This window comes from Saccopteryx leptura, chromosome 1, assembly GCF_036850995.1.
Source record: "Saccopteryx leptura isolate mSacLep1 chromosome 1, mSacLep1_pri_phased_curated, whole genome shotgun sequence".
NCBI classification, from domain to species: domain Eukaryota; kingdom Metazoa; phylum Chordata; class Mammalia; order Chiroptera; family Emballonuridae; genus Saccopteryx; species Saccopteryx leptura.
Window position 1 is genome coordinate 201,326,404 of NC_089503.1, and position 288,358 is coordinate 201,614,761.

The 288,358-nt window shown below is 42.2% G+C and overlaps 1 protein-coding gene and 1 pseudogene across 2 annotated transcripts; one reads left to right on the plus strand and one right to left on the minus strand.

Moving 5' to 3' along the window:
- The first annotated feature begins 81,369 nt into the window (after nt 1-81,369).
- On the plus strand, nt 81,370-236,950 carry FAT4 (FAT atypical cadherin 4). Of its 2 annotated transcripts, XM_066384989.1 has the most exons (18): nt 81,370-87,023; nt 144,175-144,306; nt 156,011-156,272; nt 157,917-158,267; nt 164,801-165,723; nt 166,646-166,820; nt 185,286-185,466; nt 192,098-192,348; nt 194,663-199,012; nt 212,279-212,383; nt 216,981-217,288; nt 220,270-220,355; nt 221,600-221,779; nt 224,317-224,441; nt 226,598-226,815; nt 231,055-231,316; nt 233,924-235,771; nt 236,424-236,950. In XM_066384989.1, exons 1-18 carry the CDS (start codon nt 81,849-81,851, stop codon nt 236,435-236,437), a joined length of 14,946 nt encoding a protein of 4,981 aa, XP_066241086.1. In that variant the 5' UTR covers nt 81,370-81,848; the 3' UTR covers nt 236,438-236,950. The 2 variants fall into 2 exon arrangements, with proteins under 2 accessions (XP_066241086.1, XP_066241081.1); XM_066384984.1 differs by having other exon boundaries at nt 233,924-236,950.
- Nucleotides 218,143-218,320, minus strand: LOC136390057 (U2 spliceosomal RNA; annotated as a pseudogene).
- Nucleotides 236,951-288,358: the final 51,408 nt, after the last annotated feature.

Here is a 288,358-nt window from a genome sequence, read left to right on the forward strand (position 1 = left end):
CTCCTGAGCTCACAGCCACTGTCACACCACTGCTTGTCCTCTGGCTTCTGATACTTATCATGTTCTTCCTTGGACTGACTTGTCTTGTCTCCCTCTCCTAAGGACCCTTGCTGCTGACCTGCCACATTCCTGAGTGTTACTGCTTCAAGACTCTCACTGCTAATGAAAACAGGGATGAAAATGTGAATTGAATATAGAATTATTTCTCTAATTTCAGTGTTTTCCTTTTCTGTCTTGCAACTAGAGACCCCTTATTTAAAGCAATACTGAGGTAGGATGAGCAGACCTTCCTTACCTAGTATATCTGACAGACATTTTTTTTAAGGCTTGGCCATTTTACTTTGTCTTGACTATGAGGGAAACTGCTTTTGACAGATGCTAACATCTTTTGTCCTAATCCCCACTAGGATATAATTAGTTCCAAAGCAGAATGTCAATGATTGAAAGGTTTCAGCTGGGAAAACTGAAACAGGAGCAAGTGATAGCTGTCTCTATTACAATGTTGCTTAGCAACATAGTTGCAGGTTTACATGATCAGAAATGATACTATTATGTTGAAGGCATCTTAGGGAAGATATGAAGGATAGGAAGTTCTCAGTTTACAACGAAGTTACCATTTTAGACGAGAAAATGAAGCCATTGAGCCACCCAAGGAAGGTCACAGTATTAAAAGTATAAATTAGCATTTGAGGCTATTAAAATAAATTTAAAGTTTTGTTTCCTTATTTCCTATCATTTATGTTCCTATGTCTGTCAGTCCTTTATAGCCTAGAATGTTGGACACGATTTTTGCTAGTGAAGAGAACACTGCAGAGATGGAGTCGAACCATTTTACTGGCGTTTTATGATGTTCTCAACTTATTTTCACTGACTGAACTGTGGGTAAATTTCCTCTTCTTCTTTGATTCGCGTTAAAAAGAATTAGGTCTGGAAGTTGCCATGATTTGTCAATTCAGGCACCCTGGTTTAAAACTAGTCTGTTCTCTTTTTGCCAGCATTACTCTAAATTCTCTCCTTTACTGCTAGGATTGGAATACATTATACTAATAGAATATTATATGTGTGATATTGGCATTACACAGGCTAGGTATAGAATACATATAATTTTGCTTAATACTATGTCTATATAAATATAAAAATGTAACAAATATGTTTTTGATGAGCAGTTTAAAATCATAGTGGTTAGTGGTCACTATTTGCCTTTTCTTTCCCTCTGACTGTATAATTAAAAAAATGTTTTCATTGTTTCCTTTGCTTGTGATGAGGAAACTGTTACTTAAGAGCTCGAAAGTAACTTTATAACTGAAACCAGCTTGGGTATAATCAGACAAGTGATCAGTCTCTGGAACTAGAGGCTACTATAATGCTTCTTAGCATTCACTGTTTTAGTGGCCACTATGGACTCTGAAAGTAATTAAAATAAAGAGGTAAGCTTAACACAAATGAGCATTATTACCAATGTACATACACTGGCCATCAAGATAAAGAGGCACCGAGATTTATGGTTCAGGATTTTTTTCTCGTTTTTTTTTTTGTTGTTGTTGTTGTTGTTATGTGGCAGTTCATGTACGAACATAAATACAATGAAACTATTTTAAAAAAATCATCAACATTTGGCCATAACTATGGTTGTAGTTTATACTCACCTTGGAAGGAAGACTATAAATCTTCTGATTCTGATTCTTTAAATATTCTGGACTGTTCAAAAAATTCCATTCTCTCTACTGCTAAACATATCCTGGAGGGCTGTTTTTATTTCTCTCTTCTGTGGCTCAGACCATGCAGTTCAAGTGGTGTGACTCAGCTGCTACGAGCTCTGCTAAAAGACTCTCTGCAAATATTTCCTTGGGAGAGTTCTGACTCATCCTTTGTGATGACTGTCATAAATCCAGTCTCAGTACAGTGCCTTAAACTTTTAGTGCTGACGATTGGAAAAAGATGAGACAAAGCTGGAGGATTTGGTAATAACAAATTTGGTGAATGTATAAGAAAATGACTAGAGGGAAGACATTATTTTCACACTTCATGGAAAATCCACAATCGATATTTCATATATACTTCAATCACCTATATTATAATGCCAGATAGGTCCCATACCCTTTACCATTTGACTACTCTGTTACTGATGATGTCTAGTTTTAACTCCACTGAAAAGTTGCTTCTGATTATACGACTGTTTTACTGGTGATATGTGTGTGTGGTTTAAACTGAGACATTTCTTATTAGTTTTCTATATTTTATTTTATAAAGGAACCAGTGATACTTATGCATAGAACATAAAATTTTAAAATTACAAACTGGTTTAATGACATGAGCTTACTGGCCAATATTTACTGTCATTCTGTTCTGGACTAAACATTCAAAATAAGGTGAGAGAAAAACGTGAGTCACAGAAAACATAAGCAAACCCAATATGGACTTTGAATTAGCCAGTTCTTTTCTTTTTCACACTCTTATATTTAAATAATATATTTTGAACAAACATAATAATACTAGATTCTAGCAGAATAACAAAAAATAAATTTTATACTTTATGCTGAATTTTAAGCATTGACTATTTAATTTGTGTTATTAGAAATTCCCGAGTTGATAGAAATCAGTTATTATTTTATAATCTTATATTTTCAGTTTAAAATAACAAGTCTGAGCTTTGTGCAACCATTTGTTAAGAATAGTTACCTTATCTATACATTTTAGTGGTTTAGCTACCAGATCAATAAGTTGCATAATGTGAATGAATAATTATAAAGTAAGCTTTTAATTGACATTTCAAATGATTAAGTCTATTGACCTTTCAGAAGACTTCCCTCCCAAATGTCTATTAAAAAACACACACACACAACAGCATAAGATTTCCTCTCTGTTACATAAGAACATGGACATTTTGCTTTTTGCTTATCAATGAAATCATGTACAGATGTTCAGAATGTCATCAGAACCTTTTGTTGGTGTCATTATCCTTAATTTGGTGTTCTTCACTCTTGCCAACTTTGGCTTTACATTTATGACAATTTATTCATCTCTCTGTATGATTTCACAGACCTGGGAGGCTCTTTATGTTGTTGTTGAAAAGACATTGTTGATCATCTGCTAGAGTTTTCCTAGATAAATAAACGATTTGCCTAGAATTCACCAGGTGGTTGTAATTTCTAGTGTCCTGGTTTTTGTCTGTTCATTTTCTATCTGATTTGGCTAAAAATTACCACTTGAAAGTGATATATGTGATTCAATGCCATTGCTTTTAAAATGTAACCAACATTATCTGTATATCCTGTTGTTTTAGGGATGGACTATTGTATGGTTTATGGAACTCCGCTCCATAGTTGTCTGATCTAATCCTATTGTAAAGCTTAGGCTGTGGCTGAAAAGGATGGCCCATCTCACCCATGTTTTAGCATAATACATATATTTCATCACACATGTAGCATATGCATATGCCACGTGCCCAAGAATAGATAAAAAGAAACTCAGATCAAGGGTGGTGAAATAGGAAGGAATCGACTCGGGCTTATTGTTTGAATTCGAGACGTAGCATTGACTGATTCCGTGATTGGAGACAAATGACATCATCTCTCTAAGCCTCAGTTTCCTCATCTGAGAGATAAGATTAACATTAATGAAGAATTAAGAAGGTCTAATACACATAAACCTAATTCACGGCAGGACTCAAAATGTTATTTTTTCTTTACTTTGATTCTAAGTCTTAGTTTCTTTAAAATGCATCAGGCATTAATAATATAGGAATCTAGGCCTGACCTGTGGTGGTGCAGTGGATAAAATGTCGACCTGGAACGCTGAGGTCACTGGTTCAAAACCCTGGGCCTGCCTAGTCAAGGCACATATGGGAGTTGATGCTTCCTGCTCCTCCTCCCTTCTCTCTCCCCCCGCTCCCTCCCCTCTCCCCCATTCTCTAAAATGAATAAATAAAATCTTTTTCAAAAAGTAAAATACTATAGGAATCTGGAATAACTATACCATGGAAAATTGTTTATAGTTTTCCTTTGTTGCTTCCTACGGACCCAGGTGGGTTATTAATATGTATTCCTTATCAGTGGGTTTATTCACTGACAGCTCTGCCTCCCTCGCTCTTGGCTTATCCACTTGTGGTCTCCATATCACCAGAAAAGTCAAAGATCCCAGCATTTGTCAACTAGATTACTGAAAGTCGCATTCCATTTCTAAGATATTTGGTCACAGTCATAATATGCATAAAGGATTAGTTAGTTAGTTAGTTAGTTTTGATGGCCACAAAAGGAACGTGCCCACTGATTATACAGTCATTGCATGCATCTTATGATTAGTGTTCATTCTTTTCAGTCACTGTTAACTTTACCTAAATATCCTAATTCAGCAACTTCTTTTCTAAAACCCATGATCATTTCAGAGTCCTCATCTGACATGCCCCTGAGCGGTACTAAAGGGCACTAATGGCTTCTCACTGCTTGAAAGATGTTATTTGCTCAGATCTGAGACCCTCTTTGTTTCTTTTCCCGCCAGCCCCTAGCTCCGCCCTGGCTCCTAGGTGGGGTAACTAGTACACGCCTCCTTCCCTAACCTGCAGTGTTGGAATGGCGTAGGGCTGGCTCAGTCTGTCTGCGCGTACTGCAGGGGCTCTCGTTCCAAGCAGCTAAGACTTTAAATGGTATTTACACAGTGTGCTCCGAACCGCTACTCTCTGCGACCTGTCCCCTGACTCCCAGGGCTGCGTGCGCAGCTGTCGATGCGTCGTCACCTCACCCAGGCTTAAAGGCGGTCCCCAACTTAACACTTGATTTTAGATTCTGTGGCTCTTTTGTTGTTTTCTTTCCTTTCTTGTTTTTTTTTATCTTTTCTTTTTTTCAACTAGTATTCGTTCCCATTCATCACCCCCCCCCCCCCCCCCGTATTTTAGAGCCTGGAAGAAATTAGAGAAAATGACACAAGGGGGGAAAGAGAAAGGAAAAGGAGTGTATACCGCAGAATGCCTCGCCAGGTTCCCAGGGGGATCCTGTCCGCGGAGCTGGAGAGACGGAACAGAAGGCAAAGCAGGTGTTTCTAGGCCAGGATAAGGAAACGGCCGGCTGGGGGCTCAATCGGGGCTTGTTTGCATTCTCGGGCGCTGCTCAGTTTGCAGCTGCAGGCAGCTGAGATCAAGGCCAGCCGTCCTCCCTGCCTGTGCTCCCCGCTCCCGTGACTGCCCCAGCGCCCCAGGCTGTCTGTCCTCAGCCACCCAAGTTGCCTTCCAAGATGATTTCATTTTTTAAAAATTTATTTTTATTTTCATTTTTACTATTATTTTTAATTTTGGGGGTGACATGATTAATAAAATTATATAGGTTTCAGGTGTACAATTCTATTTAATTCTGACATTGATTAATAAAATCATATGGGTTTCAGGTGTATAATTCTATTAATACTGACATTGGTTAGTAGAATCATAAAAGTTTCAGGTGTATAATTCTATAAGCCATCATCTGGATACTGTATGGTGTGTTCATCACCCCAAAGAAGTCCCCTGCAGTCACCACCCTGCCTCCAGCTTACCCTCTTCTGCGTCCCCCACCCCCGTGCCCTCTGGTAGTCACCCTTCGCTGTCTGTGTCTTTGCGTTTTATTTTCTTTGCTTAACCCTTTCACTTTTCACTTAGCCCCCAACCCCCTTCCCCTAGGATTTCATTTAGTAACTGAATGACCTCTTGTTTATCATATAAGATTAGTGCCTACGTTTTGACCACACTCTAACTTTTCAATCAGTCGGGAAATTGACCTTCGAAGGCAGAATTAACTGATTACATCTTTGGGTTTAGCTACGAAGAAGGCAGCAAAGACCTCGTCCCTGGTGGACAAGGAGAAATGTTCTCCATGGTATGCAGTAGCAAACGAATTAGTGTACCTAAATGATGTCCTCCACTTACCCGGAACGAGGTTCCCATCAGGAGCGGGTGTGGGGCGCTCAGCTAGCGGTGGCGGTAGAACAGCACCTGGAAGGACCGAGTGTGATGAATCCAGCACTGGCGGCATCTGACCGCACCGAAGGGCAGCAGGATGAAAGGGACAAGTTGTGTCCACGCGCTTGGGTCCAGACACGGTTCAGAGGACTGATGAGAATCTGTGACCAGCGCCCCTCAGTAGAGAACAATCCGCTATGCACGGACTGCTCAGTTATAGCACGAGTCCGTCCGCAGCCGGGCCAGTGGAGAGAACCCTACGTGAAACCGGCGGTCTCACTGAGGGCTCTGTGAATTGGAGTGGGGTAAATGTGGGTGTGTGCCAGTGAATCCGACTGCCTAAAACCTTCAAGATCATTTTCAGTTAGCGTCTCCTGACGTCATCCTCCGATTGCTCAGACAACGCTAATGCGCTCACCTAATGTCGTTCATTGATAAGGACACATCTCTTATAAAATGAATGACCTCATTTTATTTCTCGACTTAGAAGGCAGTAACGTGAATGCAGTCCCATTTAGGTTAGGGTGTCTTATACATCAAAGGAGTTAACAACATTTGACAAAGATAGCATCAGTGGGAATCTAAGAAGTACAAACTAGAACAGATTCTAAATGTGTAGGAACAGGGAGAGACTCTAGCGTTAGATCGAGCCGCGTCTATCCCTTTAGGAACGGTCACCGTCCATTCCGAGTTGCGCCTGAGCTCCAGCTTCTAGGAGTGGCAGTAACAGTGAGCTCAGTTGGTGAACCAAAACCTAGACCCTGTGGTCACCTTCATTAGAAAAAGGTGTATCATGCAGAGCCAGAAACCTAGCGCATTTTAGAGAGAGGTATGATAATGTGGATCGATGATGGTGAATGCTCAGCCATCTGTGTCCCCTGGGAGGACCCGGAGAACAAGTCATGGTGCCACAGGCTTTAAGAACGCTGGTGCAAGGACATTCTGTGTGTGTGTGTGTGTGTGTGTGTGTGTGTGTGTGTGTGTGTGTGACAGACACAGAGAGGGACAGAGAGAGGGACAGATAGGGACAGACAGACAGAAAGGGAGAGAGATGAGAAGCATCAATTCTTTGTTGTGGCATCTTAGTTGTTCATTGATTGCTTTCTCATATCTGCCTTGACCGGGGGCTACAGCAGACCGAGTGACCCCTTGCTCGAGCCAGTATCCTTGGGCTCAAGCTGGTGAGCCTTGCTCAAACCAGATGAGCCAGTGCTCAAACAGGCGACCTTGAGGTTTCAAACCTGGGTCCTCCGCATCCCAGTCCGACGCTGTATCCACTGTGCCACCGCCTGGTCAGGCTCAAAGGGAATTCTTAAAGACCTCTGGGCTGTGCCCAGCGAGCAGGAATTACAAGGAGAGGTGCTGCCAGGAATGTGTGCTCGTGGACATTTATGGGGAAGGTAAGATTCTAGGGTGGCAGAGGCCGTGGGCTTTCCTTAACTGCCAAAGGCACAGTAATCAGGACGGCCATCACGGGAAGCAGTGCCCAGGCTGTAGTCCATTTCTTGGGTGAATGGCAAGATCGGGCCATGCATCATTGACCACAGGGATCACAGAACTGAAATAGATACAGCCTTTCTTCATCTGAGTAATAGAAATCAACAACAATCTCTAGACTGGTGTACTTACTCCTTCCTTGAGTCAGTACAATGGACCATCATGAATTGTCACCTCCTTCCCTAGACCTGAGGCAGTTTACATTCTCTTAACTCAGGAGAGAAAAGGACACTGGAGCTGTTAACAGAAGGACCAGGGACACTGCCCAGCACGCTCACTAGATCCTTCTACTTCCCCTAACACAGTTCCCTGGCTGTCTAAGAGGGCAATTGTGGTGTAGGGGGACAAGAACATCCAGGATTTTAAAGAATTCATGAACTCTCTGTTTGCAGTGAATTCATCTTTAAAGATCCAAAAGTGATCACCGCAGGCCCTGAATCAGAGAGGGGACCGTGACAGTGCAGTGCTGAACTCAGTTCCGGATGACGTCCACGTTCGTGGGACCTCAGTGAATTTGTGGGCTGATCCATGAGCTTTTCGCCTTCTTGGGCTGGTGAGCCCTTGCATTAACATCTATAACATGATATATGAGGAAGGACCCAGTAGAAGTTTCTGGAACTGGTCAACCCCCCACTGCTAATTTATCTTCCAGTCAAAGGGGAAAGCTGAAATCACTACTGTGTCCCCCCCAGGGGGAGGCGGGGGACAGAATTTAGTACCACCCCAAAAGACCTGACCTGGGAGGGGACACTGAGTCATGGTAGGTCTTCACTTAACTCATCTATTCGGCATGTTTAAATATGACTTGAAGAATGATGGGGCTTGTAATGTGTCGAGTTCATGGATGGCTCCAGGATGAGCACCCAGCCGAGTGCTTTGACCCTGACGTGTGGCGCTGGTCCAGCGTCCCTGTTGGCTCCGCAGTGAGTTATGAGCCCTGGGCCCCAGCAGGCCACAGAAGTGAGGTCCCAGAGGCGGGCTTTGTAGATGGGTTTATAAAGCACTGGTTTTGGTGCTCGGGAAAATTGAGGTCGTTGGTGACAGCTTCCTGTGATTTCTGACCGCCCGGAGGTTGGTCTCCAAGCTGGAAGCCACTTCCGCTGACGCTGGCTCCCTTGGCCTCTCTCCTGGTTTCAATACCCTTGCGTTCTCCGTATGGAATGCCCCTCTGCTGCTTTCCTGTAAGTGGTAGAACAGCAGCTGTTTTTCTGACCAAAACATGGATCGATTTAACCCTGAGCACTGTCCTCTCCCAATTTTCTTTGTCTCTGTTACCGGGACCTTCCTTTATCCAGCCGTTTGGGTCGAAGGCCTTGCAGACGTTCTTAACCCTGTGCTTCCCCGACAGCTGTCAACGCCCCTGTTGCTACTGGGTGTAGGTATATTGATTTTGATTTTGACTGGTGTATTAATTTACTCTTCTCTCAACTCGCATGAAAACTTCAGAAGAGCAGAAACATCCTCTGTTCTAATGTTTAGTATATCTACGTCACCTAAAGTAGGTTTTACCATGAGGAGTATTTTGATACATTTTTATTTATATATGTAAAGGAATGATAAGTTAATCTTATATTTAAATTATATATTTATGAATCATTCTTTTATATTTAGCATTAAGATATATTCATACAACATTTAAACATAAAGATTATAATAAAATAGCATTATGGGGACAGTATTTAATCCAGTGACTATCCTTACAGGTCAAGCTCACAGAAATGAACTTCCAGATGACAGTGAGTTTAGTTACACTTTTATTACACTTACTGCAACACCTACTGCTGCTGCTACCCAGCCTGGCACTGCCTACACTGAGTATGGTGAACCTTCATGCAGTATTTAGGAAAAATCTTATGTGATAATTTAATTCATCTTTTATGAAAATCACAAAAGTTTCTCTTTTAATGTTTGACCCAAATTCTGAGATAGGAAATATGTACTCTGTAGAAACTTAGAACAATATGAAAAAAAAATCTCTAAATTATATACAGCATTTTCCTATTAATGCTATTCTTTTTCTTTACTGATGATCAAGTGAAGCCCATCGTCAGGGATGACATGTCTCTATTTCAGTCCAAATCTCTTTGCTTCTTCCTTTGCCTGGGTTCTTTACACCTTTTCTGAGGACACATAGTGTCCCTATTCTGGTCTGTCCTGCCCTGAGTGTCAGTTTCTTTGCCAGGACAGCAGTTCCCCAGGGGATGTTACTGCACATGCTTTGCGTTCAGATTTGGAATGAGAGTGCCAACTGTGCTGCTAAAGAAATTGTATCTCCCCCAAATGCTGGGGGGGGGGGGATGCCAGCCGTCCTTCTAGGAGCCGTGGACTGGTATTCCTCTCAGACTCTGATGTGCTAGTCTCTCACATTCTCTGTCACACACACCGCAGTGAGAGAACTGTATTATATTTTGTTCCTGATGGTAAAGAACGTGACTGCCTGAGCTAAATTCAGATCCTCCACTGGGCAGAAGTAACAGAATTCAACCCATTATGTTCAATACCGCTAAACAATGTCCTTCTGGCTGCAGGGGACATTGCTACTTGATCATTTTGTTCTTGATATAGTTTCTTTTACTCACAAATCCTGACCTTCAAGGTCGTGTGCTTATGTCATCCTAAGACATTAAAGCGGGAGCATCATTAGCAAAGCTGTTAGGTTGTCTATTACCAAACATTTTTCTTTCCCTATTTCTCCATTTTCCCTGTGTGTATGTGTGTGTGTGTGTGTGTGTGTGTGTGTGTGTGTGAGAGAGAGAGAGAGAGAGAGAGAGAAAGAGGGAGGGACATATAGGGACAGACAGACAGGAAAGGAGATAGATGATAAGTATCAATTATTTGTTGCAGCACCTTAGTTGTTCATTGATTTTTTTTATGAATAAATTTTTATTGTAATGGGGTGACATCAATAAATCAGGGTACATATATTCAAAGAAAACATTTCCAGGTTATCTTGTCATTTAGTTCTGTTGCATACCCATCACCCAAAGAGAGATTGTCCTCCGTCACCCTCTATCCAGTTTTCTTTGTACCCCTCCCCCTCCCCATCCCCCTCTTCCTCCTTCCCTCCCCCCAACCCCCGTAACCACCCCACTCCTGTTCATGTCTCTTAGTCTCATTTTTATGTCCCACCAGTGTATGGAATCCTGCAGTTCTTGTTTTTTTCTGATTCACTTATTTCACTCCGCAAAATGTTATTAAGATTCCACCATTCTGCTGTAAGTGATCCGATGTCATCATTTCTTCTAGCTGAATAGTATACCATGGTGTATATGTGCCCCATCTTCTTTATCCAGTCTTCTATTTTTTTTACAGTGATTAAAAGCCTTTAGGCAAACTCTTGGCCAATACAGCGAGAATCCATAAAAGAGTAGTGTCCTTAACATGTTCACCAAGTCCAAGTTGGCCTCATCACCATGCCAAATTCCTGAAAAATGCAACCCAACCACAGTTCAGTCAGTTAGGAGCTGTCACAGGGAGCAGGAGTCCAGGAAAAGTCCTCATGGCACTGGAATTGTTGTCACAATTCTATACTTTGCAGCTCATGTCCAAGTGCCAATGACCGCTGTTTCTAGCTGGTAATGATTCAGGTAGACTGGAAAAGCCATTTGCAGCATGCGTGGATATGGAGCTTCTGTTCTCCTCTGCCTGGAGAGTTGAGACCAGGTTGCTTTTCCCTGGAGCTCTGCGACTGTGGCATGGTCAAGAGAACCTTGGGATACACTAAGCTGGGTGGCAAAGTAGATTCATAATAGAAGTTGGCAAAAGGGGGAAAGAGAACTCTAAATTAGGAATAGGTCCCAGCTTGAAATATGAGTGGGGCACTGAGGTAGGAGGGATAAAGGAAACACTATATATTAAGCAAAGCAGCAGAAAATAGGACTATCAACACCCACAACAGAGATCTTTGAGGGAAGAATAAAAAACCTGACTATTCAGGCAAAACATAGTTAAGCGGCCCTTGTGCGAATGAGATCAGTTTACCTGCTTCTTGGAAGAAATACCCTAGGCTCGTCCACAGTGTCGTAGATGGGGCCAATGGCCCTGGGCACCTTCAGCCTTCAGTGACAAACCCCAGCATTCTGGGCAAGGTTAGGTCATAGGTAGCTGGAGCAGGGCTGGAAGAGACTGAACACTCCCTTAGCGGAGCGACAGGGAAGCCTACCTTCCAGTGTCCCTGTTTCCCCACAGCAGAGGCATGTAAGCCTGGCAGGCTTTAGCTCAATGACCTTCCTTTCCACTATTGAAGCAGGACCCAGATGGCATCCTATGAGACCCTTTGGGGCATTGGAGCCTTTAAGGGTGTATCCTAAAAGCTGGTAGTACCCCTGATCTCTATTGGGCTTTTTCTGCCTCTTGGTATCTTAAAAGTCATGCTCAGAAGATCTCGCTGAAGGGTTTGAGGTTCCCCATCTGCCTATATAAATCTTTTCCATATATCTGGAGCTATTTGAAAAAAGACAAAACAGTGTTATTAGCTGGATCTAATAAAGAAGGTAGTAGTTTGTAGGCGAAAAAGATTTGGTGTCTCCTGTTCATCAGCATTCAAAAGAAATGTAATTTTTTTTTTAAGTAAGAAGCATGATATGGTAGACCCATAGAAGTTCCAGGATATGGCTACCCCCTTTTAAATTTTTTTTAATTGACCTTAAAATGTTTGCTGAGTACACTTTAATAATACCTTAACTTTAAAGATTGTAAGCATGACAAAATACAGTAAATGCTTTTGCTACATATGCAGAAGCATTTCCAATTTAGCTAGTTTAGGAAATCCAATAATAGAACAATACATACAGACAATGAGCTATTAACATGCTTAGCAGCCTCTCCTGTTCTGACAGAGGTTAATATAGATCCGGAATATGTATCCACTGTAATGCGGACATACGACTGTTTGCCAAATGAAGGTATTTGAGTAACATCCATCTGCCAAAGTTGTCCTGGTAGGGGTCCTTAAGGGTTAACTCCAAATGAAGGGGCAGTATAGGACCCCTTGGACAGGATTTCCCAATTTGCCATGCTGCTTCCTGAGAAAGTTGAAACTGTTTACACCAGGCTGCAGCGTTCTGGTGATGAATAGTATGAGACTGACTTGCTCGGTCTGTCATGGTTGCTCCATATAATTTTCTTTTGGATAGCTTGATCAACAAGGGCATTCCTAGGCCCTGGCCGGTTGGCTCAGTGGTAGAGCATTGGCCTGGTGTGCAGGATTCCTGGGATCGATTCCCAGTCAGAGCACACAGAAGAAGCGCCCATCTACTTCTCCACCCTTCCCCCTCTCCTTCCTCTCTTTCTCTCTCTTCCCCTCCCGCAGCCAAGGCTCCACCAGAGCAAAGCCACCCCGGGCACTAAGGATGGCCCCATGGCCTCTGCCTCAGGCGCTAGAATGGCTCTGGTTGCAACAGAGCAACACCCCAGATGGGCAGAGCATTCCCCCCCCCCCCCCGGTAGGCATGCCAGGCGGATCCCGGTCAGGCGCATGCTGCTTCCCCATTTCCATCTTCAGAAAAATACAAAAAATAAATAAATAAAAGAAAAACTACAACAAAAAAAAAAAGAAAAGAGAAAAAAAAAGAAAAGAAAAATAAAAAAAGGGGGGCATTCCCTTGTGCTAAAGCTCCAGGGAGCATGGAGTGAGCTTGAGTATGTGCTAGGAAACATGGAGCTCTATGTTGACATATAAGTGTTTGAAGAAGGAGGAACTGCTGAAATAGTTTATCAGCATTTGTCCCTAAGACAGCAGTCTTTATAGTGGAAACACCATAAGTAAATATTTGCTTTCTGACTATAGATTAAGGGGGGAATATGGCAAATGCTGAAAAGCCATGATCTTTGTGCCCCTCCCCTCCCCCAACCCCCTCCCTCTCCTCCCCCCATCCTGTAACCCCAACACTGTTGTCCATGTCTCTGAGTCTCATCATTATGTCCCACCCATGTATGGAATAATATAGTTCTTAGTTTTTTCTGATTTACTTCTTTCGCTCAGTATAATGTTATCAAGGCCCATCCATGTTGTTGTAAAAGATCCTATGTCATCATTTCTTATGGCTGAGTAGTATTCCATAGTATATATATACCAAAATTTTTTATCCACTCGTCCTCTGATGGACACTTGGGCTGTTTCCAGATCTTTGCTATTGTGAACAATGCTGCCATAAACATGGGGGTGCATTTCTTCTTTTCAAACAGTGCTATGGTGTTCTTGGGGTATATTCCTAACAGTGGTATAGCTGGGTCAAAAGGCAGTTCGATTTTTAATTTCTTGAGGAATCTCCATACTGTTTTCCTCAGTGGCTGCACCAGTCTGCATTCCCACCAGCAGTGCAGGAGGGTTCCCTTTTCTCCACATCCACACCAGCACTTATTCTCTGTTGTTTTGTTGATGAGCGCCATTCTGACTGGTGTAAGGTGATATCTCATTGTGGTTTTAATTGGCATTTCTCTAATGATTAGTGATGTTGAGCATTTTTTCATATGCCTATTGGCCATCTGTATGTCCTCTTTGGAGAAATGTCTATTCATTTCTTTTGCCCATTTTTGGATTGGATTGTCTTCCTGGTATTAAGTTTTACAAGTTCTTTATAAATTTTGGTTATTAACCCCTTATCAGACGCAATGTCAAATATGTTCTCCCATTGTGTAGTTTGTTTTTTTATTCTGTTCTTATTGTCTTTAGCTGTGCAGAAGCTTTTTAGTTTGATAAAGTCCCATTTGTTCATCCTGTCTTTTATTTCACTTGCCTGTGGAGACAAATCAGCAAATACATTGCTGCAAGAGATGTCAGAGAGCTTACTGCCTATGTTTTCTTCTAAGATGCTTATGGTTTCATGGCCTACATTTAAGTCTTTTATCCATTTTGAGTTTATTTTTGTGAGTGGTATAAGTTGGTGGTCTAGTTTCATTTTTTTGCAGGTAGCTGTCCAATTTTCCCAACACCATTTGTTGAAGAGGCTGTCTTTACTCCATTGTATTTTCTTACCTCCTTTGTCAAATATCAGTTGTCCATAGAGCTGTGGGTTTATTTATGGGTTCTCTGTTCTGTTCCATTGATCTATGTGCCTGTTCTTATGCCAGTACCATGCTGTTTTGAGTACAATGGCCTTATAATATAACGTGATATCTGGAAGTATGATACCTCCCACTTTATTCTTCCTTTTCAAGATTGCTGAGGCTATTCGTGTTCTCTTTTTGTTCCATATAAATTTTTGGAATATGTGTTCTCTATCTTTGAAGTAAGTCATTGGTATTTTAATCAGTATTGCATTGAATTTACAAATTGCTTTGGTAATATAGACATTTTAATGATGTTTATTCTTCCTAACCATGAGCACAGTATATGCCTCCACTTATTCGTATCTTCCCTGATTTCTTTTATCAATGTTTTATAATTTTCAGAGTACAAGTCTTTAATCTCCTTGGTTAGATTTATTCCTAGGTACTTTATTTTTTTGGTTGCAATGGTAAAGGGGATTGATTCCTTGATTTCTCTTTCTGACAGTTCATTATTAGTGTATAAAAATGCCTCTGATTTCTGAGTATTGATTTTATATCCTGCCACCTTGCTGAATTCATTTATCAGGTCTAGTAGTTTTTTGACTGAGATTTTAGGGTTTTCTATATACAATATCATATCATCTGCAAATAATGATAGTTTTACTTCTTTTCCAATTCGGATGCCTTTTATTTATTTTTCTTGTCTGACTGCTGTGGCTAGGACTTCCAGAACTATGTTGAATAATAGTGGTGAAAGGCGGCACCCCTGCCTTGTTCCTGATCTTAAGGGGATTGCTTTTAATTTTTGCCCATTGAGTATATTGTTGGCTGTGGGTTTGTCATAGATGGCCTTTATCATGTTGAGGTATGTTCCCTGTATTCCCACATTGCTGAGAGTTTTGATCATGAATGGGTGCTGGATTTTATCAAATGCTTTTTCTGCATCTATTGAAATTATCATGTGGTTTTTCTCCTTTCTTTTGTTTATGTGATGAATCACATTGATTGATTTGCAAATATTGTACCAGCCTTGCTTCCCAAGAATAAATCCCACTTGATCATGGTGTATGATTTTTTTCACATATTGCTAATATTTTGTTGAGGATTTTTGCATCTAAGTTCATCAGGATATTGGTGTATAATTTTCTTTTTTTGTGTTGTCTTTGCCTGGTTTTGGAATCAGAATTATGCTCGCCTCATAAAAGGAGTTTGGAAGTCTTCCTTCCTCTTGAATTTTTTGAAATATCTTGAGAAGGATAGGAGTTAGTTTTTCTTTGAATATTTGGTAGAATTCACTTGTGAAGCCATCAGGCCCAGGACTTTTCTTTTTTGGGAGTTTTTTGATAGCTGTTTCAATCTCATTTGTTGTAATTGGTCTGTTTAGGTTTTCTGATTCTTCCAGATTAATTTTTGGAAGATTATATGTTTCAAGGAATTTGTCCATTTCATCTCGGTTGTCTAGTTTTTTGGCGTACAGTTCTTCATAGTATTTTCTTACAATATTTTGTATTTCTGTTGTGTCAGTTGTTATTTCTCCACTCTTGTTTCTAATTTTATTTATTTGAGTCCTCTCTCTTTTTTTCTTGGTGAGTCTGGTTAAAGGTTCATCAATCTTGTTTACCTTTTCAAAGAACCAGCTCCTGGTTTCATTGATCCTTTGTATTGCTTCTTTAGCCTCTATGTCATTTATTTCTGCTCTGATCTTTATTATTTCCTTCCTTCTACTAGCTCTGTTCTTTACTTGCTGTTCTTTTTCTAGTTCTTTTAGATGCAGGGTTAAGTTGTTTATTTGAGCTTTTTCTAGCTTCTTGAGGTATGCCTGTAATGCTATAAACTTCCCTCTCAGGACTGCTTTGCTGTGTCCCATAAATTTTGAGTTGATGTATGCTCATTATCGTTTGTTTCTAGGAGTTTTTTAATTTCTTCTTTGATCTCAGTGTTAACCCATTTGTTATTTAATAACATGCTATTTAGTTTCCAAGTGTTTGAATGTTTTTCAATTTTTCTATTGTGGTTGTTTTAGTTTAATGCCATTGTGATCAGAGAAAGTGCTCGATATGATTTCAATCTTCTTAAATTTGTTGAGACCGCTTTTGTGCCCTAACATGTGGTCTATTCTAGAGAATGTACCATGAGCGCTTGAAAAGAATGTATATTCTGCTGTTTTAGGGTGAAAGGTTCTGAAGATATCTATTAAATCGAGTTGATCTAATATGTCCTTTAAGTCTGCTGTTTCTTTGATTTTTTTCTTTCTTGAGGATCTATCTAATGATGTTAATGGGGTATTGAAATCCCCTACTATTATAGTATTGCTGTTGTTCTCGCCCTTTAAGTCCATCAAAGTCTGCTTTATATATTTAGGTTCTCCTATATTAGGTGTGTAGATATTTATAATGGTTATATCTTCCTTTTGGATTGCTCCCTTTATCATTATGTAGTGACCTTCTTTATCTCTAACTATGGTCTTTGTTTTAAAGTCCATTTTGTCTGATATAAGTATTGCTACCCCAGCTTTTTTTCATTTCCATTTGCATGCAATATTTTTTTCCATCCTTTTATCTTCAGTCTGTGTGCATCTTTTGATTTAAGGTGTGTCTCTTGTAGACAGCATATGTATGAGTCCTGTTTTCTTATCCACGCAGCTACCTATGTCTCTCTTTTTTTTTTTTTTTTTATAGAGACAGAGAGAGAGTCAGAGAGAGGAATAGACAGGGATAGACAGACAGGAACAGAGATGAGAAGCATCAATCATTAGTTTTTCGTTGCACGTTGAGACTTCTTAGTTGTTCATTGATTGCTTTCTCATATGTGCCTTGACCGCGGGCCTTCAGCAGACTGAGTAACCCCTTGCTGGTGCCAGTGACCCTGGGTCCAAGCTGGTGAGCTTTTGCTCAAGCTAAATGAGTCCATGCTCAAGCTGAGCTGGCGACCTCGGGGTGTCGAACCTGGGTCCTTCTACATCCCAGTCCAATGCTGTATCCACTGCGCCACCGCCTGGTCAGGCTACCCTATGTCTCTTGATCGGATCATTTAATCAATTAACATTTAAAGTTATTACTGATATGTAATTGTTTATTGCCATTTTTTTTTCTTTAAAACTGTATTCCTCTTTTGCTATATTCTTTATTTCCTTTGATCTGTTTACAACAGGTGTCTTAGCATTTCTTGCAGCCTTGGTTTGGTTGCAGTGAATTCCTTGAGTTTTATTTTGTTTGTAAAGCTTTTTATTTCTCCTTCAATTTTAAATGATAGCCTTTCTGGATAAAGTAGTCTTGGTTGTAGGTTCTTGTTCTGCATTACTTTGAATATTTCTTGCCATTCCCTTCTGGCCTCAAGTGTTTCTGTTGAAAAGTCAGAAGTCATCCTTATGGGGACTCCTGTGTAGGTGATAGTCTTTTTTTTCTCTTGCAGCTTTTAATATTTTCTCTTTATCATTTAGCTTTGGTATTTTAATTATGATGTGTCTTGGTGTTGGTTTCTTTGGGTTTCTCCTTAATGGAGTTCTCTGTGCTTTCTGAACATGTGGAATGTTTTCCTGCCTTAATTGGGGGAAGTTTTCCGCTATAATATGTTTGAACAAAGTCTCTATCCCTTGTTCTTTCTCTTCTTCTTCAGGAACCCCTATGATGTGGATGTTATTTCTCTTCATGTTGTCACAGAGCTCTCTTAGAGTTTCCTCAGACTCTTTGAGTCTCTTTTCTTTTTTTCTGCTCTGCTTCCGTGCCTTTATTTATTGTGTCCTCTAACTCACTGATTCGATTCTCTGCTTCCTCCATCCTGCTTTTAATTTCTTCCATTGTATTCTTTATTTCAGATATTGTATTTGTCATTTCTGACTGATTCTTTTTTATTATTTCAATGTCTTTTTTATATTTGTTATCTCTTTATTTAGGTTTTCGTAATGGCCATCTATGATTGTTCTAATATCTTTGAGCATCTTAACAATCATTGTTTTAAACTCTGCATCTGGTAATTTGGTTATATCTGATTCACTTAGGTCCTTTTCTGGGGATTTCTCTTCGTTTATTTATGTTGTATTTCTCTGCTTCTGCATTTTCTCTTCACAGGAGTGGCTGTGATCACGCACTCGGGTGCACAAGCATTGGTGGCCTTGGCCTTTGCCCCACCCCCGTGTGTGACGTTATGCTCGGTCCTGAGGGCACTGGCGAGCACCTTTGCTCAGCTGCGGCTCTCCGCCTGTTTCCGGGCTTTCGCACTGCCCTTGCAGGAGGAGCCCACTTGAAGAACAGCTGCTAGCCTTGGCTCTACTGCCGGGCAGGACTGTGTGCCCAAGCTCAGCTCAATAGCGGAACTCCGCCTTTTCTGGTCTTTTGGCTCCACCCTCATGGGAGGAGCCAGCTACCAAGTCAGACCACAAGCCTGGGTTGCATGGGCGGGGCAAGGCTGTGCTCCTCTGCCCTTGCTCAGGGGCTGGTCTCTACCCTTTCTGGTGTTCCCGCCCTTCTCCCGCAGGCTGGATTACAGGCTGCCGGCAGCTGAGCTTGACCGCTTTTGCAGGCCCCCTTCTTCCCAGCCGGGCAAGATTGAGCTCACACCTGAGCCCAGTGGTGGCCAGCTGGCTTCCGCCCCTGCCAGCTGAACCGGGCTTTTGTCTCCTGCTGCCGCCTGCCCTCCGGCGCACCCTCAGCTGCGTGGGTGGGGGTGTTGCAACTCGGACCCTAAGACTCACTACTGTAGACCCGAAAGATCCCTCCTTCTATGCGACTCTGCTCTGAATGCTGCGGGGGAGCTTGTTTGGCTGCTCTCCTGCTTCCCTTTGCTGGTATTGCTGTTTCCGGGGGAAATATTCACTTCAGCTTTGGGGAGTGACTCGTCCCAGGGGTTAGGGTGGCTATCTCCCAAAATGTTTCTCCCTGTGCCTCCTAGATTACACTCTCTTCCTGTTACTCTGGTCCTCTCCTCCCCCCCCCCATCCCCGGGAGCCCCGGCTGAGTGGTTGTGAGAGAGATGTTCTGCGTGGTCCCTTTAAGAAGGATCCTGGGTCTGAGAAATCAGACTCTTTCTCACAAACACTATCCTGACTTGTTTCCAGCTCAATACTGTCCTTATGCCTCTTCTGGGCTCTGGAGCTGCAGGCTGGGGCTTTGTTTCTGGGGCTCAGGACCCTTTCCTCTCTGCTAAACTCACTTCCCGCCACGTGAGTCTCTCCCTGCTGCTGTTTGCTCCTGGGAGCTGGGCAGCCCTCTCTGCATTTCTGCATTTTCAACCAGTCTCGGTGTGGCTTCTTCAGTGTTCCTTGGTTGAAGAGTCCTCTTAGTTTAGTCCAAAGTTGGTTTTTCCAGATGATAGTTCATAAAATTAATTTGTAATCCACTTTGGTTCTGGGAGGTAGATGTTGGTACGTCTGCCTACTCCAGCGCCATCTTGTCTCTGTTCATTGATTATTGATTGTTCTCTGAAATGTGCCTTGACTGGAGTGGGGGTGGGTCTACGGCAGAGCAAGTGACTCCTTGTTCAAGCAAGCAATCTTGGGCTCCAGATGGTGAGCCTTGCTCAAACCAATTGAGCCCACGCTCAAGCCAGCAACCTTGAGGTTTCTAACCTGGGTCCTCCGCATCCCAGTCTGACACTCTATCCACTGCACCACTGCCTGGTCAGGCTATTTCTCCATTTCTCTGACCAGCTTCTCTTCAAGATGTTTACAGCACTTCTTGAATCACGGCGCCTACCACTTCCAGCCCCTGTCTCTGCTGAGTACAGAGCTTGGCCCCTGTCCCAGTTTCCTAACAATAACCACATATGCGAACACCTCAGGCAAGTTGTGCAGTGTCTGGAATATACAGTGGAGCTCAGACACAGGTCCAGGTTGGGGAGGTCAGTGTGAGAAACAGTAGCGTGTCAGTGGTCAGTGGAATGAGGAGATGGGCTGAGGAGTGGGACCCCAGAAATGCAGCCATGGACAGTGGTAGTGCTGTCCCGAGAGAAACGGGAAGGTGGGAACAGCCTGGGAAGCCTGTAATGATGGAAACAAACAAAAAAAAAGGAGGCTTTTTAAAAAAGAAGGATCAATTGTGCAAAGCTGTCCCATGGCACAGCAAGTTACCCTATACTGAGGATTGAAATGATCTTTCAGATGGGCCTTTGGGAGATTTCTGGTGACTTCAGTGAGAACAATCACAGTGCAGTGAATCACAAGACATGGTACAGCATGTGAGAAATTTGATGGGCAAGACTACAAAGTCAGGGATGTCGAGTCACCTCAGTCATCCCAAAATAATGGAATAGGCATGTGGACAGTACTCTGAAATCATCATTTTGGAGCATGACAGAGGGTGTTGACCCAGGACCAGCGATGGTTTACAGAGACCCAGAGGAGTTTTCATTTGCCCTGACAGCAGACAGGCCCGGTCTGTATACGCCCCCCCCCCCAGGTGGCATGGGGCCCTGGACTAGAGAAGGCATTCTGTAAGGTAGGTTCAGAGTTGGGTTTTCCTGGGTGATTATGTTAGAAATATATTTTAAATAAACACTTTAAGGAATACTACAAATAAATAATAATAAAGGCACAATAAAGTTCAAGTTTGTGGGTGAGAGCCAAGTGCTATTACCGGTGGACATGGCAGCAAAGCCACCCGAAGCATCACCATGTGCCGAGCCGTCCCCAGGCAGAGCTGCTGTCCCCATCCTCCCCTCGCAGACGAAGACACCAATGACGAGACGAGACTAGTCCAGGGTCCAACCGCTATAGGTAGTGCAGCCAGGACTTGAAGCAAAGAATCTAAATCCGCATGCTTAACCCCCAGCAGAGGCATGCCACCACATTGGCTGGGAAAGTGTGGGTGACTTGAATGCAATTCCAAAAATGAGCGAAGTGCACCCTCCCACCCTCCCCCACCAAGGCAAAATTTACCAGTTTATTACAATGACTGCAATTGATTTTAAAATTCTTCCACACAGACAGCAATTGAAAAGTGTTCAGCTACATACTAGCCACACTTATGTGCCCTAAGGAGGAATCCACACTCCAGAGGCGGTCAGCTAAAATTATTCTCAAAGACCACACTTCAGACTCACTACCATAGGAACTATATACCTGTCTGTAACATGAGAGACTTTGTTCACTTGGTATAATGCATCTCAGACATGGGAAATTCATTACTGGAATTGTAGTTTTGTTTAGTTTTTTTAAATTAGCTTAGTAACTGTTAAAAATAAATATACTATTGCCCTGGCCGGTTGGTTCAGTGGTAGAGCGTTGGCCTGGCGTGCAGGAGTCCTAGGTTCGATTCCCGGCCAGGGCACACAGGAGAAGCGTCCATCTGCTTCTCCACCCCTGCCCCTCTCCTTCCTCTCTGTCTCTCTCTTCCCCTCCCGCAGCTGAGGCTCCATTAGATGCTAAGGATGACTCTATGGCCTCTGCCTCAGGCACTAGAATGGCTCTGGTTGCAACAGAGCAATGCCCAAGATGGGCAGAGCATCGCCCCCTGGTGGATATGCCGGGTGGATCCTGGTCGGGTGTATGCGGGAGTTTGTCTGTCTCCCCGTTTCCAACTTCAGAAAAATATAAATATATATATATATATATATATATATATATGCACTATTATTTTTTTATTTTAATTGTATAATAAGTAAACAATATGTGGACCACCTAAAATATGTTAGAGAAGACGGTTATCCCTTGCATGGATATTGATCACATTACAGAAACTTTGTTGCAAGTACCTATAATTTGAATCCTATAGGAGCCTGTGTCCAGAAGGCTGCCTGGTATTACTTGAAGTGTCATAGAACGTGCTATATTGTCATCTTCGGGTGCCCTCTCCATGCAAGCTGTATATAGAGCACATTAAAAAAAAAATAAATCTGAAACTTAATGGAGCTCAACAGAAGAAGTGTAGCAATGATTTGGTGCCTCACACTAAGAGATGAAGAACTAGGGCGATGGAATTGGTGATGGATTTGGCTCAGAGCTGCTGTGGTTGTTACCTGGCGCTGAGATGAGGAAGTAGCTCACCCTCACCCACGTCTGATGACCTTCGGCTGGGCTCTCCTTCTGGACTCAGACAGCAGGGATCCGTGCACGACACTGGTATGCTTTCTCCTCTGTGCTCTCTGCAGCCAGTTCTCTGAACTTGCTCCGCACTGGCCACATCTTAGAGAGCTGACTTCTGAAAAATATGTTAACCTGACTCTTGCCACCTGTTTGTTGGCGGATTTCGGCAACTGCAAAGCTCTGTGGGAAGAGCATCTGGAGGAGAATTCTGATCACCGAACACTGTGAGGGAGAAGCCTCAGCACTCTTACAGGGCTGTGCCATGGCTGTCCTCTGAGGACGGGGAGTGCCAAGGGCCAGGGCACCATCCTGGGTCACAACAAAGATTTAGCAAAGGAACAGATAGTGTGGGTACAGTGCGCGCAAAGGCAGGAGAGGCAGACGGCAACCAGAGCCCTTGACAGAGATGACGTGAACACGGGAGTCCCAGAATAAGAGGGACGGCCTCCTACAGGAGTGTTCTTGTATCTGTGGAACAGGACAAACACCCGGCTTGTTGAGCAAACAGGTGCCTGGAATGGCTACAGTGCCAGGATGTGACCTGTCCCTTCCCTACCTTTAATTCTGTACATTTGGAGGCAGGGTAAGCCCTTGGTTTTGATATAGCCCAACCCTCCTGGTACAGAAGTCCGTTGGGAGGCCCGTTCTCCACTCAATGGAAGGATGCTGCTGTCCTGTGTTTGCTCACCCCTCGCGGACATCTCTGCCAGAACAGAAATGCTACAAGAGCAGAGACGTCAGGCTGTCAGGTGTACCGCAGGAACCCAGAGCCTAGCCTGCTGCTCAGTAAGTGGGTCAGACGAATGGCTGACTTCGGTTCTGGTGCCATTTCAAACATCAGTCCATTTTGCGTGACTTGGCGGATATTTCCATGGGTAAGTGAGAGCATCAGACATCCTGCTGGCTATCAGAAGTCACCGAGAGTAGCTGTCCTTGAGCAAGTGAACGGGAAGCCGTGCTGTGCTCGTGTTCAGGTAGGACCGATCTCCTCGTTTTGGGACGCGCCTGTGGTCCCACCGAGGCTGGCATGCACCTCCCCCGGCACTAGACCTGGGAGCGCGGGCGCTTCTGGAAAAGACGCCCAGTCCATGATTCTGAGGACAGGCCAATCACGTCATTTGTTTCTAAACATAATTAAAGTGCACCTCATAGTTCTGAGAAAAATATAACATCTTATTAGGCATTCCTGTGTGCATGTATATTTATAAAAAGTATGTACCGCCTATGTAATTTCATCTATGTTTTTTATCGTACGAGGCAGTTTGTGAAACGTGTTATGATATGGTATGAGGTAACTGAAGAACGGAGCAGTTAAGACTATCATAGGGATAAGCACACTTTTCTGTGATTTTTTTTTTTTTTGGCTTGAAGGTCATGCTCATTTCATGATATTAAAATATTCATTTTTCTTATTAATTTACAAAAAATCAGTAGTTAACGTCTTCCAAAAATCTGTATGTTATAAAATGAAAATGTTCAGAGGTGAGTAGAGTAAATATCAAATTGAAATCCTACCAAAATTAGCACTTCAAGAAAATTAAAAAGTGAGAGAACATCTCTTTATGATCAGTTTCTTCCAATTGGCATTTCTCATAAAAGACAAAAATCTAGCGATAACCTTGAAAATGCATGTAGAATTAATATTAGGTGCACCAAAACCATTTTATTTTAGCAGCAAAAGACATAAACGTTTAAAATTATTTTGCAAAGATCACCTAAATAAGTGAAACCCAAACCAAACGTGCCTGTTGATGAGCTACGTAAGCAGCACTGTCCGACAGCCCGCTACGTCCTCGCTGTCACTCGTTCCAGAGTCCGAGGCCACCTTGCCCGGTCCTTGTGCCTGACCCTCAGTGGTTTTCCTCCGGGTCGTTGATCATGCATTTCAGCGCCGAGCACTGTGTTAGAATTTTCACGACGTCTCAGGAAGAACTCTGAGAACATTTCACAGGAAAGTATACTGGGTCAGCTTTGACAACCTTGGAGTAGATGAGGCCGACTATGAAAATGTACCTGCCACTTTTATATACTTTGTAAGAGCTAAAATTTTTTGGAACACAAAACACTGATTCGTATAACTTCTTACTTGCCTTGCTGATGCATTTCAGATGTACCTATCTTATCGATGTTTTAACCAATATTTCAGTATGTCATGTGATGAAGGATAATTCTTGCTTTTTTTTAAAAGATTACAGAGTTACTGAAAATAGTCATTTTTATTGATTATATATAAAATAAGTCTGGTTTTATACACTTGAGTGAATGATATTTCATGGAGAGCTCATCAATTTAACACGTGCTTCAAATAGTTTGGAGACAGGTTATTTGATATTCATCAGACACATTACTATGACTCTTATATGTTTCATTCTACTGGTTCTTAAAGAAATATTATTTATCATGAATGATAAGCAATTCTTCAGCTTGTTTCTTATTACCGAAACAATACATATAACTATAGTTCTGAAGAACTTGGAAAACATTACAGAAACTCTGTCTTACTGAGTTCTGCTTAACCGATTACCAAGTATAACTCTTTTGTGTTCTGAGCACAGTTTCCAGTGTGTGTGTGGGGGGGGGGGGGCAGGTTTCCTTTACCAACAATAAGCCTTTCTCTGAAACAAACAGGGTATCTGAAACTCAACTAAATTCTGTCACTGTCTACCCAGCGATAGCATCAGATGCCGCTGCGTGGGGCTCAGCGCTCCAGGCCTGTCCCCTGCCACTCAGAGGCGAAGTGCCAGCCCAGGCTGTTGGCTGTGCTTCGGACAGACTGGCTACAGATGGGGTTCCATGTCCAGCTTGTTGCCAGTGTTTCCGATCAGCAGGCTTCAAGACCGAGGTCCCCACCACCCCGTCCTCGGGCTTGATGAATTTGGTAGAGCAGCTCCCAGAACTCAGAGGAAGACTTGACTGACCAAGTAACAAGTTCATTGTGAAAGGATGGAACTCAGGGGCAGCCAGACAAATGGAAGAGATGCCTAAGGCAATGATGGGGACAGGTTGCCGAGCCTCGGGGGTACCTCCTGCGGGCTCGGCCACTTTGCTCAGGTGCCCATGTGCCCAACGATCCAGCTGCCCTTCCTTCGTGACACAGGCATGATTAATTGATTAAATCATTGGCTGCTGGCAACTGCTTTCATTTCTAGCTCCTCCCCTCCACTGAGGGGTGGGGTGGGAAGAATGAACTCCCAAACCTCTCATCTCCTGGTTGGGGCTGGTGCTTCTGGTAACAAGCCTCTGTCTTGCCTGACCTGTGGTGGTGCAGTGGATAAGCCTTTGGCCTGGAATGCCAAGGTTGCAGGTTCAAAACCCTGGGCTTCCCTGGTCAAGGCACATACAACAAGCAAGCAATGAACAACTAACATGAAGCAACAATGAGTTGATACTTCCTATTCCATGTTCCCCTTTCTCTCCTGTCTCTGTAAAACCAATAAATAAAGTAAAAAAAAAAAAGCCTCTGTCTTTAGGTGCAGTCCAATAGCCGCCTCATTAACATAACAGCTATGCCACTGTCCTCCAGCAGGAAGTGCCAAGGGGACTTTGGAGCTGTGAGCCAGGGACAATGAATGAAGCTCAAAACAGTCATGAGAAATATATTTTGGCAGTCACCTGAATAGCCAAAAGAAATTTCTTATAAATCACCACACCACAGTAGCGATCTCCCTGGCCTCTGTAAAACGCCGAGCTGGTCGGCCTCAAGCCATCGGGATTGTTGGTCTGCTGGCGTGTGCCCAGTGTGGCTTCCTTCTCAAACCTGTCTGTGCCAGGGTTACTTCACACTGTAGTTTTGCAATGTCATTCGTTATCAGAGAAAGCAACGCTCTGTAGTTGTCAGGAGAGAATGACTGCCATAAAAATGAGTTGGAAGCCCTGGCCGGTTGGTTCAGCGGTAGAGCGTCGGCCTAGCGTGCGGAGGACCCGGGTTCGATTCCCGGCCAGGGCACACAGGAGAAGCGCCCATTTGCTTCTCCACCCCTCTGCCGCGCTTTCCTCTCTGTCTCTCTCTTCCCCTCCTGCAGCCAAGGCTCCATTGGAGCAAAGATGGCCCCGGGCGCTGAGGATGGCTCTGTGGCCTCTGCCTCAGGCACTAGAGTGGCTCTGGTCGCAACATGGTGACACCCAGGATGGGCAGAGCATCGCCCCTGGTGGGCAGAGCGTTGCCCCATGGAGGGCGTGCCGGGTGGATCCCGGTCGGGCACATGCGGGAGTCTGTCTGACTGTCTCTCCCTGTTTCCAGCTTCAGAAAAATGAAAAAAAAAAATGAGTTGGAATACTGTGGAAGTAATACACAACAGAAATTTCCTTGAAAATAACTCGCCGATCAAACTGGTATGGGTGGGACAGCTATAAAATATCAGCAGGAACATATAAACATCTCTAAGGGTTCTCAGATCAGACTGCATGTCTGTCCAGGGGGCTTTAAGTTCTTGCTACGCACGAGAGAAAGCAAAAACTTGAAATCATAAACATAACGCAGATCTGGCAATGTCAGATTAGTCTTTGGTGGTTAGTTTTGCAATTTTTTTTTTAATTTTGTTTTGTTTTCCCTAGTGATAACCTATCTGAATAATGACACCAGATTTAGTCATGATGAGAACAATAGAACATTTTCTTTAATGTGGACCAAAATCATGCTGGAACACTAATCTCTCCAAGTGTTTACCAAAACAGCTCTAAAGAATTTTGACACAAAATGTATGACTTTAATGATGTAATGGCAATCAATATTTAGATGATGAAAGCCAATGTTGCTGAATGATTGATTGCATATTGTTTATCTTATATTTATTGTGTTTATTTATCTGAGAAATTATACTCCTGTTAAGATGCCAACATCCCTAACATACATGTTGCTTGTGCTAAGTTCTAGTTTAGAAAGTATAGGAGTCCAAAGTAGGCATTTCCAAAAATCTATATTATGAAGAGGATCAAATCAGGATGCTTCTGTTGGAGTATACAGGTAGTGGTACATCGAGATACGAATTTAATTCGTTCTGTAACCGAGTTCATTGTTACATCCCAGGAGACAGACCACAGCAAACCCAAAGTGAATTTTATAAGTTTTATTGCAAACCTGCGCAGGGACTGCAGGCAACCCACACAAGGGAACACTGCGGCCCCGAGCTTCTAAAATGGCTCCTTTTTATAGGGTGGCTATCTAGGCTGAGCAAGCATTATAAAGAAGCAGATGTGGCAGTTAGCTATTTGCTAGGGAGGTCGCACGCAGCATAGCAACGGGGGGGGGGGGGTATAGCTCAGTGGAGAATTTCAAACATAAACTTCTGATAAGGGTCTCTGACTCATAGAATGCAGGATGTTGGGTCTACATTTCTAACGGTTGTTTATCTTTTTTTTTTTCCTCTAGCCATGTACTGGATGTACTCAGTGTTCATGGCTGGTGGCCTGCACCACTTGTCCTAAGATGTAACATTCCCCAGTTTTCTTCTTACTAGTTCAAATCATTGAACTTTGGTACTAATTTCTTTCTGCCTTGTATTTTTCTTCTCTGTACTAACTTCTTACAACTTGCACAAACCTTCTGCAACTTACATAAACATTTAATTTTTATGAACTTTCTTTACTATTCATATATAACCAGCTTTCACAACAACTTACTTTTTCTTTTCCTTTCAAAAGTACCTTTATACCTTATATCATTAAAACCATACAATTCCTTTCTAATTTATCAGAATTCTTAATTTCTAAAAACCTCAATCGTCAGTGAGGACTAAATCAGTAATAACTAATACTCTTTTAAAGATTGCTTTTTGGAGGTGTCCTTTTCATAAGTAGCCTATTGAACACATGACTAATATTCATAGGTTATTCTATAGTGGTATCTATAAGCACATACATAATTTTCATTTACCTTGTAGCTTCTCTCTCAGCCAAGGGACCTACACTCCTTTCTGTATGACTCATAGCAGTACATGCATCAAACCTTAAGATGACTTACTTGGCTTTCCTTTGCCTTAGTTTCCCTCCATCCCCAAGGTCTAATTAAAAGGAGGTCCTTAGTGAGTTTCTCTAGGCATTAGCCATGCATGGACCAGTTAACTTCTGGTTTTTGGCTGAAGCAGGGCATGGTGTCCTTCTCAGGGTCAGCTTACAAGGGTTGGCGGGGTCAGTCTTCGTTGTCCACAAAGGTGTCTCTGCTGGGACTGCAAGCTTCAGCCGGCTGTGGTGGACCCAGGTGGGTATGCCTTCTACCTTGGCAGTAGTGGGAGTGGTCAGGATCATGGTGTGTGGACCCGTCTACATGGGAGTCAGTCCTTGGGTGATGTACTGCTAGAAGTGCCTCTTGGACAGTCTTTGAACAGTTTGCTGAGTAACCTATAAAACCTGTAAGTACTTAGGGAAAGGGTGTTACATTTTTACACTTTGCAGTTAGAGTTTAAGTCCTAGTGACCACTGCTTCTAGCTGAAATTAGCAGCAGGACCCAGCCTATAATAGGCATGGGGCATTGAGATAAGAGAAATAAAGGAGATACTAAACATTAAATAAAGCAATAAAATCAGACTGTCAATACCCACAGTAGAGATCTTTGAGGGATAAATAAAACTTAAATATTCAAGCAAGGCATAATAGATGGCCCTTGTGTTTACAAGAAATGAGATTAGCTTATCTGCTACTTGGAAGAAATACCTTAGGCTCGTGAACGATGTCCTTGGGCCTTCAGTGGCAATTCTCAGCATGCTGGACAAGGTCAGGTCACAGGTAGCTGGAGCAGGGCTAGAAGAGACTGAACCCTCCCTCCATGGAGCAAGGGGGCAGCTTACCTTCTCATGTCCCCCTTTCCACAGCACAGACGTGTCAACCGGTGGGGCTGGGAAGCCTGGCAGGCTTCAGTTCAATGACCTTTCTTTCCAATCTGGAGCAGGGCCTTGATGAAATGCTATGAAGCCCCTTAGGGCGCTGGAGCCAAATGTTGGTATTTCCTGACTTCTTTTGGGCCTTATTTGCCTTTTCTGTTACTTCCTTGGTCATTATAGACCTTAAAAGCCATGCTCAGAAGATCTCACTGAGGGGCTTGACTAAGAGAACAAAATTGGGAATCCTGTATTTAAAGAAGCCTATTAGACCGAGGAAAGAAAAGATTTGATCTGTGATGGTAGGTGGTTGGAGACTGTGGAGGGTCTGAAATCAGGTGGAGGTTCAAGATTATGTCTCTAGAGTTCTCCTTTCTACCTATTGTGTTAAGAATTCTTCTATTAAGCCAATCAATAGTAATATTTGTTACGCTGGGTTTTGTGACCTAACATTGAACAATTAACAATTACTGAATTATTATATATCCCCTAATATTTAAACTAAAATTTTAACATCACAGGCTATGAAATAGCAAATGAAAAGGAGAATTAACAAAAGACTGTTGAAATAACATATACATTTCTAACATAGAAAATATTTTTTTGGTTTTTTTTTTTTTTTTACAACAACAGATCCTTGATACAAAAAGGAAGTCTTTGTATTTGACAGACTATACAATTCCATATGCTTTACTATTAGTACAAATTTAGTATGATTTACAATAAGATATTATAAACTACTATTCCTAATGAACTACTGATTTTCAGAGAAAAATAAGGAATGGTCAAAATGTAGTTACTATTTTGTGGCTTCCCAGCTGGCAAAGAGATGCTAACCCTCTTTTTGACCTATAGAGCTTTACAACATTAAGTCATTATAAGGGTCGGGGTAGTAAACTAAAAAAACACACAATTTTATAAACTTATTTTCTTAACAGTGGGGTATTCTAGTTTACATAAGATCCTCAATTTTCTCAGGGACATAGTAACCCTATAATTCCCTAAATCTTCTCCTCTGGTCTGGCTCCACATGGAGGCGGAGATTTCCCGGAGCCAAAGCAGAGGAGGGCAGGGGCTGTAGCAAGGTGATGATAACCTCTAGCTTACTGCACTGTTATCTTTTGCCTGATTAAGCAGTGGTGCAGCCCCTTAGCTAAGAAAGAAGTTTCTTTGTTATACAAAAAAAAAAAAAAAAGGGAATCAGGGTGCCTGGGATTCCCAGTGCCCAAGGGAGAGAGGCAAGTGCCTGAAACTGTGAGGGGAGCCTGCAGCTTCTTCTTCTTTTTTTTTTTTTTTTTTTCCTTTTCTCTGCCACTTCTCCTGCAGCCAGCTGCAGCCTGGCTGCCTTTTCTTTCTCTACCTCTGCTGCTATACTGGGCTGCATACTGACCGTGCCACCTGCCTGCAGGTGGGTGCTGGTGATAGTACGCTAAACTCTCTATGTTTTCTATGGGTCTAGCAATCCTTGGTTTGGCCAGTCTGCTGTTAAGTTGGCCATTCTAGTTCACAAAGAATCTGCAACATGGCGGAATCAACAGGAGTCCCATAGTCTCGTGCCCTGCGAGAGAAATCAGAAAAGTTATCAAGCAAGCACTGAAGAGGCGTTAGGGCAGCAGATTGCCCCTGACCCATGGCCCTTGACTCTTGAAGGAATCCTGTGAGGAAGTAATGGGCGAAGCAGACAAACAAACCAAATATGCACACAAAACAAATAAAACTTCTAAACCAAAACCAAAGGGAGAAGGCAGCGTCCTGCGTTCCCTGACCGACTGGGTGGGGAGAAATCAGGTGGCGTCCCACCTGCTCCACTACACCCTTTTCTAACCAGAGCTCTGTTTCCAAATATTCAAAGAGGAAGCTTCCTTACCAAACAGTCTCGAGACTCCAAATGTTTCGAATCAGCCAAATTCAGTTTCCAAACGGCAACTGCCGAAGGCTGGCCAGTTACCAACATCTGCTGCAGCCCACTCCGTGAGGAGGGGTCTTACAAGGCCTATCTCACTGGGGGCCTCCATTCGTTACATCCCAGGAGACAGACCACAGCAAACCCAAAGTGAATATTATAAGTTTATTGCAAACCTGCGCAGGGACTGCAGGCAACCCACACAAGGGAACACTGCAGCCCTGAGCTTCTAAAATGGCTCCTTTTTATAGGGTGGCTATCTAGGCTGAGCAAGCATTATAAAGAAGCAGATGTGGCAGTTAGCTATTCACTAGGGAGGTCACGCGCAGCATAGCAACGGGGGGGGGCATAGCTCAGTGGAGAATTTCAAACATAAACTTCTGATAAGGGTCTCTGACTCATAGAATGCAGGATTTTGGGTCTACATTTCTAACGGTTGTTTATCTTTTTTTTTTTTTTCCTCTAGCCATGTACTGGATGTACTCAGTGTTCATGGCTGGTGGCCTGCACCGCTTGTCCTAAGATGTCACATTTGTAAGTCAGTCAATTCGTATATCAAACTGCCGATACTGGACCCATGCGCCAACTAGCGACAGCTTCCTGAATCACAACTCGTATCTCGGAATTTTGCTCGGATCTCGAACAAAAATACGGACCGAGTTGCAGCTCCTATCTTAAAAAATTTGTATGTTGGTCTGTTCATATCTCAAGGTACCACTGTATTTCCTATATTATTGATTAAGTAAATTAGAATTGTAAGCATTCTATGGCCAGCAACATGCGAGCGCTGAATTATATGCCATACCAGAAGACGTACGTTCTATGTGAGTACCTCTGCAAACATCCATTGAGTGTCATGTGTCTGCCAGACTCTACTCAAAGAGAAGTGCTAACAAGAAACTTGCAGCTTGGCAGCCTCCAGAAGTCAAGTGTATACCAACTAAACAATTCCACTCTGACGGTGCGTGTATAAGTAAGTGCTTAGGAACAGTGCAGAAGTGAGGGCATGGAAAAACCAGCAACATGCCCTGGCTGGTTGGCTCAGTGGTAGAACATCAGCCCTGCATGTGAAAGTCCCAGGTTCGATTCCTGGTCAGGGCACACAGGAGAAGCGCCCATCTGCTTCTCCACCCCTCCCCTTCTACTTCCTCTCTGTCTCTCTCTTCCCCTCCTGCAGCCAAGGCTGCATTGGAGCAAAGTTGGCCCGGGCACTGAGGACAGCTCCATGGCCTCTGCCTCAGGCACTAGAATGGCTCTGGCCTCAATGGAGATATGCTCCAGATGGGCAGAGCATCACCCCCTGGTGGGCATGCCGGGTGGATCCTGGTCGGGCACATGCGGGAGTCTGACTGCTTCCCTGCTTCTCACTTCAGAAAAATATAAAAAATTAAAAAAAAAGAAAACAGCAACATGACAAAAGCAGAGTTCCCCTCACAGACCTACAGATTTATTATATTGGGTTGGACAATGGAAAAACATCCGACAAAAGACACATTCATGTCTCCCTCCTGATGAATAATGCACCTTTCTTAATCACTCCTCCGTTATTGGCATTTTGTTGTTGTTGTTGAGCTTTGTGATGATTTTTACCCTTGAAATCTTGCCCCAAACATAGTTTTGTTTTACTTTCTTTTTCATATATCGGAAATAACCAAATACTCATTACTTTGTTTTCATCACATTCAGTTCAAAGCTCTGCTGGAGAGTGTACTGCAGTCTTCCCTTGGTCAACGTTGAAGCAGGACATTCTCTACTGAAAATGTGTTCTCTTTATTTAGGCTACTTTGTACTCTCATTTCCTCATTATTCCAAGTACTTACACCTAGCCAGGCAGTTCATTTATCACCAGAGAGAGGGATACATGTTTCTGTTATTGTGTTACCATCACTTTTCCAAGCTGTATTTCTGACTCAGCGTCATGGACAGAAGGAAGAAAATTAGAATGTGTGAGAGAGAAAGGGCCGCCATGTTTCATACCACTCATCGCCAGAGAGAACAAGTAAGCGTTGCCTCTGGATTTAAAAAAATACCATTAAACACTAAAATCCTTCATTATTTTTTAAAAAAATGATAATGTTAAATGTAAAACCCAGTTATTGCACACATAAGGTTTATGACAGTTGCACTCAGATTTATTAGTTAAATGTCTAAAAATGAAGACCAGTAAAAATGATGACACTTCATAAAAATGACTTATACTTTCCTTTTATTAACAAAATTAACTCCCTTACCATTTTATAGTAACATCACTTTTGAAAATGATGCTATGATCTACAGCCCCACAGACCAGCAAGCATCTCATATTAGAGATTCCAGTGATTAAACCCCGGCTGACGATTCCCCCTCCATTGTGAAAGCGACCAAATGACAACATTGACTGTTCCCCTCTAACATCAGAATTCGCCCCAAAACAACCCAGGCTCGAATAGTCAGGCGTTGGAATGGGGGGCTAACACCTGTGTGAGAATCTGGGAGACTGTCCATTTTTCAGAATTAGTGGCACTCAAGGTCTACTTTTGTGGTCCTTGTGGACCAAGGAGGGAGGCCAGGAGTAGACGACAAAGTGAGACACTCCTGTCCTGCCCTGTGTCAAGGTCGTGCCAGTCCTCTGAAACTGGAGGAACGCCTACCCCTGCTGCTCCCCAGAAACTAGCAGGAAGGGAGCCGCGGCCCCCATATGCTGCACCGCCGAGGGGCTGGGGTGAACTTGGAGGCGCCCATCGGGGAGGGAGGCGGGGAGTGGTATGTTGATCTGCCGCTAACCGAACTGGCTGTGTGGCCCAGCAGAGCTCCTGTATTTATGTTCCGGGCTCAAGACGCAGAGGAGAAGAATCAGGTGAACATATCAGGTTTATCTGATAACATGTCAGCATCGTTTTCTATCCTTAGATAACTAGCCCAATGCTTCCTGGGAGAGCCCTGGAGAACAATGTCGGCCTTATGGGAAAAAGCCACAGAAAAATGTCCCCCTCACATTAGAGAAAAGCGGCATTTACAGGCGGGCACTTTGGAATTCACAAGTGCTTCAAAATATGTGGCTTTTATATCCTTTTAGCTATAATAAAACGGGGACAAATTGAGCATGCTTTCATAGGCCAATGTCAGTTTTCACAAACCAATAAAATGTAATGAGATAATTTTGAGAAAAATAATCTAAACTCCCCTACCCAGGATTAGAATTTTCTTTTACTTTACAAACAATTCCATTGTTCACAAAATGCAACATGTTATCTAGGATATTATTTGAGGCTTTGTCCTTTGTGAAGAAACATCTCTTCTGTACTAAGTGCATTTTCATGTCATGAGATGGATATCCTAATAAGTCCAATTGAAAACTTCATTTATAAGCGAGTAGCATGACTTACTATTAGGAAATTTTAAAGTTAAACTTCCATTACATATATCTCTCTGTCTCAGAAGGTAATCAAATAATTTTAAATATAATTATTAGATTATCTTTATTAGCAAGATCCTTAATCTTAACTGTGTCAGAAAAATAAAGGACAACGCCCATCCCTGGGAATGAGGTCACTCATGACAGCAGCAGCAGGAGAGACTAAGCAAGCAGGGAAGGGTAAGACGCCGGAGTTGTGCTATGGAAATGAAATACAGATACAGTTAGAAAAAAATGATACAAGTAAAACCTGTCTCAATATTTTCTTTCTCTTTGGTGAAGGTTTAAAGAAGCCTTGTTTGGTGCATGCATTTTTGTGATATGGTGGTTTGTGTGTGTGGTGTCCTGTGGGTGTGTTGAAAATTTATTGTGCACTTGGAAGGAAGACTTTTTTGATTATGCAACGATGGTCGATGGTTATTGTTGGTTTCCTTTGTGTTCTTTATATTCGGTGCCCTGCATTGGCGGCTTGTGTGTTCTCACAGTCTCCCTAGCTCCCCCAGGGGAGAGCCAGAGCTGGGGTCTGCAGCCTCAGGCAGTGATGCTGCCTGGATCATCTCTTCTTCCTCTTCTGCCCGTCAACGCTCGCCCTTCCAAGATGGGACCAGTTCCTTGACTGAGTTTACGTTCTCAGCTCCTTCCAACCTCCCTTTAGACCTGCCTGGACTTGTCTGTGGGCCAAATTTGCCACTGCCTGCTACATTTCAGAGGTTCTTAATATAAAAGACTGAGAAATGTAAAAAACACAAAAGATATTATTAGCATGTGCATATTTGCATTATGGTATATTCCTTTGCCAAGGTTTAGTTGATTCATGGACATTTGGTCCCATCCAAAATGTCCATGGAGATATTGCTCCATGCCCAAAGGTTTTTTCACATGGGGTTCTATCCAAAACAGCCATGCTTAGAAAACATCTCTGGGTTGAAATAGCCCATAATAATTATTTATACTTTTTGTTTACCGGATTAGTACATTATGAGAAAGCTCCCCATTTTCTTGGTGCAAAAACTGTGTTGTCGCCATATTGCCGACGAGAACTCTTCTTGCCCGGGTAGGCTGCTGGTCGTGGAAGGCAAGGTTAGTTTGTTAAATGGGTCACCGTGAGCCAATTGTCTCTGTGGACATTTTGAACAGAACCAATTTTTTTTAAATTTTATTTAGACAATTGATTTTAACGGGTGACAGTGGTCAACTAGAGTACATAGATTCAGAGAAAATATCTTCAGATCATTTGGACATTCTATTATGTTGTCAACCCCTCACCCAAAGTCAAATCATCCTGCGTCCCCTCTCATTTTGTTTTCTTTATGCCCCAATTGAACAGAACCAATTTTAATTCCTTAAAAATATATACTATTGTTTTTTTGGGAACCGCAATGGTTGCAGAAGCTCAGTAAGTAATATAACATCATTACAGACTAACATAATCAGGAATCTGAAGAGATGAGGAATGGTATGAGGAGAGCCAACAGGCAAATCTGCAGAGGACCCCAGTGAAAACAGCCACCACCGAGCACCAGACAGGAGGGGGCAGGAACTGACTGAGTGTGCAAAGTTGGCCACACTTTATAAAGGCGGGTGGAAAATAAAATAGCTTAGACTCTTATATTAAGTAAATATTTATTCATAACTATAATAGTTCGATTTAACATCTACATCTTTTTATTTGATCATTAGTGTATGAATTAATTGGAATATTGGGGCTCACGTTTGTCATAGTATTTTTTTTCAGTTTTATGTTTTTATTTGAAAGACTTTACTTAAAAAAATTGTTTTTTATTCATTTTAGAGAGAGGGGAAGGGCAGGAAGCCTCAACTCCCATATGTGCAGTTTGAGTACTGTATTTTATTTTATTTGTTTTCTGTCTTTTGCAATATGGAGTGTCTCTTCTTTGGTTGTTTGGGGCGTGTGTAAGGACGATCAGGGTATATGTGAGTGGGCGTGCAGGTGTGTGTACATGCAGACGCATGCATGTGTTATTTTTTCACTTGTAATTCTCTTCCCTGTGTTTCACTCCCCTCTTGTATCTCTGCCCCCCTGTCTCTAACTTAGTTACATTCTCCACCTGCTCGCACGGGGACAGAGAGATGTAACCTTTCCTTCAGCAGTCGTGGGCCCAGCACTGCTTTCAAGGACAAAAAGGGGAGAGATTAAGAAATAATAAGCGAGCAGCACCCACAGAGACGTGCATGTTAGAGCAATCTGGGCATAATGTGCTTTTAATTTATAATTAAATTGTTCACAAACATTCCTAATTTGCATTCATTTAACCATCTTAATGTAAAACAGAACAATAATATTCGATCCTTCTGGCAAAAGACATTATAGTTCTCCTTTCTTCTTTCTATCCTCAACCCTTTCAACTCCCTAATTTGTTTTTACAATTGTAAAAACACGTAAGGTCAGCAATATATATATATATTTTTTTTTTTTTTAATTTCTCTTTTTTATGTGTCTTGTAGAGCAGGGTTTAACTCTTTCAAGTGTGGACACAAAATGTCCTATGTAGACATAAATCTAAGCCAGTGGAAGAGGTCATTGGAAATCAAGCAAATTCAAATCAAACCTTCTCTTGTGGTCCTCTCAGTCTTAGAAATCATTTTCCCTTCCTCCCCCCCCCCCCCCCCCGCCAGTAGTTTAAACTATTTCTTTATGGTTTAAAAATGTACATTTACCAACATTCATCTTTTGTGTGTGTGTGTGTGTGTGTGTGACAGAGAGGAGGACAGATAGGGACAGATAGACAGGAAGGGAGAGAAATGAGAAGCATCAACTCATAGCTGCAGCACCTTAGTTGCTCATTGATTGCTTTCTCATACGTGCCTTGACCAGGGGGCTACAGCAGACCAAGTGACCCCTTGCTCAAGCCAGCGACCTTGGGCTCAAGCTGGTAAGCCCATGCTCAAACCAGATGAGTTTGCGCTCAAACCAGTGACCTTGGGGATTTGAACCTGGGTCCTCTGCATCCCAGTCCGATGCTTTATCCACTGCGCCACCGCCAGGTCAGGCCAGCATTCATATTTAATTTTTATGATTATTAGTTACATAAAAACTTACTTTCATGTTTCTATATCTTCTTACGCTCATTTTAAAATCAATTATTGCATTGGAAGAGCGTTCCCCCCCCCCCATGTGTCTCACGGGGGTCTACTGGTGCTGAGCATTTGCCCAGAGCTGTTCCCGCTTGTATTTTCAAATGTTTGGTAGTATTTGAAATGAAATCACTCAATTCTTTTCAGTGGAAGTTTCATAAATATCACATGATTTTGTTTAGGCATCTATCATACTAAAGGAAGCATTGGAATTTAACTTGATTTTAGTGATCCATAGGCAATCATATTTTCAAAGTGTTTAGCGTAGTGATTATCTCTCTTACCCATATTTGGTAACCGATTTGCTGTCTTGACATTCCCACACCACTCATGGCTCAATGTTACTGACACTCTTTGGCGTGGCACAGTGTACGAGGTCCAGGATGTCAGGGTGGCCCGCATTCCATGGCGATCTTAGAAGCCTTCTTTATTTATTTCTTTGACTATTAGTTCTGACCATTATATTTACATTTTCTTGTTCTTCCTCAATCATAACTTAGACGTCTCTGGTTAATTTCCTCGGCATACTCGCTTCTCTCATAGGTTTTCATTCCTATTTTTCTTATGGATTCTGGAAATGCTCTTGTAAATTTATTTTATTTATTGTTAATTTGACTTTCTTCTATTTAAATCTGCTTCTTACTCTTCCCAGAGACCGTGTTATTGGGCAATTACTTCCCACTGAATTTCATACTGTTTTTATCTGGGCCTGTCCTTGCTTAACAGAACCAAAGCTTTCTGTTATATGGCTGAGAATCAGAAACAAATGTGCTCTACATTTTCTTTTCTGTGTGTGGGTCACACGCTAAATTCATTTCAGGGGAGGCTTCTGATGTATCAGTTGACATTTTTTATTAACTCCTATTAGAACTTGACTTGTTAATATTCATTTGTGCCGTGAGCATGGCTGATGCATCTTATTTCAAAGTCCTTCCCCCAGAACCTACTGGAAGGGGAGGGCATGGTTCACACTGGGCTTTGGGGGAGAGAAAGGATGTGGGTGTTCGATTCCCATCCCGTGGTGGCTTCCTGGCCTCTGGCAGGAGCCTCCAGGTGACTGGAAACCAGCGGGGAGAACATCACGGAAAGCAGCTGGCCTTTAGCCAACCAATGCCAGTGTCCTTAGTAATTTTGCATGCCTCTTCAAACTGTGACCCCTTGCTCAAGCCAGCGGCCATGGTGTCATGTCCATGATCCCATGTTCAAGCCGGTGAGCCCGTGCTCAAGCTGGTGACCTCAGGGTTTTGAACCTGGGTCCTCTGCAGCCCAGTCCCACGCTCTAGCCACTGCACCACTGCCTGGTCAGGCCGTAATAGGCATTTTATAAGCATCTTCATATCAGGTTTCTAATGCTTGTTTTGCAATAGTTATTATTCCTCCTGTTTCACTGGTGAGGGACGTGGAGGAGATACGTATATGATTGTTCGGGGGTAGCTGAGCCTGTCGGTGAGACCGGAAGGTGAGCTGGGTGTTTCTGAGTCTCAAGGCCATGATTTCCCTAAGGTCATCTAACAGCGTATCTGGGGTGTCACAGGCTGTCCTTCAGATCCGAAGGAAGCTAGAACTTCTGTCTGAAGTGTTTTATATCTCGAGTATCCAGGATACGTATCCAGAGACAGCAGTGGAAACTTTGAGAGTGGGATCTGTTCTCGGTGAAGCCAGGAGAGTCATCAATGCCCCTCACTTCACACGTCCCCCGAAGGCCACTCCAACGGTCGGGACAACGGCTAGGCAGCTCCTTCAGGGTGGTACCGGGCCGAGGTCCCGGCAGAAGCTCCCTCTCATGCCCGGTTCGCTAGGGTGGGTCTCCGAAAAGGCCAGGACAGTGTGAGTGGGGCTCAGTCCCAGTGGAGCTAGCTGCGCAGGGCACACAAGGGAAAGAGAAAACGAGGGCACGGGTGGGGACTGGGCAGAGTGGGAATCCTCGGGACCTCGGCGAAAGGCCCTTGGCAGTGTGTTCCTGACACGGCAGGACGAGGAAGGGGCCGCCAGCCACATGCCACTGACCGGAGCAAGACGTGAGAGCCAGGAGGAAGAGGGAGACCAAAACCAGACAGATACCGGCAGAACTCGGAGGAGTTCAGGACTCCCATGCCACAGGGGAGGGGTGTCCTCACGGAGGTCCAGGAGCCACGCCCCGGTCATCCAGGGGATGACTGCCGGAGCAGGGTGGGACCGGAGCGAGGCCAGCAGTGGCCTGGCACAGCCAATGTCCCTGTCCGTGTCACATTTGCTCTTAGCTTCCCCGCTTGGTTTCACGCCAGCCAAGAAGCTAATCAAAACAGAGATGCCAACAGCTTCATTTTTCTGAATGGCTTTTATCCAATTTAATTCTTTTCTAATATGTTTTACTTTGACTAAATATATATAACCATTGCTAATTCACCAGTTTCACAGTGTAATGAACTCTTCCAGAGGAAATATAGACATTCATGAACTAGACCCTCATCCAGCCCTTCCCGCTCCAGCGCAGCCCCTAGAGAGCCAGTGCCATCTGTTGAACTATGGCATGCACACCGCCACGTTAAACAAGGAGAATTGGAGGCCGCGGTGATAAAGCTCCTTTTCTGTTCGTTCGTCTGTTTCCAGTCGCCTGTAGGACTTTTTCAGTGGGCTTTCTTTCTTCTCTGTGCATGAAAATTCAAGAACGACCTCTGACATTTCTGTTCATTCATAGGCAATACAATTCCCTTTTCTCAGTTCTTCTTATAGAATATGTATAAATTCTGTGTTTAAAATTCTCAGCCTTGAGAATTCCTATTTGCAGGCAGTGATGTGGAGCTTGAAAGAACATCACCTCCACCTTTGCATAAAGATAAAAGCCCCAAACCTGCAAATATTAGCAACTTGCAACTATTAGAAAACTGAGTTCTTAGGGGCACCAATCAATCTGAAATCTGAAAGAAGGCAAATGCTTGCAGAGAGACACAGACCAGATGTTCTGGTCTGCCAGTATTTTTTATGTATATGTACATTTCATATGTATATATGATCTGTGTATGTGTATATTAATGTTATATGTATATATCTAATATGTACATATAGCCACATGATATATAACACATGTTATATATACACATATAAATGTTATATATGTTATATATGCATACATTCTTACATAGATACATATATGTTGCATAGATTGAAATATGCATGATATATATACATACATATAGAATTTAATTTATATAATACATTTATGTATACATTTAGATATTTATTATGTTTATGTATTATAAATTTAGTAGATTTAGTATACACATTTAGTACATTTATGTATAAATTTGTGTTTTATACTGTCATTATTACTCATTATATATTTAATGCTAACCTTCACTTTTGTCATTTTCTTTCATTCAAATATAAATTGAAAGCAGCCAAGAAGAATTCAACTATTCAAACACCTGTTCACAAAAATTACTTTGCAATATTAACTTTCCTCTTCTTGCCAATAGCATAGGGAGGTGGGTGTCTGTTCTGTCATTTATAATCCAGTGTGTTTAAGAAAGAGAAATAGAGATCCCCTGGAGACACAATCAGTAATGAAGACTCTGACATGTTTCATGTGTCGGTTTCATTATTTTGTCAAGAGCATTATTCTAAAACAATGCAATCCTTAAGGAAATGTCTTGCCTCTTTTAAGAGAGTAGATTCTGAGGCTGAAGAACATACAGAAAAGGAGTCCTAGTTTATTTTTATATTAAGAAGCAGTTGTTTCTTTTTCTTATCTTAAACCCTCACACATAAAAGGATGCGTTTAAATAAGTATTTGGCCATTTTTCTTAAGGGGGATTTCCATATTTACACTACTGTTCCATTTATTCTTCCTCTTCTTTATACGAGAATGAAATGAACTAGAAGTAATTCAAAGAAAAGAAATTTTCCCATTACATTTTTAATTCTATTTTTTAAAAGTATTATCCCTGCTTGCATATCAAGTTAGATACTCCCACGCTTACTTCTTGTGAGTAATTAGAAATCTGTTCTGGACTGTGTATGGGCCAGGATGTAGGGAAGTGGCTGGGAATTAAACTGTGGTCCTGAGACAAGTCTTTGGTGCGGACTTCGGAACACCAAGTCCTGCGGGGGCAGAACGCTGCCCCAGCAAAGCACTGATAAGATTGTTTAAAGGAAGCAGCTGATCCCTATGGCCTTTTCCCCATTCCTGAAAGCTATTAATTATCCTTCTCTGCATCTGAATCCATTCTAGGCTAATTTGCCCCAGGCTCTGCTAATTTGCTTGATGAGCAAAGACACGAATAAATATAATGAGGTTGCAGAGATCTGGGCTCTCAGTCCTAGAGGCTGGGAGTCCCCTGTACCCATCTTTTCTCTATGTTGTGTCTTGTGTGTATTTTTTCTTAAGTCCTGCAGCGCTTTCCTTTCATGCACACCCATTGCTGAGCTGGTCTCAGCACCAGGAGTCACTAATTCAATGGGGGAGAAGAAATGGGGGAGTGAAGGAATTGTCGGTCTCCTCCGCTTTGGTGGAATTCCAAGATAGATGGAGAGGGTCGGACTGGAAAGAGCACTCTATATTTAATTAATAACAAGTTGCTCTTTGAAGGTGTTGGTCAAATAAGTTTGTAAATATGATATATATGTTTACTCGCTTATAGTCTGCACTGAGTGTGGGGGACAGGCTGTAAGCAGGCAGGGTCGTTATAGCATAAGGCTTAGTTTTAAGATAAGCTTTTCCCCACACCCTTGACTGTTGCATGATGTGGGATGGTACACTCTCATGAGGAATCCCATTATGCCTCAGATAAGTGACTTTGTATCAGAGACTTCCTTGTTTGTATATTGGATTAAAGGTTTTGATTTCTATACTATAAAACGGGGCAGAGGAGCCCATGCTAGAGGAGAACAAGAGAAAGGCCACGTGGAGGAGAGAAGAAGCAGCCAAGATGGCGGAGTGCTGAAGGAGAAGCCAGTTTGTGCAGAGAGAAGGAGATGAGGAACAGAGGTGAATAAGGCTGGTGAGGTAGAAACTTTTGATTCTAGGAAACTCGGATCAGTCAGTGGCTTTGGGACCCCTGAATGGAAAAGGAAGTGTTTTTCCCACTGTGTGTATTTCTTGCCTGCCAGGTGCAAGCTAGGATTAAAGCTAATGGCCCACCAGTTCTTGGCTCTGTTGTTTCATTACCGTCTGTCCGAATCAAATGCAAACCTGCATGGGCCAGGCGGCTATGATGGTGGCCATGGCTACTGGATTTACAGTAGAAAATTGTTTTTTTCTAAGAAACACTGAGCCTTTATTATAAGGCTGCAGAAAGCTCATTAGGCAAGATATTCTTAGAATCTCTTTTTAGTTTATATCAATTAACTGTTTGCATGCAGCCTTACTTTTTTTTTTTTTTTTTTTTTTTGTAGCAATTAACTTTGGGAAAATTCCCTGTTAAATTATCTTTGGATAATATTCACAAAACTCTCAGCAATTGATTTTCCTATAACTAAGTCTTTGTTATTTCTTTGGCCCTGTGGTGGTGTTGTTACAAAATATTTTTTTTCCAGGTAAGAAGGCCAATTTCCCATTGTTGTTGAAGTAAGAGACGAGGAGGAGGGATTACAAGGCTTTATACAACATTCGCATTCCCTTTCTTATTTTTCTTCCTACATCCATCCAGTATTGGAGGATCTATTCAGGGCTAAATGCTGTGTTATAGTGGACAGATTATTTTTTCTATATAGGTTCCATCAGGATCTGAAACGAGTCGGAGAGCTCAGAAACAAAGAACTACACATTATGCCGTAGTTCATGATCCATCGTTCCCTTGGGGAGAGGTCAGATTGTATCTTCATCAGCCTCCCACGTTGTAAGTTACTGATAAGAGCAGCCTTGCTTGGATTTGTGCACCTACTGCCCACAAGGTTTTATTGGGGTGTGTGTTGGAAAATCTTATTACTTTTTAAGTGATCTAATGATAAGGAAAAAATGAGTGCTGATCATTGTTGCTCATTATTAGTGTCTCGCTTTGACTGTATAGTACTTCCTTACTGCACCCTGGACTACATGCCAGGTAGTTAGGAATTCATTATTCCTGCTTTGCAAGCGAGGAAACTGAGACCCCGTGAGTTCAGCGCTTTCCTGAGAACACGCAGCTTAGAGGGGGTTAGAATGGGGGGCTGTGCCCTCCCCCTGTCTTAGTTAGCCCCAGTGAAGGGCGTTCAAGCAGGTTTACCCTAATGCAGTTCTTAGAACACAAAAGGATATTCTCATCAAAGACCTACTTATCTGCATAATTCCAAAAATTGCAACATTGAAACAGATGGTATAACTCTATAACAGAAGTAATGTTCTCTTTACTTGTCAATTTGTAATTAGGACAAAGACTAAATAAATTGTTCATAAACACACCTTTAGAAGACTCACCGTGTGATTATATTTTTTTCTGCTCTAATATCGGGGCACTGAAAGGTTTTCCTGTGGCACATGTGTGAGTTCTGTAATTTGTCATAAGTTGTTCCTTATTCCTGTTCAGAGTCTTAGTTTTTTTTGATTCTGGAGAGAATGAGAGTTGTCTTCATACTGACCCCAAGAATATTGTCTTTCCTTTCCCTGAAGAGCGGGTAGCTCATGTCACAGTAGTCACTGAAAGAGGACATGGCAGGAAGACAGAATGGCTGTTTCACCACGGCTAATGAAATCGGTGTGGGGGCCCTGGAGGGCCGTGAGGCGCAGACATTCTCTAGTCGCTGATGACTTGCTTCATGAAAATGTCATATAGGAAATTGAGCTCCCTAAAAGCTAAATTCCTTGACATGTTCATGAAGGTCAAGAAGTTTCTTAGCCATATTTCCAGCCAACTCTGACTTACTGTTTTGTGACTCTTTTACTCAAGTTGGCAACATTACTGTTTCTGGATATACAACATCAAATGCTTAAGGATTGAGTGTGTCCACGCAGCGACTTGAAAGGTAGTAAGGAATCCTGATTCCTTGGCCTATGTAGGACAACATATTTAAGACTATGTGTAACAGCCTTTCTGGAAATTCTGGGGTTTGCTAAAACCATCAAAACTATATTGACTAATATTTATATTTTTGGGTAGAGTATTCTTGATAATAATAGCCTTCAACGTATGATTCAAAGGACATGTATTAGTAGTCATTGTTTCCAAGATTTTGCACTGTTTAAAGATTGATCTTGTCTGCCTCAAATGAGCTGGAGAAATTTATGAATGTGAGTCTTCTCCAAACCTTCACAAATATTATATATCACACCGCTCTGTAAGAACTGTGAAGTTCATAGTCTACGTGAAACAACCATCCCACAGAACTGCATACACGTCTTCTCCTTCTAAACCAGCAAGAGAGAATGATTCTGTCTTGCTGTTCAGGCCACAGTGTTAGACATGGCCCGTGTATACTGAGTCAAGAACATCTAGAAAATGAGAAAGACTCATTGTTACAGCGAGAGCACCTTTTACTGAAATGATGCATTATGTAAAGACAGGTTCTTGCAGTTACAACTGGGGACACAAAACATGCGTGATAGCAGACAAATGCAAATTCAAGTCAGTGACTATGTGATGGGGTCTCTTCAGGATGGTTGGATGAATATGAAACCCAACTGAGGACACTAATAAGGCTTTTGATGATCTGCACTGCCGTGTTTACAGAGGCGCTGTTTTTTTCCTGAGAACTCTGAGAAGGTAGCTGTTTGATTTCTATCATCTAGGATTTAACAACAAATAAATGGTTTGCAAATGTTTCAAGTGTTTGCTTGGCTAAGGGGAAACATAAACTCATTGTTCTTTTACAGGGATTCACTACTAGAGCTCTTTTTTGTTTTTTGTTTTTTGTCATGTTTAGTTGTTTGTTATGTTGGGTTGGTATCTTATTTTCTAAGCTACAGAGTTGAAGTGTAGTTAGCCTGAAGTATTAGTTGCAACAATAAAGCATTGTTTTCTCCAAGGCCAGTCTTGCTCTGAAGATAATTCCAAGCAGTGTCTACAGAGAAACATCGTCATTTCAAGAGTGCTATTTTGTGAGTGTATTAAGGTTAAAGATCCCAAACATAGCTGTTAAAAATAAAAGTATAAAACTTTCACTTGTGAAAAAGTCATTTTATACCCATATAATCTGTTCTTGTGTGGAAAGCCAAGTTAAAGAAAGAAAAACCAACTTTTGTAAATCAACAAATTATACTTGATTTCAGAATAGAAATTTTCTCAACCCATCAGCCAAAATTCTAAGAAAATATTGAAATCCTCTTTGGAATTTGGAATATGTCTTCAACTTTAAGCCAGCCCACCACTTGCAATGCTAATCTGTAAACAGATGCTATAAATCTAACAGTGTAGACATTGAGAGACTTGGAAATTATTTTATAGAGTTAAAAGTAATATCGTTAACAGAAATTACATATTTTGGGGAAACATGTATGTTCGTTTTAAGTATAAAAATTGATTTACTTTCTTTACAATGTTTTTAAAATGGGATTCAATAAAAATTGCATTAAAACTTGTTCTATCACATATACTTACTCTTTCCATTGTGTTGAAATCTTTACTCATATTTGTTATATATCAGTAGAAATGAATGCTATAATATGGGCTTTGGATTCTGTTCTATTGTTTGCTATTTTGTGTAAGAAAATTAAAGACTGTGCAATGCTTCCCCCGGAGTGCGTGCCCACTGTTCTGCTAACAGCGTTACCTGCGGACTCAGGAACGAACAGTGGGGGCCAGAGGGTGTGTTCACTCTTGATATCCAGGCGCATTTAGTGATGCTTGTGTCCCAGCTGTAAATCAAACAGCCCCCTGGTGGGCATGCTGGTTGGATCCCGGTCGGGCGCATGCGGGAGTCTGTCTAATTGTCTCCCCGTTTCCAACTTCAGAAAAATAAATAAAATAAATTAAAAAAAAAGAGGTGTGTGGACGTGAGATGCATTTTAGAGGAAGAGTTGATAGGACTCGATGGCTGGGGTGTGAGGATGAATGTGAAAAGATGTTCTAGGACCCGAGAGAGGACTGCATACCATGAGGAGGGATAGGGGAATCCTGCCCAATTCTGTCAGAGGTTAGGAAACAAGGACAGAAAGGGACACATTCCCACAGCATTTGGCAACAGGTGAAGCAGTGGTGATGAGCTCAAGTCAGAGAGGACTCCAGATGCACGCCCACATGGCTCAGGTTATTTAGTGACCCAACCAAAGACACAATCAGGCAGCCAGCAGTCATTAATTAGAACTCTTGAGGTGCACACATATAAGAATATTAAAGAGTATCCAATGCATAACCCAACATGGACGTTCTTAAAGCCCCTGTTTCCAACACCCCCCACCCCTGAGCATTCTCACACCCTCCAGACTCTCCCTTCTGCTGCACACTGTCTCAACGTCTCTGTCTCCATTCTCTTTTTAGTTTCATAGAAAAGTTTTTAAAAAAATCTCTGGGTAGGTATTGAATTTTTTTTGGTCAGTTGCTTTTGTTCAATTTACTTTTTTTTTTATTCACTTTTGAAAAAACAGAATATAACTCTTACTCTTTGTTTTATATTCACATTTTCTGCAATAAAGGAAGGCTTGGGATCTCTCTGAGCAAACAGTACTATTATAGTCATTCCAGATATTTCTTTGATATTTCCTTCCTATGTTTATATATATATATATATATCTGTATATACACTGCTTGCAAAAATGAGGAGACCAGGGGACATGCAGAGACTCCAGTACTTTCAGCCTTTTGTACAGTGCATTTTCACCAGTGAAATCAAAGTTGGGTTTGCATCTCATTCGCATAATCCAGCAACTTTCTTTGACTTGTCAGATTGCTTTTCTGATGTTCTTGTTTAATAAAACAAAATCAAATGCTTCTTGTTTTAATCTCTTCATATTCATTTTGAAATATCCCCTAATTTTTGTAAGCAGTATATGTGTGTATGTGTGTGTGTGTATGTATGTATATATATATATATATATATATATATATATATATTTTTTTTTTTTTTACTTTTCTCACCAAAAGATTGGGACTTAGGCTGGCAGGAGGAGGCCTTCTCTATGCTGGAATGAGAACCTGAGGGCACAGAGACAACATTCACTTTAGTACAGCAGTTCTCAACCTGTGGGTCGTGACCCCGGCAGGGGTCAAACGACCAAAACATAAATATGTATTTTCCGATGGCTTTAGGCGACCCCCTGTGTTTTGGTCGTTCAACCCCCACTGGGGTCGCGACCCAGAGGTTGAGAACCGCTGCTTTAGTACATGGGAAGACCGGCCATAAATGGCTACTAATTCATAAATATTATTTCTTGTCATATGACAATGGTAGAGATTTAGCCAACTCGGGAAACCCGGCTAACCAGAGTGATCCAAGGCAAACTGGATCACTCCAAAGAGCCAATATGTTGCCAAATTCTAGGGGAGGGGAGAGATACGTGATCTCTCCTTGTATCTCATCCCGATTGCGTGCACAGAACAGCTGGTTGCAGAACACTTGTGCGGTTCTTAGCCTGGGGGCCCAGTGACAGCTTAGGCTGCTTAAGAAGAAACAAAATAACAGTGTGGGAAACAACCTCTTGGCAAAGTACAGCCTGACAAGTAAGAGGAGTGTGTTTAGAGGGTGCTTGCATGGACTTAAAAGTTAGAAATACAGTATTTGAAATACATTCAAAACCCAAAGGCACCCTGGAATTTGTTTTTGCTTTTAGGCATGTGCTCAGAATTGTGGAAATTCTCAGAGGCCATGGAGGGCCACACCCGCTTGGGATGTGATCTACCACGGCTCATCCAGAGCGTTGCAGACCACTGGCCTCTGGGGACCCACCAGCTACCAAAAGTAGGACAGCGCAGATTCTCACCTGGGATTGAGAACCAAACACAAAGCACAGAGTACCTGGATGCGTTAAGATTTGGTTCCTGACATCTCTGCAAAGCAGCAGGTGTTGGTGGGGGCTGCACGGAAGGAGTGTGCGTAGACACCTGTGCTCTATGCATGTTACTGTTTGTCTTTATACCATTGACCTGGAGTCGGAACGGTGGGCTTTCCCAGAGGCATTTCCCAAAACAACTTGGCCTTCAAAATTATACATTCTGTATGATCACATGCTCTTGCCAAAAATATCGGTGTACTCTATAAAATCCATCAAACCAATTCAGTAACAAGAATGTCTTTCTCTAGTTTGTTTTTCCCCTAAAAAAACACAGGTTGAGTTTACTGAGAGAGTTCTTTGAAGCCATGTGTAAAATTATGTCAGCTACAAAATGTATTAGGTATATTTTATGATTCCATAAATGCAAGATTTTTTATTCAAAATATATTTTAAATCCGGGAAATCATTTGTTTACAACATGACTAGCATAAGGTCATTATAAGATAAGGGAATGCCTCCTAGAGGATTGGTATAAGTGTTCATAGAACATTATAACCTTCCATTTTAAAAGGGGAGACCTAAGATGTAAATAAGCAACATGATTTATGAAAGAGCAGAATGTAAGTAAACTGAAATCTACATCTTTTCTGAACACCCAAACCTATGCTTTTAAAGACATACAGTGTTGCCATGTCAAGCTGTTGTTTCTATGTGATGTCAGCATGTTGGCTAAGCCCCTGGAGGGTTTCTAAGGCTCCCCTCCTCCTCCTGAACGTTCCTCCCAGGCTGCTGCACGATTGCTCTCCGCAGCCCAGTGTGCCGAGTTCATTCTCTCTCCCCCACGTCTGGGTTCTCAACCCTGAACGTATTTGTCTCTACTCCCGCCTCCACACGCTTCTCCTCGGCACATCCGTTGGTGACTGGTCTCATCTTTCTCCCAGGGGTCTTTGATTTGTGGCTCGCTCTATGGCATCATTGCTTCTCTCGGTTTGGGGACCCCCGGTTCAGCCCAAAATAAGCTCCTATGGGGTCCGGATAAACCGCCAAACCTGCAGACTGAGAACACTCATGGTAGCGGCAAGGGGCTGTTGAATGACAGTCTTAACGGGCTCCCCCCACCACCATGATCATGCGGGGATTTCTTTTTGATAACTGACTTATTTTTTCCCACTCCAAAGGAAGCTCCTTTAGGGCAGGGCCGTCACCTGCATTTCTCGCTGCTGTGTTCTCGGTTATTAGGGCGGGGCCCGGCACAGGGTCGGTGTACAGTGAAGTATCAGTTAGTGTAAATGTGCAGGTGCTGCGGTCTCCACTACGCGCTCACTGGTAGGCGGAGAGAAGTGAAGTGACTCGTTTGAGTTCACCAAGCAGAGTCGGGACGAGAGGTCATGTGTCCCAGGTCATTTGTGGAGCAACTGCTGTGTCCTTCGAGAGACCCTTCCAGTGCGAGGGACCCGGCGTTCAGTGGACAACAGCTCCTTTCCCACAGAGCTGGCACAAGCATCAGGGAGATAAATGTGTAAGCCAGACACAGGCAGCCCCAGAACGAAGGGCGTGCGTTGTAAGGGGGGCGTGCTGGGGCATCTCTCTTCCTAGACTGCCCGACTGGTGCACCTGTCACCCCTGTCAGCCAGTTCATTGTTTTTCATTTTTCTTTTGAAATGGAAAATTACGAATACAAGGATTCAGTTTAAGAGCTTCAAAGGAAATGCCAGAACAGCTTGTGTTTAGTTGACCTCGTGGATAAAAATCCAAATTTACACGAATGAAAGTTAAAAGTGGTCATTAAGGAACCTTACCAAAAAATATGTATTCGTGTGTTCAAAGGATTTATTTAGAAGGCATTTTGAACGGAGAACCGGATTCATTTTTGTCCTACAGAGATGATGTGCATGTTGGACCGCTATCCTGTGAACGGGAAGCCGTGCCTTCTTACACACCGCTCAGTTCACACACACACACACACACACACACACACACACACACACACAAAATTACCTGCGTGAAGCGTGTTCTACAAAATGATGGGTAATTAGCTGAAAACTATTAATCCTCAAGTTAAAAAGAACCGCAGGAAGAGCGACTAGCTAGTCCTTTTAAAAGGTTTAAAAAATTTAGCAACATATTCAAGGTGACAAACTGCTACTTAATTGGGGATCATTGAAGGGAAAGGAATATAGAACCCTAATCTCTGTCCCTTTGTTTTTACTGTGGGACTTTAGACCGTGGGTGATGCAGTGCCTGTCACATCAGTGGGCGGGACATTTTAGTGGGAGCCACAGTAAACATTGCTGCGGAAAGCTGAGGAAGCCGTGTCTGCGAAGGCTTTGATTTGGTGTTGTGCTGTGTCTTGCATTGTTTTGTGTTTTGGCTGAATGAGTGTAAGGATACCCATGTCTTCCTTCTCGGGGACATAATGTTCAGGTGGCGCCAGCTCCAGATCCGTCCTGTCCTCCTCTGCACATTGTTCAGATTCAACTCTGTGTCTTTCATGTGCTAGCGGCTTACTTATCAGAATTACTTATTGGCTTACTTATCAGGGCTGCACTGAAAAAACAAACCCGCTAATGCTCACACTCATGGAGAAATAATATTTTCATGTTTTTAGGAATCACATTAAACTCTGATCATGGTGGACCTTCCAGAGGGGCTTAGCTGACCTGCTTCCCCTTGTCCTTCCTGGAGGTCGCAGTGAGGCACTGATTGGGGCCAGTGGGGGCGAGCACGACCCCTGGAACTCAGTGCTCCGCGGCTTCCGAGGCCAGACCCCGGTTATGTGAGGCTGGACAGTGGCACATTATTTGTCCAGGGTCCCCCGGGACATGTAACAGGGAGACGGAGCGAGGGGAGGGAGCAGCCGTTGCTAGCTCAGTCATTTCCCCTGAAGTCCCTCCGCTCGCTCCCTGCCCAGGTGGGCACGCAGAGCTGAGGGTCTCCATCCAGAGACAGAAAAGAATCCCTGGTTTTCAGGAAAGGCCGGGAAGGATCATGTATATGTGAAAAAGTTCACATATTTACACCATGATCATGCGGGGATTTCTTTTTGATAACTGACTTATTTTTTCCCACCCCAAAGGAAGCTCCTTCTAGTTTTTTTACTAAAAAGTAAAAAATTCAGAAGTTCAAAAAGAAGAAGTTAGACTATGATCTTGAGCGTTATGTTTCCACGAACATTGTATTGTGTAAATATGTGAACTTTTTCCAAATAAAAAACAATTTAGTGTGTAGCACATTCTGTGAAACCAGAATATACAATTGCAAAACAAACAAACAAATGAACAAGCAAACCCTTTAGTTATTTAAGATGTCCTATATCACCCTTCATAAAAGTCTACACAGAATCTCGTAAATGGGCTGTTGAGTGAATACTAAAACTAAAACACTGCCCTGTGCAGCCGGGGCAAAGCATTGGTGGACTCTGGGAAGAGTTTCCTTCCCGGCCTTTCCTGAAAACCAGGGATTCCTTTCTGTCTCTGGATGGAGACCCTCAGCTCTGCGTGCCCACCCGGGCAGGGAGCGAGTGGAGGGACTTCAGGGGAAATGACTGAGCTAGCAACGGCTGCTCCCTCCCTTCACTCCGTCTCCCTGTCACATGTCCCGGGGGACCCTGGACAAATAATGTGCCACTGTCCAGCCTCACATAACCGGGGTCTGGCCTCGGAAGCCGTGGAGCACTGAGTTCCAGGGGTCGTGCTCGCCCCCACTGGCCCCAATCAGTGCCTCACTGCGACCTCCAGGAAGGACAAGGGGAAGCAGGTCAGCTAAGCCCCTCTGGAAGGTCCACCCTCGATGTCACGTGCTTACCTGCTTTGTTACTTGGCGTAATAATAACAATTCCTTAATATCATAGACGTGACCAGTAATCATCTTTGTGTCCGTTTCCTCCCCTCACATCCGTCTGCAGAGAAGCTCAGCAGTCATACCCTGTAAGTGAGCCCCGCCCACCCTCTTGCTCCTGCCTCTCTTCTGTATAGCTGTGTCTCACACGCAGCTCATCAGCAAATGGCCTAGGCGGAGGACCGGGACTTCTGTCCTTTTATGAGTGGAATGTGGGCTGTTGATAACTTAGCAAACAGACCTTATCAATTTGACCTAAAAAAGAATCTGTAACTATAGGACAGGAACTTCTCTGCTGACCGGCTTTATATACGGTTTTAGAAGCATGAGCGACAATTATTTCTTTTGTGTTCAGAAGGTCCTGCAGAATCTGATATTCACAGCTGCTAGGCATCAATTAGGTTGAGAAACCTTCTCATCAAAAAAAAAAAAAGTAACTGATTCCAGATTATTGCCAGGTCATGCGTCTGCAGTGCCGGAGAGGACTCCAGTATAAGTGCTACGAAAGTAGCTGTGACCCAGGTAGGCTCTAAGGTTTCACCAGGCCACGCCAGACTCCTGTCTGCCGATACTGCTTGATAGCATCTAGGAATTCCTGGTCGTGGAGCAGCTCCAATTCCCCCCCCTCCTCATAATGACTCTACTGAAGCCGACAACCGACAGAGAAATGACCAGATTGAAACTAATACGTGTTTGCTTGCTGAGAAACTCAAATCAAAACTCCTATGGACAACATAAATAAAATCGAGACCATGCATTACAACACGAGACCTCCATCTGCGTGTGGTTTTATGAACGGCTCTGGACTAAATTAAGAAGTAACGTGTGTGTAGAGAGCCTGGTGCCAAGGAAGAAAATCCTTCGGAGAGCAAGTCCTTGTTAGTATTATTTTAATTGCGTTTCTTGTAGTATCGTTCTTTGAACACTGGTTCAAATTCTAGGAGGAACAATTATATGTATGAGAAAGTCATCTTAGCCACTTAAAAAGGAGGAAGGTCACGATGACAAATAACGAAAGGGGGGAGTATTTACAGCCCTCTTTTGTATTACAATAAAAATACTTGTCAATAATTTCAAGCATGAGGTCATTTTGGGACGACTCATCTCTGTCCAACTGTGTGTGTGGCATGTTGGTTATACAAAGGACGTGTTGCTGCAAAATAGATTAAATGTGCTTATGATGATCAATATAATTTAAAACATCGTATCTTTGAAAACTTTAAAATAAGCATGGATTTAAACAAAAGCATTGCCAGGAAGACCTTGCATGCATGCTGTTTTCCTTCTGCTCGGTCTGTGTCCTGTGCTCTTAGGAGGAGAGACCTGCTTCTCCATTTTCAGTCCCTCTGCTGTTCCCCAGCCATGTCCAGGCACTGCCATTACCAGCTCCACACATGTGTGCCCAGCAGTGACATGTGTTTGCTGTGTTCTCACCCGCCCAGCCCTGGACACTCACAGTGATGCTTCAGCATCAGTTGGTACCTGTGTCCATCCACCTCTGCCAAGCAAGTGTTCTGTGTTTGTGAAATGAGCTGTTTCTAGCTTTCTATATAGCTTCTCTTCAGCTGTCTACCCACTGGATATGTTTGTGGTAAGCATATTCACCATAAGAACTATTCAGAAACCTCACTGAGCTGCTGTGAGTCCCTTGCTTTGAAGGCAGAGTAATAGTAAGAAAAATTAAAAGAAAGGACATAGCTGGATTTGGAAAAATGGGAATCAGAAAACTAAGTTGCTGTATGTGTGGGCAGATCAGTTTCCTTACATGAATCTTACAAGTCGCGTCTAACATGAGGAAAAGACAGCCTCTCAAGCCTTTTCCAAACTTAAGATGTTAGTTATTATTAATTTAACAAACATCTGTATGTACATATCATTATTATGAAATATAGATTTATAGATGAATAAGACATGGGCCTGCCTTCACTAAGTTTTGCACATAGCCAGATAGTTAGATAATAGACATAGCTCTGGGTATTGGTATAGATATATAAGTTTATCTTGTTTTGCCTTTTTCCTCCTTTGTTTCTCTTTCTTTCTCTCTCTCTCTCTCTCTCTCTTTTCTTTCTCTTCTGTGAGAGAAGGAGAGGCAGAGAGACAGACTCCTGCATGTACCCCCAACTGGGACCCACTCAGCAACCCCCATCTGGGACTGATGTTCTGCTTATCTGAGGCTGCTGTTCCATTGTTCAGCAACTGAGCTATTTTTAGCACCTAAGGTGAGGCCATGGAGCCATGTTCAGCACCCAGGGCCAACTTGCTCAAACCATTTGAGCCATGGCTATGGGAGAAGAAGGAGAGAGATAGAAAGATAAAAAGAGAGAAAGAGAGAAGGAGAGAGGTGGAGAAGCAAATGGTCACTTCTTCTGTGAGCCTTGACTGGGAATTGAACCTGGGACTTCCACAAGCCAAGCTGATGCTCTACTGCTGAGCCAACTAACCAGGGCTAGTTTTCTATTGAATATCTGTTCTCTTGTTTTCCTTTATTAAAGATAGGCATGACTGTATAAAGGGTGGCATTGCATCCTGATAAAATTTCTTATTCCCAAAGCCTCCTTGCTCCTAAATATCACTACATGCCATAAATCTGACTAATAAGATCTAAGTTGAAATCTACCAGATGAATTGTTTTTAAAACAAATTACTCCTCTATGTTAGAAAGTCCTAGGTCCATCCAGAAAATATCAGCATTTGGAATCCACTTTCAGGCTGGGGTAAATAGTCTCTGGATGGAGACAGAGCAGCTGTCTTGCACCCTTGAGCAGGAAGTTCGGTGAAGTCTTGAAGTCTATATATCAACAAGAAACAGTAAGTGTTTGGAGAGGCAGTCTGCCGTGGGGTGCTGCATGTTCTTGTTGGGTATTCCAAGAATGCAAAATCCTGACCACTCTTTCCCTGAGCCATCTCTCAAGGTTGCGACTGCCATGAGCAATCTTGAGAGGTGAGATATCATCTCTCCCCAGACCCAGAGCGGGCCTGTTCTTACTTGCTACAAAAGCAGCAAATACCCCAAGCTCAGGGTTCCTCTGCTATCCTGCAATCCCTTGCGTGCTCAAGCATCCGTGGGATTTGGAGGGTGTGGATGAACTGGCACCAACATGAAAAGCTCTGGCTACTACTTGGCTGTGAGTGATACGGTCCTTTGTCTCTGACTCAGGAGTTTCAAGTTTTCTATCGTCCTTTATAAAACAGTAACAAGCTAATTTTCTAGCTTGAAGGCGGGGTGAACTCTCAGAACCCTCACAGCTCTGGGCAATGACATCACTACTGAAATGTATATGTGGACATGTATGAGTCTATATGTAGAATTGCCTGTGCACATCCACACACATCCCGTATCTACTCTGTGGTGGAAGCTCTTGTAACATTGTGTTGGTGGTATACAACATTGGGCCGTTTATTTAAATTCCCTGTCCCTTAGTTTCTTCACCTGTACCTTGAAAACACCATGTCTAGATAACTCATAGATCTGTTCTAGAAATAAATGGCATAACAAATAAAACTTTCCCAGAACAATGTTTGGTATTTGGTAACTTTAACCATTCCACTTTATCTTTGATTTCTATTAGTATCTTTTAGAACCATCATTTTACAGAGATCATTTGCGCAAGATAGGTTTATGATCTTTCTATTAAACTATTGAAGAGCATAGGCTTTGGGGGAAATGAATGCCATAGGAAGTGTATACGCTGTATTTGTATATAAATATGACTCCATTTTAAAAGGAAAAGTTCACATTTTGCTTTTAGAGTACTCAGAACACTATTTTTAAAATTTTTAAGTAGGCTGACTATACAACAGATAATGTTCCCATAGTTTTCCTCCTATTTTTAAAACTGATCGCTTGTAAGGTTATTCAGACAGTACAGTATTGACAGAAATGCGGAGTTATGAAATAAATCTAAAGACAACAGCGGCCTCCAGTGGTGTGAAGATGGAAATAACAGGATGGAGATTGCTAAACCATGCAAAGGAAAATAAATGTCAATGTTTTTGCTGAAATGTTTGCTGCAGCCAAGGACATATAAAGTCTTTCATAGGAAGCATCCTCCCCCGAAAAATGACTCTGTACAGATTAGTACATTAATGGACACACTTTTTAATTCCAACAGAAACTAACATCTTCAGTACTACAGACTATAGACAACCTGTTTATAATTGCATGCAACCTGTTTATAATTAAATACATTCACAAGAATCCTCCTAACTTCGTGTTCAAACACATTTGTTTGGCAATGAGTTGAAACTTTCTCGTGAATACTAGTACCAAGATTTGAAAACTCACCTAAATTTTAGTCTACTAATACTTGTCCCAGAGGGAAACCCTTTCCTTTTGCCTACCCTGTGGCTGAGGTGACTACAATTGGCGGCTTAGGAACAGTTTGCCTTGGGACCATCAAGACCAATTTTCTTCACTCGCCTCTCTCTTGTTGTTGTGACAGGTAACCTCATATTTCACAAGGTCTCATCTTCACGGGTAGGGTGACCATGCAACAAACTTTACCTGGATCACTCCCGGGCTAAGCTGGTTATCTTGGTGTCATTATTATTGAGGTCTCGTTTTAGGTTTTGATAATACATGGTATGATCTTGCCACTCCTAAGGCTCTATAAATCACGTTTCTGGCCTTAGTCCTCACATCTCCCCAAGACTCCAATCCTCCTCCACTGCCTTCTCAATTAACAACGTTTGTAATTTGGGGATTTAACTGTATTGGATTATCTCCTACATATAGGTTTAAATTTTCTAGGTTTAATTTCTAAAATTCAGTATCACTAACTTCAAGGTTGCATTATGTGATTTCTAAGATATCCCTGATTCTATAATGAGATAATAATGTGATGATAGAACACTTTCTATTCATTTCATTTCAATCAAGCCACTGAGCAGTAATGTTTTACTGCACAGGGCGCTGCACCAAGCTTTGGCTCCAGAACCTCTAAAACCGGTCTTGGCACTTACTAGCTGTATGTCTTTCATTCACCATTTTACTTTTCTCTGTTTTTAGATCACATTAGGTTATTGTTTAGGTTCCTCCCAGTGCTAATTATTCCAGTATAAGAGAATTGACACTTCCAAATAACGAACCTGCAAACTACGTCGACATACATACAGAATCATGTGTATTCACTAGGTTTGAACAAACCAACATTTTTACCGAAGTCATTTTCTTTTCTTTGATAGCTTCCCAGAGCTAGCAACTGTGGCTGACAGCAATGTAAAAGCAATGCCAGGGAAATTGCTTGAGTGCCTTGTTATTGAGTCATTGTCATCCTTGGCTTGACTTTATTTGTCCTGCTAAGAGCCTCATTTTCTTTCCTGTTTTATAATACGTAAACCCTAATCCCTCTATTCCTGGTTTACTATCTTTACCTGATAAACGTTGCTCTTTACAATTTTTGCTGGTTCATGTTGGGACCCTGTGGTAAGGAAGAATTAGAGAAAGACAAACTCTGTATTAAATAAAGATGTTTGCCTTTGTCTTTAAGAATATTTGAGCCTTAAAAATCTGTGTATATTGTGGGTCTATAAACAAAGAGAAAGAAGTCCCTTCCAGTGCAGTGAAACTTTTATTTAAAAAAAATCTATTTATAATGGAAATACTAGAATAACTGGTATAACTGAACAAGTGTAAACAACACCCATTATCTATGTATTTTGTAGTAAAAGTACCCAGTGAGCTTCTTTTTGGGGTATAATGTTATTTGACAATGTATTCAAGGAGAGGAAAATAATATTGACCCTAACCTGGCTAATCTGGCTTGTTGATGGAGGTATTTTCTTTTTAAAAGGCAAATAACAGCACATAAAGATCATAGAGGAGAACAATGACTGTTCAATGCACAGTGAGCATTGTAGGTATCGCATGATTTTAGGCACGGGCAGGGAGCCTCTCACGTCTGTCTGTCTTGTCTTTCTTAGGTCCCTCAGAATGGAGACCTGAGTGTAAGGTGAAGCGCTGACCATTTATTCGGGGGTCATAAACCCAGACGAGTGACAATGGTGTAAAACAGAGAAAAAGGGCAACAGGCATAGAAAGATGAAATGCTGTACGATGGGACACGGGGCGTAAAGCATCCCCGGACTGGTCCCTCCCCCCAGGACCATCTCAGACACAGCAGGTGGCTGGCAGGCATGTCCACACAGCACAAGTACCTTTGCTAAGAGGGTTGGGACGTGGAACTGCTCCTCAGGGGGGTCCACAGGAGAGAGAAAGGACCTCAACAAGTTCATCTGTTCTCCTGTTTCCCACTGGTCAGGGTCAGGGTCACCCCATGGGGCACCAAGTCCTCACATTTCTGTACGGTGCATTATGCGGCCCCTGGAAACCTGCTCAGCTCCTCGCATCCTGAGCTTGTAAAGGTATATTTTACTGATGTCTGCAAGAAAGGGTGAGTCAGCTCGGATGCCGTGCCAAGTAAGAGAGAGAAAAAGGGAGTCGTTAGGAAATAAGCCTGAGAACACAACAGGTGTGAAAAGCAAGAAGAAACCTGACCAGGCGGTGGCGCAATGGATAGAGTGTCCGACTGGGATGTGGAGGACCCAAGTTCGAGACCCCGAGGTCGCCGACCTGAGCAAGGGGTCTCTTGCTCTGCTGTAGCCCCCCAGTCAAGACACATATGAGAAAGCAATCAATGAACAACTAGGGAGCTGCAGCAAAGGCCTGATGTTTCTCATCTCTTTCCCTTCCTGTCTGTCTGTCCCTATTTGTCCCTCTCTCTGTCTCTGTCTCTGTCAAAAAAAAGAAAAAGAAAGAAAGAAAATAGAGGAATTCTATGTACTTACATTTAGGCTCTGGGGTGGGTAAAATTAGGATAAAGGAAAGAGAGAAAACTCTTGGTAGGAAAACAGTATACGCAGAGTAGAAGAGAAAGAAGTGCACATGGAAGGTTTAAACAGACCGAGGTTTGGATGAAGCTACAACTGGCCAGAGGGTTTGGTGAAGAGTGTGAACAGAGTTGAGTGTCAGACAGAGCTACCTGCATTTGACTCAGGTCACAGGCTTTGCTAAGCCCTAAGCAGGCTGGGCACATGAGAGATCATAGCGTTCAAGGTAGCATGTGGAACCTCATTGAGGACTGAGAGCCTGGTTGCGGAAGAACACGAAATCGGAGGTGTTTTAGAAACTACCATTTGTTATCTGTACTATGTTAAGAACTTCCATGCATTGTCTCATTCAATTCTATACAACGAACATGTGGAGCAATTTTTTTTTAGGATCCCCTCCTAAAGATGAGGAAAGTAAGGCTCAGAACAGTTAAGTAACTTGCCTGAGGTCACACAGCTAATAACAATCCCATCCTGCATTCAAACCTAGACCAACTACAAAGTTGGTATTTTAACCACCACATCCCTGTCTAATTGTTTTTATGGGATACCATTTTTAGTTTAATAAAATCCAGATATGTATGACATAAAGTTTAAATATGAAATTCCCATTTTAGCCTAATTTCACTTAAGTTCCAAAGCCTGAGATCACTATATAATAAGCCCTCAAAACCTTCATATTCTAAAGTGAGTGAATAGACCACTTCCTCGGAACACTGTGAACCTACAGATTCATCAGCATCAGCCCATCACTGCCACTGCCCCCCCCCACACACACACACAGAAGGAACCACCACAAGTGAATTTAAAATTGAATTTTTAAGAGCCAGGACCCCCTTCCCTCTCCACTGTGGAGAGAGGGCATGGGTCCCTTCGCCCTAGGCTACGCCAGGTCAGGGCTTAGAGTGTGTGCTCCGGAATTCAGCAAGAGAGAGACCCAGGGAGGGTGGAACAAGGTTTGTCTGTAGACTGAGCACTTCAGCGGTGCTCTCTCTGACACATCGGTCAACAGAGAGTCAGAGAAAGGTTGTCCGTGGGTTGCAGATAGACATCTGAACCAGAGCACGCATGCTCGGATAGGGCACATTCAAACAGCCTTCCCGACAGGAGGGAGGCGCCTCAGCTGCAGGAGTATGAAGGTCAGCAGTGAGTGCTTCACGGGGCGGTCAAGGAGTTGTAAGTGGACAGGGGCAGGAGGCAGCAGAGCCCAAGCGGGAGGCTTAACAACAGGGGCCTTGGAGAAGCCAGTCAAAAGGCAGCTGTGGACCTCTGTCACCTCTGATGACAGTTCTGCGGTTCCTTCCACTCTTCCAGCCCGGAGAGGGAGTAACAGAGTGAAACGAAGGCAGAGACATTGTCAGCCACCGCCCCACAACCTCCCTACCCAAGGAGGCACGTTGGAGCCAGGCCTGTGGTGGGGCAGCAAGGAATGCTTTAAGTGGGCGGAGAACCTGAAGGTTTTAGAGCGGACGGCATTGGACCTAAGAATACTCAGACCTCCGCAGTTCACAGAGACCATATCCAAACGACTAGGGGGGAAGGGAGATTCCACCCGCGCCGGTGAGGGAGCAGACAGACAGAGAAGAAGGTGGCTTTGCACCAGCGCCCTCGGGACCAGTCCACTCTCTCCGATGTTTGTTCACTGTTACATTGTAGCTGCTTCTCCAGCACTTTTAAAAATCATAGTAACATATTATAAAACAATAATGCATCTTCAAAGAATAAGACTAACATGCACAGGAGTTTTGGCATTGTAATCCCACTCTGAAAGCTTATCTACTGTAATAATCCCCGGGCAGGGTGGGCACACCCAGGGAAGGTGGCAGTGGGCAATGTAGAATGGGAGAGGAGGCGGGGGTTCTGTGCGCATGCGGGGAGGGTTAACGGGTAGAGAAATCACTTTGTTGCAGCAGAAGGCATCATCCAGACTAGTAGTAGACTAGTAATAGACTGCTATAATGTATGGTGATATATGCTCAGATGTGAGCTTAGCATTCAAAACAATTGAATGAAAAGACAATTTTTTTTTCAAAATAGGTAATAATGCATTTTTAATAAAAGACGTTAAGGGAAAGAAGGTAAACATTTTATGCTCTAGGGAATTTTACAGTTTTCAGTGATCATTAAGTACTGGAACCATGAAGCCTAACCAGGTGGTGGCACAGTGGATAGAGCATCGGACTGAGACACAAGGGACCCAGATTCAAAACCCCAAGGTCGCCAGCTTGAGCATGGGGTCACTGGCTTGAGCGTGGGATCATAGACATGACCCCATGGTCGTTGACTTGAGCCCAAAGGCCATGGGCTTGAAGCCCAAGGTTTCGGGTTTGAGCCCAAGGACTCTGGCTTGAGCAAGGAGTCACTCACTTTGCTATAGCCCCTCCCCCCATAAAGGCACCTATGAGAAAGCCATCAATGAACAACTAAGGTGGTGCAATGAAGAACTGATGCTTCTCATCTCTCCCTTCCTGTTTGTCCCTATCTGTCCATCTTTCTATCTCTCTGTCTCTGTCACACACACACACACACACACACACACACACACACCAGAAAATACAGGAACTATGAAGAAAGTTCAGTCGTCTTTATAAATAAATGCAACTTAATTGATTTGTGCTATACCATCAGTTTTAAAACCTCTCAAGGGCAGGAATTGGGGTTCTATTCTTATTGCGTATGATTCCCGGACTTGCTAATTGCTGTGTTGTTTTGTGGTAACATATACGAATGTGTTCAGTTCATTCCTGCCTGTCTCTGGTCTGCACGCTCCTCAGCATCTCCAGTAACCTCTCCGCCATCTCATCCCCCGTTTGCTCCAGCCACACACAGGGACATGCTTACAGCGCCCGCCGGTTTCTGAGACATGACGGGTTCGCAGGAATGTGCTTGGTGTGACTGGACAAGACGGGTGAGGAACACATGAAGGAAAGTAGACAGGTACAGTCTGTGTATGTCTGCCTCTCCCATGCTGCGTGAGTGGCCGTTTTCACTTGAATTCTCAGCGTTCAGTTCATGTCCCTCTCGGGCTGTATGAGAAAAACGGACGTACATGCACAGCATCAGCTGGCCATCTGTCCTCAGTGGCTGTCTGTCCTCAGCGGCCGTCCTTTCTCCCTGTCACCTCTGCTCCCAACCCCTCTCTTTTTTCCAATCCAGTGAATTGAGGGGCCATGGGAATGTCGAGCAGAAGTTGAGAAAAGAGAGGATTTGATATGATGGGCTCTTTTTCAACTTGTATTCGTATCGCAGACACCATCTTTATGCTACCACTGTCTTTGTTTTCAGATTCTCACCATAGCATTCTCATTCTCTGATGTTTCCTGTATTATGGCTCTCAGCTGTGGTGTGGGCATTCAGTCTGGGTGTTCACAGGGAAGTCACTGTGGAGGGGACGGAGGCACGGAAGGGTCCCCAGGAAGGAAAAGAGCATGCGTACTGGTGGAAGGTTTCCATGCATTCTTAATGTTCAGATGCGGCCATAGCTTCATTCTTCTTCACTCCTGTCCTTCCTCTGGTTTATGAGAACTGTAGTAGCAAGAACAACAGTGTGCACACCCTCTTCTCATTGTTCTACAAGCACACTCGATTCTCACAGGGAAACTTCCAGGCAAATGGTTTTACTATTCCCATTTTACAGAGAAGAGAATTGAGGCACAGGACATGGAGATGATCACTCAAGCATCTAAGTAGAAAAATCTTCATGCCCTTACACTCTCCTAACACAACAGGTTTTTCCTTTTAGAACCTGCCTCCACCTGCTCAGAACAAGATTCAGAGAAAGGCCATCCATGGCAGGGTAGAGCGACTCCTCCCTCCCCCTGAGCAACCTTTGGGGCCTGAGAAAGGCCATCTACCTGATACTGAACAGACTCCTTTTAATGCATGAAATCCTATTTCTAGGCTCCTCGACTATAAAGATGAGTAAGAGGCGGTGCTTGTCCTGGGTGTCACTTTGTACACTCTGGGCTTTCTCAGTCATCCAAAGAAAAAGAAAAAGGCTGCAAACGATTTCTTGGAAACTGTCTTTTTCTGGTTAAAGTCTGCCACCATGTGGCTCTTTTGAGACACAACAAGTCCAGAAGTGATTTTTCTTTAGCATTTAGCTCTAGAAGGGTAGACAGCTGGGTATACATTAACAACGTGCATTTCCACCATCGGCAACCTAATCTAATCAATGTAGAGGGCCTGTTGGTGGTCATGGTATTATTATGCAGAGTGTTTCATATGAATTCTTTATTTGTTTCTCACTACCCACCTTTGAGGTGGGTACAGCTTATGTCTCTATGGTCTGCAGGTGCTATTCCCTTCACCCCCATTAGGGACAGGATTCATTCATGTCTAGACCAGCCTCTAATCTCAGTGAGCTGGTGTGTGGTGGTGGTGGGATTTAACCCACTTCTGTTTGAAACAAGATGTATCAGGGTCCGAGCTTTCTCTCCCCATGCCTTGAAGCCTCTAGCTACTTTTTAGTGAATTAACTATATTTGTCTTAACTATATTAAGTAACCAAAATATTGAAGCTTAACTTTGTACAAATTTGACATAACATTAACATATCATTCAAGAAAAGATAACTTAGTATTCCAAATGTTTTGTTGTTTTTTTGTTGTTTTTTTTTTTTGCTTTTCCTTTATAATGCTATGCCAGAAAGGAAAACAAACAAAAGGCTACCCACCTTCCAAAACTTTTTAAATAAGAGTTCAGAGTCTTTTTGTTAATTCCTCCTCCCCAAAAATTTATTGGTAAGAATCAGGAAAAATCTGAGAAATCTGAATACAATTTTTTTTCATGAGTCACAACAACAACAAAAAAATCACCAGTTTGAGACTTACTGTTCTGATTTGATCTTTCTTCAATTCTTTAAAGCCTAAAATGTGTTCTCAAAAAGTTAAGGTACAATGCTGTCAGTATTTCCTATACTTAGGATTTCAGTTGATTTGGCACAAGAGCAATATATTAGTCTCATTTTTTTATATTAAAAAATCATCATTGTTGTACATTTGCTTCTATTCAACATATACCACGATCTCCTATTAACTGCCTGCAGCTGCCACAGGAACATGATCTTGGCAGGTGCTGACACAGCAGGAAAAGGACTCTTTCGGCAGTTTAGGTTGGAAGGATGTAACTGGTAATAATGGACCATGTATTTATTCACTGAAGATGCTTGTTAAATGTTTACCACCTGATAGGTTTTGTTCTAAGTACCAGGGATAGAATGTCAATAAGTCAAAGCCTCCACCCACCCGAAGCTTATATTTTAATGGAGCAGACAGATAATCAACAAGTAAACCAATTAGTAATATAACTTCAGATAGTAACAAGTGCATTAAAGAAAATTAAGCAAAAACGCTTTCATAGTGAGTGCTGTAGGAAAGCTACAGTAATTACGGAAATTAGAGAAGTGATTTCTGAGTAGGGAACCTCTAGCCAGAGGCTTAAAAGATAAAGAGTGAGTCATACCCACACCACAGAGAAGACCTCTCAATGAGAAAGAAATTGTTCAAGGGCCCAGAGGAAGGAGTTGATTTGCAGACAGAAAAACAAACAACTAGCAGACAAAGGCAGGGTAATTGAATCGAAGAAGTGAGAAGGACACAAGTTGGCTAGTCTGCAATTTTTTCTTTGTTTGTTTGTGGGCTTTTGTTTGTGTATTGGTTTCTGACCACTTGGCCATTTGTTTTAAGAAATTTGATGTTGAAAGATGGACTATCACTTACTGATGTTGCTGTAGGCCAGAAATATTTCAAAATGCTTCTCAAAATTTTTCTCAAACTTGAATGCGTGTAGCATGAGGCAAAGACCAGTTTTCATTCTGTGAATTCCGGCATGCAGGCCATGGGTCCCGGATTCTGTGTTTCTAACAAGTGCCCATCTAAAGCTGGAGCCACCGCTCTGCTGAACCCCTTGATAAGCAGCGTGGTAGACTACTGTGGTGCCCAACCTTTCTGTGCATGTGCTGAAAGTGATGCTTTGGGTGTCTGACTCTTTGCTCCTGATTCTGTAAGGTGCAGAAACACGTATTTTAGCAAAGGATTCTGGGAATTCTGGTGAAGATGGTCATGTACACTGCTGTGGAGGGTATGGAATTGAATAATATAGGCTCTCATTTTCCTTTTATGGGATACTCATTCTCAGAGACATTGGGCAGTTGACAAGAAGAACCTGTTGGGCCCCACCTGTACCAGTGAATATTCATAAAAAGAACAGTATTGAATACCCACTCAATATGTATTGCTAGGGGGTGCTCGCCCTCAGGACCTGCCAGTCTGGAGACCGGCAGCCACAGAGAACAGCAGAACTAACAGGAGCACAGGACTTGGAAGCAGACACACCCGTGAGCTATGTCAAGTGTATGAAGACTGAACTCTCTGATTTCCTCTCTTGGTACCCTCAGGAGCAAATGAGAGTGTCATTATTCCGTAAATCTTATGTAAGGATTAAGTGAGGTGATCCAAGTAGAGTGATCCATATCCTGTCTGGCATAGAGGAACTCTGTGAATAACTGGGTCATTGGGCATTGAGGATCTCAAGATATTAAAGTTTTTTTTTTTAATTTTTATTAATTTTAATTTATTGTGTTAACATGGATTCAAGTGTCACACTCAATGTAACATCCTCACCCCCACAACATGCTCCCCATTACCATCCCTTTACACCCCTCCCCCTAACTCCCTCCCCCCTTCCCTCTGGGACTTGCTGTCCTGTTAACTGTATCTGTTATGTAATAATTGTATATAATCTCACTAATCCCTTCACCTTCTCTGATCTCATCCCCTTATCCCCCTTCCCTCTGACACCTGTCCCTCTGCTCCCTGTGACCCCGCCTCTGACTCTATTCCGTTCCTCAGTTCCCTTTGTTCATTAGAATCCACATATAAGTGAGTTCTTTTCATTTTGTTAAGTGTGGTACCGTAATAGCATTCTGGCTGTGTCAAAACAAATAGCCCTGAAGAGTTTGAGATGTGTAATGAAATTCTTATGAATGAAATGACATCGTATCTGGTATTTGTTGTACCTGACAAAACAAAACACTTTTTTTTTTTAAGAGATAGATGAAATAAGTTTAGCAAAATGTTAATTGTTTGGAGGTGAGGACTAGGTACTGTTATCTTTATTTGCATGCATCTTTTAAAGTTTCCATTAAACTTAAAAAATACATTCTACAAGCTAAAACTGAGCCTGATAAAATATTCTAGTGCTAATCCACTTACTGAGGGCAATGGGAGAATTGATCTCTCGGTAAGATTTGAGTTAGTGTTCAAAATGAACCGCTTAACATTTGCTTACATTTACCTTAAAAATTATTAAAAATTTGATGATATGTGTATGGTTTTCCTATTTTTTGCTAACAGACAAAACACTTTGTCTTTGAGAAAAAAAATTATTCATGGTTTTATTTTGTACAATACCTGCCCCAGGCCTGTCTACGGAAGGAGCCACGAGATAATAGACTAGGGGCAGAGGCACAGCCCCGCAAACATCCTGGGTTCAAACCCGACCTCACAGAGAGGGGAACCAGGGCTGCACCAGCACTGGCTACCGTGGGGTTCAGCAAGGAAGGGGCAAGTGGGTCCTGACATCTCTATGCCAGAAACTAAGGAGGGATCGCAGTGACCTCAGGAGGACAGAGACACCAGTTTAATGGGGCTCACACTGGGGACATTTTAAGCATAAAAAAGGATAATAAGTGTCCGTTGTTGTAAAATACTAATGAAACGCATAGGTCCGTAATGGCCCTAGTCTTGGGGTTCGGGGGGTTTCGCTCTTACATTAGTCTGCGCTCGACCTCTAGCATTTCAAGGAATGAACCGTTTAAGTGTTCATGGCTGGTCATGGCTCCCGGAGCTTCTGGGAAAGGTTTGCAGACCTTAGTGGGGGGTCTGGGTTTCCTGTGTGTCCAGACTTCAGGGTGACGCGCTGAAGTTCTCTGTCCTTCTAACCTCAGTTCTCTGACATCAGAGTCCAAGAAAAGTAATTGGTTTTCAGTTTGTTCTTATTTTTCTTGCTGTTGGCACTTTCAAGTTCTTTATGCATTGGATTTGAGCTGGAATTCTGGGGCATGAACACGTCCGTAGTCACGTGCCTCCGAGACAGCCCCTTCTCCAGGCTCCCCACTTGCCCAAGAATCAGTGCGCGAGAGTGGACATGGTGTCCTTTGATTGCGGGGGTCAAAGAAACAAGCAGTGCTTATCCTAGTACTGACAGCGTCTTTTTCTTTCTTTCTTTCTTTCTTTCTTTCTTTCTTTCTTTCTTTCTTTCTTTCTTTCTTTCTTTCTTTCTTTCTTTCTTTCTTTCTTTCTTTCTTTCTTTCTTTCTTTCTTTCTTTCTTTCTTTCTTTCTTTCTTTCTTTCTTTCTTTCTTTCTTTCTTTCTTTCTTTCTTTCTTTCTTTCTTTCTTTCTTTCTTTCTTTCTTTCTTTCTTTTTCTTTCTTTCTCTCTCTCTTTCCTTCCTCCCTCACTCCCTTCCTTCCTTCCCCTTTCCCTTTCTTTCTTTCTTTCTTTCTTTCTTTCTTCTTTCCTTCCTTTCTTCCTTTCCCCCTTTCTTTCCTTCTTCCTTCCTTCCTTCCCTCCCTCCCTCCTTCCTTCCTTCCTTCCTTCCTTCCTTCGAGGAGGGGAGATAGAGAGACAGATTCCCGCATGTGCCCTGACTAGGATTCACCCGGCCACCCCCATCTGGGGCTAATGCTTGAATCAACAGAGCCATCATCAGTGCCTGAGGCCACACTCAAACCAATCCAGCCACTGGCTTCAGGAGGAGAAGAGAGAGAGAAGGGGGAGAGGGAAGGGGAGAGAAGCAGATAGGCACTTCTTCTATGTGCCCTGACCAGGAATTGAGCCCAACACTTCCACAACACTTCCAACTTTATGCATTGGATTTGAGCTGGGCAAGGCTCTACCACTGAGCCAAGCAGCCAGGTTGGCATTTAACTTTCAAAAAGCTGAGTCTCTGTTCACACAGCACTGTAGCCTCTGACTGTAGAGGATGTGCGGCTTGAATACTCCCTGGATACATAAACTCTCAATATCAATGTTTATGAACCACCTGCATTTTGCAAATGCTCTCTGCCTATCTAGTTGACTTGAGCTCAACAAGTGGGCAAAATATATATCAGATCTTTCAATGGGGTTACATCTTGACAGTTATTAGTGATATATACTGTTAACTTCAATATACCATCTTGGGCCCTGGCCATTTGGCTCAGTGGTAGAATGGCGACCCAGTGGTGGAAGTCCTGGGTTCAATTCCCGGTCAGGGCACACAGAAGTGACCATCTGCTTCTTCACCTCTCCCTCGTCTCTCTGACTCTCTGCCCTCCCCCCTCCCTATCCCACAGCCATGGCTCAATTGGCTTGGGGGCCAAGGATGGCTCGATGGCCTTGCCTCAGGTACTAAAAATAGCTTGGTTGACTTGACAAGCAACAGAGCAATGGCCCAGATGAGCAGAGCATCACCTGGTAGGGGGATTGCTGGGTGGATCCCTGTCAGAGAGCATGCAGGAGTCTGTCTCTCTGCCTCCCCACCTCTCATTTAATAAAAATAAAGCCATCTTGGTCAAGTCCAGGCCATACAAATATTACTCAGAACTGTATGAATGAAGAGACTGCAGGTAACTTTTGCTTCACAGCTGAGGTGAATACTGCAAGAAGACAGACAGCACTGTAGATAGAAGGGTTTTTCAAAAACATGTTTGGAATTTGTTAACTGCTGGAGCAGGAGAACAGTCTTTGTTACGAGCAAAGCGATTTTGAAAGTGGAAGTCAGCTGTATTTTTGGAACTGTGCATGGAGTTCTGGTGTTTGTGTCCCTTGTTAAAATACTCTATGACCACTGGATTGTTTGCACACAGAGCTTGTAAACATGCTCTAGAAATTGGTTCATAACATGCATTTCAAAAAAAGAAATCAAATGATCTGTGTCACCAGTTTCATTCATCTTGAGCATATATTTTTCCAGCTGACCTGCAGCCCACCTCCTCTCTATGTCTTCAATACAGGGCTCTGGGCACTTGACTGTCCCCCCAACACTTATCTGGCCACAGTGATCATGTACCTGGCCTCCTGCCCTCCTCTGCTCACCATCCCATCCAATAGGAATTGTTTTTTGTTGTTGTTGTTGTTTTTTGTATTTTTCTGAAGCTGGAAACAGGGAGGCAGTGAGACAGACTCCCACATGTGCCGGACTGGGATCCACCAAGCACGCCCACCAGGGGGTGATGCTCTGTGCATCCGGGACGTCACTCTGTTGTGACCAGAACCAGTCTAGCGCCTGAGGCAGAGGCCTTGGAGCCATCCCCAGCGCCCGGGCCAACTTTGCTCCAAGGAGCCTTGGCTGTGGGAGGGGAAGAGAGAGACAGAGAGGAAGGAGAAGGGGAGGGGTGGAGAAGCAGATGGGCGCTTCTCCTGTGTGCCCTGGCCGGGAATCAAACCCGGGATTCCTGCACACCAGGCCGACGCTCTACCACTGAGCCAACCAGCCAGGGCCAGGAATTGTTTTTAATTAAGAAAGTTATTTGGAAGATTGGTCAAAGTTGGAAGGGAGGCGTGCATATTGAATTCATCAACAAATATACAACAGGATGCTAAATCACAACTTCACTTGGAGCCTATGTCTTGAAATTGATATAATTTCCATCCTCCATTTTCTAGCCTGAAGTCATAATGTCCATAAATCTCAATACAGTGTGAACTCAAAAGTGATGTGCAAAGCCAAGATATTGTCTCTCGACAGTGCTTTAATTCTTAAAAATGATAGTGGGGCTTTTTTATTCCTCAAGTGTTTTACTGACAAATTAATGGATTTAAACAATGAAATGCAGTCCTTGCTTTATGATTTTTGTTCTTATGGAGTATGGTCAGCACACTCTAGGGTGACCCCCTTTCCCATGGTCCCTGATACTCATATTTTGTCTGAAACTCTCCCCTCTCAGCGTGGGTGAGACATATATGAATTACTTCTGACCAATAGAATATGGGAAAGGTGACATCATATACTAGATTATTTGTATATATATTACAAAAGATTGTGGCCTATCTTGCTAGGAGACTTTCTCTCTCTTTTGCTGGGTTGGAAGAAGCAAGCCACCATGTTGTGAGCCACCATGTGAAGGACATGTGGAGCATTTTCTCATTGACTTCTATTTTCCAGCATGGAAGATACACCTCTCCATCATCCTCCATTCATTCAGTCAGTCAGTCTGAAGATCACAGTGTACGTCCAGTACAGACAGAAAAGAAAGCACTTAATTTTAAGAGATACCTGGTGGACAGCACAGATTAGAATTCACTTAGCACAAAACTGTGTTATTAATAATATAGAATATTGGGACCAAGAAAAATTATCACAAATTTGGCAAAACTATTAAAGACACAAACAGCCTGACCAGGTGGTGGCGCAGTGGATAGAGCATGGGACTGGGACGTGGAGGGCCAAGGTTCGAGACCCCAAGGTCACCAGCTTGAGCACGGGTTCATCTGGTTTGAGCAAGGCTCACCAGCTTAGACCCAGGGTCACTGGCTTGAGCAAGGGGTCACTTGCTCTGCTGTAGCCCCCTAGTCAAGGCACATATGAGAAAGCAATCAATGTACAACTAAGGTGCTGCAATGAAAAATTGCTGCTTCTCATCTCTCTCCGTTCCTGTCTGTCTATCCCTATCTGTCCCTCTCTCTGACTCTCTCTTTGTCTCTGTCAAGAAAAAAAGAAAGACACAAACAATGGACTTGAATCAGTATGACATTTATATCATACTTGATGCTATTCACTTTCTTAATAGCATCAAATGTCTTGAGTTATGTAATTATATGATAAATGTAGACATCAAAAAGTGATGAAAAAGATACAGACTTACTATTTGCAAGCAGTAGTCTGCAATAAGGCAATGATCATAATTCATCCTCCAAGAGGCAAAGATAAAACACATCTTATCAAAACAGAGATGTTTCTTTTTAATCAAAGTGTTATTTTTTTTTTAAAGACAATTTTTTTTATCTTTTATTTTTATTCATTTTTTAGAGAGGAGAGAGAGAGAGAGAGAGAGAGAGAGAGAGAGAGAGAGAGAGAGGAGGGGGAGGAACAGGAAGCATCAACTCCCATATGTGCCTTGACCGGACAAATGCAGGGTTTTGAACCGGCGACCTCAGAGTTCCAGGTCGACGCTTTATCCACTGCACCACCACAGGTCAGGCCAAAGTGTTATTTTAAAAGAGAATACTTGGAAAAGAAAAAATAATGTGTGACAGACCCACTGGAGATCAGAAATACTTTGGACAACCCCTTCAACATGTTTGGTATAAACTTATTACTAAAAATATCCTGACTCAAAACTAATCAAACATTTTTATAAAATGTTGTTCAAATCTAATATACAGATTTTCAAAAGAACCTGGTGATCAGACTGTAGAATAGTATTTTGGTTACTTGTAATAATAGTAATATTTAATGACATATAGTAACATGACATTAGAATTTTCAGACGTATTTTTTTTTATTTGGAGCCAATAATAGTTTAACTTTTCTGAAATATTAGTCTATGACTGCCTATATAGACTTTGGTAGAACTTTATATATTTTATTGTTTTCTTTGAACTAAATTTGATTAATACCTTGCCCTGTCTGAACTGACTCTATTGGAATTTATTCACATTTATTTAAAAATAAATTATTAGTGTTTCTTTTCACACAATCATATGATGGGATTTGACTTGATTTACCCATGAATATTTCAATGTATTTGTATTATTTTTCTTGTTTTGCTTCAAGGTTTGTGGAAATTTACTATTTTCCTTGAAAGTCTATGTATGTAACTATCCAATACTGTTTTTAAACCAATGAAACTGTTTCCCTTCCATAAAAATTGAAATTATATTTTAAAATTTTCCCAATATAGGTAGGTACAATTATCAGTATTTAATTTTTATCTAGAAATTTTTCACAAATTGAAGTATATCACATACTCTGACAGATGATAATTTATAGTTAACATATGATCTGGTTTCTCTCATTTTCACATATGAAGAACTCAATCATGGGATGCTGAAATGACTTACACTTGGCTGTATAAAGAATAGGAAGCAGAGTCGAGATTGGATTCAATGATTGTCAGGTTCTAAAACTGATCTTTATTTGTGAGCAAAAATTAAGAGTCTTGACCATGATATATCCTATCGTGATTGCCTGTTACTTTAGCTTAACATTGTTTTTAAATAATAACCTGTCATTCTTTATTAGTTTCTCCATAAACATTTCCTTAGTATAACCGTATATATATATTTGAGCCGAAAGTTGGCTATTTTTCTGTGCTTTGTTGATTTTGTGTTTACTGTTCCTTGTGTCTTGTGAGTTCACAAGAAGGGTGAAAAGGGGTTAATATATTCTGCCACTCCGAAATGACTGCCCACAACCCAAATCATAGCTTAGTTGCTTCTCAAAACACATGTTTGCCATTTTTAATCACAGACTCGGTGATTAAGAATGGAATGAAAAAGAGACATGACTTCGGAGCAATTCAAATAAACAAAGAATTAAGATGTTGTGATATATTTACAAAGACTAGTGACATCTGGAATATTCCAACTAAATAGTACAGATAATGCACTCGGTCTTTTAATAAGGGCTTTGGGTACCGTGAAATATCAACTTGCTTGAGAACCACAGAGGGCCTCTGTGAACTTGTCCTTTGTCTTCTAATATATGCCCAGTACTGAGTTTTTCTTCATTCCAATGTGGATTGTGTTCACTGCTTCTGACTCATTGGGTTTTAATCTTCTTTATTAAAGAGGATTTACAGTATTTGTGTTCAGATAGTATTCTGCGAATGAAATCTTGATGAATTATTCTTGTTGCATGACTCTTTATTTAGACCGCTCTCTACTCTAAAGGAAGATATGCAATTTTTATAGGAGGTAAATATTCTGATGCCAATCATAGCATCTCTCCTTTGTTTGAAGTATTATAGGACCCTGGTCGGTTAGCTCAGTTGGTCATCTGGAAATGACAAGGTTGCAGGGTTGATCCTCGGGTCAGGACACACATAGGAAGCAACCAATGAATGCATGATTCAGTGGAACAACAAATGACTGCTTCCCTTTCCCCTCCCTCCCTTCCTCTCTCTGTCTCTAAAAAAAAAAAAAAAAAAATTAAGCGCTGACCACATAGCTTGATTGGTGTTAGACTTAGAGCATCATCCCTGAGCACAGACGCTGCTGGTTTGATTACCTGAGCAGCTTGACATTCCGGTCTCTCTGCACCTGCCTCTCTCTCTCTCTCTCTCTCAAAATAAGAAGAAATATAAATGAAAATGGAATAATTGTTTTTTTATCACCTGTGGTTGTATCAAAGTCCAGTTGCAGGAACTATTAGACATTGTGCTGGATTCAGAGAAGACGAGTTATTCATGTTCCCTGCCCGTGCACCACCTTGCTGATACAACACTGTTAATACGAAGAAATAGATGGAAGAAGGGAAAGAAGAAGCCAGAATTATAGTTTTATAAACACTTATTTAGTCTCTGGGTAAAAGAAAAATACTACAAATTTAAAAGAAAGAGAGGTGGTTTATAGGGGAAAACAAATAAATTTAACAACAATGGCCCAAAACCAAAAAAATTGTCTGAGACTCCAGTTTATTAAATTGGCAACAAACATGAGTAATTTTTTAAGAAAATAAAACAAATAGCTAATATATGAAAAATAGAATAGGAATGCATGTTAAAAGAAGACACCCTTTTCATCCTATTTAAAAGGGCCAGGATTTAAGACAGGTATTCAAATATATTTATTTCTTTATTTTATTGGAGGAGATATTTTGGTTTTGATTATTAATTGGGATTCATTTTTGGAAAGCAGCTTGGTAGTAAGTTATAAGGATCATTAAAAGTTAAAATATTTTTTTTTAATTTCTGTGATTTTCTAAACATGGCAGGCAGAAGCTGTGTCTGTTTTATTCACCACTAGGTCCTCTGAAGCTTTTAAAGTACCTGACACATAATTAGTTACTTTGCAATAAATCTTATCAGATGAACAAATGATGATAATAAAAGCATAGATTTTCAGATATAATCTAAAAAAATCCTGATAGTCAACATTAAAGGAACAATTGAAAAATTCTGGCCAATTCAGATGACAAAATGTTCAGTCAGTTCATTAAACAATAATACAATATCATGTAGTCTTTTAATATCTATACAGGTACTTCATTATTTCAAGTACACTTACAGTAAAATATATAATAAAATATTAGCTGTGGGTCAAGGTTATTTGTGGTTTTAGAATCGCCCTCTGTAGGATTCCCTTAATTCTCCACTCACTTTGGAGGATAAAATTATAGTTCAAGTTGTTTTGTACTTACAAAATATTTCATATGTTAAAAGCAATAAACCTAGACTGAATATCATATCATTCTACTTAATACTTCTCTAACATGACATACGTATATATTACCATATATATTACATATACATTAAAGATACCTATTTCTTTTATTCTCTCTATTGTGGATGAAGGTCAATGTCAGTTTTATTTGAATGTTAATGCAGTCTTTGACTATTCTCTACATCAATATATTTTTAGTCTGAGGTAAATTGGACACTTGCCCTGGCTGGTTGGCTCAGTGGTAGAGCGTCGTCCTGGCGTGCAGAAGTCCCGGGTTTGATTCCCGGCCAGGGCACACAGGAGAAGCGCCCATCTGCTTTTCCACCCCTCCCCCTCTCCTTCCTCTCTGTCTCTCTCTTCCCCTCCCGCAGCGAGGCTCCATTGGAGCAAAGACGGCCCGGGCGGTGGGGATGGCTCATTGGCCTCTGCCCCAGGCGCTGGAGTGGCTCTGGTCTCCGCAGAGTGACCTCCCAGAGGGGCAGAGCATTGCCCCCTGGTGGGCGTGCCAGGTGGATCCTGGTCGGGCGCATGCGGCAGTCTGTCTTACTGTCTCTCCCCGTTTCCAGCTTCAGAAAAATACAAAAAAAAAAAAAAAAAAAATGGACACTTATACTTCATAAAGATTAAAATATGACCAACTCTTCATGTATTATATATTTCAACAAAAGGCTAGATTGTCACAAACAGTTGTTGGACTGAGCAGTTTCTCCAAATTGTAGGAGGTAATAACTGGTTTGTGGCAAATGCCGTAGTGTCCAGAGCCCTGGGCTCACATTAGTGTAAGCAATTTCCATTCCAGTGGGTTTGCTCACATACTCATGTGTACTATATTATGAAGGATTGTAACCCTAACCCTTTATTTTGTTTCTCCCATAAGTGTGATGTTAAAAAATATGACTTTTAGTTTCCATCATGTACTTTCAGATTTATTTACATACACTGGTGTTTCCACATAAATTTTGGAAATTGAACAGTGGCCAAAAAAAAAAAAAATCAGTTAAAAAATGTGTGTGTGTGTGTGTGTGTGTGTGTGTGTGTGTGTCACAGAGACAGGGCAATGGAAGGAGAACACTGAGTACCAGACAATAAAGGCCAGAAAGTTTTCCTGAAATACTAGCAAGGATGACAGTCTAGGGAAAAGGTAGCTATTTCCTCTGCCCGACATGGCCTCAGGCAGTTGCCGGCTTCTCTGCAGAAACTGACAGCAGCCAGGTCAGCAGTATCCCCAGGACATGAGTGCGGACTGACCAGTTGCCCTTGGGTATTGAATGGTCCATCCTACTCTCTAAAAATCCCCAGGGCTGTGCATTGGCATTTCCCAGCCATACTGTCCTGCACAGTTTAAAACTCAAGATTACAAAAGTTAAAATAGGTAAAAAAAAAAAAAAAAAAAAAAAAAAAAAAAGTACAATTGAAATAAAACAGACATAGGCATTTTGAAGCATTAAAAATATTGACTTTATACATACATATATGTAAAAAAAAGATTACAGATGAAATGATCAACAGCGGTTTTCTGGTAGAGTGATCAGTACCAGGATTATCTCCTGTGTTCTAAAACGGAGTTCAGCAAATGACAAGGCCAACCTGGACCCACTTCCTGTTTTGTAAATAAAGTTTTATTGGAACACAACAGTACATACCCAATAATTTCTATAGTATCATAGCTGCTGCCACATAGGGCACAGTGAAGGAGGAGTGTGACAGACTGGCCCTCCAAATCTAAAACACTGCTTGTTACAGAAAAATTTTGCCAGCCCCTGCTCTAAACTCGCAGACTGACGTGTGGCTTCCTCAGCATAGGTCACCAGGGCAGCCAACACTGACCAGTGCAAGTGCTCACAAGTCCAAATAACTCAACACGCATGGGACACAACAGCTCAGAGTAAGACAAACTGGACCACACAGGCGACTTATAATTAGGGGAGAATTTTAACAGGTGGAACAAGAATCTAAAATATGTGTTAAAGCTAGATGATTCATGGATAGATAGTATCAATACAAAACAAGAATGAAAATTTATTTAAAAGTGAAATAGAAATGTTAAGTATGAAAAAATATGAGTTGATATAAAGAGAATAAAAGATTAATGAGTGGCAGATTGGCTAGACCTGAAAACTGAATGAGTGAATTGGAATGTAGATTGCAGAATTTCCCAAAGGACAGCAGGAAAAAACTAAATCAACCCGGCTTATGGATGAGTACCAGATAAGAAGCTTTCCCGAAGGAGAAAAAAAATTGGAGAGAGGAAAATATTTAAAGAAATAATGGAGATAGGTTTCCTATTTTGGTACTATGCTAGGCTATTATTACCACTAAAAACCACTGAAATTAGTTAATTTTAAAATATTTACTTAAAAGATCAAAGAGCTGACAGGATATGATAGGAATTATCACATGAAGTCTAGAAGATGAGAAGCCACTCATCAGAGTGTTTGCTTCTGGGGGTCCTGTAAGGGGGGGGGGTGAAGAGGGACGAGGACAGCAGAGTGAAGTGGGGGAGAGGGAGGGGGTTAGCTGAAACCCTCCACCTGGGGAATGGGGGGAAACATTTCAGACATTTAACGAAGTCATGACAGCAAGCGTGTTCTGATCAGGATAACAAATTGTTATAAAAGCCATCTGTTTTCATGTATTTCCTAAAGTTCACATGAGCTATATTCTCTAGTTTCTTTCATGCCTGGACATAAAATTATAGTTTTCCCTGCAGTATATGAAAATGGCCGAATAATTTCTCTCTTAGAAGCATTGGATCTCATGGTTAGTGAAAGCTTTCACTAAGTAATCCTTTTCTTAAAATAATTAAGTTTTTGGTGGAAGAGGAAACATAAGCTACACCTTGTTTATGCGTGCATATGATTTCTATACATCTTTATTTTACCTTTTTGGGGGCTTCCTTACTTATATATTTTTTATTTATTAAAAGGAACATCCTTACTTTTTATCATGCACTATATTAACACATTTTTTGAAACCCAAGGGATAAAAATAAAATAAAGCCTTGTTCCTTGTCTTTCATTAAAACCATTCCCTATATCAGTGGTGCTCAACCTTTTTACACTTGAAAATAGGAAAATTATTTCGGGGACCAATAAGGCAGAAATTGCCTTGAGTGCAAATGAATTTGACAACAGTCTGTTGTCTTTTTACAACATCAAGGCAGTTAACTCTTACAGACCGGCCTGACATTTCTGGCAGACTGGTCTGCAGACAGGCAGTTGAAAAACACTTGCTCTATATCAGGGGTAGTCAACCTTTTAATACCTACCGCCCACTTTTGTATCTCTGTTAGTAATAAAATTTCTAACCGCCCACCGGTTCCACAGTAATGGTGATTTATAAAATAGGGAAGATTTATAAAGCAGAGTTACAGCAAGTTAAAGCATATAATAATAATAATTACTTACCAAGTACTTTATATGTTGGATTTTCGCTGTTTGGCAGAATAAATCTTTATAAAACAACTTACTATACTTAAATCTCTCTTTTTATTTATACTTTGGTTGCTGGGCCCAAATTCACTCATTCAGTTTTCAGTTCTAGCCAATCTGCCCACCATGAAAGCTGGAATGCCCACTAGTGGGCGGTAGGGACCAGGTTGACTACCACTGCTCTGTATCATACTTTAAATTATGTACCTAGCATACATAAATTGTAATTTTATGTTTAGGTGTTATCTATAAATGAATGTGGTACTTTAAAGTGGTTACCATGAAAAGATTCCATTTCTTCAAATAACTACCATCATCTAAATAATTTTTGATAATCTTTCAGAATTGTTCAAGTTATTTTACATACTGCATATATACATAGTTTTGCCATACCTTGTCATTTTAAGGAATATATATCACATTAAATATAGATCACACAGCATGGACACTCTCCCTTTTTCACAAAATGAATGATTTTTACCTCTTCCCCCAAATTAAATCCACTCATAAATGATGCAAATATATATAACATTATTGATACTAAATATGAAAGTTTCCTGCAGGCTTTGCAAGCAAAGTACTTGATCTTCGACAACAAGTACCTAAATGTTTATTTTCTACTCTTGAATGACTGACGTGGAGCACTAGCAAACAACCACAAACCAAAGAAAACCCCCTAATATTCTCTTATAATCACACTTCCCAGCCATGGTTTGCAAAAAGTTTTGGTTCTGCCTGAACCTACAAACCTTTGTTGGCCAAATTTACTCCCAAAATAATGGAATTAAGATGGTAACATTTTCACAGAACAAGTTTTGAAAAAAGGCTTAAAGATATCTATCTCTCTTAAAAGATCAGCTTCCAACGCTTTAAAAAGTTTTCAAGTCGTAAAAATACAGAAATAGTGAAATTTAACTTTCTAGTATATGTCCAATTCACTCATTATGCACACTGTATGTGCCATTATGTGCACATAGCAGAGGGATTTGGAGAAGCAAGCGTTCTACTCCAAACAAAGAAACTGGTGAGCGTCCGGGTTTCCACAGATTCTTTGGGTTCCTGGTTGTCTGCTTCAGAGGACTTGAATTTGCTGACTGCTCTCTTGCTCTTATCTTTTTTTTTTTTTTTTTACCATAAATAAAGGCACTAGGAGATTCCTAAATATCTTATTTATTTATTTATTGGTCAGTCTCCCCAGGCAAGAGGGAGGAATTACCTTGTAATCTAATTCTACTCTCTTCATTTGATTTCAAGCAAGAAACCAGACGCCCCAAGATTTAAAATGGACAGAACAGCAGAGGGCAGTATTTACTCACGGCTGAATCTTGGTAGGGCTCAGAAAAAAATTTAAATTTGGAGGGTTTCACTGGGGCAGAAATGTATGACATATGCTCTATACTGTATTTGCATTGCTTGGTTTAAATTCTTATTTTCAAACTGGTTTCCCTTAAAGGGAAAGGAATACTGATCTGATTTCTATTCTTTTTTTTCTTTCTGTCTTTCATAGAAGCGAGGCATGTCACCACAAAAATTAGCTACAGTAAATAGCAGGGAAGTTAATCCGAGTACTGTACGTGGCACGTGAGCATTTTTTAAATTTAAAGTTCATTCTATTTATTTATATTTTTTCATATCTACCCTTTTCAGAGATATTTTTAAAAAGAAAAAACTTCGTCAGAATTCTTTTGGCTACAGAATGTCAAGGAGGAAATACTCCAACAGAGATCAAAATTCCAAACTTTGCAACAGGAAAAGAGCTCGGTCCTTCCCAAGGGCTACCATTGTTATTGTTGAAACTGGAAGGTTCGGCTACCGGCACCTGGGATCCATTTGGGAGGGGAAACAAAACAAACAACGAGTTCCCCTAGCTCTGCCTATAGGAAGTCCAAAGTGCGGTGGGTACCGAGGCGTCGGAGCTTGAGCCACCTGGGAGGCGGGGACTGGAGGTGGGTGCAGGCTTTGGGCCGGGCCAGCCGGGAGTGCAGGGCGCTCGGTCGTAGACCGAGGAGACCTGGGGCGGAGTCGGCGTGGACTCGGTCGGACCCATTGACCGAGAAGGGGCAGGAAACGGTTAAAGCCAATCTGCGTTGCGCATTCCCAGACAGGCTTTGCCTAATCCTTCCTCCGCGCTCTAACAGACCCTCGCCTCCCGCCTTCTTTTTCTTTCTTTCGACCCCTTTACCCCTGACTTATTACTAGCATAACAACCGAACGGTCTCCCCGCAGACTCCGCCACTCGTTATTTATCTGCAAACCTGACCTAACCCCCATCTATTTTGCGGCATCATTTTGCTGTTATTGCTCTGACGCCGGCCAAGATTTGACCAAAAAGGAAAAAAAAAAAGCGCCCCCTTTTCTGCGCCTCCGACTCGCGGAGCTCCCAGCCCCCGACCGCCCACTGTCCCCCCGAGGCCGCCGGAGTGATTAGCGTCGCAAGCAGCCAGTCGGAGGGCGAGGCGGCCAGGCGCGCGGGAGGGGGAGCGCGGGGACCAATGGGCCGGGCGGGGCGGGCCGGGGGCGGGGCCGAAGGTGACAAGCTGGGAGCAAGCGGAGCCCGCGCGGATCAATGAGTGACGAGCAAAGTTTCGGAGTCCGGCTGGCCCCGCGCTCCGCCCGCCCCTCTGTTTGTGTTTCGGGGGCGCGCCGGGCGTGTGTGCGCGCGCCCGCGCGCGCGACGGGGAAGGGGCGGGGAGAGCGCGGACCCGCGGGTGCGGTGAGGGGCTTCCGAGCTCCGGCGGCGCGGCCGCACAACCTCTGGCCGGGCGGGCGAACGGCGGAGCGCTGACAGGCGCCGTCCTGAGCTGCCGTGGGCGCCGCCACTGCCCGGCGCCGGCTTCCCCACCTCCCCTGCCGACGGCGCAGGAGGAAGGGAACCGACTGCCCCCAAACCTGAAGCCTTGTGGATTACAAAGTGAAACTGACCCGGGATCAGAAAAGCCACGATCACCGGGGCAGGGGCCAGGAGCGCTCGAGTGGGCTTGGTTGGACGGGGCCGCTGGAGAACGGTCCCCCCGGCATGCTCAGGGGAGGGGACGCGGGGACCGCGCACCGCTGCTGCCCGACCCCTCCGAGGCCGAGAGGAACGGGGGACTCGCTGTCGCTGTGGATGTACAAATAACGGGTCGGCGGGCGCCCCGGCCGGAGTAAGAGAAGAACATGCGGAGGAGCGCTGGACATCGCCTGCACCCGCAGCAGGGGCGGCGGCGGCGGCTGCCGGAGGAGGGGGATGCGGCGCAGCGCTCGCGGGCACCGGAGCCCTAGCGCCCGCGCCAGGAGCGCCGTTCGCGAGCCGCCCGCCCGCGCGCTGCCGCCGTCTGGGCCTCGCGGCCGCTCGTGCCGCCCCGCGGAGGGGCGTCACAGCCTGTCCCCCCGGGCTCCAGCCTTTGGGGAAGGAATCTGCGCACCTCCCGGCTCCGCAACGCTCCTCCCCGCGCGCGGGTGTCCCCGGCCCTCCGTGCCTCCCGCGTCCGTCCTACCCTGCTCGGTTTCTTGGCCGCGGGTAAGTTCTCAAGTTTGGGAAGAGTGTTTGCAGCGATTGCTCATCCACCTTAACCGCGGGCCACCTTTCCCAGCTCGCAGCCCCCCACGCGAAAACGCTGAGACTTTCCGGATTCAAAACCACCGTGAAGAGGGGGCATACTGGAGGTTTGAGAAAACTTTCCTGGAACTCGTCGGCGGCCCGGAGCGCCTCACGGAATGCCCGGCCGCCTCTCGTCCCCGCTTCTCTCTGGCACCACGCATCTAAATGGCTACCTGGACGGCGCCTTTCGCTGAGCCGATTTGCTTCTGCTGGGCTGAAAGTTCTTGGCAATAGCCGAGCTCTTGGAAATAGCCAACCGCTGCCTTTGTCGGGCCCGTTTGATCCCGGTCATTGCATTCTTTTTTCCTCATCCCTTCTGTTGACCACACCGTTCCAGGGAGCCGGGACCATGGACTTGGCTGCAGGCCGGGCTCCTGGCCGCGCGTGGCTCCGGCTGCCCACATCTTCGGTGCCCCAGCTCCTGAGAGTCTTCGGGCTGCTGTCCCTGCTCCCGGGGCCAGCCCGGGTCGGCGGGGCCGAGCAGCGCCAGGTATTCCAAGTGCTGGAGGAGCAGCCCCCCGGCACGCTGGTGGGCACCATCCGGACGCGCCCCGGCTTCACCTACCGGCTCAGCGAAAGCCACGCCTTGTTCGCCATCAACAGCAGCACCGGGACCCTGTACACCACGGCCACTATCGACCGCGAGAGCCTGCCTAGCGACGTGATCAACCTGGTGGTCCTTTCCAGCTCGCCCACCTACCCCACCGAAGTGCGAGTGCTGGTGTGGGACCTGAATGACAACGCCCCCGTCTTCCCGGACCCCTCCATCGTAGTCACTTTCAAGGAGGACAGTAGCAGCGGGCGCCAAGTCATCTTGGATACGGCCACCGACGCGGACATCGGCTCCAATGGAGTGGACCACCGCTCCTACCGCATCATCCGGGGCAACGAGGAGGGTCGCTTCCGCCTGGACATCACCCTGAACCCTAGCGGCGAGGGCGCCTTCCTGCATCTGGTGTCCAAGGGTGGGCTGGACCGCGAGGTCACGCCGCAGTACCAGCTGCTGGTGGAAGTGGAGGACAAGGGCGAGCCCAAGCGGCGGGGCTACCTTCAGGTCAATGTGACTGTGCAGGACATTAATGACAACCCCCCGGTGTTTGGCAGTTCCCACTACCAGGCGGGGGTGCCTGAGGACGCGGCGGTGGGCTCCAGCGTCCTCCAGGTGGCGGCGGCGGACGCAGACGAGGGCACCAACGCGGACATCCGCTATCGGTTGCAGGACGAGAGGACCCCCTTCCAGGTGGACCCTGAAACGGGGCTTATCACGGTGCGGGAGCCCCTAGACTTTGAGGCCCGGCGCCAGTACTCGCTGACCGTGCAGGCTCTGGATCGAGGCGTGCCTTCCCTCACCGGACGCGCCGAGGCGCTGATTCAGCTGCTGGACGTCAATGACAATGACCCGGTGGTGAAATTCCGCTACTTCCCTGCCACCTCGCGCTACGCCTCGGTAGATGAGAACGCTCAGGTGGGCACTGTGGTGGCCTTGCTCACCGTGACGGACGCAGACTCCCCCGCCGCCAACGGGAACATCTCGGTGCAGATTCTCGCGGGCAATGAGCAGCGCCACTTTGAGGTGCAGAGCAGCAAAGTGCCCAACTTGAGCCTCATCAAAGTGGCCAGCGCCCTGGACCGTGAGCGCATCCCTTCCTACAACCTAACCGTTTCAGTCTCGGATAACTACGGGACGCCCCCTGCCGTCGCGGTCCGGGCGCGCTCCTCTGTGGCAAGCCTGGTGATTTTCGTCAATGACATCAATGACCACCCTCCTGTCTTTGCACAGCAAGTGTACAGAGTGAACCTGAGCGAGGAGGCGCCCCCGGGAAGCTATGTGAGTGGAGTGTCTGCCACGGATGGCGACTCGGGTCTCAATGCTAATCTGCGTTACAGTATCGTTTCTGGCAACGGACTAGGTTGGTTCCGTATCAGTGAGCACAGCGGCCTGGTGACCACTGGGGCGGCTCGGGGCTTGGACCGTGAACTTGCTTCCCAAATTGTACTGAATATCAGTGCTCGGGACCAGGGCGTTCACCCCAAGGTCTCCTACGCCCAGCTCGTAGTAACTCTCCTGGATGTGAACGATGAAAAGCCTGTGTTTAGCCAGCCAGAAGGGTATGAGGTGTCGGTGGTTGAGAACACCTCAACGGGGACAGAACTGGTGGTGCTGGGGGCAACTGATGGGGACCTGGATGACAATGGGACAGTGCGTTTTTCCCTACAAGAGGCTGAAACTGACCAGAAGTCTTTCCGTCTGGATCCCGTGTCTGGGAGGTTGAGTACTATCTCCTCCTTGGACAGAGAGGAGCAAGCTTTCTACTCCTTGCTGGTTCTGGCCACGGATCTGGGCTCCCCTCCCCAGTCCTCAGTGGCTCGCGTCAACGTGAGTGTCCTGGATATAAATGACAACAGTCCTGTGTTCTACCCAGTTCAATACTTTGCTCACATTCAGGAGAATGAGCCTGCAGGAAGCTACGTCACCACGGTTTCTGCTACTGACCCTGACTTGGGTCTCAATGGAACTGTCAGATACAGCATTTCAGCTGGGGACAGGTCTCGGTTTCAGGTGAATGATCAGAGTGGCATTATTTCTACAAGAATGGCCCTAGACAGAGAAGAAAAAACAGCTTACCAGCTGCAAATCGTGGCTACTGATGGTGGCAATTTACAGTCTCCCAACCAGGCAATCGTAACCATCACTGTATTGGATACACAAGACAACCCACCTGTGTTCGGCCAGGCCGCCTACAGCTTCGTGGTCTTTGAGAATGTGGCCCTGGGATATCACGTGGGGAGTGTGTCTGCATCCACCATGGATCTCAATTCCAACATCAGTTATCTCATTACGACTGGGGACCAGAAAGGTATGTTTGCTATCAACCAGGTCACTGGGCAGCTAACCACGGCCAGTGTGATTGACAGAGAAGAGCAATCCTTTTATCAGCTGAAAGTAGTGGCCAGTGGGGGCACAGTGACCGGAGATACTGTGGTTAACATAACAGTTAAGGATTTGAATGACAACTCTCCCCATTTTCTTCAGGCAGTAGAGAGCGTGAATGTGGTGGAGAATTGGCAGGCAGGTCACAGCATTTTCCAGGCCAAAGCTATGGACCCTGACGAGGGTGTCAATGGCATGGTACTCTATAGCCTGAAGCAGAACCCCAAGAACCTGTTTACTATCAATGAAAAGACTGGCCATCTGAGTCTGATGGGGCCCCTGGATGTCCATGCTGGTTCCTACCAGGTAGAGATCTTGGCATCTGATATGGGGGTTCCGCAGCGCTCCACTAGTGTCATCCTAACCGTCTATGTCCATGATGTAAATGACAACCCACCGGTATTTGACCAGCTGTCTTATGAGGTCACTCTCTCTGAGTCAGAACCTGTGAATTCTCGATTCTTTCAAGTGCAAGCTTTTGATAAGGACTCAGGAGCGAATGGTGAAATTGCGTACAGCATTGAGGAAGGAAACGCCGGGGACGCTTTTGGCATATTCCCAGATGGCCAATTGTATATAAAAAGTGAACTGGACCGTGAACTTCAAGACAGATATGTTTTACTGGTTGTTGCTTCTGACAGAGCAGTGGAACCCCTTAGTGCTACTGTGAATGTTACTGTAATTTTAGAAGATGTAAATGATAACCGACCTCTTTTTAACAGTACCAATTACTCATTTTATTTTGAAGAGGAGCAGAAAGCTGGGTCATTTGTGGGCAAAGTAAGTGCTGTAGATAAAGACTTTGGGCCCAATGGGGAAGTAAGATATTCTCTTGAAATGGTGCAGCCGGACTTTGAGTTGCATGCTCTTAGTGGGGAAATTACTAATACTCATCAGTTTGACAGGGAGTCTCTTATGAGGCGCAGAGGGACTGCAGTGTTTAGCTTTACAGTCATTGCAACAGACCAGGGACTCCCCCAGCCTCTCAAGGACCATGCCACAGTACATGTTTACATGAAGGATATTAACGATAATGCTCCCAAATTTGTAAAAGACTTTTACCAAGCTACAATATCAGAGTCAGCTGTCAACCTGACACAGGTTTTAAGGGTCTCTGCCTCAGATGTTGATGAAGGTAGTAACGGACTTATTCATTATTCTGTCATAAAAGGAAATGAAGAAAGACAGTTTGCTATCGATAGTGCCTCTGGTCAGGTGACACTAATTGGCAGATTAGATTACGAAGCAACACCTGCCTATTCCCTTGTGATTCAAGCCATGGATTCAGGGGCCGTCTCCCTCAATTCGACCTGTACCTTAAATATTGATGTTTTAGATGAAAATGACAATACCCCTTCTTTCCCTAAGTCCACACTCTTTGTCGATGTTTTGGAAAACATGAGAATTGGTGAACTTGTGTCTTCTGTTACTGCCACTGATTCAGATTCTGGTGACAATGCTGATTTACACTACAGTATCACGGGCACGAACAACCATGGGACTTTCAGCATTAGCCCAAATACAGGGAGCATTTTTCTTGCCAAAAAATTGGACTTTGAAACACAGTCTTTGTACAAATTAAACATAACAGCAAAAGACCAAGGACGGCCTCCTCATTCATCCACAATGTCAGTGGTTATACACGTGAGGGACTTCAATGACAACCCTCCTAGCTTCCCTCCTGGGGATATTTTCAAGTCTATTGTGGAGAACGTTCCCATTGGAACATCTGTCATTTCAGTGACTGCACATGACCCTGACGCAGACATTAACGGGCAGCTAACCTACACGATCATCCAACAGATGCCAAGGGGCAACCACTTTGGCATCGATGAAGTCAAAGGCACTATCTATACCAATGCGGAAATAGATCGGGAATTTGCTAATCTCTTTGAGTTGACGGTAAAAGCCAACGACCAGGCTGTGCCTGTAGAAACAAGACGGTGTGCATTGAAGAACGTGACCATTTTGGTGACAGACCTCAATGACAACGTTCCGGTGTTTATATCTCAAAATGCCCTTGCCGCAGACCCTTCAGCTGTGATTGGTTCTGTTCTGACAACGGTCATGGCTGCCGACCCGGATGAAGGTGCCAACGGAGAGGTGGAGTATGAGATCATCAATGGGGACACGGACACCTTCGTGGTGGACCGTTTCAGTGGGGACCTGCGAGTGGCATCAGCCCTGGTGCCCTCACAGCTGATCTATAATCTCATAGTTTCAGCAACGGACCTCGGCCCCGAAAGGAGGAAGTCCACCTCTGAATTGACCATCATTCTCCAGGGCCTCGATGGACCTGTTTTCACTCAACCCAAATATATCACAATTTTGAAGGAAGGGGAACCCATCGGCACCAATGTAATATCCATAGAGGCCGCTAGTCCCAGAGGGTCGGAAGCCCCTGTGGAGTACTATATAGTTTCAGTTCGTTGTGAAGAAAAAACCGTGGGGCGTCTCTTTACCATCGGACGGCAGACCGGCATGATCCAGACGGCGGCCATTCTGGACCGGGAGCAAGGAGCTTGCCTATACTTGGTGGAGGTTTATGCCATAGAGAAGTCGGCTGCTTTCCCCAGAACCCAGAGAGCAGAGGTAATGATCTTGTCGTCCTTATGACTTCCTGTGTTGCTACGCTTTTCAGAAAGATCGTTCTCTTTGTGTGATTTCCTCTAACTATTTCCCTTTATTGTTGATGATCGGTTTTATTGACAGGAGTATGTATGCAAATGTTCTGGCACAGAAACTAACAAGAACTGCACACAATTTAGCCTTAATCCTGGTTAAAATTAAGCAGTGGGCAGTTTTGGCTTTCTATTTGACCTCATAGCTGTTGTATGTATAAGGCTAGGGGGAAATGTTTAGCCATTTCAGAAGGGCCTCCCCACCCCCTGCCAAAATACCCCCCCCCCCCCAGCTGAATCCCAGCACTAAACTCAACACCTCTCAGTAAGGACATCTAAGTTAGCATTCCAGGAGAGCTGTCTAGGGGAGAGGCCACGCAGGACAGATTGACAGTTTCCATCCGGACAGTATTAACTTTCACATCCTCAGCAGTCTGGCCGGTTTCTTCATAGACAGTGACTAATTGTAATGTGTGTCTCCAAGTGTAGGGAGATTCCTGATTTCATCTGCCTTCACATGTTAGGCACTGCCTCCTGATTTCGGGTAATCCTTGCTCTTCCCTCTCAAACTAAAAGCACGTAATGTGCTGTGAACCAGTGGAGATTAGGAGCCGTTGCTTGAGACAAGGCTGTGCATTCAATGCCATGGCGTAGGGATGCGTTGTTCTGTGGGCTGCCCGGAGAGGAGTTAGTGTTTCACAGCATCGGCCAAGAGAATTCCAAGCGAGGCCTTCCCTGGGGTATCGTTCAGGTCACTACCTCCGTGTATCATTGATTTGTGTTTTAATTGAACTACTTCCAATGTTGTCTTGACATCAACTAGAAATGATATAGCTGTACTCTGGAAAGCTCTTCTTTGCCATTTGCTAAGTTCTTTCTGTCCCTCCTCCCTCCCCTCAAAGACATTCTGGTGTCACTCAGCCAAAAACACAAAATATCAGATGTGGTTTGTGATGCTTGGCAATAACCCAGACATAACATGCTTATGAGATTGAGGCTCATGTATTTGTTTACTTGCTTTCTTTCCTCTCTGGGGGAGGTGAGGGAGTTCTCATCCTTTAAAATGCTCATTTACTATTATCTTTTTGAATCCCCAGTGATTTTTTTTTTCCATAATAGCTAGTGATGCCTGTTCAATGGATGGAGCAGCATATTCATGGCCTAGAGGATATCAGAGATACAATTAGAGATGTAATTCTTAATAGAGATATAATAGGTAGAATTCAGTTTTATCTTTTGTACATAGACCCAAAGGGACTTCTAACCTCAATGTCCTATTTTACCTAATTGGTTTTTTTTTTAAAGATCTTAACATGGGTTTTATATGTTAAGCTATTTGGTTTAACTACGGCCTTGATTTATGTAATTTTATTTTGATTTGGTGTGTTCTTCCCCTAAACTCACTACCTGTCTCCACCTTCCTTCTTTGGAATCACTTCTGAGATGAAGAGATTTCATTTGTTTGAAGACAGAAATATTATTGAAGTCAGGCAATTACGTCATTCCAGACATTAGATGAATTTGTCAAATTATAAGACAAATTATATTATTGGTTGTTGTCAATTGAGTCAGTGTATTCCATTTATTAGAGAATATGGAGAATGAGAATAAGCGTCTGTTGTTATCATTAGGAGGTTTACTTTGTCTTCTTTTTTACTCATTGGATATGCAAAGATTGGCTTCGATTAAATTTATTAAATAGTGCTCTCTGTAATAAGCCTGCAGATTGGAAAATGGTTATAAATCATTTTGTTAGTAATAGGGGATAATATGTCTGTTGCTTTTTTAAAGCTCAAATAATACCCATATGAAAAGTTATGCATATTTACTATACCTTATTTATTTAAAAATCTGAGAGAAGTCATTATGATGATTGTTTTATAAGAAAAAAAAATGGTCAGGATGTCTTCTGTGAACTAAAGTGCTGAAATTGTAAACCAAGTTTGAGTTCCCAAGGTCCAGCCACTCCTAAAATTAAAAGCAAATGTGCTTCCCCAAAGAATATTGAAAGCAGTAGTTGAGAGCTAGAGTTTCATATTATTATTGGTTGTATCTTTTAAGTATATACAGGGAAAGTACTTTTTCCCTTCTGCTGAAACAATTAATTTACCATGATTCTGCAAAAAGAAGTTATAAATTACTTCTTGTTGTCAGAGGTGATTTTTCAATTGTTTGTTTCCAAGTACAAACTTTGCTCCAGTGCATTTAAAAAAAAAATGTATTCATGTGCACTGATAGGCGTCTGGGCTGCTTACTCAGGTTTCTGGCCCGAGTCATGGCCGACCACATTCCGTGGGCAAGCAGGGGGTGGTGGGGAGAAATGATTTCAGCTGCCATCTTTTCCAGCTCTGGCCCACGTGGAGCAGGGCTGGGACTGTCGCTCTGATGGCGCTCCTTCCAGAGATCTGTCCCGTTGTGGACCTTCACTTACCTTCCCTGTCTTCTTTACAGCTCTGGGCTGAGTACAGGAGTCTTTGAAGGAGGGCTTTGGGTTGCAGATGCAAGATTTACTATCTTTTCATTTTGTGTCATGTTCCACTCATTCCTGCATTCGTTGGTTGATTCCTGCATGTGCCCTGGCCGGGAATCCAACCTGCAACTTTGTCACATCAGGATGACACTCGAACCAACTGAGCTACCCCGCCAGGGCTTTATTTTGTGTCCTTATATTTTCAGAAGAGTCTCGATCAGGTTAGAACAGCTCATAGAAGTTTTGAACTATTTTTTTCCTTAGGCTCAACAACAAACCAAATGGGGATGTAGTACTTCCATAAGCATTTGTCTTTTAATACGCGTTGTGTGGGGACCTGCAGCGGAGGGGCTGGGCTGGAGCTCGTCAAGGTCAGAGGCTTTGCTTCACTGATCTTGTATCTCAGAGACTAGCATGCTGCCGGCTGTACACTCGGTGCTCCGTGCATGTTCACTGCATGAAACGGTGAAGAGCTGGGACCGGAACATGTGTTGTTGGGCCTCAGAAGTGAATTAACCAAGAGAGGCTGGGAAATGGAGGAAGCTAGTCAATTTGACCTTGATGACAAATTGAACGAAGGACATAAAGGCATACCAGTTATCTCTGTTCTACAAATGACTTGAGAATTGTCAGAAAACTCTCAAAGAAAAAGAGCAACTTGGACGAGTGAGTGGTCTCACGTGGAGCTTGGGTTTAGATGGGAAGAAAGACTGTCCACGTGTCCACGTCCCAATTTTCAGATTTGTTGGTCTCAGAACCCCTTTCTACTCTTAGGCATTGTGAAGGACCCCAAAGAGCATGTGCTTAGGTGGGGCTTATTTATTGATATTTACCATTTTGAACATTAAAATTAAGAAAAATGTTAAAATATTAATTCATTTAAAAAAAATCACACTAAGCACATCACGTTTTTCTTTTATTGTATTAAATAAAACTTTATTTTGCCAAACTGAAAAATAACAGAAAGAGAGGCATTATTTTACATTTTCGTAAACACCTTTTATATTTGGTGTAAGAGAAAACATCTGGATTCTCAAATCTCCTTCAGTCTGTTGCAAAAATCTTGTTTTGTTAAAGTATATGAACTCTCACTCAGAGATAAGGAGTTAGATAAAGAAGATACTTTGATATCCTTTTTAGATAACTATCAATTTTCTTTTGATAACTACACCAGTACTCCACAGGCGGCAGCTTTTAAAAAGGTATTCACAGTGTGGAACCTGAAACCCTACCACTGAAGTATTCATACTTGTTACGTAAACATATGGCCGTCTACTTTGTGTTCTGAATGGATGTTCTCTTAGGCATGACTTGGAAATAACAGGCATTGCTCATTTGGAAAATATTGATATAAATGATAAGGATTTGATAGAAAAACTCTTTAAGCATATTGGCTGTCAACTTCATGGTGATGGTTAGAAGTTTTCTAAAACTTCAATTTTACTTGACAGCTCAGATTTTGTCATTAGTGACATATATTTTTTGTTGCTTTCCTTGAAGTGGCAGTTTCTCTTGGTTCACCTTAAACAACAACAAAAAACTGTCTGCCAGATACTCAAGTGTAAAAAAAAACACACAACAAAAACCTCCCTGCGGCTCCTCTGTCAGATGTCCTTTCAGGTAAAAAACCAGGTTCCACAATTAAAGCAGCTAGTTGAGCTCATAACTCAAACATCTGCCCACGTGCTCTGCTATGAGACAGGCGCACTACTGAGGGACAGAGCCCTGGTTCTCTGTGCACATGCCACTGTTGATCGCAGAGTTGGGAAAGGACCTTGAGAGGTAAGGGTCTAGAGGAATAACATGAATAACTTGACTATTCCTTTAAGAGATTTCTCCAGCTTTTAAGTGACATGGGCGCTTTATTTTTACTGGAGGTGCCTAGTAGTGAAGAATAAGTCATTCTTGGCACACTTGGGAGCTGTTGCTCTGATGTGCACTAAGCGACTGTCTTACCCACCTCTAGCCTAAGTGTCAACACAGTGAAAAAGACAGTGTTTTTCAGTATAACAATTTTAGATTTCCCAGCCCTCTTTAATTGCACTCGGTGTGCCTAGAGCCCATGTTCTATAGTGCAAGAACTGTTGGTCGAGGTAATAAGAATTTTGCAATTTGTAAAAAAAAAAAAAATCCCACTAGAAATAGTCTATGTAAAGTGAGTTTAGAATACTAGGTTAATGGACTTTGGTTCATTAAAGATTAGAAATAAGTTTTAGCAATTGGACAATAATTTTTTTTTTCACAATGAAACCAGCAAGATTTCCAAGGGAAGTAATGGACACTTCTGTGAGACTAGAGCTGACTACTAGCTAGACAATGCTTTTCTTCCAGACTGTATAGAGTGCACCTTGGATCAGATGTCCGTATCTTGTGTATTATCCCTCATATGCAAAATATAAGAAATAAAAACTAAGTATATAGTACTATAATTATAATAATAAAATGTACTGAGTATTGCTAAGTGCTTTTTAAGGGAGTTTTATCATTTGAGCCTCACAGCAACACTAGTAGTAGTTGTTCCCACTACAGAGCTGTGGAAACAGTCTCAGAAAAGTTCAAGGGCGGAAGAGGTCAGATACATGGTGACAGAACGAGATCTGACTTTAGGTAGAGAACACACAACATGATATATGGGTCACCTGTCTTAGAACTGTACAGTTGAAACCTAATAGTATATAATTTTGTTAACCAATGTCACTCTACATTTATTAAAATAATAATTAAAAAAAAAAACAAATGTGCTTAAATTTGGAGAGATAGAAAGGAAAAAAACCACATCCAGACCGGAGAGGGGCATTATTTGGACTCCCAGGTGCTATTCTGGAAGTCCAGAGCCGGGTTTTACCACGAGCAGGACTCTTCACTCGGTAGATGTGCCTGTATACCTCTGCTTTCACTAATCTTATTTTCACACCCTTATTGGGTGTTGAAATGTCTTTGAAAAGTACTGCTATGGATTGTGTGAGCTAAGGGACACATGATGGTTGCCTGCAGAGGTCCAGGCCACAGGCCTGTGGGTCAGTTAGCGCAGCACCCCATGCCAGCTGCCAGTGTGGGGGTCTGTGGCGGTGGTTCGGGAGGAGGGAGGACAGTGAGATGACGGGAACCGGAGGCAGGTGCAGAGCACGGGTTTGTGTCTGGCCTCCCTGGCTCCATGGTGCTGTACAGGTTGGAAGTTGTCACTTCGCTTTATGAAGGCAGTGGACCCATTTTGGGATGTTCGGATGATAAATCTTACTCTCCTAAGAAATAACAATGAGGTTGGAGTGGATGGAGTGTGAAGATTGTATTAAAAGGGCAAAACATTTTATCCCTTCCTCTCTTTTGATCTTCAGAATATGTGTGGTTTTTTTTAAAACAATCTATGATTATTTTTGATTTCCTGTTGGTATGTTTTTAAATTTATTAAACAAATCCTTAAAAGACTTAATGGGCTCTCTCTGTAAGTTTTCAAGATGTGGACAAACAGAAATAGTGCTGGCCAATTCAGCTCACGCTGCATACTTTGTAAATGGCTCAGGGCACTGAATTTGGTCTCTCAGTTTTGGTAACAGATTTAATTGACAGAATGTATTTTCTAATGCATTTATTGCCTTTTTTTTATGCCTTTTTTAAAGCCCTGATCATTTTAACCCTATATTGTTTCCATGAGATGTTGAGGCAGCTGCTCTGGAAATAGTGTTGAGAAATAGTTCTGTACTTGGCATTTGGCGGAATCAATTTTTCATCCCATCATCTGCACCTCGCACGTTGTCCTCATTACGGTGAAAAACTGCCCAAGAACCTCATTAGTGCTGAGGACTGTGGGTGACTATAAAGGATTTCAGAGGCCCTGAGGTAGAGTTGCTCGTCCAAGAATTAATAACTCTAGGGCTCATCTCTTTATAATGCCCGTGAAAGTAGCCAGTATCCTGAATTTGAGCTTGTGAGTGAAAAACAGGAAAAGAATAATTGGCCAATTATATGGGCCAGGATGAATTAAATTCCTTAAAGTGACCCAAATACAGAATATGGTCAATATTTCCCGATGCTTCCAGGATTTAAGTAATCTGTGACGACAGTGACAGGTTTTAGTCGTGTAATATATAGATAGGAGGAGAGAGTATGAGGAATTCAGAGAGGTGAAAGACAAATCCTGTTAGGCAAATACCCTTTATAAAATACCCATAATATATACTAACCCATATTATATACTAACAGATATAATATCATGTTAACATGTATGCAACCATTATACAGAGACTGCTGGGTTATCCGTGGTGTTGACATTCTGAGAAAAAAATGGGACAATAAAGTTAGGAACATGAAACGTAACCTAATGGGCAGATAATGCATATGCGTTCAACGAGAGTTGACTAGGGACACAATCTTTTTTAGTTTCCAGACATACATTCACTCCAATCAGGGAGTGAAAACCAACTGGAGAGGCCCTGAGAAAATGTTGGAAAGCATGTACCTTCAACCCGCGTCTCTGCATCTTCCCAAACTCTAAATGTTGGACACTCCCTAGGGTCAGTTCTTGAAACTCTTCTTTCTTGAACCTCTGCTCATTCCATTGAGTATCTCCATCCATCTCCTGGTGTTAAGTAACACATACTCCAATGATTAAAAGGTTGTCTCCAGCCCCTACATCTCTAAAATTCCACATTCCTGTAACTGACTTCTCACTGGTTACTTTTCATTAGCGTCTTCACAGCTCTGTTCCATGAACATTCCCAGACCTGAGCTCCTGATGTCTCCCCCGCTCCCCAGCCATCTCCTCCTCATTGGCTGGGATGGCACAGGTCAGAAAACTTGGGGTCACCTTTGACTGCTCACTGTCACATCCTGTGTACTATCTGTCCGTGACTCTTGGCTCAGTCTTTAAATAAAATATCCAGAAAAGGATCATTTCTCACGACTTCCTCTCTTACTGTCTTGGTCTAAGGCGCCACCATCCTTCCCTTGGATGATTGAAGGCTTCTTCGTCTTGATTCTAAGTCCTTTCCAACAAGCCTCCTTTCTTGCGTACCTGCTGCACCCCCACGGCCTCTGGGTTTTCCAGGAACTTGCTGGGCGGGCACACACCTACCTCGGGGCTCCTGCCCCAGCTTTGCTCTCACAGAGAGCGCTCTTTCCTCCAGACATCTGTTGAGATCCTTTCCTCCTGTGCTTCAGGTATTTGTTTCAAACTCACATTCTCAGTGAGAGTTTTTCTTCCTTCACTAACTTGTGACTGTACCTCCCTCTCCTCCGGTTCAATCTCCATTTCCTCACTACAGCTTTTCATATTCTTCCCCCGTAATGTTTCCCAGCCTCTTTGAAATCTTCTTATCGCCCCAGAAGCTAAATGCTGGGTCAGCCTTGAACTCAGGTCTTGAAATTCCTAACTCTTTCTCTTTTATACTGTTCCACTGAGGGGCTCAACTATCTTCTTCCTTTCACTAATCCATGCACACGATACATGCACGTGTGTGTGTGGTAGAACTTACCTATCTGGACTTCTGATTGTGTCTTGTCTGTCTTTCTCCCACTAGGGGGAAATTCACATGGGCAGCTGCATTTATTTGCTTTCTTCACTGATGTGCCTCAAGAGATTGAGATTGCTCGGGACATAGCAGCACGAGCTACATTCTTGCTGGCTGATTTGATGGCATGCGTGAATGTGTGAGATGTCGCCCCTGCTTCTGTCCTGACCCTTCCCACCTAGTCCCGCAACCAGAGCGATCCTGTCAGCTCAGGTCAGGGCGTTTCTCTCCTGTACCCATGGCTTTCCATTCCTCTCCTGGTAAATGGCAGGTCCGTTACAGTGACCTGGAAGGCCCACGGTGACCTCTCTTGTCAGTTACCTTCCTCCTGGCTGTCCCTCCTATGCTCAGAGCACATGGCAGGCTCCTGCCTTGGGGTCTCTGGACAGGTGTGCTCTCGGCCTGAACGGTGCCCTCACCTTTCCTCTGTGTCACCTCGCCAAGCCCCTGCCCCAACCTGCCTTCTTCTCCTTCTTCCTTTTTGTTTTTCCTTCCTCTCTCTCCTCACTCAATGTAACATGTTACTCCTTTATTTTGTTTGCTGTACATCTCCCTTCCTGAAACATACAGGAGGGGAGAGGGTGTCCTGCGTCCACTAGTGCTATGTCCCCAGCGCCCGCAGCCTGGCCGGCTCGGGGCAGACGCTCACAAGCTTGTGTTCTGGCAGTGAAGGCGTCGCCGTTGATCACACTGTAGACACACGCTGCCACGGTCCAGGGGCTCGCTCAGTGACGTGCACTGAAGGGGAAGAGGCATTGGTCATTTTTCCAGCCCCACTGTGGATCTTCCTCTGAGATTAGGGAGGCTGGTTGATTGGCAAGGACTAATGTCCTGGATAAAAGGACAGGGGCTGTGTTACCGGCGTCTCCAGAAATCTTCGGTGTCTGCAGCCCAGCCAGGTCCCCGGTGCTTTACTTCATAGCCATTCGGCCAAGAACACACTGCAGTGTGTATGGTGACGCGGGGACACCCGGTCCTGTCTCCTTGTTGCCTTAGACACCGAAGAAACGACTCCTTTCAATGCTGAGAAGTTGAAGCACTGTCACTCCTTATTTCCAAATTGACCTTCTTTGCTTGAAATTGAATATCAGTAATATTAGTGAACTTGATTAATCAAATGCAGAAAGTGCATATGGCTTCTTCGTTCGTCCTGACTAGGAGGTAGTTGAAAGAGTGCACACTCTTGGTTTGGAAGAGGCTTGATTCAGACACGTCACAGCTAATCCTGGGAACCGCAGTTTCCTTGTCTGTACAGCGGAAATGATAGGGCCTGAAATCATAACGAACTGAGAAGGGGAGAAAAGAAAGAAAAAAAAGGTACTTGGTATAATTTGCTACTTCCTGTCTCTTTTCTCCAAGGTGTAGGTATGCACAGGACTATTAACATTAAAAAACACATTCTATTTCAAAAGTATTTTAGACCTCTAGTCTTCTTTTTTCTCAGTTTCCCTAAGTCTTTGCAGAGGTAGGTCAGCTGTTCTCATCTTAAGAAAAAGGCACAGAGAATTTCATTAGTGTGTGGTCACAAACCTAGACTAATATGCAGGTTTTTCTTATGTGCGTCACCACACCTGACATTTAAACCACACTGCCCATTCTGTGATTAAGCAATGGTATTTACCTGCCATTTTACACCATTTTATTGTTGGTGAGATAATGGAATAATAATTCTAGCTGCTTAAGGAAGGTAATTTATTAATCCACTGTAATGCCGGCGGCCGAGGCCAGGCAGGTGCACATTGAATTTGGGCAGATGGTCAAGGAACTGCAGAGCGTTGGGTGGTTCCCGTTTATTGGAGGCTCACAGGGATGGGCAAGCAAATAAACAAAGGAAAACAGATTTTTGCAGTGGAGGACAAGGGATCAGGAAAACCGCCCTTCATGGTGGTGACTGAGGGAATTGGAGCTGCACCTCATGGTGGTGGCAGGCGAGTGATCTGGGAAAATGGCTGCTGAGGGAAAGCACCCCCAGCTTTTCATAGAGACAGACGTGGCTTTCTGCCACGAGCTCACGCATGAATCCTGCCAAGTGCTTGCAGCCGGGAAATCAGTGAGCGAGCCTAACACAGCTGCTTTCCCTACATCCAGAAACTACTTTGTTGAAAGGCCTTATTGCTTACCAAACAAATTAAAATACTAGGTTTTTCAGTGTTTTTCACTTTGAAGCCTTACCTCTGATTTACATGGGGAACTTCTGTCTCAGTTTTCACGGATGATAGTAAAATATTGACTGCCATGAAGTGGTGTATTTATATGAGAAAATTTATCTATTTTGAATATATATATATATATATATATATATATATATATTTGTAGTTTTTAACTACTTAATGCACTTCTCATAATTGAAGTCAAATTGGCTTAGTCAAACAAAGGTAAAACTATCTGTCTTCCAAACGACTTTGTCTTGTACCAAACAAATTCTGGTAACTTCTTCAGTGAGAGCTTTATACTGTAATTCATAATTGAAACATTTCTCTGAAAAATGTTTTAATTACTCACCAAAAACTTCAAAGTCAGCAAATACCCAGAGAGGATGGGCTTCCCTTCTGCTTGGTGTTGTAGTGTTCTCTAGTACGTGACTCTTTGTTCTGTAGTCAGAATGCTTACTCTTTATATCATAAATATAATGTGTATTCCACTTCATTCTATGGTGGATTTGAAACAGTTTACAAACACATATACACAATGAAAGGATAAAGTAGTTAAGTGAATCTCTCGGAAGTAAAAATTAGTGTAGCTAAAATAAAATAGTCTCTGAATGTATAAGATAACTATACAGAGATGTATGACTTAAGAAGCCCTTCAGGAGCATTGGTGGTGTAGTGGTGAGCATAGCTGCCTTCCAAGAAGCCCTCCAAGTTTATACTTGGCTCTCTAAAGACCAGATGAATCAGAGAAATCAGATCAGGTATGTAAATTACCTTGTCTGATGATGAAACAAACACATCCATGCTTAAGACACTTAACAGAAGAAATGCATACGGCTTCTCTAAACTCAGGGACCTATGAAGAATTGTTCCACAGATGCTCAAAAAAAGATATTTTTTCAAGTGATGATTCTTCCAGTGGTATCCTCGCTAGTACAATGACATATTTTCAACATCTCTTTATTGTGATGTCTTTTAGTGAGGGTCTATGGCAAATTGTAAGAGCGCAGTTCTAGCAAATAATTTATTTATGGATCAAAAGAGACTCCCCACAGTAAAGCGCTTATGTTTGGCTTGATTTCATGTTGTGGGTTAATACTTTATAACCACACAAAGAACATTCCTGTTGAGGTTTTTCACATTAGCATATCCATAGCACATCACAGGGAAAACCAGACTATAGGGGTTTTCAGTAAAATTTGAGCCTGATCCACGAGGAGACTTGTATTTTTAGAGGCAAAATTGGTTAATTTAAGGGAATTGGTTAAAACACGTGGCCCAAATCTAGCAATCTGTTTCTTAGATGTGACCGTTTCTTAGAAACCTAATTTGGAGTTCCTAAATGTTACTTGAATTGATTATATTGCTTTATTGTGGCATTTTCCCACACTAGTAGCTGCATGGCAGTCCTTTAATTGCTACAAAAGTTGACTCATAGTCTGTTTTCTTTTTTAAGATGGTAAATTCTTCACTAAAAAGATGAGAATACTAATTCACGTGTATGACCAAGTGGGCAGAAACACCAGTGTTGCAAGCCAGCTTAATATTTTATGACTTTGCATAATAAACGAGGGAAAGTTATGTATTCATTGAGGTTGTAATTAGTTACGAGTTAGTAACGAATCCCTCGTGTTTCAGGTCCAGCGTATGGCAGATTTAGAGTACCACGTGACTCCTGATTTGCTAGCAAATGAAGGAAGCGAGAGTAGACATCCTCTTTATAGGACAAGATAGTTTGCGATGAGAGGGACAAGATTTGGGTCAAACTGAACATAGATGGCGGTAGTTCATAGAGGTGTATGTTACTGTATTTTCTTCTCTGCACTTGTGTGTGTGTGTGTGTATGTCAATGTATTTACACTCAGATGAAGAATTTTTGTTGCTCAGCAACCAAGATAAAATTCATTCAGAGAATCCATTATTGTTTCAAAAAAAGTAATTGGCCATTGTTGCTGTAGATACTGAATGGGGAACGGTGCAGTGTTGCTGTCGAGCGTGTTAACATTAGGCAGAGGGCACTCTCTGGGAGAGAGGGTTAGTTATACGTGGTGAAAACTGAACAGCCTCATTGCACACTGACTTCTTAGCTTGTCTCTGCCTGTTGCCTTCAATACCATTTGGAAAAACATGTTCTCAGTCAGTGCATTATATTAGTTAATCATAGGTGAAAGTATAATTTAAATTTTATTTTCATGAACTTAATTTATCCTTAATTCAATTTTTCTCAAACCCCAAGTAAAGAATTTCACATGTAATTCATTTTCTGAAGGATCTCTGTGTGTCATAATATTGAGCGTGGTTGTGTACCGCGTAAGTACTAAAATAGACAGAAATTTGGAAGTCGGAATGATTTTGTTCCAATCCTGGGTTTACCCTTTCACACTGTGTGACCTTGCAGATAAGCTGAACTTCTCTGAGCTCCAGTGCCTTCATTTATTACAGGGAGAGAATTCTAGCTACCTATTAAGTGTTGTGACAAAGATGTTCAGTGCACGTAGCATTGCCATTTTTCTTAAAGGTTATTTGGTTTACTTTTATTGATGCTACATTCAGTTACTTACTCCATGTGTGGTCCAGAAGGCAATGATTAAAAATAAATGTAAACAGTTACTAGGCATGTAAGTAGCTACTGTTCATGCAGGGATTGTGATGACATTTCTAAGGTAACCGTGTTGATGGGAAACAAAACCACTTACAAATTCTGTTTCCTGGTTTGGGGGAAATTACTGAGAAAGCACAATAACAAAATTCCTCAGGTAGAAAAACATTTCTAAGTGACAGTAACTACTAGTAAGCCAAAAGACAAGACTAAGAAAAGCCAGGTTATTAACTAAGACTGGGAAGTAGATGCTGTTTTCAATATACTGATTTTGCATATGATTTAAGTAAATTGTAGGATTCTACTTTAAATTTTAATATAATGCAAAGCCAGATAAGTATCCTACAATTTATAGACTGTGTCCTGATAAGAGTATCAAACTCTGAAGTCATTTAAAATATAGGCAGCTTACCCAGAGGAAAAAATGAAAATAAAAACTTCATTGAAAGATAAGGTTAGTGCTATGCCAGAAAGGAGACCTCACAACCTATTTAGGCTCTAAAAAAATACCTTTATTTCCATTCGATATCATAGTTGAAACATTTAGTACACACAGACTTTTCAATATTCCAACTGTTGTCTGATCGTTGGACACATTTGAATTTACGCAAAATATTAGTCCATTTTTCCTTCATCATTTTCATTTGCATAAATGCTAATGGTTTCTTTGATCAGACCAGATAGCAGGGATACCACATTGAGAACTGCGTAAAGGACACGTCTTTTCAGACCTGCCTCGGCATGACACGTCTGATAGCGTCCCAGCCGTGATGCCCAGGAGGGAGTTCAACCTACCTGGGATTTCCAGTCCTCTTCCGAGTTGGAAGAGGGACAGAGAAACAGAAGAGATGTTCACCTGTTTCTGGGCCCTTTACCTAGACATGGAACTTTCCCCTGCTAGAGTCTGGTTTCTGCACATTGTCACTTAGGCACTCACCCAAGGCTGTGAGGTTGGCGGGGGGAGGGGGGGGGGAGTCCTGGGCCCTGTTATTACTTGTTCTCCTGGGGTAATAACACGTGTTTGCCTTTGTGTTGACTCCCATCCCAGCCCAGGTGTCCGGCTTTGTATTGAGTAGTGGGGACTCAGATTCACGTTTCCGGCTCCATGCCCTCAGGAGACAGTCCAGTAGGAAGACGAACATCACACAAAGCATGTGTTGGAAAGTGTAGGAGATGGCTGTGACTAGACCACAACCTTACCAGCTGGCTCCAGTAACCAGTTTCCCACAACAGAGATTCCTTTTCCCTGCTCAGGCACTTGCTTGGTACAACCCAAAGGATTTTAATGACTGAAACGGAAATCATTCTCTTGGTCTATATTCTGAAAAAAAAAAAATCTGTAAAAAAATACCAACTTTCATCATCTCCCTGACTTTAGAACACTGGCTGTGAGATATCACTGTGTACTAAGCAGGGTCTGAGTTAATGACTGCCGCCGTGGCCTTGCCCCAGAGATGAGGGGGTGCACCTGCTCTGAGGCTGCTTCCCGCCCCCTGGGGGTCCCTTTCCTGAGAACTACCTGTGCCCTCTGTGCATGTGTACCTCTGATGACGTGTTGTATATCTTGGCCAGGGGACAGATTTATTCATCCGTCTTCAATGTTACTTCCATCTCTGAGAATAGTTATTAAACACTAACAGCATGGTTATTAAATAATTTTTAAACAATAATAGCAGTAACCCTAATGCTATATGATCTATTTATTTAGAACTGCTGGCCACTTATTACCATTTTATAGGTGAGAGAACTTGGGCTTTGGGAGGCTATGTTTGCTCCTTGGGCTCACACAGTCAACGAAAGGCATATAGAGCTGGTGTTGGGCCCAGGCCTTGCTCTGAATCTCCTCCCCTCCACTTAGCAAGGTCTGGCGGAGGTTTTTGGTAAAGACATCAGTTTGGGAAATTGCAATAAGATAATTAGTATTTTCACTGTGTGTTATCTATTATTGGTCTAATTTTATATGTGTCTATAGCATAGACGGTGTTAAAGTGATCACAAGTCTTTTTTTGGTGAGTCTTAAAAATAGTTTGAATTTAAAAAGCAGGATTTTGATCAAGTGAATCTGGAGAATTTTATTTTTTTTATTTTTTTTATTTTTTTCATTTTTCTGAAGCTGGAAACAGGGAGAGACAGTCAGACAGACTCCCGCATGTGCCCGACCAGGATCCACCTGGCACGCCCACCAGGGGTGATGCTCTGCCCACCAGGGGGGCGATGCTCTGCCCATCCTGGGCGTCGCCATATTGCGACCAGAGCCACTCTAGCGCCTGAGGCAGAGGCCACAGAGCCATCCCCAGCGCCCGGGCCATCTTTGCTCCAATGGAGCCTTGGCTGCGGGAGGGGAAGAGAGAGACAGAGAGGAAAGCGCGGTGGAGGGGTGGAGAAGCAAATGGGCACTTCTCCTGTGTGCCCTGGCCGGGAATCGAACCCGGGTCCTCCGCACGCTAGGCCGACGCTCTACCGCTGAGCCAACCGGCCAGGGCTGGAGAATTTTTTTTTTTTAAGATATCACTGACCCACACAAAATATGAGCATGTGTGAAAACATTTTTTTCCAATGTATTTTTTCAAGAGCATTTTTGTTTGTTTCTATTTTGTAGATATTTAATGTAAGCAACATGTAAACCTTAAAAAAATGTTCAGTTTTCATAGGGGCCATCATTTGATTAGTTCTCAAAACTTCATGCACCCGAGAATCCCTTGTGTTGATGCTTATTTAAAATGCAGATGATTTTTCAGAAGATTCAAGGAAGGTCATGGAACCTGTCATTTTAACAAGTCCCTCAAGGATTGTTATGCAGATGGCCCACAGGCCTTACTGCAAGAAACCATTCTTCACTAGGCTGGTTTTTATATGAGAGATTAATGACACTTTTGCAAATGGGAACGCCCTTCTTTGAGGTGGCAGCAGTGAGGTGGCAGGAGGACCCAGGCACGGAGCCAAATGGACAGTTACCTTTTCTAATTTGATAGCTACTCAAAAAGGCTGGGTCGCTTTGGCAATCGTCCACACGCTGTTGCAAGTATCTGCGGTTACTCGTGAATTAATGACGTATAAATTGAGATAAATGAGCAGGTCCCCTGTCCTAGTTACTGGGTGTGTGTGTTTGTGGCACGTTGCTCCGTGGGCTTGGCGTCCCTGCAGGGCCCTGCACAGAACGCTCTTTCACAGGGCAACTTTATTTTTACATGGATTATATATTTAGAAAGAAGAAGAGAACAATAGAGTTTTGTTGGTATAAGTCAAACTTCAAGTGTTTAAGTCTTAGGGAAAGCGTTATTTCTGAAAAATACCCAGGAAGAAAAAAAGACAGTGGGAAGAACGGTGTGGTGTTCCAGGGACAAGGTGTGGCTCTATGGGTCATTCCTAGAAGAGAGCATATTGAAAAGGATCTAAAATAAGGATCTTCTGCTTAGAACAGAATATATTGTTTTTAAGTTCATGAGGTGGCCCGAGGCAGTAAATGTATAGGAATTTATGTTCATATGGGAGATTGATATTTAATAGTAGTAAAGGGTAGATTACAGATTTGATCGACCTATTTGAGTAAAAGAAGCCTCTTAGATTTCTTACTGTGGGATCACTACTAGTATAGAGTCCCAAAGTATTTCTCCTTTCTCAAGTAATCTGAGAAGTAAAATCATGGGAGGCATACTAATATCTACTTCTGACAAAGCTGATTCATAATTAAAAATAACTTTAAAAAATTGAGGATCGCCGTGGTGCTCAATATCATTTCAGAGTTGTGAATTAACATAATGTGCAGATGTCTTTGAATTCCTGTGTATGCTCCCATACCTGAAAAGCACTTACATTTACAAAGCAGGATAGCTTCACCTGCAGCACTCAAGGTACAGTCAGCAGCTATGGCCACAACAGTCTATGTGTAAGCAGCGTAAGGGAGCCCTTCAAAAAATTAGAGTTCAGCTTAATTGAAACATGCCTACGCCATCTGGAGCTCTTTGCCTAACACAAAGACGTTTGGCATTTTAAATAAAGGATTTTGAATTAAACTAGAAATCTTTTGTGCCTTCCAAAGACATTGATTTATTGAGACTATGGGTGGCTTTCCCTCATATCGGGAAGATTAATGATTTCCTAAATGTCCATCCAGTCCTTCGTTTTATAAGATGAATACACACAGTTAAGCAAAATGAAATCTTTGAGGTTCTATGAGCAGGGGTGATAGGAAATAGTGCGGATTGTGTTTCAGTAATTCATTAGATGTTAGAAAAATGTAAGTTTTCCTAAAGTTAAAAGGTGATCTTGGCAGTATTGAAGGTTGTTGAACGAATGAATGACCAAATACATGATTATCTTAATACTACATATGAGTCATTTTATGAAACACATTACCGAGACCTGTAAGATAATTCTAGCCTTTGATCCATAGACTTCTAAAATCTCAACATGGTGACTGGTGTTGATAGACTTTAACCATCAAGCAGATCTTGTCTTCCCAATGTGAAGTAGTTTATACAAAGGTATTTTTCAGAGTAAAATTTTTACTAAGCTCAGATAATTCTAAATCTTATAATTTTAACTGATTGAAAAGTAGTTTTAAGTGCTGTTGTTTTATAATAGCTCTTGATAGTTTCTGAATTCTATTTCAAAATTTTACCAAGGGTTTATAACTAAAATGATAAGTGTATTATGTACAGTCAAAATAAAAACCATGTCACCAGAGAGATATTTTTGTTATTTCTTGTGCACGCCTCATAAACATCTCCATTGTCAGGTAATTAGATGGTTTTCTATACACAGGGTTGGTCAAAAGGATTATACCCACAAAAAACAATTTTAGGATCACAAGCAAAACCCTGAAAACCAACCTGAAGATGAATGGATTGAATCAGTTAGCTCTTTATTAGCTGAATAAAAGCTCCCTTTCATTGACTAACACATATATTTGGAATAAAAAACCCCACATATTTTAAAAATGCCATGATATATATTCAAAAGACTATTGTGTAGTGTCTATAATAATTAATAGGTAATTAGTTTGTCTTACAAAGAGAACCCATTAAGTTCCCCAATAATTATACTTGTAATGAGATTTCATAGGTAGTTGGTTTATCATTCCAAAACAAAGTGAAGGGACAGTGTCTGAGTTACTTTATGTTTACACAAGAAGCACACTGATTTGGTAGAATAGTTGAAATACAATGAAAAAATAAATAATTAAATACACTTTTAGATTTCATTGGTTTTTACCTAGAGTCAATGCATTCAAAGAGTAGGCTTCTAATTAAAATAGGTAATTTATTAAAGAGTTACATTATGTCATTTCACAGCATACTTTGAGATTTAATGTAAATATCGTATATATCTCAATGAATAAAAACGAACTAAAATTGTATTTTTAATATTGAGAGCATGAGGTGTGTTACAGATATTTAGAAGAGTGTTTTTGTTTGGCATCCACTACTTTTAATTTAATATGCAAAACATGTCTTAGTTCTTTTCTACTAAAAACTTAGCATTTTGTATTTTTATAATTTAAGGGTCCTATTATGTTTTAGGTTGCTAAGTTTTGTCTATACCCATTAGATTATTATTCCTGAATGATGGTCATAGTCTTGTTTTCTTGGTTTTCTGCTTCTTGCATCAGGCAATACATTTTAATCTGTATTATAAATAATCTCTTTACATTTGCAAAATATTTTTTTCCTAGGAAGTTTATGTAGGCTGTTACTATCAGTAACGTGGGCAGTATCCAAGATTTGTTAATCAGATTGTTCTCTCTCTCTCTCTCTCTCTCTCCTTCTTTCTCTCTTTCTTTCTTGTGGCAGACTGCCTAATTATGTAAAGAACTTCCATGCTCAGGAGAATAAACTCCATATTGTCCCTGTTGTGATAGAAAACTTGAGTTAGCCACACTAGGGCAAAAAAAAAAAAAAAAAGAAAAGAAAAGAAAACAGAAGCAATTAGCAAAAATTGTGGGAGATGGTGCAGAGTGAGTTAGTTAACTTCATTAGCAAGGAGGTGAATTGGAAAAGGCTTCCTGAAGAGAAGCTTGATCTCGGACTTACACAGATTGCAGCACAGCAATGGGAGAGAACTGGAGGCCATGTCCAGAGGTGAACTCAGTCCAGGACTGGGTTACATGAAGACCCCAAACAGTAACGGAGCTGTTCGTGGGACCGTGCCGTGTCACCACAGAGGACCAAAGAGGGCTCTGGTGTGCGGGTGAGTCAGAGGAAGTGAGCAGGGCGTGCATTAGGGGAGTGCAAACTCGCTGGCCTTTTTAAAGCCATGCTGACCTGTCCCAGTGCGGTCATGGCCCTGCGGGAAGTTCCCTGTGGGCGCTGAGCCACGCGGTGAGTTTTTCCAAAGCACATCCAAGATCCGTTGGCGTGGGTATTTTGAATTAAGATTGTCTGCTTTCTAAATTTATTATTTTAATCTATTGTGCTCTTGATTCTTCCTTGAGAAATTAGAAGCCGATGTAATGATGTGAATGATTTCACCCCCATGGTAACTGAGCGACCAGCACGAGTGTAGAGAGAGTGGGGGGCCTGGCACCCGGTTCCTTCATTTTTCCTGGTGAGCTTCATGATGTGGGAACACTTGCATGACTGCTGTTCCTCCGTATGTTCAGACTGATGCCTGTTCTCACTTTTCCTCTGAGGAAGATACCTTCTCATCATTGCCTCTAGGTCAAGAACAGCCCTGTGGCGAGGGGGGGGGGACCTTGTTGACTTCCACATAGAATTCATTCTTCCCGTCTCCTAAATTCCTTAGCAGTTTAGTCACCCCATAGACTTAATGCTTACTACAGTCAGTTACACTTACTTGCATTTCCGACTGTCCCGCCCACCTGGTTCTAACGTGCTTGGTTGGGCCTGGTGGCTTCCTCACCGGTCCCCTGTGTCTTCAGTGTCTGTGGTGGTGCCTGGCCCGTGGCGGCAGTGATCAGTGAGTTCCCAGAGAGCAGACTGGCTGAGGGCGATTGTTGGGCTCACCGGGCTGAGCTTCTACAGAGCCACGGTCCCCTGTTTTCAGATGCTTTCCCTCTCTTTTAGTACATATCTTTTTTTAATTTGGTTGTAGTCTGCATTGCTCCTAGAAAAAGGCCATCCCTAACTTACAGTCCTCTTGTCGCTGACACTTTCTTTTGCACAGGATGGGTGATCAACAAGTGTGTGTGGAATTGGGGGGTCTGGGGGGGGACCCAGGTATCTCCCAGAGGGAATGCTGAACAGAACAGGTCACGGTGCTGCTTTATGAAGTACCACGGTGTCTCGTTTATACCGGAAAGGAAGACAGTGAAAAAAAAAAAGTTTTTTAAAGAAAACTATTGGGCAGCCATGGTGCTAAGTTGCCTTTTCTGTATTTTGACTTGGGGACTTGAAATGACACCCATCCCCTTTGGTGTATCCTTCCTCTGTTACCTGTGTGCCCCGGGCCAGAGAGGAATGTCGGAAGAACTCGCGAGCAAGGAAAAGTGGCGATATCACATAGGCTGTGTTCCCTTTACTAAATTGTTATCGTCCTTTCATTCTTTTTCTGGTGTTTTGTTCACATTGCAATTCTCACCACTGACATAAGCTAATTGTTAAGATTGCCTTTGATCCCACAGAAAGAGGTGTTACCTTTCATACCTTCCATTTTCCTGTTAGCCGGAGAAAGCATCCCTTTAAGAACAATTCTTACCTCGCAATCCAGTTGCGAGGGTGTAGACTTTTAGTTGCACTTGGTAATTTTTCTTGCTCCTAAATATCATTCTGGCATGCATTGTTAATGAGCTTTGATTTGCATTTTGCAGGTTGGAATTTTTTTTTTTTTTTTTTGGCGTATAATCAAATTGGAGCACACTGAGAGTTTTAGTGTATGGAACTTAACGTGTCAGCTCTAAGTAGAGTTATAGATTTATCCTTAAAGAATTGGCCATATCGTTACTTTCAGCAACTCTGTGCACACAGATTTAAATGTTAACAGTGATTCTCAGGCGGGTTTCCCAGCTGCCCAGCCAGGGAGCACTGTGCCTGGGGTCGCAGGTCAGTGGGGCTGCGTTATCTGCCTGAGATCAATCTTTGGGAGCCGCCAATGGAGGTTTTCTTATTTAATTTGCTTTCAACCAGAAGGCTTTTTTTTCTTTAAATTTTAAGTCATGCTCTTAGTAGGTCATTAGACTTTGAGAGTTATTCACTTTGTTAGCCCAAACACTAAAACCTTGTGTCTTTTAACTCTGATTAGTGACACTTTAATAAAGTCATTTGAAGTTCAGTGGACTGAATTTTCCAACTTTTCTGATGTTTCTATGGTCACGGAAAAGCAACCTGTATTGAAGCTCTTAGACAATCTTTTAAATGCAAATTTGGAAACCCTGTGTAATTTTGTGTATCTGACTTAATGCTGACTGCAAATGTGAGGGGTTAAGATGAAAGTGGGAGCAGTGTGGCCCTGCTTGTTTTTTGTTTTTCAAATTGGAGTGCAGTAAGTGTTGGGAAATAGAGAAGTCACTTGACGAAACTTGGGTCTTTGAGGATAAAATTTATGGGTAAAACTTTTATGGATATAGCTATATATTTTTAACGAAGAAATAGGACAAAAACCTTATATGCTTCTATATGGTTAGATAATAAGGTAATGCAAAACTATTGAATACAAAGTTTCTTAGCATTATATTGTTGATTTTCTTTCTTTTCTGTTTTTTTGAAAAAGTAAAGGAAAAGTATGTCCCAATTGGCTATAATTAAATCATGCACGGTGCACTCACTTTGGCGGGATTGATGCATTTTGTATTAGATTGTGGACTTGAGTGAACATTTACAACACGTGAGAACAGAAAGGATGAAAAATTATGGTGTTTTATTTGGTTCATGAGAAGCCAAGGAGGGCAGGTCATTGACTTGATTTTCATGGGAAGATGGACTCCAGCCTGCTCGCATATTCAGGGGCCCCACAGCCTGGTATTGACAGCCTGGTTTGGGAGGGGAACAGCATTGTGCGGGGGTTTGTCGGGGAGGACAAGGAAGATTTCAAACAAAGCTGTGAATAGGAACAGTGGTCCTTGTGTTTTGAAGCAGACTGACTTCTCTGTGATGCTTCGCGAAAGTGTTACACTTTTCTCTAAATCAGGTCTGTCCTGTGCGAAGAGAAATATTTAAGTTATAATTCTGTGGCTTTCTCAAGCGGGAGCAATTAGTTGAAAATGCTGAAGAGAGCAGCATGAGCCCGAGAGGAAGGCTCACACTGGTTGTTACTTTATATAAAAAACCCCAACCCCAACTAAACGGAACAGTGGCCTTTCATGGTTTGTTTGTTTGCTTTTAAAAACTTAGTATCAACACATTTGTATATTTGTATTATATAATATATTCAATTATATAGGAAAATATGGCTCAGCATTTAGTTTCTACTTGGTGAATTTTAGAAGGCGTTATTTTCTTTTATATCATTCATGAGTATTTTCTATGAATTAATTATAAGGAAACCCCACAGAAATATTACCACGTAGGCAGGATCTGACACCAGAAATATCGATATGTTCATTGGGAACTTAATAAGCGCTTGTGTTTAACAAGTGAGAACCTCAATAAATTATGAGAAGGCAATGGAGAAACTGGTGGCTCTCTGTGAATGTAGAGATGTGTTGCATTTTTTAATGAGTAGTGATGTACATTGTGCCACAATGAAAATGAGTCTTTATTTTAAATGAAACAGTCTTCCAAAACCTGATACAATAAAAGATTTTCTTTGAATTTCTATTTTGTGACTCAGCTGATAAGAAATGCTTTTCTTTTGGTTCCTGTAGTAGTAATTAATGAACATCAGCCATAGATACATATTAGCAATTATAGTTATACCACATACATACATAATATACATAATATGTATTAGCTTTATATTTTAATCATATTTGGCATATTATTTGAACTTTTTATAGAAAATACATAGCATTAATATAAATCATGAATACATGCTATGAATAAACACAATATGAAAAATAATTCTCACTTTGTTATATATCCATTGGAGTTTGAATCCATTGTTCAACAGACTAAAATAACATATATATTTTTCTCAAATTGGTATAGCTTACTTAAAATGTGGAGTTGATTTTGATACCTACTTCCTAAAATTTTGAAAGGACCCTAAACTTTATTATTATTGAACTTGTCTGAAAATTTATTGTCTTTTGGATTTGGGTATATAACCAATTTACATAGCCATTTTAATTGGCTTTACCAGCTCTTAAGAGTTAACAATTTTATTGTAATTTTCTGATGTACAATAACCTTTGCATCTACTATTTGGGGATTTTAGAGTTGAAATGAATTACAACACAGCCATGTTCAGTAATGTAGAAAGATCGTACATTTTGGAGTCAGTGAAATCAGGATTCAGATTTCACATTGCTCAGCCCCTGAACTAGTTCTACCCATGACTTTAAGAAAGTTGTTCGATGTTTTTGACCCTCTTTTCCTTTATCCATAAAAATAATTGTTAATCCTTACTTTTGATTTTAGTTACTATGTGCCCTAATTAGTTAAAATAGAAGGACATTGAACGTGGTTTTATATTGTAAACAACACACTTCAGGAAATAATTGTTTATCACATAAATTGGAACATATACTTTGATAGTATAAAATGGCCCAATAAAGACATAACTTCAAAGGCCAGAGAACATCACAACAAAATATCAAGTACCATACCTGCAATAGAACAAAGCTCTTTCTCTGAGGTGTATGTACACTTTGGAAAGATGTGGGTCCATTCTGTCCATATTTCTCCTGCTTATCACTGTATCCCTGGGGCGCATTCCAATGGCTGGCGGTTAGAGTGCAACAATAATTTACTGAAAAAGATCTCAGTGAATATTCAAACTTAGAACCATGTAAGGTTGTGTACATGGATAAACTCAGCCAAAATCATGTTGATAATGCTACATTTTACTTGTGATTACAGTAAGGTGTTTTATTTTTTTTTAAGGCTCTGCTAAATTTCTTATAAAAATGAGGGTAATTTATATCAAAATTATCACATCTGAGAGAAAACTGCCAACATTTTACGATGCTAAAGAATATGATAGAATCTGGGAGTTCTATATAGAAAATTCCCTGAAAATAGTTATTTTCCAAAATTCCAACCAAATTCCGGAAGAAGTTTAAGAAACTCAATAAATCATCACATAAGTAATAATGAATCTATGCATTAGGAATATTGTATATAGTTTTGGTTGCTTTATTTGAAAAAGACACAGTGCTACTGAGAAAGGAACGTAAATTATCCCAAGAGGTTTCGAAGAGGATAATGAAAATATAGAAATTAAGACCTTTAAATCTAGAGAAGAAAATTTTTTTTAAAAAGGGCATTTTTGGTCAAGTTTAGAAAATGATTTAAAGTACTGCCTACACTGGCATATTTTTTGTTTTCAGCATTCCTCAGTCGATTAAAGGTAATGGCTAACACTTGTAGCTTGAAAGAGATATATTTAGGAAAAGTATTATGTAATATTCTATTATATATTAACACATGTTATGGGTTGAATTACATCAACAGCACAAGAGGTGAAATGTGTTGACAGATCATTTTAAAAGAGATTTAAATTAGTTTGAGAGTGGCCTTCACTCCCTTCTACAAACAGTCCTGTGCTTGCCCAGTCGGAGGGGGCTGCACTGGGGCCCCTGGGCTGAAGTTCTTGCATTCTGGGTTAAGTTCCCACCTCGAGAGATTTACAGGGCATCAGCAGGCAAATAACACAGGTTGAATCACACATGTAATTAATGTATGCCGTGGCGTGATTTAACATGGCAGCCCACTTTTCCACTTTCATACATGCCAGCAGTGCATTTTGGATTATGATAATAAATTCATTTAGAATATTGTCACTGTGTTTGGCATGCCTAAGTCACCTAAGCCAGATTCATAATGATCTAATGAGGCACAAAGGCTCCGTTCAGAAATAAACAACAGATGACTGTTACTAATTTTTACAAAGATGAAAGACAGTGACTGACTACTTTGAATTGATTTCATAAGTGTGCTCAGGTTTCTGTGAGTGCATCCACAGATTAAGTTCAATTTCTGTCTGATGGCGCCTGGTTATCTGATACTTCATAAAAATGCACGGTTCACATACCGAGGGAGTGACTGACATTGTGACGTCTCTCGGGTGGGACAGCACGTCGAAGGGGCACGGAGAAGCACACGTTTTGATCCAGCATCTCACGCCTTTACAGCCAGTTGAATGCTGGAGTAACATGGATGTGTTTGCCTCTGCTCACAGTTAGTGGTCCCTCTGTCCCCAACAACACGAGGGAGAGATTGGAAGCTTTTTTTCTACGTGGGTCATGTAAACTCAAAGAATGTGAGAAGGCTTCAATCACTATCATTTTATCTTTATTTTCCAAGGACAGAAATAAAAACTTCATCCTACTTGATGTGGATGATCTTTTAAAGCCCTGGTTTGAGAATGAAATCGGTCTCCGCGACCCCGTTCCCTGTGCGCGCGCTTGGCAGAAAGAGCCCAGTTGGCCTTTGTGAGGAGTGACAGCTGGGGAAGGATGTGTTGTGTAGCCAGTGCTTCCAGTTGGTGGTTTTTGCTGTTGTTTACTGTGTTTCTCATTCAGACCGAATGCCCCTGTTGGTAACAGCTTTGATGAAGCAACTCTGTCCCCAGGCCCGGCCTCCAGGAAGTCTGGGATCCTTAGGGGTGTGGAGAAGTAGGTACTAGCTGGCATCTCTGGGCACACAGAGCTCCCGCTGCTCCCCCTGGAAGCCCTCTCAGCTCCTGCCCTGCAGGGAGCCGTTTCACATGACTGGGTGCAGACAGGAAGGGAAACGTTCCTGAGCAACGGATTCACTGCTCCTGGGACAGCGGTCCACTCAATCTGAAGAAGAAGGCCTGACCCGCAAAGCAGGCCGATTCATTATCTATATTCCCCATTCTGACAACCCGGAACGGAAGGACCCTTACGTTGTTATTATTTTGTCTGAACAGAAGCCTGGGGGTACTGACTGAGGTCCCACAGGAGACAGTTCCTGACTCCAGCCCTTGGCTCACTGGGAAGCCAACCGAGCCAGTTGTTTGGAGACTTGGTCATATGCGGTCGGATCAGAGTACACCTTGTTCTCAAAGTTCTGATTGACTCTGTCTTTCCTTGATGAACTTATAGTCAATGACAATGAATTACACGAATGAGTCACCTCAGGATGAAATGTTTTATGAACAGAAGCATGGTGCCACCCATTTTTAATGAAAAAGGACAGATGGCACACAAGAACCATTGCTGACACAGCAATGGCCTTCAGATGTTTCCTAGACTTCATTTCATGTTGATGTTGGGCGGGCTGCTGTCATAACATTCACATCGACAACTTCCCATTCTGGCAGCGTGAGACGTAAGGCAGTGAGCGAAATGGACTCATAGATTTGGGGAGAAATCCAGGCATAATGGGATGAGTTTTCTTTTGTTGTCCTCAGCAGTCTTTCAGAAACGATTTCTGTCTCCTCATGTTATTTGTACCAGCCTGTCTGTCACCCAGTGAGTCTTCAGTTCTCCTTTTTGTCAGAATGAGCTCCATTTCATTATCTGTGCAAGAGCTTTGGTTCATACCATAGCTAAAACTGACCCGCCTATCAAGTCAGGAAGCAGACAGGTAATCAGCCCAGGTGTGTGTGTGTGTGGGGGGGGGGGGGGGGGGCGAGGGGTTAAGGGAGCAGACTTTTGTTACGATTTTTCACAATTTGTTGATGAACATTAGAAATATTTGTACAGGTTTCCTTCTCATCATAAACCCATGACAAGCTTTTGTAGCCACAGTTCTTCCGACCAGGAGACAGTCTTCATTCTGAGCAAGATGGATTCTTCAGAATTCTCCACAATGCCCCCTCTTCCTACAGGATTCTAGACTCTTCCCCACTCAGGATACATTTTTGTTTTTATTAAGAGTACTCATTTTAGAAACAGGATTGAGTGCAGGAAATCAAATCAGTTCAGAAGGATAAATACTTCCTATTGAAGCATTTTTATGTTGACATTTCAACGACCAGTCGATACATTAAGCTTTTAGCTTTATTATAACTCCTATTCCCCCTCCCCCCAAAAAAACCACATTTCATAATGGAATTTAGATTGTTACAGATGGTTGCTACTTTACATTTTATCCTTTGTATAACATACAGAATAGTAATTATGAACACTCATACGTTGAATTGATGTGCTTAACTGTATTATAACTCTAAGTGATTCCATTATGGGCAATTAAAATACTGTGGACGCATATTTTGATGACCGGAGGAATGCAGTGCTTTTCAAACCAGATCTCAAGAGGCCTCGGGGCCAGGAGGCACTGTCACCAGGCCGTCTCTTCCTCTTCACTCTTTCTAGCAGAGTTCCAAGTTGAAATGTTTCAAATGTTTTTCTTCTACCTAACATTTATTTTTAATACAATAATTTATCTTTCATAACTTAAAGAAAAAAGTTTGAACCGAATAGGTAATCACGAAGTGCTCTGTTTGAAAATCTACTAGCATGCTGGTTGCCAGCCGCTTTGGGAAATGCATCTATCTGCTGTGCTTGCCTGTTGCTCTCGCATAAAGAGTTCTTTTTCCAGCGGTTACTTTTTTTCAGCTCATCCATCAGCATGTGCAGGCACTCCGTTTGCACATGGGGGACAGGGAGGATATTTTTAAAGTGGGATTTTGCAAAGTCCCCGATGTCAAAGAGTGGTCCTTCAAAAACACTTTCCTAGAAATTAGTGATGGGGTCCTTTTTCCCTCTGTGTGGCCAGGTTTTCTGCTTTGCATGTTCAATACCTACCACTTGTCCTTCTGTGCCAGGAAACTGGAGCTTTCCTATGCTTCTCCAACACACTGACCCTTGGCATGAGAGGGAAGAAAGCCAGCCCCCACTGTACAGGCCAGAAGACTGTTCAGTCTATCGACGCGGTGCTGGTATCAGAACAATGGACCGTTTCTGGTACTGCCCTGGCCCCAGCCGAGTGCTTTGCTCATAAGGGGCCCTCGAGGAATGTGCTTTTCATTCATGATTAGCCCTCTTTCCTATCGTAATGTTAAAATGTGATTCCCCTCTAATGTGAAGATGTTTTTAAATCCTCCTGAAATTTAAGAAGTTGGCAAAGTCTCAAAGGATGCAAGAGGTGCATTCTTAGCAACTCATAAAGATTTTAAATGGCCCGAACCAGATTTCATTTTTCAAGAAATATCCAGTTCTATAGAAAGTTTGGCATTCAGTTAGAATGACTCCTTTATTCGAACTGTTCTACAATAATTTGGAAATGAAAACCAGCCAGCATTTTGCAATGCTAGTCCACAGAAGTTTCATGCAAAACAGGACTTCACCACTAACAAAGAAGCCATCCCTGGCCTGCTGGGCCTTGTCCCTACATCTGTCTGCTGTCGGCTTGTCCATCTTCATATTGTTTGAGAATATGGTGCAAGTTAAAAATGGTATTGTTTTCTCTTTAGTTTAAAGTAGTATTTTGCCCCATTGGACTTGGCCCAGAAATGAGACAAATATGTTTTAAAATAAATCCTTTTCATAGTGTGTTTACGCTATTTTTTGTCGATCTGTTAGTTGGTCTAAGACTTGATAATGGTTTTAAAAACAGAGATTAATATTTGTCGTTAGAATAAAATAGCAGAGGTTATAGTTTCATATATTTTGAAGGACTATGTGTCAAAAGCGATCTATATCTATCTATATATTTATATATGTAGTTTGAAAAGTCCCTGTTCTTCAAAGAGTGGCTCTTCCAATCACTTCCCCAGAAGAGTAACTAGTGTGGAGTCACTTGACTTAGTGACATATATATATATATATATATATATATATATATATATATATATATATATATATATAAAGTGTCAATGATAGTACTGTATTATAAAGGAGTTCTGTTTCTCTAATATGACTTACACACATTTTTTACTTATAAATGAACATTTGTTACATTTTAGTCTTTACAGTAAAATATTTAATGAGTGAAAAATTTCAGGTGAATACTAAGTAAATCAAGCTTTGGCTGAACTGTGTCATTTGAGAATTTGCCAACCCATCATTGAAAATTGACTCAGAGGTCTCAGAAATGTTATATAATCAGTCATCCCTTTTGTCAGACTGAATTTAATTTTAATCATTACAGGCAGATAGATATCTACGCTGGTATTCAGCAGATTTTTCCAAATTGTAACTCATGAGTTGATAATAAAATACTGAAAATATACTATTTAAAAAAAATAGAAGCTGATGTCTCTGTTTCCAAGACAAAGTTGGGGAATTATATTGTATTTTACAATATTTTAGAAAAATCTTCTCAACCACAATTAGTAAGGTGATTTTCAAAGACTTTGCCCCAGATGACCATGGAGAATAAATGACCAAATAAATAATCAGTTTCTCTAATCAGCTGGTTTAAAATAATAGAATTTTTATTTATAAGGGATGTTTTTATTAATGAACATTTTCTATTTGTAGTCCTCAACATACGTTTTGTCTTCTTTTGGGTACAGTTTGTGTGATCCCCACGTAGAAAAGACTAAGGGAGCTATATCGTGGTTACATGTAAATGGATTCAACTTCCTGAATCACACCGCAGACCTCTCTTCTGGTTGTTCAGAAGGGGACTGGGATTAAGTCTTTGCTGATGGAATACTAAGCATGGTATCACTCCCTTTGCTCATCCAATGATAGTCATCGTGCATGCCAAGGAAAGAAAGGCAGTCTCAGGGCCACTTACACCGTAGAGTTCAGCCTTCTCGGTCCCAGGAGGCCAGCTCAAGGAGAGAAATGAAACCCCCGTCTGGAGGTCAGAAGGGCAGCTGGGAAATTAGTGTCGAGCCTCAGATCCTGCGGGGAGAAGTGCATGAAGCTCGGGCTGAAGGGATAGACTAAGATAGCAGAAGAAAAACTAATTGGAACAATGAAGTTAAGAGGGAAAATAAATGCAAAGTGTAGTGTTTCACTTGATCATAGTTCCTGGGATCCCAAAGGAAACACTCAGAGCAGTGTTCTTAGAATGGTTTCTGAGACTTGCTGAATTTGGGGATTCAGGAATGTGGGAGAAAATCATCATAATTTAGCTCTGTGTGTCTATATCATAGTTACCTTCCCTAAAGCCACCTATTTTTTTCATTCTGATATGGAAAAGGAATTGAGTAGGGTCTCTTATTAATTTCGATAATTCACTTTTCTCAAAGAATTCTATGCGTATCACCGACCATTTATATTTTATCCTATTTAATTTGAGAGGGCCTTCAAATGATATCAACACTGATAAAAGAGTTAAAGACCTTTTTAAAGACACTTTTATTCCCAAGCAGATGTTTCCTAAAATAATGTATATATCACTTTTCTTAAATCCTAAAACACAAGTACTTCTGTATAGTCAAAATTAAATTGCTCCCATGTCTGTTAGAGTTGATGAGTTATGACAGAATATTTGGAGAGTGCTCTCAGTAAGTCAACAGCCTCTACATATTTTAATATAACAAAAGATAGTGAAGATAGAAATTTCTTTGATCCATCTCATTATAGAATGCATTCCAGACCTGACACTACATGCGTTTAGGTAAATGGAAATAAAAATCCGATCCTGGCGTTTTGATTGATACGATGGAAAAGTTGGTCACCGATGTGGTTCAAATCTCAGCTCTGTTTCCCAGCTTCTGGTCAATTTCCTTGACTTCTGTGAACTTCAGTTTTCTTATTTGTGAAACGGCGAAAATACGTCCAGGGTTTTGTAAAGATGAAAGGATGTCATTTATGTTTGGCACACAAAACAATGCCTTTTGTGGTACAGGCAAAATATTTTACATCGCTATCTTCTTTATTTCTGGTGATGTGCAGGGGTGGTTCAATTCTTTTTTTTTTTTTTTTCTTTTTCCTCTGCTAATCAAAGGACATAAGTGAATTTTTGGGAGAGAAAACAATGTATGATAATGACGGTGATGACGAGGAAGGTGAGTTCCCATCCCTCAGCTATAGGGCCTCTGACCATTTGCCTAAGTAACAGACAGCAGCGCGAGGAGTCTCTTCCGCCACCCTGCCCCCAGCATACCTGTCATGGAGGCTTTCTCTCTCACAGATGCAGCCCTGAATGGGCACAGTGATCCCCTGCGAGTAGTCACAGCTCTGGCTTGGGTCATGTTTTCTGTCAGCAGTATACCACAAGGATTTTTCCTGCATGGGCTAAACAGACCCCGAGTGGGAGGCTGATAGAAGCCACCTCGTCTCCGGGCACCACCTTGAGTGATGTCAGCGGTGAGCTTGTTCACACGGGCCACTCAGGTGGTCCTACCCTTGGGGTCTAACAAGAACAGTGCACCCTGGCTTGCATGCCTTGGCTTCAGAAGGGCGAAGTTGCCTAAGAGTCATATATTTCTGTCCCTTGACGTGACCTTGTTACCGCCCTGGGCGATTTGCCTTCAGGGTAACTGTGCAGAAATGCTGTTTTTGGATTTATTGCTTGTTGAATCAATATTTATTTTATCCAGGTTCTTGAACTAATGTGTAACAGATTTGTATTTACATATGCAATCAGAATTTTTTTTATTTTTTAAATATGATTAGTGAAAGGGAGAAGAATGGAGGAAGAAAGTCTTCTACATATGTAGAACGTCATAGTAATAATGATATTCTGCTCTAAAATTATAGACCTAAATTTTGGACCATCCTGTAGGTCACGAGCCACGTTTACATATTTGAAAATGTCCTAGGAGGGTGATTTTTTTAAAATGACTGTATAATACAAGTGAAAAGACCAAGTAAGTAGGGTATAGCTGAACTAGAGAATGTTTTTATATAAATTAGCCTAATACAATACAGGAGTCATTCACTGCAGCTGGATAGTGGCACACTGCATCAAGTCACCAGTAGTTCACTGTGTAGAACAATCATGAACTTAAAAATCTGAAACTTGCCTGACCAGGCAGTGGCGCAGTGGATAGAGCATCAGACTGGAACGCAGAGGACCCAGGTTTGAAACCCTGAGGTCGCGGGCTCATCCTGCTTGAACACAGGCTTACCAGCTTGAGTGTGGGATCATGGACAAGACCCCAAAGTCGCTGGTTTGAGTCTAAGGTTCCTGGCTTGAGGAAGAGGTCACTCACTCTGCTGTAGCCCCCAAGGTTAATATATATATGAGAAAGCAATCAGTGAACAACTAAGAAGCCGCAAGGAAGAATTGATGCTTTTCATTTCTCTTCCTTCCTGTCTCTCTGTCCCTATCCGTCCCTCTCTCTGACTCTCTGATTCTGTGTCTGTCAAAAAAAAATCTGGGCCCTGGCCAGTTGGCTCAGTGGTGGAGTGTCGACCTGGCGTGCGGGAGTCCTGGGTTCGATTCCCGGCCAGGGCACACAGGAGAAGCACCCATCTGCTTCTCCACCCCTTCCCCCTCCTTCCTCTCTGTCTCTCTCTTCCCCTCCCGCAGCTGAGGCTCCATTGGAGCAAAATTTGCCTGGGCACTGAGGATGGCTCTGTGACCTCTGCCTCAGGTGCTAGAATGGCTCTGGTCGCAACAGAGCAACGCCCCAGATGGGCAGAGCATCACCCCCTGGTGGGCATGCCGGGTGGATCCTGGTCAGGTGCATGCAGGAGTCTGTCTGACTACCTTCCTGTTTCCAACTTCAGAAAAATACAAAAAAAAAAAATCTGAAACTTAAGTTCTCTGAGCATGTGACTCATGTGACTCTGTCTTTGCATTTCTTCTCCTTTTCAGTTCCACCACAAACCACACCCCCGACCTAGCCCAGTGTCACTCTCATACACAGCCATGGCAGTGAGGGTGAGTGAGTGAGGTAAAAAGTGAATACACCATATGGTGCGCTATGTAAGATGCAACATACAGCACTTTTAAAGTGGATAGAATAATGAATCATTGGTGTGCTCAGGTGGAAAAGTCTGTGATTTGAGCATCGGCACATAAAAACAGGCATTGAAACCTCTCAGGTATCACAGGCGATTGCAGAGTAGAATGCTACATTTGTTACCAGTGATTAAATATGTCTGCGTAAGGTATTCCCCATTCCAGTTTTTATGATGAATTTAGGCAGATCTGCAATCCCTCGATCTATAATACAAATTGTCATTTGCTCATTTAAATAGACACAGATTCCTGCAGAGCCCCAGAGACCTATAGAGGATCCAGAATAGATTTACATTTTAACCCAGACAATTTTGGACCTTTAATTAATAATAAAACAAAGGGATCAAAAGGAACTTGAATAGAAATTATTTTGCTAACATGCCCACTGGCATTTAACTGATGGAAATGTGTTTGACCATCCAGCTGTATTTGATAACATTAGGTTTCTGCACAAAGACACATGTTATTTTACTGCTCCTTTTTGTGGATTTTACTCCACTAGAGAGAAGCAAAATATTTTATCTCCTCCTCATAGCTCAGATTGAAAGTGTATCAACCAGAGCGTCAGTTGTTGGACACGGTGGGCATGTGTTCTGCAGACTCTTGAATAGAGGGACTTTACAAAGAGCTGAGACCTTCCTCCTGGGGGCTGTCATTGACCAGGGACACTTTTGTTCATTGTGGGACATGACCTTGAAGCACCTCTCACCGTTGTCTGTCAAATGCTATCAGTTAATGTCCTTCCCCTTCACTCAGGAGAGGAATGGCTGACCACTGTGCAGAGCAGGAAGATTTGTTCCTCTTGCCCTTTTGTATTGGTATCTAGATATAGTTATTTAATCTAGAAATACGTAAGTCTAACTAGAGTTCTTTTAAGTAAGCTGGCAGGGGGGACGAATCCACTATTATTATGAGTGTGCAGTTAGGAAAAAAGGAAATGGAATGTCACATCCGTGGACTGATATTAGTCCTTTTTTTCTTTAAAATACAATTTTTATTTTCAGTCTCTATATTTCAAAATAATTGGGACTTATTATTGAGATGTATGATTTTGCTATTATCATTTACATCCACATGTCCTGTCTTCGGTAAGGATTTAGGAGCCCACAGTGGTAACTGTTAGAAGAAAGAAGGCCGGCCACTAGAAGTGGGAAGTATGGCTATTTACATTGTGCTTTTGTCAGAATCTACATTCTCAGTATTATAAATCATAAACACTTGTTCTCTAGACAAAACAGAACTGGGTATTGTATCTTTTTTTTTTTTAAAGAAGGAAGTTAATTGTGTACCGGTAAGATTCACCATCATTAATTTGCCTGTGTTGAGTTATGATCAGATGTGGTAGCTGAATGTTGAGCAAACAACAGACACGGCAGCAGGAACACCTGCCCAACACCTGCAGGTTCTGCCCTAGCCCTTGACACATGGGAGCACCTTCCCTGTCTTCAGCAGTCCTGAGAGGCAGGTGCTGCTGCTGTCTCCATTCTCCCAACAGAGAAAAGTTTCCGAGACAGGCGGAGATAACCCTTCCAGTATCCGTAAGGCCAGATGAGAAAACCTTCTCACTGTGGTGGATGAGGTCTTTTGCTCAGCGCCCTTGGTCTTAGGGATACTATCATTGACCTAATAAGTGAGTTACTTGTGTTAGAATGCTAAGCTGGCAATACATACTGAAGGCTGGTATATTCGTAAAATATACCATGTTCAAGCGTCTCTGCTAAATGAGACAATTTTAGACAACACACTACCTAGATACTCAAATGCAAATATTCTTTTTACTGTGACTCATCTCAGTATTGTACATAGTAAGTTGACCAGTGGGCAATATCAGAACTACCTGTTTTGTCAACATTGCTACGCAGTCATTATTTTTCATTCCATTGTTGTCTCATTTTCCTTTTAAATCAGAAACGTGTACCTTCTTGTTGGCATTGGTATAGTAACCCAAAACGGAAATAGTGGCGGGTAACCGCCAGAGGCGAAGCAGAGTGGCATATAAATTCATGCTGCACTGTGACTGCTACCAGCATTCGGGAAATGGACGTCTTGAGTTGGCATTTTTTGTTCATTTGTTTCCTTGCATGTTTATCTTTCTCTTCCCCATAGATCCTAGCCTGGATCTCTAGTGAGAAATAATTCCAAAACTTAGACTCCTTAACCTTATTCTCAAAACCTCAACACAGTACTGGTGACTCCCCCAAGTACCCTGGGTGGATTTTCACACACTGTGACGCAATGTCCTACAGTCAGTTGTCTCTAAGTCCTTTCTGTCTGTCCCTCCTGCCAGCACCTGTCCATCAGTCTCCCTGATCTGCTTTAGCTCGTTTTTTTATGCTGCTGTGTTAACCCTCAGACAGTCAATAAGCCCCCATGTCCTTCCCAGGGTTTCTCACGGACACATTGCCAGCACTGGCCCTTCCGTCAGCCCCAGAATGAACCACCTCCTTCCCTTCCCCTCACCGGCTAAGAGATCTGGAAGCACACACACTCTCTGCATTCCTAGTCCACTGTCTCAGTTTGCTGGCTCTGTGACCTTAGCGAGTCGGTGAGCCTCCTGAAGCTGCCATTTCTTCATCTTGAACACTTGGGTCCCAGCACCTCCCTCTTAGGCTGGTAAGGAGGACCAAAGTATGATATCGGTGCCAGGTCCTGAGCAGTGAGCCTGGCACAGCGATCAGCTGGCTATTACTCTCGCCCCCTGCGGACCACTCCATAATGTTAGGTCACTGTTTCCCTCCCTCAGATAACGAGTTCAGAAACTTTTTTAGTCAAGCCTGTGATGTCCAAGGACCCGAGGAAACGGTGACTGTCCTCAAGGAGCTCACAGTCTCGTAGGGTGGCTGATCAGCTGAGGGATAATGTAATGAACTGTACCATTTGCATTGGAGATCAGTGCATGTGCACCGTACTGTGATCACCCCAGACAGTGCTCGTAAAACTCAACATACCTTTGGGGGGATGGATTTCAGCTATACGAGGGGATGTCTAGTCATCTTTTACTTCATTAACACTTGGTTTTACTGAAGTAATGATTATAAACATGTAAAGGATGGTTTTGCTTGACTCTGGGATAGATATTTACGGATATGAGTACACTAATCTATATTGTTTCCTGTACTTCTCATTAAACTCAGTGTCACTTTGCTGGTTCCTGGATAGGCTAAATATTGCATTTTCCTCCCCTGTGGGACAGAGCTTAATTCAATTAGCTGCAATGAATATGTATTAGATATCAGTGCTCTCAGAGAGGTACCGTGAGAGATGTTGCAGGGAATTCCAAGGTAAGAAAAAATTGCCTGTGTTCTTGGGGCGTTCGGTCAGTCATTAGCTGGGCTCATGAAGCCGTCACATGTACGAAGCAGTGCAGTATGACATAGCGGATGAAAGCAATAAAACGGAACAGTGGGAGCGCAGGGAGTGAGACCTGTCAGCTTCTGGTGACACGGACGGTGTCATGAGGGAGACGGCGTTTGGCAGAGGAAACAAAGGATGATGTATTTTCAGCAGTTCCTGACGGGCAGCTCCTGTGTGCCCGTGAGGGGTTTGGGGAATACGAACTCGTCGTCTTTGTTGTAAAGCTAGGATGGTGTGCAGGCAGGTGGCGATGCTGAGAGAGGACCTAAGGAATGTTTGTGACAGCCCGCTGCTACTCAAGCCTGTTGAAAGACATGAACTTTGCCCTCAGAAGGAGGACAGGCAACTGAACGGTCGATTTTAAAATTGTGATATTTGCAAACTTTGGGATATTATAAGCCACAGAGAAGCCACCTGGAGAAGGGGTCATTCACACCCGTAGTAGAACAGGACCTGACAGGGAAGGCGGCGCTAGACCCAGGTTTTGCAGTAGAGGTCAGGGAGGTGAAGCAGGTCACTTATGTGGTCAGGAACAGCCATGAAGAAAGGCAGTTCTTTCCTCCTGCAGTGGTTGCCAGGCACCCGTCCTGCGTTCTGCATCCTGCATCCCGCATCAGTCACGGCTCCATGAGGTCCTCCTCAAGTGCATGTCCGGGCTCCCTGAGATGGACTTTGGGCACCCATGGAGCATGGGGACTCCCGTGAGCCGTGAGAGGAAAGGACAGTGAGGGGCACCAGACCTCGATGGCTTGGTGCACAGTGGTTGCCCTGTTTGCATTGAGTTTTATGTTCTGTCATCTTCCTGGTGGATTTGGGACCAGACCTACTCCCTGAAGGACCTCCCCGGTTTTTTGAGGACCCGTCGCTGCTGCTATTGTCCCGGTAGGTGCACACTCGGGATCTCTGGCCCCCTGGTAATGCCACCGTGTCTGGCCAGTGTTCTTATGCCCACTACAACCAGGGTGACGTCTCTGATTGTTCCCATGCATATTCTCTTCCTCCCTCCCTCTCTCTCTCTCTTTCTCTCCTACCCACTCTTACTACAAATTAAACAGAGGTTTTCTTGAAGAGCTCTCCCTGGGCACCCTCTCCTCTCTGTCCGCAGTGTCTCCTTAGCCGTCCATAGTGTCACCTGTCCCGTTTGTGTGGAGTACGTCTTGCTTTTTTTTCTTTTCTACAGTTTCACTTCCCAGCTATTTGCAGGGAATTTCTACCTGGTGATTTAGCCCCCAAACCAGCACAAGTCCACCCTGTCCATTGAAAACAAAGTTATTAACTAGACATTTCAGTACATAATGATGAGTGTATGGGAGGGGAAGGAACAGGGCCCTTTAAGAATATGTGGGAGGGAACAGAAACGAGGTCGTGGGTCGCTAAAGGTGTCACTGTGGCAGGATATTTAGGCGGCAGCTTGAAGGACCCCGTGGAGATTAATTAGGCAAAGTTCTGTGGATAGGAGGCAGTGCTCCTGACAGAAGGAATGGCTTATAGGGGTGCCTGGAGGTAGGGAGTAGGATTCTGGCCTGGGGCAGAGCGTCCTCGGCTGGGTGAGCACCTGAGCCGAAAGGGAAGAAGCAAGCTGGGACTCTGCAGGCACAGCCGGGGTGCGTGCGCACGTGGCTCCAGGGTGCGTGTGCACAGGGCTCCGGCTGAGCTCAACCTTGACTGAGTCTCATGCCAGAGGGTTAGTCTCTGAGTTTACATCACATGGCTGATCTGACCCTCTCTGCAGTTTTATAAAATAGCTCTCTAGCCAAGGAGAACTATGACTGGATGCAGAAAGACGAGCTGGAAGTTGGGGGCGTCATAGTGTCTGAGTCGCTAACACAGGGGACGTGGAACCTGGATGAGATTGTGGCAGTGGAAGGCGGCTGGAGATCCGGCACCGATTTCGGTGCAGTGAGGACGCGGGTCTGGTGTTTCTGGGCGGAGGGAACAGGAGTGTGGGGTGATGGAAGAGGCCAGAGGCTGGCTAGTTTCTACCTTGAGCTGCTAAGTGGTGCTGAGGCAGGGAGTGTGGGAGGAGGGGCAGTAACAGGGAGGTGGCGAATGTGGTCAGGCAAGTGGACGCTTGCATGGGTGCAGGACTGAGCTGTCTAGGTTGGCATTTAGATCTGAAGTTCAGCATCAGGGAAGTAGGCACGAGAGCACTCATGTTTTCAGACTGAGCTCCCTTTTGATGCTAGACGCTATCTCGAAACCCCAGCTGGACCTTTGACCCCCCTCCCTCGTTTTTTCTTGCTCCTGCGTATAAATCAAGTAGTCAAGTCTTATCAGCTTTGCTCTTTATTTTGTTTCTTGTCTGTGCCACATTTCTGTGTCCAGTCATCTTAACTAGGGTCTTTGTATTTCTCACCAGAACTATTACAGGTTTGTGGGTAGCAGAGTGGTTGCTAGGAGATTCATAGATGAGGCGAATTGTGACCTGTCATGTGAACAAGGGTAGTAGCTGTGAGGGCAGAGGAAGAGGGCTGGAGTGAAGAAATGTAGGCTCTGGGAAGCAGGAATGGAAAATGAGTCTTTAATTAAAACGAGTAAGGGAAACATGAGAACTGCCTCAGAATAAGTGTGTCCTAGAACTCTTTTGCCCTTCATTTTAACATAGCAAATGTGCACCACATGCTGGCGATCCATGTCGCCACACTGCTCTTCAAAAGCTTCATCTGTCGGTGACAATTCATTCTGGTAAAATTGATTGGAAGCAATTTTTGATAGAGCCAGGAGTAAGTATTGGATGAACATTCTTTCTAAATACCTCTCATGTATCAATCCATTTAGTATTTATAAACATTCTCTGAGACGCTTGCTTATCCTATCACATTGAACAGATGAGGAAATGGAAGAAAAAAGGTTACGGTGTTTCCCTCAAGATAATACAATTTGTAAGTGTCAGGAACTTGAACTGGGCGGTTTCCGAGTCTGTGCTCTCACTGAAGAAGACAGAAGATTATATATGTTTTAAGTGCCTGTTCATGTGCTAAGCACAGTGGGGCATACAGCATATGTGTAGCACTATTTAAATACACAGATAGTTATAATAGATCTTATTTTACATGTAATATTTAAAAACTCACATAATGTTTAACAATACGCATGTTTATATTTTATTGACTTTATTTGGGGGTGACATAATAATACGCATTCTGTTTAAAAGCTCATAGCAACAGAGAGTAGAAAAAAGGTCACAGGGGCCAGGGGGTGGAAGGAATAGGTAGAGGGTAGCAAAAGGGTGTGAACTTTGAGCTACAAGATGAATAAAGTCTGAGAATCTTGAGCAAAACATAGGACTCGAGTTGATGACCTACTGTTTTGTTTAACTGAAATTTGCTAAGAGAGTAGAACTGAAATGTTTTCACCCAAAACAAGAAGATATATATGTGAGGTGATGGATGTGATTATTAATTAAATGGGGGAAACCTTTGCAATGTATACCCATATCCAATCACCATGATGTAAACCTTGCCTGTCTTACAATTTTACGTGTCAGTTATACCTCAGAGTAGCTGCAACTTAAAACCCACCAAACACATAAATAAATAAATACATATTAAATATCAGGTTGAGGGAAGAACAACATACCCTATCACTAGTTTTGAAACCATACGTCCCAGAAAATGAAGAAGATCTGTTGTTGTTCAAAGTGAGTTGACTACAGTTAGCGATGATGGTTGAAATGGAAAAGGTCTCTTCTTGTAGGGGAGATTCTTGGGTGACCATTGGCATTTATAATCAGACATCTGCAATGTTCACGTTTTCTTAAGTGCCACACCCGGAACTCCTGCTCTTGGCACGTGCGCACAAGTCAGGTGGGTGACTCTGTGTCCCTACCCTGTCACCGGTCGGTGGGAGTGAGTGACTGAAGGAGAAAGGTGACTTCCTACCTGATGGTGTGGAACTCCCTCCATCTGCCAGGGCCGCACTTCCCCCCCTTCTGCTTTACGCTTTATAGGACCTAAATAGTCAATTTAGTATTTGTTACTAGTGTGGAAATGATTTCTTCTGGAGCCAGTGTGAAGTATGAAGTATTTATAGACAGAAACGTTGGCAAGGACTAGAGAGATTCCTGAAGCAGCCTCTCCCCGTGGTGGGGAGCTTGTACGGATTCAAGTGCAAATCCAGATTTTCAGAGAGCGAGTGCGGGTTTATGGAAGGGAAGTGGACGGGAACAAAAGGCAAGCTTTCCAGCCTGACCTCGTGATTATTAAATAGCTGTGTCTTTTTTTTTTTTTTTTTAATCTGAATTGCTTGGAGGGAAGCACCATGACTTTAGTAGTAAACAATTTATGCAGTTAAAATATGAAAAAGACAAAGAAAAGCAAACTAAAAAGACATTTTAGAGTAGAACGGGAACCGAGCCAATGAGCCTGACTGGTAGAGTCTTTGGAAGGAAGCCAGGAAGTCTGTGATATTTCTCTAGTTATAATATATATATATATATATATATATATATATATATATATATGTGGTATTCGATAAAAAAAAATGTTAACTCTTTCCACTGAACTTGACTTTCCTGATTCTGAAACTCAAACTGAATGCAAATGAAGGTTTTTAAAAAGCATGATTAAAAAAAAACAAAACAAAAAAATAAAACAACCACCACATGCACACAGGACATTTGGCAAAGGCTTGAATTTCTCCAAAATGTCAAGATAGGAAAATATCCAAGACTTGGTTTTTTTTTTTCTTTCGAGAAAAAGAGAAAGATGGATTCCAGCCAAATGCCTGCTGAGGAATTCTTCTGAGAATTTTTGGAAACTGTACTTTTTAAGGTAATCATGTTCTCCATGCTTGCATGGTCCCAGACGTTACTCAAGTGAATTGAAGGTCTCATCTCTGTGTGCCTTGTGGTTGTAGATCCTTAAGACTTTGGCGTTTGAGTTTCACTTTGGCAAGATGACAGAGAAATATATTGTGTTTGGCACTGCATGATCTTAGAATACTTTGAGAACAAATATGCCAAAATAGAGTCATATTGTGTAGCTTGAATTGTGTTTTTCACGTATGAGATGTACATCTCCTTAAGATAGACACATCTATAAGGGTTGTTTGCTTTTTCCTGTAAAATAAGTACACATCAGATACCTGGTGTACATATACGGTGGTTGGAGGGTACAAGTGGGTTTATCAGGTAGAAAAGGTAAAATCAGCAGCTCTCCTATCGAAACTTAAGGTATTAGATCTTATCAACAGAAGTTTTTTAAGGAAGAGGGAAAAACTGTCTTTGGTCAGAAGGGGCCAAGAAGAAAATGCCTAACTTTTCCTGCAACAATTTGGGAGAGTCCTATTCCACCTATTAATTCATTCATTCTGTTGGTTATTATAAATAGTGAAAATGTGGCATAGCCTTGAGTGTACTGGTCTGTCACCACCATTTAGATCCAGAACCGAAACTCTTTACCCATTAAACCCCAACTCTCCATTTCCCTCAGCCCCCGGCCCACAGCCCCTGGGGATGCCATTCTGCTTTCTGCCTCTCTCTGAGTGAGACTACTGTAGGCACCTCACAGGAGCAGAATCATACAACGATTTTCTCATCATGACTGGCTTCTCTTAGCATCATGTCTTCAAGGTCCATCCATGTTGCAGTTTGTCAGAATTCCCTTCCTTTAGGAAAGGAGTGTTATTCCATTGCATTTATATACCACATCTTATTTCTCTATTCGTCTATTGATGGACACTTAGGTTGCTTCCAGCATTTTGCATTTAGTTTTTATGCTGTGTGGTCCTTCAAAAGGGCACTGGGGCACAGAGAAACCGATAAGATGAACAGTGTCTCTCTTGAGTGGGTCAATTGTGGAGAAAGATGGAGGATAATTAGACGAATGTATACATTAGATCATTATGGACTGTGAAGTAGTTTATGAATAACACTAATCACCGTGCTGTTATGGACAATGAGGGGGAGGTATAACCTTTCGATATGATTATTTAGGACATGCCTATCCATGAAGGGGGCATCACAGATGTCCATCTTTCCGCTAGCCTACTTAATCAGGGTCAGAACCATGTTCTCTTTGTTGACTCGTGTGTCTGTGGTGTCTCGTGTGGAGACCTGCTCTGAGTATGTGTTGAATGTGAGGAGAGAGGGGTGGTGACAGTGCCAGTCTTGGCAGTCCATTAGTATTTGCTGAGTCAACCACTTGCGGGGTTAGTGAAGAGCACCCAGGTGATCCCAGGTAAACCCAGGGGAAATCCCTTGTAAAGACACAAGGAATGATTGAACGTCTGGATCTAGATTCCCAGTAGCATACAAAGAGATGGTTGAAAGAACACAGTTATCTGTAATATTAGCACCTAGGGAAACATGTAGGCTTGTTGGCATCCGATAAGTTGTCAACTGGGACATTTGTCCTACATTTGTAGTAACTTTGTGTGGAACTTAAAGTCAGACACATCTTGGCATCTTCAAACAAAATGAATTAATGTTCAGGATCTTTTTATTTTTTTTTAATAAAAAATAGATTATCACTTGAGAAAAGGCAGGATCATCACATTCCGTGGCTGAGTTTTCCTATGGGCCTTAGTGATTTAACAACTAATAAAACCAATGAAAAGAAAGCTGGATCAAATTATATGTTTGATATTGTATGTCTAGCTCACCCCCCCACCCCCTAGTTTTAGGGAGAAATGATCAAACTACAGCACTGTATAATGGTCAGGTGTACGGCATAACAATTTGCCATAAATGTACAGTATCAAACAGGTAATATGAAAATAAAACAGTCCATTAGCCATAGTCAAAAAAATTTTTTTTTTGTTTTTTGATCATTATTTTAAAGTTCCTTCTTGGTGATTCTAGTCACAAGTACAGTGAGAATGTTTTTGCTGGCAATCTCCTTAGCCTTAAAATTTAGTGACATAACACATTTGGCAAAGCAGCTCAGTTGTTTCTCATGCAGATATTTGGTTGAGGCAGCTATTACTACTGAAGAGACAGAAATAATGAAGATTGTATGTAATCTTCACCCACTCTTCTGTGCCCATCACCCCAGTGAGCTCTTTCTTTGGTGTTCATCTCCCTGAATGACCATTGTCATGGAGCTGCTCAGGCCTCTGCAGCCTGCTGGGGTGCCCCAAACAAGGGTCCCCCTACAGCTTCGTCCAGCAAATGTGTGGCTTCCATTTGTGAACTGAGGATAACACCGGGCCCCAGAAGGGAGGAAGCTCTTCTAGTTCTCTGCCATGGGTCCAATAGTTTGCATTTCCCAAGAGATGTCTCCATAAGCTGGGTCAAAAGATGTTCCTGACTTCTGATGCCACCCAGAAAAGCATTTATGAAACAACTTAGTTACTATTTTAACCAATGATAAGATTTGATTATCAGCCATTTCACTATCTGGTCATTCTTAGTAAGCTTTTCATTTTAATAAATATCGTATTTCCCCATCTGAAGACGCACCCTTTTTCAAAAAATTTGGGGTCTAAAAACCGGGTGCGTCTTTTACAGCGGTTGTAGGTTTTTTTACTTGCATTTCCCTTTTTTGTGCTTGTTTTTGTGCAATCTATGAAGACAGTGATTGGTCATCTGACACAGGTGAGGACAAGCTAATGGAGGCGAATCCTGACAGTGATGAGGAGTTGTATGAATTTTATGATGAATACAACTTGAGTTCAATCACTTTACGTAATACATTTGTTTTTCAAATTTTGGGCCCCAAAATTAAGGTGTGTATTATACATGGGAGCGTCTTATACATGGGGAAATAGCAGTGCTTAGATTTACAGCCTCTTGCAGGGCATGTTTGCAAAACCTACTTTTATGATTACTGTCTATTTTAGGGGTCCCCAAACTATAGCCCGCGGGCCGCATGTGGCCCCCTGAGGCCATTTATCTGGCCCCCGCCACACTTTCATTGGTGGTCAGTGAGAGGAGCACATTGACCATCTCATTAGCAAAAAGCAGGCCTATAGTTTCCATTGAAATACTGGTCAGTTTGTTGATTTAAATTTACTTGTTCTTTATTTTAAATATTGTATTTGTTCCCGTTTTGGTTTTTTACTTTAAAATAAGATATGAGCAGTGTGCATAGGGATTTGTTCATAGTTTTTTTATAGTCTGGCCCTCTAACTGTCTGAGGGACAGTGAACTGGCCCTCTGTGTAAAAAGTTTGGGGACCCCTGAATTTGCCTGATAGTATGCAAAACTGCATCCTTTTTTTGCATCTGGGAACTCCGTTTTGTATCTGAAGAAGTTGAGGCATGGAAAAAGTGACAGGCTACTGGACAATGGCATCAGGACCAGACCCCAGGGACCGTAGAGGTAGGTAGATGCCTGTGCCAAAGTGCCCCCTGCAGATACAGAACCGATGTGCAGCAAAATAACTATGGTAGTGGGCATGCATTTCATTTACAGACTTTTATTGCTTTATCACTTGTATAAGAACTTAGCATTTATAAAATGTTTACCAACTTTATCTTTTTAAATAGTGAAGTATATCTTGTTTCAACTCCAGGTTATAGTGCTCTTCCCCAGCATTATGCTTTCTTGCTTTACAGTTATTATGCTGTCTGAAACCAGACCCAAAACAAGTTAACTTTGATTTTTCTAAGATTTTCTTAAATACATCATTTTATGAAAACCAGCTAATAACATATGTAAGTTTTTATTCTTCTGTAACATACGTTCTGGGTATTAATCAGTTCTGGATTTTTATAGATAACACTTGCTTTTCCAAAGCACTGAACTTCTAAGAATTGTAATCTACTTCAATCATAAATGAACAGATTAGAAATTGTTAGCGAACCCTCACAAACCAAAGCAATTAAAATTGGGACATTTTCATTGATTTTGGTATTACCTACACCAATAGAAAATAAGAAGTTAGATGTTTTAAAAATGTCCATTAAAAGTAAAGAAAATCTTGTTTGTTCATTCACCCAACTATTCTTTCTAATAGGCACCTGAATGTAAGTTATATGTTGTTGGTTCCCTTAATGAACCCTTTGCTCAAGCAGAAAAGCTACAAGAATATTGCATGTGCAGCCAGGGTTGTAATAGCTTATCGAGTCCTGTAGAACAAGGTGTGATCACTCCTGTGCACTTTGGCACAGGCATCTACTCTTACAACTTAAAAAAAATTATAGACATAAGCAGAGCTTACCAGATTAAAAGTATGCCAACTCTGCCCTACACAGAGTTGTAACACAAGCTAGCTGCATTACTAGTTATATATATTGTACGGAGTTGGACACGTAGGCCAATACATTTAGGAGGACTGTAATCTTTTAAACAACAGTCTTGCCTCCAAAAATTGTATGCATATCTTATAGTCTTTGGTTTTGAAAACTTATTGTCTCATGTGACTAAATATTTATTGTCATTCCTGTTACCCAAACTGTGCAATGCAATTTCTCAAATAGATATGAGCATATCGTCTAAATTTAACAACATTCTAAATGCTGTCCAATAAACTAAGAGAAAAATTTCCTGTTCAGTATTCATCCTTGTGACATAAGTTTAGATTACTTGCTCAATTGCTACTATGAGAATTTAAAATGTAGGAAATAGACTGAACTGAGACAATTAAATTTTTCTAATGGAGTTTCATTGGCTACGGATTAACTAGGGACTACATCCCCGATGGTAAAATGTTTATGAAAATTTTTTGATTTGCAACCTCATAGGTTGTATTGAAAGTTCATTCTGTACAGAAAATGATGCATCTTGTGACCAAGAAGTGTATTTACACAATGGTCATCAAGAATCTTGATTAAGTCAAGTGTAAATATTGGTCAGAGGCTCATTCCATGTCTTCAAGATTGCCATTATGTGGAAGCCTGTAAAACTTTAGTTTTGTCAAAAAATACACTTAAAAAATAGAACAAATTATCTTTTATTGACAGGACTAAAATCATGTTGTTAAAGAGAATGGAAAATATTGACATAGTAAGCTAACTTTTTTTTTTTTTTTTTGAGAGAGAGAGAGAAAGGAAGGGAGAGAGATGAGAAGTATCAATTCTTCTTAGTGGTACCTTAGTTGTTCATTATTAGCTTTCTCATATGTGCCTTGACTGGGGGGCTCCAGCCGAGCCCATAGACCCCTTGCTCAAACCAGCAACCTTAGGCTCAAGCCAGCGACCTCAGTGTTTTGAATCCAGGAACTCAGTGTCCCAGGTTGTCACTCTATCCACTGTGTCACCACCGGTCAGGCAAAACTAACTTTTGAAGAGTGGAAGTGATAGATGGTAGAGCTCTAAAAGTAACACATTGATCTTTTAATAAATTGTATGCAATTTATACATTTATCTTTTAATAAATTTAACACATTTATCTTTTAATAAATTTAATCTTTCTCTTCAAATTTTGAACTTTATACTTGCTATATTTTAAAGAATCTGATTTCCAACTTGTACTTCCCATGCTTTTATGAAGTTCATTCTTATGACTATCTTCAAAGATGATTATTTACTAAAAAGACGTAAATTGAAAGAGGTAAACTTTGGCTGTTTTGAAACTTATTAATACAGTGAAATAATATTAATTGGCCGAAGTCAAATCATTTTGGTCACAATGAGTAGTCAATATTGAGAACCTATCCAAAGTAATGTACAAATATTTTTGGTGCCTTAAGAGGAATTTGCATAATCCTTTTTTATATGTAATGCATAGAATATTAAAAGTTGCCAATAAAAACAGATTGAGAATGCTTAATCCCTCTTTAGTATTAGTAGAAACATTAAGACTATTAAAGCTGTAGTTTATTTTCTTATTAAGCACTCTTCTCTGATTAACTGAACAAACAATCATGGGCTCTAATATCTAAATATAACCACTGGAGGAAAGGGATAGATTTCCTGTAACATTTATTAACATATGCAGCCTGTGCAAACTCTATTAGTTCAGACAGGAGAACTGCAGTGTTTCTTTTGTCTCCTTATTAATGTTGACAGATTTGAAGTGCTTACAGTTCCGGTTTCCACAAATCCAAATCCCCTACTCAGCAATAGCTTAATTTTTGCATACTTATTTGATGTTTAAAGTGCTATACATTTGAAAATAGCGCAGAAAAAAAGCTAATTATTAGTAGGTTACACAAAACAGTCTTCTTTTGATTTCAGTGAAGACAGTGTACCTGTGAAAAATAAAATCAAAGCACCTACTGATATTCTACTCATAGTTATATATTCACAAAAGTTATAATTGGTATAATTCACAAAAGTTATCATTTCAAGACTCTTGAGTCTTACAAATTTTGTAAGTATGCAGATATTTTATCATATTTTCACAACTTTTTTCATTGTATTGGGAGCATACCTTTATTTAGCAGTTCAAAGATTTCTTGAAAGTGAATTAATTTTTAAAACTGTTAAGTTTCTTTTGATACCATCATTTCGCTAAAAAACTTTGATACTGTACTTTGATTTTGACACTGAGAAAGGGTAGACAAATAGTCTTCCACAACACAACGTCTTTTTAAAGAAAATTTATTTTGGTTTATTTCTTTATTTTTTTAACCTTTAAACATTTTTTTCCCTCCTATTAATTAGTTTTACTTTGATAATCATCAGGGCATCAATTTTTAGGACCTTCATTACTTGATGTTTTTATAATAGTTGATGGTTCAGCCCAATCATGTTCTCTGTTCTTAATTTTGCATATACAACACCATTCTCTTCATTGTGTGCATGTAACAAAATATGCTACTACAGTGAACGTACTGACTTTAAGGCAGTAGAAATAGTTTGCTTTTTAGATCAGATTTCAAACGATATTTTTATTTATTAGTGAGTTAATGCTGTTTCATAGAAATAAAAATTGATACAGCTTTGATCTGAAAAAAATCCACCACGTGGCACTGAGGAGCAGTGACAGCCAAAATTCTGTGAATAAAACATGGTTTTCCCTTTTAAAAATATCCACACAACTTTAAAGTAGTGCTTTGACCTTACAGTTAGAGATCGTTATTTAAAATGTATAAGGAAAATAAGTATTATATGAATAAACAACTTAAATAAAATAATTACTTGTTTTTTTAAATCAAGTAATAGACATTTCTCCCATGGGCAAGGCTGAAAGGCAGAGGTAAGGTGGGCAGAGGTTCTCTTTGGTGTTGCAGTAATTCCATAAACAGGCCTGTACCCAGCCTCACGTGGGCATCATAAGCTACTAAGGATGGTGTCTGCATATCCGTGGGCTGCATTCTCTCATGGGGTTGTGACGTTAGTATTCTCTTGTAGTGTTCCCTGTTTTTTCATGATTTTCTTGTCTTAATAAAGGCAATATGATTGAGTCAACCTGGCCTGATTTGCTCCTCTTGGGCCAATGATTCCTACCCACTCCCACTAGTCTTTGGCTCATGGTAGGGACAAAGGGAACTTGGAGGTCATATTTTATTTGAAGTTGCCCTTCTAAAAAAATAGGGCTATGGCATGTTAAGTGAGAATGGGAAGTTATACAGGATAGGAAAATTGTTTCATTGTAATAAAACATCTATGTCCCAGTACTAGGCATATCATAGGTATCAGCATACATGAACTTTTTTCTCTTCTTTTTGCCTCTTATTTTAAACAGAACAGTAATTTGTTATTTAGAACACGAGAATTAAGTGAAATATTCAATTGCTTTAACTTGTGAGTCTGTTAACTATTGCCATACTAATGTTGCATAGCAAAGAGCTACAAAATCTCAAAGACTTGGAGCAATAGACATCGATTCTCATGCATCTAGAGTGGGGCCATTCTAGGCTGGGCTCACCTAGGGAGGTCTGCTTCAGACTGGGAGTCTCTAAGTTAGTGGGGACTCCTCTACTCAATACCTGTTGTCTTCCTTCTGGTCCTAGTTCAGTATCACGGATGTTGCTCTAATGACTATAACAGAGGATCAAGAGAGCAAGCCAGTACATTTCAAGGCTCCTCTTGTGCTAGATTTGTAAATATCCCACTGACGGAAGTAATTATCATGGATGAGCCCAAAGTCAGGAACAGAGAAAGAAACTTCATCTTTAGTGGGAGGACTGTGAGGTTGCTTATGGTGGTGATGGCGGGGATGGGGAGGGATAAGAATAAGGGTCGATGATTCAACCCACCACAGCTTGTATCCTTTAGTGTAAATCAAACTACTTTTCTATTTTTCAGCAGTCTTAATAGAAGCCTTATGTATTTTTATAAAGTCCAATATCTATTGGGTGAAAACCAAAGTGAAGAAAAAAAATGTTAGAATATTTTTGTTTGTTTTGTACTACATTTTCCTTTTGATATGTGTCTGCCACGTCCAGATTAACATCTGAAAAGCGTACTACAGGCTGTTTTTCAGGGCGTTTGTTTTGAAGAACAGCATAACAATTTCCATAAGTTTCACATGCAGCCGCACATATTTTTACTTGATCTTTTATTCTGCATTTACTTTTGAGAGTTCTTAAGAATCTGTTAAAATGCAGAAATTATGCAGTATTGATTTCAGGAAAAGTTGAAGTGGTCACACATGATTGCCTTTGCCCTAAAAGAAACCCTTATTTGGTTCTCATTTGTACAATATTGAAAGCACAACAGCACTAGCTTTTTATTATGTCACCACACATTTAGCGAGTGGTGGAAAGCGTTTTGTTTCAAGAACGGAGTTAACTGTGTCTTGTCCGCACTTGTAGCCACTCCTGGCTGCGCTCCAGGCCGGCCTGCTCCTCCTGTGTGTTTGTTTCCTGGTAAGAAAGGCACTGAAAACCAGAGACCATGTTCTGCTGACTGCGAGAAGAGTTGCAGTTGTGCGGGTTAATGTGATTGCTTCTGTTTAAGAAATATAATCGGTCACAGTTGCATACGTGTAGTTTATATGAGAACTATGTTCTGTTTTAAAACTCGTTATGTTTATTTTTACTTTGCTTTTAAGAATTAATCTGAAAAGAACCTAAAATGTATATGCCTTCCTCTTTCCTCATATTCCAGAATACTTAGAATAAAAACGGTACACATTTGTGTGAGATACAGTCACAGATATTGAAACTTAACACATTACATACTATAAAGTTTGAAATGACAAAATAGTGATGAGGCTAAAACTCCAGAAAGAATATTCTAATCCCCACATGCAATGTGGCTTCCTCAGATGTGATCACTATATCAATGTTCCCTCCACTAAAGTATTTTCTATAAAACAATACAGCAAAATATTGTTTAGTGTAGATATTTTAATGCATCTACTAAAAGGCAATGATTATTTCAATTTTTTTTTTTTTGCCATTCTAAAGAAAAACCTGTAAGTTTTTCTCAGTACAAGCTAAGTGCGTCCATTTACTTTCTGATGAGCCCTGGGCCTCAGCAGAGTTTGGACCGGGCCCAGACCTGTGTCCTCCAGCATTCCTGGTCTCTCCTGCGTGCGGTGGGGGCTCTGGTGGTCTTCATTCGTAGGTTACACCCGGCCCCTGCTAGCCTTCCATAGTATGGGGCCGTGGCCCTTTTCTCCAAAGTGCCTTTTTTCCCATTTTCTTTTAAGATTTCAGTTTCAGAGTTCAGAAATACCATCAAGATGAGATGGCGACCACAGACTCTTTTGAATTCGGTGTGCTGTCACATCGTAAATAAATAAATCCCTAGAGGCCTTGCTCGCAGAGTCTGAGGAGGTCTCTGCCTACCTGTGTAGTAAACATTGCGTTCCTGACATTTAGGACTTTGGAGACTGCCCTTTGCTAGGACCTCCTCATAACTGAACTGTGAGTCACTTGTGCACCATAATAGATTTTGGCTGTCTAGCCTGATGAAGTGTTCCGGATGCAGAGAAACATTTTACCCAGCTCCATGGCAGCAGACTGTCCCCAGTGGTCACCCCAAATAGGGAAAGAGACAAGGAACAGGATTAAAGGAGCCGTGAGGACCCTGGACCCCGTCTTTCATGGCAACAGGGCTCTTGATTGCTGTTGTTAAGAAATGGAGGTACTTAGAGGCTCAACCCCGTAAATGATCATAGAGGTAGCTGTTGATTTTTTTTTTTTACCAATGGCTAAACTTCACTCGAAAATTTAAAATTTAAAAAGGCATCAATTTGGTCATGTGTTCTCCCGAGTGAAATTATGTGGTTAGAAACTAACGCGGGATGTCAGACTTTCTACTGCAATGTAATGAGAGACCTTCTGCTGCGGAATCTCCGCACGTCTGTGCCACCGGCTCTGACGTCACTTTCCTAAGTAAAGGCTGGCTAGCTGTTGGAAGCCGGAGAGCGTGCAGAATGTGTCAATCCTGGTGAATGAAAGGAATCCTGTCATCGCTGGCTTCATTTGAAGAGCGGGCCAAGCGTTTTCAGTCCACCTTTGATTATTTATGTGAGCTGTGGTTTTTGATCTTTCCCGCGGTCTTAGATCAATGCTGCCCTTAATTCCCAAGTGTAACCTCAGGTCACGAGGTGTTCCTCTGCCCACCGCACTCCGAGGCAGGGATTCCAAATGGTCCCTCCGCACAGAGCCTCTGAAGGCACGGGGGACAAGGTCCCCCTCTGCTCAGACCCCTTGGCGCAGGCAGGAAAGGTGGGGTTTTCCTTTTCAGGGTCAAAGGAAGTGACCGCTCAGGCACGACCGCTGGGCTGCTCCTGGTGTGGGTTTCAATTTGTTTCATTTCCTTTGGGCTCCGGCTCCTCCCTCGAGCCTCCCACCAGAAAGGAAGGGGTCCACCTCAGCATCTCCTTTCAGGCCGATGAAACAGAAATTGTTTGGAATGTAAGCTGAGACTTTCTTCTTCACCGAATTTCAGTAGCACCTACGCAACATAAACTAGGGCGTCATTTAGCACAGTGTTACTGGAGTGACATCATAATGACCGATTTAGGGTAATGCACGCTTGAACGAGTTCCGTTATTCTTTGGGGTTTATTCATGACCTTCCTGGTGTGCGATGTAGCTGCTTCAGAAGCAGTGATGTGGGCACTGCTGAGTGTGTTCTGTCCCAACCTCCCCTGGGGCAGGCTTTCTGAACAGAACACCCCCTGAGATGATTTTCGGAAGCCCTTATAGTGTGAAGTCATCGTTCTGAGTATAAAAAGTTACTGAATTACATCAACTCTGATTTCAGATCATAAACATCTTTACATGATGGGCACACATGCACTAAGAAATCAATCGAATTGAATTGTTTCTAAGTATCGTTGTAATATAGGACGACTTTAAACCCCATCTTATCTACCAGTATAGCATCCATTTTATTGGCTGAACATGTGACTCTAATGAGAGAGGCACAAATCACCTGGGTTGGCTTTTTCCTTACTCATTTTTACCTGTCCTTAATTTTTACTTCTTATAGTTTCTTTTGCTACAAAGCTTTGTTTTTCACAGGTTTTTTTTTTTTTTTTAATGGGAAGTTTTATTTACTTACTGGAAAACTGCATCTGTTAGAAACTTTCTTTCCAATCCTTTTTTTTTTTGCTTTGCAGCCTAACTAGGAGAGGAGTTTTTATCTCCATTTTATGGTGTTGAGTTTTTCTTTTATTGACTATAAATGACTTACAATGTTATAGTCATTGCAGTTCAGGTGTTCAACATGGTGATTCAATATTTATATATATGAGGAGTGTTCACCATGATCAGTCTAGTTACTTTCTGTCACTGTACAAAATTATTGCAGTAGTATTGAGTATATTATCTGTGCTGTTTGTTGCTTTCTCAGAACTTACTTTATATCTGGAAGTTTGTACCCTTAATCATTTTGTTCTGTTTTTTCCCCCTGAGTCTGTTTTCATTTTGCATTGTTTGTTTGTTTTGTTTTTTAGGTTTCACACATAAGCGAAATTATACATTATTTGTATTGCTCTGACTAATTTCACTTAGCATAATACTATCCAGATCCATCTATGTTGCTGCAAATGGCAAACTTTCATTATTTGTATAGCTAGTATTTCATTATGTATGATCCATATGTACATGATATAAAAGTTAGATCTTTATCCGTGTATCAGTGGACACTGAGCTTGTTCCCACCTGTCTTGGTTATTACTAGTAAAGCTGCAAAAAACAGAGAAGTACGTGTTTTTGAATTCATGTTTTTGTTTTCTACAGATAAATGCCCAGCAGCTGAATTGCTGGGTTGTGTGGTTTTTTGAGGAGCATGCATACTCTTTTCTCCAGTGGCCTCACCAATTTACATTCCAACCAGTGGTGCACAAGGAGGCCAAATGTTGCTTTTCTTAAGTAAATCACTTGATATTTTGATTGACTTTGATTCTCCGTGAAATAAAAGAGATGGACTTGATGATATTTAAGACTCCTTAAAATATTTTTAATACATCCACTTGCAAATAAATGGATTTATGAACTTTTGGTGTACAATGAATTCTACAATATACCAAAAGGAAAAAAAAGTAGATTGTTTTGTCATCTTTATTTATTAGGAACCAGTTTTTGTAGGTTGTGAATTAAAAATATGTTTAGATTTTTATTTCATCATGATTCACAGAGAACTGCTTTACTTAGCTCACAGAGAGGTTATGAATTTAGGAATATGTATTTAATTTTGGTTGAGACAGTGACTGCAGCACAATTATCAGTTTATTAACTTAAGAATGGGATCATAGTGGACTTTGCTGTTTCAGTAGTTAATGTCTTAGCCTTGACTGTAATGTATTTCTTTCCTATTCTCAATTTGTCAGTGAAATGCCATGTTTTATAGTTATATCTACATGTATGTAATGATTTGATAATGTGCTAATTAATGATTGCTCATTAATTATATAGTTGTATTCTGATTTATTCACTTAAAAATTAAAAATAAATCTCCAAGATATGGTACTGTTCTTGATGTAGCACAGGGTATAGACTGCATATTACAGAAAAATATTGAAAAGAGAGAAGCACTAAACTCATTTTTTAGCAACTGTACAGTAAGATTTCTGGTTTTTCAATATATGTTTACGATTCAGCTCGCTGACCATCAAGTTTGATGACAATATTTATAGCCATATTTTGAAATTTAACTTTTAACTTTATTAAATTGCCAAAAGACAGATCATTTTTGAATGAATTGGTCATGAGTTCCCTTAATCTCAACCATGTTTTTGTCTCTAACTATGATCATTCATTCACCAGGATTTCATTTCCATGGGATCAATTGTCTCAGCCCAGAAAGACATTATCCTTTAGGTCTCCAAATGGTGACAGAGGTGGTGGCTGGGGACAATCCCTGTGGCTCAACCGGTACCTGCACTTGGATATTTTTGTTATGAATGAGTCCAACCACAGTGATGCCATCTGCCATTGTAATTGTGGCAGATGAAACCATGTATGTTCCTGAGGGCCATATATCTAAGTGCAAAGGTCAACATTTGGTAGGCAGGCATAAAATATGTAAGTGCCTTATCTTTTTTGTGTAACGTTCCCTTCATCTTTGAGGGTCAATTTTCACATACTTTTGGAATTGATACCTTGAAAATGCTCCCTGGACTTAAATTATGGAAGCTGTTGGGAGGTCTTAATTTGTTTTCTTTTTATTTAAAACACAACCATTTGTGAACGGGAGCTTCTTAATTCACCAATGAGATTTGTTTTTTTGCAAAATGAATATTTAAATGCAACTATCTTATTTCGGGTCTAAACACATGTAAAGACAGATATAAAACACAAAGGAGCTAGTGCTAGCACTGAAAGCTGATCTATGGAGTGGTTTTTGATTTGTCTTTTAAAAGCATCGAATATAATTTTCAACATGCACATTTTTTACTGTAGGAATAATACTGTAGACTATTTTAAACTTTTGGAGTTTTAAAATAGACCACTGCCAGTCATTGTTTGTGTTATTTAGTGGTAATCTCCTTTGTACAGAAAAGAGTCTTTAAACTTTTAGTGTTTGATTCCTTTGTTTTCTATGATAACATTTCAAAACAGATCATACCAAATCTTAGTCCAGAGAGGCCACAGGACTGGAATAAGACTCTTAGGTTCGCAGCAAATCCAAGAGTAAGCCAAGCTCATGTTAGAACCTGGAATTTTCCAGAGGGTAACTGCCTAGGGCAAGATGTAAGGTAATTCAAGGAATTATCCCTGGCGTGGGGGACCCATCCAGGAACATCCTCAGACACATCCCTCTGGGCCAATAAGCATTTTTCTGACATCATCAAAGACTAGTTTTTGGGAAATGCTCTAAGACAGTGGTCCCCAACCTTTTTTGGGCCACGGACCAGTTTAATGTCAGAAAATATTTTCACGGTCTTTAGGGTGGGACGGATAAATGTATCATGTGACCCTTTAGGGTGAGATGGATAAATGTATCACATGACTGAGACAAGCGTCAAGAGTGAGTCTTAGACAGATGGAACAGAGGGAATCTGGTCATTTTAAAAAAATAAAACATCATTCAGACTTAAATATAAGTAAAATGGAAGTAATGTAAGGTATTTATTCTTTCTCTGCGGACCGGTACCAAATGGCCCACGGACCGGTAACAGTCCATGGCCCAGGGGTTGGGGACCACTGCTCTAAAACACCTACTGTGCCGATTTTAAGGAGAATGAGGTTAAGGTATTCAAGTGCTCAAATTTGCCCAGCTCATAAGTTATTTGCAGAGCCTTCCTCTGAGCTCTAGCGCCTCTGATCTCTGATTCGGAAACCCCTGCTATTTACAGAGTGCAGGGAGGCGCGGAACACACTCCTCCCAGGCTGCAAGTGTGGCTGTCACTGACTTTTTCTTAAAGAAAGCGGCGGAGGATAGTGCTAGCCACACCCCTCTGACTGCTGAGACTGCCTGTGCAACCATCCCCTGGAATCCTCTGAGTTACTGGCTGTGCTGGGGTTCTAATCATTATTTAGTACTTAATTTTGCATACTGTGTGTATGTGTGTGTTTTTTTTGTTTTTTTTTTTCTTTTTATCAATTTCTCATCCATTTCTGTGTCTTGCTCTCCTAGACTTCACACTCGTCCCTTGTCACAGAAGGACGGTCTTGGCTCTTGCTTTTTCCTTCACCCTCCCCACCCTGCTCCCCCCTCCTGGGACAGAAGCGACTGAAATCCTTTGGCTCTGTCCTCCTATCCACCCTCAGCAGGCTCGGAACTGACGGAGTGTTTACAATAGAACTATAAAACAGGACATTTCATCTTCTGAGAAAAATGTCTTGGTTATGTCTTCCCTAAATGGTGGGTGGGTTTTTCTCCACAGTGTAATTCTGTGGCCCAGCTGGGGAAGCTCTCCGTTTTATTAGCAGCTGTCTTTTCTTCTCAGATATTCAGCTTTTAGCACCTAGCTCCAAAGAGAGAACACAGGGTTTAAAGTTATTATTGGGGCTTCACAAATCCTTCCAAACAATTTTGCTTAGGTAGGGAAACAAACAGATTACTCTGCCTAAGATCTTTCAACCAGAGCTGTAATATTTGCAGTCTGTCTAAACACCAGCTCCGAGAGGCATGCTTGTGCAGCATTAGTACCTGAAGAAGTGCTGACGGGGGGTGAAAACAGAAAAGATGAGTGTATGTTTCTGCCCCCACCCTGCAGGTGGGGGGTGAAGGCTGACTTTAAAGGGGAAAAAGGCTAGGTGTTTCTTTTTTTGTGTGTGACAGACACAGAGAGAGGGGCAGATAGAGACGGACAGACAGGAAGGGAGAGAGATGAGAAGCATCAATTCTTCGTTGCAGCTCCTTAGTTGTTCATTGGCTGCTTTCTCATATGTGCCTTGACCGAGGTGGGGGGGGGGGCTACAGCAGACCGAGTGACACCTTGCTCAAGCCAGAGACCTTGGGCTCAAGCTGGTGAGCCTGTGCTCAAACCAGATGTGTCCACGCTCAAACTGGCGACCTTGGGGTTTCGACCCTGGTTCCTCCGTGTCCCAGTCCGACACTATCCACTGTGCCACCACCTGGTCAGGCGAGGCTGAGTGTTTCTTAAAACAAAATGGGAACTTCTTTATTTCCTCCAGACATTAGTTGCCAATCTGTGAACATTTCCAGAAGAAAGTGTACCCTATGTCCTCTGTGCGGCAAATGACATTTAATGGCTGAGCGACAGACACATAGTGCGCTGGTCTGGATTACGATGGCGGTACAGCCGCGGCCTTTCCTAGTGTAAGCGCCAAGGCAACCGTTTAGAATCAGTTGCCACCCACAAGCTGGTCACTCTTTACTTGGATGTATATGTCCCTGTAAAGATTTCCCAACTTTCTCCGGGGTATTCTCTGTTGTTTGGGTATTGTATGTAGGGTCCGGGCTCCTTGGGGAAGGCCGAGATGAGCGGACTCTTGTGAAACTTAGAGTTCAGAGCTTGCAAACCCACAGACCATTCACACATTGTCACTCTCCCTCCTCATAGGTGGAAATCACCCTCCAGGATATCAACGACAACCCACCCGTGTTTCCCATGGACGTGCTGGACCTGACTGTGGAGGAGAACATCGGGGATGGCTCTAAGATCATGCAGCTGACGGCCATGGATGCTGACGAGGTAGCTCAGGGCCTGGCTCCGCATTTCTGAAACCCAGTGTTCCAGCGACCTATCCGATTTCTGCTATATGTTGATGTTTATTACACAACAACTAAGGTGAAATACAACTACATGTGTGCTCCTTACCAGGGCACCTCGGTTGTTGAAATGTGTTCTGAGGAGGCTAATCCAGGGGCTCTCAAGAGCTCATTTCCATCCTGGCTGGATAGTGCCACTGGGCAGTGTGTCCTCCCGAAGCACAGAGGTGGCCGGTTTGATCCCCGCTCAGGGCACACACAGGAACGATGTTCCTGTCTGTCATCTTCTCTCTCTCTTTTCTTCTTTAAAGTTAATATATATTTATATTTACATTTAAAAGAGCTCATTTCCCTTGGGACAGCAATTTGCATCTCAATTTCTGGTTGCATTTTAGATTTCTTAGCCAAATTACTTTAATTCTCAATAATAAAATTATTCCTAATCTATGCTTTTATTGTTCCAGTTTGCTATCTTACAGCAGCTCAGGATCAATTTTCATTTGTAATTTTAAAATGCAAATTATTTAAAGTTAAGGAAAAATTAAGGTGATTTTATCATTTTTTATTGAACTTACCTTATGTAAAACAAAATATATATCATTCGGCAATAGCCTTCTTTATTAAGGAAATTATCTAGTCAAGCTAATGACATTTTTCAATTTTGTTAATTAGCAGAAATGTTTTGCCTAGTGCTGAAGATGAAATTTTGGGGCATAAGGTAGATTACCATCTTCTAATATCTGCCTCACATTTTAAGTTTAGTTATATAATCATCACGATCCAAATGACATGGCAACTTACATAAGTTGTGATTTATATTTTTCCCATGAAAAAGGTCCATTGCCTGTTTTCTCCTTCTCGCTAGATGAGGGGGTAATTAATGTTCTGGAGTTTTGAAAAGAGGAATCACCTTCCCAGACACAAGTCTCCCCTTTAAAAAAGATAAATAAGTAGAAAAAAGGTAATTTCAACAAGCAATACAGAAACGTAGTGACTTAGTCACTTATATACATAAATTTTGCCAAAATTTAACTAAAGAAAAGGAAACAAAATAGAGCATCGACATTTAGATAATTGTGGCTTTGTAGTAAAAAAAAGATTTGGTATTTTTAATTTAGTACCTTCTACCCAGTTTTATATAGTGAAGTGTTTTTTTTTTCCTAATTTCAGCTACCATTAAGAGTTATGTGACTAAATATTTCTGTTATTAGTGATACATATGAGATACCATTAGCAATAATTTAGTAGATGCTGCAGTTTTAAAGTTCATTATTGGTACTATGCATTTGGATGGCTTACTTCTTAAAAATGCATCAACTCCCATTGAGCAAGATGGAAAAGAAAACTGATGTAATTGCTATGATACGGTTTACATCAAATGATTGTAAATGTTGTGACTGTTCCATGGGCTGTACTCTGTAGGAATAGAATGGAGAAGCCTCATTTATTTCAAGTGACTTATTCAAAGACAGAAGCAATAATCATTTTACTTATAACATACATATATTCTAATGCAGTGGTCCCCAACCCCCGAGCTGTGGACCGGTACTGGTCCATGGGCCATTTGGTACCGGTCCACAGAGAAAGAATAAATAACTTACATTATTTCCGTTTTATTTATATTTAAGTCTGAACAATGTTTTATTTTTAAAAAATGACCAGATTCCCTGTTAGATCTGTCTAAGACTCACTCTTGACACTTGTCTTCGTCACGTGATACATTTATCCGTCCCACCCTAAAGGCTGGTCCGTGAAAATATTTTCTGACATTAAACCGGTCCGTGGCCCAGAAAAGGTCGGGGACCACTGTTCTAATGGATATACTACTTACTTTCTTCGGAACTGATTATTTGAAAGAGATGCCAACATTCAGCCCTTTTAATACTATTATGTTGTACTGTTATAATTTTATTTCCCTCCCCCTTTTTAAGATATGACAAATGAGGATTAATACACATGCCATGCTGCCTGTCTGTTTATTGTTTTGTACTCGACTTTTGTGTGTGTGCGTGTGTGTGAGCACGCACCTCCATTGCCTTCAAGTTCATCTTTTAGGATGAGATTTAAGGATGGCTGGGAAGGTCTTTATGTCTCTATTGACCTCTGCACGGTTTTAGTGCATTTTGTTTTAACTTCTGTAGAGCTTTGTTTTTAAAACAAACCAAAAAAATGCCTAAGAAACCATGCAGGTGTTGTCACTTAGACATTCTAGTTTTTTAAAGAAATCCTGTGTAAGGTGTTGATATTGAGGAGTCACCAGAAGTTCACGTGGGGTGAGATGAAGGGGGGAGGGGTGCAGAGAAAGCCTTGAGAGCAGGAGCAGACCCGGCCCGGGACCTGGAGGCAGGGCTCTCCAAGGACTTTGTGGTGGGTCTGTGTGTGGAGGGGCCAGGATGGGAGGGGCGTGGGTAGGACAGGGGGAGGGAGGTAGTGGCTTCACTCTAACAGGAGGAAGAACTTCCTGCAAAACTGCTTCTAAGCTATTGTTTTTTTGTTTGTTTTTAAGATTAAGCTCATGACATTGCTTTTCTTGAGTATATTTTCTCTTAAAATTTTTTTTAGTAGAATTTTAATGCCTATTGACTATTTCAATTCCTGACATGAGGAATCAACTTTTCTTTGTCTTGACGTTGACCAGAGTGGATACCAGGGTTTCCTGTGGCTGTTTTGTTTTGTTTTTTGTGACAGAGACAGAGAGACAGAGAGAGGGACAGAGAAGGACAGAGAAGGACCTACAGACAGAAGCAAGAGACAAAAAGCAGCAATTCTTTGTTGCAGATGCTTAGTCTCCTTAGTTGTTCATTGATTGCTTTCTCATATGTGCCTTGACCGGGGGTGGGGGGTCACAGCAGAGCCAAAGACCCCTTGCTCAAGCCAGTGACCCTGGGCTCACGCCATATGACCTTGCACTTCAAGCCAGTGACTATGGGGTCATGTCTATGATCCCAACGCTCAAGTCAGCAACCCCGTGCTCAAGCTGGTGAGCCTTTCTCAAGCCGGATAAGCCTGCGCTTAGCCGGCAACCTCGGGGTTTCAAACCTGGGTGCTCTGTTTCCCAGCCCGATGCTCTATCTGCCGCACTACCTCTGGTCAGGTTAGCTGTTTGTGTTTTTTGGGTAGCTTACAGTAAATTAATATTAATGCATTTAGATACACCTAGACTCTATTTTTCTACTCTAGTCTCAGCTCTTTACTTTTTAATTGAATTTGAATACATATTTATCTGAAATGTTTTCTTTCTTACCAAATCGTGGCTGTTTTCTTCCTTCATTTAGTTTGAATAGGACTTGTTGACAAAAGGAATGTCCAGCTCAAAAACTATCTTATAAGAATTTATTTGAGCCAGACTGATGACAGTTGCCCGGAGGGACAATCTCAGCAGGTTGAGAAAATGCCCCAGAGAGTGGTAGTTTTGCAGCTTCCTTGTGGATGACTGTCAAAGGAGGAGAAGTCGGGGTCACATGGAGCCCACTGGCAGTAGATGAAGGGGGAGGGAGAAGGCCAAGCGGGTAGAATTCTGGGACGGATAGAGAGGGGAAAGGAAAACAGAGAGAGACTGATTTCTTTGGCATCAGTGGGTGCAGGATAGTTGAAGTGAACATTTACAGCACATGGAGCTGGCCTTCGGGAAAGGGGATGACAATGAGACATCCTGTGGTCTCGTGCTCGGGTGTGGGGCCTCTTCCCAGGGGCATCTGGGAAAGGAGGTAGCTCTGATGTTTCAAATCTGTGTTATCTTAGAAGCAAAGGGACAACAGACAGGCTCACGGAGGTGCAGACTGACCTTTGTGAAGGAAGCTAGAAGGCCTAGCATGTGACTTCCCACACGATCTGCTTTCGGTTCGGGATTTTTATGTTTGCACCATCCTATGCAGTTATTTTTTGGTCTCTCAGCTTGTAACCTTGTCAGGTGTGGGGAAACAGCTGTGTCAGGCTCGCCCGCTGGTTTCCAGGCTGCAAGTACTTTGCACGATTAGTGCGTGAACATGCGGCAGAAAGCCACATGTGTCTCTGTGAAGAGCTAGGGGAGCTTTCCCTCCATGGCGATTTTCTGAGGTCACTCTCCCACCACCACGAGCTGCAGTCCCCAATTCCCTCAGCTGTGAGGGACAGTGTTCCTGGTCCCTTGCCCTACACGGCTAGAGTGGTTTTCCTTTGTTGATTCGCTCGCCTGTCTTTGCGAGCCTCCAGTCAACAGGAACGGCCTGAGGCTTTCCAGCTCCACAGTTCCTCTGCCGTCTGCCTGGAGCCAATGGGAACCTGCCTGGTCTCGGCCGCTGGCATCACATCAGGTTTAGTAGGTGACTCCTTTTTCATCTTCCGGTCCCGCTTTGGTCATCAGTCAGTCCGAAGGCTGCATGGATGACCAACCTTTTGGTTGGAGAGTGGGAACCTATGGTTCTTGGAAGGCTCACTCCTAGGAAATCTTAGTGTCGGCCTTTGTCTTGCTAAACCATGGACCGCTGGGGATGGGGCAGGGCCCTAACCTGGGATGGAGTCAAGGCTGAAATTTTCTCAAAAGGGAAAGGCAGGTAAATGGAAGGCCATCGGGGCTTTATGGTGCAGACCTTCGTTAAGAAAAAACAAAACAAAACACTCAGTGTATTGGTTCTGACCTGCCAGCTGTCACATCCTAGTTTCACCCTCCATCTGACGTCGCATCGAGGACAACATCTGTATACAGTTTGAGGACACACCATGCACCTCGTTGGTTTTCACAGCCTGACTCTGAGATAGGTCCTCATTTACTGGCATTATTATTAGTATTATTATTACCTTAATATGGCCCATCCACCTTCCATCGGAAGCATTCACATATCATTTGTTATGACTGATTCCTGCTAGCTGTGCAGTTGGGGACTGCATGCCACTCCGAGGCTTCGTCATGGCCAAGGCTCAGAACACAATGGTGTGGGTGACAGTTACCATCTAAAGATTTCCAGAGTCCACCGGTAGAGACAGCTTTCCATGAGTACATGTCCTGTGCCTCAGCTACCATTATAGAGGGCCATGGTTTTTTGGTTTTTTTTAAAGCAACTTTAACTTCCATCTGAATTAATATAGTAGTTAGTAGTCCTTCTTGGGATATGGGGTAAGCACATTCTCATAATTGGGTTCTAGCTTTATACATTAAAACACCTTTCTCAAGATTTCTTTTCCATCAACCTTCTGTAACAGCCCTTGTCCTTCTTAGTTTGCCTCTTTTTACTCATTCAGAAACAACCAACTTATTACAATTGATGACTTTTAGCATCTCTCAAAAACACACACCCTCTTCCCTTCATCCTGCCTTAGTATTCCTTCTACATTTCAAAAGAGAAACCATAAAAAAGAGTATCCTTGATAATACAAAAATTATCTTATACACCTTCAGAACTTAGAAGAACAAGGTTTGAGAAAATCTCAAAGAACAAACATAACCATTATTCTGACTAGTATTATTAGCAGACAGGTAAAAACGTGTGTGTGTGTGTGTGTGTGTGTGTGTGTGTGTGTGTGTGTTCGCTCAGCATCAGTTTGAAGGTATACAGGCCTTCTCAAAGTCTTTGGATAGCGGCCCACCTCTGTCAGCAGCTTCTTATCCTCAAGGAGTCTGTAGGCAGAGGTGAGTGTCAGAGACACGGGCAGATGTCCATTTATGGTTAGGCACCTTTTTTAAAAAAAATTTTTTTTGATTAGAAATGTAAATTCTTGAGTTAACACCTTTAAGTTTAGCTGCACATAGATTAATTAGTAATGATACCTAACAAGGTTCAAGACAATAGACAGGCTCCGTGAAGATGAAGACTGACCTTTGTCGAGGAAGACACCGACCTAGGATGTGACTACCCTCTGTGACCTGCTTTGAGCTAGGAATGTTCATGTTCCGACCATCCTCCATGGTTACTCTTGGTGTCTGAGTTTGGAAGGCCACAGTGCAGGACTCCCCGTGAGCTTGTGGGGTTTAGTATGCGGCCCGTCCTTTTGTCCACAGACTCAGTATTGGAATGCATGGCATTTCTTTTACTTTTGTGATCAATGTTAACCTTAAACTGGAAAGCCAAAGTGAGAGGCAACACACCTTTGAAATAAAAAAAAAAAAAATGCAATCCCTAGGCATCAATACAGTCAGAAACTCAAATTATGTCCCAATTATGGGGTGCAGGCAAGGAGATTTTAATGACAAAACGGAAGGGAAACCATTTCATGAACAGAAGGTGTACAAGATAACTTTTGGTGCTAACAGGCTACGTTACCCATTAGCTGTGCTGGGGCATGGAGTTTAGAGAGTGCCCGGTCACCCTCCTGTGGGCAGGTCTGCTCCCCTGTTGGCTTTACCAGTTTGCATGACAGTGCTGGTTTGGCCCGTACCAAGATTATTTTGCCCAGTTCAGGTATTGCGAGAAGAGAAGACATGCCAGGTAGTTTCTCTGGGACGGGAGCCTCGACACGCTTTTGAAATGGCTCCATTTATAGCCTTTTTCACATCAGCATTCAATCGTCATCAACTACCCGGTGGATTGAGTTTGAGGGATTAATGGAATTCTTGAAAACACAAAGATCACATAGGTCATCAGCGAAGTACATGTTGGTATACTTTTTACTTTTTAATTATTTGTATGCTTTTTAAATTTTTTTTATTTTCCTTTTTTTTTTTTTTAGAGAGAGAGACGGACAGACAGACAGGAAGGGAGAGAGATGAGAAGCATCAATTCTTCATTGCGGCTCCTCAGTTGTTCATTGATTGCTCTCTCATATGTGCCTTGACCGGGGGGCTCCAGCTGAGCCAATGACCCCTTGCTCAAGCCAGCGACCTTAGGCTTCAAGCCATCGGCCTTTGGGCTGAAGCCAATGACCATGGTGTCATGTCTGTGATCCCACACTAAAGCTGGCAACCTCAGGATTTCAAACCTGGGTCCTAAGTGTCTCAGGTCAACACTCTGTTCGCTGTGCCACCACCTGGTCAGGCTGTATGCTTTTTCATAATAACTAAACTAGATATAAAAGGATTAATGTGTTAGAGAATCTCAGGGAGGGCATGGAAGAATAATGCGTGAGTCAAGGAATCGGTTTTAGCAAGCAGCAGGTACAGGTTAAACTTCATTTATATATCATTTGAAATACATGCTGGACCAGGATACACATCTTTCAGAAGCACGTGACTCCGAGTCTCATGTTTCCTTTTGCAAACAGAATTATTATGTGGGTCAGGATACTCTGGCTTTGTTTCTGATACCACGCTTGTTTCTGAAAATACTCCTCATGGTTGTAAAATGCATCTGCAATTTATAGCTATTTACTTTCAGAATTCCTTTCACGTGCTTTTGTCTTTGCGGTTCCCCAGGAAAGGAAAATATTTTTAAACAGTGTTATTTCCACAGTGCGGCAGCTGAAATGCGATATTTGTTTCTGGTCGTATTGCTGATACTGCATAGTTTGGGTATTAAATAAATAAATAGACTTTTCAAAAGACCTAATTAAATCATCCCTCTTATCCAGACATTTTCGGATAGTCGCTCGGACTGTTAATTCACCACATCGGCCGATTTTGAATACGGAAAAGGTTGTCTCATCAACATCATCTGATGACTTTGCTTCTCTTCCAAAGAATTATGTTGGGAGACAGGGCATTCCTAAATTTTAGACCATTTGTGTGATAGCTTCTTTAGATGTGTCTTTGTTTTTTTGCTTTTTCATAATTTCCAAATACCATTTTAAGAAGTCAGAATTAGAAATAGCTATTCTCATACCTAGACTGCTTTGCTAGAATGATGGATTTTCTCGTGAAACAGAACAAATAGTACAGAAGGTGGTCAGATTAGAAGTCAGGCATTCTTCCTGAATGTTTTATAGATGGTGTGATTGCAGTAAATAGGTCGGCTCCTCCACACATACCTGAACATACAAGGTAAACGTGAGCAGCATGTTGCACTCAGCTGTTTAATTTCTGAACTAAAATGTGCTTTCAGGTATCCACTTGATGAAATGTTAAGATTGGCTTGGGGGACGCAGTTAAATACAGCAAATGCCACTAAACGTAACTTCATGGAAGAGGGTTTTTACCTGTGTCTGTTAGAAATCGCCTTGTATGTTTGACCGTGGAGGATACAACATATTTAATCTCTGACGGAACAGCTGTATTAGCAACCATGATTGCTGTAACCTCCTGTCACACCAGCCTTGTCCCTGTGCACCTGAAATGCACGTCTCTGTTAACGTCCTTCTTGGGAGTTCTTCGCCTGTGTAATTTAATAAATAAATCCCTAGAGGTGAACAAGGATAAAAGACATATGTGTTTTTATGTGAGTATATTTACATCACGATGTAATTTTTGAAGTCCACAATTCCAACCTTACTAATGCCTTAGTGTCCAGGCTCAATAATTACCTATACTAGGAAATCAGGAAATGTACTCTCCTTGGGGTCTATAGCAACTCTAATCGTAGTTTGATTTATTCATTTGTGACGTCATCAAATACTCTTTCCCCGTTACACTTCCATGGTAAGAAAATATTAAAACTAGGAATGAAAACAGCTAGTGTTGTCATGGACTTAACTGTTTCTCAAAGATCATTCTAGGTTCTTTCTCATGCATTAACTCACTTAATCCTCAGGACACCCCTAAGTGGCAGGTCACATGATCATCCTGACAGTCCAGACGAGGAGACCTAGGCTCCTGGGGGTGACCTCGTGGCCCAGTGAGCCACAATCAGTAAGCCGTGGAGCACCAGCTCTGAACCAGCACGATGTAGCACCTGTGACTTGGTATTTCAGTTATAATGTGTGTAATTTAACATACCTAAGTCACGGTGTTTATAATTTCAACAATAGAGAGAGAAGTATATAACAGATTTTAAAAGACTGTGGGGTTAGCACGCCCATCACCAAATCCAGGTGGGTGTTTTAATTTGAATTCTCCTTCACTTTGTTATTTTGACTTTGTTAAAAGGGACTCTTTCTGGAAACCCTCCGTCCCCCTCTGGAGCAGGCCGGTCCTCTGGGGCTCCTCCCAGGCCCCTCCTCCCTCCCTCAACCTCTGCTCTTTCTCCTCACTCTTTTCCATTTTTATTTGAGTTTTTTAGACATTTTCTTATTTTATTTATTCATTTTTAGAGAGGAGAGAGAGAGGGAGAGAGAGAGAGAGAGGGAGAGAGGAGAGAGAGAGAGAGAGAAGGGGGGAGGAGCTGGAAGCATCAACTCCCATATGTGCCTTGACCAGGCAAGCCCAGGGTTTCAAACCAGCGACCTCAGCATTTCCATGTCGATGCTTTATCCCCTGCGCCACCACAGGTCAGTATTTGAGTTTTTTAGGGTGACATTGGTTCACAAAACCATACAGGTTTCAAGTGTGTAACTCAACAAAATATCTCTGTACATGCATCTGTGCTTTCCGTCCCCACCCACCCCCACCCCCGCCGTCTTCCATCTTTCCCACCCCCTTTCCCTTTGTGTCACCACAGTGTTGTCTGTGTCTGTGTGCTAAATATATATATATTCCTTCTTCTCACTCTTTTCTTTTTCTTCAATGATAAGTGGGGAGGCAGAGTCAGACTCCTGCATGTACCCTAACCAGGATCCACCTGGCAAGCCCCTATGGAGCAATGCTCCGCTCATCTAGGGCTGTTGCTCGGCAACTGAGCTATTTTAGTGCCCAAGGCAAGGCCATGATTCCTTCCTCAGCACCTGGGACCAACTTGCTCCACCTGAGCTGTGGCTGTGGGAGGGGAAGAGAGAGAGAGAGAAGGGAGAGGGGAAAGAGTGGAGGAGCAGATGGTTGCTTCTCCTGTGTGCCCTGACCGCAAATTCAACCTGGGACATCCACATGCTGGGCCAATACTCTACCACTGAGTCAACTGGCCCTCCTTCCCACTCTTAAAATGTCCATATTTAGTCCTTACGTTGCTGTTCCTTTAGTGTAAGTTAAAGTCTCAACAAATCTGTGACTTCCACAGTCACATACATATATTCACTTTCAGATATTTTTTCAGACCTTTTACCGAACCTCTGATTGCCACAGAACCGTGTGTATGAGCTAGCCTCAGTCTCCTGTTGTACCACACATAACAGCTCACTGCATAACTTCTCTGGCACCACAGCCGGTCTTACCCTGCAATGTCTTCCCCAAGAGTAGTCTCCTAGTTCTTAGCCAAAGTGATTTGATATTCAAAATTTTCTTTTTCTTTTCTTTCACTTCTGTCCATCATACAGACTTGTTAAAAGAAGGACCTGGGGATATGTGGCAATGCTGCACAAATGAGAGTATTGTCATTGTTATTTCTCTGTCCAGTAACCTATCAGATACTGCTGATTTGACCTGTGTATTAGGCCCCTTAGTGATAATGTAGAGTCTTAAGATCTGGAGCAAGACAATGAGGGTTGAAATTCCTGTGTCTCAGTCTCTTTATCATCAAAATGAGGATAAGAATAGGACTTACCTCAGGGCTTTGCCTTCAAGGATTAAGTCATTTAGTGCCCAGAAAGTGATATGCTCAGAGCAGTGCTTAGCACTTAATAAACACTTAACAAGTGTGCTTTTTTTCTCAACTTTCCATTCCTTCTGCCAACTTCCTAGCTCGTATTTTTTAAGCGTTTGAAGGCCATAGCTCCAAGACTGAAGAGAACGCAGGAGATCATCCCTGCCTTCATTTGGGAGCAAGGGGGGCTTAGAACCTGCCAGGAACCCAGATTGCATACCGTTTTGCCTTGAGGACAGAGAGGTCCAGCCTTGGGCTCGGACTCCTCACTGTCTCCCCTCCCTGGCCTCTCCCCACGTTCAGCCATTCTACTCTGTCCACTGCCTTAAAAGACCGTTTCCAACTCAAACAAGCCCAGTGCTTTCTTGGCCTTAGAACTTAAGCCCATGTGTGTTACAATTGCGACTCCCCGACGTAGACCCGTAGCTAATCGTGTAGCTTGCCTTTCTGCTTTTGAATTTTGGTCAGGTTTTCCATGCGCCCAACCTGTTCACCTGTGAGGGAGCCAAGCAGGTCATTCTTCCCTTTTTGCGCTTTGGCTTATATGCACACCTTTTCCCCTGGTCTTTGTGTTGCAAAGAAATTTCTTTCTTCCAAACCCACTCTAGCTCTCCATGTTCTCCATTGTATCTTCCCTAAGTAACACCTCCTTCTCCTTGGTTTTTATGGTGCTTTTTGCACCAGCCTCCTCTCTTGGGCCCCTGCTGTGCTCAGTCACCTTTCCTGCTGAAGGGGGGGAACTCGGAGCTCAGGCAGGCGGGCTCGGGTTGGAGTTCACACTGACCCTCCCTGCATGATCACGCGTGAGTTAGCTAGCGTCCCGGCACCCATGGCTTCCTTGGAGAGCTCATCCCTCATGGAGTTGTGATGTGAGAATGCATGAAAGGGGCCATCACAGTGCCTGGCCAAGAGCAGCACTGGAGCCAGCCTTCTAGTAGCATTGTCACAGGTGATAGCACAGCACAGCTCTCCTCCTTTCCAGGTGTGTATTGCATGAATGAAATGTGTATCTATATGTAGCTAATCCTGAAGGCTGAGGTTTGTTGTGGGCTTTAATGGAATGAGTGGTGGCTGGCTAGGTAGCATGCCATGCTGGCCAGTTACCTTCTGAAGTCCTGTTGTGTCCTATGCAAAGCCCACGTTGTGCAGCACTTACTCGGCATGAAGAGTGTACCCTTACTGTTCCACTGCTAATGGTTCAGATGATGTTTCTTTGTTTTTTTGTTTCTGTAGGGTGCGAATGCTCTTGTCACATACACGATCATCAGTGGGGCTGATGACAGTTTCCGCATTGACCCTGAGTCTGGAGACTTGATAGCAACCAGGAGGCTGGACCGAGAACGCCGTTCCAAATACTCCCTGCTGGTCCGTGCGGACGACGGTCTCCAGTCCTCAGACATGAGAATCAACATCACTGTCAGCGACGTGAACGACCACTCGCCCAAGTTCTCCAGACCTGTGTACTCCTTTGACATCCCAGAAGATACTACCCCAGGTAGGGGGCATGCCCCTGTGTGTATTTTGTTGGGTCTCCTTTGACAACAGTAGTAGACTGTATGTTTTGGCAGTTCATAATTAGTGACTTGTTTTTTACCATGTGCTACTAGGCATAAAAATACATCTAGATGTTGGATTTCTGAATTTTGAATTAGCCACCTTGGGCTGTAATTCCCAAGCAAATTGCTGGACGTTTGAGAGCAGAGGAGGGTCACCGTTCATCTGATTGCTAGTTGCACATATTTCTGTGTCTGAAAGTATCTGTGACATGGATTAATTTTTCTAGCAACTGCAGCTTTGATTTTATTTTTCTATTTTAGAAATGTCAATTGTGATCGCGCTGCACTGTGTAGAAAGAGCAAAGGAAAGCACACAAGAGACCCATGATAAGGGGTGAACCCTTGCTAACCATGTGACCTGGGACAAGTTAATTGGTTTCCCTTAGCTTCAGTTCCTTCTGCTGTAAAATGGAAACAGTACCGTATTTCCCCATGTATAAGATGCACGCTCTTTTGAGAAATGTGGGGTCTAAAAACTGGGTGCGTCTTATACAGTGGTTGTGGCATTTCGAATGCCATAGATGGAATTCAGGATGAGGCAATCTATGAAGACAGTGATTCATCATCAGACACAGATGAGGACAAGCTCATGGATGGCAGTTTTGACAGTGAGGAGGAGTTATATAAATTTTATGGTGAATAAGACGAGTTCAAAAACTTTATGTAATACTTTTTTTTTTTTCAAATTTCGGGCCCCCAAATTAAGGTGTGTCTTATTCATGGAGAAATACGGGTATTTTCTGTCCAAAGTAGGGTCAAGGTTAATTTAGGATGTACATGCGAGGTAGCTAATGTGGGCGGAGCTTGTGAATTAGGTGCTTGATAAACGTTAGTAGAGAATGAATCCTGAATTATCATGGGGCCTCTTTGAACATATTATGTTGTGAATGTTGAGTGTCTCTGTTCTTGGTGCATGTGCTTAGTTCCCACTATTGGAAATTCTTACCTAAAGTTAACATTTTATTCTGAATCACATTTGGAATGTGTTTGCGTAGTAAGGCCTCTATATGTTTTGGAAACTCGTTTGAGAAGGAAGGAACCATTCATGGAAAGACTCCTTACTCCGCACTGCAGTTTTTCCTTTACTCCTCCAGATGACTTGTGCGTGTTCTTCATGAAACTCCCATCACGTTTATTTCTTGCTTAGTTACAGCAACAGCCGTCAAAGCTGTTAAGTGATAACTCCTGGGCACATGTCTGTATTATGACTTGAAATCCCCAGTTCCTGACATTAGCAATGAAACCCCATATGTCTTCCCTGAATTCATTAACATGTGGTTATGACTTGGTAGAGTCAGGTAGAAAAACAATGTTAGAAGTAGTATCAATACCCAGAATATTCACACTGCAACGTGCAATATCAGATCTCCCGGATGTCGCTAAGCTGTGTGGTTTATTCATATTTGGGGATGTTGGTATTATTGTTAATGTAGCAATCAGCTGAATGCTGTGTTTGTTGTATTTTCATAGTGATTCTCTCGTTAAAATATTTCCTGGTATAAATATATATTCTTGTAGTAATGCCTACATCCCATTAATTTGGATGGTCAATTAATTAATTATTATTATTTTGGGGGGGATAGGTTCTTTGGTAGCAGCGATTTTAGCTACAGACGATGACTCTGGTATGAATGGAGAAATTACATATAGTGTGAACGAAGATGATGAAGATGGCATATTTTTCCTGAATCCGGTCACTGGAGTCTTTAATTTGACTCGAATGCTAGATTATGAAGCACAGCAATATTACATCCTCACTGTCCGAGCTGAAGATGGTGGGGGACAATTTACTACCATCAGGGTTTATTTCAACATACTAGATGTAAATGACAACCCACCTGTTTTCAGCTTGAGTTCACACAGCACGTCATTGATGGAGAACCTACCTCTAGGATCTACTGTTCTTGTGTTTAATGTCAGCGATGCGGATGATGGTATGTACTTTGTTTGATCTACTTAAAAACACTTTATGAAAAATGTGATCAGATTTATATTGTATTTACTCACATTGTTCAGCTGTCAAAATTTTTCATTTTGTGACTATCGATCTGAAGTTGAGGAATAGGTGTATAATTTAGCTATAGCAGATAAAACAAATTAATTTATCAGTTAAGTTCTTATTTATAACAGACAGCATGCATTGTTGTTTTTTTTTATAAATTTTATCATCTTTATCTTCCTTCCCTTCCCCCTCAAACATTGTGGTATTGTGGTTTAGTAATATCGACATCATAATACAGTTTTTTGGTAGGTTTTGGTCAGATAAATAAAAATGTTTATTTACTTATTTTTTTTTTGTATTTTTTTGAAGCTGGAAACGGGGAGGCAGTCAGACAGACTCCCGCATGTGCCCCACCGGGATCCACCCGGCACGTCCACCAGGGGGTGATGCTCTGCCCATCCGGGGCGTCGCTCTGTCGCGACTAGAGCCACTTTAGCGCCTGGGGCAGAGGCCAAGGAGCCATTCCCAGCACCCGGCCATCTTTTGCTCCAATGGAGCCTCGGCTGCAGGAGGGGAAGAGAGAGACAGAGAGGAAGGAGAGGGGGAGGGGTGGAGAAGCAGACGGGCGCCTCTCCTGTGTGCCCTGGGACTTCGAACCTGGGACTTCCTCATGCCAGGCTGACACTCTACCACTGAGCCAACCGGCCAGGGCCTTACTTATATTATTTTAATGTAAAAAGGATGAAACTTAGAAGCAAAAGTAAAACCAAAGTCTTCAAAAAATACTTAACGTACAATTAGTTTTCTGTTTCTAACTGAAAACGGCTAATAATATTTGACAAGCTTTTTTGCTTTGATTCAGATGCCAGTCTCAGAGTTCTTTTAACTTATGCTATGAAATCAAGTTGAGGATTTTTCATTCAATCTGGCCTTTACGTGTTTTTGATTTTTAATTCATTGCAAAAGCATTGGACAAACTTTAAAATATATATATATGGCCCTGGCCGGTTGGCTCAGCGGTAGAGCGTCGGCCTAGCATGCGGGGGACCCGGGTTCGATTCCCGGCCAGGGCACACAGGAGAAGCGCTCATTTGCTTCTCCACCCCTCCGCCGCGCTTTCCTCTCTGTCTCTCCCTTCCCCTCCCGCAGCCAAGGCTCCATTGGAGCAAAGATGGCCCAGGCACTGGGGATGGCTCTGTGGCCTCTGCCTCAGGCGCTAGAGTGGCTCTGGTCGCAACATGGCGACGCCCAGGATGGGCAGAGAGCATCGCCCCCTGGTGGGCAGAGCATCGCCCCTGGTGGGCGTGCCGGGTGGATCCCGGTCGGGCGCATGCGGGAGTCTGTCTGTCTCTCCCTGTTTCCAGCTTCAGAAAAATGAAAAAAAAAAAAAAAAAAAAAAAAAAAAATATATATATATATATATATATGACATCTCTGGCCTTTCTTCTAAGACCTGTTTTGTATGTACACATATCAGATAATATATCGTAAGTGATAACATTGTGCCCAATATCAGTCTTTAACTGAACTTTGGAAGGTTAATACCTTGCTTTCCCTCCCATTTGGGTACAACTGAATGACCCTATCAGTAGAGAAAACAAGGGCAGTTCTTTGAGGAGGAAATGGGTCCCCAGCCTGAGGATATGCCCAGTGACATGGGCATATCAACCTTCATTGAGAATTTCCTGGTTCTCCCCGTCAGGGATGATTTATGTAATCTCAGAATATCATCCCCTTTCAAAATCCCGCTTTATAATTAGTTTCCTTTCGGGAGCGTCTAGAAATGTCGCTTAAAAAGACAGAGGAGGCAAAAAAGCGGCGTATTTTGTACATTTCGATTCAAAAAATTAGAAGTGCTTTTTTTGTTAGAATTTAAGTCCTTTGGAAGTTTTTTTTTTTTCTTGTATTCAAGCACAGTTGATATAGGACACATGACTGTACCTGAGCTAGAAGTGGCTGTGATACTAGTGCCTCTACGACTATTGCTCATGACATGAACAATAAGACCAGCATTTGTCCAGAGCAGTGGTTAGCTCACACCAGTCCGGGTCTAAGATCAACACAGACGCCATTTCGTGTGCATCAGCCCAGCTTTCTGCATTGGCTCCAAATAGACACTTAAAACCAAGTGAGGCTCGTCTTCAGCTTAGAAGTTGACTTTGTTATTATAATATTGATTAGTTTACCAGCTCCCTGAACACGGGTGTTTTCTCCTTCGTCCTGTGACTGCCTTGGTCCAGACTTTTCTGTAGTGATGAATTTTCTGCCATGTTTCTTTGTGATTTATTTATTATGGGTTAGAGACAGTCCCATTGCTTCATATGATGGAATAAATATCACTTTTCCGCAGACCTTAAAATGTAGGGAACTGGGAAAATAACAAATAAGAAACTTTCTTTGTTTGCTGGGATATTCCATGCACACGTCAGCACAGACATACATTAATCACTGACTTTGAGTCATGGATTTTTCCCCCCTTTAATTGTCAGGCTACATTTCCCCATTGTTTTAGTTTTGAATACTATTATCAGTGTAATTTCCTGTACCTTGACCTGAAATATAGGACATAGTTCCTATTCTTTCTGAATTTAAAGGATATTGTTAAGACTGTACAAGGGTAACCTTGTTTGTTTTAAATCGCCAACTCAGTCACACTGAATAGTTCTCAAAGTATTTTGCACACCGTATTGGTTATATTTTTTAAAGTTAATAGATTCATCTTAATTTCTGATTAAAATATTCCTGATGAGGTAATACTATCATCTTCTTAGATGAAGAAATTTTTAGATGATAATAAATTTAAGAGTTTCTATTGTTAATATCTAAATTCTCCAAGAAGTTATCCTAAAATTTTAGGTTACATGATCATTTAATAAAAGTAAAGCACACAAAGAGAAGAAGCGCAGAAGAAAAAAAATATTTATAAAAGTTGTTTCCTCTTCAGGCTTTAAACTAGTATTATAGTTGCATGTTGCTAATTAAAATTAAATGTATTAATAAAAAAATAAAGCAAATATTTTACTCTGGTGACAGGATAGGGTGTGTGTGTATTGAGCACAAGGCTTCTACGGATATGGTAAAAAAACTATGTTGAGGCTAACTCTTGTAAATTGAAGTTTAAGGAAATATTCTGGCTTTGATAATTATTTCATTACTTTAGAAATAAGCCTTATACTCTTCAGAATACTGGGGAGTCATAGAGTGTTTTGAAAAAAAATTGCTGTAATTATACCTGGACAAACTCACCTCTATATGCATAGTACACAATTCAGGTCATTTGACTTGTGAATGGTTTTTATATTGTGAATAAATGTACACATTTTATAACAGAACTGTATATCTATAGTTATGTGATATGTTTCCTGGAACTAAATTATCCATGATACTGAAACATAAAACAAAGAAACAAACAAAAAAACACCTAAAACTCAGTACAACAACACATATACAGTAAAACAGCCAGGAAGTCATGTAACTACACCACTTTCAGAACATTGAACACAAATGTTAGCTATAGCAACAGTTTTAAGTTTAAGAGTCTGGTGGCTCTAAAAGCACAGTAGATTCAAGTCTGAATGCTTTGAGTAAACTATCGAATTTTAAAATAATGTGTTTACTGTTACATGATTTTAATATTTGATGCAAAGGGCAGAGAGAGAGACACTGAGCTCCTTTTCAGGGTCCTCCTAATGTTTGGAAGAGTTTTGTGTTTCAATATGTCTGCATGTATTCTGTGGATTTAGAGCACATGCCCAAGGCCCCTGAGACTTGTCAGGAGTGGTGAGTCCCGGGCTTCTCAGTGCAGGAAGTAGCAGAGGCATCCTTGGCAGTACCTGCAACAGGAAGGTTGCAGTCCCGGATGCAGGAGCTGGATTTTAGATGGTGTTACGCTATTTTGTGCAAAAGTAGTTATAGTTCTTAGAGATAATGACAGCTATCATCAGTTTTATTTTAATACTGTTACCTAATATATTTGCCAGGATGAATTTGACTATATAATCACATTTTTCTTTTTCGTCATTCTGTTTAAACTTACTCTACCAGCCTATCCCACCAAACTCTTTCCTTAAAAAAAGAGGCTGTTCTGCTGTGAACAGCGTGCCTAGAAAATCTCGGTGTCAAGCTCTCTTTCTGCCTCTGCAATTTCGTTGTTTACTCAAAGAGGCAGCATCCACAGTAGACCGTTTCCGTTGGTTTATGTCGAAATGCGAGACCATCGCTTCGTAGCTGTGTGCAGTTTTTTAAAAAATTTCTTTTGATCTTGGGCATGAAAGGTTTTATATGCTTGCAGAGAAATAAATTTTATATCTCTGCTTGTTGGTATTATTATTAACCAGGTAATTTTTCACAATTTTTTCTCAATAGTTTGTCTGAATTGGTGCCTCAGAGAATAAATATCCTGGATTCACTCATGGATTTAGTTATAGGAAACAGAAATTTTCCTTAGAGAGTTTGATTTAAAAATATGTATTAAATATATACATATATTATATGTATAAAACATAAAGATATGAATATATATGAAATTAAATTAATTATTCATAGGTATATCTCCTTTGAAAGTAATCTGTCCATATATTACACCAGTTGATGGAGCTTTTGGGAGTCTATATATCACAGTGCTTTTTTATCTTTTTTATTCATAATTTTATTTCCTTTGAAAGTAATCTGTCCATATATTACACCAATTGATGGAGCTTTTGGGAGTCTATATATCACAGTGCTTTTTTCCCCCTAAACTGATGGATTTCTGAGTTGAGGAATTGAAGTAAACTGTTGACCTTGTTCTACCTGTCTTAAAATTCTCTTTATCTCCTGCTATTGAATTGACTGTGGCCTTCATTTGCTTTATTTATTCATATTTTTTATGATCATCAGAAGTTTAAGTATTCTGAACTTTATAACCTCTGCTTGTTCACTTGCAAATGGCCATAAGCTATAAAGACTAAAAGCCACAACCCACGAGGAGGAAAACCTACCTTTTCAAAGATCTGCTCAACCCTTGTTTATCGTAGAAATTTTGGTGAATTAGCTAGTGCCTGTAAGTTTTTTCATAAATGTTTTTTCTCTGCATCAATATATGATATATACAGAGGACATTAGACAGAGACCATAAAAATCAATAGAAAAGAGTAAATCTAGTATTTTTTAAAAAGAAGAGGCAGACCCTACTAGGTAGAAAAGAAAATCCCATTACTCAACTAAAACTTGCCTTTGTAAGGAACTTGAAGAGTTGCAAGAAAGGAAAAAGGTAACACAGCTTATTCATAGAATCCTGAGCAAGTATTTTTTTCAAAAAATAAAATAAAAGAGAAAGGGTGATCAAGTTGTTCTAGAAGACTCTTGGCAAACAGTGAGTAGCATTTCTGACACCTTAATAGTTGAAATTAGTTTCAGAAATATAGGAGCTATTTGTAAGCAATTATTAACTGAATGAATTTCCCCTGGTATAAATCCCAGAATATAAAATCTTTATGAAGGATGGGTTATCTAGGTACATAATATATATCGTAGCAACTCTTGTAATATCCTACAATATCTCAATGTCTTTAGGATTAAAATTTTAAAACGTTCATGGCATTAGCTCTCAATCAGTGAATAAAACGCTACTCTGAGTCAGAAAATCTAATTTTTCTTTGTTTTCACTGCTTATCTGCCTTTTGCCTGTAAATGATTTATTAAAACAACAGGTTGATCCATTTTTCATATCATCTTTGTTAGAGGAATGTCTGTAGTCAACTTCTGAAATGAGGATTTATATATCATTTTTAAATTAAAAAGTAACATTTGTTTCTAGGAAAAACAGATAAAATACTATCTAAATATAGCCCAATAATAGTGTGAGCATTTATATTTGGAGCCTTTCATGTATAATTTTATTGCTAACATTTCCTTTAAATAATATTTTTAAAACACATTACATATACATAATAAAATTTGAGACAGAATTATTTTTACAAAGGCCATTAGCCAGGTGCCTAATAGGAATTAAAAAGTATTTATTGGTCTGACAAGAAATGTAAAAGTAGACTTAAAGTATCCATGACTAATGCCATACATTAGAAAATTTTATTACCCTCCTCTGAAAATTGGTGTCGGCCTCAGTAAATTACTGAAGTTATAAATTTTTTGGCTAATAGTATAGAGCGTGGCACTGTTAATGTTCAACCCTCAGGAGTTATGTGATAGAAATAAGGAAATATATAGAAAAATATACACTCTCTGGAATATTTTTTCCTCTTGTGTAATTTAACATGTCAACACCGTAGTAAATAGCAAACAGTATATATATCATTGGTTCACCAGGTTATAAACATCTATTCAGATCAAAAGTTAACAGGAAAAGAATTATGCATATGCATTAGTGACAAAGAAAATTAACGGCAGCTAAATCATCCCAACACAAGGTGTGTTTGGAAGCCTCGTATATCAAACAGGCGGGTTCACATTATGTGAATGTTGGTGCAGCTTAGTTGGCAATCAGCAGGCACTGAAGAGAACTTAATGTTTTTCCTCTCACTGTAGGCATCAACTCCCAGTTGGCGTACAGCATTGCCTCGGGCGATGGCCTTGGGCAGTTTACGGTGGACAAGAACGGAGTACTGAGTGTCTTAAGAGCTTTGGATCGGGAGAGTCAGTCCTTTTACAACCTGGTTGTTCAGGTGCACGACCTGCCACCACCTCCAGCCTCCAGATTCACCAGCACGGCTCAGGTCTCCATTATTTTGCTGGACGTGAATGATAACCCCCCGATGTTCCTTTCTCCGAAACTGACCTACATTCCGGAAAACACACCCATCGACACCATTGTTTTCAAGGCTCAAGCCATGGACCCTGACAGCGGCCCCAACAGCTATATTGAGTACACCCTGCTGAACCCCCTGGGGAACAAGTTCAGCATTGAGACCATTGATGGTGAGGTGCGGCTCACTGGAGAGCTGGACAGGGAAGAGGTTTCTAACTATACCCTGACCGTGGTGGCAACCGACAAAGGTCACCCGTCTCTCTCCTCCTCTACAGAGGTCATGGTGATAGTACTGGACATCAACGACAACAACCCTGCTTTTGCTCAGGCTTTGTACAAAGTGGAGATCAAAGAGGACACCCTCACAGGCACTGATGTCACCCAGGTCTTCGCAGCCGATGAAGACGAAGGCACGAACGGCCAGGTCCGCTACGGCATTGTGGACGGGAATGCCCATCAGGAGTTCCGAATCGACTCTGTCACGGGGGCCATCACCGTGGTGAAGCCATTGGATAGAGAAAAGACCCCGACTTACTCTTTAACTGTTCAGGCAACAGATCGGGGGAGTACCCCCAGAACGGACACCTCCATGGTCAGCATCGTTCTGCTGGATATTAATGATTTTGTTCCCATATTTGAGCTATCTCCATATTCTGTCAATGTCCCTGAGAATTTAGGGACACTGCCCAGAACGGTCCTCCAGGTTCGTACATTTAAACAAATACTGTGTTCTCTAGATGCCACCCAACTTAATTACAACATTCACGCTACCCCTACCCTGCCTTTGTTCCCTTCCATAAGCGCTTTATTGTAGTTATAAAAAAAATCTTAAAAAGGTTTATGAAAATTATACCTATTGATCTCCTTGTAGATTGAATATTACACTTCAGTTCCGTTTTTTTTGTGTATACTTATGTTGTACACATTTAGAAATTTGTGTAGTTTTGAATTTTGTTTCACTCTAGTCATAGGAATATCTATGTATAGTAAGAAAATGCAATGGTGTACGAGTTTGAGAACTTGGTTGCAAACAGGGTTTTTCCTCTTTACAAATCCAACCACCAAGATGAAACTGCTGTTAAATTTTTTGAAAAGCCTTCCAAAAATGCTATACATTGATTTTATGCCTGTTTTTACACAAATAATACATACTACTCCATGCCATTTTATTTTTTTCACTTGAAACTTAAAACTATGTCTTTGAACTCTTTTATTAGTGGTCTATATCAGTGGTCCCCAACCTTTTTTAAGCCATGGACCGGTTTAATGTCAGAAAATATTTTCACGAACCGGCCTTTAGGGTGGGATGGATAAATGTATCACGTGACTGAGACAAGCATCAAGAGTGAGTCTTAGACAGATATAACAGAGGGAATCTGGTCATTTTTAAAAAATAAAACATCGTTCAGACTTAAATATAAATAAAACGGAAATAATGTAAGTTATTTATTCTTTCTCTGCTGACCGGTACCAAATGGCCCACGGACCAGTACCGGTCTGTGGCCCGGGGATTGGGGACCACTGGTCTGTATGATTCTGTCTCTCTTTAATGATGCTTTTTCTTTGGCGGTGTGCATTGGGCTAGTTTTACTCACATTCAGGGCACGTGTTGTGCTGTCCTTCAGGTGGTGGCCAGAGATGATGACCAGGGTTCCAACAGCAAGCTCGCCTACATCCTGTGTGGGGGTAACGACGACGGCGCTTTTATTCTCTCAGACAGCGGAGAGCTGCTTGTCACGCAGAGTTTGGACCGGGAGACCAAGGACCACTTTGTCTTGGTGGTCACAGCTACCGATTCAGGTAAGTCTGTTGTCAGCTTGCTTGGCTGTGAAGACTTTCTTCATAATATGAGTCAGAGAAAGTATTTGTGGAAATAGTTGCTGACAGTCACTAGTGCTTGGAGCCCCAGTTGTAGTGATATAACTTACAGTTACCTACATCACTTTACAGAGTGAAATGCTAGTGGTGAGGGCTTCAGCACGTCATGAACAAAGCTCTCTTCTCGTGAGACAAAATGTGTCCTTGCTCGCTAAGCCACCTACGTGCCTGTGGGGGTGACCTGGCACCCCGCCATGTGGGCCACGTGGCATGTCAAGTACATTAGCTTTGAAAACACCTAGGTGGTTCTCACTGGGCACAGAGGTAAGAGAGTGGGTGCGGAGTTCTCCTTCACAGGTCCGTCTTTAGTTTCCACACAACTCTAAGTAGCTGTAATAGACATTTGCAGAAGCCCCACAGAGCTCCAAAGGGAGTATCAGTGAGAGCCCCGGGTTCGGATCTCAGGAGCAGAGGAGTGAATGACCACAGACGTAATGGGAGTGTTGTATTAGCTGTAGTGTTGAAAAGAGGCACTATACAACGTTAGATAGCAGGTAGTATAAAATACAATTTAAAAAAAAGTATTATTATTGTTTACCACTATTTTATGTTCTGTATATTGTTCATAAATATCAAATACTTCTTGTTCAAAATTGAAATATTTTTAAAAGAACTTTCATGCCTGAAAGAAGTAGGTATTGCCTAAATATTTGTTGAATACATAAGTGACTGAATTTATGAATCATGAATTTCCAAAATATTAATGAATTAGGGAACATTGTCCTTATGTGACATTTATTTATAAGAATTGTCACAATTTAGTATTAAAGAAGTTAATAATGTTGACATATTTTTTATAATTTTATTTAGAAAATTAAATTGAACGGGGTGACATTGATGAATAAGAGTACATAGGTTTCAGATAAACATCTCTGTAGCATTTGAACTGTTGATTATGTTGTGTACCCATCACTCAAAGTCAGATCATTTTCCGTCACCGTCACCATATATTTGTCCCTGTTTATTCCTTTCTACCCCCTTCCCCCCAAGCCCCTCTCCATGGTAACTGCCTCACTTTTGTGTCCATGAGTCTCATTTTTATATCCCGCCTAGGTGTGAATTCATATAGTTCTTAGCCTTTTCTGATTTACTTATTTCACTTCAGATAATGTTCTTAAGGTCCATCCATATTGTCGTAAATGGCAATATGTCATCATTTCTTATGGCTGAGGAGTATTTCGTTATATATATTATATCTACCACATCTTCTTTATCCAAGGGACCTGGCAGGCTGGAGGGGCCACGTTTTCATTTTCTCTGTGTCTACACCAAGTGTGGGCTGCTGCCAGACTGTGGGAACGCTGGCCATGACCTCTCCTCCTGCCACTTTGGTTCAGTATCTTCCCCCTCTGCCCCTCAATTGCTCTGCTCCTCCCGGCAGAAGGAGACCTAGAAGTCACTTTGGATTTCTCTCCTCTTCGGAGCCTGACTGCAAGTGTGTCTTATCTTCTGCCCCCTTCTCAACCCTTCCCACCTTTAGTTGATTGCATGTGTGAATCTTTCAGGCAAGGCTGTGAGCCCAGCTGGAGTTCTTTTGTTGCATTATAGCTGTTCAATTTGTTGAAATTTCAAGGACAGAGATCAATGGTAACTTTCACACCACCATCACTCTCCACTTCACCTTTATCTATGCCCAACATATATTTTTAAATTGTGTTGAAATTGGTTAAAGACAAGGCAGATTTGCTGGAAGGTCAGATGACTAAAATCTCTCTCTGTCTCTCTCTCTCTCTCTCACACACACACACACACACACACACACACACACACACATATCTCCTCAGGTTGATGTATGGGTACTGATATAAGAGAACAATTCTGAGTTTTCAAATGAGCTATTTTTATATGGTTAAAATGTTTTTTATAAATACCATGAATTAATATTTTTGTTATATATGAGCAACTTCAGATTATACAGTACATTGTTTTATCACTTCTTATAAAAGAGATATTGGAGATGATGAGTAACAATAGGCTTATATTAAGTGTTCAAATGATAGTGCCACTGATCATTAACTGAGGTGGCTCTCTCTGTATTATTTGCCTGTACTTTTGGGAGTGTCATTTTCTGAATTGATTGCTTTATGAAAGAAAACAATAGTGTCTGTTTTTGTTTTTGTTTTTGATGTGTGCATATGGCCATGTTACATTTTATGCAAACATTAAGCCCTGAGGCATGAAGAACAGAATGCGGTCTGGGGACCACATCAAACTGGAACCGAGCTGACCTGGAACGTGGTTCCTCGTATGCTGTCACACATGCTCCATGGTCAGCAGGTGTGCAGGGAAAGCCTTCTCGTGAACAAGACAGCCACCATCACATGGCTCAGATCAATCCGGTGTCAGTGGTCACACAGAGAGAAGATGGGCTGAAAATGAGTCAATACTGGTGGAGATGCAGATATTGGAAATCAAGGTTTTATTACTAAAACAGCTCAGTCTCAGCTTCTGTCTCCAGTTATGACTGGAAACATGTGGTTGATACCAGACACAACCCCACACAGACCCTCTGTGGAGGTGACGTGTGGGCGGAGAACCCAGGACCGGGCATCAAGTTCATGAAAGCATTAGTGACTATAAATGTGTGTCACACGTCGGTCATCCCAGGGTGGCAGCGGGAGGTGGTTTTGAAGGTCGGGTGCAGTGCAGGGAGATCGGGACGGGCAGGGCGCAGCCCCCAGAAGTTCTCGGTTCTGAGACTTGTATGCTGGGACATTCTAAGTCCAGTGCTGTGGCAGAGAGCGATGTACCCGTGTAGCCAAGAGTGTCTGTTTTCAACCAAATAATTCTGAGAATTTCCAAATCCTTTTATGTGCCTAGGCAGCCAGGAGGGGGAAGTGTTGTGAAATAGAAGGGCATGGTGGTTTTTCTGATGTACGGCTAACTGTCTGTGCCAGGCGGCGTGCCAAGTTTTATAGACACTCACCCGTTGTCCCACGTTACTGTTCCTTATCATCTAAAGACTTAAGTGTTTTTATTTTCACTTCACTTACAGTAAACCCAAGCTCAAGTTTTACACAGCTAATTTGTCCAGGGGTTCACAGTTAATATGTAACAGGGTGGGTCACACACGGTATTCAGACCCTACCTAGCCTATCTGACTTCCAAATTCAGAGTATACGGAAGGTTTTAGAGTGCAGGTCAAGTAAAACCTGAAAAAAATATTTATTCCCAAGATTATGTTGTCTGCAAAGCAAACCCAATAGTAGTCCTTGTAATATGATGCAAGTTTTGAATTAGAATTGACCTTGATTTGAATTTCGTTTCTGTCCTGACTGTCTTGGTCCTTCAAGTAAAGTGTATCATCTCTTGCAGCCTCAGCGTCCTTCTTCGGTAATAATGGGAATAAGAGTAATTATTGTACCAAGTACTTTATTATAAGGTTAAATGTGCCTATCACATAGCACGTACAATAATTTCAGTAAGAATTATGATTTGTGCACTTTAAATATTTTTAAATTCTTAGAAATACTTGTCTTGCTTCTTACTTCATAAGTAGTCTTGTTCAAAGATTATGGATTGGTTTAAAAACCCTTCTCAAAGATTGCAGTTTAAGTTTCATTTTATATATGGCTACAGCAGAAGTTTCTTTACTGCATTAGGTGTTTCTTTTCAAAGTTACACATAACATATTGCATAGTAAGCTTTTAACTATTTCAACAGACCACAGTTTTGAAAAATGTAGTTCAGACAAATTACGGTTAAGGAGGGTTTTATGGGCTAGCCAGCAGACTTCCCCACCACTTTTAATTCTGTTTCTCCATCAAAATGACCACACAAAAAGGAATTTCATTAGGGAAGAAGAGAAAAAAAGAAGAAAGGAAGAAAACCTGAAATCATGGAGCTAAAAGTGTTCTCTTGTGATAGATAGGGATGAGTCAGTCCCTTAGGGTGCACTTCTACAAGGAGAGTCAATAATGCATTGGTCCAAACGTGCAGACTGTGTAAGAACCCAGTCCTGGCACAGGGAGCACACTGTGAGGTCCTGAAGCCATCCGCCTTGACCCTGAGGAAAATCAGGAACCTAGACTTCTTAACATAAGGACAAATATTTGACATGCAACTCTTGCATCTATGAAGGACCATGGCCATTACATGAGAAATGTGAAGACAACGTTTGTGTAGATCCTCCCCATATGGAGAGAGGAGAGTTATGAGCTATTGAGAGTGAAAATCCAGATTATCAGCAAAATGAAGGTATTTGGAAGTTTGTCACTCACTTAGGTGGGGTGCCACGGAACATGAGTGAGACTCTGTGCACTGGTGTCTTAGGTCACGGTATTCTGGCAGTCTTGGAAATTAGAGACGTGATTGGACTTTGTCCCAATGCCCAGATTTTTGTGTTTGTTTGTTTTTTATTTCTCCAAGGAGCCTTGAAATGGACTGGTGTTTCTGGGGCCACTCAGGTGAAGTATTCAGTTAGGTGTCTGAAGATCATTTAATATAGATAACATAGAAAGCAATCAGGGAAGTTAGACTCAATGATCTTAAAGTTGTTAAGATTCCTGTGTGACTGTGGTTTCACGTTCAATTCCTTTGCATGCATTTGCTATCATAAATAAGCTCTTTATGGGAGAGTTTTAGCTATCAGGCCCCAGAGTCTGCAGTTTAATCTCCTATTCCAGGAATTGAAACCTCTGACCAGGATGTAAAATACACATGCACTGCTGTGATTTAAGAGTCAAGCTGGTAGATGACATGAGAAAATGCACAAAAAGCATGGCAGCCCTCAGATGCCAGGTGCCACGTTATTCTCTCATTTGCCATGTTGTCAGAACCAGGGAAAATGAAAGTGTTCTAAACAAAGAAGTTTGACAGTTGTATATCTTTGCTGCAACTCTCTTTTCCTTTGCTCTCTTTAAATTCTTACCTGGTGTCGGTCCAAAGATGAATCAGCTTTGGTAATAGGGCAGAAAGTGCAGCAGGGGCTTCTTTTTATAATCAGCAAACCTCTAAATCTTGGAGTATGTTTTTGGAGAAAATATTAGCACTGCCCTATCACCATATTGTTATTTACTGACTGTGGTTGCAGGGTAGTACATCTGGAATCTCTCTTAACTGCCCCCGGCTCCGACTCCAAATGAGCTGCGACCACACTGTACACTGTCCTACATGTGTGGGACTGAGTTACGTTGCTAAATAACTGAGCCAGACGGAGTATCATAAGTCTACCTTTTTTTTTTCTCCTATAAGATTAAATCTCTATGCAGCAACTTAATGAGACTACAACTCAAGTAAAGCTATTTTGTTTAACTATAACTTAAAGCTCGGAGAGTCTGCCTTTCTTCTATGTGAATTACTGTTGTTTCTTCTAGAATGATGGACTGTACCAAGTAGCAAGTCCCAGGAGGCTAAAGCTTCAGCCCGCTGCAGGAAGGTGGGTTCTGCAGAGAACCCAGCATCTGGGCCCTTCTCAGAGAGAAGCTGGCTGTTATTGCTTGTGTGCCGCACATGGTTCGACCTTCTGTTCCCAAGCAGCCTTCTTCACAAGACTGTCTCTTACCATTTTCTCATATGTACACTAAGAAACAGAATGTTTTTCCTTTTTATTTTAGTGAGAAGAGGGGAGGCAGTGACAGACTCCTACATGGGCCCTGACCTGGATCCACCTGGCAAGCCCACTAGGAGGCGATGCTCTGTCCATCTGGAGCCCTTGCTCTGTTAAAACCAGAGCCATTCTAGCGCCTGAGGCAGAGGCCATGGAGCCATCCTCAGCACCCAGGGCCAACTCACTCCAATTGAGCCATGGCTGCTGGAGGGGAAGAGAGAGAGAGAGAGAGAGACACAGGAGAGAGAGAGAGAGAGAGAGAGAGAGAAAGGAGAGAGAGAAGGGTGAAGAAGCAGATGGGCACTTCTCCTGTGTGCCTTGGCTGGGAGTCAAATCTGGGACATCCATACACTGGGCCGATGCTCTACTACTGAGCCAACTGGCCAGGGCCTATTAGAATGATTTCAATATAGTAAGTTACAAGGAGTAATCAAGAAACCCAGAACAGTTTACTTTATTAAAAGAAAAAAAAGAAATTCAGAGAATTAATTAACAAAATGGAAGTATATCCTAGAGGAAATGCTTTATAGTTTGTTTGTTTTTTTAAATAAGGCTCAAATCCCACTCCTCTGCAACTTCTGGTTACATGACCTTCAACAAGTGACCTTCATGTTTGTATCTATAGAATGGAAATACTAACTCCTATTTGACTTATTGGCAGGAATAAATAAGATAATGACTTACTGTAGTTATTAATATTATTTAACATGTTTGCTGTTCAACGCAAGCTTAGTAAGGCCAGATAGAACTTTCTGACTTCTATCTACCTCCCTAACCTCTAGAAAGAACCCCTGTCTATGATTTCACAGTGGCTCAAGGCAAATCTTGTTATCATTATTTATTCTTCTTCCGGTATGCTACATTCCACAAGTCCATTTACAAGTAGACTGCGCTTCTCATAATATGAAACATGTCCTGAACATATACACTTTTCTTTACTTCCACCACCACCCCCTTAGTCTAGGCCGGGGCTAGTATGATAGCTTCCTAATGCTTATTGGATCTCCCCATGGTACCTCCTCCAACAAGCAGCTCAGAAACTTTCAAAGTATAAATTAAATCATCATGTCCTATGACTTGCTTAAAAATCCCTCCATGGTATCCAGGAAGGAAATCTAAATTTCCTACCACTGACCGACCGGATGGCATGAAATGACCTGGCCTCTGTCCACTTACGTGTCTTCTTTATAAACGCCCATCTTTCCCTGCCCTTGGCCCTTTGCATTTAGTTGTGTGTTTTGCTTTGTAGCAAGCTGTTTTGTTGCTGTTGGAAGGGAGAGCACATCCATCTCTTGACTAATTGTCATTATATCTGGGTAAAACATCTTCTCAAAAAGGACTTACCTGACTACCCATCTAATGGTCCCGTCCCTCTCAAGTGTCACTTTCCATGACTTAACCTTGTGATTTCTTCCAAACGCTAACTGCTGCCTAAAGTTGTAGGACCGTGTATAATAGGACATAATACATGTATGACTGGTTTACCGCACCAGTGTCTGTCCCCCTTCCTGTGGAATGTAAACTCCCTGTCTTGTCCAACACTGAATTTACAGAAACACCCAGAACAGAACCTCCCCCTCGCAGGTGCTTAATAAACATTTGTTGAATGAATGAATGAATGAATGATTTAGTGAGTGAAAAATGATCATTATTTATCAGTTAATCACCGCCACCCTATTATTTCTCTATGCAACCGTGATTTCATATCCATTTATCATACTTATATCTGTTATTAAAAAGTCTGCCTGTGCAGATTTTTCAAAGGACCTACCAAAAGGAAGAATGCCAATCTTTCCAAGCTCATAGCCGAAACTCCACAAGTGTTTGTGGCATCGGTTGTGGTCATCCATTGGTCTCCGCTTTGAAAAGCAGCGTGAGGATTTAAGGCTCTGCGGTGTTCAGCATGATGTGACAAATTACGGTCATATGTCAGGACCTACTGAAGTATTTTATGGCTGTAAAGACTGTGTGAGCTATGCTCTCATGACTCTCCCCTGTACCTCCTGGCTCTGATTCAACGCTGTTATCTGTGAGGCGTTGCTAGGCAGGTCTTGTCCCTGCTCTGTGCCCAGCGGCTCACGTTCCCAATGTTCCCAATCTGCCTTAGCCCCAAGTGCCCCTCCCCTACAGAACACACACCACATGTGTGGGCTTGGCCCCCACTCGCTTCCATAGAAGGACCAAAGACTCTTTACATAAAGTAAACATGGAAAAAGTTTTGCTTGTTTTTATTTTTGTTATTCATATTTTGGTGCATAAGAAAGGATTTCAATAAGTAGACATCAATGCAAGTAATTTTTCTTGATCTCTTAGAAAAAAAGTTGTGTTATTTTTCATTTTTTAACTTAAGGTGATCTTATGCCCTCACCAGTAAATTCGAAATCTCTAGGCCATGCATATCGGCCACTGCTCTCAGGGAACCAAATGAATTTTTCAGCGAGCTGACTGGACAGTAGAGGACGATGCAGTTATGATTCCGTGCATGAGACGGAGCCATTTTCAAAGAGAACTACATAAGAAAAAAATTACCAAGTAGAAAAATCTGAGTTAAAATGATAATTTCATAACCAGAAGACTTGTTGGCGATAAGCCAGTTCATTTCCTTTACTTTGCAGATAAGGGAATTGAGGCCTGGGATAATGAGGCAGTGTGCAGAACACATGTCCGGAGCAAGGCTGCCAGGCACAGGACTGTGCCCCAGGCAGCGCCTCTGCCCCTGGCCGCGCCCCTTCACCCTGTGCTGTGCCCCTTCGCCCCAGGCCATGCCCCTTTGCCTGGGCTGCGCACACAAGGCAGGGTCGCTGGCTGCTCAGCGCACATCTCCAGACAGCCACTCTGGGAAACCATGTGCTTGTTGCTGTTGATTGTGCTTTAATGAATAAAACATTTAATGGCCCATTTTCTTTCTACAAATAAATGCTTCAAAGTATTTTTCAAGTAAAACCAAATTAATTGGAACCATAATTTCAATATTGATTTTCTACAAAGAAGCTTAACTTTAGGTCTTGCTCAAATGACATGCGAAGTAGGAGAAGACGCTTAAGAACCCATTAGGGATGACAGGTGTAAGATGGTGGTAGTGTCCGTTTGCACAGCCAGTTGTCCTTTTGCATTTATTCAAATCAAATTATGATGCTAATTGAAAAGACCTGATAAGTGAGATTTGATTCTAGTCAATGAGACACTGTCCTCCTATGGGCCGTGTTACTACATAGCAAATAGCGGCATCGTGTTTGTTAGAAAATATTTACAGAGCAGCGTCTTCCAGGTATGCCTCTCAATACTGTAAATAGAGTAGTGAACATCTCTGTCTTTAGAGAGGTTACAGTCAAGGCAAAAAGGTGGACAGTAAACACAATAGAGTGTGTAGACCAGCGGTGATTGTACGAGACACTGTCTCAAGTTAACTAAAGGCTGTTCGTGGCCCAAGAGTGAGGACCTGGAGGCGTTAGTGCCAATGGAGCACGGAGTCGAGACCTGATGCTCAGGGTCCAGAGCATTGCAGAGGAAACAGCCCTTTGGCAGGATCGAGATGGTCACTTCTGGAGACCAGCAAGGGACATGAGGATGAAAGAGAGGAGGAGGCTGGGCAGAGAGGCAGAGAGGCCAGAGCAGGGGCCTCTCAGGCCAGGGCCAGGAGCTTTGATTTGATGCAGAGAGTGAGGAGAAGCCCTGGTGGGGCTTTGAACAGGAGAGTGACCGGGGATTTTGGAAAGATCTGTCCTGTGGCCATTGTGGAGAACCAGGGCAGACGCAGAGTTGAGGATGAAAGGCCAGCCTAGCAGTCCCTGAGAGATGCTAGCGCGTGGCATTCGGTGACAGGGAGGAGGCAGTGTGAAGCAGTTATCTGTTTTCTCCATTTGAAAGTGAAGCCCCTTGGACCTAACGATGGAATTGGAGGAGCAGAAAGTTAGGGATGAGCTGGATCAAGGTGAATCCTAGGTACTGGCCTGAGAAATTTGGATATGGAAGAGAGAAGATTTTAGGGCAGGTTACCAATAATTTTTTTTTTTTGGCTATGTTCTATTTTGGATATTATAAGATATGCAGAGGGGCTGTCAGGTAGATCATTAGATATAAAAGTTTAGTTCCCAAGGAAGACATTTGAGTAGAGATAAGACTTGGAAAGTCATAACCTTTAGATGATATTTAGTCTGTGAGTACTACATTGCTTGTGTTTGTCAGAGTATGTGCTATATTATCTCATTTACAACAGCCCTGTCAACTACATTTTTATTCCAGTTTTATACATGAAAAGAAATACAAAAACACAACTGAGTATTAGCGATGGTAAGCTAGCTGATAGGCCGGCAACTGTTTGTCAGTGAAAACGGGGCAGGAAGCCCGTCAGCCTGGCTGGGAGCAGTTTCTCAACCAGGGCTCACTGCATCCCACCAGTGCGCTTGCCTGCCATGGCATGGTTTCTGTAGACCACATTCCTCAGACTTTCTTCTCTTTGGTTTAAAAATTATTTTTGTATTAGAGCATTGATTTATGAAGCAAAAAAAAAAAAAAAACCCCACAAAAAAACAGCTTGTAGTTTTCTGCCATTAAAACAGTTCATGAAATAAGAATATGCATATGTTTGGAATCAAAGGGTTGCTCTCCTCTTTAAATCAGGATATGCATATCCAAGGTTTTATGCAGCATAGAGTGCAAAGCAAATGGTAACTATTACACTGACATGTACGGTATGTGTGATATACACAGACATGCACTGCAGCGAGTCAGGGGAGCTGTGGGCGTGTTTGCATTCAATTTGGAGATAGGAGATTGATTGGTGCACATATTAAATACTTTATTCTTTATCTCTTCTTAGGCTAATATATTAAAGGGATATGGAGATATCCTGGCTACAGAGTTGGCCAAAAGGTTTAGTTATGAAGTGTCTATGTGTCAGCATAATTAATTGATCTGAGGGGAAAAGTTCAGTTATTAGCATTCCTAATTAAGGGCATTTATCATCTGCTGAAATAGGGAATAAGCTTCATTCTTATGCAGGGATTGGAAATTACTTTTTCATGGAAAGGAAACATGATGCTTTTGTAAAAGTTAACTTTAAAAGCTAAAAGGGCCAGCCCTGGCCGGTTGGCTCAGCGGTAGAGCGTCGACCTAGTGTGCGGAGGACCCGGGTTCAATTCCCGGCCAGGGCACACAGGAGAAGCGCCCATTTGCTTCTCCACCCCTCCGCCGCGCCTTCCTCTCTGTCTCTCTCTTCCCCTCCCGCAGCCAAGGCTCCATTGGAGCAAAGATGGCCTGGGTGCTGGGGATGGCTCTGTGGCCTCTGCCTCAGGCACTGGAGTGGCTCTGGTCGCAACATGGCGACACCCAGGATGGGCAGAACATCGCCCCCTGGTGGGCAGAGCCTCGCCCCATGGTGGGCGTGCCAGGTGGGTCCCGGTGGGGCGCATGTGGGAGTCTGTCTGACTGTCTCTCCCTGTTTCCAGCTTCAGAAAAATGCAAAAAAAAAATAAATAAAATAAAATAAAATAAAAGCTAAAAGGGCCAACCATCATGCTTTATTGTTTTGGTGAGGATCTGATGACATTTTGAGTTAATACTGTCTGTCACACTATTTAGCTGAGAGGGTCACTGCACTACAAATAGCTTTGTAATCAGAAGCGAAGTCAGAAGTGTGGAGTATGACATTTTACATCTGAAGACGGTTTTTGTCACTGAGATTGCACTTGTCACTGTTGCTTGTGGGACGATGTTGGCGACGAGCTTGCCTTGTCTCTTCTGATGAACATTTTTAATAGGAAAACATTTCTTGAACATTTTTCCTAGGCATCAGTCATTCCATAAATCAGATCATGTTAGGGTTACCTTCAACGTCTGCAGATTAAACGCACTTAACTGGCTTCTGTATTTGAGTCGAAGGCAGTCCTGGTTATTTCTAGTGGAGGTGTAGCAGGAAGACTTTCCACAGCTGACTGATGCAGGAGTAGGCTTTAGATTCGGCACGTCATGACGCAAGCAGCATCCGATCTAGTGGACAGAAAGGAGCTGAAGGAGCCATACCAAGCAAGAGATTTTTGTAGACCAGAGTGAGCAGCAACAAGGGGGTTATACTGGGCACTTGCTTGTTGGGGAAAGCAAGGCTGCTTTGCTTACCTGCAGCAAAGGGAAAGCTCGGAGTACTGAGCAGGCGAGTGCTCTTGGTTGACCCAGGGCTTCCTTTTCCGGGGGAGCTGAGCACAGAAACTTTGTCAGGTTCTGGTTCGCTGAGGTGGGGCTTAGCATGAGTGACTCCATGGTGGGCCTAATCTGGTGAAGTTTTAATAGACAATCTTTGTTTCAGATGATAATTTTGTTTCCAAGGTGGATAACTGGTGATTATTTTACTTTCTCTTATTTCTAGTAAGATTTTAGATGATATCTCTAAGTATTATAAATTGTTTATTTAAAATTATTTTCTTTAAATCTATTATACAGTAGGAAGATTTTTTTTCTAAATAGAATTTTATTTATATATTCATATATAACACAATAAGAGATTTAACTCCCAAAACTCTATTAAATAGGGGCTAGAATTGCCATAATGTTGCATAGAATTAAAAGTTGATAAAATAACTTTATTTAATTCTTTGTTTATATCATATAAGCTATAAATCAGAATGCACCAAGGAAAACCAACTTTCAAATGGGAAGAAACAATTTGCAATATTAAAAAAGTTTATATTACCTAAAAGATAAACATTAAATGTTATAGAAAATAACTTGATCTCACAGTGAAGAACTTTTTTTCATAAGTCCTCTAATTTTATCCTGTTAAAACTTTGTCATTTTATAATCTATCTTTATAAGGATTCCATAAATATATAATTTGATACTTATACTAAATAGGTAGGAGGCAAGTTCTGTTTAGAATTTGGTGGTATCCTCTCCTGTTTGAGTTTTTTGTTTGTTTTGTTAATGTCCTCTAAGCAGAAATTCCTTGTGATGTTCTTTGTGGGGATAAAATATTTACTTAACATTATCTTTTTCTTAATAAAATTTTTTAAATTGTAAAATACACATAACATAAAGTGTACTGTTCTAACCATTGTGATGTACAGTTCCGTGGAGTTAAGTACATTCATATTGTGCAGCTTTTTCAGTGTTATTTTCAACATTGCAAAATAGATATTTTATAACATCACAAAGTAGATTCTTCAGTTTTGTCACATCGATTTTACATAAGAATTTATATTAAGGAAATATAATGTTTTTGCAAAGGTTCTTTCAGAAGTAATTAAATAGTAAATTGTGACTTAAATGTGTTTATACCTAATTTATATAAACATATTTGTAGAACTATGTAGTAGTAAGAAACTATATTATAAAATGGAATTTTTAAAATGCAACACTGTTGGTTGTATTAAAAAGACTCCATGCTTATTTGCCTGGTACATTTTCTGGATTCAAATTTAAATATAACCACATAATGTTCAGTGTTAATACCAGAATGGCTAAATTTCAGTACTTACTGAATGGCTTACTTACTGTGAGAAAAAAACGTGTACTTCATGGGAAAAAGAAACTAATACTTTATTACAACAAACACAACTAGTCAGGGGACTCATTCAGCATGTTTGACGTCAAGAATGAAATCAGCTTTGTTGCAAAGCAACGGATTTTCAGTTAAGCAAAAATCCTTTTTCTGCTGAATGATTTTTCACGTTTTAGGAAAGTGTGTTTAACGTAGAGGAGCTAACACAGAAACATGTAATTTGCCTGAAGTTTGAACTTTAATCATGTAGACTCATTCCTTTCACTTATTAAAGACGTGTTTTCTGATAGAGAAAAGCCTGAAACTTTTTTCCTTTTAAAATTTTATTTTAAATTTCCTTGAACTATATTCATTGATGTATTTGACCTTATTAAGGGACCAATGATCAAAGATAATACTAGTCTGAGATCATCTCTCAAATTCAAGAATACAAAATTGGACTCCGACAAAGCTATGAACAACCTTTCTCTGTGTGTATGTGTGATTTGTTTTAGCACACTTAAAATAAATGCTCTTCAGAATCATAGGTATTCTTTGCTATTCTACAAATTTCAGAAGGTTCCTATAAATTTACCAATGTTTGTTTTATATTTCTATATAGTCTATACATAATACACACATACATATATGTATATATACAATATATATATAATTTTATAAATTAAAATTTTTAATTTATTTTATCTTCTGATTTTGATTATATGTCATATGTCCGCTGCACACTTCAGGCCTATCTAAGTCGCCATTTCTGAGACCGTGGCCTCTTATTTAATTTGTATCTTCTGCCCTTTTCATTGGCTCTCTTTCCTCTGCGAGGAGTCAGAGTGGTTTTTTTCGGAGTGCATCTGGTTCTCATAAATAATCCTAAGTGAAATTGAACACTCTTGTCCTGTTACGCCACTACCTATATAATTATCATTATCAGCTCTATGCAAGCTCAACATTGGCTCCTAGTCTTTGGATTCTTCTCGTGAGATTCAGGATTAATTGGGACCCTCTGTTTATAAGTAATCAACTATCTCCAAAATGTTGACCTTCACTTGCTGTCTTGTTCTCTGACTCCAGCCTCAGGCTAAGGGCAATGTTCCCAGATGTATAGTTCCAGAAGTGTTCAGCTCTTTGAACATTGAACCATGTAGTTACTAGATCTGATTCCCATATATAAAATCAAGGGAAAAGGTAATAGAGATCAAGGCCAGAGCTTAATGGAATACATTGTGGGTTTATAGAGTGATGAATTAAACACAATTAATCCTGCTCTCAATTAGCTTATACCTTAACAGTGCATATGGCAGAAGTACATTGGTAATAATAGTAATAATAATAATACAGAGAAAAACACCTGCAGTGAATGGCACAAAGTTATATGAGACTAATGAACAGAGAAGAGATTTTGTGTGGGTTTTTTTTAGTTTGAAATCAGCTCTCCCTCTCCCAGCCCACTCTGGCAGCATGCCAATAAATTGCTAAAATTCTTCATCTCCAGGTCTTCATTAAAAAAATTAAATAATACCTATTTCATGGAATCTGCATATTAAATGAATAACACATATAAAATACTCATACATATAATGGCTATCAAGTAAGTGTTCAATAACGTGTACATAAATACGTTTGGATACATGTATAAGTACCTATGTGTTTCTATTTATATATAAGTATGTGGGCTAAGTTTCCAGAGAATGAGGATGATTTCAGTTTTTGACATACGAATGATGGGCCCTTTGATAACTTGCGAGAGGAGACAACAAGTAGTCACTTGGATGTATCAGCCTGGAGCCAGCAGAGAATTCCGGAGTGAAGATAAAATAGTAGTAAGTGTTACGCAGCTCTTCCCATGGGTTAGAAACAAAAAAATGTTAGGCACCAGGCACATAAGCACCTTACCATTTCTTCACACAGTGAAGAGAGAAGGTTCAAAAACAGACAAACACCCAGAAACACAACAAAAGGCTTCATAGGTCAGCTATCAGATAAGAGGAAGTCCTCCATCTGCCATGTGCTGCAGAGATGAGACACTCTCTAGAAGTCAGGGGTGTTCCCATTTTCTCCCAGTGTTTTGTCCTCTTGCAGGGAGGCAGTGACTCGGAGCGCCTGCTGTGGGTGGACCAGCAGGAGGCTGGAGCCGGGTGTGAGTGGTTGGCCCAACCCCCAACAATAAAGGTTAAACATCTTGCAGGCAGTTTTAAAATTTGAGATTAGTTAAATCTCCATAGAAGACTTAGAAATTTAGAAAAATGTCTTTTTAAAGTTTTATTATTCAATATAAGACCAGCATGCATATCTCAGGCCAGAAGAAAGCAAGGCCTTGGGAGAGATGGTGCCTGGAATTGTCCCTTCTCCAAGTGGGAGGAGAGTGGTGGGTGGAGAGCCCACATGCGCCCTCAGTGGATGTGGCGGCTGCTAATGAGAGGAGGGGCCTCGGGGCTCTGTCTGCCAGATGACCCCCTGTGGTTATGGGATCACCTATCCAGCGCTGCTCCAGCCAGAACCATCTCTTGTCACTGATGTGCTGTTAAAATCTTCTTGGAAAAAATGAGATATCTTCTGGTAGGAAGACTGTGAGACTGAACTTGCTGAATATTTTCCTGGGTAAACATTTTTTTTATTTTTTTATTTTTTATTTTTGCTTACTAATTCAGAAAACAGATGACCAACAATATTTATATAGTTTATAGACAAAGAAAGAAATCACATGTTCCTGACCAAATGAGTTAGTCACCATTTTATGTGGTTTTCTGGATGTGGCACCAGACACATTAGAATGCCAGTACAAAACCTAAAACCTCTGCTCGGCAATTTACCGGGTCATTTCTTCACCAGTGGAAGTGTCGTCAGGGAGACAGCCATGTGCTTATCAGAAATATTCAAGTCTTCTTTAAACTCTCACTGTAAGTTTAAAATTTTTACACTTCATAATTTCCAATTTTACGTGCCTTCCACAAAGCTGTGAAATTTTTCAGAGCTAAATGGCTGTATATTTATACTACCAGGGACTCATTGAGAGGATGATTCAAAATGTTTTCTTGAATAATATTATCGGTGCATCAAGTTCAAAGATTTGTGGGGCAATAAACATTCTGAGACCTATGACACAGATATTTGTTAGATTAAAAACGTACCTTTTGGCCCTGGCCAGTTGGCTCAGTGGTAGAGCGTCGGCCTGGCGTGCAGAAGTCCCGGGTTTGATTCCCAGCCAGGGCACACAGGAGAGGCACCCATCTGCTTCTCACCCCTCCCCCTCTCCTTCCTCTCTGTCTCTCTCTTCCTCTCCGGCAGCCAAGGCTCCATTGGAGCAAAGATGGCCCAGGCGCTGGGGATGGCTCTTTGGCCTCTGCCCCAGGCATTGGAGTGGCTCTGGTCGCAACAGAGCAACGCCCCAGAGGGGCAGAGCATCGCCCCCTGGTGGGCAGAGCTTCGCCCCTGGTGGGCGTGCCGGGTGGATCCCGGTCGGGCTCATGCGGGAGTCTGTCTGTCTCTCCCCGTTTCCAGCTTCAGAAAAAATACAAAAAAGGGAAAAAAAATTAAAAAAACAAACAAACAAAAAAACACACCTTTCATGCCTGACCTGTGGTTGCGCAGTGGATAAAGCGTCAACCTGGAACACTGAGATTGCTGGTTCAAAACCCTGCACTTGTCTGGTCAGCCACATATGGGAGTTGATACTTCCTGCTCCTCCTCCCTTTCTCTCTCTCTCTCTCTCTCTCTCTCTCTCTCTCTCTGTCTCCTCTCTAAAAAATGAACAAATAAAAAAATTAAAATAACATAATCACTAATTTGAAAAAAAACAAACACCTTTCATATGGTCGTTTTTCATTTTTCTTGTTTTTACAAGCATGAGAACAATGAGTAACATTTTAACTACGCACCAGCATTACCTTAAGCGCATGACATCCCCTCAGTTCTCTGGGGTGGGTTCTATCCTCATTGTTCCCATTTTACAGATGCAGAGACTTGGATTCATTGTAGGGAATGCAGTGTCAGTAGGTCAGTAGAAGAGATCAAACAGCCCTACCTCCCCTCCCATTTTTTGCCTCTAGGCCCTTGATTTAGTGACTCCCGTCTCAGTTCACCCATACGTTACTCTCCTTCCCATGACAATCCCTTTGTCCACCCAAATGCACAAATACCCTTTTGTTAATTTTTTTCCTAATTCGATCAGCACAAGAAACACTAAGACGATTCAGATCATTAATTTCCATTTTATCAAATAGTATATAACTAAACACACGTTTAAGAGATTTAGACCCAATATTGTCCATCACTAACACCCCTGACAACACTTATTTTAGCTTTAACATGTCCCTTGTGAGAAACTCAAAGATCTGTAACAAGATTATTGTCTTCAGTTGGCCCACAAACTTCAACTGGCCAATGGCTGGGGTCCCTCTCCTGGGGACAGGGGCTGCGGTTCCTGTGGCTTATGTCTGGTTCTGTTCTCCGGGCTGATTTGTCCAGAGGCCGGCAGAAATGAACGTTTGAAAACACAGCAAAAGGCCGATACTTTGCCTTTGACTTGGGGACAAATCACAGAGTTGAACCAGAAGGACATAGAACCTTGCCCACTCAGCGTCTGCCAACCGTGTGTTGTGCAGATGGTGTGGCCACGGTTCTGCTCAGTGTTGGCTTTCCCCTGTGTGTTGATATCAGAGCAGGACCAGGACGTCCACATGAATTGTTTCACGTTCATGTTCAATATTAAATAAATGCAATAAAAGGGATTCCAGGTCAGTGCACCGACATACTGCTATTTCCAAAAAGTGGCAGATTGCAGCTTTGAGATGTAACTGGAAGCTTCTTTTGTTCTACCCTACAAACAAACACCAGTTAGTATAGCCACGGGGATGTAAAGACCTCAGGAACCCAGTTGAAACTTCTGACATTGACACTGATCACCACAGCAAGGAATACAGTTCCTAACACTGCCTTTGTTGGCACGGAGCGGGCCAGCTGTTCCGTGGCCATGGGAACTCTCCAAATCTGGTTTGGGTTATTTTAATGGGACTTCAGAGAGGCCAGCGATGCCTCTTTTGTGGCGTTTAAATGATACTTTTGTATTCTGTACTGTCGAATCAGCACCTTCAGAGTAGAATGAGACGTTGAAACTTTTTTCTCTTTTTGTTTTTGTGCAGTGTTACTAGGAAAGAGCTGAAATACTATATAGTTCATGAGTGAACCTATTTTTATTGTCAAAAATTAAATCTGAATCACTTGCTTACATTCAGAGATTTAATTGAAGATGCCTCTAAATTCTCTGCAGTAGTGCTGTTTACAGCTCGTTATTAAAGTTGCTTATCTGTATTATTTATAAACATGGAGACTTGATTTTTTTTTTCTTTCCTTCTAGGATCCCCTGCCCTGACGGGAACTGGAACAATACATGTCGTAGTAGATGATGTCAATGATAACGTGCCCACTTTTGCCAGTAAGATGTACTTCACTACAATTCCCGAAGATGTACCTACCGGAACGGACGTCTTGTTGGTGAATGCCTCGGACGCAGATGCCTCAACAAACGCCATTATCAGGTTGGTCTGTGTGCCTTTGTACATTTTGATTATTTTCCTCATTGAACATTCGTCTTTGGACTGAATGAATATAAGGGATAATTTTCCCAGAAATGTCATCATGTTAACACATACTTACTGTGGTTATCTATTGTTGACTAACCAACTATGCCTAAAATGAAGATCAAAACAATGATAATTTTATTTATTCTTCTATAATTTTGATTTGTTAATTTTAGTTCTATTTTTACTGTATCATGATTTTGTAGTTCAGAAATTAGGGGCAGGGGGGCAGTGGGAGGTTCTTCTGAATTGTGTGGTTGAGTGATGTCACTTAAAGGTATTTACTTGGTGACTGGGTGGCCAGGAAGGTCCAAGATGGCTTCACTCAGGCCTGGGACCTTGGCAGGGATGGCTGGAAGGGTAGGCTCAGCAGGCCCCCTGTCTCTGATCTTGTGGTTTCTGTGCTTCTCAGTGTGGTCCTTCAGCAGGATTGTAGGACTTCTTATGTGGTGACGTTGGGACCCAAGACCCTCAGGTGAGGCTGCCAGTGTTCTTAAAGGCCAGGCCTGGAAGTGTCATGGCGTCACGCCCATAACACTTTATGTGTCAGAGTAGCCCGGGTGGAGAAATACCTGTGACCTCTTGATGAGGGAGTGTCAGAGATTTTGGCCCTTGTTAACCCATCGCTAGCCACAATAATAATATTTATGTTTTCTAAGTTTTAAAAGTTTATTTTACTCTACTGAAGTCCTTTTCAATGGAGGTGATAATATGGGACCTTGCTCAGAGAGACAGGGAAGGCCCCTAGGTCAGACCTTTGGGTTGGTCTAGCTGTGTTCCCAGGGCGTTGAATAAACGTGTGACACTGAGGTTCAGGGTCAGGGCTGGAGACGGATTTGGGAGTCAGCAAGTGCTGAGAGCACAGGTAAATCAAGGAATCGAAGAATAACTCTTGAGGTGGGAATGTGGAAATGTAAAGAGGGAGGGCAGGAACTGGCTGCTGGGAATTCTCTCAACACTTGAAAGGCCGGCTGAGAAGGAAGAGACACCTGAGTGGCCAGTAAGGTCTGGCTGGGGACACAGGAGGGAATCTGAGAGTAGGGGATAGTGACAAGCGACATGAAAAGAGGGAAGACCACTCACTCGCTTTGCTTAGAAAGCTGGGACCTTTCAAATGCCACCCTGTGAGTGTAAGCAATGGGGCCAGTGGGCAGTGGGTCAAATGCCACCCTGTGAGTGTGAGCAATGGGGCCAGTGGGCAGTGGGTCAGATGCCACCCTGTGAGTGTGAGCAATGGGGCCAGTGGGCAGTGGGTCAGATGCCACCCTGTGAGTGTGAGCAATGGGGCCAGTGGGCAGTGGGTCAGATGCCACCCTGTGAGTGTGAGCAATGGGGCCAGTGGGCAGTGGGTCAGATGCCACCCTGTGAGTGTGAGCAATGGGGCCAGTGGGCAGTGGGTCAGATGCCACCCTGTGAGTGTGAGCAATGGGGCCAGTGGGCAGTGGGTCAGATGCCACCCTGTGAGTGTGAGCAATGGGGCCAGTGGGCAGTGGGTCAGATGCCACCCTGTGAGTGTGAGCAATGGGGCCAGTGGGCAGTGGGTCAGATGCCACCCTGTGAGTGTGAGCAATGGGGCCAGTGGGCAGTGGGTCAGATGCCACCCTGTGAGTGTGAGCAATGGGGCCAGTGGGCAGTGGGTCAGATGCCACCCTGTGAGTGTGAGCAATGGGGCCAGTGGGCAGTGGGTCAGATGCCACCCTGTGAGTGTGAGCAATGGGGCCAGTGGGCAGTGGGTCAGATGCCACCCTGTGAGTGTGAGCAATGGGGCCAGTGGGCAGTGGGTCAGATGCCACCCTGTGAGTGTGAGCAATGGGGCCAGTGAGGAGTGGGTTAGGAAAGTCCCCTTCATATTTTCACAGTGCTCTATACAGAGCGGTACTGGGAGGTCTGAGGAGATTTTTTAAATTTTTATTTGAGAGTGTGTATTTTAGTTGTTATGATGACTGGTTGGATTTTTTTCTTCCTTTAATCTCAGAGAATTAACTTCATACTCTTAATGTTCACCAATGTCTGTAAAACACAGCTGTGAAAAAGCTTCAAATTGACTACGGTCACCTAGTCAGATACAATAAGAATTGAAGCTTCGTTTAGCTTATAAAAATGATTTAATTCACTTTTATAATAACTCAATTATTACACTTTACATTAAAAACATTTTCATAGATAAAGTAGTTATGCCAACCTAAGCCTTATTTATCTGGCCTGATACATTTTTAATGGAATAGATAGTAATACTCTTTTATATTAGGTATTAATTACTTCTTGCTATTTATGGAATCTAGAAGAAAATCCATTCTTTCTTCTGTTTAAGAGAACACTTTTATGTTAATTTTTACATTGCCTCTTTAAATACTAGGTATAAGTCATTTACATAATTACCAATGGGTTCACTAACAGCACAACCTTTTATGTGTCATGTAGTTTATTAATTCTCTCTTATGGTGCACCATGACCTTGTACACATATATTTATTTATATTTCTCTTTCTACTCATTTGAATAAGCTATATATTTCTGTGGGTGGGCACATTTAAATCAAGGAGTCGAAGAATAACTCTTGAGGTGAGACTGTAGAGACATAAGGAGGGAGGGCAGGAACTTAAAATGTAAACATTAAAAATGTATCAGGCTACTGGGAGTTCTGTCAACACTTGAAAGGCTGGCTGAGAAAGAAGAGACACCTGAGTGTCCGGTAAGGTCTGGCCGGGAACACAGGAGGGAATCTGAGAGAAGGAGACAGTGACAGGCGATATGAAAAGAGGGAAGACCACACACACGCTTCGCTTAGAAGGCTGGGACTTTCTTCCCAGAGAAGGGCTGAATGAGTAATCTTTCCTCCTCTGGCAGACCAGCCAGCATTCCTTTCCCGTCTTGATCAGGTCGATGTCTCTGCTTCCCACACAGCCATTCCTGACCCTAACTCGTATAGCTGTGTATCCCCCCTTCTGCCAGCTAGCCATACCTTCATTCAGACCCCATTCTCATTCTTTTAGGTCACCACACGGGAGGAAAGAACAAAACCATTGACAAGGTCAACATTGAAAGGCAGATCCCTTATCCTGTGCTCTTACTCTCATCCCACTGACTTCCCTCAGCAGGTGCCACATTTCTCTCGTGGGCTTCAAGTTACGCTTCCTCAATCTTGCCCTTATCGCTGCAAAAATGCTCTGATGACCTATCCTCACGTTCTGGGTCCCTGATTTCCCTACCATGACCTGGAAAGCACTCCTAGTGCCTACAGTTCAGTGTATCCGTCAGTAAAAGTGGGGATGAGAATCGCTGCTTTAACAGCTGTGAGAATGAAATGTATACCTGCTATATGCCAAATAGACTATGTGGATGGAATCAGTGAGCAGGCCTGTCTCCAACACAGATACTGGGACATAGAGTCATGAAATTAATGCTAGTTTATTTTTCTTTTTAGTCTTCTTATGCGTACTTTACTTTTGATCTGTTCTTCCTTGCACAACGTCTGCAATGCCATAGTGACTGCCACCTAAATAAATGTACTGGATGAATGAGTCTCATCTTTTTTAGAACTTCCACATTGACTCATGTTCCCCTGACTCCATGTTTTCAAGAGGGCTGGTCACTGCCTGACATTTTCTCCAGCCATTTATTGTGGACCATTTAAGCCTGGTTTCTGATTTCTCCTCCATGGCTTCACCGAAAGAAGACTGTCTAACGATTCTATGGAAACTTGTTCAGACCGGTGACTTTTTCTGAGTCTTCACTCTTTACCTTTTCCATTGTTTGCCCTATAGGTCTGCCTTTCTTTTGGGCATCTTTCCCTTCTCAGAGTCTGTGTAAATGTTACTTCTTATTCCTTGCTCTGTGTCTCTGACCATATTTTAATTTGCTCTTTCTAAATCTCCTCTTTCTCTCCCTACAAAGTAATCTGGACATTCCTCACAGCATTTTTTTCAGCATGCGCTCTCTCTCCCTCTCTCTCTCTTTCTCTCTCTCTCTTTCTCTCTCACACACAAACACACAAAAGAGAGGAGAGAGAGAGAGAGAGAAGGACAGTCATCCATTTCCATCATTGCAGCTACATGGAAAACAAGGCAGGAGAGTAGACGACGTCTAAATCCATGCTGTGCACTCTGACCTCATCCTAGAAAGCCCATCTGTGTCTATAGTTCTCCAGAAGACACCTCTGCCCGACCTCTGTTGGCATCATAAGCACATGTCAGAGGCTCCTAACCTGCCCTGTTTTGCATCCTGGCATTCTCCTTTCTCTCCAGGAAGAACCTTCCCTTCTCCCTCCAGGCTCAGTGGTTGGGGCTCAGCCGCTCCCCATCCTCCGTGTGGCCAGGTGTTCGTGTCACCCCGTGTGCTGCTGCCTCTGGCGTCCCATCCTTTCTGTGCACGCCTCCTGCCAGGAGTCCAGTTTTGTTCCTAATTACATCATGCCTGGACTAATAGTAAAAATTAATGTTGTCCCTCCTATCAGTATACTGCACTATACTGTATAATTCTGGAGCTCTTACTATGCCCCAGGCCCTTGGCTATGGTCTGAGGAATTAGGCACTCCAGAATGCCCGAATGAGAGCAGTTTCATGGGGGAGGTAATTTTGTCATCTTGTAATTAGGGTGCCTCATAACGAGTCCAGTTTAATCATGGAAGGTTAGAGAGAACAGCGTGGTCAGCACAACCTGAGGAAGCTTCAAGGAACTGATGCTTTGGGGAAAGACAGAGTAGTAGCTTATGGTCAAGTGAGGGGATGTCACTCTACCCACTGAGCAACCCAGTCAGGGCCTGTATTACCTGCTTTTCAACAGACAATCCTATGGACCCCTAGCCTGTACAACAGCACCAAATAAAAGAGAAATAATTGACAGAAGAAGATTCCTTCATGGAGTATGTACTTGAACCTGGACCAGAGCTCCTATCATTTGCCATTCAGTACGTTATTCTTTTTCTAATACAGCGTAGTCCTGTCACGCACAAAACACCCAAATCCAAATTGGCACACACTTTTCATCATTTTGATTTTTATTGGTGAATGCTTAAAAGAACACATATTGATTGAATCTTGATATTTGCTGTCATAAATCTGTAAGAAGTTTGTGGCACAATGAATTACTTTTTTCCCCCGTGTTATTTGGTGATTTCTACATTCACTGACAGAAACAAAGTTTCCCAAAATAAAACTACATAATTTTCATAATCCAGGTTCCTATAGACTTTCTCACAAAGATAAAGTGATTTGATTATTTCATGAAGTACTGAATTTCTAACTTTAGGACTTCATTTACAAACCTCTGGCATTTTTATTTTGATGAGGGAAATATATATCTTCTACTGTATAAAATATATACACTTTACAAAGAGTCACTTCCAGTCCCAGAAGGAGAGCCAGCACTATTCACATTCGCCCTGACGTGGTGCGTCAGGAGGCCTTACAGAAGTGAGAGGTAGTGAGTCCTTGATCAATATTGAAAGGATTTCTTAACCAGACACTCTCTCTACTCTGTTTCATTTTGCTATCATTCTTTGATTCCATTTTTGCCTTTATATTTTTAAAATGCCAGCTCCCCCACAGTTTATTATTTGTCTCATAAAGGATGAGAATGCTGAGATGTGTCTTTGAAACTGAGCATAGCAGGAGGAATGTGCACTCTGTTCGCTGCGGTGCGGGTTTTTCTGCTGTTGCTGCTAGACACATGCTGTTGCTATGTTTCTGTGAACGCAAACCAAACTATATAGAACATGCATTTAATTCCAACGAGGGCTTCTCTTTGTTGGTTTAAAGGAGAGAGCTTTTATAGACATCTATTTCTTTGCTAGCTCCAATTTTAGAAACTATGGAATCCAGCCAATTTCTGAACCTTCAAGCTTAGGAACTTCTTCCCCTGCTGATCTCTGAGGAATACTTACAGATAGCTCTCCTCTTCAGAAGGAAGAGAGAAGCTATTCTCAGTGGAAACTCCTGTCTGTTAACCAATCTGGTTAGTGTCAAAATAGCCACGAAGAGGTTGTGCCTCTCCTGACAACAGAGAGCAAGGCAGCAGGGCCATGTGAAGAATGACCAATGAGAGAATTAGTATCTAGGATTGTCTCTGTATAAATACTCAGTTCTTTCTCTCATTGTTCTGGATAGTCAATAGGTATCCAGTGCAGTGTTTTGTTTTGAAAGAGTAGGATTTTCAACGACTATACTTCTCTGGGGTATTATGGCAGATGGCAGAAAAATAATTTTAGATTCATTTAACAGATGTTCAGCTGTGATCCTGACCATTAACCACAATGTTAGAGCAATGCCCTGATTTATGCTGTCTAACTCATCTACTTAAAACACAGTGGCCTTCTGGGTACATTTTGGGGTTTTGCATGATTTAAGAAGCCCACACACCTTGCGACGACCTGCTTGAGGTCATTGGACACCTCACAAGAAAGACTCAGTGTGATAGTCACATAAAATTTGAAATATTTATCTGATAGCCATATTCTTTCATTGTTGTCTGATCTTTAATTGTTATAATGTCTTCCTTGACATTTCTTCCTTGGTGTTTAAATTACAGTAAATATATAAAGGCTCCTGTGTCATAACGAAAAGATACATGCCTATCTCTACTTTCTACTTTAGTTACAGGATCATGGGTGGAAACTCTCAGTTCACCATCAACCCATCCACAGGACAGATCATCACCAGTGCACTGCTGGACAGGGAAACAAAAGAGAATTACACGTTAGTAGTGGTGTGCACCGATGCAGGGTCCCCGGAGCCTCTCTCCAGTTCCACCAGCATGCTCGTCACCGTGACTGATGTCAATGACAACCCACCGCGATTTCAGCACCATCCGTACGTCACACACATTCCATCTCCTACTCCTCCAGGTAATCACACCAACGCTGAGGTCATGGGTAGACAGAAACCACACACGGGACGTGTTCTATCACATAAATTTCTTTTGTTTTTATGTGTGTGTCTTTGACATAGCCTAAGTTTGCCAGTCCTCTAAAAATTCAACTTGTTTTGCCTAACAGAATTATAAAGGAACATTGAATCTCGTAAATTAATTCTTTCTTCCTTGACCAACTGTGTTAAAGATTTTATAATTGCCACGTCTTTCCCAGTAGTATCTCTTACTATTACTTGAATATTTGTCAAATGAAGAAAATAGGTAAGTTCCCTGAGAGGAGCGACATTGTCTCTTTTTATCCATGCCACATCCTGGTACTTGAAACAATAGCTGGAGTGCATAAGAATTCAGCTGTATTTGTTAGTGGAAAACGAATATTTTACTTCAAGGCTTCAGACAGAGTTTCAAACATGTTTAATGAGTGAATAATTCCAATTAATTATTACCATTAACATCACTCTAGTTTAGAGATTCAGATTGCTTTCTTATAAGCTGGTGGAGCCCATAACGATCCACTCTCATGTGGACAATAGGTATGCGTCATTCTGCACTTTTCAATCGAGTTTGATTGCATTGGCCTTGTTTGCAAAGGGCAGCACAAATCATCTGCCATCTGCAGGTTTTGAGGTGCATTTCTAAACAGGGAGACGCACAAAGGAAAACCCGTGATTCGGTAACTCTTCCTTGCTTTAAAATATGTTTGACTAGAATAAAAAAATAAGTCAATCCACAGACCTGGGATCACGCCTCTCCATGATCTTTGATCTTCCGTTTAAGGTCTAACTAATACCAACTGAAGGTATCACATCCATACTATGTTGCCAACTTCCTGCCGGAAGGAAACGGCCATATCAGAGGCCCAGGACCCCGTGCAGGCCTCAGCCACAGGGATGCAGGCGCCCCGGGGCTCTCCTGTCATCCAGTGCGCAGTGAGGCCGCAGAACAGCGCCGCGCAAAGGGAGGATGGCTTGAGAGCATCTTCCTCTAATTAGACACAGAACTCACAGGCCTTTTTTTTTTTTTTTTTTTTTTTTGTAGTAAAAGACTTAAAAGACTTTCCAGTTTTGTCCCCAACTCTTCTGCAGGGGTGGGCGTGCCAGCTTAGGAAAGGTTTCTGAGTGAGTGTGTCAGAAACACGTCCTCCTAGGCCGCCTTCTGTGCACTTCTGCTACAGCCCGTCCTGTTGGTGCTCAGCCCACAGACTAATGTTTGGAATCCACATTGGGTCCGTTCCTGCTCAGGTTTTATTTTGTACTACTTGATTATTGTTGTTCCAGTAGATTTATGGACATATATGTGTAAAATAGACATACATGTGCAAAAGCATCTCCATGGGATAAGAGCACTCAGATAAAAAGAATTTTGCTATGACACACAGTGGGCCTAAGGAATCAACAATTTTTTTTTTTTTTTTCATTTTTCTGAAGCTGGAAACAGGGAGAGACAGTCAGACAGACTCCCGCATGCGCCCGACCGGGATCCACCTGGCACGCCCACCAGGGGGCGACGCTCTTCCCACCAGGGGGCGATGCTCTGCCCATCCTGGGCGTCACCATGTTGCGACCAGAGCCACTCTAGCGCCTGAGGCAGAGGCCACAGAGCCATCCCCAGCGCCCGGGCCATCTTTGCTCCAATGGAGCCTTGGCTGCGGGAGGGGAAGAGAGAGACAGAGAGGAAAGCGCGGCGGAGGGGTGGAGAAGCAAATGGGTGCTTCTCCTGTGTGCCCTGGCCGGGAATCGAACCCGGGTCCTCCGCACGCTAGGCCGACGCTCTACCGCTGAGCCAACCAGCCAGGGCAATATTTTTTTTTAAACACAGTTTTGTTGACATGATTACATATGTGGACATTCAGGGACATTTTAAGACATAACCGAACAATTACCTTTCACGTTGGGCAGCAGCGTGGCCATTAGCAGAGCACACACGTTAGTTAACATGTTGGGTGGGAGTTGTGTGATAAGACACATTTTTCTCCCGGAAACTGCATTTTGGAATGATTAGTAGTTGCGTTTCCCTGTGCTCATCTACAAAGCATACTGAAAAATGTTCAATCCAGCAGACCGTCCAGGCTTGATTTAGAAAAAGGCCGGTCAGTCCCCAAAGACTTTTTGTTCAGTAGATTTGATTTTGCAACTTCAGGGACAACAGGAGATACTGTCTTCCCCTTGTAATCATGAGCAAATAAAGTGGCTTTGGTAGCAGCAGAGTGTTTTATGGGCATTAAACCTCCTGCCAGGTGATCTGTGTGGGCTCCCCGTGGTTCTGACCACACGCTCCCTCTTTTCCAGGTGCCTTCGTCTTTGCGGTCACCGTCACAGATGCTGACGTGGGGCCCAACGCTGAACTGCATTACTCTCTCTCTGGGAGGAATTCCGAGAAATTTCACATCGACCCACTGCGCGGAGCTATTATGGCGGCCAGACCATTAAACGGGGCTTCCGAAGTGACGTTCTCTGTGCACGTGAGAGACGGTGGCTCCTTTCCGAAGACAGATTCGACGACGGTGACGGTGAGATTTGTGAACAAGGCCGACTTCCCCAAAGTCAGAGCCAAAGAGCAGACTTTCATGTTTCCTGAAAACCAGCCGGTGGGCACCCCTGTCACCACGGTCACAGGGTCCTCCCTGAGAGGAGAACCTCTATCCTATTACATTGCAAGTGGGAACCTTGGCAGCACATTCCAGATCGATCAGTTAACAGGGCAGGTGTCCATTAGCCAGCCTCTGGATTTTGAAAAGATCCAAAAGCATGTGGTATGGATCGAGGCCAGAGATGGAGGTTTCCCTCCTTTCTCCTCATATGAGAAACTCGACGTAACCGTGCTTGATGTCAACGATAACGCCCCGAGTTTTAAGGAAGATCCATTTGTATCTGAAATATTGGAAAACCTTTCCCCTCGAAAAATACTGACAGTCTCAGCCACAGACAAGGACAGTGGGCCCAACGGACAGTTAGATTATGAGATAGTTAACGGCAACCAAGAACACAGCTTCAGCATCCACCACACCACCGGTGAAATTAGAAGCATTCGCCCTTTAGACAGGGAAAAAGTATCCCAGTATGTGCTTACCATAAAGTCCTCAGACAAAGGCTCTCCTTCTCAGAGCGCCTCGGTCAAAGTCATTATTCACATTTTAGATGAAAATGATAATGCCCCACGGTTCTCTCAAATATTTAGTGCCCACGTTCCTGAAAACTCCCCCTTAGGGTACACGGTGACGCGGGTCACCACATCCGATGAAGACGTCGGTGTAAATGCTATCAGCAGGTATTCCATCCTGGACACGAGTCTTCCATTTACCATTAATCCTAGCACCGGGGACATCGTCATCAGCAGGCCTTTGAACAGAGAAGACACGGACCGGTACCGAATCCGCGTTTCTGCGCATGATTCTGGGTGGACGGTAAGCACTGATGTCACGATATTTGTGGCAGATGTCAACGACAACGCTCCAAGGTTCAGCAGACCCTCCTATTACTCAGATTGCCCTGAACTTACTGAGATCGGCTCCAGAGTGACTCAGGTGTCTGCCACAGATCCCGATGAGGGGCCCAACGGGCAAGTTTTTTATTTTATAAAATCTCAGTCCGAGTATTTCAGGATTAACGCCACCACGGGAGAGATTCTCAATAAACAGGTCTTAAGATACCAGAATGTCAGTGGCTTCAGTCACGTGAATATCAACAGGCACAGTTTTATAGTGACATCTTCCGATCGGGGTCACCCTTCCTTACTGAGCGAGACAACCGTGACCATCAACATAGTGGACAGTAATGACAATGCACCCCAATTTCTTAAAATGAAATATTTCACTCCTGTCACCAACACTGTGAAAGTGGGTACTCAGCTAATCCAGGTTACTGCAGTAGACGATAAAGATTTTGGACTGAATGCCGAGGTGGAGTATTTCATTTCTAGTGAAAATCCTTTGGGGAAGTTTAAGTTGGACAACAAAACGGGGTGGATTTCCGTAGCATCTTCCCTCATTTCTGACTTGAATCAGAACTTCTTGATCACCATCATGGCAAAGGATAAAGGAAACCCTCCTCTTTCCTCCCAAGCAACTGTTCAAATCATTGTCACGGAGGAAAACTATCACACTCCTGAGTTCTCTCAAAGCCATATGACTGCCACTGTCCCTGAGAGCCACCATGTCGGAGCCATTGTCAGAACGGTGTCTGCGAGAGACAGGGATGCTGCGATGAATGGCCTGATCAGGTACAGCATTTCTGCAGGAAATGAAGACGGCATCTTCGCCATCAACTCCTCCACGGGGGTCCTGACCCTTGCCAAAGCGCTCGATTATGAGCTGTGCCAGACACACGAGATGACTGTGAGTGCTGCTGATGGAGGGTGGGTGGCCAGGACCGGTTACTGCAGTGTGACTGTCAACGTGCTCGACGTGAATGACAACTCCCCAATCTTCCTCCCCGAGGAATATTTCCCGACGGTTTTGGAAAACGCCCCAAGCGGGACCACAGTGATCCACCTCAATGCCACAGATGCCGACTCCGGAACCAACGCCGTGATTGCGTACACTGTCCAGTCATCAGACAGCGACCTCTTTGTCATTGACCCCAACAGGGGAGTCATCACCACGCAAGGCTTCTTAGATTTCGAAACCAAGCAGAGCTACCACCTCACGGTGAAGGCTTTCAACGTCCCTGATGAGGAAAAGTGCAGTTTTGCCACCGTGAATGTGCAGCTGCAGGGGACCAATGAGTATGTGCCTCGTTTCGTTTCCAAACTTTACTACTTTGAAGTCTCAGAAGCCGCTGCTCGAGGGACAGTGGTTGGAGAAGTGTTTGCCAGCGACCGGGATTTGGGCGCTGACGGGGAGGTCCACTATTTGATTTTTGGGAACAGTAGGAAGAAAGGTTTCCAGATCAATAAGAAGACTGGACAGATTTATGTCTCTGGACTTCTTGATAGAGAAAAAGAAGAAAGGGTCTCTTTGAAGGTCTTGGCCAAGAATTTTGGCAGCATTCGGGGTGCAGACATAGACGAGGTCACTGTCAATGTCACTGTTCTGGATGCCAATGACCCACCTATTTTCAGTCTCACCACCTACAGCGTTCAGATCAGCGAAGGGGTCCCGACGGGAACTCACGTGACCTTTGTCAGTGCCTTTGACTCCGACTCGGTCCCCAGCTGGAGCCAATTCTCTTACTTCATTGGATCGGGGAATGAAAACGGCGCCTTCTCCATCAACCCCCAGACAGGACAGATCACTGTCACCACGGAGTTAGATCGGGAGACTCTCCCCATCTACAATCTTACGGTTTTGGCTGTTGACTCGGGGACACCCTCCGCTACAGGAAGTGCCTCCTTGTTGGTCACCCTGGAAGATATCAATGACAATGGGCCCGTGCTGACCACCAGCGAAGGGGAAGTGATGGAGAACAAGCGCCCGGGGACTCTGGTGATGACCCTGCAGTCCACTGACCCAGACCTCCCGCCAAACCAAGGCCCCTTTACCTACTACCTGATGAGCACGGGCCCCGCCACCCATTACTTCAGTCTGAACACGGCCGGAGTCCTGAGCACCACTCGAGAGATGGACAGAGAGCAAATTGCAGACTTCTACCTGTCCGTGGTGACTAGGGACTCTGGTGTGCCTCAGATGTCTTCCACGGGGACTGTGCACGTCACCGTGCTGGACCAGAATGACAACCCTTCCCAGTCCCGGACGGTGGAGATATTTGTTAACTATTATGGCAGTCTGTTTCCTGGTGGGATTTTGGGCTCTGTGAAGCCACAGGACCCAGATGTGCTGGACACGTTCCACTGCTCCCTGACCTCGGGAGTGACCAGCCTCTTCAGTGTTCCAAGGGGCACCTGTGACCTGAGCTCCCAGCCACGGTCCACGGATGGTACATTTGACCTGACTGTCCTTAGCCACGATGGTGTGCACAGCGCCGTCACGAGCAATGTCCGCATCTTCTTCGTTGGGTTTTCCAATGCCACGATCGACAGCAGCATCCTGCTGCGGATCGGGGTCCCCAGCGTGAGAGACTTCCTGACCGACCACTACCTCCACTTTCAGCGCGTGGCCAGCGCGCAGCTCACAGGCCTGGGCACTGCCGTGCAGCTCTACGGCGCCTACGAGGAGAACAATAGGACCTTCCTGCTGGCGGCCGTGCGGCGGGGCAGTAACCAGTACGTGAATCCCAGTGGCGTGGCCACCTTCTTCGAGAGCATCAAAGAGGTCCTCCTCCGGCAGAGCGGGGTCCAGGTGGAGTCAGTGGACCACAACGCCTGCGCGCCCAGCCCGTGCCAGCACGGAGGGACCTGCGTCCGGAGGCTGGCTGTCAGCCCCGTCATTCGGAGCCACCAGAGCATCCCGGTCATCATCGTGGCCAACGAGCCACTGATGCCCTTCCTGTGCAGGTGTCTGCCGGGTTACGCCGGCAGCTGGTGTGAAGTGGACATCAATGAGTGCCTGCCGTCCCCTTGCCACAACGGGGGGACCTGCCACAACTTAGTGGGAGGGTTCTCGTGCAGCTGTCCCGATGGCTTCACCGGCAGAGCCTGCGAGAGAGATGTCAACGAGTGCCTGCCCAGCCCTTGCAAGAATGGCGCTGTCTGCCAGAACTTCCCAGGAGGCTTCAACTGTGCGTGCAGAACGGGGTACACAGGTAGGGCTCTTTTCACACATGTGTACACGTGTGCACCTCCTTTCACCATGTCAGGTTTGACAGAGAGGGATGGCTTCTGTCATCTTTAAGTGATCTCCTATTTTAAAGAATGGGTATAACCATCGCAAATGCTTTCAGCACTTAGGCATGGCCAGATATTGTTCTAAGCACTTTATCTGAGTTTATTTTATACTGTTCACAAAAATTAGAGGATATTTCAATATGAATATGAAGCAGTAAAAAAAGAAGCCTTTGATTGTTTTTATTAACCAAGAATATCAGAAAAGCAAATGACAAGTCAAAGAAAGTTGTTTGATTATGCAAATGAGATGCAAAACCAACTTTTATTTCATTGGTGAAAATGCACTATACAAAAGGCTGAAAGTACTGGAGTATCTTCACATTCCCTGATCCTGTAATTTTTGTGAGCAGTTCTCATAAAAAAAAAAAAACAACCCTACATAGAAGGGATAATTATTTTCCAGTGTTTACGGACACGGATGCTGAAGTAGCGAGAAGTCAAGTCAGTTTTCTAAGGTGACCCAGTGAAGTTGTTACAGAGTCAGAACAAAAATGAATTTCAGGGTTCCACCTTTTGAGAAGTCACGTCATCTTGCTGACCTCCAATTTCCCCATCGGCAAAATGGGAATAATTTTTTTTTTTTTTTGTATTTTTCTGAAGTTGGAAACGGGGAGAGACAGTCAGACAGACTCCCGCATGCGCCCGACCAGGATCCACCCGGCACTCCCACCAGGGGCGACGCTCTGCCCACCAGGGGCGATGCTCTGCCCCTCCGGGGCGTTGCTCTGCCGCGACTAGAGCCACTCTAGCACCTGGGGCAGAGGCCAAGGAGCCATCCCCAGCGCCCGGGCCATCTTTGCTCCAATGGAGCCTTGGCTGCGGGAGGGGAAGAGAGAGACAGAGAGGAAGGAGGAGGGGTGTGGAGAAGCAAATGGGCGCTTCTCCTATGTGCCCTGGCCGGGAATCGAACCCGGGTCCCCCGCACGCCAGGTCAATGCTCTACCGCTGAGCCAACCGGCCAGGGGGAATAATTATACTTCCTTATCTCTTAGGGTAGTTGTAGTGAGTAAAAATAACATTTGTAAAATACCTTGCACTGAATCCAGCCCTCACGCGGTAGCACTGACAATTAGTAGTGTCTGTAGCAGTGTCCCTGTAGGAGTGGCGGTGACAGAGGCAACCCACACCATTGCTAAGAGGACAGGAAACCTCAGTGGCACCAGGTAAGTGAGTCTGACCAGAGCTGTTGTCACAGGATCATGAATAATAGGGCTATTGACATGTTAGGAGTTCAGGATTTCTCAAAAATACTTTCTCACTTTCTTCCCCCCTCAGAAACAAAAGTGGATTCTTCTCCTGGGAATTCAGTGTTAAGGATGGTCCTTTGTCTCACTGTATTATTGAACATAGCAGATGCATTCACACTTAGATTCAGGGTGCGTTTACACTTAGTCCTAGCATGGAGCAAGTAGGAATGCATTTCTGTAGCAGTGGATGCAGGGCAAGTCCCACAGGTGTGAGCCAAGGCGTCACACACTGATTTCTGCATAACAGGCGCTGACTTCAAGATTGGTTGTAGAACTTGCCCTTCCATGACCTCGCTCTCGTTTGTGTCTTTCTTGTTTTATCTTATGTACGTTGCAAACGTTTCTAAAGTTATGGGTTGAAAATGTTAGGAATGCCCTTCTTTTTTGTGTGTGTGTGTGTTTTTCTGAAGCTGGAAACGGGGAGGCAGTCACCCGGCACGTCCACCAGGGGGCGATGCTTTGCCCATCTGGGGCGTCGCTCTGTTGCTGCCAGAGCCACTCTAGTGCCTGAGGCAAAGGCCATGGAGCCATCCCCAGCGCCCGGGCCATCTTTGCTCTAGTGGAGCCTCAGCTGCGGGAGGGGAAGAGAGAGACAGAGAGGAAGGAGAGGGGGAGGGGTGGAGAAGCAGATGGGCACCTCTCCTGTGTGCCCTGGCCAGGAATCGAACCCAGGACCTCCGCACGCCAGGCCGACGCTCCACCACTGAGCCAACCAGCATGGGCCGAATGCCCTTCTTTTCATTATGAAATACGAATAACATTTATCAGGTGGCTACCTAGGCACTGTTTAAAGCCCCTGGCCTCGGAGATATTATTCAATCGGTTATTCATTTCTTTCTTCTCACAACTCTGTGAGAATGGGTATCCTTATTCCCAAAGCTCAGAAAAACAAAAACGGGTCTTAGCGGGATGAAAAGAGATGAAGTAACCTGTCTGTGGCGTGGCACAGAGATGGTCCAGCTGGGCTTTGACCGTGAGCTTGTGTCAGACCCTCTGCTTCTTGCACGCATGCCACACTTCTTCACACTGCCCCACACTTCCCCCTTCACAGGCTGGGGGGCCTGGTGGCAAGTCCTGGATATCTTGCAGGAATATTCTGTGCTGCTTTCTACTGGGTCCTCGACAAAAGCCTGTGAGATCATGTATGAGTCAGAGACTGCTCGGGAGCTGAGATTACCTCAGCATTTTCAGGTAGGAGGTTACGGAATACAAAGGAAGAGCTTCCAGAATCTTCAAACTGTCCCAGAGCAAAGTTCGGGAAAATCCGCAGACAGAATCCAAACCCGAGCCTGGCTGGGAGGGAGTCTGGAAAAGGTAGTTTTCCACCTTCCAGCCCCTTCCATACAGCAGGCAGGAATGGTGCTGAGTGTCATTACATGGTAGCTGGCTTAGAAAGATACTGCTATTTATAATCTTAGTTTATGTCGTGGAAAACTGAGCCTACCCTGGTGACTCTCAGGTAACCTGCCAAACACTACCTCATTGGCTCTTTCTGTCCTGAACGTGCATTGAAGTTATACGTCGGTTTTACGTGCTGGCCCTCCTCGGAGCTGATGTTAGCTTCCTTTGCAGTTAGAGATAATCCAGATGATCAGGAATCTTGTAAACACACATAAAATTGAATGATGACTATGAATCTTACATTAAAAAAATCATGTAATTCATTGTTCCAAATTCTGTACGCCTCAGAACCAGCAGATGATTAAAGTTTGATAGCTTTATTTGTTTGTTTTACAGGAAACAGTATAACAAAAAAAGCCTTGTGACAGATTGTTAATCCACACACTATATTAGGAATGTATCGTTTTAATATCTGTATCTGGTTAAGGTTCTTTGCAAAGGTATTGCGAGTTCCTCTTCCCAGCTGGTCTTTACCAGGTAACCTGACCCAGGAGAATGGAACCTGGGAACCAAAGTGTCTTAAAGAGCCAATCAGAGCTAAGAAGCCATAAGAAAATAGTCATGCTTAAGCATATGTGTGCCTCAGAGAATGAACTTTTTAAAATACTTGTTCTAGCTAAGTTTGACATCTGTTAAGATTAACCAAGTCCCAGGGCCTAAATGAAGCCTATATATATTCAAATACTTTTGGATCATCAGAATTATTTCAAAGCACCTATGTTTTTATACTCCATTTACTTCTGTGAACATTCACCTACGTTTTGTTTTCAATGATTATTAAAGTCTGTAGCATTTGGAATAGGAGCTGTGAGATTTCCTGAACTTTCTTCTTAAAATAATTCTCAACCATTACCCCCATCACACAGACACACACACACACACACACACACTCACATACACACACTCTGACCCAAACACACTCAGACACACATTCAAAGACATACACACATATACTTACACACACAGACACACACCACTGCATAGGTCATGTGAAGTTTGAAATTGTGCCAAAGATGATAAGTGAGTGCTTTATGTCTGACCTGATGCCAATCAGGAGACTTGACCCTAAGAATCCCACAGGAAGTGATTACGTGGTAGCTGAATGGGGTTTGTGGGAAATTTCCTGTAAGGATGAAAGTATGAAAACTCAAAAGTATGGAACAACAACAGAAATAAATGCAGGGATACAGTTATTATATTGACACCAGTTTATTTATGATATATTGTGGTGTGTGTGTGTGTTTTAAAGGCTATTTCCAAATTTGTGACCATAGGGTCACATAATAAATACAGAATGAATACTTTTTTTAATGAATGAGTGGTTTAGAGGGAACTAATTTGTTTGTAGTGCTTGTGTTTCTGATACCCCCCTCCCTCCACTCTTTTTAGTTACTAGAAAAAGAAGCAAGAGAAAGTTCAAAAAAAAAACCCAGCAGGGCCTTCATATTCAGTTATAATCATTTAATGTGCCATTATTAAGAAAATTCCCCTATAATTTAATTTTTGTATCGCTAAATGGAGCTTTGCTTAGTTAGAGTCTAGGGAATTAGAAGAGATGAATACCTTTTAATATAGCCTTCTAGGTTACGTGAGAAATGAATTTCCAGATCTTCACGCAAAGTGTGATAGTACCAGACATTTTATCAGTATTCACTATGCCTGAATACTAAAATCAAAAGAAAATGTCTTTCCCAGGATCCGTACCTCAAAGTGCAGGGGATCCTGGAGAAAAACAGCAGCTGAGAATGACTACCGACCCAGAGGGTCTTTTCCTGGACAAATGAAACGTTCTCACCTGGAGCAGAATGCTCGTGAGATAGCATGGTTCTCCCCAGAACGCACCCTGCCTCTCATCCTCCTGCGCTGGGTTTTACTGTCTGCAGCACATCCCGCGGAGAAGTCTGGTGTGGGTGGGGGTGGGGGGGGGGACGGTTTCTAACACAGCAGGTAGACAGAGCTTCGTTCTGGGTCCGGGTCTCCCATTCAAGCATGGACTCTTCCCCTCTCCCCTCTCCCCTCTTCCTTCTTCCATTCAGGCTCGCACATCTGGAGGCGTTTTCGCTGTGGTATTAGCCAGTCCTGACGTTTCAGGGGAGGATGAGATTTTTCCATTCATCACTCTTATGTCATTTGACAGTATAAATAGGATATTTTTTCCAGATTTATACAGTGAGATACAGGTTGTGCACAGTAACCTCACTGTGAAACTTGCCGCACATGTGCACTCATGGAGATGGGAGTAATAACTGAGAGCCGTTCTCTTAAAATCACAGCAGTCCAACAGAATGTTGTCAATGACCGTGTGACCGGGAAACCATTGTGATACGAAGTGAAGATTTCTGGGAGATATAGAAGAGGGGTAATAGCCTAAAAAGGGGAGTCAAAGGCTCGACTCTTGTTTTGATTTTATTTCCAAAAGGGGGATTAGATAGTTTACCTTAAGGCAGGGGTCGGGAACCTATGGCGCGCGAGCCAGATGTGGCTCTTTTGATGGAGATGTCTAGCTCGCAGACAAATCTTTAATAAAAAAAAATAATAACGTTAAAAATATAAAACATTCTCATGTATTATAATCCATTCATTTTCTACCGCTCATGTTCATGGTTGCGGGTGGCTGGAGCCAATCACAGCTGTCCTCCAGGACAACACCAAATTTTTATTGGATAATGCATAATGTACACGGGTCGTTGTGAGGTCAGGAAGTAAACTTCCTTCCTTTTAATCAAGTAGTCAGCTAGCTAATTGCAGAAACCTTTTTGATGAAGAAGATGGCTAAAAGAAAAAAAGATGAGGAGTGTCATACTTTTCAGCAGGAATGGACAGAGGAATTCGCCTTTGTGGAGAGAGCAGGTTCTCCAGTGTGTCTAATATGCAATGATAAAATTGCATCGATGAAACAGTCAAATATAACATGGCATTGCGACACATGCCATACTACATTTGCATTGAAATATCCAGCAGGGGACAGCAGGAAGAAAGCATGTCAAGAGCTACTGTGCAGAGAGCAAGCTAGTCAGCAGCAACTCCGTGTTTGGACCCAACAAGGTGACTGGAATTCGGCTAGCTCTGCTGGTGCTTTAGCAATTGTGAGAAACGGAAAGCCATTCACAGATGGGGAGTATGCCAAAACATTCATGCTTGATGTTGCCATTGAACTTTTTGATGAATTTTTGGATAAAGACAAGATAATAAAATGAATAAAAGACATGCCTCTGTCGGCAAGAACTGTTCACGATCGTACCATCATGATGGCAAATCAAATTGAGGCAACACAAGTGAAGGACATAAATGCAGCACTATTCTTTTCTCTCGCTTTGGATGAGTCAACACACATAAGCCATTTATCCCAGTTCAGCATGATTGCAAGGTATGCTGTCCATACTACATGAGGAAAGTCTTGCTGTTTTGCCTATGAAAGAGACAACAAGAAGGGAGGATTTATTCAAGTCTTTCACTAGTTCACTAAAGAAAAAAATCTACCGATGTATAAACTTATTTTAGTGTGTACTGATGGTGCTCCGTGCATGGTGGGGAAAAACAGAGGATTCGTAGCGCTTCTTCATGGACATGAGAAGAGACCCATCCTAAGTTTTCACTGCATCCTACATCAGGAGGCGCTTTGTGCTTAGATGTGTGGCGAGCAACTTGGTGAAGTGATGTCGCTGGTCATTTGAGTGTCAACTTTATTGTTGCCTAAGCTTTAAATGATCACCAGTTTAAAACACTGCTGGATAAAGTTGGGAATAATTATCCTGGTCTGCTTCTGCACAGCATTGTGTGTTGATTGTCAAGAGGGAAGGTGCTCAACCATTTCGCGGCTTGTCTGAATGAAATCCGGACTTCTCTTGAAATGAAAAACATCGAGCATCCTGAGTTAGCTAACACTGAGTGGCTCCTGAAGTTCTACTATCTTGTGGACATGACTGAACATCTGAAGCAGCTCAATGTGAAAATGCAAGATGTTGGAAATACAGTCTTATCCCTTCAACAAGCAGTGTTTGCATTTGAAAATAAGCTGGAACTCTTCATCACAGACATTGAAACAGGCCATTTACTACACTTTGAAAAACTGGGAGAGTTTAAAGATGCATGCACAGCAAGTGACCCTGCTCAAATACTTGATCTCCAGCAGCTAGCAGGCTTCACATCTAATCTCCTGCAGTCATTCAAAGTGCACTTTGGAGAATTTCATGAGTGCACTTGTCTTTTTAAGTTCATCACCCATCCACATGAGTGTGCAGTGAACGGTGCTGACCTGAGTTACATCCCCAGTGTCTCTGTCAGAGATTTTAAGCTACAAGCTGCTGACCCGAAGGCCTCAGACATGTGGGTGAATAAGTTCAAGTCACTGAATGAAGATTTGGAAAGACTTGCACAACAGCAAGCAGAGTTGGCTAGCAAACAAAAGTGGGGAGAAACGAAAAAAATTCAACCCACGGACCAGCTGATTGTCAAAACTTGGAACACGTTTCTCGTCACATACCACACACTGCAGCATGTGAGTATTGCTGTACTGACAATGTTTGGCTCTACGTATGCATGTGAGCAGTCTTTCTCACATCTAAAAAACGTTAAGACCAATCTATGATCATATTTAACGGATGGAAGTCTCAACGCCTGCATGAAGTTCAACCTCACCACGTATCAACCAGACTACAAAGCCATCAGCAAAACCATGCAGCACCAGAAGTCGCATTAATGGTAAGAAGTACTTTATTCATCATTGGTTAGGAACAGCATAACAACATTATTAAAAAGAATCCAGAGACTTATTATACTTTAAAAGTGTTGGCCTTACATAAAATGCACACATTTACTTGTATTTAGTGTTAAACATATTGTATGACTCTCATGGAATTACATTTTAAAATATGTGGCGTTCATGGCTCTCTCAGCCAAAAAGGTTCCTGACGACTGCCTTAATTGATACATTGACCTGTTGAAGCATTAAAAACAGGTTTCTAGTAGCTTAAAAGCTTCTTATTCCTGCAGAAAATAAGTACGTGTTTGTAAGCTTTTAATGGAGAGTACTTGTGTCCTTATATAGAATCACCAGTAGTTCTCATTGAGATTGTATTTGTGCATATTTTCAAATACAAAGAGAGAGCAGATCTCTTCTGTTTTGCGTTTATCACTAGCAGCCCTTACCAAACATGACATTTTTGCTTTGTTTTGATATAAAAATATAATTGATCAGGATATTGAGGTGAACTCTCTTCCTAGAGCATTTGACCATAAGAGGAGACATTTATACACAGTGTGAAAAAACAGCCACTTTCTGCTAAAATAATTAAAAGCTTATAAGCATAAATATTCAGAATAAAGCACATCTATGTATTATGAAATTATATTTTAAATAAAATTAATTTAGATATGAATAGGCTTTGGTATACATAATCTCCCTTTTCTATGTATAATTGTAGGAAATGCAAAAATACTTGTGGTGACCGATTACATGCATGTATTTTGTTTATGTGTCTACAATATTAAAACCTTTGTGCACAATAGGATATCAGAAATCATGTCCTCACAGGACAGCCAAATTTAATAGGTTAGAATAAATTGAGCTTAGCTCTATGTAACCTAATATTAAAATATGCTATCAGAACAAGCATAAATATATTAGAAACACGAGTATCCATCCTGTTGAAAAGACCATAGGTGGCCCTGGCCGGTTGGCTCAGCGGTAGAGCATTGGCCTGGCGTGCGGGGGACCCAGGTTCGATTCCCGGCCAGGGCACATAGGAGAAGCACCCATTTGCTTCTTCACCCCCGCCCCCTCCTTCCTCTCTGTCTCTCTCTTCCCCTCCCGCAGCCAAGGCTCCATTGGAGCAAAGATGGCCCGGGCGCTGGGGATGGCTCCTTGGCCTCTGCCCCAGGCGCTAGAGTGGCTCTGGTCGTGGCCCTGGTGGGCGTGCCGGGTGGATCCCGGTCGGGCGCATGCAGGAGTCTGTCTGACTGTCTCTCCCCATTTCCAGCTTCAGAAAAAAAAGAAAAAAGAAAAAAAAAAAAGAAAAGACCATAGGTGATCACAGCAGATTCAGTGTGTGTCCATACTTCCTCACACCTACCCCTGAACACGAGGGCACAGGCTGTTTCTTCAGTAAGCACCCTGTGACCTTGGAGTTTCGGTGGATACTCTAGCCTCCTATTGTGCATTCCTTTTTATTATCAAAATTCCTATTCTCATGTGCTCCAAGCTTACACATCCAGAAGCAAGACTCCTTCTAACTATGATATGTATAACAACACAGTTAGTAATTGATGGAAGTCAAAGCAGTGAGATCGGTGTCTTCTTCTAAACAGCTGCTCTGATAGTTAACAAATATTAATAGAAAAAAGGGCTTCTGGACCCCAGGAGACAGGGATGTCTTTCTTTGGGTATGCCCTACCAGTCTCTTCTGAGCCTCAAGGTACTGACAAATATTGTGAACCGATTTGCAGCAGTAATTAAGTTAATGATCCAGGATTTTGTTTCATTATGCTTTAACACATCAACTTCTTTTTACCAGAAGCATGTTAGATTAATTCAAACTGCTGCCTTCCCTGATAATCACAGTGCCATTAGCACTAGAATTAAAGCAGATGACGTGTGCAGAACAGTACCAAATTTGCTGTTGACTTCAAATTGGGTAATTGAGCATGCATGAATGTTCCAATCCTGAGAAACAGGCATGTGTGAGCTTTCTTTGGGTTCAAAGTAAAATTATGACATCTTTTCCTCACATAAAAAAATGTCCTTTGAATAATAATTTAAATTGCAATATTAAGTTTTCAAACTGTATCTTTGATTCAATTTCTAACATGGCAACCACAGTGTCACCATAATAAAAAATGACTAAATGTAAGAAAAAAGATACTAATTAAATGGAGTATTCAAACTAAATTTTTGAAAGGTAAATAATTTACCTACTCTAAAACCTTACAAATAAGACTATTTTTTCCCCCAAACTTAACAGTAAACTCATTTGACTCCTACTGAAGTCATTTCTTAAATTTTTGATAACTATCTACCAAGGAAAAATAAGAAAATGAAACACCTTTAAATTCAAAGCTTAAATGAAAAGTTGAATTTTTTTCACTCTTACAATGTCTGTTTATATTGTTGTATACTCAGAGAATTCGATGCTATTGAGAATTTATTTTAACTTTAATAGAAATTCATCCTCAAACTAACATTTTCTTAGATTATATCTTCTGATATTTCCAAATCGCTGTATGTTTTATACAGAGTATTTCTGGGTTTAGTGGGTTTCTCTCCACTCCTCACTTTGCATTAACTGTACTAGCCTCGGACATCTGTGTAAAATCTCATTTCATAAGGAGTAAATAAGACAATTTATATAAATCCTCCCCCAACCTTACATTTCTTTTGTTCTTGCTTTTGTTGTTTAAATTAACATTTCCAAAGTTAGTCTTTTCAAACAGGATTCAGGAATAACATAGTGGAGATTTATAAGATTAGTGACCTGGGTTTTTATACTTGTATTTTTTCTTGGGGAACACGTTTTCCCTACATTTGAGCAAAGTGTAATGACGGTGCCCCTGAAGTGGTCACCCGCTGTCCCCCCATTTCCAGTTTTCACAAAGTGACATCTGTGATTTTGTAATGCACTACTAGGTTTTTCACAATATAAAGGTTATACTGACCACACCTGTAAAGTATATAAATCTACGTACACTGCTTGCAAACATCAGGTGATATGTTATAGCTTCATATTCATTTTGAAACATCCCCTAATGTTTGTGAGCAGTATATTTAATACATAGTACTTTTGACACAACTCTAAAAGAATGTTAAAAAAAGGAATATGAAACATTACATAGTCCAGTAGCACATTGGGCAATCATATACGCTCTTACAGTGGAAACAAAATGGTAGTTGTGACTTTCCTTGTAGCAAATAAATAATCAAAAGTATAACCAATAGGTCCTATTTATTTATTCTCTATGGGGTAAAACCAGTATTCTATTAGGAAAAAAAAAATCCCCTTTAGAATGACCTGTCTCAGATCCAGTGGGAGAACACCACAGGAGAGAGTTCTGCAGTGACACACATCTCTGCGTGTGATAGTTTGCGGAGGCATAGGGGACGTCCTGCCTGCCCCCCCAGGGCAGCACATTACTACAGTACTTTCAACATCACTGCTGCACTTCTATCTTGGTAACTTGTTTATTTTCATTACCTCCCCTTTGAATAGGAAAGTATTCTGAAATTGTTAGTGTTCTGCCTTGTAAGGAGATTCCCAATTTTATTTATGAAGGAAAAAATGTTGTGTTTCTGACCCCATCATGTAGAGGAACATGTTGGTTAGCCATGTCATGAGGTCTGACTCACACTTGTAACTTCAAACCAGACTGGTTATGGCTACATAATCAAGCAACAGAAATAGAACGAAATTAAACAGAAACTTTGACTCTGTTTTAAGCAGTTATGATGATGGAAATGGATTATGGATGCTCAGCGTTTATGTTTAATTGTGCATATAAAACTTAACTTGTTTTCATGAGACCTTTAATCAAAGTGTTAGTGCAGTCAAGCTGGGAAGTAGAAAATAGCTTTACAGAAACAATCTCTGTTTAATTAAATAAGTGATTAAACCCTCCCGTCAACAAATGGAAATCAAGAACTCAACATCACATTGCTTCTTAAAATCAGAAAACAAGAAACTCTTCTAATAATTACATGTAGTATACCTCTAATTAGAGTGATATGTAATCTATCAGATAGTAATTTAGTAATATTAAAACACATTTAAGTTGCCTGACCATTTGGTGGCACAGTGGATAGATGGTTGGACTGGGATGAGGAGGACGCGGGTTTGACACCCCGAGCGTGGGCCAGCTTGAGCGCGAGCTCATCTGGTTTGAGCAAAGCTCACCAGCTTGGACCCAAGGTCACTGGCTTGAGCAAGGGGTTACTCAGTCTGCTGAAAGCCCCCGGTCAAAGCACGTATGAGAAAGTGATCAATGAACAATTAAAGTGCCACAACGAAAAACTGATGATTGATGCTTCTCATCTCTCTCTGTTCCTGTCTGTCCCTATCTATCCCTCTCTCTGACTCTCCCTCTGTTTCTGTAAAACAAAACAAAACAAACAAACAAAAAAACACATTTAAGTTTACATAGGAAAAGAATTCCACCACCACTTCAAAAAAAAAACAAATGGGTCTGGCCTTACACTTTTAAATTTTGCCTACCAAGAGATCTAACTATCAGGTCATAACTTTGTGGAACTTAGCCATGAGAGCAGACCTACATTGGTCTGTGCTATAGTTTCATCATTTCTTTGGTAAGATATTAGCCCACAAGGACCTCTCCTTCTTTATCTGTGAATGTAAATGTTTCCTGGTGAGTGTGTCATTTGCCCCTATGAAAATGGGAACACCATGTTAAGACACTTGTCCACTTCCTGTACTGCAATTTCCCCATCTGCTTGCCTCACGGGTTCATAATAGACACTCAGTCAAAATTAGCTGATTCAACCTAACAAGATGATGCATGAGTAAAGTCTTTACACACTGAAAAAAAATATACTGGTTAGGTATTACTGATTTGGAACAAAGACAGAGTATTCATTATCTGTAGTAGAGAATGAATCTTGATAAATACTTGAAAATATATTGGATGTGTTTTCTTAATGTCCCATTCTGCTTTACAACAGGTAGTGTGCATTAAGTTGTTAGGATATTTCTTGAGAGTGAAAGAATTGTAGTTTGACAAATAAGCTAAATAAGATTGATAACTTTTTTTTTGTATTTTTCTGAAGTGAGAAGCAGGGAGGCAGGCAGACAGACAGACTCCCACATGTGCCTGACTGGGATCCACCTGGCATGCCCACCAGGGGGCGATGCTCTGCCCATCTCGAGCGTTGCAATTGGAACCATTCTAGTACCTGAGGTGGAGGCCATGGAGCCATCCTCAGCGCCTGGGCCAACTTTGCTCCAGTGGAGCCTTGGCTGCAGGAGGGGAAGAGAGAGAGAGAGACAGGAGAGGGGGAGGGGTGGAGAAGCAGATGGGCACTTCTCCTGTGTGCCCTGGCCAGGAATCGAACCCGGGACATCCACACACCAGGCCAACACTCTACTACTGAACCAATCAGCCAAGGCCAAAATTTATAACTTTTAACAAATCGGAGTCAAGGAAATCTCTACAGGGAAAATTATCCTGTGAAAGTTTCACCTCTCCAATGATAAATTGTGAACATATAGCAGCACTGACAAGAGAAAAATAATTTAGTGTAAACATCTAAATACATTCACCATTTGTGATTTTTCTGAGAATAGTGGTTCCTTTCAAGATATGTATGTAAATTATTTCCTAAATAGTATAATGCCTATCTTTATACTAGGACCACGAAATAAGGTTTTGAACTCTGAAATAATATTCCAGTTTTCTTGTGTCCAGTAAGATGGTCTCATATATTTATTTTTCTTCAGGATATAATCTCTCAGGAGAGAGTTCTGTATATGGTTATGCAGTGGTGGTGCTAATACATTTATGTGTGTGATTTTTAATGAGTTTGATGCTTTTCAGGGAAAATGTGTGAATCTTCAGTCAATTATTGTGAATGCAATCCTTGCTTCCATGGCGGTTCGTGCCAAAGCGGTGTGGAGTCCTACTATTGCCACTGCCCGTTCGGTGAGTACAGTGCTGCTGGCTGCGTGAAATACTGCGCTCATTTGACTCACAGTCTCGCAGTCGGTTTCACTGTGGTCCTGACTGGTTAAGACAATATTACATATTTTGCACAGGAGTTTTGGCAAAACAAAATCTCAAAGGTTTAATATTCATAAAAGTTGATTATGAAATAGAGTCCCATGGACTCTATTGCTTTGATCATTATTAGAAAAATAATCAACTGAAGACAATTGGATTGGATGGTGTGTTCTCAGGACATTCGCCCTCCGATCCTTACAGACGCTGTCTCCTTTCACCTGGTGCCTGTCAAAGCAAAGGTCTCTCAGGCACTATTGGACATCACTCTCTATTTCAAATCTTTTTTTTTTTTTTGTATTTTTCTGAAGCTGGAAACGGGGAGAGACAGTCAGACAGACTACCGCATGCGCCCGACAGGGATCCACCCGGCACGCCCACCAGGGGCGATGCTCTGCCCCTCCGGGGCGTCGCTCTGCTGCAACCAGAGCCACTCTAGAGCCTGGGGCAGAGGCCAAGGAGCCATCCCCAGCGCCCAGGCCATCTTTGCTCCAATGGAGCCTCACTGCAGGAGGGGAAGAGAGAGACAGAGAGGAAGGAGGGGGGGTGGAGGGGGAGTGGAGAAGCAAATGGGCACTTCTCCTATGTGCCCTGGTCGGGAATCGAACCCGGGTCCCCTGCACGCCAGGCCGACGCTCTACCACTGAGCGAACCAGCCAGGGCTATTTCAAATCTTTAAAAATAATCCGCCAAAAGGATTTTTGTTTGGTTTTGCTTCTGTTTTTATTTTTTTATATTAATGCAACCACTGGTGTTAGAAGGATTTAGTAACCACACAGTTTTCACAAGCTTTTTGTAGATAGGAACAACATAAGTAATCAAAATTTAGGTTAATATGTTATTTTGAGGAAAAACGTTGTTATAATTTTTTTGTACGTACACACACACACACACACACACACACACACACACACACACTCACCACAGTGAAATGCACTAAAAGAGTCCTTTCATGTGTCATTCAAATGTTGCCCAGTACTGAGACAGCCAAGGACTTTGAGGAAAGCGTTGGAGGAAGCTTTCATTTTAACTTGGTTTGTCTCGTAGGTTCATGATCATTCCATTAATTTAAAAGGCCGCCTTACCCCAACCACAGTATTCACCTCCAGGTGTCCTATGTTAGCTTAGGGACCCTCCATACACAAGAAAAGAGGGTCTTTTTTGGTCTTTCCTGGGACATATTACTGTGGACTGAAAAGTGAATCTTAATGTATTGTAGAGAATAGAATTTAAAAATAATCTGAGATTTCTAGTAACAAGTACTATATAATGCACTGTTAATTCATTTTCATATAAGTCCATGACTCTATCTAGTTTGGGTTTGATAAAGCACATCAATAGAATGATAGAGGAAAACAGAATATAAAAATATCTCATTGTGAGCCATGCAATTTTAGCAATGGTTCTGAGGCCCAGACATTGAGGGTTTTGTCTTTTTAAAAAGCTGAAAACAAAACAACTATTCCAAGATGATATAGCGACTAGAAAACTTTATTTTTAGTCCAATAGGACATTCATAGTATTCCTCCTTTTTAAAAATTTCTTTGATATTCTTACCAACAGTGCTTATGAAACAGAGAAGGTAGATCAAGGTCAGAATAACCACAACTTTCGATCTCCTCAAACATCTTTCTTTCTGTGATATCTTATAATCCCAGAGGGTGTTGCTTTCTGCATGTAACCACAATCAGGTTTCACAGTTTAACTTGTGTTTTGGAATACGAGATAAGGGGATTGGAGTGGAAAGTGGAAAAATGATTTCAAGCGACTGAACAAAGGTTGTTTACATTGTTAGAGATTCCTTTGCATTCCAATTGCAAATATTTAAGATAATTGATACTAAATTGGAAAAGGTGTGGGCGGTGTGTCGCTGATCAGGAAGTCATCGCCTGCTAGGTGGAAGTCTTTAGGGGTCCTCACCCTACAAGAGATCCCAGGAAAAGGGGACTGGCACAGCCTTGTAAATTAAAATAGAAATGGATCGTACATGGCTGGCAGTACAAACTTCTCTCCCTGTTCCTAACAGTGGCGAAGACAAAAAAAGAAACTGTTTAAACTTACTATCAGACAGCAACAAAAGCACGCATAAAACAAACTAAAAAGCCTTGAAACAGTAATACATGCTTTGAGACAGATAGAATTAAAAGGAAAAAGTATTTTGCTTTTCAAATTGAAAAGGAAGCAGACAATGTAAATAGCAGATGGAGGTAGTTACACTTGTATCCTGTAAAACAGCGTTTTAACCATAATTTTGAAGAGGGGAAAAAATGTTGCACTGTTTACATTCTCAACAGTGAAAGATTTGCTTGAACTTTTTAAAAAAACGTAGATTTTTTTTTTATTCACTCAGAGGATGGGAGGCAGAAAGACAGGCTCCTGATTGGTATCCACCCCCACTAGGGGGTGATGCTCTGCCCATCTGGGGCCAATGCTCCGTTGCTCCAACTGAGCTTTTCTTAGCGCCAGAGGTAGAGGCCATGGAGCCATCCTCGCTGCCCAGGGCCAACTCTCTCCAATCAAGCCATGGCTGCAGGAGGGGAAGAGAGAAAGAGAGAGAGAAAGGAGAGGGGGAGGTGTGGAGAAGCAGATGGTCGCTTCTCCTGTGTGTCCTGACCTGGAATAGAACCCAGAATATTCACATACTGGGCTGATGCTCTACCATTGAGCCAATTGGCCAGGGCCAAGATTTTTTTTAAAGATTATATTTTATGGAAAAAAAAAGGCTTAAGACTTTTATAAAGAGAGCCTGTATAATTAAAGCTTCATATATATATGTAAATATGTATAACTTCCTATATATATGCACATACAAAATATCCCTTATTAGAGTAATTTTAATAAGTGCTCTTGACTTTTATGTAGGTTTATTTTGTGGCATTTTATTTGGAAGGCAGTTTTGAAATCCTCATTAAATTTTATTATTATATTTCAAAAACAGAAATTTACCTTTCTCTAAAAACAATAACAGGACTTCTTAAAAGAAACATTACACAAAAAATGTTTTTATGTTTGAAAATACAGTATTAATTTTATTACAAATGTAGAACATCTTTCCAGGACCTATATACTGTCTACATATATGAATATACAATTTTAATGTCAATTTATAGATTTATTAAAATTTATCAGAAGAGACCTGGGAAAACATATAGTAAAGACTTTGCTTTAATGATCTATTTCATTTGTATGCTTTATCTTTGATTTTTCTTTAACTCTGGTTACTCCTGTATATATGATATATATAATAAATAATATGAATAAATGTAAAAATTTTATTGTATATGGATATAAATTATAAATATATCATAAAACAAACACTATATGATAGCTATGATATACTTATGATAAAAGTAAACTATAATATATAACATATAATTATAATAATCCCTTTGCCTTTTCTTTAACTTCAGTTGATGATTAAAAATGAATTATATTATATATAGTTCTATTCATCTGCAAAGAATATTATCTCAGCCTTCACAGAAAAAGATAATAGACCCGCTTTTATGGCAGCTACTAGGCTGTTTTAATTGAAAGAACATTTGGATACATAATATGGAGCAGCAAAACAACGAGACAATCAGTATATCTGGCCTCAGAGGTTGGCTCTGTATGCCATAGCTCTGTGGCCTTGGACAAGTCATAAATATTCTGTAAAATGATGGCATTGGTCCCTTCTGGCCGAGCAGCTCCCTGACTCTAAATGTAACGTGTTTATAAGATATGTGCAACCAAAATGAAGGAATGAAGCCTTTGCAAGTTAGTAAGAATCATGATGTGTTGGCATGGGTTAATTTTCCAATCATTTGCTACCGTCTACTGATATTTGTGGGAAAAGAATTTTGGCACAGCAGTACAATGTCAATAAAACTCATTTTTCAAGTTTGAAAAAGAACCAGCACAAACAAATGGGAATGTTGGATTTTTGAAAAACAAGCATTTCCAAGTAGCCTGGTATAAATCATACCCAAAGTGGGTATGCAACAAGAAAGAGATAAAAACTAAGACAGTTATTTCCCCCAAAACAGTGATTCCTTTCCTAATTTTGTGACCCTTGAAAATACCACAAGTACAGAGACTGATTATTTTTAGGTCAAAACAAAATTTTCCATGCTTAATTGAATTAAAATTGTTTTTAAGAATTATATATTCTGAAGGAAGTATCTTGGTTGAAAATTACAGCATTTTAAAAAGATTGACCAACTGATTTTGAAAGTTTCCCTGGAAGGAAGTCTTTTCAGATATACTTCATTCCACTAATTCTAATTTTTAGAAATGAAGTCTATACTTGATATGTTCCCTAATTGGCCAAGGAAAGACAGTTAAACCAATTTATCATCTCAGTTATATGTTTTAAAGATGGTCAATTCATTCTATTTTAATTTAATTTAGATCACATCCTTTGCAGGGTTATAAATGCTGTGTGACTCATTTCTGTAACTTAAAAATATCTTAATCAAAGTCATTTAACAAAACTTTACTGGAATTGAATGTGTCAATTTGTCAATCTTCCCATCTCCAGGTGTCTTTGGGAAACACTGCGAGTTGAATAGTTACGGATTTGAGGAGTTATCATACATGGAATTTCCCAGCTTGGACCCCAATAACAACTATATTTATGTCAAATTTGCAACGATTAAAAGTTATGCTTTACTGCTCTACAACTATGACAACCAGACAGGGGACCGGGCTGAGTTTCTGGCCCTTGAAATTGCAGAAGAAAGACTCCGATTCTCTTACAATTTAGGCAGTGGGACTTACAAACTCACCACCATGAAGAAGGTGTCGGACGGACACTTTCACACAGTGATTGCCCGGAGAGCAGGAATGGTAAGGCAAAGTGATTTCCTGATGCTAACAGGTGACCCTTGCTGGGGTAGGTACGTCCCACCTCACCTCGGTTCTCAGAGCCTATGTGAGGGAACTATATAGCTCAGATGGTGTCTGCGCACTGTCAAGTAGAACAGATGATGTTGCTTGATAACCTTAGGTCTCTGTAAACTTCATGGAAATTAGCTTCTGTCACACAAAGGCTTGGGAGTGAGAGAGAGAACTAAGGAGAAGGTACTATGAGGTGTGCCCAAAGAGAAAGAGAAAGAATTCTTTCAGGCTGTTTTGCAATACGTGGTCATAGTCATCGGGTTTTGAATAATACTAAACTTGGGGGGAAAAAAACCACTTTTGTCATTGTTGCTTCAGTCAGAGGAAAATGCCTCCCTGTTTCAGAAAACATCCAGAGTGAGGTCCCTACTGGGTTTTGAGTCTCTTTTCTACAGTTCAAAAGGATTTTGTTAGAAATTGGCAAATCATTAACTTCTAAGCTTTGAATCATTTCATAGATGGGTTAAAACTTCTCAATTTACAGCGGTGCTGCTAGACCAGTTCAGCATGAAAGGAGGTGCGTTTAACTCTGAAGATTAAGTTGCATGAACTACTAATCAAATAAAACTTTCCCTCAGGTATCTTTGTTCTTTGATTGTATCACCAAACGTTTAGAAAATAAGAAAAATATATTAAATATTAAGTTTGACTGAAATATGATACAATTATCTAAGTCGGGTTTTTTTTTTCCTAGTTGAGGCATTCATAAATATCCATGTAATACTCCCAAGTTTATTACTGCTTCATGGTTCTCGAGGATGGATGGATAATTTGCATCAAATACAAGAGAGAGATGTGTTAATAGTTTCTTTTAGAAATACATCAAATAGTCTACATGAGCAATGTAAATTGTATCAGGAAACCCTAATACTGCCTTTGAGATTGAATATCAATTTTATGGGTCACTGGAAAAATTATTAATTATTAAACTGATAAGAACAGATACTACACTTGATCTTAGGCAAAAGGCCAAGAAGCTATAATTATTGAAAGAGTTAATTAACTGGGACATAAAAAGTCTTGACATAGAATTGGAAGTGTGAATGTTTTCTAAAGATGTTAGTGTTTGTTACGATTTCTTTGAGAAGGTAGCAAGAAAAAAATTTACATGGCTTGTGAGAGGTTATTGTATGGTGCTTATATATGTTATAATAATTAACTTATAGAGATAATACCTGAAGCAACGTAACTATACATTGACCCTATTCATTATATCTGAAATGTAAGGTATTTAACTTCTAGAAATCTCCCATCTAAATATACATTTTAAGGAAATTCCTCAAAATCATATACAATATTGGTTTTAAAAGAAAATGAATAATTTCTATACATAATGAAAGTGACCTGATTCAGGAAGACAGAAAACCAGATACTACATACTTTTGCATGTAAATAAGAAGTGATGTCTGTCAACTTGTTTGACTTCCCCTGCTGTTTCTTACACTTGCTCTGCTCTAATTAAAATTAACTTCAAGTGACAACCATTCTTATAAATTAATACTTGCGAGATACAATTGGCCCTTGAACAACACAGGTTTGAACAGCATGAGTCCACTTATACATGGATTTTTTTTCAATAAATACCTGTTCTGTTTAGATCCAGGATCAGGAGGCTGAGTACTCCGGGGGCTGACAGTACTCGCTGGTCTATGCCTTTTTATTTGGGAGTACCCACATATTTTGGTATCCACAGGGGCTCCTAAATTAACCCCCCACAGATAACGAGGGACAACTTAAGTTTTGGGGAGTCAAAAGTTTAAACTCATGGGCACAGCACCCCCTGCATTGTTCAATGGTCAACTGTATTTGTATTTCTGCTCTACAGAAGGACAAAGCTGCATTAGTCCTGTTCTCTGGTGCTCAAATCAATTTAGGTAGAGCTTTTGTTGTTTGCATTAGGAGAAACCCTCAGTCCTCCAGGATCTGGGGTTCTGCCTCTTCCTGTGACTTGCTGACCATGTCTGAAATGCCACACCCTGAATATCATCCTTATAATTTCACCAGATACAGTATGCAAAGTTTTGTCATTTCCAGAACTTAATACAGCTTGGGCAGCAAAGGAGGGTCATCACACCTTCCCTGAGGAGCCAGAATAACATAGCTAAGCAACAAGCTCGGTCTTAAATGGGACTACAGACAGTCCCACTGGTCACTGCTCCATTTAGAGAGCCCCGACTTCTGTCATATTCTTGGGGCTTGTGACTATGACTTGATTACTTTATTGATCACATGAAGTATTCATATGGTCTACTAGATAGAAGAAGGCTTTGGTCTTGGGGTAATTCATCCCGTAGGATGCAAAAACACTTACTGTTAGTTGTGATTTAAGTGTTATTGGGGAGTTTCCACTGTAGAGCAATATATAATAATGCACTCTGATTATACATAGATATGCTGTAATGTGCTCTTTAGAAATAATGACTAATAAATGAAAAGAGCATCTAATTTATTTCTTTACACATCTCAGATTTTATCTTTAACGTAAGGACTGCAATCTTCATAGGTCGCTTTAATAGTATTCACATGGCACTTTCAAAATCTTTCTTGTATAGATGCATGAAATGCATATTAATGGAAGAAGACTTTTGAAAATCAGAAAGCTATTTTTTTTTTATTCATCAGACTAGCTGGATAATAGAATAAATAGACTTACTACAATGTAACCCAAGAAGCTGCCTCAGACCTACTATAGAATATTCTGAGACGTTAATGGCAATTTGATCTTTCATCTATAGAACAAGGGGGCTAGAGAGGCTTTTTCAAAGCACCTTTCTACCCCTTAGATGTACTTCTTTCACAATTTTAGTTGTACATATAGCAAAGAAATTACGTGTCCATCATATACTGTTGTAATTTTCCCTACTGAATCGAGATGATATCATGCTTTGGAACATCACATCCGCTGAGCGTGTTCTCCTCTTGCTGTTCAGGCGGCTTCCTTAACCGTTGACTCCTGTTCCGAAAACCAAGAGCCAGGATACTGCACCGTCAGCAACGTGGCCATTTCGGATGACTGGTAAGTACAACTGTCATTTGCTCTGTACTATTAAGTGATGTCACAAAGGAAACGGTACATTTGAAAGTCATTGTAGTATGCTCAGTAGTACAGAAAAAAACATTTAAGATACTTCATCCCCTCCAAAGAGAGTTTCTGTACTATAAAATAAAAAAGTTAATAATTAATGTACAAAATGTGTTTATTTAAAAATAAAAAAGGCATGACCCGAAGTGGTAGCACTGAGGATACAGCTACAGGAAGGAACGGAGGGCACAGCCTGGACTCCGAGACTCTCTGTTGAATAGTTGCATGTCAGTTGTGTTCTGCAGGGTTAGCCCCTTCTAAACCTGTTCCCTGAATGTCGTAGGTGACAATCATGGACGGAGATCGTTCACCTCGGACTGGAGCTAGTGTTACCCCATCTAAAACATAAGTGCTTTTAGTAGCAACAGTACCAATCAGAAAGATAAATCATGACCCATTATCCACTGCATTCCTGATCATCTCTGTAGCGAAGGAGGAACGTGATCTGACCTTCATAGCAGAGTGGTCACTCCTCCTAACACACATGTTGTATCTCCTTCCTAACAATGTGCTCTTGCCCATTCTGCATTGTTGTGCACAACCCATTTGTCTGCCCGACTGGATGGTTTCCATAAGTTTTATTTATTTATTTATTTATTTTTATTTTTATTTTTTTGTATTTTTCTGAAGTTGGAAACGGGGAGGCAGTCAGACAGACTCCCGCATATGCCCAACCGGGATCCACCCGGCATGCCCACCAGGGGTCGATGCTCTGCCCATCTGGGTCATTGCTCTGTCGAAACCAGAGCCATTCTAGCGCCTGAGGCAGAGGCCATGGAGCCATCCTCAGTGCCCGGGCCAACTTTGCTCCAATGGAGCCCTGGCTGCAGGAGGGGAAGAGAGAGACAGAGAGGAAGAAGAGGGGGAGGGGTGGAGAAGCAGATGGGTGCTTCTCCTGTGTGCCCTGGCCAGGAATCGAACCCGGGACTCCAGCACGCCAGGCCGACACTCTACCACTGAGCCAACTGGCCAGGGCCCATAAGTTTTATTTTTATTCAGACCTTAAAATAGTCCCATGGGTATCCATTTGGCAGACCTGCATTCAGAGGTAAACTTTTCCATGCAAATGTGCCGTGCTGTAACATGGGCCGGAAGGAGTTGTCTTCACCCTTTTTAAAATGAAAGCTTCTGCCGAAATCCACCACACTGGCACTAACATGCTTTGCTTTCCCACGGAGGACTCTGGATGTCCAGCCGAATCGCGTCACAGTGGGAGGCATCCGCACCCTGGAGCCCGTACTGCAGCGCAGAGGACACGTGGAAAGCCATGACTTCGTGGGCTGCGTCATGGAGTTTGCCGTGAACGGGAGGCCCCTGGAACCCAGCCAGGCTCTGGCCACTCAAGGCATCCTAGACCAGTAGGGCAATTTGCCTTCTTACTCTTTTAAAGAAATTGCAAAAAGTGTATGATAATCGAGCCTCCAAAAGTGACATTATTGTGTCCTAAAGCCCGAGAAATACCAAATGTTCTCCATTGTTTTGAAGGTTACATATTTATTTATAGCTGTGAAGTTTTGCTTGGCATGCCATGTACTATTTAATTAGAAAGTTAATTCTTATTTTCTGGAGTCCTCAGGAAAAAAAAATGCATGTATGCATTGCATACCTTTCTGACTTCTGGTGAAGGTTGTCAGTTAAGTAGGTAAATCTCAGAAAACCTGGCTCATCGGGATGCACAACTGTTAGTAATAATGTACGCAAAACCTACCTGAAATTAAAAAGTGTTACATAGAGGCATATCTATTCCGCAAAACTTGATGAATCTTTAACAAGTAATAATCTGATTAATCGCACAGTGTAAAGCACTGTTTTTCCTATTGGATTATTGGCTAGGTTTCCAGCATTGATTTAGGAATTGTAACAATGACATTTTTTATTAAAAAGAATTATCCTAATCTATATTGAAAATTTGGACAATTCAGAAAAATACAAAGTAGCCCACAAACTAGCTACCACAGACACTCCTGGAACGTCCTTGACTGTTCTGCGACAGAGATGTGCCCTCCTTTCATTATGGATGTACACTTCAGCTGCTTCCAAGTTAATTAACTCATTAAGAACCCCGTGATTAATATGTATCCACAAAATTCTTTACTCACATTATTTTCTTGCTTGAGGTTTCTAGAAAGAAAATTACAAAGTTGTGAATACTTCCTAATGTGTATAGCTGAAGTATTTTAATGCAGCTCGGTGTTGGCCATCACTTTTCCTACGTTGTTATTCTAAAGTAGTCCTCTTACATGATGATTAATCACACAGTGCAGAGTGAGCTCTTCCTACTCCCCCAAAGACCAAGCCCTTAAAGGAAGTAGACCCCGTCCAAACCTCCCCACACAGCACTCCAGCAACGACGACATGTTGTCTCTGACCTCATCTCACTTGATGCTGTTATTTCACCTGTTCTGTTAAAAAAAAAAAAAAAAAAAAAAAACTTATTAATTCCTTTGTCCTTTCTTCCTACCACCCTAATTCCCTGTATTTTCTTTGAAGGAATCGATCTCTTCTTTTTGGTCAGAGTGACTAATAACCTCTTTTGCTAAAATCAGTGGTCAATTCTCATCTTGTTTAAACTTCAGCAAACTTAGCAATAGTCCATCCCTCTCTCCCTGAAAACACCTGATTAGTTAGTCTGTGCATGCGGTGCCCTCCTGGTTTCCTACTCTGGTGCTCCTTTCCAGCTCCGTCACTTCTTCTGGTTTATATCTGTGTTCATTCTTGATGTCAGGTCTTATCGTCCTCAGTTTTAACTACCCGTCTCTCCATCTGGTGACTCTTAACCTATTATCCACTTGGCCTCTCCTCTGAACTTGAGACCGTCCTCCCCAACGGCCTGATCAATTTTCTGTGTGTATTTCTGACAACTCTGAAACTGAAGTTTCAAACCAAACTTCTGGCCTTCCTTCCTGACCCCCCAGCCTGGGCCTGCACCCTCCACTGATTTCCCACCTCAGGTAATAATAGCTCTGTCCACCACCCACTCAGCCAACACTTTAGTCTGACCTTCAGCTGCTCTTTCTGACCGGTGTCACAGCCAGTCTGCCAGTGGCCAGCATGACCTTTTAAACCAGAAGACAGTGCTCACCCTGACCTTCAGCTGCTCTTTCTGACCGGTGTCACAGCCAGTCTGCCAGCAGCCAGCATGACCTTTTAAACCAGAAGACAGTGCTCACCCTGACTTGCCAGCCCCTCACGATTGGGCCTTCCCTTGGCTCCTTACCTGCTGTGACTACACGTCCCCTTGTTCTCTGTGCTCTGACCACGTTGGGCCCCTCGGTGGTCTTTAGACAGGACAGGGCTTTCTCACCCGTTCCGTCTTCTGCCTGGAATGCTCCTCAACTTGGCCTGCTTCACTCCCTCACTTTGTTCAGGTCTTTACAAGAATGATGACTCCTTCCTCCATGCCTAGTCTAGAGATCCAGTACCCCCCCCAAACTCCCCATACCCACCCCTGCTCTGTCTTAATATTTTCACAGAACTTCCTTTCTAATACACATCTGTCTAAGGAAACATAAATATTGCATGAACACACAAGTTTTTGTCATCAGTTCATATCCATGCTGGGAGCATATCTAGCATGCAGTAGACACCTGACAAACATGAGTTGCCTGAGTTGTCTGGTGAAGGTGCAGTAAATCCATAGCCCAGAGATAGAAGATGTCTTGCTCTAGTAAGACTTCATGTAAAGAAGAAATAATTGCCTTTTTTTCTTTACTATGGAAGACATTGTTCTGTTTAGTCCTCTCCTTTAGAATGAGCCAGGTTGCATGGAGTCATACCTTGAGTTTCAAAGAATTGAGTGCATGAAACTAAGCAGCCCAATACATGTGTCGGTGACATAGTCCCCGGCCCCTCCTGGTGCTGTGTCTGCTGAGCCTTTGCTGTGACTTTGTTGCAGGTGCCCGAGACTGGAGGGGGCCTGTACGCGCAGCCCCTGCCAACACGGCGGCACCTGCACGGACTACTGGTCGTGGCAGCAGTGTCACTGCAGAGAAGGGCTGACTGGCAAATACTGTGAGAAATGTATGTCGGCGTCTCCCCTTCCCTGGGAATCCCAGTGACCACGACAGGCAGAAATACCTGCACCTACATGTGCAATCACATTCTGTTTCCTTCTAAATATCGAACGTGTTCAGTGGGCAGTAACTGGTGAAACACAGTGACATTTTAAAGTGTGTGTGTGTATGTGTGTATATATTTACTGAGAGGAGGGGATGCAGAGAGACAGACTCCCGCATTCACCCTAACCGGGCATGCCCACTAGGGGGCGATGCTCTACCCATGTGGGGCATTGGCTCCATTACAATCAGAGACACTCTAGTTCCTGAGGCGGTGGCCATGGAGCCATTCTCAGTCCCCGGGCCAACTTTGCTCCAGTGGAGCCTTGACTGTGGGAGGGGAAGAGAGAGATAGAAAGGAGAGAGGAAGGGTAGAGAAGCAGATGGACGCTTCTCCTGTGTGCCCTGGCGGGGGATCAAACCCAGGACTTCCACACACTGGGACGACACTCTACCACTGAGCAAACTGGCCAGGGCCTAAATGTATATTTTTAATTTAAGGAAGAGTGACTTCCTTTCAGAATTAATTACTAAATATGTCATTAGTTTTCATTTCATAAATACATCACCTATGTTTGGTTTACCTGTAGGAGGCAGTTTACACGGCCCTGGTGCTCTTGTCAGGCCTTGGCTTCATGTCACTGCCTTTGGGTAATATTTCTCTGGTGAATATTTTATATTATTTGGAGGATAAGTGTAAGTATATCACGGAACACTGAGCTCAAAATATCATACAATGTATTATAACCTATTCCAATTAAAAATGATACTTGAATTTTAACTTTCAATTAGAACTGGTTTTGAATCTTACTTTTAAAATCCTTTTATTAGTTATTTGTTTATAAATCCTAATGTTATTCTTCATAAGCCATTACTAATGTCTGCACCATCATGAGACCACACATTCTGTAATTTCACTGTACAGCTCACCAACAACCTAACCTGAAGGGGCTCTCTTTCTTATAAAAAGAGCTTCATTTTCAAAGAAGTGGTTACTACGCAAATCACTACACTGAACTGGCCACTTCTTAAGGAGTCAGTTCGTTCTATTATGAGGATGAATAGAAATTTATGATGAAGGATACTGTATTCAAAAAGATATTAGTAGCAGAGGTATAATTGTGTTTACTAGTTAGAAGAAAATCAAAACATAGAAAAAGAGCTTTGATACGTGTTTTTTAAAGTAATGAGTATTTAATAGGTAGGAACGCGATTATATCTGGAATATGAAATGAGTCATTGGCTTGAGAAATGTCTTATTCTTTTTAAAAATTGATGGAGGGAGGCTTGACTTGGGGTGGTGATTACACAGTAGACTGTAGTAATATATTATAGACTTATACTCCTCAGACCTATATAATTTTATTAACCAATGTCACCCCAATACATTCATTGAAAAATAAACTAAAATATAAACAAAATTTACATACTACAAAATTTAACTGTTTGGAGGGTAACTTCCATACTGAATCCCTTCTGTGCTCACTGTATGGCCTTTTTTTTAGCTATGGGGCCATCGCAGACTTCCAAGCTTCAGTGGTGTGAAAATTTTATCAGATTATGGAAAATCATAATTATACATGGTGATAACTTAAGTTCTACCTGATCATTACTAATTATAAAGTGAGTTACAAATATAAATATTTGATTGTACTTTTATTTTTCTTGTTCAAATGTCTCATGTGCTAGAGGCTTTAAAGATGGCCAGTTGCTTTAATGATGCAAACATAGCATCATTTGTGAATTTTGGAAACACAGTGAACCGTTATAAAGAAATAACGATTCACTCCATTTCCCTACATTTTAACCGGTGGCGGTCTCTTCAGTTAATTCATAATTTATGTCAAGTATAGGACATTGCAAGAATATTTCCCAAACGATTAATGTCCGTCATAACAGGTCTTACATCTTGTGGTTCCAAAATGTATCTGCCCGTTTGAAACCAACTCGCACAGTAATTGACAACATGGAAAATACTTTTTTCAGTGTGGAGGATGGGGGGACATTAATTTGAAAAACTGAAATGTCTTCACTGTGCCTTTTTGTAAACTTTCTGTCCCCTGTGGCCACTGTTCAGGAAGTAACTGCAGGTTTCTCTATCCCTCTCCCTGTGGCCCGCAGCAGTGACCCCCGACACCGCTGTGTCCCTGGGGGGCAGAGGCCGTCTGGACTACCACATGAGTCAGAGTGCCAAGCGGGAGCATCTGCTGAGACAGAGCCTCCGCGGGGCGCAGCCTGAGCCCCCGGGCGGAAGCAGTCTGGAAGTGAAGTTCAGGACCAGGAGCGAGAATGGCATTCTGATCCACATTCAGGAAAGCAGCAATTACACCACCGTGAAGGTAAGACCCACCCGCGTGGTGCTGACTCCCCTCCCCCTGCCCCGTTCCACTGTCTGCCCTGTCACCTGGTGCGAAGCGCCCCGCCCATCCTTCCTGTCCTGGGCGCATCCAGCCCACTCTGACCAAGACAAGCGGGGCACTGTTCTGGTATCATCTGTCTAACTGCTTCCCAGACTGAGTGGCTGGCTCGCTGAACACTTTCGTCTGGGTGTAGAGGGGAGGCCAGGGCTGGCCAGGCTGGCAGAGGACGCCTTGGTGTGATCTGTGTTGTGTGATAAGACTATCTATTGCTCGGGTCCCTACCTTTACACAAAGTAAAACAAAACGATAATGTATCGTTGAAATGGAAAAATACCTTTTTTCCAAGAATTAGTTCAAACACTGATATATGTACAGGGTGGGGCAAAACATTACAGTCATTTGTATGGACAATAATACAATAATTAACAATAATATTGGCGTGATACAACTGGAAACTTGCCTTCCCCCCCCCCCCCACCATGTGTGTGGAGGGACAGGAATAGCATCAGGAAAAACATTTTGAAATGATCTGACTTGACTCCAAAGCCTATATTCAGTGTGCACCTATATTCAGCTTGCTATCTAGGTAAACCCTATGAGATTAAGTATCTTTGAAATGATTATAAGTAAAATTATAGCTAAATTGTCCAAATAATTCCTCCATAAATAACTTTTAAACCTCATATTTCATGAAAACAGCAAATTGGTTTATCGATATACTTTTACATAATTTGCTATTTTTTTCTCGACTGTAAATGAGACATAACCCTGCTGGGTCACTGCATTAGATAGGTATTTCCCATCACCTCTTAACATTGTTAATTCCTAAAATAATTATTTTGCTTTCTTTTCCACAAATAAGACATCTTTGCTATCACCAATTTCTTTAGTTATATTGACTGCTTTCTATATTACTTTGTGTATTTAATTCTCATAATTTTATATGAATTTTATATGAATTTTGCTAAATTATTAAAAAAGCACAAACCCAGATTTCCTGATTTTTCTCCATATACATCAATATTTTGGATATTACTAAAAACTTACTTAAAGGAAAGAGTAAAATGTATAGATAATTGCTAGTTTAATTCACATAATACTGAAAACAAAAACAGCTGTTCACCTTTCAACTTCAGCCTCTTTCTTCTCAAAATTTCTCTCTATCCAAGCCAACTCTGGTTGTTATGCCCCATGTGCATCTCTTTAATAAGAAGTAAAAAAAAAAAACAACAATCTTTTAAAAATTCTATTATAATTCCCTAGTTCAGTCATACCCAACTGCAGGTGACACGCTCTGCAGGGACATTTGGCCATGCCTGAAGACATTTTTTATGTCACGGTTTATCTGGGGTGAAGAGCCCAGCATCTAGTGGTAAATCTATAATTATCCAATAGCACACAGCACCCCAGGAGAAAAGGATTGTTTGGCGCAGAATGCGCACAGCGTCGGCCTGAGACAATGGCCGGAGCTGCCCCTGGAGGGACAGCCACTCAGCCTGCGACGTCTCCTCCGCGTGGAGAGCACAAGCCGGCCGCACGAGGTCATTAGTTGTGTACAGTTCTCACCGAACGGTGTCTGCGGAGCCAAAAGAGTAAAGACACAGAGAGAGGTAGACTTCACAGTCTACAAGGAACAATGTGTATGTGTATGTGCAATGAGAGGCTTTGACGTGGAGGTCTGAGCATTATCTGTTCAGTCACTTCCAAGTCCTCATGCTGTTTAAATGACAGATGAGCACTTTCTGTACAGTATCTGCTGGAGCCACGACATCCAGAATCCCCTGAGGTGGGCGGGCTCAGAGACTGAGCTCTTCCTGCCCAAAGGGAGAGGCCCAAGGGCCCTGTGGAAACTCATGTTCCCAGTGGCAGGGCCATGAGGCAGCCCCATGCTGCACAGTGCTGGGTGCCAGAGCTTCTGAAGGGAAGGGAAGGGAAGAAAAGAAATGCTAAAGAGTCAAATTAATGACAAGGAGACCAAGATGCGCATTTCTTTCCTATGAAATTTTGATAAAGCTGCTTCTCAGAGATGAAGGGGCTTGGCAGGGGAAGTAAAGGCCATTAAAAAGAAAAACAACCCAAAACAGTGAGTAAGGAGAACTAAGGAGACAGGAAGAAAGTGGCTGTTGTTAGCAGGCCAGTCATTTGGATGCCAGGATGAGGACCTGTTGGTGCAGCCTGGGAAGCTATGCAGACACCTTGACTTACCAGTTTGCATATTGGGGACCGGCCCCCTGGTTCTCTTCCTTCTTTCTGATGACTCACTTCTTGACATGTGCTTTCCTTATTTTTTTGCATACTCTGAATCAGTCAACTCTGAGAATCCGCCTCTCTGTATCTCTCTCTCTTACACACACACACATTCTGTGAAAACGAGGAAAAGGTGAATGGAGTTCTGTACGGTGGGAGGAGAGAGGGTCGGCGAGGGGTGGTGAGCACAACATGAGACGAGAGTCTGTCAGTAGAGAGGCTCTGTTGGGATAAAAAGGAGAATATACTTCTGAGAGGAAAGGCACACTGTTGTGTACGTGTGTTGACACAATCAAGTGTTCCCCAGTCTCCCATTTTTCATATGACATGTGTCTGCAGGGGTTCTGTCGTAACAGACCGTGGACCACCTCTTCTCCCGATCAGCGCTGCTGTTTGGGTGCCTAGCCGTTCGGTTTGTTGGTTGCTGTTTCTCAGTGAGGAGTTAGGGATGTCGTACGGGGCATGGGGTGAGGATTCAGAGCTCTGTAGACGAAACAATAAATACATGAACCAATAAACCTGTGAATAAATAAAGCAAAATGTTACCATGATGTTTTAGGAGGTCTAAAGAATACAGGAGATGGGTAGAGTATTATTAGGGAAGATGGAACCATTAAGAATGTTATAGTGTTCTTAAAACCACTCTGTGGGGTATTCCAAAGACTCTTCCATCAGATGAAAGGGTGATCTGTTGGGATCAATCCGAAAAGAGACATGGAGCTGGGAGAAGGCTATTCCCAAGATTTCTTTCCAAAAAGGGTTCTGTCTCTAAAACCAAAGAGGAGATGCTGTTTTTATCATAGGTCATGAGATGTTGCCCATTTGATGAAATGTTATTGTCATTTAACCACAGCTTGCTTTTTTTTTTCCTATCTGAGTTTGTTCCTGAACGACATTATTATCTAGAGAGAACTGATTTAATAAACTATTACAATATGAATAACATATGTAAATGTGTTAGGCATATTTTCCACAGTACAAGCGGGCTGATTTTTAGTTCTACCAGATGTGTGTGTGTTGCGTGGAGACATGGCACTGGATCTGAGGGACAGGCCACACCGAGGCATGCTTTCATGCCTGTCATTTGAGACACGGTGTCACTTCATCCCTCTGCCCTGGCACCCACGCTGCTCTGTCTGGTAGCTTGGTGGGACGATGCTCTCTGAACCAGGGTTCATCTGCCTCATCCATTATTTCATTTTCTAAAGCGTCTCCTCGGAACACTGGAAACGTGTTCGCTGGAAACGGGAGTAGGAGCAGCATCCGGTAACCCAGCGTCCTACCGAGCAAAGGAATAGAAACCAAGTCGCCCTTAGATCAGTTGGCAGAGAGCAAAGAGCGAAGCCTTGCCCAGACACCTCTTCGTGAAGAACTGACCCTGTGGTCATCGTACTGTTTTTTAATCTCAATAACTGTGGTAAATGATATGCCATCATTTTTCCCCCCTAAGATTCTAAGTGTGCCACAGATGACAGGTAAAACAATTCAGTGTTGTCTTTGTTTTTCCAACGACGCTGCATTTTTATCTAAGCATTGACTTTTTTTTTTGGCAAGTATTAATATTTTAACTTGTTTTTTTATTGTTATGGGCCATTTACTAAACTGACCAATTTTTTTATATACTCACCATAGCCATTAAATTATAATAAATCACACAAAAAAAGTTTTCATTTACTTCCCTTAAAACGGGTACTCATCATCATTATTATGTCAGTTGCATTCTGGAAGATTATTCTGTGCACCTTGAGTAATTAGGTACAAGTATGAGAACACCTTGGAAATGATGGAAGCTATTAAATATGAAGGTACAAGTTACCTGCAGTCCTAGAGGTAGGCGGTGAGTACTCTCGAACACAGCCGGTCTCTTCACCTGTCCTATCTGCTTCAAACTGATCAATATTTTAAGGTTATATTTAATTTTTATTTAAGCAGATTATAGTGTGATTATATGCTATTTTAATATGTTTGTAGATTAAGAATGGCAAAGTACATTTTACATCAGATGCAGGAGTCGCTGGGAGAGTAGAGAGAAATATCCCTGAAGTGTATGTCGCCGACGGACACTGGCATACTCTTCTCATCGGAAAAAATGGGACCGCCACGCTGTTGTCCGTGGACAGGATCTATAACCGAGACATTGTCCACCCTACTCAGGACTTCGGGGGCCTTGATGTGCTCACTATCTCCCTGGGAGGCATTCCACCCAACCAAGCTCATCGAGATACTCAAACAGGTAAGTGCTTGTGTTGAGTACAGCCACAGACGAAGGGTGAATGAAGCTGGTTCTCTGAGAGTAGTCAGGCTTCTGAACATACCTGTTCTGAATGTTCTAAGACCGTCACAACAACCTGTGGAAAGTTTATGAGTCATCGGCCATCACTTACTTGTTTAGACACTCGCATTTGCTCTACCAAGCCATAATTCATTCCAGGGTGCTTGGAGGGTTTCCTCATCCACCCAACATTTATTTCTGTATTGATTCATTCATTTGTACATTCACACAGCAGACATTACGGAGCCCTATACTGTAGTCCTCAGAATGCCATGGTGGACTAATTAAATAGCTACTGTCCTCACAGAACACAGGCCCCAGAAGGGAGACAAACACTAATGAAATCGCTGTACAGGGAAATATATTATTTTAAGCCACAACAAATGATGAGAAGGAAGAATATAGAATTCTGAGGGGTTGCCCCCCCCAAAAGAGGAAAGTTTAGCTTTCCTGGAAAATTGACATTTGTACTTACATCTGAACTATGAAGATGAGCGTGAATGAATATGAAAGATTATACGGTTAGGAACTAAAAAAGATTTTTAAAAAGTAGGGCACATCGCCCTGGCCAGTTGGCTCAGCGGTAGAGCATCTGCCCAGCATGTGGAAGTCCCAGGTTTGATTCCCGGCCAGGGCACACAGGAGAAGCACTCATCTGCTTCTCCACCCCTACCCCTCTCCTTTTTCTCTGCCTCTCTCTTCTCCTCCTGCAGCCATGGCTCCATTGGAGCAAAGTTGGCCTGGGAGCTGAGGATGGCTCTATGGCCTCTGCCTCAGGCACTAGAATGGGTCTGGTTGCAACAGAGCGATGCCCCAGATGGGCAGAGCATCACTCCCTGGTGGGCATGCTGGGTCAATCCTGATCAGGTGCATGCGGGAATCTGTCTGTCTGTCTGCCTCCCTGCTTCTCACTTCAGAAAAATGCAAAAAAAAAGGGGGGGGGGTTGGCACATCAAGATCCCAGAACGCAGCACCTTGGGGGCTGATGTCACAGGTAAAAGATGATGTTGGAGGACAAAGCAGGCCTTCTGGGCTGTGATATGGTTTTGGTCTTATTCTCGGAACAATGGGAAGTGACTAAAGAATGAGGTTTAAGGGTGTCCAGTGAGATGAAGGAACTTTCCAGGTCCGCTGTGACAAAGGGAGACACCAGGAGTTTGCCTCAGGGAGCTGGGAGGACCCTGCCGAGGCGCAGGCACAGTATGGCCAGAGCCTGGACAGGTCTGCTGGCCAAGGAGTCAGAAAGAAGTGGAGAGGGAAGAAGTATTTTAAGAATTTAAATCATCCCAACTGTTGGGTATTTTGGTAAAATTTTGGGAGGTTTCTGACTTTTCAACAAGAAGGGTTAAGACCAGTGAGAAAGGCAACTACAGGACAGTTAAACAAAAAAAGGCCTGTGGGAAACACCAAGGTTTTGATTGGGGACATTCTGGGTCTGGAGCAACTTTGAGAAGACCCTTTCGGCGGGTGGGCAGGGAGCTGGAGGGGGCTTCCTCTGGGAATGCATGTTCCGATCATGGGTTTCAAGCAGGGACCAGAGGCACTGGGCCTGGATGGATACGACTGAATGAGAAAACAAGGAGCCGGCGTCACAGGACCCAGGAGAGTAGGAGCAAGTGTAGGAGATGTCAGAGCTCACAGAAAAGGGGACCAGGGTGGACAGGTCACTGGGGTGGAAGGATGCATCAGGAGGAGGAAAACTGAAAAAGGCCTGGGAGGGACTGAGTGCAGGCGTCAGAGGTCACGTCCGGTCACAGTCGTTTGTATACATTTCGCTTACCTGAGAATACGTGTGTCGGTTCATCAGGACGTTTTAGGAAAAGGAGTCCCTGTCAACCATGCGTTTTGTTAGCGAGAAATGGATTTTTGGGCTCTGAGATGGGAATATTAATAACATGAGCGCCCTCTAGTGTAACCGTGTTTCTCGCATTTTAAAAAATGTTCATCACCCCCTAAGGAGCCATTTTAGATCCTTTTTATCTGACCCCTCCACTCTCCCTACCTCATGAAGTGATACTCTCTACTGGCCCTTTCAAAACCCACAAACCACAGCATAGCCAACGTTTTTCTTTTGCTCCCGAAGAACCCGTGCTGGGCTCCTTGGGAGCTGAGGCCTCCACTGAGAAGGCGGGTACAATGATTGAAGCTATCAGCCTCTTTCTGTTCTTTATAACTGTTCGTTACGATATATTTTATTTCTCTGTATGCAGTTCTTGGTCAATGGACTATAAAAGTAAAACAGAGAGATTGTTACATGAGTAAAAAGAGGGAGAGAAAGCAAATCCAGCCTGTTGGAGTCGCTCATAAATCTTCAGAAAGCACGGGACCCGAGCGCCCCCCACCCCAGCTCGGTTGTGGAATGCTCCCCCATCTCACTAAGAAGTGAGGTTGTCAGTGCACGGGTGTCTTGCCTCTGACCTGGACAGTGGCTCCCAGTCCGTGGGGTCTCAGCCCCCATGGTGTGGGGGTGAAGCTTCTCCAGACCCAGACTGGGCTCCGTGAGCACGAGTGTGGGGTTTGAGCCATTCGTGCATTTTCTCTGACCGCCTTCCCCCTTCTGGCCCACAGGCTTTGATGGCTGCATCGCATCCGTGCTGTACAGTGGGGAAAGCCTGCCTTTCAGCGGGAAGCACAGCCTGGCCGCCATCTCCAAGACCGACGCCTCCGTGACGATTGGCTGCCGTGGGCCCAACATCTGTGCCAGCAACCCCTGCTGGGGCGACCTGCTGTGCATCAACCAGTGGTATGCCTACAAGTGCGTGCCCCCCGGGGACTGCGCCTCCCACCCTTGCCTGCACGGGGGCAGCTGCGAGCCCGGCCTGCACGCCGGTTTCACCTGCAGCTGCCCAGAGTCACACACGGGGAGGACCTGCGAGATGGCGGTGGCCTGTCTTGGTGTTGTCTGTCCTCAGGGGAGGCTGTGCAAAGCTGGCAGTCCCGGGGGGCACGTCTGCATCCTGAGCCAGGGCCCTGAAGAGATCTCCCTGCCTCTGTGGGCCGTGCCCGCCATCGTGGGCGGCTGTGCCACCATCCTGGCCCTCCTGGTCCTCAGCCTGATCCTCTGCAACCAGTGCAGGAGCAAGAAGGCCCAGGGCCCCAAGGAGGAGAAGAAGCCCAAGGAGAAGAAGAAGAAGAAGGGAAGTGAGAACGTTGCCTTCGACGACCCAGACAACATCCCCCCCTACGGGGATGACATGACTGTGAGGAAGCAGCCGGAGGGGAACCCCAAGCCCGACATCATCGAGCGGGAGAACCCCTACCTCATCTACGACGAGACAGACCTCCCACACAGCACAGAGACCGTCCCCAGCGCCCCGCTAGCCTCCCCGGAGCAGGAGATTGAGCACTACGACATCGACAACGCCAGCAGCATCGCCCCGTCTGACGCAGACATCATCCAGCATTACAAGCAGTTCCGCAGCCACACCCCCAAGTTCTCCATGCAGAGGCACAGCCCCCTGGGCTTTGCGCGGCAGTCTCCCATGCCCCTGGGGGCCAGCAGCCTCACTTACCAGCCATCCTACGGCCCCGGCCTGCGGACCAGCTCCCTGAGCCACTCGGCCTGCCCGACCCCCAACCCACTGTCGAGGCACAGCCCCGCGCCCTTCTCCAAGTCCTCCACCTTCTACCGCAGCAGCCCGGCCAGGGAGCTGCACCTCCCCGGCAGGGAGAGGGACAGGGACGGGGCCGCTGTGGACGTGCATGGGGACGCCTGCCAGCCCGGCCTTTTCAGCTATGCCACAAGGCTGGGCAGGAGGAGCAAGAGCCCCCAGGTCCTGGCCCCGCACAGCTCCCGGCCGGGCAGCCGCCTGAAGCAGCCGGTGGGCCAGATCCCTCTGGAATCGTCTCCGCCCGTGGGACTGTCCATCGAGGAGGTGGAGAGGCTGAACACCCCGCGGCCCAGGAACCCCAGCATCTGCAGCGCCGACCATGGGCGCTCCTCCTCAGAGGAGGACGGCCGGCGGCCACTGTCCAGGACCAGGAACCCTGCCGATGGCATCCCTGCCCCGGAGTCGTCCTCTGACAGTGACTCGCATGAGTCCTTCACGTGCTCGGAAATGGAGTATGATCGGGAGAAGCCCACAGCCTACACCTCCAGGATGCCCAAGTTATCCCAAGTCAACGAGTCGGATGCCGACGATGAGGATAACTATGGGGCCAGGCTGAAGCCTCGCCGGTACCATGGCCGCCGGGCCGAGGGGGCCCCCGTGGGCACCCAGGTGCCATCAGGGGCAGCCGACAGCACCCTGCCCCTGAAGCTGGGGCCCCAAGCAGGGACCTTCAACTGGGACAACCTTTTGAACTGGGGCCCTGGCTTTGGACATTATGTGGATGTGTTTAAAGATCTGGCCTCTCTCCCAGAAAAGGCTGCGGCGGCGGCAGCAGCAGCAGCAGCAGCAAATGAGGACAGCAAAGGTGGGTCAAGCCAGCCAGTCCCCAAAGACGGGGAAGCAGAACAGTACGTGTGAGCACTCAGTGCTGGCAGAGGAACAGGGGAAGGGACCCTCCCGCTGTGGTCAGGTCCCCCGACCAGATGGGGCATGTTGGCAAAAACCGGCCAGTAAGGACTGGTGCTGGAGGGAAACTTTTTAAAAATAATAACCACAGTGCTGCTGAAACTGACTCAGAACAACTCTCTAATTTAAACCCGCTGGGTGGAGTTGGCTTTCCTGCATGCCTTTCTTACCAGTGTTCACTTTGTGATTTTAAAAATGAGCAGCCCTGCCCCTGCGGAAAGGGAAGCCCCACCGCTGGGAGCCGGGCTGTGTGTCCTTGCCGGTGTGTTCTTAAGGTTGTGTTTTGGCATTGTGAGGTCCTTGCAGTTTAGCCCACCCTTGTCAAGTGTAGAAAAGAGCCCCCTCCTAGCCTCGCACGTGGAAGGTGAAGTGTTAAAGCTCCCTCCCCCACCCCCAGCGCCATAGATGTGGTAAAATGTCTGAAGATTTGGATGCATTTTTACGTGACCATGGGTACTCAAATTAAGTGATTTGGTTCAGCACTTTAGAACTCTTTTCTTTTTTTTAAACAAAATGGTGTTAAAACTTCTGAATCCTTTGTGTGTCAACAGTGCTGGTCTCCTGACCTCCTTAAGGACTCCACTAGGAATACAGTGATTGCATGATGTCCCCAGACCTCTGCCCCCTCCTGCTCGGGCATGATGCCGTCGGCCACACCTCCCGGAGACACTTTGGAAAGTTATTTATTAAAAATCTTTTATGCTTTTATAAAATCTTAAAGAATCGAACTAAGCAAAGCCAATGGTGTGGGATTCACTTTTCAACCATCCCGCATTGACACCCCCCCAGTACCCAGTTTTTATAATTTATGCAAAGTCAAATGTCAACCCTTGTTACATCCTGTCATTTTGTAGATCATTATTTTAATACCATGTAAAAACTTTGTGGGTTTTTTTTGTTTGTTTGGGTTTTTTTTACACCTAAGATGTGTTTTTGATACTGATATTTTCCTATGCTGAATTGTTTTCTTACTTTCCGGGAAGGTAAGAAAATACTTTTTTTACATTTGTTACTTATGTAACATTCATATTTTTCACCTTTTGATATTTGTAACATACTGTATGCTTTCTACTTGTAAATGCCAACAATAGAATTAAAATATTTATTTAAAATGTGTTGCACCTGCAGTGTAGTGTTAAATTTCCATCTCTCTGTATTATCTTCTTCCATGGTTGAAACCAGTCTTGACGTGTCAGTAGGCACGGCAAGTGGACTATAAATGGGCATCCTTGTTTGTTTTCTTAAACGTAAGTATGGGTACTTGGTAGAACAGGAAGTTTAAGGTCGCTTGAGTGCATTCCCACCTGTCAGAGCTCTTGGACTTCCTAGAGCACGATGAGTTGATTTTTTTTGTTTTTTTTTTTTTTTTCTGAAGCTGGAAACGGGGAGAGACAGTCAGACAGACTCCCGCATGCGCCTGACCGGGATCCACCTGGCACGCCCACCAGGGGGCGACGCTCTGCCCACCAGGGGGCGATGCTCTGCCCCTCCGGGGCGTCGCTCTGTTGCGACCAGAGCCACTCTAGCGCCTGGGGCAGAGGCCAAGGAGCCATCCCCAGCGCCTGGACTATCTTTGCTCCAATGGAGCCTCGGCTGCAGGAGGGGAAGAGAGAGACAGAGAGGAAGGAGAGGGGGAGGGGTGGAGAAGCAAATGGGCGCTTCTCCTGTGTGCCCTGGCCAGGAATCGAACCTGGGACCTCTGCACGCCAGGCCGACACTCTACCACTGAGCCAACCAGCCAGGGCCAAGCACGATGAGTTTTGACTAGACCGGGTCTTTGAGGACTAACTTTGTTATGAGGTTGGTAGAGGCACTCTGACAATAAATGTTTGGAAGTTCCCAGTACAGTGTGTTCACTGAAGGCCAGCCTTGGACCAGGCACAGCAGTGGATTAAAGCTAATTATGGGACAATGTCTGAGTCTCATTATCTCCCAATAATTTCTTTTAACTCCGGCAGTGTAGAAAGAAGGTCAGTGATGCCTGTCTCACTTCCTGGAGCATCTGCTGCAGATATCCCAAACACTTTCATTTGCTCAGCCAAGACAGACTTGTGTTTGCAGGTAGTCACCCAAGAGTGAAGCGATTCAGAAGAGTCTAGCTCAGAACAAGGTCCACTGGCCCAGAAATTGTTACATCTGAAATAACAGACTTCTGCACATTACCTCACAATCTCAGAATGTTTTGCAATTAAATATCTTCCCTAGACCTAATATTTGCTGAGAATATTATGTTCTGACTAGACTGCTGACTATCCTAGGGTGGTTGTGTGTTTTTTTAAACAATACGTGAAAGTTTTCAGTAAATAAAATATTTTTAAAGTTATACCAACACATTGAAATTTAGTCCAGAATTATCTTGTAATTTAATAATGTTGGGATTGTCCTTTTTTTGTTTGTTTCGAATGTGAGTTTAATTGACATTGTAACATCCCTAAAATGTGGTTTTAGACTGAGCATGAGACATTCATTTTTTCTTGGTCACCTGTGATGAACAAATGTTTTTTAGCATTACCCTATGAATTTTAGTATTATGAATTTATGAGCCAACTATGGGAACATGTTGATTGCTTTGTCTAACTCAAAACAGAATACATTTTTTTTCCTCTAGAAACTCTGAAGCATCTCAGTGTCTTCAAGGATATAAACTCTATAATTGAGAACAGAGCAAAAGCAAAATGATAAACATGATTAGAGCTAAGAGTTAAGGGGAGTGAGGCAGACGCCAACACTCTGTGTTCTAATTCTCTAAGAATTCTCTGTGAGAGAGAATTACGATTTCCTTGATTAATCAATCCCAGTTTAGGAATACGATAGAATTTTTTTTTCTAGGAAAATTTCTAGTCTCCAGTTCTCGGAAATCCTTTTCACTGAATCAAGAACAGTACTTATCGCAAAACAAATCAGAAACATCTGGCTGAAACGACGGAGCGGGGCAGTGTGGATCGTGGTTGCAGGAGGCTACAGACAATGTGAGCAGGGAGCGACCCCTCCACCACCGCATACATGGTTGCGGTGACCTGCGCATGCGTGTGCAAAATCCTGACCTCAGAATGTCACGCCAACCCCTGCACGCGGGCATTGGACCGCCTGGAAGACAATCGTTCTTCCGGGCTCCTCCTGCGTCTGAGCCATGAAAACATGCCTTCAGTTCAAGTGCAGCCTGGAAACCCTTGTGGCCCCGTGGCCCGGAGGAGAAGCAGGGACGCGCTCCGCCTCCTGTTTGTAGGCTCGGCTGGCAAGCATGGCATGGGGTTCCGGTCGCCCACTTCTTGAGAAGCACATTGCTGCTGCTGTCAAGACTATTTCTGGAATTTTCTAAATTAGCTGATCCGATGGACAGTTTATGCAGGTAATATAACTCTTTGAAGAAATGGAGCCATCAGTAGGGCTTAGAGCCCTTTCTCACACGTGGCTGGGAAAATGCTGACCAGCACTGTGGCTGATGAGGACCGGAACTGACAAACTACTGAAAGTTACGTCCTTTACAGACATTTTATTTATAAGGGGAAATACAATATATAACCCTGTGATTTTATTACTTCCAGACTCTCATCTAGGAACACATCACTGTTTCCATGAAAAAGCATTTTTACTTGAATACAATGACCAGGTAAAACGTAGTCGGCCAAAGATGACAATAATTTTTAAATTTAAAGTCAGTAGTTCAGCAATGCACTTTTTCTTTTCGCAGTTTATGTTCTAGATCCAATTTTAAGGGATTCATAATTCTAGATGATTAAATTTACATTCCAAAAGGCCTAGAAATAGAATGTGTTTCAGCATACATTTTTAGAGCTTTTAGTGTGCAACAAACTATTAAAGCCTGGATTAATCTAGTATATACTTCTTAAAGATACTTTGAGTGAAATGCCACACGATTAATAACTCATGTGTTTAGCACTACTGAGCCAGCCAGAAGTTGAATGGTTTATCAGTCCAAGAGTTATAGAGTGCTATGAATGAATTTAATATTGTTGTTTAACGTTGTTGAGGGAAAAGGCCCACAGTTCTAATAAATTTTGGTGCATACAAGAAAATACCAGTGAATCAATCTGACATAACCTATACCTATATGATATCATTGCAAACAAATATATTGTTGACAGAAGACCACCAAGTGCCACAATATCCTTCAACAGAGAAATTAACAGAGATGTAAACAGGTTCAGTGTCCTGGGTAACTCCATTTTATCACAAGCAGTAATCACTGCCCCTCCCATGCCAGTCAGTCTTCTAGGTCATGGGATAAAACAGTGAAGGAAACAGACAAAGTACCCTCCTCAGCAAGACTGACATTCCAGCAGAGGAGACGGACACTCGGGCAGTAAGCCCAGCAATAATTATTCACCACACTACCTGAGGGATACAAGTGCTCGCAAGCCCCTGGAGCAGGGGATGGGGGAGCCGGTGATGTGGGAATATGTATGGTAGTTCAGACGGTTAATCAGGGAAGGCCTCTCTGAGGAGGTGACATTTGAGCCAATGGCTGCGCATGGCAGGAGACCGAGCCCTGGACACGTGGGTGACGCAGTGTAGGCAGAGGCAGTGGCAGGAGGTGGCCCAGAGTGGGAAAGCACTCTATGGTAAGGATGAACAAGAGCGTCAAAGAGCCAGATCATTGTCAACACATCAGCAAATACTGCGCCACAGAAACCTCGGGTGGGCAGACGTGAAGATAAAGAGGAGGAATGATAATTCAGAACAGGCCCAGAGACCGAATGATTGTTGAAGCAAATCATATTTATGTGTCTTATCTTACAAAATAAGAGCATGTCCAAACGCAAAGTAAACCCGGAATATGTGGATGTGCACTCGCTCTGCACCACTGCCCGCAGTCCAGGAGACAGAAGAAGAGACATGTGTAATGGAGATGGATGTCTGTGCTAACATGGATGGAGCCAGACTGTCCTCTAAGACCCAGACAACCCATAGACATCGTAATAGAAAGCATATTAGGATAAGTGATCACAAGGCAGTCTACTTCCTTATTGCTGAGACACTTACATACCCCAAGTATGACATGCCCACTGATTTGAAGGTTGCAGAAATTTTCATTTAAAAAAATTGATTAAAAATGAAGTGGGTCCTTCCAAAGGAAAAAAAATTTAAATGGAAGGAGATAGACTTACATTGGCGGGAGGGAGTAATGGCAAACCTATATACATACCTGTGCGACACAAAGGCAAATCTACACCTGAATTCAAGGCAACGGAGACCTGTCCAAATATAGTTTAATGCATTTGTGTTGGCTTGTTCATAATGAGTGTGGTTAACCTTCATCTTTGTGTCACTAATACACCTTTGTCAAAGCATGTTCGAAATTCAGTAAGTATCCAAGTCAAGTGTGTAGTGAATTAAGGATTATGGTATAAAGAAATGCTTTTTGGCATTTACCATGAAAACACTTTAAGAGGAAGTCTTTTCTGTATGCTACAACGTGCACATGTCAGACTCATAATTATGTTAGAATTCATGTCATCAATTCGGACAAATGTGTCATTGACATCATACAGGTAAACCCGAGGACTCATTGACCTCGTTAAAGGAATACACTGAGCGAGTGACAGACTCATCAAACCCTTACATGAGCTTTGGTATAGTCAAGGTAGATAGACTGAGACCATTTGGGCGTGAGTCTCTGTAGCTGAGGACACATAACTAACATGGGAAGACCCACAGAGCATTTAGAACCTGCCACATAAAGGCAGATCATTTCCAGGTGGCCCGTTTGGATACTTCCAATTTTATTCAATTTGCCAAACTCCCAAATCTGGATGCAGAGGACAAAGTGCAGTCCTCCTAGTTTCTCTGGCAGAAAGTCAGGACCTTAATCTGAGAGCCAATTCTAGCCCACTTAAAATAAAAAACGATGCACATAGAGTTCTCTGGCAATGGTACCGCATCGCCCATTTCAAATCATAACTGCACTGTGGGACAGACGCTGGTCAGGGCAGTGTCCTCATTCAAGCCACCCTCTCCTGACTCTGTGCACAGCCTCTGGCCAGAAGGCTGATGAGAACAGAGTCATAGACATTTGACTTAAGTTAAAAAAAAAAATGAAACGTTCTGGGATTCTAGAGCAACATTCCTTTAGAAAAACAGCCTGGTAAGACAATGGAGCACCGCCTAACCCCTTCCAGCAAAGTGCAGCCTCTCGTGGGCTGCGAGTCTGGGGGGAGGGAGAGCTGCCCCATGCTGACCCGGGGAACGCGAGTCCAAATGCCCAGAAACCTGGGAACTGGCTTTGGATAAACAGAAAATGAAAAGCAACTGCCCTCTCCTGCTGCGGCAGACCTGCCATCAGGAAACTGGAGTTGGCAATCATCTGCTATTGGACAGGAAACCACTCACGTCCTAAAAAACGATTTCTTCTCCCCCATGCGTGAAGCGCAGAGTGGCATGTGCTACACACTCATGCACAGGGGTCCAGGGAGCAAACAGAAACTAGTGTTGCTTCGTCCCCTGCTCAGTGTCCTGGATGGTCCTCTCTGAAAGGGACCCAGGTGCTGTCAGGGAGAGGAGGGAGGGGAGCACCATTGCCCGGGAAGTGGCCCCGATTCACGCAGCTTCACATCGAGAACAGAGTGAATCCAGGAAGTGCTATATGGGGTTTAAAGGGACAAAGCCAGTTATCTCTAATTTACAGACAGCTTTCCACCCAAATGAAAGCCCAGTGCCTGGCCACTTCGCAGTTAGCGGCCACTTCCAAACAGATGTTTGTGAGACATCAGATTAAAAGCATAATTATTCTCTATGAAATAGCCTGGAAGTGGGTCTGGATAATACCTTCCTTCATTTTTTAAAAAATGTTTACTTACTGATTTTTGCAAGCGAGGGGGAGAGAGAGAGACAGACAGAGACAAGAACATCAATCTATTCCTGTATGTGCCGTGACCAGGGATCGAACCAGCAACCTCATTCATTTTTAATCTGCTCAGCATGGTGCACCAGGCCCTGGGCACAAACCAGTCATCAGGCTGATTTCTGCCTTCAAGTTTGTGATTTTGGGCCACGAGACTCTTCTCCAAAATACTTCAAAATTTGCATAGCTCTGTTTTCAGAGAATTACTTCAATATTTCCAAGGAAAATTTCATCTGTACTCATGCCTCCACCATGTGCCATTCCCCGGACACATGGAAGCTGGTTCATCTGGCTTTAGGACTCCATTGTCACAGAATCTGGTGGCATCCCCAATGAGTACCGGAGGTTTTGCAGGCTCATCACAGTTTTCTGAGCCTGTCCTTTCATACACAGGTTGGGGCAAAGGGAGGTTTACTGTCGTGAGTACACAAAAGAAAGTTTAGTCTTGTATTATTATTTATTAATTTGTATTTTTTTTCCATAAGAACAAATTGCAAACCTACCTTTGCCCCACCCTATATGTTTCTGGTAATTGTTCTGGTGACACTGAAAAATAATACCTCTATGTGTCCTGTTTTTTACATAAATTTTCTCTGGAGTATACAATATAATTTTACATTACATAAGTCTTGTATATAAGCAATTACCTATCTCCTAAAAGGTGCTGCATTTAATAACTGGCAAAAAATATTTTTTTGTAGCTTCAATAATCATCATGAGTTAATTGAAAAACAGAATCTAATATTGTCAGCATTATCATTACTATCACAAAATATATTTTGAATTCTTCTATGAATGCATTTTAAAATAACAAGCCATTGCTACATTTTGTCACAGTGTTAGAGAACTTCATCTCAGGGCTCTACCAACCTTAGTTATACTTTGTTTAAAAGTAGCAAAGTCCAATAACAAACTAAAATGCGGTCACCAGTTTACTAATAACATCCATAGCAAAAATAACATGTAGCATACACAATGAATGGGGTACCCTTGGGTCACCTGAAGAAAATCTTTTGCATATAATGTCAAACATTGAAAGAGTTTTGAAATGCTTAAAAATATCGGCTCTCACAATGCAAAGTCTTTTCACTTTTGAGATAATTGAGAATTTTGGAGCTGTTTCAGAGGCAAGTGCAAAAATATTAATTTTAGGGTTTATTAAGCTACAGTGACTGCTTTACTATTTCTAATATATTTTTTAAAAAACACAACATCCAGATGAGATCAATACAGGAAGTGAAACAAGCAGGGAAGCTGACCTGTTAGGGGTGCTCTCCTGTGACGCTGGCTCTGATGCAGGCACATCCATGTTCCCCTTAACTAAGGGGATCATGACCTTTTAATTGGAAGCTCCTTGAGTGGTTTTGTCCATGGGATGCTACTGAGAATGGAGGAAGCAGTCTAACCTTCTCAGCACGAGGATTTAAGCAGAACAGATTTGCAGTTGGGATACTAAGTGGTCCCTTAGTTGGAAAAGGATGCGCTGTGACTAGGAAGTTACGGATGGGGTGCTTGGGGAAGTTCCCCCTGCCCCCGCCTGGCAGGTGAGGAGCTGGGAAGGAGGGTCTCCCAGAGGGGGTGGGGGAAGCAGAGCCTTCTGCTGGTGGGACGGCTCTGTTCCAGGAGCTGAGGGCCTGCGGTGGGTATCTGCACTGAGGGGAGGGGATGGGAGGCTAGCTCAGTAAGAGGACCCGGGAGAAGCATGTTCAAGGCCCACAGGGCCTGTGGGCAGGCATTTGCATCTAATTCTAAACTCTCTGAAAGAGTCTTGCCAAAGCAGTCCACTGAAACTCAACTGTATCTTTAGTTGCGCAAAGTAACATTAAAAAAAAAATTTAGAGGATACAGAAGAGGTTTTGATAACAGCGACTTTGGGCATGATGCTTGCGAAAGAGTGACAAGCCAAGCAGCACATGAGTCAGAGCTATTCGGGCCCATCTTTCTGAGGGCTCAGCCCTCGGAACCCCCCTGCCCGTGCCGTCCACACCCCCCCTCCGAGTCCACACCTCCCTGAGCCATAACGGCACAGCACATTATCAGTGTGAGCCACAGTGCCCACAGACCTCCCAGCATAAGGGCTTCCTCTTCAACGCTCCTGTGAAGGGAAAATACCTGTGGAATTATGTCCCAGTCTCCCTCTGCCTTTATAATTTAGTGTTTTCAGTAGTCGACTGAATCTTCTCAGTAATTGCAAGAGATGTACTAATGTGGTAGTTAAAGAAAAATAACTTCCTCACACAATTGACCTTCAGATGTCTCTTTGACAGGCCATTCTGAGCCATTCTCTACTTGCCTGACCTCTTACTGTCATTGTTATCATTGCCTGTGACCCCCGCCTTTAGCATTCAGCATCCTTCCGGATTCTTTGGTTCCAAGTGCGAACTAAAGCCTTCCCGCTTCCTCCCAGGCTGGCTTGTCCACACATTTTGTCTTCTTCCTCTGACGTCCATGGCGGTGCCCTCACTGCTGACAGCCAGCTCGTTCCCACCCATCTTATCATCTTATGACAGCCACCCAGGCCCTGCAGTTACCCGTCAGATTCAGTGAAATCATGTCACCCTTAACCCATTTTCACTCCTTAGCATCCTGCTACATAATTACGTTGTCAGGGACTACAAAAGAATGCCCCTTTGCTTTTTTTTTTAAGCCGCCAATGCACTGATTCCTTTAGAACTTGTTAGAATCAGGGCAGGTGCTGACTAAAAGTTGGGAGAATGAAGATCACTCTTCTATCTATTTTGTTTGGGTTTGATTTTTATGTTTCTGTTTTGCATTTGTTGGCTTGTGGTGGTCATGAGGACAGTATCAAACAATGTCCAAGTCATGATGTGATGGGCAGGTCAGACATACTTCTTTTTTATTTTTCTGAAGTGAGAAGCAGGGAGGTAGACAGAACTCCCACATGCGCCCGGCCGGGATTCACCCAGCATGCCCACCAGGGGGCAATGCTCTGCCCATCTGGGCCATTGCTCCAGTGCAACTGAAGCCATTCTAGCACCTGAGGCGGAGGCCATGGAGCCATCCTCAGCACCCGGGCCAACTTTGCCCAATGGAGCCTTGGCTGCGGGAGGGGAAGAGAGAAATAGAGAGAGGAAGGAGGGAAGGGTGGAGAAGCAAATTTGCACTTCTTCTGTGTGCCCTGGCCACAGAATCCTGGAATTCCACATGCCGGGCCAATGCTCTACCACTGAGCCAACTGGCCAGGCCCATATATACTTCTGTAAAAAGTAAAAACAAAAAATTTTTGGCAATAAGATTCAGTTCTTTAAAAATAGATAGTATTCTTGGCAATTGCAGCTGCAAATACTGAGGATCAAAGATCGTGACCTCTACCCACCCTCAGGTTGAGGGCCAGGGGTAAGTTTTGAACTGGGTTTCCAAGTTTCTTCTTTGCCCATTACTACCTAATACTTTCATATGTATTTTCAACTTTCAAAGAATTTCCAAGTGCATTATCTGATTTGAACATTATGTCGTACCTATGGGGTTGATCAGACAAAAATGATTATCACGTTTCACCAAGAGGAAACAACAGACTGAAAGAAGTTTGCTCAAGGTTGCAGTTAGTTACTGGTGGGGTGATGTTTCTCTTTGGACTTATTAACCACAGGAGAAGTGGCTTTTCCCCCAATATATTATGATATGATAATATAATGAAGTATGATATACAATAAATGTGGAAAGATTGACAAGCCAATACAACATCTTTGACATTAAACTGCAGACATTTGAGGAACATTGAGCCAGGAACTGTCATGCTGAAGATAAGGATGATGCTCTAACCAACTGAGCTATCTGGCCAGGGCCACATTGTTCTAACTGAATGAGCTGATTTCAGTTAAGTCTCACAACATAGGAAGTATTATTTCTTTTTCACAACAAATACAAGCATAACCTCAAGATGGGTTTAAATCTTAAATGTAAGATTCAAAACCATTAATCTCCTCCAAGGAAAAACAGGCTGTGAAATCTCTGTCATTTTTTCTTAGCGATATTTTTTTTCATATATGTTTCCCTGGGACAAGGGAAACAAAAGAAAAGTAAACCAATAAGACTGCATCAAACTACCACGCTTTTGCACAGCAGAGGACACCATCAACAAAACAAAAAGACAGCTTCCTGAGTGGAGGAATCTATTTGCCAATACACATCTGATAAGGGGTTAATATCCAAAATGTATAAAGAACTCATGCAATGCAACACCAAAAAACAAAATGAAAATAAACACAATCTGATTACAAAATGGGCAGAGGACCTGGAAAAACACATCTCCAAAGAGGACAGACGGACGGCCAATAGGCATATGGAAAGATGTTCAACACCACTAAGCATCAGAGAAATACAAAGTAAAACCACAGTGAGGTATCACCTGACTCTGTCTGAATGGCTGTCATCAGTAAATCCACAAACAACAAGTGCTGCCAAGGATGTGGAGAAAAGGAAACCCTCCTGCACTGCTGGTGGGAATGCAGACTGGTGCAGCCACTGTGGAAAACAGTATGGAGTTTCCTCAAAAAATTTTAAAAAATGGAACTGTCTTATGACCCAGCAGTTCTCTTCTGGGAATTTATCCAAAGAACTACAAAACACTAGTTTGAAAGATGATATGCACCCCTATGTTCAGTGCAGCATTATTTACATAACCAAGATACGGAAGCAACCCAAGTGCCCATCAATAGACAGGTAGGTTAAAAAGCAGTGGTACATATACACAATGGCTATATATTATGAGTAAGATATGCCACACAGCTATAAGAAAGAATAAAATCTTATCACTTGCAACAGCATGATTGGACTGAGAGGGCATTACGCTCAGTGAAATAAGGCAGTTGGAGACAGACAAGTATCACATGATTTCACTTATCTGTGGAATCTGAAGAACAAAATAACCAAACAAAACTGAAACAGACTCGCTGATACAGAGAACAGATGATTGCCAGAGGGTAGGGGAGGGATGTTGGGGCAGTGGTGAAGAAGGTGAAGAGATGAAGAAGCACAGATTGGTAGTTACAAAACAGTCATGGGGATGTCAAGTACAGCATAGAGAACGTAGTCAATAAGGTTGTAATTATTATGTATGATGCCAGGTTAATACTGGGAGTAGCGAGGGACCACTCTGTAAACTACAGGATTGTCTAATCACCATGCTGCACACCTGAAACAAATATAAATAATATTGCATGTAAACTGTGATTGAGAAGTACATTGTGTCCGTAAAGTCATGGTGCACTTTTGACCAGTCACAGGAAAGCAACAAAAGACTATAGAAATGTGAAATCTGCACCAAATAAAAGGAAAACCCTCCCAGTTTCTGTAGGATGATGTGGCAGCATGTGTGCATGCGCAGATGGTGATGTAACACCGTGTATACAGTGGAGCAGCCCACGGCCATGCCAGTCGAGATGTGGATGGTACAGAGGAAAGTTCAGTGTGTTCTGTGGCTCGCTAAATTCGAATCTGTGACCAAAGTGCAACGTGAATATTGGCGCGTTTATAACGAAGCGCCACTACATAGGAATAACATTACTCGGTGGGATAAGCAGTTGAAGGAAACTGGCAGTTTGGTGGAGAAACCCCGTTCTGGTAGGCCATCAGTCAGTGACGAGTCTATAGAGGCTATACGGGATAGCTACCTAAGGAGCCCTAAAAAATCTGTGTGTGAGCCCACATTGAACTGCACTGAATAAGTATGAAACTGGGAGGGCTTTCCTTTTATTTGGTGCAGATTTCACATTTCTATCGTCTTTTGTTGCTTTCCTGTGACTGGTCAAAAGTGCACCATGACTTTACGAACACACTGTACAATTAAAATAAAAAAGAAGTGATTTTTATTCTCTGATTTGCACATGGGGACATTGAAGATCAGGGCCTTGTGCAAAGTCACATAACTGAATAGAGGGTAAAACCGGAACATAAACCCAGGTCCCTCTGAGCTCAGAGTCAGCGTCACTACTAAGCATGCCTAGAGCTTCCCAGTTGGTCAGGGAGGGTTCTTGACTGGTGGCCCTGCCCTGACTCCGCCTACTATCCCTCACATGGTGTGTCCTCGCATGTTTTCCCGCAATGCGGCTCACACATCTGACTCTTCCCTGTTTCTTTTTACGGAAGAGGCTGACCCTGCCTGGGGGGTGCTTCCTCCATTGCCCCCTCTTCGCTGCTCCTCTGTGTGCACAGCGACAGTGACGGCCACACGGCCATGGGAAGATGAAGCGGATTAATTTACGGAAATTGCTCAGAGCGTCAGGGCCTCACACAAAACCAGGACTTCATGGGCCATGGGAAGGAAGTGTCAGGTTCACGGAGAGTGACCTGAATCCTGAGGCTGCAATTTCTGTCGTCAGACCAGCAGAGTCTGATCTAGCCCCTCCTGTCCAAGGAAGAGAAAGGTACTAAACGAACCCTCGAGCAGTCTTGGTTTGAAAGCATGAGCTTTCTACTGCGTGGAAGAGGCGACCCAGGTGGAGATCTTCCTGCTGTCCTGACAAGCCTCCGGGGCAGCTGATCCCTAAGGTTCTCCGAGGGAAAGCTGAGGAGTTTGTTTGTAGGCACCATCCGAGTGGCTGTGAGGTTTCGCAAAGTCAGCATTCTTTATTAGACTTGAGGTAATGAGTTCAATTCTTTAAATATAGTCTTTTCTGAAAGCCGTTGTTGCATTGGTCGACCTTCTTAAAGTGAAGGTGTCTCTTCTGCTTAGATGAGCCTGTTCCCCCTTGCCGCGTGAGGCCAGAGAGGTCACCTCCGGCCCCTGTTCCCAGCACGGTCGGAGGCCAGACCAGGTAAACACAGTCATGCCGCGGGGCGCAGCCCGGTCAGCGTCCTCAACCACCCGCATCACAGATCGCCACGCGGTCTCTGGGAGCGTCCTCGCTCTTGTTCAGGTCAACTGTGAGTTTCATCTTAGCGCTCCTCGGCTTTTATTGTGAAATAATACAGTCCTCACAAAGAGCGGCAAGGGAATACGTCAGATAAAGACAAATACTGTAGGATCTCACTTATACGTGGAATCTTACAAAAATGAGAAAAACCTCATAGAAGCTGAGGACAGATTGGTGGTTGTCAGGGCAGGGTGGTGGGATCAGGGGAGGTGACCAAAAAGATACAAAGGCCTGGTTATAAGTCAGTCCTGGGTGGCATGTGTGACACAGTCACTGCCGTTAACCATACTGTACTGTATATTTGGAATTTGCTAAGAGAGATCTTAAAAGGACGCCTCAGAAGAATAAAAAAAAAGTATTTGTAGCTCTCTGAGGTGATGGAAGCTGAACAAACACTGTGGTAGTCCGTGTGCACTACACGCATGTGTCAAATCATCACAGCGTGCTCCTTCAACACGGGCAGTGCTGTGTGCTCATCACAGCTCCACAAAGCTGGAGAAAGCAGAAATAATGCAATGCCTGGGTAAAACACGTGGACACCTACCAGTGAATCGTTGCTGAAATATAAAGCCTCAGATGGTTTATAAATCTTTTCCTAGATAAAACATTATTAAAGGACCCATTACTCATAGACGTATAAATAATTCCTCTTTTCCTCAATGTGTTTTATACCGACATAGTCATCACTCAGAACTGTGGCTGTTCATTGAATCTTTAAAATTTCAAAGCGCCGCTTTAGTAAATATTCTAACAACGAGGTAGTGGCACTCTCAAGACAGGAAGTCTTTTACAACAATTAGGTAACAAACAATGCAATAGGAAAGATACTTTTAATTTTCCAAGATGATTTTCATCCTATAACATTTCACATTTTACAAATAAGTTCTAAAGAACAGACACATGCTGGAAAAAAGAGAACATACCTTTTCAAGAAAGTCCTTAAAAGAAAAATTAATAAGGATTTTAACTATTGTTCAGGCTTTGTTCACAAGAATATAATTTTTTCATTTAGTTCTCACTGAAGTAATGCTAAATTATAGCGCTGACGCCCACATTAGTAGCTACTGGCCACCAGCCACATGATCCAGGATTAGTGGCTTTAAAAGGCTCAATTAGCATCAGCGGACAGCTATTACTTAGAAATTATTTTTTTTTCCTGTTTCTCTGAGTTCTGTGAATTACTTTGTGCAATCCGCTTTCTCTCAGGGGTCACAGGATGGTGTGATAAACAGAACTGTGGCCCGGGAACAACGAGGAAGGGATTTATCTATCACAGAGCATGCTTATTTAGGAAACGGGGTGGTTAGAAAACCCTGAGTTCTCCTGAGCCCCGTATCTGCAAATTCAAAACATCACCGTATCCTAGCGTCAGTGGGAACTAATGGTTTCCAAATACAAAACAGCATTTATCTTCTGTGAGTTCTTATCCTGCTATTGAGAAGCTGTACCGGGTTCTCTCTCCCTTCCTCAATGACATGCGCACTCATAGGGTTGGTTCACAATGTTCCTGCTTCCTCCTGATGTTCCGCAGTGATCACACCTATACCTGAAAAGCCCGCTGCTGTGGAAGAAAGAGGAAAAACACTGTTTGCATCACCATCTAAGAAACAAATGAAGCCTGACCAGGTGGTGGTGCAGTGGACAGAGCATCGGACTGGGATGTGGAGGACCCAGGTTCAAGATCCCAAGGTTGCCAGCTTGAGTGTGGGCTCATCTGGTTTGAGCAAAGCTCACCAGCTTGAGCCTAAGGTTGCTGGCTAGAGCAAGGGATTACTTGGTCTGCTGTATCCCTCCCTACCCCGTCAAGGCACACATAAGAAATCAATGAACAACTAAGGAACCGCAACAAAGAATTGATGTTTCTCATCTCTCTCCCTTCCTGTCTGTCCCTCCCTCTGACTCTCTCTGTCTCTGCAACAACAACAACAAAGAAAAAAAAAACAAGTGAGCAAAGACGCCAGAGCATCTCCCACTGAAGCTGCTATATGGGTGTGGTGTGTGCATCACACTTAGAGGGCAGCCTTGGCCCCTCCCTGGACTGGGCCCATTGAACTTAACCTCGTGGGGCAGGGCTACCAGCAAGCCCTGAGCCTGAAGTTTCTCTCCTCTCACATCTTCCTTTCAATTTTACGTTGCCTCTTTCTCTACTTGTTCAAGTGTTCTGAACAACTGTGTCTTCCTTTCTCCCAATGACTGAGAGACTTTAATTAAACAGAATAGATGAAAACACAAATGTCGGCTCTAATGCAAAAGGCAACTCTATTTAGCATCGCAATATAGCACCCCATTCTTGCGTGTGTAGAGTCTTTCTTCTAAATTTTTCTGAAGACTGGGGAAGTAATTTTTCAATGGAAAAGAGAATAATTTAAGGCCTCTAATTAGCCTGACCAGGTGGTGGTGCAGTGGATAGAGCATCCACCTGGGGTGCTGAGGACCCAGGTTCGAGACCCCGAGGTCACTGGCTTGAATGTGGGATCAGAGACATGACTCCTTCGTTACTGGCTTGAAGGCCACGGTAGCTGGCTTGAGCCCAAGGTGGCTGGCTTGAGCAAGGGGTCACTCACTCTGCTGTAGCTCCCTGGTCAGGCACGTATGAGAAAGCAATCAATGAATGACTAAGGTGCCAAAACAAGGAATTGATGGTTCTCATCTCTCTCCCTCCTTGTCTGTCTGTCCCTGACTCTCTCTCACTCACTAATAACAAAAACAAAAACCACTAATTAGAATTTGCTTCAACATTGTTATATTTTTCTGTTTTGGATTTTGTGTTTGTAAAGAATGAAGGCTAATATAGAAAATGTAAAATAGAATTCTCAGTAAATTCTACCTTCAGGTTACATCATATCTGATCCCTAAATATCAGAGAAATAAGTCATTTGGTGGTGTAGTTACAGTATTTTTTCTTTCTTTCTGTTTTTGGCTAAGGAATATAGATGATTATGGTCCTCAGACAAGAAACAAAGCAGATTAAGCTGCAATATATAGAGCAGGCACTAAGATTTACTGGGGTATTAAATATATATTTAATTAAAACACTAATAAATTTGATTCTTCTTATGAAATTAAAGACAGAGGACATTTTTCTCAGGCATTGGGAGTGAACTCCTGGGGCCATGTGTTGACTTCAACAACAATTAGTTGCCAACCTCCTTGCTTTGGCTTGGAGCTAGACTTGATTGTTTTGGGTGATGAACTCGTAGGCTCTGAGGATGACTTCATAGTTGGAGTAGTATCTTTCTGCTCGGACATTGCTTTGTTATCCAGTAAACTGTGAGCTGTTCCTAAAATATTGCCAATGATTATGAAGGAGCCCATCTCTAGGATTAAGGTAAGGATTTAATATAGAGCTTTCTCATCACCATGTCTTTATTTGCAAGAACAGGGCATCCATATCACTGTCTCTATTTCTAAAACTTTTCACTCCATTAATACAAGATACATACATTTATTGATTTATGCATTTCTGAAAAAACTCAGAACTAGATGTGAACTGATTCTAATTACAGTCTTTTGATCTGGTCACAAAGTCTTAGACCAGACCTCTAAGCAGAACAATCATTTAATAAAAGTATCTTTCCTTTTTAGGAAGATATTTTAGTGATAATATTAGGTTCTTCTGACTTTCAGCCAGTCTAACAAACTTGCAAATACATGGTAACATACTTTATAGTTGTATTACTTTGTCACTTTTCTGTCATGTCTAGTGTAAGTCTCATGGGTGACACTTCTGAGCAGATGCAAAAGCATCCTCTAGAATCTGGAGTCTAGATCAGTGGTTTTCAACCTTTATATATGTATATTTGGGGCCAGTGAAAATAGGAGAATTATTTCGGGGACTGCTAAGGCAGACATCACCCTGAACACAAGTGAATTTCACTAAGAACACTGGATCTATAATCTTCATACAACATGAGGGTGGTTAACTCTCTAACAGTTAATTCAAGAAATTTCTGGTGGAGCAGTCCATGGATCAGTGATTGAAAAACATTGCTCTAGATCACCATCCTTCCCTCTGCCATGACAACTGTGTACAGGAGGCAGAGGCTGCCCACCCAGCTGGGGACTGGAACCCTGGGCATAGGGACTAGAGCTGCAAGAAACTTGACTCTGAGGGAGAAAGACACCTTCCTTGGAAGCCACTGAAGGGTGGGGGATTTGTTACTGTAGCAGCTTTTCAGAAGCTCATCACACAAAGACTTCAATAGTTCTGCACTTCAAGTTTCATAATGTAAGATGTCCTTAGAACTAAATTGCAGGGAAGATATCACGTGGTATAGAACTTGCAGAATAACCCTTCATACTCTTTTATCACTTATATCACCTTATTTCACTGAACTATCTTGGTGTATAAATAATGCTAAGATAGAAATGTCATCATTCTACTTTTATCTTCCACCAGATGAGAACAAATGAGAATTAATTTGCCTACAGTTTTCAGTGGTACCCTTAGCCATCTGTTGATTGAATTATTAACACCCTCACCGAAGCCATGTGTCTGTTAACTTTCCCTTTGGAAACAATTAAGAAGCACTAGTTTGTAGATTCTCCTTCTTCCTGTAATGTAAGTTTAATTCTCTATCATTAAAAATTACATTATAGAGGAACTCATTAAAATATTCAATGAGGGACAATTAGCTGTCTATATTGTATATGTAGTAATAATGCTTGAAACCACTTCTAAATTCAGTGAGTAAACTCAGGCTGGAGCAGAACAAGCTGGTTGTGCGACTTCACCAGTTAATTCAGACCAACTGAGTGACTTATGGTCCCCTGTAGACATTTCTGTTTTCTCTCAATTCCCACATTGCTCAGTCGTCTAGTTCATAATGGGATCAAAATTACAGAATCTTTTTTTGTTGAGATATAAATTTCCCCCGTGGTGCTCACAGAAGGTTAGGACAATTAGCAGTCCTTCAGAAATCCAACAGATAGTGTGGCTTCAATACAATAGAATTTAAAATTGCTAAATAACGTTGTTATTTAAATAGTCCGGGACATTAAGGTATCAAAACTAAAAGGTTCAAAAGAAAACTTCAAACATTTTGATTAACTGGTATCTGCTTATCTTAAAAAAGAGAGTCCTTGGAGTAAAAGACAAGTGTAATCCTGGGGCCAGATGATCTCATTTAATGGCAAAATAATCTCCTATTTTATTGCCAAGGCATGGACATGATTTGAGTCAGTTGAAGTGTAGCTCAGTAGCAAACTAGATAATTCTGAAATGCCTACTTATACACTTGATATAATCTCTGCAGGTTTTGGATTCTAATCTCTTTAACTAAAGTGGACTTCTTGTAGAGAGATGCAATCTCTTCTTCCTTTAAACAGTTTACAAAGGCCAAGAGTTTCTGAGAAAAAAGAAAAGAAAGCTGAAAAAAACCTTACTTAGCACAAGTAGGAGAGTCTGGACTTGAGTTTTTTGGGCTATGTGTGTGTGTGTGTGTGTGTGTGTGTGTGTGTGTGTGTGGTGTGTGTGTGTGTGTTTATTACTTTTTATTTATAGTTATTTTCCCTTATCAGGAAGTCAATATAAGTTGCCCTGGTCTCATAATAGACTATATCTAAAATATTACACTACCTTATTTTTAGGTAGGGAATTTCTGTAAACCTTATTTTTGTAAATCTAGATCAAATAAAAGGAGGCTCTGGAGTTTTATGATTTCACAACAGTTTCCATAAATGATCCTGAAAAAAATGATTTCTAACTTTTAGTTCATTACTAAGAAACACTGTAGGTAGTGTGATTTTAATAAATATAAAAGATTTTAAAGCCATATAAAATTATTTTTTGTAAAAATTTAATATAGGTTTTCCTTTCAAAAGAAGACATAGTTTTTATACATCATTGTGTAAGAAAAATCCTACACTTAAACTGGCATAAGTATGACTCATCAAATAAAACAATGTAGCTTTACTATATTCATAAACTGATCAAAAATATATATATATATAAAGATTAAAATTGTTTTTAGCCCATACAAAGTGTAGTTCATGTTTTTTAAAGAGCCATATGGTTCTTTAAAAAAATCATAGTTTAAAATCCATCCACAGCAAGTATAAATTATATGTCAAGATATTTAATAAGAAATAGTCAAGATCCAAAAACTTGGCTCTTCCTAACAGATAGCACAGAAAAAGAACAGCATATGCTGTTCATATAGGTACTCATACTTGGATACATTAAAATATGGTTTATAAAACAAGCTCAAATTCATCACCTTCTGACAGTGATAGTGTAAGTTAGAATGTTTCCACAAAGAATTCTGTAGCAAAATTAATAAAGAAGGCCAATGTTTTGTCATCTGGAACCAATTGAACAATAGAAAATTATTTGATTGAATATACTAAGATTCTAGGAGTAGGTACAATGAAACACTGCTGGCACGAGTTGGTCAGCAGGTCTTAAACCCAATTGAGAGCAATTTTCAGCCTTTCTGAAACCATAAAGTAATTCCCTATGGCCATATTTTTTCCTGATCAAAGGTGTGTCTGATAGAAAATGACCACCTCGACTGAGGGATATTACAGTTCACAGTATGGGTGGCTGGCTGTGTTTATAGTGATCAGAGATTTTTGAAGAAAGATGAGTGGTTCATGTCCCCTTGCCTTCATTGCTTTCTTTCTAGTGCCTTCAGTAAGGGACATTCTGTATGGAAACTACTAGGAGAATAAGAGATGAGAAAGATCCCAGGGAATCAGACAACCTGGGTACTTAGTAGGTTTTCCTGTTTACATTTTTTTTTTCTTTTTTAGTGAGTGAGACAGAGAGAGGACCAGATAGGGACAGACAGAAAGGAAGGGAGAGAAATAAGAAGCATTAAAGCTCCTTAGTTGTTCATTGACTACTTTCTCATATGTGTCTTGATGGGAGGGGGGGCTACAATTGAGCAAGTAGCCCCTTGCTCAAGCCACTGACTATGGGGTCACATCTATGATCCCACGTTCAAGCCAGTGACCCTGCGCTGAAGCTGGTGAATCCATGCTCAAGCTGGATGAGCCCATGCTCCAGGGGATGATCTCGGTGTTTTGAACCTGGGTCCTACACATCCCAGGTTGTCGCTCCATCCACTGCGCCACCACCTGGTCAGACCTGTTTACACTTTTTAATTGATCTGTTGGAACAAGAAAAATCACACCCCTGACGCTGTTCTCAAACACATTTACTTTTTGCTGTTCTAATCCAATTCAATTACTCATTGAACAAATTTCTCTTCAGTGCCTCCTGCTGGAGGAACCAAGGATGAAGAAGAGATAGACATTCTCCTCCACCCATCGCAGAGTCTAGAGGCACTGTGCCTCTCCGAGTGGGGAAGAATTCTGTGTATGTTAGACACGAGAGAGGACTACATGGCTGCACTGGTTTCCTACTGCTGCTATAACAAATGACCACGCATTTAGGGGCTTACAACACCATAAGGTTACTACCATACATTCCTGGCACTCAGAAATCCAAAATCAGTTTCAGTGGGCTACAATCAAGGTCAGGAGGCCTGCTTCCTTCTAGAGCAGCTGTTCTCAACCTGTGGATCACGACCTCGGAGGGGGGGGGGGGTGGAACGACCAAAACACAGGGGTCACCTAAAGCCATCGGAAAATACATATTTATTATACAATACATTTTTAAATAAAATATGTATTTCCGATGGCTTTAGGCGATCCCTGTATTTTGGTCGTTTGACCCCTGCCGGCGTCGCGACCCACAGGTTGAGAACTGCTGTTCTAGAGGACCTGAAGGAGAATTCATTTCCCCACTTTTTTCCAGCTTCTGGAGGCCTCTTGCAGTCCTTGGCTTGTGGCCTCTTCCTCCATCTTCCCAGACAGCATCATGGATTCCTCTCTCATTTTTTATTTCAGCTTCCATCCTTACATGTCTCTCTCTCTCTCTCTCTTACTTTGATTCTACTGTCTCTCTCTTCTAAAGATATATGTAATTATATATGGCTCAACTGGATCATCCAGGATAACCTTCTGTCTCAAGACCCTTAACTCGATCACATTTACAGAGTTCTTTTTACATAGAATAGAAGGTAACATGCACACAGGTTTCTCAGAATTCAGATGTGGACAGTTTGTGGGGCCCTTACAGAACCTACTGCAGTGGGTCACGACCTGAGATGGGATGGAAAGGTTAGCAATGGTACAAGCAGAGTTTGATGAGGGAGGTAGGGATCAGTTCTTCTAAGTTGTTTAGGCTCCTTTATTAAGTTTGAACTTATTATTAACACCAAGACAGATCTGTGAAAAAAAAAACATTTTTTTAAGCAAGGAATTAATAAGTCCTAATTTATCACACCTTTTCTGAGAACGATGGTTAGAGTCAAGGGACAGTAAAATTAAGGCTGTATTTGTTCTCCATATTTTCATATATTCCTTTGGAAAATAGAATAAGTAATAATTAGGCTGGTGTTTGCAAGATAAAATACTTCATTTTACTGGCTTAGTTCACCGTAAAAAGGAGCATTGATTTTCAGCCTCTGTGCGAGAAAAGTCATTAACTGTGAAATTTGGGAAATTAAAGTCAGGCTGCACATTAGATTTTACATGAGTTTAGAGTTCAGCAATAAACTCTTAGGAAACTCATGGTTTTCTGCACATAGTTAATTGAAAAAAAAATAGTTTCAGCATTATGTAACTAAAAATAATTAAGACAATAATCACAAGCAACAGTTCTCAGCAGAATTTAAATTTGAATATGGTGGTCCCAGGTCCTTTGCCTCTCAATGCTCAGAAAGTTTGTAATGCCCTCTTAACAATTCTTCCCTTGGCTTGTGATGAAACACTGTCATCAGGTTGACATCCCCAAATATGTAGGTCACGTCATTTACTTGTGGGATGTGTTGGAAGGCACGCTGCCCGAAACTCAGGGTTTCTCTGAGTCCTCGACATGATTCTGGATGATTTTCAAATCCAGATCCTCTAAGCAGCACTGCGAGGCAGCCCCAACCACTGCTGAAAGGCCCTGTGGTGGCAATTTGATGTCGTCCTGTCATTTGAAACAGGAGTGCTCCCAGAGTCACCATTCTCTTACCTAGAGGCTCTGCCTCCCCCAGGTGATTTCTCCCAGGACAAGTTATGGTCACTTCTAAGGCACGGGTCACCTCTGGTCCATGTTGACGAATCTGAACCTCATGTGAAGGCTGACTGTTGATCTCTTTTTAAAAGGAACCTCAGTGGTTTTAGAACAGTTTTATACGGCGAGAACCGAGAAAACGGAAGGAAAGACAAAGCAGGTGCTGTCATAATCTCAAGTGTGTCCTTAAGCTTCATGAGTGCCCCACATCTGTCCTCTAGAAGTTCTCAGCAAACACCATGGCAGGACCCCTGTCTCACTAAACACTCTGAGGATCGTGGCAATGAAGTCCCTTTGCCCGTGTTGGGGTATCCGGGGCCGTATCAACTTTGTTACCTAATGCATGTGACTGGGTTCATGTGGCTGGCTGATCCTGAAAGGATGTCTGTCTACACGCACATTCATGTCTGTAAACACACACATAGGAGTTGATAATTTCAAAATAATTATGAAAGAAAGTCTGGGCATGACAGACACCATTACTGTTAGGTCGGGACAATGTTCCTTTAATCAGCTTCTTAGAACATCAGAACAATTCCTGAAAAGGTCAACTGGGACAAGACTTTTTTTTTTGATACTTTTAATGTTCAACAAGTCTGAAGCCCATATCAATGCAACTCCTTCTCGCTTCTCAACCCACATGAAGGGCTGTTGCAGAAAGAGGGAGGTTGGAATTAATGCAGCTCCTCTTGGTAACCTGTCTTTACCTAGTGATTAAACAGTCTGGCTCCAAACCACCCAGCTCATTGTTTTTTTTACCCACAGTGTGAAAGAAAAATCATCTTTGTGCCAACCCCACGTCATATAAAACCCTAACAATGTGTTGAGTGTGACTTAAGAGACCATAATGCATTTTTCATGAAGGTAAGGAAAAGCCATTAAGGAGATTAATTTGTGTTTGGAGAGCTACCACTCCACAGCCAAAAAATATTTGTTCCGTTCACCGTGGTTTGCTGATACACTGGGCGAGCGCCGCGGCCTCGTGGCGGACTGCTGTTTGTCCCACTGCATCTTCTGCGGGTGGGTCACTCATGAATTATTTAAAGTTATTCTTCAGAGGAACTCTTGGTCTGGTGCTAAACTTTCACGTCTTTTTTTTTTTTTTTTTGTCATTATGATAGTTCAAGAGTAAATAAAGACTAATCTAAGATGAACAAATTCTTCAGGAATATTCATGTTGCAGAAGCCACATTTCCACACCCAAGTACATTCAATTGCTTTCACTCTGCTAGAACTTTCTAGAAAGAAAATTGTTACACCTAGAATATATTGTTTAATTGATTGGCAATACTGTAGATTTAGCCATTTTGATCATCTTGGTGAGGAAAGATAATTAATTGACGAGTTGAGTTCTGTAGTTAAGCACTTTGAGATACTAAAATGGATCCTTTATGTTATAAATAATGTAAGTCACACAATCTCATTACAATGATGTTTATCTGCAGAAAGGGAACAGATTATATGGTTTATTCTTACACATAGTTTTATCATTATATATAGCTCTGATTCTCAACTTTGCCCACTGGAATCACGTGAAACACTATATATGTATTATATATATATGATATATATATAAAATACATATGTATATTAATATGTATGTATATATGTGTGTGTATATATATATACACACACACAGTGTGTCCTTAAAGTCATGGTGCACTTTTGACTTGTCACAGGAAAGCAACAAAAGTCGATAGAAATGTGAAATCTGCACCAAATAAAAGGTAAACCCTCCCAGTTTCTGTAGGATGATGTGGCAGCATGTGCACATGCGCAGATGATGATGTAACACCGTGTATACAGTGGAGCAGCCCACGGCCATGCCAGTCAAGATGTGGACGGCACAGAGGAAAGTTTAGTGTGTTCTGTGGCTCGCTAAATTCGAATCTGTGACCAAAGTGCAACGTGAATATTGGCGCGTTTATAACGAAGCGCCACCACATAGAAATAACATTACTCGGTGGGATAAGCAGTTGAAGGAAACCGGCAGTTTGGTGGAGAAACCCCGTTCTGGTAGGCTATCAGTCAGTGACGAGTCTGTAGAGGCTATACGGGATAGCTACCTAAGGAGCCCTAAAAAATCTGTGCGTGAGCCCACATCAAACTGCACTGAATAGGTATGAAACTGGGCGAGTTTTCCTTTTATTTGGTGCAGATTTCACATTTCTATCGTCTTTTGTTGCTTTCCTGTGACTGGTCAAAAGTGCACCATGACTTTACAGACACACTGTGTATAATATATATATATATATATATATATATATATATATATATATATATATATATATATGCATGCACCTGAGTCCTACCCTTAGCATTGCTGGCCTAACTGGTTTGAAGTTGAGCCTGAACATGAGCTGTTTCCCAGGTTGTCAGGGTGATGCTGGCATCCAGCCAAATAAAGCACCCTGAAGCTAGAGGAAGAAGAAAAACTCTAACAGTGCAATGCCCTTGCTAGGAATGGGCCAGAGGAGTAAGAGGAAGCAAACTCTATTTGTTCTCCAGAAAGATTTCCATCACCCATCCTGACTTCTTCATTTCCTCGTAGGGCTCTTCTCACTCTGGGGCATTACGGTTGGGTATTGTTGTGAACCAACAATACAAAGCATCTGAGACGCGAGGCTCTCGTTTGCTGCTCTAGTCCGCAGACGTCATAGCTGCTGTGCGTCTGCATGGGGTGGCGACTGAACAGGGACACACACCTGACGATGAGACTGAACCTGTACTCCTCCCTTCAGGCTATACCCCTGCAGGACTTTCACTCCCAGAGGGAGGATGGCCCTTTCTAATTCATACAAAGGTGCTGCATGGGACCATGGTGGACCTGAAAGAAAGGAAAGACTCCTGGTGTCCGCCGGGTCCTTGGTTAGCCGAGATTAGGTGCCCATGGCCCAACCTCCTCGCTGTGTCTCAGAGGGTAAGGAGGAGCTCACAGCTAATAGTGGAGCCAGCCTGGTCCCAGGTGCTCAGAGAGAGATAGACATTACCCCTATTCAGCAGTCGTGCCAACAGCCATGCTCAACCCAGCTCCAGAGGCTGGAATGGTACGGGCAACTGGAAAGGAAGAGAACTCAGAAAACTCTCAGTCTTCAGCGACAGCAAACACAGGGACTTGACTTTACTGTTACTGATACTAATGCATTTCATGTCTAAGAGATCGGTGCTTGAGATGGCTACTTGGCCTTTGGATAAACAGATGAAGAAGAAAAGTGGTCCTATAGGATCTTGACCGGAAAAATTAGGGTAGATATGCCGCAGACCAGCGCAGCTCCTAATAATGGTGCGGAATTAAAGAAACACACTTTGTCAGAACAAAACTGATGGGACCAGGAGGACTCCTCAAACTGCCTGGCAGTATCCGAGTCCCTCATAGCCCCAGTTCGCTTTATTATATAGACCTATGCAAATCAAGGACCCTGATACAAAGTTGCACATCAAAGGCTAAGACAGGAACTCTCCCAAGGCAAAAACAGGATACATTAGTGAAATTTACAAACATCTGAAACAAAGAGTCAGAGGAAGGGCATGTATATTGCTTCCTGCAACCCAAGGAAGCAAGTGGAGTGGGTGCAAATACTCAGCATCAAAGCCAAATATGGAGATGGAGGGGGGAGAACTTAGCCTTTTGCTAAGCCTCGAATCTATAATGGCTTTTTGCCATTAATGGTCCACAACATATCCCCCTTTTCTTTTTAATTTGTGTGCTGAGATTTGCACTCATCTGATTTCTTAGTTTCCCAGATTCTAATTTGAAGGCAGACGGAAAAAATACAGAACAAACACAAAATTAGTACAGCCAATGGTAATAGATACCCAAAACAAGTACACTAATACATCGATTAAAGCCTTTAAGCAAACTCTTTAAGCTAATACAACAAGAATCTATAAAAGAGTAATGTCCTTAAAGTGTTCACCAAGTCCAAGTTGGCACCAACACCATTCCAAATCTCTACAAATGCAACCCAACCCCAGTTCAGTCCATCAAAAACTGTCACAGGAGCAGGAGTCCAGGAAAAGTCCACATTCAGGAGAAGTCCACATGGCACCAGAATTGCCGTAACACTTCCACACTCTGCACTTAGCGTCAAAGTCCCAATGACCGCTGCTCCCAGCTGGCAATGACCCAGGTAGACTGGAAAAGCCATTTGCAGCACACATGAAGATGGAGCTTCCGTTTTCTTTAAACTGGAAAGATGAACCCAGGGGTCCTATACTGGAGCTTTACAGCCATGGGGTGGTGAGGAGAACCTTGGGATACACTAAGCTGGGTGGCAGAGGTAAATTTGTAAGTTGGCAAAAAAGGAAAAAAGGAGCTCTGAATTAGGAGTAGGTCCTAGCCTAAAATATGAGAGGGGCATTGAGGCAGGAGGAATAAAGGAAAGACTATATATTAAAGCAGCAGAAAACAGGACTATCAATACCCACAACAGAGATCTTCGAGGGAAGAATAAAAAACCTGAATATTCAGGCAAGATATAATTAAGTGGCCCTTGTGTAAATGAGACCAGTCTACCGGCTACTTGGAAGAAATACCCCAGGCTCGTCCACAGTGTCGTAGATGAGGCTGATGGCCCTGGGCACCTTTTAGCCTTCAGTGGCAAATCCCAGTATTCTGGGCAAGGTTAGGTCACAGGTGGCTGGAGCAGGGCTGGAAGAGACTGAACCCTCCCTTAGAGGAGTGAGGGGGAAGCCTACCTTCCAGTGTGTCCCTTCTTCCTCACAGCAAAGGCATGTAAGCCTGGCAGGCTTTGGCTCAAATGACCATCCTTTCCACTATTGAAGCAGGGCCCTGATGAAGTTCCAGTTGGAGCGTTGGAGCCTCTGAGGGCATATGCCAAGAGCTAGTATTTTACCTGATCTCCTTTGGGTTTTTTCTGCCTCTTGGTACCTTAAAAGCCATGCTCAGAAGATCTCGCCGAGGGGCTTGAGAGTCCCTATCTGCCTATATATCTGGAGCTATTCGGAAAAGGACAAAACAGTGTTATTAGCTGGAATCAAATAAAAATAAAAAAAGGGTAGTAGTTTGCAGGACAAAAAAATTTGGCATCTCTTGTACATCAGCATTCAAAAGAAACTGTTTGAAGTAAAAAGCATGACAGGGTAGACCTGCAGGAGCTCCAGGACATGACCCCCCCCCCCCTTTCTTTTCTTTATATTATTTACAGTTGATCTTCAAGCAAATGTTAAGCACACTTTTCAATATTTTGACTTCAAAGATTGCAAGAAATTCTTGACTTTGTTAACTTTTAACAAAAATAGAATAAATGCATCTTCAAGCAACATTCCCACACTTATCAAAACACCCCCTTAATATTAATTAACAGGCACCTTTAAAGAGTACATATCAAAACCGAAAAATCACAGTGTGATCTTCATTATTCTCCTATAGTAAAAAAAATCTTTACACTTTTATTATGTAAATCTATGCTGCTTCAAGCCTTTCACTTGCGGCCTGGAGCAGCCTGGCCAAACCAGCAAGTCTTTTGGATCCAAAATGAGCGCACTTTACTTACTCCAAACAAAATTATATTTATGTAGGAAAATGAAATTATCCCCATTTTGTTTTCAATACTAGAGCTGGCACTTCCAAAACTATTATCATTATTACTTTTCATGTAAGGACTTAATTCAGGCCTTATAAACAAAGACACTTAGACATTAAACAAAGACTTCACATACAATCACACAAATCAATAGTGAAACCTGGGGTTTTAGAGATTAAACTATGGCCTGCTTGGTCTTAAGTAGGGCTACCTTAATAGGAACGTAATAAGGATATATACTAAAGAGAGATCTCTCTCAAAAAATCTCAAGACGGCCGTATGAGTTTTCTGTTCAGCAACACCCAAATCAGGCCCCCCTTTTACCCTCTTTTCAAGCAATGGAGCAGGAAAGAAATAAAATGATCTACAACATTTAAAAAAATAGATAATAATAATTGAGAAAGGGAAGAGAGCATAGTAAGTCTTATGCAATTGCTCTTGTGAAGTGAGTCTCTCATCTAGAATCATGGTGTCTCACCAGTCATTCAGGGATCCACCGAGGAACTTCAGCAGACCTAGGAAAAACACACACATATCCTCGGCCCCATAAGAGAACAGGGTCTGGACCTTGCCAGATTCCTGTGAGCAGGTCCCTCCATTGCACTTCAGGGAAGGCTTTCCTTGCAGGGTTCCAGAGTCTCTCTGCTGCTGAATGACCCTGTACATCAGTATTCAAAAAATTTAAAGTAAAAAGAGCATGACAAAGAATATTTGCAGGAGTTTCCTAATACTTAAGTTGCTATTTGGCTCCTAACTCTGAACACACCTCACAATGCACTAACCAAATCAGTAATACTTAGGGATCTACATTCTATTCTATTTAAATTTAAATGAGCGCTCCTTACAAGTTCTAAAAACATTTTAGTTTTTCTAAATATTAGAGCCAGCATTTCCAATTTTTGCATGCAAAAAAACCTTAATTCAGGCCTTAAAAACAGACACATTTGGCAACATTAAATAAAGACTAAACAGAAACAAGAATTAGACGAACCAGACAAACCAGAGAGAAACCCGGGATTTCAGAGCACATCCAGATTAGAAGGATGCCTTCCTGATATTAATCAGGGCATTTTCAGACAGAGAGACTGAAGGATGTGACTAAACAAAATCTCCCCGAGAAAATTTGCTCTCAGCAGCTGCTGGGATATTTTCCATAGTCAGATCCAACATAGATCCCCTGCCTCAACCTCCAGGCAAAGAACAAGAAACAAAATGATAGCTCAGAAGATCATAGTTAAAACATTAAAGAAAATCAGATCATGACAGGAAAAGCTGTAACTTTCCTAATACTTGAATCTCCTATCCATTCTCAAATTCTATAGTTGCTGTAACCGGTGGCTCAGGTTGACTATGCTGAGATTTTTCTCCTACCTCAACAGCCCCTTCATGAAAGTCCAACTTCCACAGCAAATAATCACCCCCCGAGAGACAAGCACAAGCAATCGCCTTCCAGTCATTTGGGGGAAGAGCCTTTACCCTAATAGTATCTAATAAACCAAGTGAAAAAGGGGCAGTAGGCCCATACTGAACACAATCAAGTTTAAGCTCTTTCAGAGTTCTAAAAGGTACAAGTTTATGTTCTTGCACTAGTCTCCCTGTATCATCTTGTATTTCTATAACAGGAAAACAGGCAAAGCCATCTATTGTTTCCCCTATATTTCGAGCCTGGTCTATAGATTGTTGGAGAGGGGATTTCCCAGATTTTGAGCTATAGACTCCGCAATCAGCCCAGTAAGGGAATGGAGGAGCAGAGAGTTGAATGTAGGAAGGAGCTGAGGGCAGCGGAGGCCCCGCGGCTAAGGCAGCCATAGCCACGGATTTTTCATCCCCCGTTATCCTCAGACTCCAAGTTATCTTCATATTCACATCCCTCTGTTTCCAGCTCACCCTGATACCCTTCAGACAACAATTTGTCTTCATACGGAAACATTTCTACATAAAGGTCCCTTATTTTTTACCCTATCTGTCCCATATTCTTTTACTCCCAACTACACTTTCCCCAAAAACTTTCTTTACTCGCTGTGCACACTTCACTTTGGGGAGTTCCGTCACCTTCCTTCAGTTTTAGTTTCCTAGTACTCATACTCAAGTCGTCTGTTCGGGTGCCACTTGCCGCGGACCAGCGCAGCTCCTAATAACAGTGCGGAATTAAGGAAACACACTTTGTCAGAACAAAACCGATGGGACCAGGAGGACTCCTCAAACTGCCTGGCAGTATCCGAGTCCCTCATAGCCCCAGTTCGCTTTATTATATAGACCTATGCAAATCAAGGACCCTGATACAAAGTTGCACATCAAAGGCTAAGACAGGAACTCTCCCAAGGCAAAAACAGGATACATTAGTGAAATTTACAAACATCTGAAACAAACAAAGAGTCAGAGAAAGGGCATGTATATTGCTTCCTGCAACCCAAGGAAGCAAGTGGAGTGGGTGCAAATACTCAGCATCAAAGCCAAATATGGAGATGGAGGGGGGAGAACTTAGCCTTTTGCTAAGCCTCGAATCTATAATGACTTTTTGCCATTAACGGTCCACAACATAGATACATAAAGTACTATCATATTTATGAATAAACACAAATGCACACCACACAGGCAGGCCTTCACAGGACAAGTGCCGTTCATATTTTATGAGAATTCTGGATGGGCCAACCAAGCTATGTCTGGGACATAGAACAGCGGGATTCACATGACAGCAAAGTGATGAACGACATGGGGGCCTGTATTCAGAGGAAATATAGTTTTAATTTCGTATGACTTTGAGGAATTTACCAAATTTTTAAAAATAATAATTCTAATCGCCCTTTCAATCACCTGAACCACTCCAGTCACTGCCCAAACACTTCTTTTTTACCATAGAGACCTATAGAAAGATAGCCACGTATTAAATAATAAACACTGTTTAACAAGAATAGAATCGAGGATGAGACACTCCTGCTTAAATTCCTGGATTAGATGTAAGTTTGCCAGAAAGTGGCCCATGAAGGAGATCTGAACAGATGAAGGATTCTGCATGTTTGATTGCAAAGCAAAGTGTGGTCCTCGGAATACAGTATAACCAGTACACCGACTAGGCTGGACTCACCGGGTGTAATCAGAAATTACATTTTCTTCTCTAATGATTGCTCCTACAATAGCCATTTTCTCTGCCATAATTCTTGCCCACCATGTTTTTTTGTTTTTGTTTATTTAACACTGTTGAGAGGTTTCTCTGGAATCTCACAGATTATAAAATCCCCTCTGTGACTCTTATCCACCAGCCAATCTCAATTTATAATATCTTTTTATTACATCAACCTGTTTTACACAGTGAAACTGTCAAAATCCTGTACCCCTTTGAAAAGGAATCTCTCCTGTTCTCTGCTAGCTTTGATCAATGGGTGACTAAGATGAACAATAATCTTACTGTAAAGAAATAGTCCAGATTCCCTTTTCTCTTTTCTCTCCATTTTACCCTCTGTAATATTCTAGGAAGACAAAGATTGAAGATGGAAAGGTGTTGAGAGTGTCCTCTGTGTGTCCTGCACAGGGTGTTACTGGACCTCACTTGGGAACTTGGGTGAAGCTGGTGTTTAATGTTTTGGGGCCTTTGTTGAAAACTGTGTCATTTCACCACCCTATTGTATAACCGGGTGTGTTGTGAGGTAGATCTTAGCGTGAAGGCCACATATACCCCAGATACTTCAAGTTACCCCTTTTTTCCGATGTCTGAAATTTGGGGGTGTTCAGGGTCACTCAGGTGAGCCACACTAACTTTTGTTTGTGTTTTCTAATTAGTAAAGTGTCATTTAACAAACAAACAAAAATACACATCGATTTGTTGTTCCAGTTGTTCATGCATTCAGTGGTGGTTTCTTACATGTGCCCCCATCTGGGGGTCCAACCTTGGTGCACTGAGAGGATGCTCTACCCAATGGTTAGTGAAGTATTGTTTTAACTCAGTGCAGCCTTCTTTACCCGGTATGTAATGTCACCAGGAAATGTGAGGTGTTATCATGAAAATTCATTGGCTGCCCCAAGTCACTGAGTGTCATAGTACACTGCTCACAAAAATTAGGGGATACTTCAAAATGAATATGAAGTGAGAAAATATCCCTTAATTTTTGTGAGCAGTGTATTTTAAATCGAGCTTCTCCCCCTCTTTTCTTCCTCTGTTTTCTCCTTTTTAAATAAAAGTAACAAAAACAACAACTAGTGAAGCAAGGCTTTCTGTGTCTCAGACAAAATGTCCAGGTACACATAGTGTCCCCTGAAATTCGGCCAAGCACAACACTGAGTACTCCAGGGAGCGAAACCCCGAAATCAAACATTCCAGATTTCCACCAATGCTCCAGAAATTGATTCCTCAGAAGCCACGCTATCAGCTTTCGTTTTCTGAAAGAGCTCTGGGCCAGGATTGCAAAGTCACCATGGGTAATTCTCATTATTTCGAGAAGAGTGGAAAGGCATTTTGTTCTTTTAAGAATCCTGGACATGTTTTTGTTCAGCTGAAACATAACATTCTTTCTTTACCAACTGCAGCAGCTCCACCCTCCACCTGTCAGAGATATGTATACGTAAAGAGATTTAATCCTTTTCCCCAGTTCCTGTGCTGGGCACAGGCCCCGCTCACCCAACATGCAGGGTGGCAGCAAGTCCAAGTGCATGAGGAAGAGGCTCATTAACTCCATGACAAGTCTGTGCCTCAAAGCATCTATTTTGTGGAGGGTCAACAAAGGTTATATAACTCTCGTTTTAATCAACTTTTCCAAAATGTTCAAGTAGACTAGCTTTCTTTTGAAAAGACCATAGGGTAGGGGGCTTGGGGAAAGTAGGGATAATTCCTTTAATAGTATCAGGTACACTTACAGGCAGATATTTGGGAATCAAAAAATAAATGTATGTACACTTTTTCAAGGACTTAGAGCTTTTCAAATAAATGTATGCACCGTTAGCATTCACTCAGCTATAATGGCTTTGATCTTCCATTAAAAGGAGCTGGGGGGGAAAGAAAGAAGAAAGAGATGCTGTCAGCAATTTGAATGCTGCCGATTATTATGACACTTAGAAAGGGCTAATTAAACACAATCGCCTCCAAGAAGAATCATTTTTACCCTTTCGTGTTCTCTTTCTATTTGTACTATGAAGAAACTTGGTTGTTGGCAAGACCTACGTTGCCAACTGAATTGGAATGTCTTTCAACAACAACGGTACCAATTCCTTTCATTTCCTGGAGTCCATTCTATATGGCATTCCTGGTTGAGAAGTTCTAGTCTTGTGTCTTCAGCCTTAAATTCAAGTTCAACAGTTTGCAAGTGTAGGATTTCACAGCTTTTATCTGTATCTCTAGTTCTCACTCTATTCATACCAGGACAAAAATATTTATATAATCTATTTATTAATATTTCCAGCAATTAAGAATTATTGTCCAGTCATACACTCAAAACCTATGACTCGTTCTAAACAAATGTTTCCCTCTGCCTCTCCTTCTCATTTTCAGTCAGTAAGGTCTGTGTATAGCTACTTCTTGTATACATCTTAAATGATTTCCTTCCTTTCTGTTCCAACCCTCATTACCCATCTTGGGCACTATTGAGATTTGTTCTCAAGTGCCCATGTCCTAGACATTTTTAAAGTCTCTCCTCATCAATCATTTTCTCAATGAAAACCTAAATAATGTCTTAAACTGATGATTAGAATAAGTCCATTCAATTAAAAAAATATTTTTCTTTGTTGTTTTTAGTGTTTTGCTATATATATATTTAGATCAGCATATCAAGTTTTGATTGGGATTACATGGATTATAAATCATGGGGGGGAGAGTTGAGTGTTTTGAGTGATAACTATGTTATATTCTTCCATTTGTTTAGGTCTTTTTAAATTTCTATTAATAACATTTTTTCCTTTGCATAGAGGTATTAGAGAGATCTTCTATTATCTTAATAGCTACTTATTTGAGATATTTCAAAACTATTGCAGAGGTGTATATATAAATGAGCTGATATTTAATTATCTAAGTATTCATGAATTATATTTAGAAACTCAATAGATCATTTATATTGAGTCACATTTTGTAAATTTCATGTTAATTCTAATGACATATTTGTAGACTTTTCAATTGTCAAGGCATACAATTATACTATCTTCAAGTAATAATAATTTAATTTTTTCTTTCAGTTATATACACTTTTTCTTGCTTCATGGCAGGAACACTCTGCAAATGCAGGAGGAATAAGAGCAGACATGCTTTTCCTTGCTCTCCAAGGAGAAGGTTGTTTTTTTTCTTTTCTTTTTGAGATTTTTTTCCAGTAAATATGATGCCTGTAAAATGCTGAAGACACCATTATCATAATAAGGAACTACCTTTGTATATTTATTTTGTAATTTTTCCTTTGACAAGTACAGTTATTGAATTTATCAAATGCTTTTTTGTGGTTGTTGATTGCATGAGTTCCGCCATTCTGTTAATGAAATTAATGTAATGAATTGAGTTTTCAAAACATGTAAATGTTTTTCTGGGATAAATCTTCAAAAGTAAAACAATACCCTTTAAAACATTTACTGAATTTGATAGTATACATATGTCTAAATTGTTTGCATCCAATTGAAGAATGGATTGCTCTGTAAACATTTTTTAAATAATACTTTTCAGGTTTTGGTATGAAAACCTGGCTTCATAAACATGAGTTGGGGATTGTACTATCTTTTTCTATTGTCTGTAAGAGTTTGTAGAAAAATGGTATTATTTATTTTTTTAAGATTTTACTAGCAAATTTGGTTTCCTTCATGTTATGAATAATGAATTCCAATAGTTTCATTTCAATGGAAGTGTTCATATTTTCACTTTTATTTTGCCAATAATGGCTAGTTTTATTTTTAGAATTGTTCAATTTTATCTAAATTTGCCAATTACCTTGCATAAGATTATTCATAATGTCATTATGATTATCACATACTATACATAATTTACATATGAATGACATACTAATTATTGTGAGATGACTATTTTGCTCTGGATTATTTGCAGTGCTCTCTCCTAGTCCTCACTGACATGTGGTACTAGTGCCTTTCTTTTTTATTGTTTCACAGTTTCTTAGAGGCTTACCATTTTTAAGGTATTATCAGAAAATAACTTCACCTTTGTTAATTATTTTGGTATATAACTGTTTTCTGTTTCATTCACTTCTGTTCTTATTTTCATTATATTCTTTTCTCTTTTCTGTGAATTCAAATTGCTGTTAATTTATTTCTAAGCTTCTAACTGAGTTTTAGGATTTCTTCTTCCCTAGTACATGCATTTAAGGCAATAATTATCTTTAAACATGACAAAAGTATTGGCACATAGCATTTTATGTACTATTATTATTTGTTTATGAATGGTTTCCAATATTAGCTAAGATTTCTTATCTGAGTTTTTTAGAAATACATTATCTTATTTAAGAGCAAGGGGTATTTTGCAGTTATCTGTTTCTATGGATAGCTTGTTTTCGTATATTGCTGTCAGATGAAATCTTCTGTATTATTCCAATTTTGAAATCTATTGAAACCAGCTTTAGATCTGGCATATGGCCATTGTTTTGCTTACATCTGAGATGTGCTTGAAAATAATGTACGTATTGCAGGCTGAGGGATTAGGTTCTTTACCTATCAATCAGTTCGGTTCAAGTCTGCTACGAAGGAATTACTGCAATAACCCATGGAAAGGAGCCATTGGTCTGAACTGGTGTGTTACTGGAGAAGGCTGGGGGAAGTGATTGTATTCTAGAATACTTCCTTGCTTTAAACGTAAATGTTCCAAACTGAACTGTTCATATGTTTCCCACTCCCCTCCCTTCTAATACTTCCTTTAATAATCCTTCCCATCTCAGGAAATGAGCACTCTGTTCTTTCACTGGTTTAGTTCAAATCTCTCTCCAACACCTTGTCTGCTACTCCTGGGTGAATCACAACAGTCTACCCTCAAGCATCTCGACCCACTCTCCCACTGCATTCGGATCCCAAGCTGCCATTGTGAGTTTGCCTATCTGATTAAAGTAACACCTGAATGGGTCTCTCTTCTTTCATGCTTCCCTCCTTAATTATTTTCTCAATAGAAAAATATTGAGAAAGAGAGAGTGAGCCTATTTAGACACATCAGATCATATCAGTACTTCCCTCAAAACCCTGCATCAGCTTCCCACCTCACTGGGCGTCGATAATCCCATCCTGCCTATGGACTTCAGAACCCAACACGATCTGCACTCCTTTGCCTGGTCCCCTCTTCTGCTCACTTCCATTGCTCTGGTACCCTATTATTTCTTGATGAGCCTAAGCACATACCATCTTAAGTCTTCAGTATTTCTTTCTCCTCTATTTGAAATATCCTGTCTGAAGAAATCCATGTGACTGGATCTATCACATCCTTCAGGTCCCTATTCAGTGTTATCATTATGACATCTCCTTGGCAACCCCATTCTGCACCCCTACATGTCCACACACATATTCCTTTCTCCCTTGTCTGCTTTTCTCTAACACTTATCACTATCATTGCTTAATACAGTATTCATTTCTCTTGTTAGGTTGTTTATTGCTGCTTCCTGTGTTAGAATCTAGACCAGTGGTAGTCAAGCTGGTCCCTACCACCCACTAGTGGGTGTTCCAGCTTTCATGGTGGGCGGTAGCGGAGCAACCAAAGTATAAATAAGAAGATAGATTTAACTATAGTAAGCTGTTTTATAAAGATGTATTCTGCCAAACTAGTGAAAATCTGACATAAAGTACTTGGTAAGTAATTATTATTATATGGTTTAACTTGCTGTAACTCTGCTTTATAAATTTTATAAAGTAAAGTTACTTCCCTACTTTATAAATCACCATTACTGTGGAACCGGTGGGCTGTTAGAAAATGTTACTACTAACAGAGATACAAAAGTGGGTGGTAGGTATAAAATGGTTGACACCCCCGATAATCTAGACTCTAGCAGGCCAAGAATTTTTTTATTTGTTTTATTATCTGCATCTAGAACAGTATCTGGCATATAATAGATGTTCAATAAATATTTATTAAATAATGAACAAGTTAATGATAAGAGATCCTACTTCTTGGAATAAATGCAGACAAATGATGATATAATCATAACACTCATTGAAATAAATGGTCCATTTTTTATATTCTCAACAGTGTCTTGGCCAATGAAAAGCATAGGCTTGAGTTGCATCCAGATCAGTCTCCAGTTTTGTGAATCTAGGCATATTCCTTACATTCTTAGATTTCATTTAAATCATAAAACAGCATGACTGAGCATACTCTGCACTTACACACAGGAACTACTTAGCATAGTGCTTTTGAAATGGCAAGTTATCTTTTATATTACTAATTATTTTACATCTATATTATTTAATCTTTTATTATTAACCATCTTACAAGGTAAGCAGTTTCTGAAGACAACTACAGTATGAATACACAATTAGAAGGTGATAATATTAAACATACACAGCAAACCATGAAGCTTTGACAGTGCTGTGGGAAACGACCCCATAGCCGGCAGGAACAGGATTTGTTACAATATACTTCAGAACAAATTTGACCACAGGTATCAAGAGGCTCAAAACTGAGGAATATACAAATGGGGGTCAAATAAAGTCTAAGAATAAAGAATTTGTTTGTAAAATATTCAAAAACATTTAGTGAGACTAATTTGAGAGAGATTTTTAACATAAGACTAAAAGCTATAGATTTGATCTGTTAGATAATAGAGAATTATTAAAACTGTTTCAAATGCTTATTCTCCTAAGACTAAGTAATTTGTATTGGGATAGAGGGACAGTGAAAAAAAAAGTAATCTATTAAGAATTTGTAGCAACTGCCCAAGTATTTGGGGAAATGGCATTGTGAGCTGGTGACAGTGAAAATGTTTACAGTAAAAAAATGGAAAAATATTATAAAATAATTGACACAAATTCAAGGTTTTAATTATTTTTTACTTTTAAAGTTTTCAATAACTCTGAGTTTAACACATTAAGCATCTTTCACTTTTTCTTCGCCTGAAATTTTGAGTCATTTTTAACAAGGGATTAGAAATATCAATGTCTTTTTTTGGTGACAGAGAGACAGAGAGACGGATAGGGACAGACAGGAAGGGAGAGAGAAAAGCATTAATTCTTTGTTGTGGCACCTCAGTTGTTCATCAATTGCTTTCTCATATGTGTCTTGACCCAAAGGCTACAGTAGAGCAAGTGACCCCTTGCTCAAGCCAGTGACCTTGAGCTCAGGCCGGAGACCTTGGATTTCAAGCCAGCAACCTTTGAGCTTAAGCCTGCACCCCACACTCAAGCTGGTGAGCCCATTCTCAAGCTGGATGAGCCTGTGCTCAAGCTGGATAAACCCACACTCAAGCCAGTGACATTGGGGTTTTGAACCTGGGTCCTCCGGATTCCAGTCCAATGCCTTATTCACTGTGCCGTCTCCTGGTCAAGCAGATCAATGTCTTTTTAAGGAAAGGCTTATAATCAAAAGCCTAACAGCAACAACAAAAACCCCATAGATCATTAAAAATTTTTCACTGAATATCAATGTAAATATAAAGAAGTAAAATATAAAATAATAAAAATGAAATTTATATGGATTAGTCAGTTGAATCAAATTCATTAATTTGATTTTGAGATTCCATATTGAATCTTTGAGTTCACTAATTTAATCCTGAAATAGCTTCTCTTTTCGTAAAGAAATTCTCCCTTTTGAATAGCATGAACATTTTCTATAAATTTATGTCTTCTTAATATTATGTGTGCAAAAATTTTATAACATTCAAAATATTTTGATATTTTACTTTTAATTGATGTTTATACCAGTAGCAAGCAATTAAACATAAAATGAACTTCTGTTTGCAAGACTGGTGATTCTTTGTTACGAATGAAAAATTTTAACAGAAGCTTGTTCTAAGTTTCCTCACTCCAGTTTTATTGTTTAATCAAACACAGATGGTTTGTACAATATGAAAATGTTTGTCTTTTTTCTTTGGGGTTTATTAGAACCCAAACCAATCGCTTATCAGTTCAGAGTCTTTCTTTTAAGTAGGCATTTGAATAATAAACTATTATAACTTAATATGTAGATGTTTACACCTAAACTGAATGATATATAATTTTCATGCTCATCATTTTTCCTTTTCCAAAGTCTGTTTTGGCGTTTTTCCCATTTCTATCCACTTCATTAGTCCTCCATGAATTGTCCAACATGACAGTTATTTGATTTAACCAATTCAAAGGCATCCTACTGGGTAAGTAATCAAGGCCTGGTGGTTCAACATTATACTGTGGGGAATAACTGTTTCAAAGTAGATTATCTCTCTGTATATAATTAAAATAAACTTGGATCTTAAAGTTGGATAAAACCTGACAATGTTTCAACTGAACCTTCCAACTAGGTAAGGATTTTTCCACTTATGTTTAAAAATACTAAGCCCTAGTGATTTGCTTAAGGGACAAATCAATATCTTGTATCCATTTTATATTTAAAATTTTTATGCAACCTAAAATTTTTTTTTAAAAAAAGCATCCTGGATAACTTATCAAACTATGGTTAAACCCTGAAACAATATCACTATTTAACAACTATCTTCATAATCAAATTAGGTTGTGGGGTTTTTTTGTTTGTTTATTTGTTTTTTGTTTTTACTTGAGATTCTGGGCACTGTTCCACAGTTCTGCACAGCATTAGCAAGACATAAAAGTTGAGATGTTTCCAGTGCAACAACTGTATGCATATTATTCTTTTTTTTTTTTGGAAACCAGAGATGCAGAAATGATCTACAGATGAATGTATCATCTTTCTTCTCAAAGCACATTTTTAAAAAATAATTATAAGATGTCATGGAAATATTTCCTTCTCTTGCAGCAATGGGACAGAGCACATGATACACAGTTACAAACAGTCTTTGTCCCCAGCATTTCTTCTCTTTATAACTAGACAGAGAATTTAAGAGTATTTCTGAAGAAGCATCAATTCTTCCTTTTAGAATCTGGTTCAGTGTGGAAACTGCTGTTCCAACTGTAAAATTAATTAATTCTAAATTGCATATAGAAAGTCAGAGGGTCAAATTAGAAAGGACTTTTTAAGAGTTACCAAATAGTCTGACCTGTGGTGGCGCAGTGGATAAAGCGTTGACCTGGAAATGCTGAGGTCGCCGGTTCGAAACCCTGAGCTTGCCTGGTCAAGGCACATATGCTTGATGCTTCCTGCTCCTCCCCCCCTTCTCTCTCTCTGTCTCTCTCTTTTCTCTCCTTTCTAAAATGAATAAATAAAATAAAATTAAATTTAAAAAAAAAAAAAAAAAGTAAAAAAAAAAAAAAGAGTTGTCAAACAAGAGAACTTCCTGTACTTAGCATCACATCTTCTTATAAAGCAACACGGATTATGACAGCATTGACATGATAGATAAATGCATCAGAGTAGAGTCTAGAAACTGACCCATTCATATTTGCATACTTAATTTTTAACAACACTCATATTGCCAAACAGTGAGAAGAATTATCTTGCCATAAATACTCCTAAAATGAAGGTTATAGATATGAAAAATAAATAACATTTGGTCACATCTTTCACATTGTACTCAAAATCATTTCTGCTGGGTTATAGAGGTAAATACAGATGGTATAACAATTAGTTACTAAAACCTAATAAGGGAGAAGAAGGGCTTCATGAACTGTGAGTTAAGAAAAACTTCTTAAACTTAATTCAAAATGCACTCATTGACAATAATGAAAAGATTGATAAAAAGGACATTAAAGATATGAGATTCTATACATCCAAAAATGACATTAAGAAAATAAAAATGAAATAAAAATTTGCAACACACATAACTAAACAATCTCATATAATCTACCAAATCAATGAAAAAAAGAGAGAAAATCCAGTAATCAATGGGCATGGAACTTGACTAGGCATTCACTAAAGTTATCTATTTGAACAATTAACATGGGAAAAAGGTGTTTGGCTTCACTGACAATGATGGAAAAATGCCAATTGTAACTAAAGTGAGATACTCTTTTTTTTTTTTTTTTTTGTATTTTTCTGAAGCTGGAAACGGGGAGAGACAGTCAGACAGACTCCCACATGCGCCCGACCAGGATCCACCCGGCACGCCCACCAGGGGCGACGCTCTGCCCACCAGGGGGCGATGCTCTGCCCCTCCAGGGCATCGCTCTGCCGCGACCAGAGCCACTCTAGCACCTGGGGCAGAGGCCAAGGAGCCATCCCCAGCACCCAGGCCATCTTTGCTCCAATGGAGCCTTGGCTGTGGGAGGGGAAGAGAGAGACAGAGAGGAAGGAGGCGGAGGGGGTGGAGAAGCAGATGGGCGCTTCTCCTATGTGCCCTGGCCGGGAATCGAACCTGGGTCCCCCGCATACCAGGCCGACGCTCTACCGCTGAGCCAACCGGCCAGGGCCGAGATACTCTTACATACCTAGATGAATAGCTAAAATCAGAAGACTGTCATGACCCAATTTATCATCATTGCCAAAGGGTGTGCAAATAGGTGCAACCACGTGGGACACTATTTTGTTGCATCAAGTATATCTGGACATACAGATAACATGAGCCACAGGAAAAACATTACTGTTTTACTTCCAGAGAAATGAATGTGCATGCGTACACAAGACATGTATAAAAACACTGAGAGTAGAATTACACATTAATAACATGTGAATACTTGAACCGGCGACCTCAGCATTTCCAGGTCAACGCTTTATCCACTGTGCCACCACAGGTCAGACATGTGAATACTTGATGAGAAAAAAGAAAAAGAAAACCAAGAAAAATATATGGCATTGAGATCAAGAGCAGGGAAGGGAGTTTTGGTTCTTCAGCTTCTTATACAAATAAAGTGTCAAGGTAGACACTCAGAAGAAGAGGAGAGCCTCAAAGTAGAATTTGTTGTATCAACCAAAAGTGTCAGAAAATTAGAAGTATAAAAGTATCAACTCTACCTCTCAGCGTAGTATTATGTAACATCCATGTGTCAAAGCATCTTACACATTCTAGTGGAAAAATTAACAGGCGTTTGTTGACCTAGACTTCATCTTTGAGAATACCACAGGCTCCTTTCAATACTATGTTTTAAAAAAGCATCGTTGTGTTGGTAGTCAAAGGAGTGATATTTGATTCTTTACAGGACACTGTGCAACACTGTTTTTCTCAAACATAAAAATGTTAAAATGTAGAGAAATTTGGGGAAGAAAAATACGAAAAAGAGGTATTGTTTTGAGACTTCTCCCTCATCTAACTTCAAGTTCACAGTGCTGACAAGATCTTCCTTCCTTGCGTTGTTCCCACATGTTGACTTGAAGTGATACAGGGTTACCATTGAAGTGGAAAAGCCCGAGACCCCAGTATCTACTTCCCTATGAAATAAAGATAATCTGGGTCCACACTCCTCTGCACGGTGAAATAGTTAGCATCACAAGGCACAAAGGAGACTGAATACATTTTGTCTCTCATTTAAAGTTAGTATCTTAACAACACTGAATTTTCACCAAACATATGCTATTCATGCCTGGCTTTAAAGAAGAAACAGGATTTTGAATTATTGCCTGTTTTCAGTTATGAAAATTTTAAGGACACATGCCAGTACAGACTGAACTGTGATAAATATAAAATAAATAATTTACTTCAAGCTTGGAATTTTCGTTCTATGTTTTCTGTTTAAATTATACTGACATTCTCAAGTATGTGAAAGAAAAGATCTACGGTAATTAGCTCTGAGGAAGTGAAGATTATTCAGCCAGAAGTTGTGATAAAAGAGGAAGATACTTTTTGCTAAGAGTTAACATTAAAATCTTAACATTAAATTAAATAGCTTTTATATTCTAAAACTGATAGCAGTGTGGCTGACATAACAATATAATTTCAAATGTAGTGACTTATTAACTTACTTGGTACAATTTTAAAGGGTCTGCAACTTTGGTGATTTTTTCTTTTTCTTTTTTTTTTTTTTTTTTTTTTTTTTTGAGGGAGATAACTGAAGTGAATTCATTTCCCAGTAAATTTCTCAATATGTTTCTCCATCCCTTCACTTGTATCTCCCCAAAACAATCATGTCAAAAGTTGTTTCAGACACTACTTTATAGAAAAAACCACCAAGGTATTCCTTAAAGATAATACTTATTTGGGCTAAAAGAATATAAACTATCTAATATCTGGTTTTTAAAATTAACTTATTATATTCTAAGAAATTAAATGAAGTTCCAACAGGCTGAAACAATAATGGGAAGACTTATTCAACTACTTATAATGAGGTAAATACAGTAATGATACTAAATTGTGATGGGAGAACAGAGAGAGGCACTATTCCTTTTTTTTTTTTTTTTCTTATTTAGTGAGAGGAGGGGAGGCAGAGAGACTCCCGCATGTGCCCCGACTGGGATCCACCCAGCAAGACCATTAGGGGGCGATGCTCTGCCCATTTGGGGTGTTGCTCCATTGCTCACCAACCAAACTCTTCTTAGTGCCTGAGGTGAAGGCCATGGAGACATCCTCAGTGCCCTGGGCCAACTCGATCCAATCAAGCCATGGCTGAAGGAGGGAAGAGAGAGAGGGAGAAGCAAGAGGGGGAGGAGCAGATGGGTGCTTCTGTGTATCCTGACTAGGAACTGAACCTGGGACATTCACATGCCAGGCTGATGCTCTACCACTTAGCCAACCAGCCAGGGCCAAGAGGCCCTATTCCAATGTGACAGAAAGGTGATAAGAGTCTGCCTGTGTAGGAGAATGGGTTTTCTAGAACAAGGTGAGATTTCAAATGATCTTAAAAATTGAATGTATTTTTAGATTAAAAAAAAAAAATAATGAACTATTCCAAGCAGAAATTAAATTTGGAGCAGAGACATGGTGGACTAGGTAAGGTAATTAATCCATTTCTGTTCACCTTCAGTTGGTTGAAACCATCTCATGAACATCCCTCAAAACATAGCCCATGGTTGCACAAGTATATCTAGATATCTAGCAAAAATAACACGCAGTTTGGGAGACACTATGGAAGTTGTTCAATGGCAACAACATCACATAGTTCATAAAACATAATGGCTTAAAATAAGAATTTGTAATTATTTCCCATGGGACTGAGGTTGGTCTCAGAGCAGGTGGGTCTTTCTCATTTGAAATTGTTCACAATGACAGTCAATTAGGGACTGGGAATGAATCATTCGAAGGTTCTCCAGGGCTGAATACCCATTAAACTCACTCATGGAGCTGACACTTGATTCTGGCTGCCATTTGGGGAACTCAGGGCCAACTACTCAAAGACCTTCAGGTGGCCTTTCTATGTGGCTTTAGCTTCTCACTGCATGGCAATTGGAACCTAAAAAACAAGTCTTCAAGGGATAGGAGATGTATGTTGTCATTGTCTTAAGTATTGAGACAAAAATCTAGTGTCTGTCCCACTCTGTCTTATTCTGGTGGTCAAAGCAGTCAGAGGGAGGGGAAGCAGACCCCATCTCTTGATGGGAGAAGCTTGAATGTGGTGCTTCTTGTTCTCCAGCTGTGGGAAGAAACTCGGTTGGTTGTTTGCTGTACCCCTCCCCCCTGCAGAACCGTTGCATGATGATAAAACCCGAATGGGAGAACCACCTCAGACATTTCTCATCACAGGAAGGAAATTCTTAGGCCTATGGAAGTTGCTGTGTCATCGACACTGTGCAGTCCAGCCTGGAAGATGTCACCGGTTCCTGATTAGAGCTGCGTCCCATGCTCTGGGAATATTTTCTCTGGCTCTCAGCTCCATCCCACGGGCCCTTGGATCCGTCTCTGAATTATCCTTCTTGGCCTGTGGTTGTGACCACATGGCCTTCTGTGCCTGATTAGAAGACAGCGGGGCTGTCAAGTCTCTTCATGTGGTCCTATCTCTGCCTTTTTCAGTCCAAGCTTATTGCTGCTTCTGATGATACCATTCCCTTAACAGTGCCATTGTGCTCAATGGGTACTGTCAGATCACTTGGTTAGAGATGCGTCTGTCTTGGGAGGCTCCCAAGGTGATATCTTAGAGATGCTTTGAAGAACTCTGCTGTAGAAGAGATGAGTAAGGCAGTCCCTTGGGCTTCCGGAGCTGAACGGTACGTACTGCCTCTGCACAGAGCTTCCCGGGGCCCTAACAATGGGTCTCCCGGTGCTGGGCTGGCTGGGCTTGACATGTATCCGAAAGCCATTTCTTATGTTGGGAATCTTGTGCTGGTACAGAATACAGAGAGAAATGGATGGATTTTCCAACTTAAGGAGTCCTTGCTCATTTACTGTTCCTATTATGGTCAGAAGCTGAGTAATTCCTGCTTACGTTTGGATCTGCTTTCCATATTTTCTTACAGGCATTTAAGAGAAATGAGCTGGCACCTTCTACCTTCTGCCTGGCACCTTCAGAGCCAGAACCATAGGTTAACTAGATGCCCTTTCTATTTTCTACGTTTTTGCCAACTTTTCTGTCACACGGTACAAGGATATCATTTTCTCTAACCACCAACTACAAATTCCTCTCTCCTGTAGCCCTCACCAGTAATCTCACTGAGAACCTTCCAGATTTATATTAAATGAGCCTCTAGGCTCATCCAACTTTGCTTGCCACATGGTCCAAACATCAGTGATAGTTCCAGATTCCAAATGCTATCTTGTTGCACAAGTTACCTAAAAAATTCAGATGTTTGAAGCAATAAGAATGTTATTTTATCTCATGATTTTGTGAGTCAGAAATTCAAGTGGGCCAGAATCCTCCACTGCATGTGGTATTGACCCCCCACTCGAGCAGGTAGCAGGGCTGGTCTAGAGGGGCCAAAGTGGCTTCACTGTGGGACTGATGCTTTGACAAGATGGTGGGAAAGGGAGACTCGGCTTAACCTATCGGCCACAGTGACTACACCTGGCCTTTGGGCATGGCTGTCATGGTGGATGAGGACTGTTTAAGAGAAGGAAGTTCCCAGACGTAACCACAAAGCTGTTACGGCCTGAGCCTGGACACAGTGTCCTCTTATCATTCCGCATTGATGAAAAGAGTCACAAGGCCTATCCAGATTAAAGACGTATGTGTGTGTGTATGTGTGTGTGTGTGTGTGTGTGTGTGTGTGTGTGTGCGCGCGTGTGTAAAGGAATCAGCAGCCCTATTTAATCCATCATATGCAGATTTGGAAAGTGAGGTCATAGGAGTACTAGTATATAGCAGGTAGGGGATGAGGTTAGGCTAACGAGTGGAGATTGGAATCATAGCCATCTTGAGTGTCATGAGAAAGAACTACAGCTTGAATCCTAAAAGCAATGGGGGAGTATCAGGGATCCTATTGTCTAATAACTATAAATGTTGATAAAATTAAGAAATTTGGTGGTGAAAGGAAAGAGAAATGGGGCAGAATCTTGATGGAAAGGTGAATTTGAATGAAAGTTGAAAGCTTTTTACTTTTTTGTTTGTTTTGATGGCAGGACAGATTCGCACGTGCTTTTAAGCTTTAGGGACGGCAGCTGCATGGGTGTGACAATGGATGGGCTAGGGTCCTCGGTGAAACCACAGGAAACGGGGTCTCTAGGACAAGGAGTTAGCAAAATAATAATAACAATAATAATAAAATATAATAAGCTGGTTCTTTTCCTGGGGTTCAAAAGAATGTGGTAATATTGGCTAACCTACTCATGAATTTGAATTAAGTTATATTATAGGTTAAAAAATTTACCCATTTTCTAAACCCTACATCCTATGAATGTTACTTTTACAACAACAAAAAAAAGAGGTCGAGAGGGCAGCTGAAATCAGTCAGGATTTTGCGGTGAGGAGATCACCCTGCATTACAGGGGGGCCCTCCCATGACCCTCCTATGCCGGAGGCAGAGGGGGATTTTACTCCGTACAGAGGAGCAGGCTGAGTAAAGACAGAACAGAGACGAAAGAGGGTGACCTTGAAGATTGGAGTGATGAAGCCACGAGCCAAGGAGTGCCTACAGCCACTGACAACCAGGAAGGTGAAGGAAAAGTTTCTCTATAGGCCGTGGCGGGCAGGGCAGCCTGGCGAACAAGGTGATTTCAGTCCCCAACCTCCAAAACTGTGAGAGGATACATTTCTGTTGTTTGAAGATACAATGTACACGGTAATTTGTTACATTAGCCAGGAGAAACTGGTATGAATCATATAATTATAATAGACCGGATTAGAACTGTACTATTAGGTTTTGGCATGCCAGGTTTGGAAATCCCACACGTGAAGTCCCACATAGATTTTAGTTTACAAATATCCACAGACGGCTTCAGAGTCTGGTCGGGACTGAGGCCACGGCACACAGGGAAGACTGCCGGGCGCAGACCCTGACTCTGCATTTATTCGCTCCATGACTAACCCTGCTACACATCAGTTTTCTCAGTTGTAGAGTGGGAATGGAAATAATGCCTATTTTACAGTGTTATTAGGAAGATAAAAATGCAATGTTTCTACAGTAGCGAGTACAGTGGCCAACATGTTATTACAAATAACTGAGTGTGTGATTGAGCATGTGTATGAATGTCTGTGAGTGTGTGTGTGAGTGAGAGTGTGTGCATGAGTGTGTCAGTGTGTGTGGGGGGTGGAGGTGGTGAGGGACACATACAGCCTGAAGACAGTATGCAGACCATCATGGTTTATTTCAGTCTTAGGCGTCAAATTTTTTATGTTCAATTTCTGGGATTACTGTTTTTGGAATTTGTAAACTTGAAGAAGTTAGTTAATTTCTCTGTCTCAGTTTTATTCTTTAAAAAAATGATAATAATTATAAATCCTGTTTCATGAAATTTTGTTGATAAAGCAATTATATAGTTGTAACCCATTTGTAAAGTGCTCGGAGCTTTGGAAGGACATAATGTATGCACCCACTTTCCTACAGCCCAAGGAAGGGGTAAATGAGGCTAATTTTTACAAAGATTCTCTTCTCCACTCCAGGATTTTCCATTTTAATTTGAATGATCCATCATCTATATGTAAGCTCTATTTATCCTGGCTCATACAGCAGTTTACAGATGTAGCACCAACCTGGAAACATACCGATATTTTGCTATTTATATCATATGAGCCGAGTAAAGCAACTGATAGAGCCAGTGTGGAATATTAAATCATTATTTTACTGTTTTGTACTTTGAAAAATGGCCTTCATCAAATTTAAGTACCTTAATGGCTTCTGTGAGCTCGAGGTAAGGAACCTATGCAAGGGTTCGGTCTGTGTGGTTAATTCTCTGAAACCTGCAGTATTAAGTATAAAATTACTCTCATCATTGAGGTTAATGGCTCTCGTCTGATCTTCAGCCAAACTCACTATACTTGAGTGATCAGGAAATCTTGAAATAGCATGTGTCTTTTCTTATATATTTTTTCCTGTTTCAATACCCAACCCATAAGGGAATTTCATTTTAAATCAACAAATGGATATATTATGGTAATTGTATCACAACCATTGTCACATGACTAAAAATGTGCACATTACATTTGACTTGACGTGTGTATATTTCTTCTGAATGAAAACAAACAAAGCCTCAGACGTTGAAAGGGAGCAATGAATTTATAAAAAGCACTGCTCCTGTGAAGTTTCAACCGCTGGTTCTCCCACTTCTCAGCGCATTGAAATCACTTTTGTTCTGTCGCAAGCATCTGCTGACTCCATGCTACCAGCCGCCAGGCACGCAGGGTGTGCGAGCTAGCGACAAAGTCAACCGTCTACACCCAGCAGCCAACCTGAACCTCTCGCCACAGGAAGAGGACAGTGAGTGGGAGAAAGGACTGTTAAAAATGAGAGAGAAAGAAGAGTTAGATGTGAAATGTTGGTAGTAGTACAGATAAAAAAATAAAAATGAATGAATAAGACAAAGAAGGCAAAATACCCATTAAAAACTCAGTTATTATAAGCACAGGCTCGGCAGGTGGTCCCAGGGACCGCACCTCCCACTGTCCGCTGCCCGAAGCGTCTGGGAAGAGCTGGGCTGGGGCAGCCACAGGAGCAGCGGGCTCAGTGCGCATGTGCAGAGGCGCCTACCAGGACCTGCAAACGCCACTTACCGCCTTTTCAATGCCCCGAGGAAAGGAGGGACCCAATCCCAGATTGGGAAACTTCTGGGAGCTGATGATGAAGAGCCAGGAGTCAACGGGCCAGAAATCCACGCCCTTTATTCCTTGGACTTGAAGCGATATTGCAGATATGAGGAGTTACACAGATGTGAAATTGCAGAAGACAAAGTCAGCTTCCGTGCGCTCCGCGAAGGGCAGAGGATCCCTGAGGCTTTAATTCTCCAAAGGAAGCGGCGGCGGCGGCGGCTGCTGCGGCGGCGGAGGGGGAGGAGGGGGGTTAGTGGAGGGCTACAGCAAAACAGGGAAGGGCACGCACCCAAAAGCAAAACCCCTAGTTCACCCGCATCCTTGGTTAAAAGACCAAAATGACACGCGCCTGACCTGTGGTGGCGCAGTGGATAAAGCGTCGACCTGGAAATGCTGAGGTCGCCGGTTCAAAACCCTGGGCTTGCCAGGTCAAGGCACATATGGGAGTTGATGCTTCCAGCTCCTCCCCCCTTCTCTCTCTCTGTTTCTCTCTCTCCTTCTCTCCTCTCTAAAAATGAATAAATAAAATTAAAAAAAAAAAAAAAGCCTGACCTGTGGTGGCTGACCTGTGGTGGTGCAGTGGATAAAGCGTCAACCTGGAAACACTGAGGTTGCCGGTTCAAAACCCTGGACTTGCCCGGTCAAGGCACATATAAAAAAAATAAAAAAAAAAAAGACCAAAGTGCACAGAGGGGTGCCTGCTTCCAATACCCTGCTGGGTGAAGTGCAAAACTCCACAGGTATTTTTTACTGAAAATCCCAGGAAGTGTGAAAATCCCAGCCTCTGATTGCAGATAGAAATACATGACTTCCTTTCTGAACACACACTGCATGCAGAACCATTGCTGACCTAATCTAGCATCTTCCCAAGCTCATTTCTCTTTTCTTTGTGGGGAGGGGGGAAGGGTAGAAAGGGAAAACAATTCAAGCCAGTAAACTGACTCCTAAATATTAATATTTATAAATTTTATTAAATAATCGTATTTTTTAAAAAAGAAAAATAAACAGGGATTGGGATTTGTGTGATAAAGGAAACAAAACAAGTTGTGGTGGGAAAATGCAGGTGAGGTGAGGTCGCTATGTGGAGAAGGTAGTCAAGGAACGCCTTTGGGAAGAAGGAGCATTTTGTTTGGGGGGAGCTCAAGGAGATGTGAGGCTCAGCGCTGGAGCCCCGAGGAGAGGGCTCTGTTTGGTAAGCTTGTGGAAGGCAGGATTCTACCCTGGCCCACTGCCACCATTCCTGTCCCCATTTACCTGACTAAACTCTCATCAAGGCACTGCTGGGGAGGCCTAATGGAAGCCCTAAGTCAGGACATCCTAAAATACCGAAAACCTCTGGGTGGGCCCAAGGCCATCAGCGGAACCTTCCAGAGCAGAGCTTTCTCTGGCTGGTGGCACACATCAGAGGATGAGCCCTCCTGGGCCCTGAGGGAGAAAGCAGCATGGAGAAAATGCCTAACTGAGTTACCTGTTGCCTACAGTCAACAAGAAAACGGGGCGCCCAGTCCAACCACCACCAGGAAATGAATTCTGTCCCCCACTGGTAAGCCGGGGAAGGGACCACTAGCCTCAGGTGAGGTGCACAGCCCCTGGTGGCCCCCTTGATTCCAGCGGGGAGACCAGCAGAAGACCCAGCTGAGCTGCCCAGTCGTGCTGACCAATGGGGAAGGTGTGATCATTAATGCCTTGTTTCAAGTCATGAAGGTGGTGGTCATGTGCTATAGCAGCAACAGGAGAAAACCTATCATGAAGCTCTAACGAGAGACTAATGAGGAACCACTGTGACTGGGACTTGCTGGGCAAAGAGGTGTGGACCGAGATAATGGGGAGAGGTAGAGGGTAAGTACTGATCAAGCCACACGAGCATGGATAGTGTAATCGCTGTGCACCTGTTAAGCACTGGTTGACTGCATTAAATGGATATAACCCAGATTTTTCTTTTAATCCTAAACAAATCAAGCCCAGTGTTACATAATGTGTAATAGTAGACAAGGAAGGGACAAAGATGGAGAATGCATGGTCACTAGAGTGGTTATATTTACAAGGCCATCAGGATATGCACATATACACACAGAAGGACAGTTGAGAAGGGCCCTGTGTGTTCAGAGGAGCGGGAGGAGGAGTCAGAAGGAGCCCAGGAGGCGGAGTATGAGCAGTGGGCCTCAAAAAGGGAGTGGAGCTGACTCAGCCAGAGGCCCTACTTCCCCTTATGGAAATGCTATAGGAAGAACAGCCTTGCTTTCAGAACAGCCTTGCCAAAAAAAAAAAAAAAGGAGAGAGACTTAAATATGGTCAAGACTTTATAGTTAACTACCAATGTGCAGGAAGTACAGGGGATGGAAAAGAAATACATTAAATGACACCAGGGGGACACATTCAGCCCAATGAAAATGCAGAATGTCAAAAATTTCCAGAACAAATGATAAGATTACACCTCCCCCCTCCAAAAAAAAAGCCTTAAAATAGATTTTGGAGATATACCAATCAATTGCTAAATAGAAGTGTTTAAGATGGCAATGCAGAAAACTTACTGTACATTTTCGAGGCCATGCCGGAAAAATGAAAACAGATTAACTGCACAGTGATATTAAGGGACTATTTTTAATTTGGGGGGTGAGATCATCTTTAAAGTGTTATATCCACTAAACATGTATTCATGGTCAAAATGATATAACGTGTGTTCGTTTATTAATTTATAATTAAAAGTAAATTAAAGGGGAGAAAAGATGACATGGAGACTATTTTGGGGTTGTTTTAAAATGAGCTTTTATGAAGTCACAAGATGTGAGGAAGATACTTCACTGAAAGGTTACTGGAAGAGAGTTTTAGGAATTTAAAGTAGTCACTCCTGTGTAATGCTTGAGGCTGATGGGAGATAAGTATAGATATGTATTTTAAGTCCAGATAATGAAGCCCTAAAATATTCAAGAAGTTTGGACTTCACAGTGTGCAGGCATTCCGGAATGTTTGGGAAGAGTATATTATTATTTCTCCGGCCTGATAATGACTTTCCCCTCTGGCAAATGAACTTGCTCTCTTTGAAAAGTGAAAAATGTTCTTGGCTCAATTCGAAACACTCATCTGCTCTTCAGAGCCC

What these genes read in the sequence shown, in the direction of transcription:
- FAT4 (XM_066384984.1), top strand. Translation starts at nt 81,849, where the DNA reads ATGGACTTGGCTGCAGGCCGGGCTCCTGGCCGCGCGTGGCTCCGGCTG. An exon ending in CGGCCATGGATGCTGACGAG is followed by an intron (nt 144,307 to 156,010) that starts GTAGCTCAGGGC and finishes TTGTTTCTGTAG; the next exon opens with GGTGCGAATGCTCTTGTCAC. An exon ending in TCCATCTCCTACTCCTCCAG is followed by an intron (nt 192,349 to 194,662) that starts GTAATCACACCA and finishes CCTCTTTTCCAG; the next exon opens with GTGCCTTCGTCTTTGCGGTC.